Genomic DNA, 288,358 nt, shown 5'->3' on the forward strand with positions numbered 1-288,358 from the left:
CCCCCATTGGATGTATTGAGCAAATAACAGGTACCTGGCTAGATACCACAACATCGTATAGTAAAGTATCCCGTTTGATGTGTAAAGCTTACCCTTTCTGATCATGCGGTTGGAGGGAGATTTTATCTTTGTTTTTGTCATCGCAGAACTTTGTCTGCTTCACGCTGTGACCAGCGCGCAACAGCTGTACGGAGCTGGAGCCGCTCATTTGTTTACAGTCGGGAACAGCTGATCGGGCTGCAGCAGACAGGGACCATGGATCCTAATTTTGTTTGGACTATAAACATCTGAGTTGACTGTCCTGGTGAGGATGGAAAATGTCTCTCGAGAGTGTAGAGTAACGTGTGTCACAGAGACATGGCTGAAGGACAGTATGACCGACACATGCATCAGTGTTGACGGCTTTAAGGAAGAAGCAGAGAAGCACAGAGAAAACTGGGAAATAAAGAGTCTGTTGCCTCCGTATTTTCTATATGCCCAGAGAGTTCTCACAGGCCATATTGATCGCCGTCTATATTAATCCCTCTGCCTCCTCATTCCGCACATGTGACGTAATATACCTGATAGTAGCCAATCCTGACCCGACATCCTGACGCCCTCTTTATGATCTCAGGTGACTTTAATCACGCAACCCTCTCCAAGACCCTCCCCACCTTGAAACATGATGTGGATTGTCACACCAGTGGGGAGAGGACATTAGACCTGATGTTCTCAAATGTTACAGGTCTTGAAATCTTTGTGTAATTCAGTTGAACGCGAAAAATTTCCAAAAAGAATTGGAACCAAATCCAGTTCTATGGGTTTTTTTCATGCAGTAATTCAACATTATACCTTATTGTGGAGAAGTGACGTGAGACTGACACAACGACACTGTCAGTGGAAATCATAAATTCTAGTCTTAGACCGGAAAAGTCCTACAAAGACAAATAACTATCCTTACTATTTAATCTTTGGACTGTGGGAAGAAACCATAGTATCCATAGGAACCCCACACAAGCACATGGAGAACATCTAAACTCCACGGGGAAAGGGCACAGGTGGCATGTAGATTTGAACCGTCTAGCTTCTAGCTGGGGGGCAGCAGCAGGAAACACTCCACCTACATGTTTTCCTGTTCCTATTGTGCAAACATTTTTAAATACCAAATAGCAAAATGAGGTGGTATGTCACTGATTACTAATCTGAACTCAGCTGCAGCCATCAGTCCTCTCACCTTTAGGACATTTCCTGGTTTTGTGTTAAACACAGTACTGTGTTTGTTTTTGGTGTATGCGCACACAGAAATACTCAGCACAATATTTTGTGTATATACCAGAAATCCATGCATAGAATTTTTTATACGGTTGGATTAAAGACAGCACTCAAATTAGCTAATTTGCCTAAAATCTTTGCATTTTGGAAGTAACAAAAGTCACTGTGAAAGGCTGAAAAAAAACAAGCAAGTGTGCAACAAGCATGCCCATTCTGAATTTATTAAACTGCAAATATGCTGCACTACGGTGCTCTTTACTGTGTTACACAAACCACACACACACACAGACACTGCTTCACCATGACAGTTGCATTAGAATGAATGAGAATCTCTGAACCAATCACTTTATAGCTTTATGGATCATCTGTCAGACCAACCATTAGACTGCCAACTTCTTGACATTTACCAACAAATTCATATTTCTCACACACACCCACATGTGTATGCCTGCACGCGCGCACACATACAAGCCAACACAGAAAAAGATGCACACTCAGTCACCCTATCGGTCCTCACTGTGGTAGAAGTACACCCACAAACACCCACGCCGACACACACTGAACGCTTGTTGACATTTGCCAGCTCTACACATTTTTCTGCCAGGCATTTTCAAATGAAGGACATGAGATAGATCCCTGTGACTTAAGACAGATTGATCCGTTCCTGCCATAAAACTTGTTTCACAGCTCCGAAGATGTGCTTTTCTCCAGCGTGCACACGCTTGACACAGACAGATCCAATTCTAGCGTAAAATTTACTTCTCATCTCTTGTTAGCCTCTTCTCTGCTGTGTGTGTGTGTGTAAATTAGATTATGCGGGGTTGATATGGATGGAGGCTGAGCAGGGCCAAACCACTGAGAGTTAGTGTGAAAGATTAATAAGGCATCACGACTTAATTATGACACATCTTAAATTAGTCAGTGGAGAAAAGGGAAAAACTTTTAACTAAATGCCAAACCAAGAAATCAGAAGTTCAGCTGCTGTGAAACCACATGAAACCAGCTGGAAAATAAAAGTTTTACACAACAGCCACTTTAAACACTCAGGTCAGGAAATACTCTTTACACTAACAACATTTTTCTTTGACATATGAAGCAGGATCATAGGCTGGATGGGGGTGGCATGGCCAACCCACTGCCCCCCCCCCCCCCCCCCCCCCCAGAGAAGCTCCCCCCTTTAATAAATAAGATTCAGTTCATACAAACCTTACAGTCGTCTTCAATCAAGACATAAATGCAAATCCCAATGATTAAATAAATACATACATCATGACTAAAATAAATATACACCTTGGCTACCCACCAATTTCAACTAACTGAGGCGCCGGCTCAAAATAGAACTGCAATTCCAACCTCCAGCTGTAAGGGCAGTAATGTGGCGAAAGGCTTGCAGTCTGGCGAAATGTCAGGGGAAAGGAGCAAAGAGCATAAATCTTAATGATTTTGTGGATGTTTTTGCCAAAAGATATAGTAACAGGCGAACTAAGCTGTTCTAAAAAGAACATTGTTCGTTTAGAATTTAAGAATGTTTTTGAATTCATTTATTATGAAAGAATTGGACTTTTTGAAAACAAATGTTTTGAAAAAATTGTTATTGTTATTTAATTTTTATTAATGGATTATTAATTCATGTTTTTCTTTTCAATTTATTTAATAAATGTGTTGGATGCATATTGTCTTTTTAATGAAAGAGTCAAGGGGCATGCAACACACAGCCATGGGCTGAACTAGGAAGACCGATTTAGTGTGACACCCTATCTATTTATGTATCTATCTACCAACCGGGCACCATCAAGGGGCCGAAGAGGTCAGGAGTTAATGCTAAGATTTCTTGTTTAAAAGTGCTCAGTTAAAGACACAAAATTACCATAAAGAAACACACAACCACAAAGATGCAAAATGGCCGATAAAAATTGCTAAAACATGACCTAAAATAGTCCCAAAAAATGATCAAAAACAGACACAAAACATCTAAAAATGGACACAAAATGATCAAAAATATACAGGTATAACAAAAACACACAGATAATAATGAACACACAAAATAACAAAAATGATCTAAAAAACTAATAATTTAATAAGAATAATTCTGCAAACTGACAACCAAAAGAAGAAAAAAATAGTGGGGCCTTATTTCCTTATGATCCATCCTGGTTTCAGGCCCATCTCAACATGAATTCAATTCATTTTTATATTTACACCCTTGCACTGTGGCAATATTATGGTAATTGAGCTCTGGTGTATCCTCCTAAGAGTGTTCACCTGGAGTGTTTACCTGTGCTTAATTGGGTTGCTTGTTATTGCACACAGCTGGTCTCAGCAAAAACTGAGCCATGAGTTGAGGAAACTGTCCATAGACCTGCATGATAAGTGTAACTGAATAATGGGAGATGAACGGACATGATCACAGAGGTAATCAAGAATCCAGTTATGGTTTTTATGTTAATGTGGAAAGCTTAAAAAAGTGACATCTAGAACTATTAGTCCACCATTGCACCAATCTAGGTTTTACCAAAGAGCCAAAAGAAGTAGCTTTAAGTAAAAGGTAGCCTGCTGGAACTTTGCTAAAAGGTGCTTGAATGACTCTCAGGCCATGGGAAGCAAGATCCACTGGTCTGATGACACGGAAATAGAACTATTTGTTCCAAATTCCCAAAAGCACTTGAAAAGTTTTTTCAGTATTTTCTATATGTTCCTCATCCAAAAGGGTTTCACCTTCTTCCCCACACTGCTAAACTATAAATGTAAAGCAAAAGAACAAGTAAAGCCCCTTATACCCACGGAAGAAAACTATCTCAACCTTTTCAGACTCGTCAGGGCACTTCCTAAGTCCTCTGGTGTCTATGGTAACAGAGGTGAGGTCAGCAGAGGTTGGGACCAATGGGTGCCGGGGACCAAGAGGACGAGAGGTCATGTGTGAAAGTGTCCACACAGACGAACAGACAGAGACAAACCAAACGCACATTCAGAATAATGAGTATTGGGTATTAATAGAGTTGTATGGACCATGCAGGTTTAAGCTAATGAGACTCACGGGTTATCAGAGATTCACAGTAAAATGACACTTTCTGTGCTATGTCTAAAGTTGAAAGCAATGTGGTACATGAAAATAGAATCTGCAGAACCACATCTGCTAGACAGATGTTTCTCACACCTCTTCTTTTCCTTTCGTCTGTTCGCTTTCAGGTGTCGCCACAGCGAATCATGTGCCTCCATCTAACCCTGTCCTATGCGTCCTCTTCTCTCACACCAACTAACTTCATGTCCTCTCTCACTACATCCATAAATCTCCTCTTTGGTCTTCCTCTAGACCTCCTGCCTGGCAGCTCCAACCTCAGCATCCTTCTACCGATATATTCAGTCTCTCCTCTGAACATGTCCAAACCACCTCAGTCTTTCCTCTCTGACTTTATCTCCAAAACATCTAACATGAGCTGTCCCTCTGATGTCCTCATTCCTGATCCTGTCCGTCTTCGTCACTATGCCCTTCCTGACACAACCCTATGCATTTATCCAGACTTGGGACTGGAAGAAGACGACACTGGGTTGTGGCCCCTTGCGGTTGCATTAGATGCTTCTCAAACCTATTCTGGTTAATTACAATGTTTTTGTTTCATCACTCACCAAACTGAGACAATGTCTGATTTAGTGGATTTTCTCACATCAACTTGAACTGCATTTAATTTACATGATTTCCATCTCGCTAAATGAAATGTTCTCTCTATTTGGTACTATAATATTGCTATGTTTTGGCTCTAGGAATGGCAAAGCTGTTCCACCATTTTAGTCCAGGTTAAAAATGCCTTGACTGGTGTTTGGCTGCCATAACATTTGTCAAAAGTGAAACTTGTGAAGTTTATCTTTAGATGATGAATTCCAAAGATGTTGGTGATTTAATTCAAGCACAACCTGTTTATGATGAAACACCAGCAAAACTATTAATATGACTATATTACTATTACCATAACTATTATTATAACTAAACATTTTACAGGTTTGAAATGCAAATTGTTTGTTGGACATAACTGCTTTGAGCCTTTAATCTGAGAAAGTTAATTGCTAAGATTTGGACGCATGGCAATGCTGCCTAAAGAAAGACATGATTTATGTAGAGTATCATTGCACCCTCTCAACATCCCTTTGTTACACACCAGTCGGCATCTAAATCTAAAACCACTGGTCCATAACCTACATCATCTGTTCATGGTTGTTGTTTCAAGGTAACATAAAATGTTGCTTGTTTTAAAATGTTCACACTGTCAAAGCATGTAGGTCCACATATCTACAACAAGTGGACCCACACTCTCTGAAGTCACTCTCTCTCACACACACACACACACACACACACACACACACACCTACTGTACAAGGTTGCTGTAAAGTCACATCAGCATGCAGGGACATTGTGCACGTGTGTTGCCTGTAAAACACTTTGGGACATGTTCTGTGATCCATGACAGAGTGAAGAGCTGAAGACAAATAGAGTTTGTGTGTTGCATGCGTATGTGTGTCACATGGGGAAATCCAGCCACATACACGTTTGTGATTGATGCCGTTTGACTGCAAATTAAATGTGATGTGGTCAAAATGTTTAACTATATGCAGGTACTGGCTCCGTTTGATTTACTGATCTCAGAAATAAAGGCACAACTCATGGTCAAAGTGAGACACATATGCCACATCTGGGTTTGAAAAGTTAGAATAATTTTGAAACCATATTTTTATTTTAAAGAATTTTACAAATAACTACTTGCAATGTTAAACCCATGGCTCTGTTGGTCTAACAGCCCACAGCTTTACCCTTATGTTTTACTGCTCGCATCCAGTGTATAACCTAAAAGACAAGTCAAAGTAAAACTTTGATGATGCTCATTAGACCATAACTATTTAGGGACTGTCTTTTGCACTGGGTCCTGGTGTCCTTTTCTATTTCTCTCTGGCTGCTGGCTTGTTTCTGGTTGATGATTTTAAGTGCCTTCCTCGTTGACATTGTTGCCACTTTTGGTTTGGGGTTTAATGGTGACAGTTGTTGTCTGCCTGTCTTTGCTAATCTCTTGACTGGGGTCTGTACTGAACTGTACTGTACTGTTCTGAAGGCCAAGGTCATTCCACGCCAGAATCCAAGCCAAGCATACAATGTGTGTCTTGCTGTCTGCACTACAAATGCAGCATAATAGGGATAAAACAGAGCTATAGCGTGCTGTAAGGTAATATTACATAAAAATAATAATACAATTGTGCTCTCAATGTTCTGAGCTGTTTATGAAATCTTGAAAAGCGTATTAAGTAAACTTTGTGCTACAACTCAAGACAGGGATATCAGAATTTGCCATGTCCATCCATCCATCCATTACCTAGCTGCTTATCCTGTTAAAGGGTCTTGGGCAAGCTACACTCTGAACATGTCTGTAGTGCATCTCAAGGTGACACAGAGAGAAACAAGCATTCACATCTAAATTTAGAGTGTCTAATTAACCTAACCTGCATGTTTTTGGATCGGGAAAGGAAATCGGAGTGCCTGGGTGAAATCCAGCAGTGCAGGGGGAGAATGTGCAACAAACTCCAAAGAAACAAACAACAAAGAAAGGCCCCCCAACAGCTGGCCAATGTTAAACCACTGACCACTTCATCAATGTGCTGCCCACAATTTGTGTGAACTTTAAATATACTACACATTGAAAATATAGCTCCATAACACAATTAATTGGAGTATTATTGGAATCTAAAGGCTCAGTGACACAAACAACCAAACACAGCAGTGCTTTCTTGGTTTAGAGCCAGTTATTGTTAAGCATCAAGGGGAATATATTAGTGCTTTCAAAAAAAAAAAATCAGTTTCCAATCATCATAATTATAACTGGGGTGTCAATGCTATTTTCAAAGCACAACGGATATTGATGTGTTAAATTCATCTTAATCAGGGTCTAGCTTCAGTACATACTGTGATCATGCCAAATGTCACTTTCCCAACGATAATAACCGCTGATTTTTTTACATTTGAAACATTATCATGTTGGCTGTTAATTAAAGGTTTGGCACAGCTCCAGGGTTACAAACCACAGGGGCAAGAGCAACTCAATCAACACACAAAAAAAAGACAAATAACATGGGCAGTGTGGAGCCTATTCTGTTTGTTCAACCAAATCTTTTTTTGTTATGGCTCAGTAGTGAACGTTGAGGTGCTACTCTTGATATTGGTGGCTGTGTGAGTGTGTGTGTTTTTGTCAACAAGGGGAATAAAAAAAGAATTTAGCAGACCCCTGGAGCAGCTGTTGCCCCTTGTAATCCCAAATCCCAATGAGTCTCTTCCAACATGCACACATACAAGCACAGATTTGTTCTGATTGCACAAACAGATGATGTAGTACCTTTCTTCTTCACCAACCTCCACTTTGATCTTTTTGTGTTTTCAATTGTGTGCAAAGAGACGCACGTGCATTTTACAACTAGACGTGCACAGATTATCATCGGGCTTAATGCAACCCCACAGATACCCAGAATCAAAAGGTTCCATTTACCAAAGGAGAAACATGTAAAAATCCTCAGATTATTAGGGTCAGTGTCTAGAAGCAGATTCTGAAGTTCAGAGGATCATGTATGTGTGCATGTGTTGAGGGATCTTGGTCATCATTTAGTGTTGAAATTAGGGCTATAAGACCTCCAGAAGGCGTTGAGTAAAAATTCAAACCCACATCTGCTCTCAACTCTAATCAGACCCACACTCACCTCCATTTCAGCTCATTAGAAATCCTCAGGGGACAGCACTAAAATACACAAATTCTCAAAGACCTCAGCCATCTCTGCACTACCTTTAACATGTCCACCAGATGTCTTTTTCTACGGTACAACTTTTTTCATCTTCTTATCCTTCATCTCACCCCTCACTCCTCTTTAACCCTAGAGTTTCAGCCTCACCTCATGTCAGATTTGTTCTCCCTCTCTAGTTGTCTCCCTAGGGGGGGCAGACAGACAGATGCGCAGCCTTGTCCTCCGCATGCACACACACACACACGCACACAAAAACACATTTCTGACCTCATTTCTACAAGGAGGTCAGTGAAAACACAACAGCTGTACAGTACAAACGGATACAGAAAGAGGGAAATATCCCCCATATCCCCCATCACACCTACAGCCGTGGGGTTCTTCAGATCTCTCTATATAGAGAATATTTTACAGATATTGAATTTTTTATCTAAAGCTTCTAAAATGAAAAGACTTATTTTACCAAGCTGTTTCCCATATTTGGTACGAGTAAAGGTAAATGGACAATAAGCCACCAAAGGAATGACCTCGCATAATGAAGCTAAAATTATTTTCCTTATATAATAATTCTTATACTTTACAGAAAGGAAAAGCTTCATCTGCTGTATAATGTGCATGGTCCAAAAAGCTGAATATTTCAAATATACCGTTTATATAAAATTTAATCAATATGAGAAACATGCACCGACATGCGTACAGACATCAAATATACACTCACTGGCCACTTTATTAGGTACACTTGTTCAGCCTAATGCAATCCAACACTGCAGCATTGCCATGAATTCTACTTTTACAATGTTCTTTTTTTGGTTGGCCCATACATTTGAACCATCTCTTAATATAATGCACTCCAGTACAACGCCACCACTCATTATGACCTCAATACTGAACAGAGAGTAGAATTATTACTTTTCTGACCGTTTCAACTTAAAACCGGGAAATTATAACATTGTAGAATTCATGGCAGGGCTGCTCTATTTGACTGCATTAGATTATACAAGTGTACCATATAAAGCGGCCAATGAGTTTGTATATAAGCAACTGAATGCTTGCATTTAGAACTGCTATAAAAAATGTTTTTGCTTATTTGGTCAAAGTAGATTTTCATTCAACAGCTGCACATAAAATAAAAATAAATTTAAAAAAAGAACGTTTTTGCAAGAATTTAACATGCCATCACTAGTACAAAATAGCCTGAAAATCTTTGCCGATGTGGGCTGATACGTATGGAAACAAAATGCAAACTAATTTTTTTTACGGCTCTAAACATGTAGGAGATATTTTTTAGTACACTTTGGGATCACAATCGTTGCTTTTAACTAATTTTACATTTTGCTTTGGTTTCATGATAACCAAGTAACATGCTTTAGTAATTTTTCATCTAAGGCATCTGCCAAACTGAGACCAGTGCAGGTGTTGGTGTGGTGTGAATGTGAGGGGAAAAAAATAAATAAGACAAGGAGAAGGTGTGTTAAGTGCGCCAAGAGCCAGGGGCAGGAATTATATCCTCATTAGGAACTGGCACAACCACCACTCTCTCCCTGCATTAGGGTGTATGTGTCAAACACGGCATGGTATAAATGCAACTACACAGCAGCATCCTGGCTCATGTTTGAAAATTACAGACCCTGGCCAAAGGGTTTTTCCCTGCATATTTACATCTTGGGCAGCCAAACAAGTGTAAGGAATATGTTTCCTATTGATGAAACAGACAACAGATGCACTGTTAGAATAAAAGTGGTGAGAGAATTACGTTTAATACAAAATGAGCTGTTGGTAAAATAAAGCAGCACCAAGCATGCACTTTACCCTATAGTGTGAAATAGGATTAAATATTTCATCCAATCTTCTGTTGAGAAAGCAAATAACTTACTTCCTAAAATGACAAACCAATGACTTCTGTTCTTATTTATAATGGCTGAGACACATACAGTATGTCGTACGCAGTATAACAAAATCACCTTTACAAAGATGCTAAGCCTCAGTTTGCTGCAGGAAAAAAACAACACCAAAACTCAATAAAATGCACATTTATACATTCCAATAAATAATTTAGCCATTAGTGAAATAGCCAATCTGATTGTTGCTAATGAAATAATGACTCTTGACAGTTTATTGCAAAGGCCCAAAAACATCAAAATAATAATAATAAAAAAAAACAAAAAAAAAAAAAACGATTCCCAAAAAGTTAACAGTTGATAAAAGATAAAAGCACATTTTTCATTTTCTCTGACCCCTTACACACAAACACAAACTGATGAACAAATGTATTGTTTAATGTGGTGTACAGCTTACCAGACTGAGAAAAAAAAAGAAAAAAAGGGGGGGACCATCACTAGTTCACTGGCCAACTGTCTACAAAAATCACAGGGCACTGATTCAATGACAATCTAATAAAACGACCAAGTGATTATCACCAATCACATTGCACAAATTGACATTCCTGATCATTTCACTAAGTGACAGCCATTTACAGTTAATCTAAAAATACAAATTCTCATAAATGTCCTCAGTTGTTGGCTTTTCATCTACAGCTCTTCTGTATGCTGCAATTGTTGCACACAAACTTTGTACAAGTGGGATTCGGATGCTCTGTAGCAACTAAATTCAGCAGGGTAGAGTTAATATTTAGCTGTGTCAAGCTGTGACACATTTATATCTGATGAGGAGGAAGTGATAGGAGGAGGATGCTGCGACTCCAGTAAAGTTGTGAAAACAGATGCTGCAGTATGGCAACATGCTAGTAGAAGCTGATAAATATTTGAGAATATAAGTTGACACACAAAGCATGCGTGGTTTTTGGAGGAAGCCCTGTGTTCTGAGTACCTTAGATAGAAACAGCTTGTATTATTAATAATCACTTTTTAGGTTATGAATCTCTGTGATTACACTTGGTCCAATGATAACCTGTGGATCACTAATAACAAAATCAAAACAAAATGTTCTATCTTCATGATAAAATAAAAAGCACTTAAATACTTTGAAGCTGCAGCTGTAAAGTCATTTTTGAGCTGTAAAAGTTCAAACAAATATGATGCTAAAGATGAACTGAGTACTTATGCTGTAGCTCTGTTGATGGCTGCTCAGGGTGGATGTTGGCGCAATCCTGCTAAATATTTAAAGTATGAAAAAGTACTGGTTTCTTCCCTATATTTATTCAGCAATGGTGGGCCACAACAGCAAGAGAACTGCTACAAATAAATAAATAAATAAATAACAAACTTATTTTAAAAAAAAAAAAAAAAAAGGATTTCAATACCGGCTGCAAAACTCATCTGCAAAAGCCCCACTGGCATTGAGTGCTGCATGCTTACTGTGGGTAATTTTGGAGCAGCAACAGCTTGTTTTTGGTGTCAAGCTCTACTGTAAATGCAGCTTGCTGACACCTGGAGTAAAGCAATTAATACAAGGCTCTCAGGCAAATTCTCTCCCTCTTCTTCTGCCGCTCTCCTTCTTGCTCATAACTACAAGCTTTCAGCAGAAAACACTGCTCTTTAATAATTTGTGTTCATGTGTCATCGTGATGGCTACGGGCACTTTTGGCTCTTATATATGGCTGCTTATCCAACAGGCACAGTAAAACACTTTCAAGAGAGAAGCACCGAAACAAGCGTGACAGTCTAAAAGCCAAGTTATCAGCAAAATAATCAGCCAGCAGGAAACACGCAGACATGTACAACAGTATAGCAATGGTAACATTTAGGCAACAGCCTAAAGGACCGAGATGAGTTAGTGTCTTACATGCATAGGCAGATTATAAGATGACAGACCCCTGCGCACAGACACATACCCCTACTCCTTAAAATAGAAAAGGAACACTGCTAAACTTGAAGATCGTTGTTGTCTTTGCAGTCATTTTCTGCATCTTTGTGTCTCTGTGGTCAAGTCAACTATAATTTCTATGGACAAATTACATAAACCACCGATTTACACGAGGGGGCTCAAATTCCTGCAGTATAGCACCCTGCCCCATAAAACCCTTATGCAGTACACAATTTGTAGTCATTTGAGATATTTTATATATATATATATATATATATATATATATATATATATATATATATATATATATATATATATATATATATATATATATATATATATATATATATATTTTTTTTTTTTTTTTTTTGGTCCTTTCGGCTTATCCCGTGAGTTCAGGGTCGCCACAGTAGATCATTGTCAGCATGTTGACTAGGCACAGTTTTTACGCCGGATGCCCTTCCTGACGCAACCCTCCCCAATTTCTTGGACCGGCACTGTAAAGCTGGGGATGGGAATGGGCTGTTGGGGGTTCAGTGTCTTGCCCAGAGACACTTCGACATATAGCTTGGATCAAACCACTGACCCTGTGGTCCGTGGACAACTGCCTTACCAACTGCGCTACAGCCGCCCTATTTGTAGTCATTTTGATTTACTTTGCAAAAAGGAAAAAAAAAAAAAATATATATATATTACCTTATTTACTAAATCAGAGCCCAGAAGACTCATTCAGTAAACCATCCATGCTGTAGCATACACACTAAGAAACATATACCCTACGCACTAACACACATGCACTCATGTCCTCAGGCTGACTAGTGGTTTACATACAGTGCTCATTGTGGTTCAGTAGCAACAACCTGTGTGGCACTTAGATAAGACCCCTCCTGATTTCTCCACCATCTCATTAGCAGGAGAGGCAAACTTCAAGTCTTCTGCTTCTGTTTTGTTGATATGTTTTTTTATATACCGTTTATCCATCATAGAGGCAAGTGTGTTTCTGGTGTCACAGTGGGTCCTTGTACGTGTCAGGTCTAAATGCCCACCACCATCTCAAAACAATTGTAGTAACAACTCAGGTCCCCACTCCATGGCCGTCTGAGCCACAGCGAACACAGCTGCACCGAGCGTGGCAGACAGCCCCCACACTGCCATCTTCACTATCCTGTTTCCCTTCCCCCACAGCTGGCTTCTTTCCCGGGGCAAAGCTGCTTCCAGGCCTGAGTGTCGAGAGGCTACGAGCAGAACACAGAGAGAAGGGGTCAGACTGCTAGGAACAAAGGGCATGGAGGGTTGCCAAACATTAAAAATGTTGAAATCTCCACGAAAGGACGCTCAAGTCGCATTTTCTTTGTGGGGTAGAGACTATAAGAAAGGGTTACAAATTGTCAAATCTCTAGAAGTAGAGACTAGGAAAAATGACTAACGCTGCATCATGGTCATTGCTCAATAAAAGGTGGTATTTTCAAATGAGTCACGAACAGGGACATCACAGTGAACTAACACACCTTGAAGAACTACTGTGGGTAGAGTAAAAATCCCATAGACACAATATTATGAACTCATGATCGAACAGTCTCTTTATGAATACACAAAACATATGCATGCACCACTTTGTGTCCAATCTGATCATTCATCAACATATCTGAACAACTTATAGACAATTTCAATACTGCACAGCAGAAGACATTCCCACTAACAAGAAAAAGCAGTTTAAAGTCCTAAATGAAGGTGAACTTTTGTTTGTTTATTTATTTATTTATTTTAGGTAAGATTGTTTTGTCAAACTCATTACAATAATACTATGCATTACATGCTTACTGTACATTGAATATTTGTAAAAAATAAATAACATAACTAGTCAACCTATATTTATTGCACATCTATAGCAGTTTGTCAGGCTGATTTACTAATTTATTGTTTGCCACACTGAAATGAAGAGGTGCAATAGATTGTCCCCCTCTCTTCTTGTTACTTACTTCATTTTGGATGCAGCAAATTTAATTTTGATGAAACTACAGGGAATGATGTATCAATTTTAATATAAACACTGTTTGGCCTGAAGGGAACGTTACTACATATTTTCGATTGCCTGTACATCACAGGCAATCTCTCAGGTGCCAATGATCAGATTTTCACAAAACTTACGGGAGCAATGTATTACTTTGTTCTGTTCTGACATATTTAAATTTGCACTTCAGTCGTCTAATGGGGGTGCGACAACATTTGTTAACTTGTTATTGATTGGCCCAAAGGTGAGCAGTATTTGTGGGGGTACACATGGCCTTGTTCTAGAGATTTGTGTTCACATGTATAGCCCAAAAATGTGCAAAACTGCAGATCCAAAAGTACTTTGACTGAATAGAAATGTTCGTTCTTACACTCTTAGTCAATATTAGATTTGTGTCTCAAACAATAATTCAAATTTTGTTCACCCATCTGAGTGTCTTCATGTGTGCAGTCTTTCTGCAGAGTCAATAATAAGATTACAGTTACTATATTTACCGTGTCTGGAGGTGGTGGAGCCCTCGGCCTTGAGCCGCTGGAGAACAGAGTCTGGCCTCTGATGGAGGGTGGAGAGCTGAAAAGCCTGAAAGGTACTGATGGACAGACTAGAGAAAGAAAACAAAGGAAAAATTGATGAAAAACATCTATCGGTGATGGAAAATAGAGTCAAGTCTGAGGTGAAGAATGAACAACTGGAATGAGGTGTAGAGATGGATGGATAAAAGGAAGTATTGAGACAGGTGAGGCAGAGAGTGAGAGACAATCTGAGAGAACTTACTCAGTGGCCCCTGTGTACAGGAAGCTATGCATTATAAGAATCACAATTAGTGTTTGAGTATGAGTCAGTCAAGGCCTCGTATCAATGAAGTCACCTCCTGGCCTGAACAATGAGCAATTAGCCAAACTGAAGGACACTGACAGGGAGAAAAGTGATAAACTCTGCGTACATAGTCTAATGTTTCATCCTAAGTGATTTGAAAAAAAAAATGGAATAAATGGTTTCTCACACGCACAAGCTCACGCTAAATGGCCTGTGTGCCACTAAATCTCAATAGCATCCTCTCTTGGTTTCTGAGGGCATTACATCACAAATGAACACAAAGTGAAAGCCTAAACCTTACTGACCAATATAAATTCGTCACCTAGCAGACTAATAGTTAAAGAATACAGTTGTAGATGCCCCCCTAGAGGCATAGCATTTGCTTAAGAAAGCAAATAATCAAAAATGCAACGTTATTGAAAGTGCGTCTTTGGCACTAATTTTATACATTTATTGGGTAGTTTACCGATTTAGGATGGGTATAAAATTCACCTCATTCAGCTAATTTGTATTCATGCTCTACAATAAAACTGAAATCAAATAATGTATTTTTTTGTCCTTTCGGCTTATCCTGCAAGTTCAGGGTCACCACAGCAGATCTTTTGTCCATGTTGATTTGGCAGTTTTTAAGCCGGATGTCCTTCCTGAAGCAACCCTCCCCAATTTCTACCGGGCTTGGGACCGGCACTGCGCGGCTGAGGATGGGTGTGGGCTGTTGGGGGTTCAGTGTCTTGCCCAGGGGTACTTGGAAATGTGGTCGGGTACAGCGGTCTGTGAACCTGTGACCCCATGGTCGGTAGCTGGCCACTCTACCAACTGAGCCACTGCCGCCCCAAATCAAATAATTTATCTAACCTTATTAATTATATGAATTTTTAGGCCTAGAGTCATAGCATGGCATCCAGTGAGCACCACTCTTTGGTCTGTTTACTCAGTAGTATTACCATTATTATTAACAATTGTCAATTCAACTGTTGCACCCTCACCTCCTGTGAGATTGTAGAGCTGCTCGCTTGGCCAGTAAGGATGGAGGGTACTGATCGAACAGTTCTTGGGATTGGCTGATCAGAAGTTCGTATGGGAGGTCCTGTGGGATGCGGGAGAGGAGGTGGTGGACCATAGCCATATCACACTCTGTCTGCTTCACCTCTTTCGTTCTGTGCAAGACGATCTGAGGAACAAAAGCTGGGTTAAAACTTTTAACTCTAATGTAGTTCAGTCTGGTAAAATATGGGTTTGATTCTACAGGTTTCAGCTCTGCTTGTATGGCAGAATAAGTGCTTAGAAGTGAAACAGGGACATGAAGAGTTAATGCCCCATGCTGAGAGCTGCACCGAGCCTTGGAGAAAACTTGAACTACATTTCGCTTTGTTGTTATACACACACTTCAAACAGAGCTCTCCATCAACCCAGCCCTGCACACAAACACACACGTGCACACACTCTTAATCATCCACTACTGCAAACAGGCACAATTGGACACGCTAGTAAACATGGACAAAGTCTTTCAGTTAACAAGGCTTCTTCTTGTCACACAAACACCAAACGAGAAGTACGCATGTACAAAAACACTGCAAATCATTTCCACAAACACACTCATAGATGTTCCAGAAGAAAACGTTTGTGCCAAGTATTAAGTGTGAACACAACCACTATAGTAAAATGATGAAAATGCTTTTTATTCATGATCTGTGTGTCACTCTCTTTCCTTCTCAGACATTTATTAACACTCCTCATTCTGGTTCCTGATACTGTCCTCATCCTTTTCCTTCTTACATTTAGTATCTCTCTCCATCCCCCAACCTCTGTATCCCTCTTTCCCTCTCATCTGTTCATCAGGAGGTATCTAATTAACTAGTCCAGTGACTTCACAGTGCCCTGTCTCACTGTGTATGTTAGTGGGGCAGCAAGTATTCATCTGTGAGCAGCCTGGATTACTGAGGAAAAAAGGACAAAAATAAATATTTATGCACGCTCATTTCCTGTTGGCTTCTCACCGTAGCAGCGAGGTAGATGGGCATCAGCGGATGTGAGGCCAGGAAAAAGTCATACAGTCTGAGGGTGTATTTGAAATCTGACAGGACATGGCCATACCAGGTGATAAGCCAAGACAATGCAAAGATGGTTCCCACTTCGGCTCTAAAATAGAAAAACAAAGAAATAGAAAAGATAAACATGAACAGAAACTATAATACACAGACCTTTTTTTAAATCTTCAGTTTAATAAAAAAAAAAAAAAGTTTCTTTTAAAGCACTCAACCTTTTTGTTGTTTCTTGTTCTAAAACATTGGCTTGTTTTTTTCTTTTATGTCTTATTAGGACTGAAAACCAAAAGACTAATAATAATTTTTGACATTTTAACTAGGAAGGGGGTCATTGAAAGAACGGGAGAAGAGAACTTTCACAACAACCACAGACAATGTTTTAACAAAGACGGGGATAACAAGGTCTTTCCAATTTCACACATAAGTCACAAATTGACCCTCAGCCATCTCCATCCCTTTATATGATGGGGTCAAAAGCATGAAAAATGCTAGTAGGTAGACATTTAAGACAGTATCTCAACTTAAATTCAAACAGAGGTGAACATGAGCTGACATATCAGCTCAAATTCAATCCCAAAATGTTTCCTGTCCCCTTTAGTAGACTGGCTGAAAGGATGCCTTCACTGATATTGAACTCTCTTCTTTTGGTTCTAGTTTGACTACTACATGTACAGAAATCCCAATAAATTTCCTTTTGACTTCCCTATGTCTACTCTACTAGTTCAAATTATGTTGTTATCTTGTTGCTCACAATATGGAGGCTGTAATCATGGGCAACCTGCTTTTCCAGAGCTCCCCTAGATGACATCGTCTGAACCTCTAATGATGGAAAACTACTCCGGGGGATGTCATCTGGGTTTTTGTTTTTTTTTGTTTTTTTTAATATAATCTAGAATTGGAGAAATATTTTAATATAGAAGAGTCAATGGGAAGTTTAAAAGCATTAATGTACTGTATATTTAAACACTAAACTAAAGTCATAGAAAGCAAGTTGAAAATTGGGGATGTTGCCCTTTAATTAAATCGTCACCATCAAACATTGGGGCTGCATGACTTTTTATAACAATACATATCACATCATTACGAATTTTAAATGTTTCAATCTTGGCTGAATGCAGTTTCCTTATCTTTGTTTAGAGCTCTCCTCTCAGTCTCCCTTGATATTGATATGTGGCAACATAAATAGGTAGTTATTTTGAGTCTCAGGAAAATTGGAGACTGAGACACTGATAAACATTGGGGAAGAACATTCAGAGAGCTAGGAGGAAAAAGATCTGACAAGCAAAAGATGTCTTTGACCATGATGGACAGGGGGAGAGGCAAAGAGATAGGGCAAAAGGTGAGGAGGATGTGTGATGTGAGGAATGGAGAGATAAAATGAAGTGAAAAAGAGAGAAAACAAAGGACAAGGATAAAGGAGAGAGAATAAAACAAGCAGCGATAAGAAGAACGCTAAGAGGAAGAGGAAGTGCCCACTAAAAACAGCACCTTAAACTCTGAAGTGAGGTTTTGTTTATCCTGACGTTTTTCTGCAAGTACAATGTCTTGTTTTTCTGCTTTTTGTGTTTCTGTGAGCTTGTGTGTCAATGATTAGATAGCAAATATGGAAATTGCCAGCACAGCACCAATTATAAACAGGCAACAAGACAGCAAAGGTACTGTAGGTACACGCATAGTAATATCTCCACACACATACAGTATTAAAATACCTTAGAGGAAAATTGATTGGCTTGCAAATACTCCAATCTCTAATCCTCACTACACACACCAGCATTTAGGATAGTAACTAGTAGTATTTTAAATGCTTTTTTGCTTTTCTTTAAGCAAACTGCAAATTATTAATTTTTCATACAGGATTTTTTTTGGGGGGGTGATTTCACTATAAGTCATCACAAATAAAATGTAAATGTGTTGGGACTTAAAAGGCCTTTCCAACAAATGTTTGACTATCTGTCAATAAAACCACCCATGAGACCAGTTCTAATGAAATTTCAATTGTTCTAATTCTACCACAACACACTGAGCACTTTGTCTTGTAAAGGCAAACTTCACCAACTTCAAATCACTTGGAGGAACCTTCGGTTCAGATTATGTCATCTCGTCGCTCACCCTATGGAGGTTGTGATCGTGGTCAACCTGCTTTTCCTGGGCTCCCTAAGATATTATCAGAACACCTAATGATGTAAAACTTCCTCAGGTGATGTCATCTGGAGGTATTTTTCAGCCAGAAGAAGAGACATATTTTAAAATAAGGAAGTCAGAGAGAAGTTTAAAAGCATTATTGTATATTTAGACTAAAGCCATGGGGGGCAAGTTGAAAATTGGTGAAGTTGACCTTTAACAGGGGAAAAGCAACACTCTTGTGCTCCCTAGCGGATAATATTAAAATTACATTGCCTTTATTTGTCAGTAAGTGACTCACAATTTGGAAGTGTCTTTCCTGAACAACAACAAAAGTTGTGTTGCTAATAGAATCCATCAGTAACAGCAACAACACATTTTACCTGATCATAAAGTCATGTAGTTCTCCATCAACTTGTTCCAATATAGGCATCAGATAGTTTAAAATGTGTTTGGTGCTGTCCATGGTAGGATCCATGAAATCCCTACACACAAAGAACAGAGAGAAGTTACTTAAATATTACTGCTTAATACACAGAAATGTAAAGAAGTGAAAATGTACAGTAAATACTAATCAGTGGAATTAATCAGTAATTATTTAAAATACACAACCTGAGGTGATAATTGGACAATGTGTCCAGCATGGCGATTGTCATCCGCTCGCCAACTACTAGCAGCAGGGTGACGGCCACATCATGGTAGCCCTGGTAGTAGTGGAGTTGAGGGTTCCGTTTCATAATCTCCAGTATGATGTCAATCAGCTGCTCCTGTAGCACTGCTCTCTCTGTGGCTGGCATACCTGAGGGGAAGGATCACAACATTCAATCACATAGAGTTGTGTTAAACACAGAGAGCAGCAGGCTTTCTTAAAAGGCCAGATAACCAAAGTGTCCCGGGTTTGAATCTGGACCTTGCTTCATGTCATATCTCATTTTTCTCCTGCCTGCTTTGAACTGGTACTTATTTAATAAAAAAGGCAAGAAACTGCCAAAAATATGTGTAAGTACAATGAGAGATAATAAAAACTGGATTAAAATTCCTTGTTTGTGCAAAGATACTTTGTCATAATAACCCAGCAAAAACATAAACATCTGTAAAATGACTGTGCTTATCATTAAGGTGAACAGGTTTCTAACCTGGTATACTAGTGGTTCTACACTGTGGATTTGTAGGGTAAAAGGATTAACATGTGAGCCAAACATAACATGTGCATATAAGCTACACTTCCAGGAAGTACAACCTGATTAGAGGTACGTAAATGTTGCAAAAGCTCCATTTTCAAAACAACTTGCAATTGTCATTGTGGCGCTTTTAACAACAGAAAAGAGCATTTTAGTATTTAAAATGATTTTTAAATAAATAAATAACAAATCTAATGTTGTGAGTACATATCTCCCTCATACTTTTTCACTTTGTTCCTTTACTTTACAAGTGTTCTTTCTAACTGGCCGGAAAGTGTAAAAAGCAAACACAGAATTATCCAGAACTAAACTGATATCCTCTCCATTAGATAAGAAGCACAGTGCATATTAAATGTTAAGCCTCTCCAGATATCTGCATGTTTCTGTAAGTGCAATAGTATTGTTAGAAAAATGGCACCAGGGCTATGCTGCTGTCGTCAGAGATAGCACACACTCATATGGACACAAACAGACCTTTAGGGAACCGCTTCATGGATCTTCTGACATCCAGAACTACCTGGTTATAATCTTTATGGTTCTCCCTTACATCTTGACCTACAAATTAGGAAATGTTATTATAAGTGCTTAGAATCAGTCGTATCACTAATATATGGTATTCGTCAATCAATCACTGACCAGGTTTATGTGGTAGATCATACACATTGATGTTCAGTAGTTTGGGCCAGACTTTCCTTCTCAGTTCATCAGTGAGCAGACCCCCCTTACTGGCTGCTGCTCTCCTCAAGGTCTCAATGTCCACTGGATCGCTGTACAGTAAAAGGTCAGAATTGGAAATGGTTCAGTATAATGCACTACTGTAAAGTCTGTCACTATTCTCATTCCTGTCATTCAAATTATTTAAAATCTTTTAGATCGAAATTCACTTACGCATTTGGTAACTAACACAACACCAACACTAACCTGACACTCTGGCCTCTATCCTGCATGGGTTCAGCCCAATGTGTCCACCATCAAAGCTGAGTGGACGAACATTACTGTTCTTTTGTTTGTGTGAAAACTGTCTCGGCATTGTGCGAATACATAACTCGAGTTTAAGTCTGCATGAGCTGGAACATTTCCAGCAATAATGGCCAAAAAAAAAATAATATATTTTATCAATAGGGGGGCTGTTAAGGATAAGGACAATAAATTACTGGTAAAATTACAAGCAGTGGCTTCTGTTCACTGTGAAGGTTTTTAATTTCTACAGTATACAGTAATCCCTAATTTTCAAGCCTCCAGTCTAACTACTTCAGTCTTGATGGCAATTCTGAGGCTCCCATTACCAGTAAAGTAGCTCAATTGTGCATAACTAGTAGCTTTAAATGCAAATAAAATCAGCTTTAACTGTAACTAAAAATGTAATTCTAACCTGATCAAAGCCTGATGGATCACAGCCAACTTCTGTTTCCTCCCACAGTCTGGTACTGTAAAAGAGAGAGATGAGGAGTGGAGAAGAATAAAATAGGTAATAAAAAAGGTTAAAAGGGGGGGTAGAGAGAAAGAAATATTTAAGAAGACATGCGAGCAGACAGAGCCACAAGAGACATGAGAGACAGAGAAAATTAGAGGCTGGATCAAATAAACTTAACAGAGATATTAAAAACTAAGACTGCAACTAAGATCAATATCACATTCAAATGATTTGTAGATAGGTTTAACAAAAGTCTGTCGGCCTTTTGCCTGAAATTCCTGAACTGTCCGAGCTGACAGACAGGCTGCCACGCCGGCACTACTGATAGAAAGAAAAAAAAAAGAAAAAACTTCCCTGCTTTGAAACCGGCTAAACAAAAACACGACGATTAGACGCTGGCCGTGATCAGTGGCTGAGGCTCTCACAGCTTAGAACAACAGACCGCATGAAGTTCACCAACGCTTTGCCACATAGGCTGCTCAAGTTTCTGTCTGTGCCTACAGTAGGTTGAGAAAAGTAACGTAGAACGTATAGACCAGTTTTGCCGAAAGAGGTGCTTCTATGCGAGTAGTCTGCATTTATTTGCAACGCTTGCGTCCGTTTAACGTTATTATTAGCTAAGAGTAGCTGTTAACCCAGCTAATTGTGACTGACCTCTTGTGACAGATCCATTCCCATTCACCGCAACTGCTCCGTGCGGTTTCTTCCTCTTGAGCCTTTTCATGCCGTTTAAAACCCGACCACTGAAAATCTGAGTTTTTGTTGTGCCATTCGCAAGTAAACTAACCAAAAGTGTGTCTCAAGACAGAATTTGAAACCATTAATAGCGTATATTACGCACAACTGAAGCTTTTGTCTCTATGTTCGTCTCAACCAACAGCTGTTTCTGGAGAGGCAACCTACACTGACTTCATCCGGCTGTATTGTAATTGGTCAGAGGTGACACGTGTTCCAAGGCAGGAAGACGATTCGTTATGGGAACGCACGAGGATCTGAGTTGACTAGTTTTGTGGCGAAAGTTTGTCTGATAGTCTGACGATGCTTGTTTTATTTAATGTTAAACGCGTTTTAGTCTAATAAAATGTGGTTAATGTTCAGACAAGCCAGACTATGTATCGTACGTTAGTTCTGGTCAGTTTATATGTCTATGGACTATATTTTCACACTTGGTGTTAAAGATACATGTAAAATTACATGAAAATAGCATGGAGAATCACAAAATTCAGGAAAGAGACATGTTAGACACACGTTAGTCCTACACATGGGGGGAAGCAAAACCATACAGAGTCGTCAGAACAGATCATTTGTCCACATGGTGATTTGACACAGTTTTTAATAGTTTTCATGGCAGGATAGATTTGAACTTTTAAAAATAAGATTTACTCACATTGATCTTAAATAATGGTGAGTTCTGTACTGTGTAGATGTGAAATATTAAATGTGTATAAATATATCCATCTATCTGGTGTAGGGGGAAACCATGCTCTGAGTGTCACTAATTAGAAGCTGAAGATTGATTTGATGCACATTGGGTACAGTCCATTGGGGGCTTGCAGAAGAAAACAAAAACCGTCCTGCCCTGAGATTTGCCACAGCAAGTGAATGCTTGCTTGAAAAGCCACTGACCATATTAAAAACGTCACTAAGTCTATTCAGACATATTTAAAACATTTAGTTGTATGATTTTTTTTTTGTATTTATTGTTGTGCTGTTTAAATTTGCATTTATGTAACACTGTGTGCTCCTCTCCAGGGCCTGCAGATAGAAATAAGCTATTAGCTGCAATGCATCGCTTTTCATTGCATAAGATTAATGCTTTTGTACATGATTCTTGATGGTGTTGATGACAATGCTGCTGATGATGATTAGTAATCTTATAACTTAAGTTATTTATAATTAAAGTATAATTCGCATTCCATGCCTGGGGTTTTTCTGCATCTCAGAGCAGATACGATTATTTACCAATAGTTGCTGAAGGTGCAATCCTTGTCTTCCAATCTATTGCAAAGATTTCCAACTAAGCGTGGTTTACACTCATTCAATTAAGGAGATTATAAAGAAACACAGTATTTAGGTTTAACTTGTTTTGGAACAGCGAATCCGGAAATTAGCCCTCTGCTTGATAGGGGGATGTCAGCTGAACACACAAATCTGGCAACCCCACTGACAACTGCACCTTGAGTAGTGGCGATGAACTGAAACGCCTTCTACATTACTGACGCGACCGGGGATAAGTTAGTACGCCTCTGTTGCCCTGTATAGTTTTGTCTTGTCGTCAAGCTTGGGAGGCGAGCAGAAAGTGTTCGGTCACAGCCGTTTGGCCAGCAATGACAGGCAGGTAAAAACTGCAAAACTGAAGCCGCTGAAATGAGCGACAGAGCCGAGATGAAAGGGCCCAATGCCCGTCGGAGGATGGCGAACATCAACGGCGGTGGAGCGAAGCAAGCCAACGGGAGCAAATGGAGCGATGCTGGGGAAAAACCTCCACATTATCCTGGCAAAGTCAAGGCCGAAGACGGGGTGCACAATCGTGCGAGTAAGAACGGGAAGGGTGACAGAGGGATGCCTGTGCAGCAGCAGCAGCTCACAAACGGTTCGAGGAAACACAAGAGTGTAGCGGACGATATCAACGAGAAACTCAGGTAAACGTCGGCGACCGCAGGGAGGCTGAAGTTCACAGGCTAAACCATCCGAAACGATTTACACTTGCCAAATCAGAGTAGTGGTATTTGACATGTGTTCAGTTGTGTTCTGGGTGTTTTTGCAAATAGATGAAAGGTTTCAAAAATCAGAAATGTTTCACAAATCTGACATTCCCCCCCCCCCCTTTTTTTTTTTAATTCTAGACCCCGTATGAAGGGATGTAGATTTATTTTTTTATTTTTTTGGGGGGGGGGGGAGGGGGGGGGTATGTTTTATTAGAAGATAAGAGTACTGTAATTTGTAGTATTCTTGGTAATTGAGGCCCCTGAACTAACTGGTATAGTGGCTTTTGATCTAGACCTGGTCTCATGGTTGGGCCTACCAGGTGGTTATTGCGGTCAACTTGCTGGATTACTTTCAGAAAACTAAACCTTTGTAGAATATAATTATGTCTTAAAGTGGTGTCAGCATTTTGTCTGACCAGTGTGACATGTTTTCCTCTGACATGTCAAACAAAGCTTTTTACTGCTGGGCAATCCAATGCAATGCTAAAGTCATTAGAATGCCCTGTATATTTTTTATATACAAAGGAGTAGGATATAATGGATCACCCTCTTTTAACACTCAACTGGCTCCTCTGTGAAAGTGTGAGGCATGGCTGAATGTTTCTACAAAGGAATCAGTCCCACAAAATAGGTAATAAGTTAAGTGGGTAGATAACAGACATTATGAACCCTGAACATAACCATTTTTATGGTAACACACCCACTTTTCCAGCCACGTCTTCACTTTAAAGAATGCATTTCGAGCTTCTGCTGTCCAGAGCCTGGCTGGGGTTCCCCTCGTAATTTGTAAAAACTCACAACTCAAAGACTCTGCAACTTGGAATTACCATTTCCCAAGCTGAAATAAAGTGGTTACATTAGTGGAGCCATGCCAGCTAGGTGTGAGTGTAGTGTCACGTATCTGTATTAACAGCAACAGTGAAACAAGGCGGGCGTGTGATTTTGCAATACTACGAATACTGCAATGAACAATGGGTCTCAATTACACTTTCACAACATTTTCCTCTCATTGCATGGTTCAGTTGCTGGAATTATGAGTATAGTACGTGATGTGATTCATTTGTTTAAAAATTATTAAAAAATAATGTCTGTCCCAACTTGGGTTTTTTTTTTTTATAGATACTATTCTATCACATTATGAAATACAGGTAAATTAATGGTTATGAACCATGAGTTAGTGTTTTACAGTAGTATGAATGTGCTTGTGTTTAGTGTCGTCAGCACAATCGCTTCAAATGTACTGTACAGTACATGTTCAACTAGACTGGGAAGCTCTAGATTTTCAAAAGTTCCCATGTTTTGCTGTACACATTCGTTTGTGTGCTGCTCATAGTTGACTCACCATGAGTTATGAACTCTGCGCAAGTCTTGAGTCATGCAGTCTCCATAAAACCTTAATGGTTTCTTAACAGAGATTTCAGTGGGGGCCAGGAAGTGTTTTCTCAGTGACTCAGTCTGTTTAGCATTAGGCAAAATGCAAAAGAAGTTCATCAAAATTCATCAATAAAATTGTGGCCATTGTGTGTTCTTGTAGCTGTCATGTCCTCCAGGAGTCCCTCTTGAGTTCGGCCAGTGGCTACAGCAACTACAGAGGAATCCTCAACTGGTGTGTTGTCATGCTGGTAAGTAAAATTATGTCTGCACGTGGTTTTAAAAATTGACCGCACTGTGATTTCCAAAATTGTATGTGACATGGCAAAATATTATTCTCTTAACATTAGATTGCTTGAGGCAGAAATTGGTTATATTTTTGATTAAAAACATATCAGAAACACAAATATTTAATCTTTTCTTTAAACTCCTCAAGTCCAGCCTGTGGTGATTACATTTGACACATACTGTATATAATTCCACACTGTCAGATTGAACATGTGACTCTTTGTTAGTTGCATCTCTAGGCAAACACAGATACAATGCTAACAAAGTTTCAGCCCACCAGTTTACAGTCCACACCCTCCTGGGGCTTAGAGTTTGACCTCTCACAGTGACTTTTTGTGGCATGTACTGTAAGACTTGTTGTGTCTCTCTGTTGTCTCTCTGATAAGTTGCTTTTATAGGTTATCTTTACTCACACTAGCAAATTAACTACATACTGTTTTCTTTTAAAGTAAGTAATCAGCTGCTTTTGCTTTGGCCCAGTTTGTCCTGTCCGGTAATTATTTGTACCATTTTTAGATTGTTTAATCTCTGAGTTTGCTTTAAAAGTTGAACTTTGGCTGTCGTCAGAAGTGGACTTCTTGTCAGCTGTAGTTTTGTTGAGGCAGCTGTTACAGCTGTTATTTAAACCTAGAAATGACAGCGATCATAAGCCATAAAGGTAGAAAAGCTAACGTAAAGCACCTGCCTAAGCATACAAATGACCCGTATTAGGTTGTTGTATTGCATATTAAACCTTAGACCAAAAGACAATTCTTCTTGTAGGGATTAAATTAATGTCTCCTGTCAACCTAACCACAAACCAACATAAAATACTAACGAGAATGTCGTGAAGTTTGAAAATATTAGATGATGTGACATCTTGGCTGTATGCTGAACCTTAATAACCTGTGTACAGCCTCTGTTGAAGTTACTGATCCAATGTGTCTCAGTTAACGCTCCTTGGGCTCAGGTCACAAGGCCTTTCTTACTCTTTATGGAGGAATTTAAGTGTCTGTTGTCTGCAGTACCTTTTTTAAAATCTAAGCACTGATCTTATTTTGATGCATGGAGGACACTGTCCTTTTAGCTATAATCCTAATCAAATTAAAATGGAGCAACACTATAAATAAAGTACTATTCATGTGTGCAATTTTTTTCTGCATAGTTTGTGTGCATGCACATATATACTTTATCCAAGCTTTGCATAGCATATGTTGACCAACATGTATTTGCCGAGTTGCATAAGCACAAGTTATTTGCAGCCATTTTCCAGTATATGACTGTTAATTTCAATGTTCTCTCTACGTGTGTGTTTTCCAAATCCAGCTATATGCTGTGTTTGTGTGGCAGGATTAATCCCATCTTTAAAAGTTTATATTGCTGTGACAACCTTGTCTTTCATTTTGTGGTCTCCAGGCAGAGCTGACAGTGCTCAGTAAAGACTATTTTTAAGAAGCCGTTGGGATTAGGCTTCTGTATAAGAGTGTGAAGTGGAACCACTGAGCCTCGAGTGTGTATCTGTTGGTCTGTGTGTACTTTTTGAAATGTACTTGTGTAATTTGTCCTCAAAAACCAGGACCAGCTAAGTTCCTAAAATGCCATCTTAATGAATACATTTTTTTAAAGAAATGAGATATGTTAGTTTACCCTCATCTCTTCACTGTGTCTTTTATTGAAGCCTGATGTTAACAGATATGTTTAACCATGATGCACAACCTTAGTGTACAAAATAAGATAAATAATAGAAATTCCCGCTTAGAAAGCATTAAATTGATACAGTAAGCTTTCTTTTATATTCTTGTTGTTACTTAAATTGACATTGTACGTAACTCCAAAGAAATCGCTACCCAGTTCACTATAGATCCTTAGCTTTGTGCAGGTTGTTTTCTAAATCTGCATATTTTAAATGTCTCACTGACAAAGCAATAATTGAGCACAACTATATGTGCTGATATAACATTTGTGCTAGTAAACCAACAAAAATATTTGTGCTTCAAAGTACATTACACTATTTATCCTGTTGAATAAGCCGAGATGATAGAAAGATGCAGACGTTGAAGATTTTGATGCTTCAGCTGCTTCATATCATCATTACCGCTGATGTGCAGCCAAACCTGTGACAAGCTTAAATGACCACAGGCTGGCAAGCAAAACTACACACTGCCAGCTGCAAAAGTTTAATCTGATTTTAAATTGTTTCAGAGCATAAAACCAAGCTGCTAAAATAGAGGGAATCCATTTGGATGACTGGTAGGTGAGGTTAATGTGGCAGGTGCATGTTGTTCACCTGGCTGTTAGCTGCATTGTTTGCTGTGTGTTCAAGGAAAAACTTTTAGCAGAGGGCATGAGGCAAAGCAAAAATCATTTGATCTTGAACTAGTTGGCAGTAGTTCTGTCAGGCCAAGCATGTGTGCGCGTTTCACCATCCTAATGTTCAGTAACTGCTTCTATTTTTAAACATGCTGGTCAAATGTAATGTCCACAACATAAGCAACAAAATACAGCTTTAGATAAGTTTATTACCACAACTTGATTTATACTAAAACCAGACTATTTCATTAGCGAAAGGAGTTTTGTCTTTAATTACCTAGGAAATGATTAATTAATTGGACTGGGCATAGCTCAGAGCATAAATATGTTTGGTTAAGGGAGCAAAATCCAAAAGAAACCTAGCAGTCTTATTTCAAAATGATTGCCAAAATGTAGACTTAAAGATTGTAGAAATTCTGATTCTTATTTAAATTGTACACCCATCTTCCCCTAACAATTTGGTATCTCTGTACGTGTTAAGTGTATATAAATGGTGGTTCTGAGTTTTATCAATATAATGGATATGAGTGGCTGTATGTCTGATAAATAATTGCATAGAAGCCTTTTAGTTGAATTCAAGTAGGAATTTGTCTATAACCAAGCTAAAAGTATTTAGTTTAAAGACCACCTGCCGAAATACATTTGTTCAAGAAACTGAATTCCTAAAAAATTCTCACATCATTGCTCTGTATCTAACTTTGAACACTGACCTTTTTTGACTGAGCATTAGAGAAAAGACCCCTTTGCACAGTTCAAGTGTTGCAAAATAAGATTTTGCAATGTTCTATACAAATCTATGTGAAGGCCACTGTCTCAGTTATTGTGTGATGCATGCTGAAGGTCACTGAGGCAAAGTTTAGCTGTTTAAACGTTTGGACAAAAGACAAAGGCTGGATTAAAACCACATTGCTGCCGAGTCTTGGTAGCCCAGCAGGCTGAGGTGTAATGTGCCACACAATCACTACAACGTGACCTTATCAAGTGTCATACCCTCACTGTTCTTGTTATCTTAATGGTCTTTCTGACTCAAACTGAACGTCTGCCATAAAAACAGTCTGAAACATCTATACCATAAACATGCAGTGCCTCTGCACTCTACATCTCTGTGTGGAGGGGGTGTTTAGTGTTATCTCAAAAGTTCAAATAACTGATGACTACAATAAAGCTGGACTATTAAAATAATAAACTCAGCTAACTAAACTCAGGTGTGACAGTAAGCAACCTATGATGGCTTTGTTGGCTTTATATATTTTATATATTTTCTATCGCATGTGTATCCTTCTCTCAGTAAAGAACAGCATAAGAACAGCTTATGCAGAGCCTGTGTCATTTATGGCCACTAATCTTGCTTTTTTTAATCTGTGTTTTTGTTTTTGTTTTTGAATAATTATTAACTAAACATGTACAAACATAAATCTGCAGATGAATTATGAGCAGAGCACTGAGCAAAGGACATGATAAGCCAGATTTATAGCTAAGCAGCATCCTTTAAACTAACGCATTTTAAATACTCCTCCACTGTGTGCTTTTCTGCTCTCAGATGCTGAGTAATGCTCGCCTCTTCTTGGAAAACATTATAAAGTGAGTATGCATATACATGCAAACATGCATTTATATGATTTTTGTACACAAACTGTTATAAATGCTGTTACAACTCCTTATCTTATCCTCACCACAGCTCCTTCTTTCTACAGGGCAAATTACATTAACGCTCATAAATATTACATAACTTTTATTTGCATTTATGAGAAACAGACAAAAACACAACGGGTAAACACAATGGGTACAAAAGACAGAAATAAACCACTTAAAGTACTACAGATGTTTTTAGATCTCAAACATGTTATATGCAGAGACTTTGCCAGTAATTAATTTTTAGCCTCACACTTCAGTGGAAACCACCCATGTTGTATACTGCATCTCTCCTCTAGATATGGCATCCTGGTAGACCCTATCCAAGTCGTATCTCTCTTCCTAAAGGACCCCTATAGCTGGCCAGCAGCCTGCCTTATTATTGGTATGTAGCCTTTATTTTACCTTCCTGGTGACATCTAAATGGGTGGCAAGAATTGTAGTATTTAATAAAAATGCTTCGCAGCGTCCCCGTTTCTCAAATGGCCGATCCTATGACCCGTGATATATATTAAATGAGCCACATTCCTAAAGATGGCCCCTTGAAGCATAGTTACTGGCAGTCGTCAAGTAGAATAATCTGGTGCAGCCCTTATTAATTTCTTTTGCTTTTCTTTTTATCCAAACAACGTTGAGTCCTGACATTGTCTGCTTGCCAGCTGGCTTTAGGAAAAAAGGTGAATGAGTGTAGTTTCCCCAGCAGGGATATATGCAATCCAAATAAGACAAAGTGAATGTGATTCAGACAAAGTACTGGATTTTATAGTACTTAAAAGCCAAACTGTATTAACAATGAGTTTCTGTGTTAGACAGATTTAAACAGAGGAATAAATTACTGTTACATTACTGTGATCACATAAACAGCATGTAGTGTTGCTGTATCTAAATGAATCTCTGTCTCTTTTGTTTTTTTAGTGTCTAATGTGTTAATCTTAGCAGCTCTGTACATCGAGAGACGCCTGGCTGTGGTGAGTCCTCACAATGATTTAAATAACTATGGAAAACACATTGTCTTCTACATCCTGTGACCCAAATTTGTTCCACAGACTTTTTTTTTTTTTTTTTTTTTACTTCATCTCTATTTTATATTTTGAAAATGTCCTTTGCTAATAAATTACTGAATGATTTGACATCAATAATATTTCAATCTTTTCTTTAAATGCCACATATTTGACGTTGCTGTCCCATGTTTGAATAAGGATTTTGTCAGAAATCTTTCTCCACTGTAAGGAGCATGCTTATCATGCAGGATCAAGGATGTTTGCTTGAAAAAGGTGCATGACACCACCTAGAGTCTACACCGCAAATTCAGCATTACAGCACCTCCTCTCTTTTCCTGCTCTTAGTCTTTCAAAAAGTCCTGCCGCACATGTCGTCTAATGGTGTTTCTCTGATAAATATACCTATAAAAATAACCTATAATGAGATATAAACGATAAAACGTTTTACAGTGACAAAACTTTCTTTTACTTTTTTCTCCAACTTTTATAGGGTACCATTTCTGAAATAACAGGACTGATTCTTCACATTTTTAACCTAACATCCATGTTGGTCTTTCCTGCAGCCGTAGTACTTACTTCAACCTCCATGACCCCAGGTACATATACATTTTACCGTATATTTAACATGTAAGACATTGCAAAAAATTTGTGTATATTTTAAAACGTACACAAAAATGTTTCTATTTTTCGTCATTGACAAGATGGCTAAAACTATTAAGCTGGTACAGTATTTTACTGTACTTTTAATAAATACACAACCCAAACCTGTCGTGTGTCTGTGTGTGTCTGTGTGTGTCTCAGTGGGTGGTGTGCTCTCCTTAGGTGTCTACACAGTGTTGTTTTTGAAACTGTACTCCTACCAAGATACCAACAGGTGGTGTAGAGAAATCAGACAAGCTAAAGCCAGAAGACTGACACGATCGTACTCGTGTAAGTGTATTCATTACATGTACTCGCATAGACAAAACTGTGATGAATGAATTCACACACAAACGTTTTGGCACACATAAAGGTGAAACAAATATCAGTACCACAGTGAAAGTAACGCATAGGGAAGGAATTTTTTTGTTTGTTTTTTTTTGTTTTGTTTTATTTATTTTTTTCCTTTCGGCTTATCCCGTGAGTTGAGGGTCGCCACAGCGGATCATTGTCCACATGTTGATTTGGCACAGTTTTTACGCCGGATGCACTTCCTGATGCAACCTTCCCCAATTTCTACCGGGCTTGGACCGGCACTGCACAGCTGGGGAGGGGAATGGGCTGTTAGGGGTTCAGTGTTTTGCCCAGAGACACTTCGACATATAGCCAGGGCCGGGGATTGAATCACTGACCCTGTGGTCCGTGGACAACTGCCTTTACCAACCGAGCGACAGCCGCCCCCAGAAACGATGCTAAAGTAAATTTACAAATACACTGAATGTAACTTGTATATGCTGCTGCTACCCTCTAGTGGTGTCATTTTAAAGTGAGGCATGGAAGTAGTGCATTTAACATCTGTATAACTCTGTGGTTCTGACCTTTTTAAAAACTGACATTTCAACACAATGTGATGACTTTCCATTACCAAACTACAGACTAGGATGAGGAGAAAACAGGCTGAATAATATTTGAAATTGAATTGTGTATGTGTGTGTTGCCAGGTCCGTCGGTGGCACAGTCAAATGGTTCAGCAGTTCATATGAATGTCTCGTACCCAGGCAACCTCACATACAGAGGTAACCATAGCTCCAGGATTTGTTTTTCAATTCATAAGCAAGTTAAACATACAGTGCCACTAAAGTGCCAAAAAATTTGTCTATAATAGTGATACATTATTATTACATTAATATGTAATGGTATAATAAAGTTTAATATACTCTCCATATGTAGTAGTTTGCACTGTATGCGTTGTTTGGTTTGTGTTGACTTGGAGTATCTATTTTTCTCTTTAGACATGTACTATTTTGTCTTTGTCCCAACTCTCTGCTACCAACTCAACTTCCCACGGTCACCTCGGATACGTAAAAGGTTTTTGATGAGAAGACTTTTTGAAATGGTGAGAAGGAAGACAAATATATATTGTATAGACACCTACTGATGTTATGTCAAGTCAGTCTATTTATACATTTAAAACACCTGTTTTGGACCAATGTGCACCACATGAGATTGTTTAGTTTACCTGACATTTTGTACCTTTTTGTTTTTCTTGCAGCTTTTTCTCATGCAGCTGTTAGTTGGATTAATACAACAGGTATGCAGATCATTGACAGACACCTCAGAACATGGGTGGGCATTTCTGGTCCATTGCCCTGCCTGTTCAGTCAGTCAGAAGACAGAAGGTACCATTTCTTGATTTAGATGTAGATACGTTGTCTTATCCTACTCCAGCCCCTTCAAAGATGGTGTCCTCCAGATTCTGATTGACTGAACACCTCTGACCTATGTAAGGAGCAGGGGGTAGGGCAGGGTCATTTGGAAGATGGGCAGGGGTCTTAATGACAGGAATTGGCCACCTCTGCTTTACACACACACACACACACACACACACACACACACACACACACACACACACACACACACACACACACACACACACACACACACACACACACACACACAGCAATGCAAATAAATTGTCTTATTTTGTCTTTCAGTGGATGGTTCCCACTATACAGAACTCAATGAAGCCATTTCAGGTAGGTTCCTGCATATACACTACAAGTACTACCACATTTACTTTATATTTATTCAAACACTATATACAGTAAATTAATATGAATGGATCTTAGCAGAACAAGATGCATGTGTCGACAAACTCTATTTTCTGTTGTCTTTGGGATACTAATAACATCTCTCTGTATCCCTGTCTCTGTTTCTCACAGGAAATGGACTTTTCTAGGATGGTTGAGCGTCTGCTGAAACTAGCTGTGAGTATTATTCCAGAGCTACATGGTCTGCACAACAATTACCTCTCATAGCCTTATAACAAGAAACAAACTTTAAAAGTGAAAAAGAAACGTATCTCTATATCTCATATCCAATCCAATGTTTATCTGCTGTTTAAGTTTCTGCCATGGGGTTTGTATTAGGGTGAGAAGCCATAATGAAATCTTTCCAGCCCAGTCACTATTCCAACTTCTCCCTCGTTACTCTCCTCATCTCCCAGGTTCCCAACCACCTCATATGGTTAATCTTCTTCTATTGGTTTTTCCACTCATGTATGAACTTTCTGGCAGAGCTGATGCAGTTTGGAGACAGAGAGTTCTACAGGGACTGGTGGTGAGTGCATAGATGGACACAAAGACACATTTAAAACACACACTCACTCGAGAAAGTGAGGGCATTTAGTATGCAGGGTAATTGGTAGATTTGGGGAGACTGCTGCATTGCAGATTGAACGCAACAATGCAAAGTCACATTTTCAGTTGTGATCCTCTTAATTTTAATGTTTGCACTTTGATGTTTCCAAACACTAGTCATTTAGAACATAGAATGATCTTTCCATATTTTCGTATGTGTTCATTTCAGGAACTCTGAGTCCATCACCTATTTCTGGGCTAACTGGAATATTCCAGTACACAAATGGTGCCTGAGGTGAGCATCAAATCATTTTTTTTTTTTTTCTTTTACTCATACAAGTCATTTGGGGATATTTTAAGATGTAGTGAAGAGACACAAAGTGTGTTTATGCTGGTGCTTAAATTTGTGTTATAGACACTTTTATAGGCCAATGCTCAGTAAAGGATTCAGCAAGTTTCTGGGTCAGTCTGCTGTCTTCATGGTGTCTGCCTTCTTCCATGAGGTAAACCAGCAGTCATGAAACATTACTGTCTAATTAATAACATATTTAATGTATTTTAATATCAATAAAAGTGAAATGATTGCATCAGAGAAAAACAGTATCTTCCTTTACATGCATAAGTTGTAATACTGTATAATTTAAAGTGTTTGATTTATCTTTTTTGCAGTACCTGGTGAGCATTCCTCTTAAGATGTTTCGACTGTGGGCCTTTATGGGAATGATGTTTCAGGTGAGTCACAGTAAACTGACACCTTTACATAAACTTGTAGACAAACATATGTTGACTTCTGAATTTTAATCTCTGCAGGTTCCTCTGGCTTGGTTTGTGGGACGCTACCTAACTGGAAATTATGGCAATGCTGCTGTGTGGATGTCACTCATCATTGGCCAGCCTGTTGCTGTCTTGATGTATGTCCATGACTACTACATTATTCATCATGTCACCACCACATAGTACTGGATAGATGCACATGTCAACCTACACATGACAAGTTTGCATGATCAGCCAATGAGTGAAAAAGTTAAGGTAACAATGGAAAGCTAGTAACAAGCTTTCAATAAAGCACTGGAAAGTTATCTTGGTTTGGTTTTGGGGTTTTTTCAGTAGACCACAGGCGCTAGAAAATTATTCTGACATGAGAAGGGCTTCTGAAATACCTTTTTGTATTGAGAAATCATCTTGATCTACCATCACCACCAGCCCTTATTGGATGGAAACGAAAACAAGTGCTTTATTTCAAAATGCTGAAAGACAGTTTAGCAAAACCAAAGCAAATGGTTGGTTTTCCAGAGTTACTTAGAATGGTGGTTGATGATCTATTACTTCATACAGAGGTTAGGTGCCGTAAATAAAACTGACCTGCTTAAGCTTTAACAGTCTTTACTACATTGAAAACATTTAATTGCATTCAAAAGTAGAACCACAGCTTGCGCCCAAGTCCTCCTCAAGTTTTGGAAAATGCACACAAGTATCTGTGCAACAAATGTGGACAGGTTAACAGGCTCCAGCCTTCAGAGAGCTAATATGAAAATGTTGTTTGTATATTATTGGCTGGGATGTCCCTCTTGTTTTCAAAGGCAAGAAAGACATTTTGGAGCCAATTCTTTTCAACAAGCTAAGACTTAAAGATTTTGTAGCCAAATTTGTCCACAATGACAGTTTTTACATGTATTGTCTGTGTATATCCTGTGTCCTGTAGAAAGGGGAGAGGGATGGTTTTTGTTACTGTACTGGTAGCTCTCCACCATCATCAGTTAATGCAACACATCTATTGTCTGCCTTGGCTTTTTTTTTTTTTTTTTTTTTTAGGGGGAGGGGTTTCCTTTTTTGTTCAGAGGGACTTATGTTTATTTTATACATTGTATAATTTTAATGTTGAGATATATATTATGCCAACTTGAAATTATTAAGTGTATTTTGCGTTAAATCGATAATTTAATGTCATTTGATTTACCGATCTAAAACAATGAATGTATTTTGCACTTTAAAGATCTGCACAATGTTGGCTAAAGCAATAGATTTCTGTATGAATGAATTGTTTGATTTGTATCACTTGTGTAAGGAAAATAATTTGTTGGAATAATTTGTATGTTCTCCCATTTGCTTGTTGACATTTTTGTTGTGTATGATGGCCTCAGTTTCATTTTGTGGAAAAGAGCTGCAGTGGTGGCCTTTTCACACCAGATGATTTTCAGTATTTAGATCAGTTTTCTAACACTGTTGCCAATATACTGATACTCAAGTTATTATCGTTTGTCTTGTTTTCAAACTTTTACCCATATTTTGTCTATATTGATCAAATTTCAGGGAAAACACACATCTCATACCTTGCAGTGGAACTACTGCTGCAAAAATACACTTACCCTCAAAATATAAAACAATTTATACACGCTTTATTTTTTGTGTGTGCAGTTAAAAAGCTAAACTCAAAGCTTGAACTAAATTCTATATCAGTGCACAATTGGCAGCTTCAGTATCTTTGACTGACATAATTTTCATAAATGTAAAGTGTACGTACTGTGCTTTTTTTAAACTAAATTTGCAAATTCATTGCAAAGTCTGGGAAGCTTCATCACAACATGCACGATTTACTGCATTCCTGTTGGCCGACTTGAAAGACAAAAACACTAAACAGTAAAAATGCAGCTTAATATTATGAAAATGTTGCATCGTATTTTACTTTCCTGAAGCCCAGCACTTCCTGTGACTATTACTTACTGCACTAATTCAGAATCTGCTTCTAACATGCTGATTTAAGTTGAGTTTTGGTGATTTTTAACATGCAACCTATAGTAAAATGAGAAATTCAAAGTGTCAAAGCACACACAGCTTGTTTTGGGAATACAAGAACATTTCTCTATATGTGGTGTTTGACAAAGATTGTTGATACTGTATAAATCCACTTTGGGTCTATTTGTTTATTTTTTTATATAAACTGTAGCACTGTCTCCAAACTCCTAAGTTACAGTGACTGTTTGTTTTTTGTTTGTTTATTTACAGGTATCAGCACATTTAAGATGGCAGCTGTAGAATCTGTGATATTAATGTGGAAAGCTGCAATAACAGATTGCTCCATAAAACAACTTTATTGTGGAGGAAGCAACACAACACTTAGTTCCAAAATCATATTTTTACAGTCTCTTAAAGATCTTCATGCCTACATACAAAAACTCCTTCAGCTAAACTCTTCTTTCATCAGGTCCCAGGCAACAGTATAAAGTGAGCTCTATTGCTGCAAGAACCAAAGAAACCAAAATGTCAGACAATCTTAAACCTGCAAAACTCTTGCAAAATAGCTGTATTTCTTGTAGAGTGTGACCAAGTTTCGTGTGTGTCTCACCTTGCCCTTCTGGTTTTGGACAGGCAGGTAGAGTTTAAACTCTGCTGGGAGCTCGTCTTCAGAGTACAGTCTGTCTGAGAAATACACCCTCCTTATACGACAGTTAGCATGGATCTGTAAAGAAAGCCTAAAGTGAGCATAAACCCCTGAGAAGAAGAGGACAGTGAAGCATCTGAATTTGGAAGCTGCCTCTTAGACTCTCATTTATGTGCAAACCTGACTTTTAGACTTGTTTATGTACTAACCTGCACACGCAGCGTCTCAATGTAATTCGTTCCATAGGCCCTCCTGGTGAAGTCTGACAAGTTGAACTGAATCTGGTTCCAACCATCATCAAGCCTCATTGGCATGGTGCATATGAATGGCTTCACTCGCGTCGTGCTCTGGTAGTTACTTGCCCGAAACCGCCGCCTAACATTTTTATCATCCAACACCTGAAAGTCAAAGAGGGAAGTAGTTTTTGGTTTATTATACACATAAATAAAATTTCACAAGCCATTTCAAAAACATTAGGAGTGCCTTCCTCACCTGGACTTCAAAGGTGAAATACTTCTTGAGGTTCTTAATGATCATCACCAGAAAAGGAAGCTTGATTCCCAGTGTCTTTTTGGGGTCAGCAGGACATGTTATATATGTGGTGCTAAACGGGTAAAGAGGAAATAAGCACATTGAGTTAACGTATATTAAAGATGATAATACAAAAAGCTTGGATGAGTAACCACATAATAATCACCTGACGTTTGTTCCTTCAACCTCCAACACCAATGAATGTATGTCGTTGTCTGTGATTCTCTTGATGTGACCGTTCCTTACCTGTGAAAACATAATTGTTTAAATATACAAAATATTAGGTTACAGAAATTAACATGTTATTTAGCATTTTATTTTAACAGGAGAGGATTGATCCCATTCGTCAAAATGGCAGATGCGTTAAACATCGCAGGTAGCCGCACTTGATACAACATTAGTCAGCTGTGTAAACCAAATTACAACAGAGATTATTGTTTTAATGCAATAAAATTTTACGCTCAAGACAACCAGTTAGCTTTAGCACAACTATCCAAGGACACAAGGTTAGTTCCATAGCATTTATCCAGAACGGCTGCTTACCTTTTTCTCCCATATCTGAAGAGGTTTGCTGCCAATGCTGTATAAAATGGACAAAAATCCGCTTTGAAATGTGTTTTTAAACATCATAAAAATGTTCTTCTATGTTTAACCCACTGCTGTTTTGCACACGTGTGAGTTTAAACTGTTACTAACAAGCTTTACGTTTGTTTACAGATTTTTGTTTACGTTCCCAACGCTACCGCTTCCGCGGCGTTCCGTGGTGTATCATTTACACTGTTCCGCTACCGGAAATTTAAAGAGTTCCACATCAGAACTTACAAATCGATTTTTTGAATCTGTTAAATATATCTGGCGTTAATACCGAACACGCAACTCCTAGAGACTTGTACAAAAGAAAGGGAACGGCGGTCACTTCTTCATTATTTTGGTGTTGCTTGGGAACGGAATCGCTTGGACTTGTTCATACCGGCTGTTAAATGTTGACGTATCTCGTTTGCCGTGACAACGGAAAGTTGGACAAAAATAGCAGTTCATTTAAAATTGAGTTTATTAATTAAAAACTTAATATTATATAGTGTAAATAGTCAAAGAACTCTTATTGATATCATAATTTTGAACGACAATGTTTTCTTTAAAAAAAACTATGCTCACTCTGATTTTCACCCTAATCTGGTGTCAAATAATCGGGATGATTTGAGGTTAGTCAAACAGACCAAGCAATATAACCAAAGGCACATTTAGAAGAGCATGTGGACATATTTTATACCCCGAGTAAGATCGTTAGACACAACCTAATTCTCCAGATAAGTGTAACTATGAAACATTTTCAAATAAATAGGCCTATTTGCTTTTATGGAATAGAAACTACAAAAACTACACAGCATAAATTAGTATAAGTTGCTTCTGCTCAAAATTAATAACTCTGTGAACACATCCCTGCTTGTAGTAAGTAATGGTAATGCAGGGCCAACAGCATGAAATAGAAAGCTGCAGATAAGCAAGAAAGGTACCATTATTATATTTTAGTCATTAGAAAACTCCTCCACTCCCACCGAGAATATTTTCTAATTAATTTTGTAGGCAGTGCATTTCATGTAGTAAGTTGACTTCAAATGTAAAATGGTTGGAGTGCCATTTCCCAAATGTAATAATAATAGCAACTGTCTAGAAATAGATTTCCCCCCAACACAGCCATATTTCTGCTCTCTTTTAGCCACTTAATCCCACAAAGTTGTCCATCCTTCCTCTCTGTCTGTCAGCACTTTAAATAAGCCAGGCTGATGGAAACCTGGTTTCAAAATATTTGAACAAGCTGAGAAACACTTGATCAAATGTTAGCACTTACAATGTACAATGACATCACTAACAGCACAATATAAATCAAAAGTTTCCTCTTTGTTTCTCAAGAAATGACGCTGAGCTAATGTGGGCTTGCTTCTTGCCAAATAGTATACAGTCAAGTAATAGGTTTGCATCTCCTTATGCTGAAATGGAAAAATGAAATAAAACCTACATAATATTTTCAAAATATATTCAATATGTAAAATCAACTGTCCAATCTCTACTATATAAAACACTTTGTATTTGTAAATGGGTAGATTTACAGTGGCGGTCTCAAGCAGTTTGATGATTTCAGCAGTTTTCAGTAGATCACAAAGGTAAATTTGTAAACCTTCATAAACCTGGAGAGGGATATAAAGACTAGAAATAGTAGTACAAAATGTGAAGACATAATCCATAAATAGTAGAAACATGGACATATTAAGTATTTTCCAAGAAGTGGAAGACTGAAAGAGGTGTAAGGAAACTTCCTCGAGAGCTATGAATCATTAGTTGGATAAATGAGTTTAGAAACAAGGTTATGTGGTCTGATGAGACCGAAGGTTATTATTTAGTCACGATACACACAGATATGTGTGGCAAGAAAATAACAAGAACACTATTCCCACAGTCACACAGTGATGGAGGCTTGCTGATACTTAGGGTGTTTATGTCAGCATTAGGCACTGTAGCTCTGCATAAGAAGAAGAATGAGTGCAGTCTAATATCTGAAGACTATCTGAAGCAAAACCTCCTCCTACCATAAGTCAAAAAAGCTAAAAATGAGGCAGTGGATACTTCAGCAAGACAAAGCACAAAGCAAAGTCAATTCAGAAATTATTTATAAAGTAAAAGGGGAGTGTTTTACCATAAGATGAGTGTTTACATAATCATGAGGATAAATTGAAGAAGGCTTTACATGGCAGACAACCAAACAATCTGGTAGACTTGGACCAATTATGCCATAAAGAATGGACTGAAATGACACACGAAAGGAAACAAATGCTGCTCCAAGAGTAGCCAGAGAGGGTGGAGGAAGGTGTAAAGGAAAAGGCAGGGAAAAAAATGTATTAGAGAATGTTTCAGTAAAGGGGGGATGCAAACTTTTGCAGCCATATAATTACTATAGTCTTCTTCACTCTCTCACCATTTGTGGTAATTCTGATGATGAAAGAACATTTTTACCAGCTAGGTTGATGAAAAAAATTCTTTGTTCCACTCCTTTTTTGCCATTTCAAAGTAAGGGGGTGCAAAGTTTGGCACTCAACTGTTTCTGTATTAAATTAATGTAAAATGTGTGCCTTTATTTTTCTATCTCATTTTCCATATGTGCTTTTTGCTCTCTCTCAATTCCTAGAACTGTGTGTACGTGTGTTTCTGATGGTCACAGGCTGACAGCTTAGTAGAAATGTGTACAGAAATAGTTTATGATTATTTGTCTGTTTCTCACCATTATACCCCCCCCCCCCCCCCCCCCTCACTAATTGAATCAAGTATTTACCCTAACGACAAACAGAGGTGGAAAAAAATTTTTCCCTCAAACTCTTCTAGTTTTGGACCACCCCAGAGACAGCTTTAAATAAACTTTACTGAAAGCCCACTTGAGTGAAATTGTCTATCCCGGCCTCTTTTCAGTGTTTCTGTGGGGGAACATCCGCAAACTCTTAACTTTTTCACATTGTTCCCTGTGAATTCCTGTCTTTTGTGCACTTGTGTGATTTTTTTTAGATCCTTGTATCCCTTATCTTAATGTCTATTCAAATGTTTCAGACTTTTGTCTTTGACTGGCTGTTAGTATTTTGATACTAAGGAGCCTTTTAGACTCAACATTCCCATGCTCCATCATTGCCGGTTTGATTGCCATTGCATTCTGTTCTGTGTTTTTTGTACATCGACCCTTTCTTCATTTCCAAATGGCTATTTCAAACAATCAAAGAGAGACTAAGAGGGGGGAGTGTGATGAGGAGGAGATTCAGCTGTAGAAATCTTCTTTCTGCTGGAGGAATGATCCCACTCAGAGAGCTTTGCATCTCATCTCTCTACTAATTATTTTCTGTCTCCGGCACAAAAAAGAGAAGAAGAAGACTCAAATCAGCTGTGTAACTTTAATGTAAGGAGCTCAAACATACATTAACTCTGCGTGGATCTATTGTGCGAGGATTCCACTCCTTTACTCTGCCAACCTGGTAAGTTTCTGAATCAGTTATCAAGCTGAGCTCACCCTTACTGAGCTTTTTCTGTTGTGGCGACTAGATGCTTAGTCCCTAAGCATCATTATGTGATAACAGAATGTCTTATTTATTTATCATTACAGAAAGGGAACTTCGTTAGTCTTTCAGATCGTATTGGGGTCTACATTTTATCACCAATTATTTATTCTTAATTATTTTGGGACATGCAAATGTTGCACATCAGACATCAGTGTACAGATATTTAAACCCAGGCCCTCAGCCATGTTTTATTCAACTGTCTGTGTGATGATAAAGAGTGGAAAGACCTTCCTCACCAGGTCGTGTTAAGAGATGAGGGCCCATCCGTCTCTGGCATTTATAAAGAAGGAGGACGTTTTTTGCAAAAAAACAGTGAAGCTGTCAAATTCTACTTTTAAAAACTAGATCCTAGCCTGGTTTTCACAAGAACCAACATACTAGACTTCAGACTGGTGTCTAGCACAGAGAATTTCCATTTGTTTCTTTCAAATATTTGTGTTTAAACTATTTTGATTTATTTCTTTAGCATCAATAGTAAAGTGGCAGCTCCTGAGGTTGCACGTCAACAGGTCCCTCTCCATGAGAACTGTCAAACTCCTTCTGCTTATTTAAACAATGTGAGCAGTAAAACTTAGGGGGGAAACTAGTATGTATGTCTCATCTGGAGTAGCAGTGTTCTCCCAACTACTGTATTTGGCCACTGTATTTTTAAAGCTACGTGATGAAATATGCTAAAACATTGCAACACAGCTCACATTCTCCAGAGCTATTTAAACATACTGATCTAACTAGCTTGTATAGCTGTACTCCTCTGAAAACCTTGTAATTGTACAGTGTCTGCATGTTGAGTATCTTTAAGTGCCCCCTTTAAACAGGATGTGTTAAATTTATGGGACTCCTTTAAGACAAACGCATATTTCACATTAACACGTGTCAGCGGTGCGGTACGTAGCTGCACACACTGACATGTTTCATATTAATACTGTATGCTGTGTTTAAAGTAAAACACAAGGTCATGTACTTGACTTTGTTGAAAATGTCACATCCTTTTAGAGAGAGCATGAAGATGGATTCAGTCAGCTCTACAGCACGAGTGGACGTTGTTTATAAAATGAGGATTTTTAAAGTCTCTCTCTGGATTAACTTCTGGAGATGTTGACCACTTCTCATCCCTATGGGTCATTACTCTTTAAGTTTTTGTGTGCGTGTGTCTGCTCACTAAGCTTTCAGAATTTAGTTATTCTAAGGAAATTACTTGAAATTACTTTAAATTTGAGCTGTTTATGTTTATTTACAATTCTTCTTTTTTTTTTTCCAAGGTAAAGTCTCCAACAAACATTTTTTTGGTGCACAGCTGAAGCCTGAATATTGTGGAATTCATCAGCAAAAATGGTTCACAGTTATCAGCACCCAGTTACAGAGAATTCCTATGGAAGTTCAGTATTCATGTAAATTATTGTTCAATCTATCATTGGAATCCACAGTCTGTATCAGGCCATGTCATTATAAACCTGCTGGGCCTGCATTCTTTAACTCTAACATACAAAACCTTTAAACTGTAATATACCAACGGCTTTTATTTCCCACCCTCATCCAAACAAACCTCTCATTATATCTACATCTGCTTATGCCAAGCCTGGCAGTTTCATCCAAATGCCACAGCCCACTCAGTAGTCCAGCCATTGTCTCGATTCATCCAACTAGTCAGTGGGGCTAGCAACAGTTTACCACAAATAAAAAAATGTAATGCTTGTTTTCTCTTCTGTCTTTATGATTTGCCTTCTACCATTGCACAGAACCCAGCCTACTATTCATTCATCCTTTACAACCAATGGAGAGTCTGTCTACCAACCTCAGCTCCACAGCGGAGCCCATCCTCACTCCAGATCCCACTCAGCGGTGGTGTGCACCATACCTAGCCCACCTGGATGTGCAGCTGTACCAAGACTTCTATGCCGTGTGGGTCTCTCTAATGGTAAGGTGGAATAAGAATGTTAGCCATTGCATTCATTTAAGTAAGCTTTAAAAACTGTTACTGTGGCTCTTTTAAATGATGCACTTTACTCTTGCACAGGATTATGGAGTGTATCTGCCAATTCACAAGCTACATAAGGCAAAATGGACACATACAAGAAATTTGTTAGATTCCATAGGGGAATATTTTTCAGTATAATTGTTTAAAGTTCTTTGAGCCAGGACACAGAAAATGTGTTTGGTAAATGACCTAAACTCTCCTGCTCTTGTGAGGAAAGGAACCTTGTACAACTCACCTGCTTGTGCACTGCTGTTAAACCAAAGTGACTAACATGCCTTTCCCCCCTGCTTGCAGGTGTGTAACTGTCTGATGCTGGTGGTTGGTGTAGTCCTCAACAGTCTGGCTCTCTACGTCTTCTGCGGGGCCTCCACTCACTCCTCGGCCTCTGTAGTTTACACCATAAACCTGGCTGTAGCTGACCTGCTGGTGGCGCTGTCGCTGTCTGCTCGCATCGCCCTGTACCACAGCGGAGGGAGCTGCGTGGCCTGCTCCTACGTTCACAACTTCAGCTACTTTGTCAACATGTACTGTAGTATTCTGTTTCTGACCAGGTGCGTGGGTCGACCCATCATTCCCCATTTGCAATATAATAAATGAACATTATGTGTATATGCAGTTTCCCCCCCTTTTTTTCCTCTCAGTATCTGTATAGATCGCTACCTCGCTGTCGTCCACATGTCCAGTACTCTCCATCGATGCAGGACCACTGGAGCAGCCAGGTGTGTCAGTGCCACAGTGTGGTTCATTGCAGTTGTGGTTACCTACTCTTTCCAGGTGAACATATATGTACGCAAGCACGTCACTTTATTTCAAATGTGAGATTTTTTTTTTCTCCCTACTGGCAACATTTTTCATCAATGAAGAGAAACTTTAGTAGCTGCATCATATTAAAGGATTTAATCCTAGTGTGTGGTCCAGATCTCATCCCACCAGAATCTGCCTCAGTCTACTGGACCTAGAGGAGCAGGTTTGAGCTAGAGGGTTGATCAACTTGCCATGTCACAAACAGGAGAATGTGGTTCTGAGGAAAATATCTTTATACCATAAAGTACAAGGTTTTATTGTACAGGCTACAGGCTCTAGGTTCCAATCAAAAAAGAAAACCAAACCTCAAAAGATCTGAGACCGTTACCAACCAACACTTGACTAAACATCTCTAAAATAAGACAAATATCACAAGAACAAGCTGGTATGATAGGAAACCACTCATCTCTCCCTTACCCTGCTCCTCTCGTCTTCTTTTCAGACCACAGCATTGGAGTTCAGCTCCCCCTGTGTCCTCCTCCCTGCGTTCTTCTACCTCACTATCCTGGAGTTCCTCCTCCCTCTTCTCGTTGTGGTGGGTTTCACCCTCCGTGTCGCCTGTTTTCTCTCCTCCGGCCCTGGACTGATGCCTCAACAGAGCAGGGCAAGGAGGGCTCGTGCCATCAGACTGCTGGCCACTGTCTTGGTGGTCTTTACTGTTTGCTTCACACCTTTTCACATCCGCCAGGTGCTGGTTTACTTCCAGCTCAAAGTCGGAGGGGAGGGCCTCGGTCGAGAGTCATGGCACGTGCTGGCCTATCACGTCACCGTGACCCTGAGCAGCCTCAACAGCTGTTTGGATCCAGTTGTTTACTGCTTTGTGACGGACAGCTTCAAGAGAATGTGGAGGACGAGACACAGGGCAGGGAAGGGAGAGGCTGGACACACGAATGAGGAAGAAGGCGAGAGGAATTCAGGGAATAAATGCTCAGGTACAGCGCTGGCGATAGCTCACCGGGTGGCCACACTCACCCTCACCAGCACAAATGCAAGCAACATGGACCAGTTGGCTTAAATGGATGACCCCACTCCCCCTTACCACTTGTGAATGGAACAGTCCAGACTTACAAAGAGTGATGAAAAAACTAACACAGCAAAAGATTCAGAAGCTGGAAAAAACTGAAATTAAAATTGTACAAATTTCCTTTCAAGAAGTTCAAACCAAACACTTAGAACCAAGATGACGTCATGCATGTGTCCATCCGTCCTCATCCCTTCATTGCCTTGTTTGGCTGTGGTCCTGAAGCCTATGAGAACAAATAGTGAACCACTATATATATATATTTTTGTTTGTTTGTTTGTTTGTTTTGTTTTTTGATCAAACATTATTATTATTCTATATAAGTTGTGTACTATCTGTGTTTCCATTCCTCTCACCATATTTGACCTGGACAATAGAGCAACAGTGTAGTGCTGTGTAGGTTAACAATACAAACCATTAAAATGCAGAATGACAGAAAGAAAGCGTTAGAGATCAACCAAGTGGAACAAAGTCTTATGTCAACTTACTAGATAGGCCAGATGCAAAACTCTCTTCAGATGTCTAAACACCTGGACCAGTCTTTTAACTACACAGCACAGCTCTCTTTAATGTCTTTGTTTAATATTTTACTAGTGTCTGAATGTAGCACTGTCTATCAGCTCTGGACAGTAAAACTGCAGCAGTAAAACACGGACTTTAAAGGAAATATTAAAAACAAATAAAAACATTTCTATCTATCCACCTGTCTATAAACTTATAATAGAAGTTTCTGCAACTGCTGTATTACTGCTTATATTTTTAGGATCCAAGCCTGTAAAAAAATAATCTAATCTACTGTACTGAGAAAGCTTGGTTTGCTCCACCAGAGGACAGTGTCTTACCACTTTGTATCATACCTATGTACTGTACAATTATTTACAATGAGCTGCAGCAGTACAATTACTGTAGATCAGTAAATTGCTTAGACACATAATGAAAACATGAACCTGTATAATCTCCCTATGTGATGATGTAAACGAGAAAATAAACCATTCAGAGTCTGGGAACTGAATACTGCAATGTGCTACTGCACATATTCCACAATGACGCTGGACAATCTTTTTTTTTAAAAAAAGTTGTCTTTTGATAATAGGCACATTTCTTTTATACTTAAAGAAAGTATGGAAAATTACAAAACACAGTATTACTATATGTTTTTATGGGTTTTTTAGGGTGATAAACTACACAATTGTTTCTGCAAAAATAAGACAGAATATACAGCATATATAATCGTTTTCTACTCCAAACAATTATTATTAATTAATATGAAATAATTTCCTCACAAAATAACACACCAAGTACTGTAAACAAAATCAAAACGTAGTAAATCTTTTAGAAAGGGCTCACTGTGAATATGTTTTTTTAAAATTATAAATTAGTAAAGAGATATTCAGGTTCAATAAGTTTTAGTGTAAAGTCACTGATATCAGGGATGTGATTCATTAAACTGTTGTATTTCCATTTAATCTCTCCAGTAAAGCAAAAGGTCTTTATAGTTCATGTTATGTTCTGGGCTTGGCAGTTTATACCACACACACACACACACACACACACACACACACACACACACACACCAGCAGGACCTGCTGACACCAGTCTGGGTTAGAAACACACCCGCAAGTTTCAGGTTCCTTCTCCAGTTTCTCTGTATGGAAAGAGAGAAGAGCTGTAACCCTGTGTATGCAAGAAAGAAATTTGAGTCTGCAGGAACAAAGCTTTCTGATCTTCCTCTCTTTTCTACATGGGACCACACAGAATCATGGGAAACCAGTCCGTCACTTTGAAGAAGCTGAGTTAGGATGTTTTTTGCAGAAAAAAAGAAGTCCTGAAACTGCAGACCAGCATGTTACTTCACCATTGGTCACAAGGATGATATGTTTCTCTTTAGAAAGGAATTTTAAAGTTCATAACAAACATAAGCTTAACCTCATAAGTGCTGGAAGTTCACAGCAAGCTGTTGGTTATGTGTTTTCTGACTACACGTTTATGTGACCAACGCCAGTTAATAATCATAAAATCAATAGGAAATATTAATTAAAAATAAATATTTTTTTGTCCTGGAATTATAAAAAAAATAAATAAAATAAAATCACACGACTCATAATTTCAATATTTTATTACCATACCTTTCAGATCTATCAGTTTCCAAAGTAACATATGTCATTATCTGAATTTTTAAAAAAAAGCATCAATATGAATAAACATTGATTTGTAAAGTATTATTATTATGAAAGTATTATTTTGTGGTTAGTCTTCAAACCAATTAAAACATTTTTTCCTGGATATAAATGATTATTTAGAGCATTTTAAAGAAGTCTAGAAGGACTATATAATGTCATTGTAAATTATGTGAAGTTTGTGAGCACGATTTAAGTTTTCTGTACCCTAACCGAATTTGAGCTGGTTCCTTTTTCTTTTTCAATATTTTCTCTGACATTGTGACCTTTGATTAACACTGTTAAATAATGAAAGGAGGCGTTGTTGGTTTACGTCTGAATTGATTTTAAAGGTGCGTTCCATACAGTGTTCTTCCAGAGTCCTACATATGAAGGCTCAAGCATATTTACAGAACATAGAGATATATAGATATATACACAGTCTTTATATAGAAAACAAAACTACTAATAAAAATAATCATCTTTTTTTATAGCAGCAAAAAAGAGAAGAAAGTAAATATGTATATTTACATCATTTTCAAAAACAAGGCATAATATATATATAGTACACTGCGCATACTTGCTTTCCCATTCTTTAATTATTCTTGATTTAATCTCTGTAAAGATTAAAGTATATAGGCATTTCTCTCCTTCGTCCTTAACACAGTTTACTAGAGGCAGAGCCACACACATGCGCACACATCCCCGAGTTTGGCCTAGTTGGACAAACTGCACAGGCCTCACTGACAGCTGCTGAAGGGTAAAAACAGCCTCACCACATTCATACAATCATCAGGATGGTGGAGCCAACATGGCTGCCACTGAAGACCTGCAAAGACCAAACTGTTGTGTGTGACTCTGCCTAAAACGCAAAAGAACCGGTACACCAAAAAACAAAAAATAAGAGACATTTTCTACTTGTGTTGCACCAGAACAGAGACTCATAAATAACCTCTGGTATTGCAGCCATCGATTCCAGAGTTAAGTGTAAACCTGGTGATTGCAAGGAACAAAGAGCAACAATACAAACACTGAGATGACATTTGTAACACACTCTTGCCTTTTGCTTTCATGTGAGCAGCTGTGATACGACTACTCACACACATATACACACATACACACACACGCTCACAGTCCAGTCTGTCACTTAATCTCCAGTAACAGAAAATAGAATAGCTTTAATTTACTCTTTTGGAAACTAAGTGAAATGGGGTCTTTATAGACAAGAAAGTTCAAAAAATAAATACAGTTGTTTTTTCTTTGCAACACAATTCTGTTTTTTGTCTTTTTATGTTTTTAACTTATGTGCAAGTTCTGTGCAATGTCAGACCTTCCCTGGCTTCTCCAACATCATAACAAACTTGATTTCAGCTGAAACATTCATTGACTTTTTTCTTAAATCACAAGATGGAGTCAAAAGAAGAAAAAAAAACAACTCAATCTCCCAGCAGGCTGAGCGAGCTGCTGTGCTGTCTGAACATTCAGTTTACAGTAAAAAGGCCTGGAACATTAACAACAAAAGAAAAACCTCCAAAATCAAAAGAATTTCCACTGCATTGGAACTGAAACACACAAGTTGCACTTCAAGTATTTACGGCTTGGAGTTTCTTGCCTATGCTTTTAAGAAGGAGTGTAAATGTAAAAAGTAACACTTGATAAGAGTGTACTGACCCAGACAGTGCACAGTGCTGCAGCTTAGAGTAACTTTTTTTTTAAACAAATGTAACTTCAAAACAGAAAGACACAAACATCCAGCCATGCATTAGACAACACATCTAACCTATTAGGACAATAAAGAAAAGAGCTTTTGTGATTTGTACAGAGTCATACTTTGGTGTTCCACACATGCATATTGCTGTTGTTGCATGCAAAGCTCCCAAACCCAAAGTTTGTATTTTAACCTTCTGCGCATCTTTAAACTAAAGTTATGGGTCCTTTTTAATCCAAAACATTGTATTGCCCTAATGGTTACAGAACTACTTTTCTTTTGCCATCACCCTGTCCCTGCATTTATGGCCCCAGCACTATAGCCAGGGCGGATCGATACCCAGGGAATAATAATAATAATAATAATAATAATAATAATAATAATAATATTTTCTTAGCTCTGGGTCTGACTTAATGTACCTCAAATTATGAGAGGACTTAGTTAAAACAGGGTTAAACCCTGCAACACCCATGAATTCTCTTCTAAAACCAAACTATTTTAAATTCGGTTTCTGCACTAAATGCTTTATTATGCACTCAAACCAAATGTCTTTCCATTAGCAGATGAACCCACTGCAATTTACATATCGATTCCTTTCAATTTGGAAATTTTAGCTGAAAGGAAAACAAATCCACACATTTTCCACCCCGAAAGGTAAAAAAAAAAACACCTAGAACAAACAACCCTGCTCTGCCTGCACAAACCCCAAAGGCTTTTTCCCCCCCAACTGATTACCAGAGGCTGGTATTGCAACAAAATTTCAGATTTATTAGAAAACAAACAAAACAATAGACTCTTTCATTATTACTTTCTAACTTCAAGTTCTTGTTTTTTCAGCTAAGGAACACTTCAGATTATTAAACCTCATCAGTCTACACGCAATATCAATAAGTAATATTTATGAATAACTTTTATACAACTTGCATGTTTGCCCCCAGTGTTTAGTCAAATATATCTGTGTTGAGCCTTATCATTGTCTACAAATGTTAACAGAGTTGATGTAACAGTAAATGCAGCAGCTTTACCTCCTCATCTACTGCTACTTGCCCTGATAAAACAGCAGATGCATCCATTTTGCAAATGCCATTTTACTTTTGAAACTTTAATTTTGCTGATTTTCTGCAAGGCAAAGTCAGATTTTACCATAAAGTGAGGTTGACACTTTCAAAACCATTTCTTCACCAAATTAAAATATGTGTTTGTCGATTTTGAACAAATCCAGGTCAGGATTCTATTCAGCATTTCTAAATTTGTGGCAAATCTTGCTTAAGGTCAACATTTAAAGCAAGTCTTCATCTTTTGGGGAAATATGCTTGTTTTCTTGACTAGAGTTAGATGAGAGAAGATTGACATTACTTTTGCCTGTGTAATAAATATGTCAGTAATAAATAGGCTGGCTGGCCTTGTGTAGCACAATAAAGTTAGAAAAATGTGCCTACCAGCACTTCTAATTTAGAACCTTTAAAGGTCACAAATTAACATCACGGTTATTGGTTATATGGTGAGAAATAAGATACTGGAAGGGGGATTTTATTGCTTTTGTACAGAGCCAGGCTAATAGTTTCCTCTGTTACCAGTCTTTACCAATGCTAAGCTAACTGTCTTTTTGCAGGACTTTCATATTAAGCACACAGGCACAAGAGTAATCCTTTCATTTAACTCTCCACAATGTGAATGAGTATTTTCCCCAAAATTACTTCTGAATATATTATTTTTAACATTACTATTATTATATAAATTAAACATTTCCAAAATCCTTCTTTTATGCTGCTCCTCATCAGTCTCTGCTCTTCTTTAAGTTAATCCATTGCAACACACACATAAGTAATTAGCATCTGAAATACTCTTCTCTGCTTCTTTCTACTGATCATATTTGCTCCATTGAGGTGGCACGTACATGCCTATAACAGGATCATGGTCTAACAACAATCCTGAACACTACAGCGATTCATTTAGTCTCTCTTTAATTACAAACATTAAGACCTTTCAAAATACCCAGGATCCACTGTAATGTTCCAGGTTCTGTTCGTTACTGGCCCAGTTACTAAATCCACCTCGAGTGTCATGAAGCTCCACCCTAGAAGCCTCAAAGACATTTTCCAACTCTAACTCTATAACGGTTTGTTTTTAACAATGGCTCAGCTAAGAGCATTTAAAAAATAAACATGTTCTTCTACCATGCAGCATGAAGGTTAGTCTGATTGTTTAAAAGAAAAATTCATAATGATTCAAAATCTTGAACAATGTTTGCGAGTGTAATGCCCTGTATAATGCAAGTAAAAAAAAATAAAAGAAAAAAATAAATCTTTCTTGGAATTTTACTCAAACATTTGTATTGTTAAATAAACAAGCAACTTCATACTCATACTCTACACTCTAGAGCACAGCCTCTTAAGTGAAAGCTAAATGAAAAATTTTAACCATGTGAAAGAAGGAACACTCGCAATTAACTTAACGGTTTACAATCAACAATTTCCTGCAGGAACCAGGTTTCATTTTAGAAATGCAATTTCCAAGAGTCTTAAAGCTACTGTCGCAGAGTGATCTAAAAGTCCCACGGAGCCCACTGTGTTGTCGGGTTTGTTTTGGTGAAAACTGTGCCTCCACTGGAGACGCCAAGTCAGCAGGCTTATACACGCACTCATCGATCAGCATCTAAATTAATTCTGCAGTGAGGAAGAACAACGGTTTTCTTAAGAATTGCAGCTTTAAGGACTAATGTTCATGAACAAAGGTAATTTTTATGTGTTAATTCGATTTAGATGGAGGTGTGTGTGTGTGTTTGTGTGTGTGCGCGTGCGTGTGTGTCCCCTGAAGTTTCCTGTACAGGCAGCTGCTCAGTAGCAGCTCCTACAGGCCCTGAGAGACGTAGACAACCTCTCCTTAAAAACAATGTCCTGTGAATGACTACTTCTGGACAACCCTGACAGATCAGCCAAATGTCTGTGACGGCAAATGGAATTTAAGTAAGGGCTGAAATCATCATTGGGACCAGAATGCTTTCTGTAGTTGGTCTGGTGTGACACTGGTCCCACGTCCGATTGGGTTGTTTTCTGCAGCAAATCAAGATGGACCAAATCAAAAAAAGCCAGTCAAGGTTTTAGGACACAGAGAGAGTCCACTACCTGCTCTCTTCTAATTGTCCATAAACTTCAGCATCATGTGGATGGTGGCACATTTTTTAAAACAGCGTTGATAAACAGTGAATTTAAGAGAGATTACAGTAACTGTTGACCCTGACCATCCAATCACAGAGCAGACTCATTCTCCATGTGACAGGAAGTGGTGGTGGTGGTGGAAGTGGTGGTGGTGGTTGTGGCCTTGCCCTCTTTGTTGAGTTTCAGGAAGCTGGGTTTATCTATTACCACAGTAACAGCCACTTCAGTGCTGATGGGATTTTCCAAAATCGTCAAGGCCTGTTTCTCCGAAGCTTTGGCTGACTCCCCCTCACTGTAAATAAGAATTAAAATCATACATGTTAAGGCTGCATTTGTGGCTCGAATGAAGTTCAACAGGCTGATTCCCAAGAGCAGACAGCAGTTCAATTAGATAAACAGAAACACTAAAAACAGTGGCAGATGTGGTTACCTTTGGACAGAGCCGGTCTTGCTTTGTCCCCTTGTTTCCTGTCTTTATTCTAAGCTAAACTAACCAGCTGCTGTCTGCAGCCTCACATTTGGTGTGAAGGTAAAGTAGTATCTTTTCATACACTGTGACTCTCAACAATAATGCAAATGACTAAGGTGGTTTTCTCACCTGTTGTTTGGAGCTGGATAAATGACCAGGAAGCAGGCGGTGAAGAATCCAAGGAGGGAGCCCCCAGAGGCCACCATGGGAATGACTCGCACAGTGCCAACAGCTTTCACCACTGACCCCAAGGCCAAGGCTACCAAGATTTGACTGATGTACACCTGCAATATTTATTAAGTATATATTGAAACAATTCCTCAGTTCAGTGTGGCATTTACAGTATATTGGGCAGAATTCAATTTTTAAGTATCATAAATAAGTGTAAACACCCACTTGACAGGATAAAATAGCACAGTCAATGCCAAACCCTCTTCGGGAGTTTCCAGGACTGTGCTGGATGTACTGCAGGGGGCAAGGGACATTAAAGTCATTCACCTTTTCTGTTTTCAAAGAGTTTATAAAGCTACATGATCAAAAAATGCTGTGAATTTACAAGATGGCGCAACAACTGTGACTAAATCTGAAGTTTTTGTTTTTAACATTTTAAACATTCACAAAAAGACAAACCAGCAAGACACAAGAAGAAAGAAAAGTTATGGATTATTACTGCAAATTTTTACCTCTTTCATTTCGTGATACTGTCCTAGCAGAGCATAAGGACAGTAGGAGATACTCATGGAGATGATGCCCATAGTGCTGATCATCACCATGGCAACATACACATTAGGAAACATTGCCATGACAGCGGTTCCTATGGAGAAGAAAAATTACACAGCTGCCTGGTAAATGTTCAAATTAAATGTGTGTACTAATAATTCTGTACTGTAGTTCATACCTATGGCAAATCCAAGGGTCCCCAAGATGTAGATGACTCTAATGCTCAGGTCAAAGTTGTCAAGGTACTTCTGAAGAAGAGCTAAACAAAAATAAAAAACAAATAAATCAAATTAACTGATTGTTTAGTCCACAGTTTAATGTCATCCATCCAAAAGTACAGTTAACAGCATGTAAACATCCATAGAGCTTTTTTCATTGTGCAAAATGTCAATAGGATGTGTGAAATGCTTGAGTGTTGTTACCAGAGCAAGTAGCAGCAGTCATAGCATATATACCCAGTCCCCAACATCCCATCTGAACCCCTTTGTGATAGTTGTACAGTGAAGTAGTGTTCGCAGGGGACTAAGAGAGAAAAAACAAACACACACATTTTCTGACTGAGCTGTGGGGTAGCCAAACATTTTTTGAGGTTCAACTGTGAAAACACACGGCTTACAGATGTGGATTTTTTGAAGCAGACAAACAAATTGAGAAAAAGGATTAAAAGAAAAACAAAAACAAATTACACTCCAGACGTTACCTTCAATGTTACATGGCAATGTAAAATATATCATGACATGACCTCTCATAATTTAGTTACATTTATGATGGCAATCTTTCCAAATTATAAATATTTCATCCCTTCTGTCCTGATTTGGTCATATTAGTACTAGCAGGCCGTTGTGGCAATGCAGAAAAAAATACTCAAAGTAATGCTTTGTTTGTGAGCGTGTACTGCTGCTGGTGCTCGTACAGTAGGATCTCCTTGGTAGATGACTTGTCCCATAAAGTCAGTGAAGAAGACGGCTTCAGCGATGATGGAGAACCAGGTGAGGAGGTGACAGGCGCACAGCCGCAAAAGCTCCGGAGGCATTTTTAGCATAGAGAGCCACAGCAGACGCACAGTGGTTTCAACCTAAGGACAGGATGAGATAAGAATTAAACACCAGAAACACATGCTTATCATGGCTTGAATCCCTAGTACATCAATCTATTAATTTCTCCACCAACTACTTACCTCGCCTTCTTCGCTTTCTGTGTCTCCACTGGAAGAGTTTGTGTTCCCGCTGCGGTGCCTGTTTCTCTGTTTGTTCCTCCTTCTGTGTCTGGCCTCCACCACGTACAGGTCGTTCATGCTGCGAGATGGCTTGATGAGAAAAGCGGCGTTGGCCCGGCGGTAGCGATAACGGTGGCTCCCCACTCGGCCATAGTAAGAGAAAGTGCAGGATGGCTGGCGGTAAAAGGTGTGACGGTGACGTGACTGCCGCATTGGGGCTCCAGTGCTGGCAGCTGCAATAAGAAACAGACCAGTGTGTTGATTTATCTTCATTTTAACTGGTTCAAAAAAAATAAGTGGTACCATTTTATAAATATTTAATACTTTGTAATTATTTTATTAATTTAGAGTATCATATTTAAAGCAAACCTTTGACCATTCCAGCACGATGAGCCTGTCCTTTAGAGCTTAATTTGTCAGTGCTATTTCTATCAGCATTAGTTATGCCAGCTAACAGCCGCCCGTTTAGTGTGCGTTGCTCATTGAGCTGGTTGTTCAGCAGCGCCTCCTGTCCATCATCATTTTCCATTTCTTGCAAGAAAGCAGAGAGGCGGGAAATTCTGGCGGTGGGACCATGTGTTTGGTGGCTGTTGTTTTGGGGGCGGAGCAGGTCCTGACTTCCTGTGCTGCTGCTACGTCTGATGTTTGCGAGCCGCGTAGGAGCAGCACTGTGATTGGGGTGGAAGGAGGAAGTGTTAGGAGGGGAGCCATGACATGGTGAGAGGCGGTCAGCGAAGATGGATGGCTCTATGTGCCACAGGAACATCGCATCGTGGTCCAGGTGGTCAAGGGTTGCATCTGCCATGGCGAGAACGCTGTCACTTTTACCTAAAGTCACACAAGACAAGGGGGGATCAGTTTATGTTTGAGGACCTCAGAGAACATTATAAAAAAAAAATGTAAAACAAAAATGATTTGAACTTACTTCTCACAAGTTCCACCTCTAGGAAGTCCATATCTCCATGCTCTGACTGGTTATCTTCATAGGGGTCATAGAGGTCATAGCTGTCCATCGTTTCATTCTCCCCAATCATCTCCAGCTTGGGGGCGAGAAGTCCAGCCCTGCCATTGGCAGATGGTTGAGGGTTGGTGGGATCAGGACTCTCCTGCTAAAGGAAAACATTTTTTTCTGATATATTGAAAACCAAGATCTTTTTTTTTTTATTAAACTGATTTACAGCACACACTGTACCTGGTCCAGTCTGTCATGGTGGGGCGAGTACTGCTGCTCCTCGATGCTGAAGAGGTGTAACACCACAGAGAAAGAGAAGAGAACTGCAGCAAAGAAGAACAGGATCTGCTCCCGAGACTTGAAGATACTGCTCAGGAAGGTGTGCGTCCATTCTAAACCTCCAAGAGCGTAGCCAATTGCACCACCAAGACCTGAAATCATCAACACAGCAACAAGTGATTAGACTAGACAAGAAGATGAAAAGCAGAAAGGCATTCAATCTCTTTTTCTTAGTGTGTGTTTGTTTTAGCCATCCAGTTCAGCAAATTCCCTTTTTATTAAATTCTGGGTCATACATTAACCATACCTGCTGAGGCAGCGTGGATGTTAAGCGCCATGTCTTGTTCCTCTGCATCAGCCACATCTAGCAGGTAGGCTCTGATTGGTCCCTCTGTGGCATCCGCACAAAAGTCCAACACCACTACTCCCAGCACAGTAAGAACAATTCCTATTGGCTGTCTCCCCTGCTCATCACCTAGTGACAGACCTGACAGGGAGATACATGGACACGTGTGACAGTTGGTATTAAACAGAAATGTAAAATTAGAACAGTGGAACTGGGTAACAGTCCCCACGTGCCTACAGTGAAACCAATGATGTTTAAGAACCAAACGAGCCGCTGCGTTGGATGGGCGTTTGTTACGGTCACTAAACACGAGTTGTTACAAAGGGAAATTGATCAGGTGAGAGTTCACAAGCAGAGATGGTCTTCATTACCAACACACTTTACATTAGCTACTTCAGCCAAGCTGCACCACCAGGAAAATCTGAGAGCATCAAGCGAATAATATGGAAAAAAAAAAAAGAAACTCTTCACAATTCCATATTTATTATTTCTCATACACACATCTGCCGTACTGCTAATGATCAGTGAGTTAGAACAGCCGGAAAACAGAAATGGGTCATTGCACATATCATGCATGATGTGTGTGACGCCAGTCTCTTAGAGATCAATTTTGTGTGTACATGAATGGGTACGTGTGTGTGCACCCGAGCGAAAGATATCACACGCAGTATGACGCAGCATGACTTTACAAACTGAAATCCATTAACGTCGGGGAAACAAAACATTCATAGAAGGAACAGCAAAGTGTGTATTTCTGTGTGTGCGTATGTGCGGGACAATGGAGCCACGTTACTCACTAGCAGACAGGAAGTGAATTGGGATTGGTGGATAGGGGGAAGCAAACAGGAAGCATTTCCTTGTGAACTGCCTGCTTCTGTGTTCCCATGTCAACACACACACACACACACACACACACACACACACACACACAATACAGGTTGCTACATGTCACCCTGTGTTGTTCACAGTAATTCATAAATGTACACACAACCATGGAAAAGTACTCTTTCCTTTATTCTCTTAATTCTGTCAGATACAAGTGACTGTTTTCCCATGTCAACCCTGCTGGCAAGGTGCTCTCACACTCTCACACACACTGACCTTCAGCAACCTGACTGCCAACCTTTCTGCTGAAGAATGGAGGCAGAAGGCATAGGAGTGAACTGAGTCTGCTGACAGAAAACAGTTCACACAGTGCTTGTTCTTTTTATTTATGACCCACAATTCAGTTCTCTTTGTTCTTTTTTAAAACATTTAAAAAGTCCAAACCACTAATGTTGTACTGTACGTTTGTCACCCATTGGGTGCATATTTAAACTTGGAGACTTTACACTACGAATACGGTTAGCAGCAATAAGCATTTCAATACTATACTACTATAATAACACATAAAAAATTTTAAGATGAAAAACTTGTGTTAAATGAAATATCAATATAGTTATAAATGAAATATAAGCACCATTTTACTGAAATGTAGGTGCTAACAGGCAGCAGTGCATTGACCTAGAAATCAACTAATTATACCAGCAGTGGTTATTCCTTCCAGTCTGCTATTTAAAAGGCATCTCATTATCAGGCAACCACCACAAATAATTAAAGGTGCTTTCTCAGCTACTGATGTATAATGCATTTATCCAATTCACACCATGTGGGCTCATTATTAATCAATTAATAATGTGACCTCTACTAAGGTGATAGCAATTGCATTGAAATGCCCTAACAGACCAAACAGACCCCAGGTTGAAAGTGGTTTGGCAGATTAGATATTGTCAGCATTAAATCAGATTCATAAATGGTCCCAATCGTACAGAGCAAGGCTAAGAAGAAGACTGATGAACTTTAAAGATTTTCACCTTCTGTCGCACTTTGACTGGTTCAGTGTTCTCTCATTGTTTATGGCTCACAGTCTATTGTCTCAGCATTGTGTTACACAAACAGTTTGTGTGCACAGGGAGACTGATGACATAAAGTGGAGTCTATAAACATCTGTTTGTCGCCATTTGTAAATCCAACTAACCGAGTGATATTCCAAACTTTCCAAGCCAGTCGTGTTTATGTGTGTGTGCCCATGTTCACATGTGCAGTGACAACATACTGTAGGGTTAATCAGACTGCTGCTGCACTCATACAGATAGTCTACAGATCAATATCTGTGTTGCATGATTGGCAGTAGTTCAATTAGTTCGACTGGATTGAATGAATATGACCTTTTTAATGACATCTCAGTGATGTAACAAGTTAAAGGTTGGAACAAAGGTTAACAACAGTTTATGTACAAGGTCACAACTCTCAGCATGCGAAGTGTTTGGCCATGATGCTTCAGTGATTCAGTGATGCTTCAAGAAGGAAAGTAACGGTGCCCACACTGTTGTTAGTTTGGGCTTTATTTCCCACACTTACTCTCTGGTGGTTTAGATAACAAGCTTTTGCAGATGGCACTGAGTAAACTCGTTTTTAACAAACATCTAGCTTTAAGGTGCAGATTCCCGACTTTCACACAAATGTTTTACTGCTTCTATTGGCAAAAAAGCCATTTTCTGTGAAAGTCAAGTAGGAATGTCAAGCATTTGCTTGAAAGTGAGGATTTGCTGCTTGTTTTCAACCGTAAATGATCAAATATGTTTTGGTTTTGGACTGTTAGTCAAAAATAAAGTTAGTCTCCAAGTTATAATGGGTGTTTATACTCTAGTTTATCAAATGTAGCAAACAGTAAAAATCTTAATGTGAGGTTTTACTGCTTTTTATGATCTTACACTGTAGTAAATTGAATATTTTGGGCTTTTGGGCTGCTCGTAAAGTACAGTTGGTAGAGTTGGGACAGAACACGTGTTCTAAAGTATCAATAATGGGCAGTTTTCTTTTATACAGTAACGATTGGTTAAAAAATAAAACCGAATATTATGGCTGTAAGTAATGGTTAACTGCGAAAAAGTCAGTAAGTATTCATGTTCATGCAAGACCTGCAATTTCAATATTTAATAATGCTCTAAAACTATCTACATGTAAACCCCCCAAAAGGTAAATGTAACAATATACAACAATAGTAGTATTGTTCCTAACCAATGATGCAGTATTTACCCTGCAGCATTTTATAATAGAACAAATTGTTGTTATACACTATGTTCTCTCTGCTCTGACAACAATAACTGGATGAAAAATACCTGATGATTATTGAGACTACATGAAACTGTAAGGGAATATGTTGCACACGTAATATTAAGCTGGGTAAGCTTCACGTTGTTTGATGATAATTTCCTACAGACATATTTAATAATTAATGTGTCATTGTGTCCAGAGCGATGCAGACATTGGTATTAATTTACATGCAGAAGAATCATCTAAAACTGCTAAACAAAAAAGGGAAAAGCCTCCTTCCTATGTTTGGCCATATATACGTGATTTGTAAAAAGATATCAAAGTTCAAAATGAAATATTATGAAATAAGAATGGGTTTTTAATACTCACCTATGAGCGATCCATTCAGAAAAAGAGCCACTCCAAGCAGGGTTCCTATACATAGAGCCAGGATGAACGGCCTCCTTCTGCCCCATCGCAGTGTGCAGCGGTCGCTGGCTGAGCCGATCAGAGGAGTGAACATAAGGCCAAGAACTGGGCTGAGGAACCATGTCAGACTGTAGTACTGCTCTGGAAGACCTGAAGAAACCCAGACAGAGGCATAGATCTGATTTCCATACAGTACACAGACACAGCTAGAGTGAGACTTCACTCTTCAACCTAAAGAATTTGGGGGATTTTCACCCACATTGAAAAATCAACAAACATTTGAGATTCAAACATTATGTTTTTTGGTCATCCACCAGGGGGTGCAAGTAACATCCTAATTAGAGGAGAAATTCCTACGGTAAAGTTTAAAGATTTTCAGTTGGGCTGAGCCTTTAGGAAAAACTAAGGGTATTTACCTTCCCTGTAGTTGTTTTAGTGAGAGTGATGGTGTTGAAACTACCAAAAAAAATAAACAAATAAATCTAATTCTTTATTGGGAGTTTATTATCACCTTGAGGAAAGTCATATTGAGCTCACAGTTAGGGCATCAGACCATTTATTTCCAGACATATGTAGCAACATCCTTACATTTATTATTATATTAGAGTGTATCAGAATATTCCATGTTCAACGCTGAATCCCAAAACCAGAAGCCTGCACATGCCAGGACATACATGCTCTGTTTACAGCAAATTTTACTATAATCATATTTAAGGTAACAATATTCTGCTGTGACTATATTATTTAATACATATTTCATACAGCATTTAAGTGTATTGCTACATGCTACCAGTGTTGCTACAGTCACAGGTCAAGTGTGCAGACACAAACAGGCTGTGGCTTGCATTGCCACCTCACTTGAACTGTGGCTGTTTTCAACACCTACTGTTAAAACCTGCACAAAGGCGAGATGAGAGGAAGCCAGGGCAACAGCACGCGACAGGTGGATCTACCTCAGGTTTATTGAACGTTTGTGTTAGCACTAACTCTGGATTATCACACTCAGGACTGCGACAACATCATCTCCTATGTGCTGTTTAATACAGAGAAGACGAGCAGGAGAGTTTTTAAGTAACAGATGCATCAGACACAGCACAGACACTGTTTTATCTTCCAGGAATGTGGTGATTATGACCATGTAAATCAATTAAATAAATGTCTTTATGTTGCTTCTTTTGAAAAAATTTCTGTTATTTCTGAAAAGGGATCTTGGCAGAGACTTATTAAAACTTCAGTTTAAAAATTGAACTTGAAATAATACAGTGTATGAGTGTAGATGAGTGTATTATCTTTTTATATCAAATCTTTGTTGAATTTTACTTGTTCCTGAGCCCTTGTTTAATTACGCTGTGCCTGAACTTTCCATCAGTGGGAACCAGGTGAAGATTACAAACACAAACACAAACACACAGGATGACAGGGTCTCAAATAAGAATGTGTCAATGGAAATAGACTTCCACAGGATGCAACCTATCGATGGAAACACACACTGTAGTTGCTGTCAGCACTTTTGCATAATAATCAAACCCATCTCCCACACACCTCATTATTAATAAAACCAGAGATTAATGAGCTCCTCATGACAACTGCTCTCAGAGCAAGAGACACACCATCTGATCACAGTCCCTCATAAACAGAGCAGTTGAGTAAAAGGTGAATCGAACCATCTTTATCAAAGCCATGAGTCAAAGATACAACACAAATCTTCTTACTTAAACAACGAATTGTTTGTCTTTTCTTCGCTTGTGCAAGCGCTGTAAGTTTGCTTTACCTGAAGACAGTTTTCACTGATTTAGCACTTCTTTCCCAAAGGCATGTGGGGAAAAAAAAATAAAAAATTGGCATGTTCTAAAGAGTGTTAATGTATTGACGTTTGGCAATATTGTCCAGACCAAGATCAGATATGGATTGTAGGAAGGCCTATTGTCTTGGCCATTGCACATTATACACAATAAAAAAAATCTATTATTTGTTACTCACAACAGTCTAATGTCACAGTGTGTTAATACAATAAATCAGCACATAATGAAATCAGTAACTCAGTCATCACACACCCATATTATGAATGACAATGCCAGACTACACCCTCAGACACAGACTTGGACACAGAGCCATGACTTCACTGAGCTGCAGACAGAGAAAAGAGGAGGTTGTGACTCCTGCGGAGGCAGACAGTTCTACAGTTTAAGTTTCAGTTTAAGTGAAGTCAGCTGAACTGAAAGTAATTAAATCAGAACTCTATCATTGTCTCGCTGTCAAACTGTTAATGCAGCTCAATCAAAATACACTAAATGGCATTTGGCTGCCACAGTGTCCTTTTTTTGTGCAGAGACAGGAAGAGAGACAGACACTAAAAATATCTACTCTGTCCTATTCTTAAAAATTTGTCTGCTTCCAGTCTGAATGAATGCCAGGCTATTTTGGCTCAAATAATTATGAAATGCTCTGCCAAAAGTTTGGGAAATGCACTTTGAAACTTTATGCTTCGAGCTAAATGTTTATCTAAAAGTCTAGTTGGAAACCAAAGGGTGGCCGCATCCCACAAATTAGTTTCTGAAATTGACAATTTGACATGCAGGTATGTTTAGATAGTGTATGTTGAGGTGCAAGTGTCCATAAAGCACATTTCACATCGTGCCACAGTCAAAACAACCCTTATTGTTCAGGAACTGCACATTTACACATTAAAAAGTGCAGTTTGGAGTTTGATTTAAAAAAAAATATAACTATGATGTTTTAACAAACTACAGAAGAGGATTAAGATATGCCATTGATAACTCGATGCTTAGTGAACAATAGAGACAGAGGGACAGACGAGGCTAAATTGAGAACATTAGGCTCCTCCAAATGCATTTTCATATTACTGAAGAAGACCTCTTTAATGAGACAAACATCACTAATGGGGTGCCATTATATTCAATCATCAAGAGCTAATTTAAAATGTCTCCACCTCTAGTACAGACACTTTAACAGGCCTTTATCAGTGCAGTTAATGTGCACAGCCTGAGGTATGTCCTGTGTATCTGAAGTGTGTCTATCTGTGTACTTTACCTGCTGACTGAGACGGCACATCAACAGCATGGGAGACAATAACGTCAATTGGTCTGCAATTCAAGAAAGATCTTGCATCACTCAGCTGCTATCATGTGAAAACCTCCCTGGTGCAATCATGGTAATTCTCATGTTTCACTCCAGATGTCGAATCACATGTCTTTGGGGGTGGGGGTGGGGGAGTTATTGTCCAGTCTATAGATCTCTCACAGTGAACAACATGATTTACAGTCATCACCATTCAAAAGTGCCAGCTAACAACATCTTAAGTCATAATTCAAATCAAGTATTTTTACCTATGTATTAACTGACTATTGATGGACAGTTCAGGGAGAACTCACACGGTATTATTTCAAAACTATTTCAGCCATAATATATTGCTATCTGCCAGGACTACAGGGTCATGCCATGTACTTACAACGGAACATAGTTTTCATCTTTTTTATTTTCATTCATTAGTCAACAGTAGAAAGACACAAGAAACATTCTTGTTTTTAGGTACATAGGGAACTGTCATACCTTTTCAGTGATCAACATTTGTGTAATCTTTACCATGTTTTTGTCAGCACAATAAACCACATGTGCTTTCTGGGACAAGCTTAAAGCTCCCAGTCATATCATCACATGACCAGCATCCCTCAAACTCCAGCACCCACAAACAGGTTTGGTATAGTCACAGCCTTGTGACATGAAAACTCGTTCGGTGCTCTGACCACTGCATACATTAGGAAAAAATGCTAAATCATTAAATAAATAATGACAGTGTTTAGAATAAAAGTTGCTGTATTGTATTATATGCATCAATCAAGAGGAAGATGTGCTCTAGCCTAGACAATATGTGACTTTGTTCTGGTCACTTCATTTCTCATTTAGGTCACTTCATTTCTGAGCCGGCAGAAATGTATCTCCAGATTTCTCCATCGTCACCAGGTATATCCCATTTTCTTGATGTCTCCCTGGAGACTTATCAGATACACCACAGTGAATAGAAAGCCCACAATCAGTGATATTTGAAGTCATGCCAAACTCCATGCCTCTAAATTGAGCTGGGACTGAGTGGCACTGCTGAATCACACAGGAGTGTAACATTAACTTTACAGCCTCTTAAAACTTCCCAGGCCATGTTCCTGTTGCCCTGTACAACTGTTGACCTCTGTGTTTTTCATGAAGGGGCCATAAACCGGGCTTGACCACTGTCGTCTTTGTGACCCGATCTTGGGAACTCTGTCATAGCAGACACTCCATCACCTTCGCTTCCTGGCTCCTAATATGACTGTGTCATTCACACATGTCTTCCTGTTTTGGGGTTTGTTCAGACTAAGGAAAGCTTTTGTTTCTCTCCATTTGTTTCACATTTATTTTTTCTCCAACCCTTTCAGTCTCTCTCTCTTTCTCCGTCTCTCTCTCACACAGACACACACCTACAGTATGTACAACATGCATTTGTATCCAGGAAAAACAAGATACAAGTAGACAGAGAACACATACAAATACAAAATCCACCAACACAAACACAGTGGCACAGTCATAAAGTGGGAGACAAAGTGGCAGATAGGAATCAGTCTGTCTGTAGGTTTGTCAACATCAAAACAGGAAAACACTCTCTTGTAAATAGTCCCCGCCACCACACACACACACACACACACACCCACCCACACAAATGATACAGAAAAACACCTAGTAAATAAATAGGTCTCTGTTCCCACACATACACACCCAAAGCCATACAGACTCACCTACCAAAAAAAAAAACAAAAAAACAAAAAACAATTCCACAATATTCCACAGCTCCTTTTTCCCACACACTCCTTGTACTGTATGTGCAAACACACACATTCACAGTGAACAATGCTGAGAGAATTGAGACGCAGGAAGTATTTTGGAAAGAGAGAAAAATAAATGAGTGTAGAATGAGACAGGGAGAGACATGAGGTGTGAGAAAGGATTAAGATCAAAGGAAATTCAAAAAGAGAGGACACACTGTGAAAGAGTGAGAGATGGAGGAGGACAGAGGCTGAAAGCCGGAAGGATGGAGATACCAACAGAGTCGCTTGATCGTGGGAAAGAAAAATGTACAATCTGCACCATCATCAAAGCACACATTTTTACTATGCACTCCCCCCCACACACACACAACTCCATTTTTTGTGTGTGACTGCTAGAGTACCAGCTACCCATATACCAAACTCCAGCGTAGACTTTGTGTTTCTCCATGTTGTCCCTGCTTTCAGAAATGCACCAGGAGTAAAACGCTGCTTTAGCTCCAATTGTTTTCTAACCATTAAATCTTAGATTAGACACACTGTACCTCATTTGAACTTGGGGGAAAGTCTTACACAAATATACCAGCAAGGCTATTGTGTTTCTAAAACACTTCAATAAGTGAAAGTGATTCCATGTAGCATTACATGATCCTGATTTTGATGTTGAAGCCAATAGTAAAGGAGCTTCTTAGCCAAAGTCCAACATTACTTTACCCTTCTCTACTGCGTCTGCCTGCAGACTTTAATTCCACTTCAACAAATGACGCTTCTGTTTTGTTTTTCAAAGAGATATTTGCAATTGCTGCATATGAATACTGAGCTCTCATCTTTGCTGCAAATTCTTACAACAGTCCTCTTCTTGTTTCCACAAAACTTGAACAAGGATTACTCTATTTCTGTGTTTTGGCACTTGTATGTTTTGTTTTGAAAAAGCTCCCCGCAGCTACAGTACAGGAAGTTTGGAAGACACTTTTAAAAAGTTGTAGGAAAAGCCTTCTGCATCCCACTGTTGTGTAAAGGATATGGTCGTTCAAATCCCATAAACTACAGACACTGAACTTGGAAAAACACATGGTTGCAGTGCCACTCTAGAAAACACTGTAAACATTAACCGCAATTTCAATGGTAGAACAAGTTTATGTAAAAGTACTGCACACTGCTGGATAACATTTACATATTTGACAGTTGTCTCTTGTCAGTGTAAGGTCTATAATTAAGTGTTAAACCACTTTAAACGTAAATGAGTTCCGCTGCACACTAAGTTTGCAAAGGATTATGACATAAGAGACAAAAAACAAACAAACAAACAAACAAACAAACAAACAGACAAAATAAAACATGGCTCTCAGTCTTTGATGCATATTGTTTTTATTAAAGTCTGGAGGCTTTAAAGACAAATGGCTTATCCATGTTTCTCACTGTCAATCTCACAAAAAGACAAAAACTAACAATAACTGATCTGACCAATGTGTGTGCGTGTGTGTGTATGTGTGCGCACAAGTCTGATAAATTATTCCCCTGTAAAAGAGCTTCATTGTTGTCCATTTTCAGGTGTTTCTGCAACATTCACAGCGTTTTCAAGTCTGACTTATAGGAACAGTTGGGTGCTGTAACCAATCCACCTGGTAATACTGGCTTTTCCTCCAAAGGATGCTTCCTCTTTAAGTGATAAGGGACAAAATCCACAATCTTCCTTATCCGCAAAAGTGTCATAAAATTTATCTGAAGTGAATAAAAGCCTTTAACCTTCAAAAAGGAATAACACTGCATGGTTACCTTATAAAGTTGCAGCATTTTTGGTACAAATGTACTGAATGAAGTAATGAAAACACTAAGTAAAACCTGTTTTCAGTCACACCTACTGCGAACATTTACTTGAATGAGTCACACCATCAGAGTGGGTCACATGTTTATGACTTTCAAGAAAAAGCACTTAATTTTCACTTTTTAACCTTTTCAAAAACGACAGAATGTGGAATTATTCGATCATAGAAAGTAGTTCCTATGAACCAATTTTTGAGTAACATTTTCTAAAGACCACATTGCCAAATGTTCTTATTTAATAAAACTACTTGTTTTTAGTCATTTGAGCTGCCATCCCTTCAATGTGGAGACACCCTTATAGATTTTATCCAAAAAACTATCTTGATTTTAAGTTATTTTAATTACACAGTGGGTACACATTCTTCTATAAAAGCTGTATACTATCACAAATCATCTTTTTTCTAATCGCTCGCCCCATCTCTGAATATGCCCCCATTCATGACCACAGTGTTTTTTTTCTATGTGTCCTCACATCTCCCTCAATCCCTCTATCTTCTCCTTTTCTTCTCAAAGGAGCAACACTTCTATAAACCCCAAGCTAAAAATTAAACAATCAGACTTTTTCCTGAAAAACCAACAAACATATCATTTGTCCTCTTTTTTTTCTATTGCTCCCATTCCCACTCTCCCATAAGCACAAAACAATCCTTTCATATCCTGCTGCTGGCGTGAGAAATCTACAAGAAAAATGACAAGAGTGCCTGAAAAGAGCAAGAGAAATGGTGTGAAAGCGAGAGCAAGGCAGAGGTCATGAAGGGAGAAAGTGGCCAGGAAGGAAAAAGGGTGAGAGCAATAGAATGAGAGAGAGGGAGAGAGTATGAGGAAATGAAAGGAGGAAGCAGGTGTTTTTGAATAAACAAAACGTGATCTGAGTCAGGTGTATTATTCAGAGGGGAAGAAAGGAAAGAAAAGTTTGTGACAGATGGTTGTTGGGAGCAGATTTTAAATAATAACAGTATTTTATTATTGATAAGCATCTGGCTTCGGGTTTTATGCCAACACTGCAGAGGCTTTTGGGGGGGGAGAGCATTCCAACAAAAACACACACAGAGCCATGTCTGTCTCAGAAAAGCTGCTTTTCTTTAGGTTACTGAGCATTTTTCTGCTATTCTCTCCCTATACAAACGACTGCCCCTCAAGCGACTTGACTGTCAAGCTCCTAAAGTTTGCAGACGACACAACTGTTATCGGCTTCATCCGAGATGAGGATGAGACTGCAAAGCAATGCGAGGTTGACCAGATGGTGCTGTGGTGCAGTCAAAACGACCTGGAATTGAACACGCTCAAGACTGTAGAGATGAGACACCTCTTTCCCTCATTATATCCTCCAGGCCTGTGTCAACTGTGAAATGCTTTAAATTTTGGGGGTCCACTATTTCACTTGGCTTGAGGTGGGAGATCAACATCTACTATGCTCAGAAAGACTCAGCACTGGATGCATTTCCTATGACAGCTGAGGAAGTTTGACCTGCCACAAGAGCTGCTTATCCAGTTCTACGTTGCTGTCTACATTGAGTCTGTGCTTTGCTTCTCCATCACAGTTTGCTTTGGCGCAGTCACCAAACAGGACAAGAACAGCCTGTAGCTGAAAGCAAGAACTGCAGTAAGAAACATTGGTGCTCCCCTGCCCACTCTTCAGGACTTGTACACATTGAGAGCCAGGAAACGGGCCATCACAGTCATTAGCAGCTGACCTCATACTTACTGATACATTGCTGCTACCCTTGCTACTGTATACACTGGACACACTTAACCACTACATGCCCACACACACACGTAGACCAGTAATTGTGTTAGAACAGCCAAACACACTGCTCCTGGACCTGCCTTCTTTAGGCTATTCTAATGTTGTCCGTAGTTTCCTTCCCTTGTATGTTATTTGTCATTTTCATGTTGTCTGTATTTTTACTCTTGGACATGTCCTTGAGAGCATACCCAACCATTAAAACCATTATCACATTATAATCATTTCTCTGCCTTTTCAGTGAGCTTTTAACCAGAAAGCAGCACATTGTAAATTATACTGTAGCTCCAAAGAAATAAGCAACTGAGTATAACACAGCTGGAAGATTTCATGCAAACATTTGTTTCTACATATGCTGTACATCTCTAATAAAGAGTAACAACATTATTTTTCATTATAAACAGAGTGAAGAAAACAACGATTGCTTAGCCCAACTTCTCAAATATGATGAAAATATGCTGTTGTTGTTAAATTGAATTATCATCCCCTCCAATAATTCCTGCATTTATTCAGCATTTATTCACTTTATAGTTAAAAAAGTAGCCACAAAAAATCTGTTATCAATTTGCACATTTATTTCTTAATATATTTAGATTTTTTAAAAACCTTTATTAAAACAATAAAACATTAGTTTGTGAAGAGCACAATCATTTTATAGGTAATGTAAATGTCAAACTAACAGCTTTCTAACAAATACAGAACATGCTGCAGATATTTGTGAAACCTGGTGACTCAAACGCTGCTGAAATCACAGCAAATAATAATAAAGATGAATTAAAACATGAATTTAAAAAAGTGAGAAGGACAGAGACAGAAAAAGAAAAGGGCAGAAGAGAAAAGAATGAGTCATAGCGCTTCCCAGCAGCCAGAGATGACAAGAACATCAATCACACAACAAGCATACAAACTGTCTCCAGTACCCAGGCACAAGTGAATCAGCAATCAAGCAAATGCAGACCGAAGGTGCACATGCAGCACAGCCAAGGTCATTATTAAAGTGCCTGTTTGAGACAAATCCTGAGTGATGTGTGGTGACTGTGTAGCACAGCTGACAATAAGAAACTGTGTAGTTAAGTGCAGAAAAAAAACAATTGTAATAAAACTGGAAAACTGTACACCGAATGAGAATTTCAATATGTACTTTGAAATTGAACCTGATCACAACACACACACACACACACACAATCCTATTAATACTGAATGGAAACTGGTTTTAAAGTCATCCAATCAGCTCATATGATATTGTGTAACGTGTGTGCGTTTGTACAAAAAATGAAAAATGCTAACCATCATCACAGTATAAGAGTGGCATTAAAGTTGCATGAAGATGGAATTTGCACGTATGCACAGACACACACAAACACACGCATTTAGTCAACAGAGTTATGTAACACCACTGCAGTAAAGCTGCTACCTCCTACCGTGAGAGTGATACTGAGGAAGAGCGTTACAGAAGCAAGTCTGGCAAAGGTTATTTAAATATACTGTTTTTTGCTTCTACCATCAGCCATTAACATTAATATGAGACCATATGTGACTGACAACAGGGAAGCAGCTCTGCTAATCTGATCGACTCGCCACACACACACGAAATACAATCACTGACAGGCCGTTTCTTTACTAAAGAAGTGATCAATAAAGCTAATCAGCAGGGATCAGTCAGTATTATTATGTAAGCACAAGTACAGTAAACACCTATTTCTGATCTGTTGTCCTGGACAATGGTCACTTCCTTTAGCATTTTACCTCAAGTTGTACTGTTGACAGAATATGCCAGCATCCTGTAAATACATTTCGACTTAAATGACCTCCACCTTAATCATTTTAGCTGGATATGAGACCAATCAGTTTTTGATCCTACCATTTAATGTAAACAAACATCAACAGGAGAGAGCGCAGATGCTTTTCCACACCTCTGTCAAAAAATGTGCAAACACATACACATACGCGCACACGCACAAACTAACCCTGAGCCAGACCAATAATGGCTCGCTGCTATTAGACCTTTGTGTGTGTGTGTGTGTGTGTGTGTGTGTGTGTGTGTGTGTGTGTGTGTGTGTGTGTGTGTGTGTGTGTGTGTGCTAGGTTTTATAGATTTTCTGGTCACTTTGACTGACAGAATTTTGCCGCAGTCCAAATAAGTCTGTATTTTATGTCAAAACCTAATATATAGATATCAAGGTGACAAGAAAGTCATGTTGGTGGTTGTGAGTTATTATTACTCATTGTATTTTTATCCTGTTTAACTGCAACAAAATAAACATTGTAAAACCATTTAGTACTCATTGCCCTTGTTTGAAGAGTTTGCTTCCATCATCACCTCAGAGCTCTGGTGGTAGTTTGTTTTTGATGACTTCACCTATACACACACACAGTTCTGCATTCCTAACATCTTCCACTAATACGACACGCATTCCTAACATTACGCCTGTTGCATGGAAAAACATGTGCACACACATTAAGGGACATAATATGGCTTTGTGTTAAGGACTAAAGTGTCTGCTGACTCTGCATTTACATAACACAAACACACATGAATGCTACCTCTGCCACAGTTTTGATTATAGAAGAACCCTCTTTATTACCCCCTTATAAGTCAAAAACGATATTTTGTGAACTACTGCCATTAATCATCACAAACTTGTGCTGGCATTTGACTTTGTTTTTCACTGCATTAGTATTAGATCCAGAGACCACCCTGCAAAACTGGTTATGTTAGCAAAAATCCCCTCTCTGAAACCCTTTATAGTGATTTTGTGAGTATATGGTGATAAAGTTACTGCAGCGATTATATAAAGCACTATTAATAGGAAGGCTTTAAATAACTGTAGGCTGAATAGACTGGGGGCGGGGGGTTGTCCCTCAGGGGAGATTGGCAGAAGTGTGAAAACGTAGGACAGAACGACAGGAGACTGGGGTTATGAGGTCTTCCAGACTATCAAGAATAAATCCAGAGGCTCCTACGTTGTCTCCACACAGAGAATTTTCTCTGTCCAATGTATAGTATATTTGTCCCCTGATAATCTTTTTTTATTTAACCTGACTCAGTCATACGGTTATTTTAAAGCACATTCTATCCATTTATTCACCTAATCTGTCCTCCAACTACCCATGAGTGACTGGGTCAGATTATGGTGATTAGTCACCATGTGGCATTGAGCCAGTCATTTATATAACCCTGTATTACACTGTCTGCAAGGTCATCTGCTAGATTAGACCAACTAACGTGATGGGATCACTGAATGGATTAGGTTACCTGGGATGCTAGTATAAAGAATGCAAGATCAGGCTGATATACCGCATGTAATTAGCATGGGATGCTTTATTTTGTCACACAATATATTTAAACATGAAGCTAAAAATGTGCATTTGGTATGAAAATTGTATGATCCTAAAGAAATCATCCTAAAAATGGTTCCACTTCCTCCACATGTAAACAACTCTGTCATATTTAACAAATGAAAAACTGCAGTTAAAGTTTTCTTGTTCTACAGAGCTTGCGGATGCTTATGTATGCGCATGGCAAGAATTGCATTTACTTTATTTATTAGTAATGAGGACATTCTTCTTTTGAAAATTGTAGCCTGCATGTTGCATATCTGGTTAAGTGGGCCAAAGGTTTGCTACACAGACATACAGTGCATCCAGGAAGTATTCACAACTTGTTTTTTTACATTTTGTTATGTTACAGCCTTATTCCAAAATTATTTTCTTCAAAATTCTACAAACGACACCTCATAATGACAACGTGAAAGAAGTGAAATCTTTAAAAATGTATTTAAAAAAATTAAGTAAATAAATTAAAAAAAATCCCCTGTACATTATATTCACAGCCTTTACTTAATACTTTGGTAAAGCAGAGTTGGCACCGATTACAGCCTCAAGTCTTATGGCTAGAAAGACACATAACAGGCCCTCTTGTTGACTTCAACAGAAACATTGTTCATCTCTCAGTTTTGCTGTATATTAACGGAGTATGGTAAATCCAAAAGCTGTGGCCTTTAGTAAAGGGAATCAAATGAAATAAAGGTCAAGACACCAATACAGTGAGCTGAGGCTTTCACAAAACCTGAATGAACAGAGGGACATTTCCTGTTGAATTGTTGTAATCACCTTTAAGACAACGAGGCATCCAAAGGAGGATAACAAAGTTACAGAGTCACCCAGCCCAGAGCAGGTCAGGGTAGAACACGTTGGAGGCATAGCTCTGCTGTACACAAACACAGCAAATAAACGGATTAAGAATTAAGATTAATTATGAAAAAGCCCCTTGGGGTCACCGTCAGACTCTGCTGTTCCTGCTGTTAGCCAACCAGACTAATGTGGCCCGAGGTGACAAAGTAACCAGGAAATATCTGGACTTTCTCTCACAGATTGAAATGAATGCAGGCAAACTTTTGCGAAACAAATTATACAAGTTTCACCAAATTCTTTGACTGCACTCCTAATGTGACCTCATATGCAGAAAAATCTCCATCTTACCAAGTAATTACTGAGCCCTCAGATTCTTCAAAAGAATGAAAGAAACTGCCAGTGTTGCAAAACCACATTTATAATGCAAATCAACTTGTTCCAAATGATTGTAGGAAATTGTGTCAACATCTTAGAGAGAACACAAAGCAGTCTGCAGCTACACAGCCCCATAGTCAGCAAATAAAATACGCTGTGTGCAGAGGGTGTAGAAGTACACAAACTCATAACCCAAGTAAAAGGTGCAAGTATGGGCATTAAAAGGTACAGAGCAGATTATTTTTACTCTACGTAAAGTATAAAACTAAAATAATGTATTTTAAAGAACGCTAATTATGGTATTTATGCAATAATTAATACAGAATTAGCATAAATTATGTATTGGCAAAGGTTAAGCTGTTTTTAACCAGTTTTTGTGCTGACAGCTGGTCACTTCAGGTGGTATTAATGTTGTGGCTGCTCAGTGTACTGTTTGCAACAAAATTAATTCCTCTCAAAAACAAATTTGAATATCTCAGAACACTGAAATTAATTGAAAAGATGATTTTTGCAGAGTCATTAAAACATTAAATAGATTTAATTTAACGTTTCAGTGGTAACCTGCTCTGACTGTTTACCTTCACATCACTCATTACCTCCCAGCCCTAATTTCTGCATAAGTAAATGTACTTGTGTTAATTCATCTGATTCTGCAGTACTACCTGGTGTCTGCAGTCATTTCACTCCCATACAGAGACTCCCTGTCAGATAGAATCCCTAATCTGAGACTTCCAAATGTTCCCTTTATTTCTGGAGTTTATCCCACTGCTCCTGCTCTTCACATGGAACTGTTAAAACTGAAGTGGTCAGTTCAGAAGGTTTTGTTGCCAGGACTTACGTCTTCTGATTTACCTTCAGAGAGTGTCATGATGCTTTAACAGCTTTTCTCTGTGTCACTTTGAGCTCAGTTCTGAGAAAGCTTGTTATGTAATGTAACACTGTCTGAACCAAAAAGAACATGTTGCCTGCTCTTATCACCTCCTCTATTCCTCCTTGTTCCCCTTCTCCTTTTAAAGGCTTCCTTTTTTCCTTTTGCCCTCCATTTACTCAATTTTTCTCTCCATTATCTCCCCTAATTCCTTTGACTCAATGTCTCTCTCACTCTTATCTCACTGATGGCTGCATAAAGTCATTAGGTGATGCTTTTACTCGGGGCAGTAAATGTAGAAAACAGGGAGGATAAATCACAGCCACTGCTCAGTAAAATCTACACAAAGTGCACTTGAGTTGCCTGTGTGGCAACAGCCGTAAACTGCCCCGAGCATTTTCTTATTATAATTGAATAGTTCCTGCATGAAAACACCATTTTCTGCCCAAACTATATGAGAACTGATTTTTTTGTTACATTAGATTCCAGCATTTTTCTTTTTTGTTTATTTTACTGGTTTAGAGTTGGGAGTTTGGTTAGAAAAAGGTGAAACTTAAATGCATTAATTTGTATTAGCACTGTTAGGATATGGTGTAGTAGGAAACCAAGATGCAGCACTCACTCAGGCACCTTAGAGGCTTTTGGTTGTTAGTTATTCAAAGAGCTTCCTGTTTAGTAATCTTTTAATGTCTGAATGTTGCATAAAATCATAATATTGTTGTCAAAGGCCAGAAGAAACCTTTCATCTTAAGCAGAGATCAGAGACAGACTTTAGCCTGTGGATCAAAAAATACAAATTATCCTGACTGTACCCATTTGCCTCTAGCTTTTATCCAAATTACACCTTAAAGAAGAAAAGATGAAGTTGCTTTGGGTTGTTCATAACCTGACACTTAAAGATGCAAGTCTGATCAATTGTTCCTTTGGGCAACATTATTAGAAAACCCAGTTATATCTATCTATAGAACCAGATGGAAAAAAAAAATTAATAAAAAAAAAAAAATCAATTATTTAAACACTAAGCATGCCTACAAGACATAAAGGCCTGGATGTCCTATTTTTTGTCCCATTTCTAAACTCAGACAAAACTGAAGTCATAGCATTTGGGCCTAAAATCTCAGAAATATGCTGTCCAACCATATCGTTACTCTCAATGCCATAACTGTGGCCTCCAGTACGACTGCAAGGAACCTTTTATTGTTGACCAGGATTTGTCTCTAGAACAGCCTTCTTCCACATACAGAACATTGCCAAATTGGCAATCTATATGAATAAAGTTAAATTGAATTGAATTACAAATATGAAACAACAAAATAAATATGAAACCGGTTACCTCAGTCGCGCCAGAGCAGACGCTGAATTTTCCTGCTTTTATGTTACGTCATTTGCATATGTTGTCTACATGCAGGGAATGACCTGCATATTGCTATTTACTATAGTATGTCCAGCTGCTGGAAATACCTGTTCTGCTGGGAATGATGTCCCTGGGGTGCACAAGCAAAGCTTTATCAGTCCAGAAATACATTCACTCCCAATGTTAAAATGCCCAGGGTTGTGTTTCTATAATGTAGGTAGCAAAAGCCCATTCCTTACACTTAATGGATGGAAATCATATGGAGATTTGATCTATTTCAAATCTTTGACGAAGACATTGTAGCCCCAATAAGGAATCGTAGGTAACACCTATTTAAAATGGTGATAGAATTTACATTTTGGTGATTCTGAAGTCTGGAACAAGGCTAAAAGTGGAACGGACAAAAACTCAAAAGTGTTTTCTTGCTTCTTTTTGCTACTAAGAAAAGACAAAATATCGGATGGTAAACTCTGACGTGAACTGTGTGACTGGCATGCCAACAACAGCAAACCCATAAAAAGGAACATATTTGGTCCATGTTGAAAAGGTAATTATAAACTGACTAAGTACATGTCTGTGCCTGTAGGGGGGAAGCCTGCATCCTCACATAAGTGACTGCTGCCAGGAGCTTGTTTGCAGAACTATGCATGCTCTGCACACAAGACCTTGTAAGGCAGAGGTTTCTTATACTTTCTCTGGGTTGTGTAAATATGGGCTCCTTGACCAAACGGTGCCTTCCCAACACACACAGATGCATATGCTTTGTCTTTCACTGACCCCAGTGTTGTAGGGTCACACACAAACACGTTTCACTCAGGGCGAACCAACCAGTCAGCTTACCAGCTCTCTAGCTAATTCCAGCAGCTACAGTCAATCACCAGCAGCGATGGAGCCTTAACCGCATAGAAGGGGGTTGATAATTGTTATTCCCAAAAGTTGGGCGAGAGAGAGAGAGAGAGACAGAGAGAGAGAGAGACAGAGAGACAGAGAGACAGAGAGAGACAGAGAGACAGAGACAGAGACACAGAGATAGAGACAGAGAGACAGAGACAGAGAGACAGAGACAGAGACAGAGAGACAGAGACAGAGACAGAGACAGAGACAGAGAGAGAGAGAGAGAGTGCACAAACCACCTTTTGTGTGATAGCTGACAGTGACTGGGGTGTGGGTGCAGCTCGGTGGGACTTGAAGATGTACATTTAAATTTAAGTCTGTTTTTTTTCCGTCAGTTAAAAAGGTCAAACTGAAAGGCAGCCAGTTAACCTGACACAAAAAGGACCATCTTTACTGGATTAACTCCTTATAAGTAATGAACCTCCGCTAGACACAAACATCACCTCTTGGTTTCCTTTAGTTGTATTTCAGCTGACTAATCTGTGGCAGCTGCACCTCCCTGCAGTTCCAAAATCTACTAAGAGGGGCTCAGACATATTGTGATCTAAAAAAAAAAAAAAAAAAAAAAAATAGGATTCAGAAAAACCAGGGCTATAATTAGAACCAAAAAAAAAGGCATGCATCAACTCCCTGTGGTTTGATACCACCACAGTAAGACTGTTTTAATATGGCTTTTATTTTATTTATGGCTGATCAAGGCCCCTGCTGCTACAACATATTATTAGATTACAGATTTAGACCGTGACACCGAATTAAGATGTAATGTTTTTAACTTTCCTGATGTGGCATTATCACTTTGAAACAACTGAAAGAAAGACTTTAAAGCCTGTTTCCATGTAGTGGTTCATCCTTGATGAGCAAGCCAGGAGTCACAATGGCCACAGAGGGACCTGCCGCCCATGTTGTCTACGTTATGTAAGCTTGGAGATCACACTACGTCACAGAGAGGGAAGGAGAGATTTAGAGAGAAAAAGAAGAAAGAAAGAGAGGGGTTGCATGGGAAGTGACTTTGAAATATAAATAGGGTTACAGCTGCTTCAGCTATTTTCCCTTCCTCTTTCTCCCTCTCACGTTTTTTCCCCTTCATCCAGTCGTTCTTTCAGTCCTAACACCATCTCTGTCTCCTCTGAGGGCTCCAGTGGAGTCCAGACAAAGTTGGATTAGCTGTTTTCTCCAAGTCTCTCAAAAAGAACACCGGGTACATCCACCGCAACTGGAGGCTGGTCTGAGAGTGAGTGTGTCCGTGTATGTGTTTGCATGTATGTGTGTGTGTGTGTGTGTGTGCGCGCGCGCGCGCGTGTGTGCGTGTGTGCTGCGAGTCAAAATAAGCGTCAGCTAAGCTTCTGGCAGATCCACTGAAAGTCCATTTGAACAAGGTGAATGGAAGGTGGACTACATGCATAAATATTTTAGCTGCCAAGGTGTCTTCTTAAATGCTAGAACAACATCAGGATAAACAACTAGACCTGCTCACCAACTACTCCTGCTTTTTCTTTGAATATTTGTTATTCTATTCAAAAAAGGAGGTAGTATTCTGATGCCAAATCAAAATCCTCATATTCTGGCTTATCATTTACATTTGCGCAGTCTTCATCAACGAGGTGCTTGCAGGTTTTTGACTGGAGGCTTTGCAGCATGTATGTTTTATTTTCTATTTTTTTCTGATGATTTCTTTCAACACTCAATATTAATGAAGTGTTTTTTTTTACCTTGCAGGCTGCACCAATTTAAAAAGAAAATCAGTGTGAAATGTAGCACTGAATAGATGCCGATTCCTTGTTTTACCAAAATCAAAATGTGCCGTGAGTTGCGAGTTCGTGGACCCTTCACTCACCTATCTGCAGCAGCACAGGCGTCACCAATGCTGTCTCCATGGCGTAGCAGAATTCTCGGCCAAACATCACGGCCCCGTGCATCACCCATCTCTTCACAGAAATGCCTTCTATCGACCCTACGCTTGCCGACTCCCCCCCTCCTGGACCGCCGCCTCCCAATCCATCCGCCTCTCCTCCTGCTGCTCCTTTGTCTTCGTCCAAGCCTGATGCCGTTGAGTTTTTAGCATTAACCCCACCCACCAGAGATCTGACCTGCATAGTGTCAGACTCTGTGTTCTGGGGAGGCATGGTGGAGGGCATGCAAGCAATGAGAAAACAAGTGCGTCTCTTTTAACACACCAATAAATCTGAGAACAATAACCTAAAACGGCAAAAGAGACTTGCACAAATTGCTCGTATCAATGTATTTGAACTTACTTTAAGAGTCTTAGTGTCTTCCTAGAAGCAACTTAATTATCATCAACAAGCTACAAATTTTGTAACTGGTTATATAGTAGTTACATGTATTAATGTTTTAAAGGAATAATCACCATTAAAAGGTGTTCAAGAAGTGATGGAGTGCTAATACACTAGAACAAAATCAATAAACAGATATTGTCCCAGTTTGCGAGGAAATAAAAAAAACTAATCTAACACTGGGTCCTGCTATTTGTAGATCTACTATAGATCTGAATTCTCAGACCAGGCAATGTGAAAAAACTAATCCAAGAAAGTCAGCACTCAGTCCTCATCTAAAAAAGTTGGCCTTCAAAAATCCTGCAGCTTCAAATTCAATACTTGGTAATCCTTTTCTCACCTCGTTTTCCCCTTCAGAGTGAAAAACCTAAACAAAATCTTTCCAAATGCTTATAAAAAAATCCCGAAAATAAAGGAAGCAACTGAATTTTCACAGGAAGAGTATGTTGTACATTCCAAGACTGAGTTTGTGCATTATGTGTTTGTCTGGTGTGTGAGATCCTGCAGAGAAAGCTCTCACCAACAGCTTTATTTGGTATGTTAGTGTTGTGTGTTTGTGCATGCTGTGTGTGGGAGTGTGTGTGAGTGAGTGTGAGTGAGTGTGTGTGTGAGTGTGTTTATGGCTTTTTTGTCATTGAGTTTCTCTTTTTTTTTTTCTTTTTTACTGTCTATTACAAGCAGAGAAAATCCATATAGAAGACCATTCAGTGAGTTCCAGAGTCATTTTGTATAGAAAAGGCTGGATGGAGGGTTGGATGATGGAGTGGGTGGGGGTGCAGTGGGAGGGGGGTGGAGGGCAGGCAGCGGCGGTGGGTGGAGCTCCTCTGAAAATCCCCATCGATTGGCTGATTAATCTGGAGGGAACCATGCAGGAGGTGAGGAGGCAAACACAGGCGTCCGATTGGTCAGGAGCAGAGATGATCATCGAGTTGGTTCGGAAGAGAGAGTTGGGGAGAAAAAAAAAAGAAAGAAGAAAACACAAGTGAGTCACTTGTCACAACTTTCAAACATGTCTTGTCCAGAGCCTTATGTGTCTATTGTTGCATAAACCCAAAAACAATGAAGTACTTTACTGTTATTCCAGTATCACAGGTCTATCTTATAGTACATCAGGTATGTTATTCTGAACATACTAAGATGAGCATCATCATTAAGGTAGACTAACTATAATTTGCAGATCCTGGGAGCATTACATTTTTCTGATGAGTTATTACACATAAATTTAAATGACAACTGGGCTTCTAATGAAAACAATAACTGTGTGCACATCGTAAGGCAGCTCAGTTTTTTTACCTTTAATTGCTTCATCAATGCTACTTGACGAACACACTACTTTGAACAGTTTGCTATCAAGTACGTACATGACAGGTAAAGAATTAAAAAAAAAATATATTCAGTGACATTTCTTTCCAGAAACAAAGACCTGGTTAACCTATGAGCAGTTTTCATAAAATTACTTTTTACCTGATAAAAGAGCTTCTTTGAAAACTGGTCAGTAAAATCTAGACACATCGAGTCATTGTTCTGGAAAGAGATGCTACATTTTGGAATTTATGGCTGTGAGCACTACAAAAAGTGCAGAAAGTCAACTTTTATTTTATTGCTGTAGTCAGAAATCTCAGACTAATAACTCAAAACCTGGACACAGACAGTAAAACCAAAACTATCTGCATGATGAGGGTAAGGGTGCGTTTGTGTAATTGGGAAAAACAAACCCACATCTGTTAAAATTTGTGAGTGCGAGTTGTTTCAGACTACAATTAGACACATATACGCACACACACATGTTTTTTCCTATGAAAAGAGTCCATTTTTAAACAGCGTTATTGGTTGAGCACATGATTCATCCTCTCAGACACTTGGACTGTCTTTGAAACTGGATGAGATGGATGAAAGAATGCAATGTGTTTCAGAGCTGAAATGTTCTCAAACTGAACTACTGTTTCAAACAGAGGGCTTATGTGTACGGTTAGAAGAAATGAGTTTTGTGGATTGAGAAAAAGAGGGGGGCAATGCCTTCAGTAAATAACAGGCCTCATACAGAGAGCGAGAGAGAAAAGCAGATTGCACTGATGTTCAATATTATTTTTTGTGTGCGTTTTGGGCCCATTTTGTCCTACCAAGTAATATATTGCCACGTGATGACAAACACACAAAAGACCCTCATCAAGCCTCTTATGGAGAGATTAAGGGGGAAAAAAAAAAGAGGGTGGAACAGAGGAGAGAAAATTTTTAAAAGGGAAGATGGAAGGAAGGATGAGCAGGTGGAAGGCGGGAGGAGTAAGCGATGTGGACAGACGAGAGCAGAGGACAAAATACTAATCTCTCACTTCACTCGATCTCAGTGCTGTCAGGACATTTTACATTTACGTCACATAATTGATTACATACCTTACTGCCTTAAGTTGTGGATACTGCTGGAAATTGAATTTTCCATTAGGATGAATAAAGTATATATCCATCTAACTGCTTTCACGTCTCTCCAATATTACTTATAATGCGCTTGCGATGGTCAAATACTAAACACCTGCATGTGGTCACATCATATTGAGTTAACCCAATCCTAAACAAAGTCTCGAGTCTAAATTTATTAGTGTCAATTGTGGGGACTTGTTTTATGTCCCCAAAGGGATTTTGAGTCCCTACGGTTTGACTGTGTAAACAGATTAGTTTCCCCAGAGCATCAGTGATACACCCCCACTCCCACACACACAAAAATCTGACCTTGGTTGTGGGACATAACAGTCATGCTCTTTACTATAACCTTAACAATCACAATGACATACCTAACCTCAACTACCACAATGCAGAATGTCCTCACAACTATGGCATTAGACTGAGATTTTTTACACACAACAATTAGCACACACACAAACACACACACACACACCTGACATTACCCACTGCAGCAAAATACATGACAGTCCTTCACATGCACACATATAAACATATGAAATACATGCTAATTATACTTTAAATCCTGTTAAATTTACTCAACCAGAGGAAAAAACACCACAGCCTCCGCTGTCAGGGAGAGAAGACAGTGTGCCAAATTGCCCAAAGCCTCTTGTCTACGGTGAGACATGCAACCACACGCTAACAACATACGACTAGAGCGATGTCCGAGGATTTGAGTTTGATGGGAACAAAAAGTTTAGGGAATGACAGGAAAACCCCAGGATGTTGTTGTTCCTTAAGATCACTGAACATCTGAAATATTACCTGACAGCTTAACAGCAGCATGATGATAAATTAAGCAATAAATCAAACCCAAACCACGATTTTCCCCTTGGAAATCAGTTAGCAGAGTAGCTACTCTTTATTATATTCTTTTGCCACTGATAATGAACACATTTTCCCAGTCTTATAACAGATCATTCTTTTTTTCCTGATTAATGCTTGAAATACAGATGAAGCCACCTGATACATGTAATGTTGTCGATGTAATTATTAGAAGATGATAAAAATGAGAGTCTAATTCATTAAAATGTGGCTTTTGATTCAGCACCACTGCTTATGTTCCCTAAGCCTCATATCATATAAAAGTCTTGTGACATCAGCAGAAGAACTCTTTGTTTGCAACATTAAAAAGCTGTGGGAAACCTTGCAGACAAATAATAATTAATGTGAAACTGGTTGTTTCTTTCCTTCAAAAGTTTGCTTTTCAAGCAGCTAATTTCTTAAGTTTCTCCAAAGACTTCTGCACACACTAAGTCCCAAGCAATGAGCAAAGCTCAAACACCTGATTCCACTAACCAAGCAAAGGCCAAGGGTCACATCTCGGGCTGAGTGTGCTCTATTAACAGTGGTCTCAGGCATCATACACCTCTCTGACGGTTGTACCTAGCTGTTCCTACTCCAGCTTCACCCATTCTTTTTCCTCCCTGGTTTTCTGGCTCTGATAGCTGCCAAGACATTGGTGAGTGGTGAGGCCAAAATGCATGCTTCAAAACATCTCTCAGGAAACATTTTGGTGAAAGCAGTGAACCTACGCCCATGTTGTGATACATTCTGTTCCCTCAACGGCAACCACGCAGTGACTAAATAAAAAGTACCAAATGTTAACCGATCTCAGGAAAGTTTCTCTGAAATCAGTTTTTTAACCTTCCAGCTGACGCTGTTGGAATTAATGGCCTGAAATATATAAATTCATTGGTACGGTCCATTAGCATATTTCACAACACAAAACAAAATAATATTAGCAACAGCAGGCATGTCTGTTGTGCTCTGAATGTGTATTTATGTGAAAACTAATTCACTTGCAAAAAACTGCAGAGAGGACACCTGTTATGCACATGAGCCAGAATAAACCAAAGAAATGCACATGCCGATAGGGTCCACACTGAGACGAAACAGGACCCAAATCCATTCAAATACTTATGCAAGCAAGAGAAGCAATTCATCAATCTGCACTGAAATGTTTAGTTTGAGGCTGTTTGCATAGTAAACAAAGTACTTAGGATGATATACAGGACACTAAATGTGAAATGTAATGTAAAAACGCAACCTCAAATGCATGTTTTCTCCAAAAACACTTTACTCTTAGCTTTCAGTGGTATCTGGTCTCCCTCTGTAACTCAGTCCTACAAAACATGAACAGACACACACACACACACAAAGCTGTGTATCTTATTAAAAGGTCAGCACACACACGTGTCCTATTGCTTCTGTGTGTCTGTGTTTGTGTGTAACATGAGCTTGGCCTATGTGGACACACAGCGACTGACCCCTTTAGCTTTCAATCAATCAATCTACACTCACTGTTTTAAATCACCTTCTGATTCAAAGATTATTCAGAACCCTAATTCATTAATTTGCTGAAGGTGCTTTTGCACCTATTAAAGCCTCACATCTTCTTGAGTATGTCTCTACCAGCTACAAGAAAGGTTTAAGCAGTTTATCCCATTCTTATTGACTTCCTGTATATCTTTCTGAGGACTGTCATCTTCAGGTCTCTTCCCAGATGTTCTATGTTTTCTTTGGGCCACTCAGACATTCAAAGACTCCCAGCCTCCCCCGTGTTGTTCTGGGTGTATGTTTTAGGTCACCGACATGCTGAAGGGTAAACTGTAAATGGTAAATAGTTGCTTATATAGCGCTTTTATCCAAAGCGCTTTACAATGTTGCTTCCCATTCACCCATTCACACACCGATGGCGGTGGCTGCAATGCAAGGTGCTCACCTGACCCACCGGGAGCAACTTGGGGTTCAGTGTCTTGCCCAATGACACTTTGACTTGTAGCCAGGAGCTGGGATGTCCATGGCCCAGGTCCATGGTCAATTGCCTTATCAACTGAGCTACAGCCGCCCCAAACTGTCACCACAGGTGCACGTTTTGCAGATTTTAAGGAACATTTTTGTATTTTGGTGCATTTATAATCCTTAAACTCCCACCAGTCTTCCCATCTGTCTTTGCAGGGGACTTCAAGAACTTTAGAGTTCTTGGTCACCTCCAAACGGACTCCAGTCAAGTTCTTGACACATATCAAGGAAACTTAAAGCAAACAGCACACACCAGACTGACAGTAAAATAATGGATGACTTATCAATTAAAAATTGAAATTACAATCAAGTTGACAAAAAGTGAAATGGTCTGAGGTGTGAGACATAATTGGGGAAAAAAATAAACATCAGGTTGAAGCAGAGAAAAAGAAGGAACACGTACATATAATAAGACGGGAAAGAGACATGTTGGAGTAAAAAAAAATTAAAAATTAAAAATACCTCAAGCATTTGCCAGAAAATAGTCAACACTGAAACAATGAAAAAAGAAACACACAGAAGACAAAGGAACAGGAGGGAGGCAAAGGCAATGCCTGATCAAGGTCAGGGACAAATTAAGAGTCATCTCCTGTGTCTCACAGATAAACACACACGCACAGGCTTTCTGAACCTGAAAACACACACTAATCACACGTAACACAGGTCTATTTTAGTGAGGGTTTATTCTTGTGCCACAGACTAGATTACCTACACCAGCATCTGCCTTCTCTACTCTACTGCTTAGCTAGTGCAGTGGAGTTTCTGCTTATTCAAACCCATCTAATCCCTCTTTGGGAGTAAGGGTGGAACTGGACAGGTACAAGTAAGCAGCAGGCACATTGGTTGAAACCACCCACTTCATTTCTCTCTCAATCACAGCAGGCAGGTTTTGAAACTGGTTTTTGATCCTATCACATCTGCAAACTCTCTGCTTCATCTGAATTAAAAGTTTGAAATTGAAATAGGAAATAAGAGATTGGCAAACGTATGCAGGTACCAACTTTTCAAATGAGTGGCTCTGCTTTTTTACTTCTCTCTTCTAATAGAATATCTTGGGGTACTGAACTCCATTTTTAATGTTTTTGTAACACTAACGCTCCTAAAATACCCCTCAGGTGCAGCACTATACAGTGTTTGTGTAGATCTACATCTACTGTAATATCGTTTGCTTCTTAAGATGTTGTCGCCTGACCAGTACAACTTGGCCCCATTCCATCACGTATCTGGATATGAACTAAATGTCATACACGAGTAAGGTGTGTGAACACATCAGACATGATGCACAATATAGCAGTGACCAACATAGAGTTGGATATATATATATATGACAAGGCTGAAGATTGTGTTACATCCAGAAAGGAGGTATGGATGTTTGTGTGCATCTGTATGTATGAAAAGAAAACAAAATAAATGAAAACACAGAAATATTTTGTTATTGTAAGAGAGACAATCAGGTAAAGACAATGACCTGACTTGAATGATGTCTATATTTTTGTTTTGTTTGTTTTCAAATTTTGGTTTTAGAACATTGTGTGCCTGGTCCTCACAAAGAGCAAGTTGAGGGTTAAGACTTGGTTTGGGGGTTAAAGAGCAAAGGGGCTGCGAGTTGCATTATGTCAATGAGTGTCCTCAAAACTATAGAGGGATGTGCATGTGTGTGTTTGCATGAGATTAAATTTATTCAGCCAAATGTCACTGACAGATGTTTAGTGTTCAGTTTCTTACTGAGACACTGTGGCTGGAGTACAAATAGTCCTCATTCACTCCATCTCTCTCATAACATGCGCACATGCACACACACAGGTTTCTTTGCAGGGCATGCAGACCACCGCTTCGACATGAAAACTAATCATACTGCCAGATTTGGGAAGCAGATTGAATGGTTAAGTACTAGCGGGAGTGAGGGAGGGAACCAGAGGTAAACAGATACACGATGTGTGCAGCGTGGTGCAGTGCTGCTGCAGTGCAGAGAGTGCAGTGGGGTAGGGACACATGTGTATCAACGTGCACTAGCATCAATGACAAATCTCTTGGTCATGTCATTAGGGTTATAATCATTGTAGCGCCTGGTATGAATGTAACATAATAGACCTTCTGCTCACATGCAGGCATGCATGCACACACACACACACACACACACACTTTAGAGGTTTATAATAATGGATCAATGATATGGTTTTTGCCCCTTACAGCTCTATCACAGCACCACCTGAGCCTCACAGCAGCCATAATTGAGGTTAAATGTGTGTCAACCCTGACCCAGCAATTACACCAATAACAACTGCGACATGGTGAATGGGGCTGATTGCTGCTGCAGTAGTCAGTGCTGCTGATTCTAGCAGGTATGTTACAGCATGTTTCAGAAGCATTCCTCTCAGCTCTGCACTGATAAACATACATAACTAGTCTATTGTTGATGGAAGCCACTTCTGAAAAAAGGTTAACCCACCAATCAGGTAGCGCTTTCCTCATTGTAGGAGAAAAGCTAGGATTATTGTCCTGTTAACAGACAGACAATACTCCAGATACAGACGGACTCCAGATTCAAAATAATTATGATCGTGAATTAATGAATTAAGAAGCCACAAGTCTTTAATCCATGTGGAATATGCTGCAGCCTTTTGAATTTAGGGGCGAGCCTAATACATCTACCAGTTACATATTTAGTCACATATCTCCTAAGTCTGTAGATGAATCCCCCCCCACGCCCCCCTGCCCCCCTGCCCCAAGTCAATAAACAAGCAGGAATGTTCATTCCAAATAAGTTAATGTTAAACTACCATCCTGTTCATATTGCTTAGGCTATAATTATAAATATTTAATTGGTGAAACACAGTCATGTCAACCTTCTGGTTTTAATTTGAATGTACTGATATTGATCGCACTTCAGAAATGTTTGCTTCTGATCAATCAGAGAAGGACAAAATAATTGTTCATTACTAGTAGGTTTTGAAGTATTCTGAAATGTTGTGATATAATACTAAACACCTGAATACTAGCTTGATTCCCAAACTACATATTGTACCTTTAAATGTTACGTTACACACAGATTCACTTCATAGCTACATTGCTTTAAAAATGTGAAAATAAACAGTTTGACAGTATATGGTGAAGCACGTTTCACAAACCTGATAACTGTTTTGTTGTAATGCACAAAGGTTTCCAGCTCACAATAATAACTAATATTACCAGTCTTCCACTGTGTGGATGTAACATTAAATCAGCAACAAGCACTAACTATGTAAATAGCAATGCTAATCGTATTAAAGATGTGCATGGGTCACATTTAAACTTGGCTAACCAAAGAAAGATTTAACTGCCTAATTAGTTCATCACATGCTGTAGTCAGAAAAATCAACCAGGATGGACATGTTTGATCAAAGAATAAAAAGGTAATTACTCATAGTACCTTAGTGTTGATTTGCAGTGACCCCAGTCATACCAGCAAAATACCCCTCGCAGCATAATAGTCACTGAATCCCCTTACTGCATTCCAGGCATCCTTAACCATATTCCTAAGAAGCAGGCGAGTGCATGTGTGGAGAAAACCAAGAGAATGGTACAAGCCTGAATACTTGACCCCTAATGTAAGTCTGTTTTGCTGTCGGGGGCTTTTCTTTGGCATAGTTTGGTCCACTTTTCCCTTTAGAGGAAAATGTCACTGCAAATAAACACAATGTTCTTCTGAAACATTTCTATCCAGACGGGAGTTGGCTCTACTAGGATGACATTACCACCATCCAAAGAGAACAATGGGTCACTGAATGGTGTCATGAGTATGAAAATAATCTCAGTCATGTGCTACACAGTATGGCCTTTGCAGCAATCAGATCTTAAACCAATTCTCAGACAGTGCTCTTCACCACCATCATCAAGGCACCAAATGAGGGAAGGTCTTTTGGAGGTATGGTCATCCAGCCTTCCAATAGAGTCCAGAGATTTGCTAAAGCAGTGCCATGGTGCACTGAAGCTGTTCCATCAGCACATGGCTGATCATGGCCAACACCTTACAAAACCCCTTCAGCAGTACAAATATATGAATAGCTATTATAAAAACAGTTTATTGTATTGCTGAGGTAATTTACCCCGTTTACCTACATAGCAGTGTATGCAACCTGTTCCACACATACTTGTTTACACACGTTTATGAGACCGTCCGACTTAGCTTTATGCCCCTTACATCCTGACAGCTCTAAATTGATCTGAGCCTCAAAGCCGCCTGCCTCAAAATTGAGGCTAAATGAGTGTCAACCCTCAGTCTAGTCAATCTACCTGTCACTCTACTGACAGTGGGATCAAGCTGAAAGAGTCAATTTGCTACAAAATGAGTTGGACTGACTCAAGATTACTGCCGAGGCTTTGGAGGTTAATGCATCCGAGTGTGGTGCGTTTGTAACATTTTAACCAGATGATTGTAGCAATGTTCAACCGGCAAAAAAAAACACGAACAGAAAAATTCTAATTAAATAAATAAATCTAAATTAAAGTAAAAACTCAAGCCAGGTCAATAAACCAGTTGGAGCATGTTTGTTTTAAATATGTTAAACTTGCATGAACTTTATATTGCTCAGACTATAATTATAAACAAAATGTTACAGCCATCTCAACCTGCTGGTTTTAATTTAATTTAATGGATGTTTCATCAGATGATTTGACCCACTTTAAACAAAAGTCTGCAGAAGGGTCAATAAAAGCTAATAAAAACTCTTTAAAAGCCACAGTATGAAACATTTTATAATATTTGCTGAGTAGATATATAGTCCAGAACTACTCATAACACAAAAAACATGTTCCGCACGTGGATTTGGCATGAGTTTTTATGGCAGATGCTCTTCCTGCCACAGCCTTGGGACCAGCACCAAGTTCGCCGTTGATGGCTGTGCGGGGGCACATCTGGTGGAGTGGGAGTCAATCCTGTGGCCTTCTGCATCCCAACTCGATGCTCTACAACCTGAGCCACCAGGCCCGCCTAGGATGTTCCTCACAATAACCCACTGAAACACCAGCTTACTAGTTGCTTCAAGTCAAAGTGTTGATTTCTAGTAAATGGACACAGTGATTGTAGTTATTTGAAATTCTCGATTCTGAGGGGCTCTTAAAATGCAGGTGTGTTAAAATATACAGCCAGTTTTAGCACAATATTATCAAAAGTTATTAATGTTGAAATAGAGAGGACTGTGTAATGTGCTAGCAAGCCTAGCACAATGGTTCTCAATCCTACTCCTGTTCCGCTTGTTTCCATCTAACCCTGCACAACCCAATGCTGCCTAACTGCAACAGGTGTATTCAGAGAACCACTGGTTTTGCAGTGAGTACCGGTCATGCTTGTGTTATTTATAGGCCAGCAGGCTAACGGGCTAGCTAGTTAGCATTCTGACTGCCCCAAATACACTGTGCAGGCAGTTCACACTACGAGAAGACAGCAAAACAGCCACCTGAATGTCAAAATGAAAAATCGTGAATGACTTACAGCTTTGTACGGATCGTTTCACTTCTCTGGTTCGTTGGCATTTTTTTTTGCTACATTATAATTCAACAAGCTACTGTTTTTCACGCCACGCTAAAAGAAAAATAAATAAAATGAAAAAGATTAAAAAGGCATTTCCGTGCTGAAGCGGTTTAAAGGCCCCGTCCAGAAAGGACAGTGAAGGTACGAAGAGCTTTTATAACCTTCACCCCAACATTAACAGTTAATAACAAATTATTATTAGTTTTGGGGGGACAGCAGCTGACCACACACACAAACCAACACAGACTATTTTTAATCCACTAGGCCTGCTGATCTGAGCCTGTCTAGACAGTTGATGTCAACGTTGTGTCTAATCTCATGAATTTTGTATGATTTTTATGTAATATCCTGACCCAGAAACTCTTGTTCCAAACGAGCAAGCTAGCAGATGATTATCAAGGACCCCACACGTAACGTGCTGGGTTAACTTGTCTACATGTTGGAAGCTGGACACTGAGGGTTTGATAAGGTGCTGACAGCAGCCTTGGCTCAGATTCGACACCAGAGTCACGCTGGTGGCTGTGTATTTGCATTGCCACAAAACCCTCCATCTCTCTCTCTCTCTCTCTCTCTCTCTCTCTCTCTCTCGCTCTCTCACACACACACAAAGTAATTTGCCACCTCAAACCCTCTCTGTGTACGGTACCCAACATCACATTACTGCACCCCCCACCTGTATCCTGGATTTCTAACCTCAGTGGACTTGCCCCCTTTTGGATGGACTGTGTCTGTCTGTGTGTGCTCATTTTTGCATGTCTGTGTCTCTGTGTGCATGCCCGTGTACGTGCATCTCCACCTTAGAGCCCTCTGAGGCCTTTACCCACAAAAAGACCTACAAGCAAAACAGTAATAAAAAAGCAAGGAGGTGAAATAGATTAACTTTACATGTCTCACCATTTGTGGGTGGGTTTTTTGTAAGAGGGACCCAATGCTATCACTTATGTTTTAATTAAAAGAAACATTTTACATTTAACTGCTACACGAAGAAACAGGTATATACTAAAGCACCCATAAAACATAATAATTAATAATATTTTGTCTTGTTTCTAAGATAATTATTTCACTACAGCTCATTTGACAATCAGCCAAAAACACTGCCTGCGCAGACATGTTCAGCATCACACAAGACCATAAGATGGTAAGTTTAACCCCACCCACATATCTAATGGAATATTCCACTGCAGAGCTGACACACACACACACACACACACACACACACACACACACTCCTCCTCCTCCTCCTCACGCATACACACATGCTTAATGCTGATAAAGGCCAACTGAGAACTGCAGCTCCAAACTGTGTGAACTGCATCGGTCTTTAATCCAGGTTTAGTTGCCAATGGTAAAGTCATCAAAATTATGCAAAACAAGCCTGGGCAAATATGTGTTAATTAGCCTGCAAACAAATTCAACCTGCAGCAGCAAAATAAGTCTTAACACTATTACTAAAGCACTTTGGTTAACCTTTGGTGCAGTGTTGCACTGGTTTAACCACATAGTTGCTCTTTAATTTAAAGTTACGTAGTTTTGTGAAATAAATCAATTACAATAGGACAAGATGAAATCGAGATTTCTTCCTCTCCTCAGAGCAGCACAGACGTTACGTCTAGCACATGAAACTAATTTTGTTTTGGTTGCATTCAGCCCAAACTGTGTCCAACAAGCTCGGCAAACCTGATAACACTGCACAAAAACACTCAACATACTAACTGTGACATATGGGCTGTGTCCCAAATTATTACAGGGACAATACAGGTTATAATACATTGTTTCTTTAGTGGAATACATGTTAGATACATTTTAGAGAATTTTAAAATATTTTCTCAAGTATTGAGTTTGTGTATTTCTTCCACCTCTACACACTGATATTTAAGTAAACGGAAAACAACATATAATACATGTACTGTTTGTACACTTTATTTTTAGGACCATGCTGAAAATAAACAAGGCACAAGGAGACTATCAAGTATTTATACACAATCATCATGAGTAACAAAAAAAAGGTTGTAAATGACATTGACATGTTTAACAGAAATGACAGGCTAAGTCTAACATCTGGTTTTACAACAAGTCAAAGTCACCAACAATGTTTTCATGCGTACCATCAACAACGCGGTATCATGATTATATCTGGCACCACCACAGGTTGTGGTGACTCATAATCCTGCCCGAATTTACCAAAAGCTTCACCAAAAGACTTGGAAAAATAATGTTCTCTTATGTTGTTCCCATAAATATCAAAAAATATGTGCTTAGAGATACAGCTTAGAAATCCAGTAATCCAAACATCAAATTAAAAATCAATAACTAGGCCAAAATGCACAGCTGATTAAATCAGCTGGTGGAGCATTAAATAGAAAATGCTTTAAAGTCACAGGAGAGAGATCATATCATGTTTAAAAGAAGAACAAATGTTTCAAAGTACCTGTTTGGATAATGACATGCCAACTACACTGTTGACGATACTGTATGATGCTAACCAAAACATTACAGATTGTCGACCCATTTCCTGTTTAAATGATATATTAAACTGAGTGTCACTTTGTGTAATAATTCAAGGTCTGGCTGCTTCTGTGATACCATTTATTTCTAATGAGGAGGGAAATTATGCCACGTTGAACCCCCTTTCTTCTCCTGATGCAGGCCTATCAGCCCAAAAGTGAACTTATGTGTGTGTCCATTACTTTGAGTGCAGTATTACTAACAGTACTGCTAATGACATCACTGGCAGACAGCCAGTTATCCTCTCTCGTTGTTCAACCCAGACACCCGACTACCCGTCTTCAGCTACTTTCAGACATGAACTCTAGAGAATGCCAGGAGGATCAGGTCCTGACGTTGTCAGGTAAACAACATCGGGAGACAGTCCGTGTGATATGCGTTCTCACTTGCGAGGAAATACTCCGTATAATTGGGCAAGAGGTGGTTGGACACTTCGAGCAGGGGGCGGGACATGACCCAAAAACAATGTGACAGTGAAAAAAGTGACAGTGTTTTGCTTTGTAATCTGGTCGTATACCACAGAAGTTTGTGCTGTTCCTTGTAATTGTTCGACCATTTCAAGGTCTGGCCTTATCCACAGAAGTGCACAAATTTCGTTGTCTTTCCAGTTTGACATTGTTGTGTTCGTATAAATGAATGAGTTCTTCACCTTTGGTTGTTTGTATTTGCCCGGTTTCGTGGCAGTTGCAAGAAATTTACAGACTGAATAGTTTTTAAACGCTAATTTTTCAAAACACTTGGATTACCAATGACAACAAGACATTTATGAAGCATTTTCTTATGCAGTTAAAAATGATTAAAAAAAATTATTAACTTAATAATTTCAAAAGTAAATCTTAATTATCAAAAACTATTAAGTCCAGGAAAGGAGGAGGAAAAAAAATGATAAAATAAAAATCTGAAAACCTTTAAAATATAACAAAGCATGCAAACCAGTAACATGAAACAAGGAAGCAGAGTTTTAACAGCAGTGCCTTGATATTAGTATTGGATAATTTGACAGCATAAACTGTGCACTCACTTCACAACAAAGACAAGGTGACTGCACAATTTAGTGGTATGTTGTGGACAACAATTGCCTTACACATCAACACAGTCAGTTAAAGGTCAGCTATAACTGACAAAGCAAATAGTCGAGAGAAGAGAGAAAGTGTGAGAAATGTGTGTGTGTTTGTGTGTGTGCCTAACACATAATGAATCTTATTCCTGGCATCCATTTAGCACTCTGGCAATTTAATTGAAAGCCATGCCCTGGCTTTCAGTTTGTGTTGCGATATTCTTTGCCCAGGATGAGTTAGAAAAGATGGAAACAGTGACAGGAGGAAACTGAAACAGAAGTTTCATGACTCGATTTGAAACGGACACATCTAGAAGCGGGATCACTAGACTCTGGAAACATCTTCGATGATGTTCTCCAGTTTATCTGCTCAAAGTCTGGCTCTGAGTGCAGGTGTTTCAGAGTACTGAAGGAGCATTAAAATTAATCACATGCAGCAGAGGCCAAACGGCTCAGGCGGGTGGTGAAGCCAGTACAAGCTGAGGGAAAATTCTGACCTTCGCCATGACTTTTGGTGCATTTTTGTAGCTTAAAATTGCAGTGGGAATGATTTATGGAGCTTTACAGCCACATCAGCATGATAAGTGCAATGAACTGAGGTTTTACCAATAATATAAATTAGTACCCAGACTGGTCCAAATCTTTAAATGTGGGAGTGGAAGTGCCTGCTTTTTGGTAGGTGTTTGCAATGTAATTTGAGAGTTGAGGATTGGGTTCATGCTGATGCCGGCTTTGCCAGTCTGGCTGCATTAATACTTTGTAAATCTCGTCATGAGAACATGTGAAGAATGCTATTGTCTTCCAATCAGGATTTCACACCTCCAAACCCTGCTCTAAACAATGGGCCATTTATCAGCTCACGGTTCTTGTCCGATAGCAGCTACAGGTACAAGAACGGGCTGAAGCCATAAAGTTTCTAGTTAAGAACTGACACTTAAAAATATATTTAAGGGTTAAACACTGGCAGATATAAGACATTCCAGTGAAACCAGGAAATGGGCTCTGGATTTTTTATTTGACAGTATTTTCCAAATGATTTCCCAGTTCCTTTGGGTGAAGTAAAAAACATGCTGTAAGTTTCTTCATCAAAACAAAATAAGCTTTTCTATCTCACATCACCTGATGATTTAGATGTTCTCATGTCAGCTTTGCAACCTTTTGACATAAGGGTTTTGTATTTTACAGCATTTTCCCAGTTGCTTTCAAACTGTAAATGTTCACATTTTGATTTTTCTAAGCACTTTAAGAGATTATAATATTGTTCTTAACTTTAAAAGAAGCTGAAAAAAAGCAACTGTACGTGCTGAAGAAGCATGGTATGCTTTTTTGGATTATTTATGTTGTTCAGCTGACCTTAAGTGAGTTTAAACCACCTAGAACAAAGCACATAAATAAAGAGGCTTCTGGTATATTGGCTGCAATATGGGAGCTCCAACTGTTTAAAAATGGAAACAAGAACGAGGAATAAGATCAAATAAAAAGCAGTAGAGAAGAAACAAGTGAGAAAGAAAGACATGGAGGAGGGGAACTGACAGGAGAGCAAGCAAATAGTGGAAAATCTCTTTTCTTAGAAGACATTTTGTATTATTGATGATGTGTGTGTGTGTCCTTGTCCTCTTGCTCAATGCCAGGGCTAAATACAGTACAGGCATGTGAAATTGACTTTGATAACAGTCCACCATGAGAATATAACCAGCCATGCATAACACACACACACACACACACACACACACACACACACACACACCTGGAGATTACTCCAAATTTAATATGTACTTTTCTTTTCCTACACATTAAGATCATGTACTCCTGCTCTTTCCTTTTCTAAGCAAAGGTTAAGAGAAGATAACTAAGAGCTCAATTAAAACTAAAAAGCAAACAAATAAAACTAAGAGCTCAATTTATGTAGTTTTTACCCACCTAGATACTACACACCCCAACAATCACAATTGGCCATGTTCTCCCCTTAGCAGCCGAATACCGCAAGTGCAGCTGGCACAACAGCAGTTATAGCTGCGTTAATATATAATATATATTATTATTATTATAACTGTGTGCGTGTATATGTGTGTGTGGGTTCTGTTGAAAATAAGATATTGATGGTACTGATGTAAGTGAGACACACACAGACAGACACACACACACAAATCAGAGGTGGGAAACACTCAGTTTTCCTTCCTCAGTACAGGGCAGGATCAGGATAGAAAAGACGAACTGTGGTTTAGAAAAGTGTGTATGGGCATGCCATTTATCATTATTTGGAAATAAGCTGATTTGCGTACCTGCATAAAGTTAAATGAGAACACCACCTCTGTGTGTTTGTCCACTGTCATGTCTGTACAATAAATATAACTATTTTGCTGGCTATAATCAGCCAGTTAGCTTAGTTAGCACAAAGACTAAACGGGTTACAGGCATATGGATTAATCAAACTAAACAATATAAAAGATGTTAAAGAGTTATTTGAATATAAGGTGGTAGGTGGATATACAGTAGTTCCCTCTGGCTTGCGGTTAGTCGTTTCCCATATGTTCCCAAATGCCAGTGCAGTGTTGTTTTAGTTAAATGCAAAGTTAAGTTCTAAAATTCTGTCCCGCATCTCTTCCAATTACATCAGTAGTATAGGGTTTAACATTCTACCACATTTACTTCATGTCCGTTTCGCCTTTGGTACTTTTCTCACATTAACAAAAAGAATTGAGAAAACCGATCATGGACTCAAAACTAGGCATTTCAAAGTTACTAATGATGCAGCAACAATGGGGGTACAATTCAACCCCACAAGTCTCCTTTTTAAGGGAGCATTGGCTACAAAAGTCTCAGCTTCACAAGTCTGTGAAAGTGGGATATGTGTAAAGTGCACCACAGTATGCACATTCTTGTGATCCTTAGACATTGTTTATGGAAATACAAACTAATTCAGTATGCAAAGTATCAAAGATTTGTATATGGCCAAATGATTAGAAATCTTGCTATAAAATGTCTGTATGAGGGTGTTTTTTTATGTTTTTATAGCATCTGTGTGAATGTACATTAATGTAGATGTGTGTGTTTATGTGACTGTCTGCGCGTGACCACTTGCTTGACTTTGAGTAGCTGTGCCATACGTAATAGTACTGACTCAGCACCAGATGATAGTCAGCAAACATTTCATCAAGAGGAAGTTGATTGCTTTCACTTCAGCTGAACCAGACCGTCTCCAGCGCATAATGTGAAACTATTCTTAGCGTCTCAAAACAAGAGCACAACACCAAAAGTCACAGATTTTTAAAGTAGACCCTGTGCTGATGTGTGCAGGTGTATCTAAACCAACATCACGGCCAGCTCACAGTGAAGCCACAAACTGCATCTATTCTGTATTGTGCTGTAGCGATGGTTTTCAGCAGAATAGAAACCCATTACACTTGAAAGACAATAGAGGGAGCACATCTGTTGGCTATTTACATCTCTTTGGGACTGTTATTCCATTTTTGTGCACATTTACAAGACCGAGGAGCAAAACAACACACAGAAGAAATACTTTAAAATGCAGACCTCCCAAGAGGCTTGTGTGTGGAATTTTTACTCACCAAAAGGCCGTGAAAGCTTCATAAATGTCGTTGAGACGTCGTCGTTTGGTCCAGGCTGTAATGTTAAGCCCTGCAGTCGTGCCTGAACACACACAAGAAAGCAAATCAGCACTTACCAGAATGGCACAGACACAAACCGTGTGTGTGCATCATACTGTAGATTCAGTCAATAGAGAACATGTGCTCTTATGTTCTCGTGCACACAAGCAGCAAATAAATCAGTAGCTGCCAGTAGACTAGAACACATGCAAACCAACAAAAACACAAGCTATCTGCTCTCTCATCTTGTCTCTCACGCCTCCTTGGTAGCAGTAATCGGACAGAGCTGCAGCAGCCATATATTTTGACATGTCTTTACTCAAATGAACCATGGGATCTATGTAATGAAGCTTCTAATTATCTAATATCAAATGTGGCCATTTAACATAAATAAAATACAAAAACAAGAAAAGATTTGCTGTTGCGACATTAATGGTTCATAATTTGTAAAAAATAATTGCTGACTAATTTCTTAACAATTAATCTACTAATCTCTACAGTAGTGTTTGTATTCAAGTGAAACTGCAGGTTGCTGGCAAACAACCACTTGTGAAAACGCGCCAGAAGCCACTGATAATGAAAACACAGATAATTAATTGATCAGACTCCAGGATATGTCTTTATTTTTGATTGGCATGCCCAGAATCCAAACAGGCCCCTTGTGTTTTGATGGGTTTTACAGAAACCTGTTCTTCCTGGTTAATTACAAAGATGCAGTGATGAAGGAAATGAAGCTCCTTCTGTCCTTGTCGTCCAAACTGCAGCCTCTTGTGTTTACAATCCTGCTTTGCCTGCTTTTCATTTTTATATTCAGGGCCCCTAATAATAGCCCACACTCTTTTAATTCGAGAAACCTAATTAAGCAGCCTGACCTGTTCCAGACTGCCTGAACCTCTTTTTGTTTTTGACACAGGCCTACAGAAACTACTGCCCAAGCCTCCCCCTCTTCCTCCTCCTCCTCCTCCTCTTCACTCTGCAGCAGCAACCTGAGATGCTGTGCGTTCCGCTTGCCGGAGCCGAATAACAACAGCTACAAAATGTCTAAAATCCGTCCCCTGTCGTCGCCGGTGCTCTGACCGGACACCGCGCTCACCTCTCCGGGTCGTGTCAGCCGCTGGCTCTGTGTTTTTTGTCCGCTGAGCGCTCGGACGGTTCTCTCGGCTCTGCAGCAGCCTCGTTGCCTAAGGTGTCCGTCGCTCCTGCAACTGAAGCTGGGGCTTTAAATGCGCCTTTAAAGGAATATCTGTCGGAAGAAGTGTCGTGCGACTTCCGCGACGTAACACTAATTTGCATAAAGAGGCGGGGCCATTGGAATACAGTTGTTAAAGGGCAATACCGTACATTAGACCAGTACACCTGTTCTCAACAATAAGTGGCCTGTGTGATTTCTTTTTTTTTAATGTTGATTGTGTTTTAGCTACCGTCTTTTATGTTATATTGCAGTTTAATGTATTAAATGACGCACAATATTCCCACAAGAGTTGTAAGATAACAAGTTAATAAAGTTTAAAATAAAGCAAAATAAAGTACAGCTGTGATGTCATTCCTTTAAGTATAGGCCTATGTCTATTTTAAGTGATTTTATACTTTTTAAGACTTATAATAGTCTGTAGATAATATAGGAAATAATTCATCTTTTCTCATCAAGATTTTAAAGTTTATGCACAAAATATGATCATACAGTGGTAGAAGTACTCAGAAGTACTACCGTATCATTTAAAGTTTTGTGGAAATTGTATCTTATTCCCTGTCTTCCAGCCTTATCACAACTTGAAAAACGAAAAAAAAAAAAGAAAGTATCTATGTTAAAATTCGTTATGTTATATGGAATATTCATGAACAACTATGTTTTTCTTTGCCAAAAGTCACAAAAATAAATGTCACATACTCTTTGGAGATGCCTGATAGACATCAAATGAACAGAAGATCAAATGAAGCTTTGATTATAGTTTGTAGTAAAAAACTACAGTAAACAACAATCATGCTTGCCATTCTTTGTAGTAGATTTCTGAAACGTCATATTGGTTTAAAGTCAGTAAAAACGCAATGTTAGATACATTTTCTGGGGTGATGAAGGTGGCCAAGAATCACCAGAACCCAAGCACAACATTTGGGTTTAATAGCAAACTGATATTAATGTGTATGTAGAATTTTCTGCACATTTTATCTGGAAATCAGTGAACCCAGTCATCACTCAATACCATTAAAAATAAAACATGACAGTATAATAAAGCTCTTTTTATTGGTTAGAAAGGAAGCTGCCCCAGTGTTACATTTTATTGCAGTTGTTACCTTCCATCACTGCAGCTTATATTATTCTTTGGAATAATACACAGTATTAGCAAACATAATTACTGCAGGTCACATTAGGGTCAGGGGTTTAAACTAAATAGTAAATATATGTCAAACAGAGATCACAAATGAAACCAGTCGTCGGTGATCAAGAAAGAATTTACACAACAAAAACAGCATATTACATTTTATATACACACACTGAGTCAGCAGTTGTGTTAGTAAGTTCATTGGGGCGCATTTTAATTTGTTATGTTCAGGAAATTTTTCAGGACGTTTTTAAGACAAACACAAAAATATAACACAATTGCAGTCAAAATGTGGACAAAAGCAAAACCTTTAATCTCACTGTGAAAGTTGCCAGTTATTTTCCTTAGTTTATCCAGAAACATGTTACATACTGACATTTCATCTTTCTCTAATAATACTCTGTGTGCAGTAAGGCTGCGATTCAGTGTTTAAATACTCCTGTACTGTCACACACACACACACACACACACACACACACACACACACACACACACACACACACTTTTTGTAGTCCATACCTTCTTTAGGTGTCATCTCGCACCTCCAAGGGCCAAAAAGACACCTTACCTGTTTTCCCTGAGTTTCCCTGTAGCCCAGGTCCTGAGAATAAAAGACAGCTATAGTCTGCTCATGCAATGCATACGACTTCAATTTATCTTGTTAGACAGGAACAAAGTCTACACGAATATGGCAAAAATGTTTTTAAATGCTTTAAATGTCATGTCTGTCAGTGGCTCTGGACATAAACACCCAACACTAATTACTAGGTTTGGCTTTTAAGACCTCGTTTGTGGAGGCACTGATACAAAACACAGAAAGGAATGTGAAAAGACAGAGTAAATGAGTGATGTAGGGAGCGACGGAGAGAGGACATGGACATTCAGTATCAGCCAGCTGGGCGCTGTGATGGCTACTACCTGAGGCATAGACTTCCTCATTACAACCTGGACACAGCAGATTTAAAACCTAATCATCATCATCTTATCTACAGACATGTTTGATGTCAAAACATTCTTATTAGTGCAACTCTAAAATATCACTGTCATCTTTTGTCTGAAACCAAAGTATGTTTTTATTGCCTGCATGGACACAAAACCATTAAAACACAATAAAATGTTATCTACAGTAGATCTATGTGCATTTGTCAAGAACCCTTCAGCAAGACAACCTGTGACTCCTCATGGCAACATGATTTACAGTGACAACTGGGAACTGGCAATTATCTCAGTTCTTAAATGTCTGAGAGCAGTCTGATGACAGATTATGGTGTTCTGATCAAAATCAGAATCATGAAAAAGAGTTAACAATTAACATAAGCATTATTGTAAATTTATGTCACCAGTTTACAACTCGGTTGTTTCTAGCAACCACAAAAAAAAAAAAATGAAATCTTTTTGTAGAGTTTTTCCAAGTCCGATTTAAAATTGTGGCACAAACAGCAATTGTGTGCTTTTTTTTTTTTTTTTTTTTTAAATCCAGCCCTCACCTCCTGTAAATTAAAGTTTGGATTAGAGGAAACTGATTAGAAGCAACTTATCTTCCACTGCTGTTGAGGCATAAGTGGACCTGTAGAGTAAGAGATTAGCAGCTGCTTATGGCTTTATGTAAAATAACAATGTACAGCACACCAACACATACAAACCTCCTACAACTACACAGTATTTTGAAACACTTGAAGGGTGTTTCAAAGGGGAGTTTATGTGAAAAAATCTTGACCGGCTCTACAGGGAGGTCAAAAGTCATAGAGAGAGCACAGCACCTGCAGTGACTCAGTCCAGTGTGGCAGGGTGGATCCAGTTTTGAGGTAAAGCGTTTGAACGCTTCTGTCTTTCCCATTGCTCTAAAAAGAATTTCATTTTGGTTGCACAAACCAAGAACTTGGGCTATTGACTTGGAGACAACAACATGGGCTATTAAGATATGTGATAGAAATGTTTCACTACATTGTAACATCTTATAAACCAAAAAAATTTGTTGGATTAGGCAGAAAAATAATAGGCAGAACAATAAAGTGTAGGGTAGAATTTGTTGCAGTCATTTTATATTGAATTGGTTGTGACTACTTGACAAATTAAACAGTGACCTCTACTGGTGATCTCAAAGAGGTGCGCATCACATTGCCATAATTTCTTAACAGGAGACAATTATTAAAAAATAAAAATGTACAAATAATCAAAAGAACATACCTTTAATATAGTGTTGAATAAATGATTTCCTGCTTTTATACAGTGTTAATTGTCTTCTCACTGGCATAGACTAGATTAACTTGTTAATAAAATACTTCAAACTTCCTTAAAAAAATAACATACTGACTTTATTTACTTTATTAAAATGTCTTAACAGTCTTTGAGATAATATACTGCAGTTTAATAAATATGTAATAACATTTGAGCATTAAGTGACAGTCTCCAAAATGTTTTGAAAGCATGAAAAGTATATATATCTGAAAAAAATAAATTTCTCTGCATGTGAAGAAGCAGTTTTACATTGTTCATATAAAACACACTATTAGAGTAATAACTAGTGTAGTTATAAAACGAAATTATGTCCCTTAACAGATTTTGTACGCAAGTGTGAGTTTTATGGCAGGTCTTTTACATTAAATACAGAAAATCTCTCTATAAATATTGAAATTTATAGAATGATTTTACAGTCATGGACTATTACGTGCTAGCACCTTTGCTTGGTTAAAAACATTTTGCCCCGATGCAATCTCTAAAACACACCTCTCTGCACATCAGACATCTGCACTGTGTCACGAGCTTGTGTCCAGGTCACATAATCATGTATCACCTTTCATCATATTTTCCTCACTGTCCACCTTGCACAGACCATTGAAGCATAACTTCCACTAAATCCAGTTTTAGGGGGCTTTCCCACAGCAAAAGGGAGTTTTGCTGTGGGAAAGCCCAGTCACGGGAGTTTTGTTTTCAGGGAAACTTGATTATTTTGAACTGAAGAGACTCACCTCAGAAACACAGTTGGAAGTGAGGCTCAGTCACAGGATGTTCCCACATTATACTAATAGAATTAAATGTAAAGTAAAATAGGGTACAGAATTAAATAAAATACTGTATCACTGTATCATAAATACTAAAATGTATAAACATTCAGTAAAGTGCAGCAGGACTTTACACACACTTTTCTTTTCAACACTTTATTTGTCCTTCATAGGCTTTCCCCTAAAAAAAGTGTTATATTGCAAATCACCACTTTATAACACGCAGGTCAAGCTGCTAAGTTGGTGACGCTTTTTGTAAACTTGTTACCGGACATGTGATTCCTTCATATCCCTGTGACTCAGGGGCAAATTGACGATACGATTACTATTCTCCCTTCATTTCTTCACTTTCAAAACACAGAGCTTTATTCCTTCTCCCACAGATTCTCAACCTGAGCTTCAGCAATAATCCCTGGGACATGTTGGTTTGAAAACAATCAATTTTAAGTCATTAAAACTTCTATTCCACCTTCCAGATGGCGATTTTTCCATCATGTTTGCCAGCTCCACTGAGGACGTATCGATCCTCAGCAGAGCAGAGTGCCTTCACCTTGTCATTGTGGCCATGCAGCTCCTTCAGGACCTGGTGGGTCTCTGTTTCCAGGATGTAAATCTTTCCTTTGTTTGAACTGCGGCCTACACCACCAACCCACACCTGTAGTATTTACAAAGAGATACACACTGTGGTTTGAATTCATGTCCCTGTCATAATAGATTTTAAAGGTTGTGTGTATGACTGCATCAGTGTCTTACAACGCTGTATATTGACCTGGTTTTTTACTTTAATGATGCAGTAACATCCAGAGCAATCCTGTAGAGTGATGCAGTGGAATGGCTTGGTCGGGTCCTTAATTTGCCAAACATACACTTCTCCTGAATCTAAGCACACAGTCCACAGCTCCTCCCTCTGACACACACACAAAGCAAAATAAAAGAAAAGGGATCACACACAAAAATAAACCTCATGTGGTCACAGGTTAAAGAAAAACTCCAGAAAACAGATAGAGAGGAAAACAGTCAACTACTAGTTGTACCTCAGGTAACAGCAGTATGGAGCTGAATCTATCTGTAGATTCTCTTTGTTGCTCTGGTAGTTTCAGACGGTGTTTCAATGAGCCGTTCCTCCACATTTCCATTATACTGTCTTTGGAACCTGCCGACAGAGATCATTTCATTTCTACTCTTATCTCTCAGTTTCCCAGTTTCATGTTGTTGTAAATGTGTGAAACCTACAGCACCACAGTGTTCCATTACAGCTGTGGACAGACTGCAGATGATCACAGGAGAGGCGAAAATGCTTCTTCACCTGGTGGTTCAAAACAGAACCAAGAAAAATACTCACACACAAAAATTTACAGTTAAAATATAAAACCAATAATAATTTAGTTTGTAAGTGTTGGTTTAAAGCGGACCTGCAGCGTCGAGACATCCCACGCCATCACATATCCATCCGTGCTGCAGGAATATGCCACCTTCTGGCTGAAGTACAAATTGAACTAGTCAGATTTTTTCATCTGAACAGTTGTTACTACAAAACCAAACACACACACACACACACACACACACACACCTGCTGCAAGGACTAAAGCGATTCTCCAGTTCAGTTAAATGCAATTTATCAGGATTGAAAGTACAGAGAGAATAATGCAAAAATGTTGATATACACGACATTTAAATTACACTAAATCATTTACATATTTATAGAAAAATATGAATTCTTAGCATATTTTTAAGTCTGTAACAATGCCCACTTACCAAAGAAAAAGTGAGACAGTGTGTACATCATCATCTACCTAAACAATGTTCATTGTACAGTGTGTTAGATAAAGCCATAGTTAGTTTAGTTTGAATAAATATTGTTTAATAGTCTTATCTTCTTCTGCATTCATTACACATCTGCCTGTGGTACGTTTTATACTGTATATGGTTAAAATTATAAAAAGTGGACATAGTAAAGTATTACATGTAAAGCTCAGGTCCACTTGTTGACAGAATGACAGATGTTTATAGCAGTCAAGAAACTGACTGTGTTTGTATTGTGTGTTACCTGTGTTTGTCTGTGTCTAGTGCCAGTCCGGTGACCTCCGCTCTGTGCTCAGTCAGCTGTCTGTTACAGACCATGGCCACCATGCTGATGATGTAGATAACTGAATCCTCAGAGCCCATCCAGACCTGGTCGTTATAAAGTCCCAGCATACAATTCTGAAAACAGAGGAACAGAAAGAGATGATCAGCAGGAATCATACAACAACTAACAGGCATGGACATACAGAACAATAGAGACAGCTCACATATGCATATTATACATTAGCGACACTAGTTTAAATATAGAATATCTTTTAATTAAATCTTAAATAAAGCTAAAGCGGTTGAAGACTGAGATAAAACTTATTTAAATCAATTTTAATTTGATGGCAGAAAATGACAAACAGTTGCTGGATCTAGCTTCTAAACTGTGAGGACTACTTTACTTTTTCAGTTTTTATGTATCCAACAAAAAACTAATTTATAGATGAATGTGTTAAGTGTTATGCAAAGAGATTTTCATCTTGGGTAAAACAGCGTTATGAGAGAAATTATGAGAGTTTGGTGCAGAAAGAAAGTTAATTGTGTAATATCTAAAGTATGCACTAGGTGGCAAAACTGTTTTAACAAACTGCATCTGATTTCAATAATGTTGCTCAGGCACAAGTTTACGACAATTTAACTTAAGTTAAAACAGAAATGACTGATTTACCTTTTTTTCCACTGTAATTTTCAGCTTATAAGCTGTTGTGCTACATGCAACAACTGTACAAGCAAAGAACCGTGCAGAAACATTCTGTTTCAGCTAAGAGACAACACACTCTCTCTCCCACACACAGATTTCACATAACTGTGATCTGCATGCTTGGAGTAAAGGTTCTTGAATAGCACAAGAGCTGCCTTAAAATTTTACACTTTTCCTTTAACTTATTTACCCAGGACATTGTCCAAGAAGTTAACACATGCCTCCCAGTGTCCATTTGTTTATATGTGGGGCACTGAAAATGATCCAAAACAACACTTATACTACCCAAATCATATCCTTAAATGTCTGAAGATAATACTGACACAATTTGAAAAGAAGTAACATTAATGGTTTTATCTGTATCTTATTTCAGTGGGGTGTTTGGGCTCTTTGGTAAGCACAAACACCCCAGGTGAGGTAAGCTTGCATAATGTCTCCTACAACATGAGTCACAACAGCTTGAACTAGTTTCAACTTTTCTAAGAGCTTGCTGGAGGGAATATTCTGTCAAATGCATTAGTGTTTAATATTGTCTTAAGTATGTGAAAATGTGGAAAAAGAAATCTGATATACCTGAAGATACCGTATGTGGCTACAAGTCTGAGAAACCTGGACATATTTTGGATCTGATTCTAATGTAAGTCCATTTATTCATAACTGATAACACTGATGAATGCTGGCTTTCAGTATGAGCATATAAAGGTTTCCATAAAACTAATACCTAGTTTTTGAAAATTCCTGTGGCTATAAGTAAATAAACTAATCTTTGCAAGGGTGAAAACAAAAAGTGAATGAAAGTGAATTATTGTTTGCAGCACTTTTGTTGTTGTTTTAAATTTCTCATTTGCAACATGACTGCAGCCAAAGCATTTAATATTGAATCACTCTATTGGATTTGTGCTCAAAATATTTTTAAATATATAGAAAGGTTTATGTCTGTGCTGTTAAAATTTTCTTACCAGTCTCGCATTTCCAACTTGACAAGTGTGCGTGAGGGACCAGCTAGAGGCATCGAATACCATCACCTTCCCCCCACCTACAGACACCCACAACTGACCTGAAACACACACACACACACACACACACACACACACACACACACACTATTTATCAGTTATTTCTCAATACCTTATCACAAACTTGTGACCTACAACCACCAGTGTTTACTATTTCATAAGGCAAAGAAGAAATGTGAATATCAGTAGTAAATACATGTACTGTAGAATTAAATCACTTTGTTTGCAGTTACCAAAATTTACAAAAATGACAGATGAGTGAATTAAGCATTTAATACAACTGTCATCACAGCTTTAATTCAGTGAATATATTGATAGAGTAAGAAAACAACATCAGTCATCACAAACTTATTAGGAGTGTTTTACCCAGAGTAATGTTTCTGCTGCCTGCCTCCGCCCAAGCTTCACCCTAACGGTCAGATTTCCTATAAAGTATTCAATTCTATTTAAAAGCATTGCTAGTGGAAATAGAAAGTAACATCCTGCATTTTTTGCTCAGAGTGAGGGACGTTGTGACGTGGAGGAAAGGAGGTAACTCAGTGGACGCTTGATGTAGAAAGTGAGAGAAGCTGACAGGGGAAAACGAGAGGGGGGGGAGAAAAGAAGGAGTGTGCTGGCCATGTGCCAGGAATGCAATTCAGTGGCCTATATTCAAACTGGAGTCAAAACGAGACTCAGAGGGGGCAGGCAGGGAGGATCTGAATAGAAAGATTTGTTCTTTTGCCTGACAGAAAGAGTGGATGAGCGTCTTAGTGTTGGAGGTCAGTTTGCTACCAGCTGTGGATCTAAGTGGCCCCAGATGGTTTATCCACTGAAGGCCATAGCTTTATAGTTCTTTATAAGCTGTTTCCTTTCAGTCTTCCTGCCACGTAATGCCCCAGTCTGTCTGCCTCACCCTCTCCCAACAAAATCAAAGCAATTTGTAAACAACTTTCATCTTTTTTTAAGATCAGATATAATGACTGGGATATCAAGGTGAGTAACAGATTAAAGTAAAAGCCACCATAAAGCCTCCTGAGCCACCACACGCTGCTAGAAGAGCCTCAGATATCCTTGATGCAGATAGTACGCATCTCTGTGATACCACTCAAGGGAAAGATGTTTTCTCATTTGTTGTAATAGTTGTGAGAGCCATCAATGGGCTGCCCCAAATCTACCATGTGTCCAATTGGACTGAGAACAACACTGACTGTTTTTACAAGCGATATTTACTCACTAAATTTTATCAGTGTTTTTTTTCGTAATAAAATGAACTTAGTGCTTGGTTCTGTTCATAACTTCAACATAGCACTGTGCAGTGTGTACAGCTCAATGTGTAACTCACTGACATTTTGATTGTCTTATATTAAATGGGACCTCGTTACTTAACCTGCGACAGCTCCCACTGGAGCAGTCATCTTCTAAAACTTCACTGTTTTTAAATTTTTTTTTAAAGGAAATTGGACGTGGAAGTGTTGTTTAGAAATATCATTGGCAGATTTACAACAGTGTCTTTGTGTTTGAGATAAACAGACTGAATGAGGGGTGATGACAAAGCAAAGGTCACCTGTGCCTGTATATCCTTTACTCAATCAGTCAGTGATTTGGTGTTGTGTCAGAGACGAACATTTACAGAGGGAGAGAGAGAGGAGAACCTACTACTTATCTTCACATTGATAATAAAGAAATATTGCTTGGTGGAAAGAAACTCTAATGAATTCTGTGTGTGTGTGTGTGTGTGTGTGTGTGTGTGTGTGTGTGTACCTGGTGTGTAAAGAAGTACATCGACAGCCTGAGGTGCTGCAAGTTCCAGAGAAGGGTTAATTTTGTGTTTCAGTGTCTCTGCTGTTGTCTTTGGAACCATCATTGGGACTTGAAACACAGAAAAGAGAAGTGACTAACATTCACCAGGTAGTGAGTTCACAAACACACAACTTACTCCAAAAGAGCAGTAAAACTCTTGTAATACCACCCTTTACAATGGTCAATACACAGTTAACATACATGACTAGCCCTGTATTACATCTCCTCATTATGTGCTCAGATTAAGCTACTGTAGGTGGTTCTCCTGCCTTAGTAGGCAAATGTTCAGTATAGCAGAGTAAACAGCACAATTAGGTAAAAGAAGAAAAACATCCATAATCATTAGCCTCATCCTCTACCTTCCATCTTGATTCGGTCAAAGTGAGCCAGCTTAGAAGCAGAGTAGATAGCCTTACTGCTCTGAAGGCTTCCCACTACTGCGTCCATTAACAAGGCATTAGTTAGGGCCTGCTGCATGTACTGGGGGTCCTAGGGAAAAAAAAACATTTAAAATTACAATACAATGACATGTAGCAACTCTTTTGATTATTTGAAATATAAATTAAACTACTAAATATTTTCTTAATTCATTCTAAATAAAAGGCCAGAATGTGAAAAATAATAATTATTGTGCTTTATTTGAACAACTGTAAAAATCCCAAATATTTTAATTTGGTGTCATAAATGACAAAGAAAAGTATTGATTTCGCACATTTGAGAAGCATTGTTTAGCTTTGTGCTTAAATAAATTACTCAAATAAACTGATCAAGCCATAAAATACAATGACAAGGGTTGACACTTTACCACAATACCTATTTAGCAGTGCATTTGAGAAGAATACTGGTACAGATTAATTCTTATGGTAATAGTGTACTATAATAATAGATGACTACACAGAGTACACAAGGGAATTGTAGCAAATGTAAATGAGATAAATGAGCAATGAGATAGAAATTGAGCTTAAGTGAGACAGAAACATCATCTGGTTTCACATAGGAAACGTTCTGTCGTTTCTCAAGTGTGAATTTATGGTAATGTCTGCCAAAAGAATTTAAAACCGCACCCACACCCACACAGGTCACGGGAGTACACAGACAAACACACAAAATGTAATAAATTACGTTATGGGAGAAGAAGAGTCACATTGATATAACTGTGTAAACAGACTTTAGTCCCCACACACAGAGTAACTGAAGCCATAATACATGCAGGGGATGACTAACCGAGACACAAATGCATTTATTTTCTTCACCCAATTTTATACTCTCGTAATTACATACACACAGTCTTAAATGGCAGCTTTACCTTGTGTTGATCTGCCATGCAGCGACCAGCCCACATCTCTTTGACCATCAGGTTCCAGAGCTCAGTTTCCGTTTTCAGATTAGCCTCGAATGCCTCCTTCCTTCCCCGAACACGTAACTTCAGACTGGGGATTCGCAGGAGCAGGAAAGGAGCTGAAGACACCTTAACCTCCTGATATCAGAGAACGTAAGAAAGGATCTGTATTACAGTGCATTCAGAAAGTTTTCAGGCACCCTACACTTTTTTCAGTTTTGTTATGTTGCAGGCTGATTTATCTCATTATTCTACACTCACTGCCGCGTAAAAACAAATTGAAAACAGAATTTTAGAAATGTCTGTAAATTTATTAAAAAGAAAAAAATGAAATATCACTGACTGAACAGTACTATTACAGGACCAAAATACTTGAGATTAAACCTCGTACACAGTTTTGATTAAAAAAAGAAGAAAACTCCCCAGCTGTATTTAGTTTCTTCTGCTTACTTTGTTTCTAAGAGAACGAGGACAATTAACTAATATAAAGGTCACCCTGCTGACCACTTTTACTTTTCTCTCACCTCTAATTCTCGGTACTGTGCCACCTCCACATAACCTGGTCGTCCATCAGTCAGCAGGAAGAGCCTTCGTTGAGTCATGGCAATCTTTCCTACACCACGGCTCGTCTTGACAGAGGAGGACAACTTGAAGACGCACTCTGTTGGTTCAATATGCTCCAAGACAGATGCAGGCAGACAGACCTAAAAAAAAAAAACAAAAAAATCACATAAAAGAATTTATTTACACAAGTACATCCTCTGCCACTGTGTAAAACCACATGCCATGTTGCGATGCTGGGTTTCCTTTCACCCAATCTCTTGAGAAGCTAATGTCACTGATCAGTGCAAAGTCAAGTGATCACTGTAGATTTTTATTTTTGATTGTTGTTCTTGATGTCAGAGAATTTAATTTCTTAAGGTCAGACTTGGAATACTGCTCTGAATCATTGCCCTAGCAGCCATTTTCCACTACAGTTAAAACAAGTCTCTCCAAACTCAGTGATTATAGTGTAGCTATGCAATAAATGACAAAGCTCTACATTACTAACATCATGTGCATACCGTTTTGCAAAACTGTATAGAAATATACATTAAGACCACATTTCCAAAGCAGAGAATGATGAAAGCTGCTATCACCCTAACCTGTCTGAGAGAACTTTTTATAAAAGGTCTAACACTAGAAGTAGAAATCAACATTGCAGATGTTTCCAGGACGAGGTATTCAGCTAACAACTGTTGTAATTATGTTCCCTTTTTTTTTTTTTTTCCCTTGTTAATATTTGTCAAAATAGTCACAAAATGCTAAAAATGCCCAGTGTAATCTGGCCAACCCCTGTGGAACGCTATTATTAATACGTGACTTGGAATTTAAATGACCAATTTTTTAATATATTCATATAATGTATCGTTTAAACAAAGCACATATACAAACCTCTTGTGCCTCAGCTTCCGTTTCCTTCCAGATGGTGTAAAATACTCTGAACAGGTCTGGACCAACTTGCTTCTGCTGACCTGCATTAAAAAAAAAAAAAAAAAAAAAAATAGACCTTCAAAATGAGGATAATTTATTTTATTTTTTTATTATTGTTGTTATTGTTATTATTTATTTGGACAATAATATTCAAGACTTTAATCGAATTTTCATTTATCCAGAAATTATTTACTAAGCAGAGATGTTTCTATCTCTTTTTCCATCCAAAAACACATTCATGCAAAACATCTGGCAGCTGATCTGGCTAACTATGTCTCATTCCAATCTTCCAGCATGCCTGCAGAGTGAGTAGTTGGGGGCTGACACCCTTGTATTACAACACTGACTATATACAGTCTGTGCACTTCCACACATCCAACCACCACAACATACACAGGCACAGGTTTCTTTTTGTGGATTTTGTTTAAAAAACATATTCTCACATTTTATTTTTAAAATTTTAGTTTTTATTTCATATTGTTGCAGGTGTACAGTTTCTATATCACATCTGGTTTCAAAAGACATGACCCAATGACAATATTTTCTGATACTGAGTTTTACATTAATACTATTTTTTAAGTGGAATTTCAGTCTCTATTTATTTCTCCAGTGCAGGTCAGAAGACACAGAAGAACTTGCTCACTCCTTCCCACAGGATGTTAAACTCTTTTTCCATAACATATTGTAAAGTTTAAAAAAACCTCTCAATCCTTCCTGCTTTCAAACTCACAAAACTCAGCTCCCACTGAAACCTAATTTACAGTGGTATTCATCACTTCTTGGACTGAGGACAATTTCTAAATTGGAACCCACCTAAGTGCCCATAAATGACCACTGAAGCCCTGGTTACATGTACAACACCAAACAGTCCCTACATAACAAACCCTCTTTCTTCAAGAAGCAGTGAGGTAATGATTAAACAGATGAGCAAGTGTTTGCCAGGAAAAAAAAGGAGGGGTATAGTTGAATGCATGTGTAGGAGTGTGTGTGGGTGTATACTAAGTCAGTGATAATACAACATTTGGAAAGCTCTGGAAAGTCTGTTTGATCAAAAAATAATAACCAGTGTGACCTGCTCTTTGAACTTTGTAAAGCGCTTTGAACTTTGTAGATTAACACTGGATAATGTATATTACTGTAAATCCCATAATATAATGGACAGTAGTTAAACCTGTGTATATGTGCACATGCAGTAAACTAAACTCACCAACAGTGAGCGCATCAAACAGTCTGTTTATGGTTCCTTGATCTTTTACAATGCCGGACTCCTGGACACATTTCACAAACTCCTCCAGCGGCATGTATTTTTTCGGCAGCTGGAAGTGCTTCACAGAACCTTCCTCATTGCTGTTGCTGTGATGCGCACGTTCCCTCTCCTGTTCCCTCTTGACCCGACTGATCAGCCGTTTGAGTTCTGGCCGTTTGTCTAACTGTGGACAGATTGACAGTTTTTTGCACATTGCTTATTACAATATTTATTACTGAATCGATTTGAATAGAATTCACTTCATTACACCCAGTTTCAGAATTCACGAGAAAATGTTTCTTCAGCTTCACATTCTGGTACGACTCACAGACTTATAATCAACTTAATGATATTTTAGATACACACAGTATCACTGATAAGAAGAGTTATTTGTAGTTTTCCCAAATGACATTAAATCTGCAATACACTCCAGAGGAATAAAGACACTCTTAGTTGCAATTATAAATTAGGAACAATGAACAATAGACAGTATATCTGTGGATCTGTAATTAACTACAGAGAAACCAGGGAAGAGCCATTACAAGTCCTTTATTCATAACAACCTGAGCTCACCTGTAACCGTGTGACTTCGGGCAGGGAGTCAACCAATGATTTAACCATTTGAGAGGGGAAGATTTCAGAGTCTGTCTTATAGAGACTCTGGAAGTCCTCCAATGCATCCAGATGCCTGTTTGACACAGTGTTTACCAAACCACGCAAGTAGTGGTACCTGCTCAAAAAGAGAGAGACTGATTAGGTTACACCAACAAGGTACAAGGTTTTGTTTATTATTTTATTATATAAATATATTTTTATATAATAAATATATATATGATATTTATTATATTATATTGCATCACCTGGCCAGAAGAGCAGATTCATCTGGTGGTGTAGCGCTAATAGTCTTCCCTAGTGAAGCCACCATGTCAGAATAATAATTCTGAACATAGTGATAGGCCAAAGGTGGGGGAAACTCCGGGAGACGGAAAACCTTCACTGCTTTCTGAGGATATTTTAGCCCTGTCAGGAGAAAACAGAAGCAACTTGTTAATTGACTTTTCATGGACTTTCTATCCAACCCCGTCCTTCCTTGGTACTAACCATTATCAGGAGTATTTTTTCTAAGAGAAGCAGGCCTTTTAAGGCTAATGGCAGGCATATTGTCATTGACAGGTTCCTCCAGGTTAGGCAAGCTGGATCCCAGCCTCTTACTCAGTCTGTCATCAGGGCTTGCGTAGCTGCGGTACCCAGTTCTGGACAAATCACAGATGGGAGGACGTCGAGGAGAGTCTGTCATTGCACGATTCCTGCAAACGAAGGAAAACAGATTTTGAGGTTCAGGATGATGCTACTGTATGTTAAATTATGGTTGAAATCAATATTTATATCAGGACATATAATTTTCATTTTCTGGGGGCAAGTGATGCAATATATGCAGATGACTATTTTTTTTATTGTATTTGCAAGTTTATATCTGGCTACATTGCCCACGCAAACAGATGAAAAGCTACCTTACTCAAGAGGTTAAGACAAGACATTCAATCCAGTAATTCACAACAAAAGTCTCATCGCCTGCAAGTTTCCTTCTTTTTGATATGTAAGGTACCTTAGAGTTTCCTTCTGTCTTCTAAACTTGTTATTTGTAACTCTCAATGTTTTGGGGAGTTTAAGGCTGCAACTAACAACAATTATTATTACAAACTATTGTCTCACATAATTAACTCTAAAGCCCTAAAATATTTAGTTTAGCATCATAGAAGAATGTTAAATAAAAAAGAAAAGAAAAGAAATATTTTTGAATTTTTTTATTAGAAAGTAAAATGGCTTAATGCTCTGGAATTAAGTGTGAGGAAACATTATTCTCATAACTCCTTTTAAAATTTATTTTAAAATATAGAATTCTTTAAACTCCGCACCAAACTGCTATTATTGTAGCTTATACCTCTATCTACTCAGTGTTACCTGGTTACCTCTCCCCCCAGTTATGACATCATACCTATGTGCTTTATTGCGTGTATTCTGCTCCATGCGGCTAAAGGTATCCCGTTTCCTGTTAAGCCTGTCTCGCAGGAATGAGTGGAAGATATGAGTTTCTAATACCTGGGGACATTGAGAACAAAGGAAAATGTGCAGCACAGGCAGTCAGAGCTTGTAAGGGCAATAGTGTACACAGTATGTTTGTATGTATAAATGTGAGTGTACCTTCTTGTAAAATGACTGGTCTGCTGGCTCCCTGGTCCTCAGAAACTCCTCACTGTTAAAAACTCGATGTTCATGGTTTAGAAAGTCCTGGACCCCTCTGACAGAGTGATATAAAAGGAAAGACAACTGAACATTAACACAGCCAAAAACATTATTATACAAAAACATGAAAGTTATTTTATTTTGACTCAGAAATTAGTGTAACACGTTTTAGTATCTTACAAACCCATTCATATATTATTCCCAGGTCCCTTGCAGAGCCTTACCTGAAGATGTTGACCACTAGCTCCAGGGCAATGTTTTGTATCTGTGAGTTCAGTCGTGTCTGCCAGTCTCTGCGTTGATATCGCAGGGCATTGGCATCAGTGCCCGTTCCAAGGTGACACAGCTCCAAGTCATAATGAAGCTGGAGACACTCTGCCCTGGACAGGCAACAAGTATGTAAGAATCCAATCATTTTCTTTTTTAATATTAATTTAGCAGGTATTTAGCGAGAACAACTTATTAGTTTGAATGCTCTCACAGTTTGGTTATAGATAAAGGGTCCATTGCAGGTTAAAATTATTCTAATAAATGTCCATTCTGCACTGTAAAGTTTATTTCACAAAACAATTCTTTATTTTAAATTATTAATTTTTTTTTACAATACAATTACAGGTCTACTCTAAACTTTGTCACACGTGCATGTTACCTTGATATAAAGCTCTCAGCTGCAGCTATAGGAATCGCTGGTAGGTCAACAGTTTCCGACCATGATGACTGAATGATGCCATCATCAATATTCACTAGGACTAGGTCTTCTGTTATCTACACACAAAGGGATTATTGTAGGTACAATGGACATAATTCATTATTACACACAGGTCTACAGACAGATACTATTAAATGTGTGAACTAAGTTAATGCAAGAGACTGAAAAAATGATATTGTTAAATACTGCTCAACCAAAACTGTTGGTAACAATTGGCCAATGTTACAGAGCAGAGTTAAACTAATATTTGTTTATCTATTAGCAAGCTCCTGATTCCTGCATTTGACAGCAAACACAGTAAGAATTAAGGTAAGCAGACTTGTTTACGTTGAAGCTTAAACTAGTGTGAGCTTGAGATAGCATATTGTAGCCTTAAATATTTTACTCACTCTCTTATGAATTTGATGTCAACTAAAGCCCAAATATTCAATTTTGCACCTGTCATCTTGGAAAGAAAGTTGAGATTAGCCAGATTTGGCATCCCAAGTTGAAATAAAGTAAGGAAGCCAAAAGCTTAACCCAAATTGATGATTAAAAGCAATATGCAGGAAGTTGCACAGAGAAAGTGATACCGGTGTACTTACTGCTGCAACCTCTTCAAAATTACTGATGTGACAGCCCATCAGGAAGGCAGTAGGAGCCATGAGGAAGTCCAACATTCCTCCAGCCAAGACAGGAACATAAGGTTGCTGCCAGGACAGTGGCTGAAAGAGAAGTCAGCACAAAAGTAGGCGGATAAAAATGTGGAGAAGAGAACCAGTTTTTCAAATAAATGATATAGTATTTGTTTTATTCAATATTAGAAAAAAAAAAAAAAACACTAACCTGCAGGTATAGCAGCAAACTCTCTGCTACCAGAGTAAGTCTGGCCCAGTCACATGAAAAGAAAACTATCCTCTGTTCTTGGAGGAGGCACGATAGCACCTGGAGATGGGAAAACCTCCGAAGGGAGGTTTTGTTTTAAATTATGAAAACATGTCTTTCAGCCTTTTATGATTTAATCTTGCTTCAATATGGATTTAATACCAGTTTCTGTGTTTTGCAGTACCTGGAGAAGAGTAGTGTGAGTGAAACACAGGAAAGGAAGATGCAGGTCAATGTCGATAACAGGGCTGTCCTGATCCTCCCTGGATGGAAGAACTACCTGAAGAGGACGAAGGCTGAAGGACTAAAACCCAGAAAAAGACACACACACGCAAAAATCTCTGTGAGTAGAATGAGGATCAGAGATAAAAAAAGCCATGCATAAAAGAGATATGAAGGAGAGAGGGGGGAAAAGAAAACAGTGTTTTCTGACCACATGAAGTTGTCCAGGAGGTGGTAAGGGCACCAACGACAACTTGGCTGAAAACTCTCTGATTGTCTCCTCAATGTCAGCTTGTCTTGCAGGCCGCAACTGCACGAGGAGACTAAGAGAGACAAAGTAAGAGATAAGCTGCAGAGAAGGTGTTCAATTTAGCTGTATTACACAATGTCAGGTTGTCAATCTGCTCTGTAAAGTCATAAAATAATTACCACGACAAACAGTCTCGCAGAGCATTGTAGTAAGGGAACTTGGAGATGACGCACACGGCAAAGGGTGTGAACAGACGGGACTTCGATGAATTCCGCCTATGGCCATTCTGCAGAACACCTTCCTGACAGGACAAACAGATCAGACAGTTAATTAGGGAGAACTTTCTGCATTCTGGAACCTTTCATTCGGTTTAAGTTGTTTGTACCTGAACCGCTCGGTAGTACTGCAGAACAACTCCATGGGTTCGGTTCCCAAAAAGATCGGTAAAAACCAAGAAGTGGTAAGTGTCTTCTTTCGGCTCACTGAATAACTGAAGACCACCTATGAAAATACAGAAGTCTGAAGATATACCACAGCACAGACCAGAGGTGTATAGCAAATTCATGTCATGTGCATTTTTTTTAAACTCTCACAAGACCTCTCTTTTTCCATTCTTGGGTTGTCCAATGATGAGAGTGCTTACAATTCATCTTGAAAGCAATATTACAGCCATTAACTGTCACTATTTCATATCAAATCAAATGCAGTGGAGCACAGAGTCAATACAAAACTGGGACAATACTAAGAAACCACTCTGTCACAAAGCATGAGATGGGTGGAGCTGACATGGCATCATATTAAGGGTATGACAATGCGGTTATGAAATATACAGTCCTAGAAATTGTGAAAAGGGCTGATCCAGGTCACCAGTGACAATGAGAGGTGTAGAAAATATATTGCTTCTGTGTTTCTTTTTTTTTTTTTTATGGAGCTAGACTGGCATTAATATAAAATAAATATGGTTACGGTTGAAAATCCCAGTTTGCTGTTTTGATGCATTAATGTGAATTATGGACTTAGCAAAGTTGTGATCCAGGATGGTCACTAGTATTGAGACAGTAGAACATTATAATTTAACCAAGACCTTAAGTTCAATTATTATTGTTCCAGCAGTGTTAAATGGAGATTCCTGCCTATGTAACCTAATCTAAATTGCAAGCAGCCAAAGCTTGTGCTTGTCTTGCCACATGCTGAAGAAGAGAGCCAACAGAATAAGCTGCCAGTCAAAACTAAAACTATTTTTTCATTATAACAGTCCAGTGTGTTCATGAAAAAAACACCTCAGCATTACAGCTGTGTAGCTTATTTTAATAACATGGAACTGTTACGTTTTGGGGTTTTTTTTGGAAAAGAAACTGTACCAGGAAAACAAAGCTGTGGCAAGGCAATTAGGTCCAGATCCTTTGGAACACTGATATCCTCTGTGGCTGAGGACACTTCAACATGACTGGCAGAATCTCCATTAGGTATTGTCTCTGTGGCATGATCTCGCCTCTTCTACGAAGAAATAAGAACAACAAATTCATTTGTAAAGCACACTGTAAACAGATGACCACTAAATGTAATGAAACCTGTGTTCACATGTAAGGTGATGGTGATTAATGCTCCAAATACTAGAACATAGTTAGAGAAAAAGTCCTAACTAAACCAAAAGCACTTATATTTTCTATAGTTTCAAACCTTCTTGATGAAGCTCCTCCTCCGTGGGACACGGCTGAAAGCTGGGCCAATGGCCTGGCTTGAGTTGCCCCCCTTGGAAACAAAGGGTGGGGCATGGACCTGCAGTACCTCAGCTTCTAGCAGTATTGGGTCATCTAATTTGCTCTGTTGATGACGCTGTGACACAGGGAGGATTTTTTTTATATTCATACTTTTTTAAAACATACTTTATAAATCCCCGATTTTTTTTCGAAAAGATGTTGCAAAACCAGGCATTTTAGGCTGCAACGGTTACAAAAAGCTCTGCAAAATCCTGGAGGGTCTGATAATTAAACCACAACTGTACATGAAGTACACTTTCCTTCCAGTGTGCCTTATTTCACAATTTAATCAAAAAATTTAAATTAAGATATGTTTTCTCCCTTTTTGCATATGAAAAAGGCAGAAATTAACAAAGATGGCTAACTAACCGGTTTCATTCGAACTATTTTTTATTTTTACTATTTTTTGACCAAATGGATATAGGCTGTGGAAAATACTGGTTGTATTCCCCTTTAATTTAAAGACCACACAGTATATTGTAATTAACTATACATTAATTCATCATATATTTATTATAAATCCTGAAGTTTTATTTATGTTATACCATTAGCTATTTCAACAAATGTGTGTTAAATAGCTTTCACATTGAGCATTAACACCTCTTGTTATGGAGATAAAACTACCTAGGTGATAAAGGCCTATTCAAAAGTAATCTGATAGCACTAGGCTCCACTCTACTGTGTAGACATGTTAACTCTCGTTATTGTGATTACAGAGCTGACTCACCAAATTGCAAAAATCATGTGCACTTCACAGATATTAGAATCCATAAGGTATTCCATGAGGAATCACTCAGTACTTCCAGTATTGCTCAAACAGTATAACTAGGAGTATGCAGTATGTTGACACTGAAAACTGTTGACACTGTTATTTTGCTGCTGTATGTGATTTGTAAACACTCTGACTGTGTGCATCATTTAGCTCCAGTCTCTGCGTGTGTTTATGTACTAAACCTGGAATAATTCTCGAAGCTTATCACTGGGTGCTCCAATCACTACGCATGCCTCCAGCAGTCCGGACGGGAGCTCTGCCATCACTCCAAAGCATGCACAAACACACTCCTAGAAACACAAATGCACACAGATCATTAGACATTTGAGCACAACAAACTACACTGTAAGATGACAAAAATGTGGTGTTTATACCTTTTCTTATACTTTGCTACTAGTCACTGGATGCAATGTTGAAAGTGGATGAGGGAAAGCTTCCAAAGCTTGCATGTTGATAATTCATCTATTTTATTTACTTGATTAGACAAAAAATCCATTACCATGTAGATATTTGACAGTATCTAGATTTCCCAGTTTCTCACCTGAGATTTAAATATACTGATTATGAAAACTTATTATAGTATAGAGAGCCATTGGTACATTTACATACACATGCATGATGAGAAGGGCAGAAGAGAAGACTGTGAAGTTTGAATATTTCACATTTTCACAATGACTCACACTCCACTAACCAAGCAGATGCAGATCTTACCAAAAGAGAGCTTGAGCAGCCTACTATGTAAAATATGGCAATGTCTAAATAAAAAGGGAAGATTTCTTGTGTCTTACTTACTGTAAAAGGAATTACACACAACACACATCGAACCACAGACAAATAACTTCTACCACAACTTCCTCCAGATGCACGATGATACACGTACACACCCAATTACATTCACGTGGGCACACTCTGAGTCACACATATCTTGCATTTACTGTATAAACATCCAAATCTTACAAAGCAGATGATTCTGTAAACCAGTGCTATCAATATCAAAACCAAAGATGGGGAACCGAATGACTGTAACTCAATATGAAGGTGTACATGCCACGGTGGCCTCTTCAAAAGAAAACTAAAGCAACACTTGGTGAGCCAGTCCTTGAGAAGACCACATTCTGCGGAAAACCAACAGATATTTAACCATCTTTACTAAAATGCCATTTAAGAGGATGTTTTTAAGTGGTTCCCCCGGAACTGCAAAACTATGCTCTGGGGTGCATTATACGCTCAGGTATCGTTAACACAGAGTCCTTGTCAAAAAGCCTACCTGTCTGTGTACCTGGGAAATCAAAGAAAAAACATCTGACTTGCATTATCTGGACTACAGGCTAAATTGCTTCTGTCTTTTCTCAACCTCTTTCTCTTTTCACACCCCCCCCTTTACTACCTCCTTTTCCATCTTGTATTTGTTCTCCCTTTTGTTCCCCGTTTTTCCTTCCCACCTTCGACACACTTGCTTGCTTTCTTTCTCTGTCTTCAGGGCATTCCAGCCTCTGACTAACAACCATACTGTGTCACGGAAACACACACATCATTTAAAACCCCTAATTTAGTAAACCCCTGTGTGCTAACGAACTCAAAAAAGTCTAACATAGCTGTTTTAGAACCGTGACATATCAACCATGAGAGAGAGAGATTGCCAACATATGTTGGCAGTCTCTCTCTCTCTCTCACACACACACACACACACACACTTACAAAAATACAGATGAGAGAACAGTTTTCAAGTTGTGCGCCTGTCTGAACAAAATCAGCAGTTCTTTTATAATAGTTTCGCGCAAAAACAACACTGAGTTTAATAACTCTATGCTAAGTGCTTGAGCACATTCAATTTGAAGTTAAAGAATGTACACATACATTAGGGTTCCAAATGTCAGCTTTAATTTAAGTGGGATAAATGTTATGACAAGTGCAATAGTGCTCTTTGTTATAAGCTGTTCACATTTTTCTTCCACACTTTCCTCTGTCCATCGTTTTGATAAAGGGCCAATGTTTTTTTTTTTTTTTTTTTTGTTCATTCTTCCTTAGAACAAACAATGCTCAGTATATTTTTCTCTGCAAACTGCACATTGGACTTTGAGCGTTACCAGATGGTTGTATTTTGTAAGGAATTCTCTAAGATTATGCTCATCAAGTCCCTGGATGATTGATAAGATAAGGTGTGTGTCTTTATTTTGGAGAAAATTCTTGACTTGTTGTGCAGTCAAAAAGTTTTTATTGTGTTTACATAATGTTAACTTGTTCACCACCTACTGAGTTGTGACTTCCAATCTTTCATATGAATGTGAATATTCCTTTTTGGCAAACAAATTACCTGTGATTGTCTCTAATAGATTACTGCCATTCCTGCCTCATTATTATTTGCTTTTCTTTGAAGTCGTCCTCCTGGACAGACTTTTTGTTTTTTTCTTATCCTGTGAGTTCAGGGTGGACACAGCAGATTGTTTTGACTGCATGTTGATTTGGCAAAGTTGTTTTTATGCCCGATGCCCTTCCTGACACAACCCTGCCCAATTTCTACTAAATTTAACTTCTCTCAATAAACCAATGCGTTCTTTTGTGCCCAATCCAACACCAAAACCACACTCAACTGTTTACTGCACACTGAGTAGCCAAGTGTCCAGGTGCTTTATGCTCAACACAATATTTTTCAATACTGATGCAATTTGTTCCACAGAGACAGTGTTGCCAGAGTCTGTAACTCTGCTCTGCAACACCTTTTTTCAAACTTATAAATCAGATGCAGTTAATTGTGTCTCGGGGCAAGACGCTGAACCCCCAACAGCCCTTTCCCATTCCCAGTCGGTCCCAGCACGGTAGAAATTGGGGAGGGTTGAGTCGGAGGGTGGCGTCAGGAAGTGCATCCGGCGTAAAAACAAAACCGTGTCAAATCACCAATCGGACAATGAATCTGCTGCGACCCTGAACTCACGGAATACGCCGAAAGGACAAAAAAACAAAACAAACAAAAAAACCATTTGCATAGTTTGATGCTACTGATTTACTTAGTCTCGCTGCAAATGGTGTTGTTCAAATAAGACTTACACATCTTAGAGGTCACCAGTTGGTAATGGTAGAATTAAGATTTCAATTTTTTCATGAGCCGTTAAAAAAAATAAATAAATAAAATAAATCAAAGCATCAAGGAAGGAGCAGTGTTCATGGAGCTGTGTAGCACACAAATAAGGACATCCTACATCCTTACAATGGGTGATATGTCTATTTAATATGTGCCAACATCAATGTTTTAATGAGAAAACTAGTAATTCGTGATCAGAACCTGCTAACAAGTTACAGTAAAAAAGAAAATGTAGTAGGACATTATTGCGGCTTCTTTTATCCAGACAATATATAAAATGCTGACTTTGTTCATACTTACTTAATTGAATTCTACTGTTTGTTGCATTAATTCTAACACCATTAGCACAGCGAACTTGTTTCGAGAGTTGGAAAGTGCTTGTTAAAAATATGTGACAGGCTAAATGTGGCGCAGCCTCTAGGTTACCTCACCTCCAGCAGTTACGCTAAATGCAGATGTAAACAGACTCCACTTAGAAACGTTGAAATCAAATCCATACTTCCCTTAAATTACTCGCTCATTTCCCGTGGCAGGTGGTGAAGCTAACGTTAGACTAACGAGAAGTTCTCCAACTCCAGCTCCAGCTCCAGATCGCTGTCACAAATCTGTTAACCGCTCCAAACAACACAGTAAACTCAGCTGTGATTCCGCGGTAACTAGCCGCCACAGGTTCCCCGTGGGTCTCCGTCACACCACGCTGTTCACGTTCAGTTGGACTTCCTGTGTTTCAAAGTAAAAGCATGTCTTCAACGCTTGAGGTAGCTGCAATAAAAGCCCCAATAGCGCCATCTGCTGTGCGTTGAGGGACATGCTGCGCGTAAATACAAAAATACACTGTATTTAATGTGATCTAATCGAATGGCTATAGCAATAAAAAAGGAATTCAACTCATACAACACGTTTTAAAAATATGTCAATAAATGTTTAAAATAAGACATAAACAAGGCATTCGGTGTATACACACACACACACACACACATAGAAAAACGCTGTCTGATAGGCTGCATAAATAGCTGTCGTTAAAAACTTTTGCGTCTAATTTTTGAATTTAATATACGCAGGACTTTGACTCAGTAATGTCAGTTATGTAAGTAACCTTCATTACAAACCTACAGCCAAATTAAATCAAGGTGGTATGTGAAATATTTGATATAACAATTAAGTATTTACTTTTCCATAAGTGTTTATGTAGGTTAATAAATGTAGGTTTTCAGGATTTTGCTCCTCGCAGAGACCTCGCAGAGAGATAAAAGACTTTCATTTCACTGTTTCATTTTAGAAGCAAATATACTGATCCAAAGCAGAGCAACGCATCAGCAACGCATCTGTTTGCGATCCAAACATATAAACACTCATATACTATATACACATTACTATCTCATGGGCTATAAGATCTTCATACACACACACATATATATATATGTATATGTGTGTGTATATATATATATATATATATATATATATATATATATATATATATATATATATATAGAGAGAGAGAGAGAGAGAGAGAGAGAGAGAGAGAGAGTAATACGCATAAATATTTGTTGTATTACTGCTAGGTAGCAAATTTGCAGAAAAACATTGTAGAAAATAATTGGCGCATTTTCAATTTTAGAATAGTTTATTCAAAACATCTTTGTGATCTCTATGATCTTACCATAACCTACTCTGGAGAAGATGTGACAACATTTTTGTTGCCAGCCTTTCGTCTCTACCCCAACAGCCAGCCGTGATCGTATAGTGGTTAGTACTCTGCGTTGTGGCCGCAGCAACCCCGGTTCGAATCCGGGTCACGGCAGGAACTTTTGGCCGTTTAGACAGATCAGCCCCATTGCTTTGTAATTAAGACTCACTACTGTACCTATAAGAATTTCCTTAAACTAAACATATTTTCCCCACGGTCAATTCAGTCCAGTATTGTACAAATATGAGGTACTTGAGCTGTTGATATGTACATTAGAAGTTTGAATGCAATAGTGTGTGTACATTGTACTGATGTAATTCCTTAAACTGTATGACTACTTACCTCCCGTTTGCAGGCAGCTGGAAGGTGGTTAAGTTGCTCAGCCGTATTCGTATAGTACCCTGCGTATAGTAGTATTCGTATAGTACCCTGCGCTCTGGCCGCAGTAACCCGGGTTCGAATCCGGGTCACGACACACCTCTCTGAAAAGGAACACCCATATAATTGTAGGCTTTATTAAAGTTAAATAACTTTTAATTCCCATTAGATAAGATACGTTTGTTTTTACCACGTTTGGCCCGATGGAATGATCTAGCTCACTAAAAATGATCAGAAGTTGTCCACTTGTTTCTAAAACCTCGACAATAATGAGCAAATGAAAAAACAAACTGTGCCCTCAGGCAACCCAAATATGCTGCACAGACAAGCATTGACCGCCAGGTATCGTCATTGAGACGGTGCACAGAGAGAAGAAAAACCCTGTCTGATGCGCAAAGTTAGAAAAACGCTGTCTGATGCACAAAGTTAGAAAAACGCTGTCTGATAGGCTGCACAAAGTAATAGCTGTCGTTAAAAACTTGTGCGTCTAATTTTTGAATTTATAATACACAGGACTTTTATATTGAATGGGGCATTTTTAAGCTGTCATGTTTTAGCAGATTGTGATACTTGTACCTGTGTAATCTTTTGTCTACATCCTTACACTTCTATTCTACTAAAGAGAACACTGCACTTTGTAGTCCAAAACATTCACATTCTAGCTTCACAATTCTATATTCTTTTATTCTACTACTACAGTATTGTATTTTTACCCAGGCTAAAGAAAGGATCAGAGTGGCGCTTACTTATATTTCATAAGTCATAATTTAATTGTTGAATTTATGTTATATTATTAATCTGAATCTGCAGGCACCGGCATGAGATAAATACGGTGAAGCAAAAAATAAAAAATTGCAGTTGGTTAAGAAGCTATTCACAACACTTTCCCTGTGGGGAAACAAAAATGTATATTAAAAAGTACAATGCCTGCATTCACAATATTGTTTAAATAAAAGAGCAAAATATTGCCAAACATGAAGGTACTTTTAATTAGAATACTTGCGTATAACCAGGTGGTTAGTGAATTCCATATCAGGGTTCAATAAAATCTTATAATTATACTGTATCTAGTACTTTTTATCCAATTCTAAAAAGTAATAAACTACTTTAGTTATCATAAAGATTGTGCGAGTAAAAGTACTGTATTTGAAGCAGAATATGGAATTACTCTAGGAAAGTAAAGTAAGAAAAAAAGTAGATGAAAGCTGTAGTTTTAAGAAAAATATTTGAGTAAATGTACTTCGTAACTAACTAACAGTAATAATGAATTGCATCCATTCATTCATGGCCTGCTGTTTGCTGGGCCTCAGGCAAGGCTCTCTCCTCACAGGGAGTAGTTGGATGCCCCCGCCCCCCCCGACCCCGCCCCCCCCGTCGCTCCCTGCAGCAGCCATATTGGAATGCTGGATGTGGAGAGGGGAAGTAGGAACAGAACAGACCCGAAGTGAGAGCAGGGGAGATAGACGGGAGGGAAAAAAAAATAAAAAAAATAGACTATCCACAACTACAACAAGGGTTCTTTACAGGCTGCTAACACCTTCTCACGTCCGGAAAGTCAACACGAAGCTCTCGGACGTCCGGCGGAACAAGTCAATGTGAGTGTTGGTGTGTTTTTTGGGGATTATTTCAAGTGTTGAAGAAATTACAGGATGCGGTTGCTTTAACGTTCGTCCCGGCTGCCCCGTTAGCTTTTCGCTTTCTTAAATATTGGAACTGACGTGTCGTTTTATTTTATTTTATTTTTTTAACTTCATAATAACTGGCAAATATGTGGAAAGTTAGCCTGACTGTACAGCACGGTAACCAGGACGCAGTTTCTTTCCTTTAGTAAGTTGGAGCAGTGGGAGAGTAGAGTGACCTGCCGCCACTCAGCTCGTCGCCACAGTCACATGTGGCGAACGTGGAGGAAGGTTTGTGCTAATCTACGCTAAATAAATGGACCGGATAAACCTACATTAAGCTCCAAAACCTCTAGGTCAATGTTTGCATTTCGCTGAATCACAAATGTGCTAACCTACCTTGACCTGGCTCCCGAACTCCTGCTTTCCGTTCCTGTGGAGCAGTTCTGTTTACTGGTTTTACTCCGTTTGGGTTGAAGACTGCATTAATACATGAGCGTGTTACCTGGGCAGGTATATTTGGATGTTTCATGCACCTGCCAACAGTTAAACCCTTGTTGCTGTTATTAGTTAACCGTGAGTTTTTGCTGCGTTACACAGTTTTATTTAATATTTAATTGAGTATGTTGAGGCTTTCTGCTGCTGTTTATACCAAACAAGTTACCAGAAGACACCGAAATGGGCTGTTCGAACTTTGTCTCTGATTAAACAGTTATTCACTAACTTAATCCATGGTACAGGTCGTTTACATTTCCTTGCCCGCTGGACAAAAACCTTTAAAGCCTGTCCAAGATTTGGTGTGGAAAACTGTTTTGCTTTAATCTTAAGTAGCCAAATCACACATGTGAAGTCACTCAAAGTTCAAAGTTGTTGTCAAATTTGAGTTAATCTTCACAGAAGTATGCTCTGTGTTCTGCATTTTACCACTTTGAAAGTGCTGAGGTGCTGCTGAGCTTTATTCGCCTCTACTTAATAGTCCAGATGCAAGAACATGCTGATGAGTTGAAGTATACTGGGGCCATTGAGGCTTCAGACCGTATAAGAAAAGGAATGGTGGTCTGCATGCTTATACATCAACTGATGGGATCAAGGACTGTGCAGAAATGCTTGTTTCTTAATGGTTTAATTTCTAGATGCACCTCCACAGTTTGGTTACTGTGTCATTTTACAGATTGACTGACTGATTATGTTAGTATAAAGACATATTGGCTCTTATTCAATGGGAAAAGCATTAGGTAGTTGTTTCAGTGTGCAAGCAAAATCTGGGAAATGCTTGTCACCTGAATCATAGCTGTTCTGGTGAGAAGGAAGTCTTTGGCAGGATGATGTCCTGTAGACACTACTTCCTATCCTGCAGCTAGCCAGAGTTTTAATGCTTTGTCCCACATGTTGATAGTGACTAAAGGCTTAGAAAGATGTTTCGCTTTAGTCAATTAGACAGACTCCATTGCATTGTTCTGGGAAATTCCTTTTATATAGATCATCTACTTTTTTTGTGTGCAATTCTGTTTGAGCATTATGTGTTGCATAATCCATATTGTTCATTTATTTTGACTTAGTGATATGTGTCAGTAAGATGTTACTAGAAAATTAGTAAACGTTTAGAGTGAATAGCTATACTTTTATGATTTGATTTGTGTGTGAGTGCGTGCCTGCGTGCGCACCCCCGCGTGTGTGTAAATTGCGAAGCAGTGCAGGAAGCCTGTATTTATAGAAACACTTGACTACACTCAGAGATCTTACAGGAGCAGTCCACTACTTTGCAGAGAGTGCTATGTATTATGTTTTTGTCTTTAATTTCCCCACAAGGTTGTACTGAGTTTTGCTAAATTTGTTATTTTCCTTTTCTATTCTGTGCAGTTATCTACTACAGATTCATACATTTTTAGTCAAATTTTTGCAAATACTGAGAAAAATGGTAGAGAAACATTTAGTGTCAGTAGATTTCAGTATGTGGTGTGACTCATAATGGCTCTAACTAGTGATGGCAATCAAGGGAGACACTTACTGTGTATGTGGAGGTATGTTGAGGCCCTGAATAAGAGTCTGTGTGTGTCATGAGGAATTCATGATACCAAATGAAGTAACTTGTGGGGTGGGAGCAACTCTATTGGTTTCTTTGCAGTTTCAGCATTTGCAGCAATTGCTGTTTTCCTACCAAACTCAGCGGCCGTGTTTTTTCCAGTGCCTACTGCCTAAATAAATGCAGGTGTGAGCAGGTATAAGCTGTTTTCTCATGTCCTCAACGGATGTATGAATGCAGTTTGCTAATTCACCTCAAGACAAAAAAAAAAAAAAAAAAAAAAAAAAAAAGCATGAATGAACAGTGGAACTCAGTAACTGGGATTCTTTGTTTTGGTAACTTATTTTGGATATATGAATGACATAGTGTGTGTAGGTGCAGTATGTGTGTGCATATGTCTGTGTTTGAGCAAGTGCTGACATGTGTATGTCCTCAATCTATAAATTAAACTTCTGTCTTCCGCTGAGCTTATTCCCCAGCATCCTCCTGCTTGTGGTTTCAGCTGCAAAGGAAACTCCGTATGTGTGTGTTTGAAGACGGGAGGCTAATGAAGGTCCGTACACTTTGATTCTGGGTTGGTTGCATTCAGGAAGCAACACACACACCAACACACATACTCTGTCTCTCTCATAGTGCAGTTACTGTACATCCTAAAACATTCTGCATCCCTCAGGAGCTGAAAGAAAAAACGCCTTCTTCCTCTCTGCAGCAGGAATTCTACTGAGACCTCTCTAAGTGTTTGTGTGTATATGTTTGTGAATAGGTGCACTTTGGTAATGGTGCTTTACCCAAGATAGCATAAATAAGCATCATCTTAGGCTTGTCAGCTAAAAGTTTCTTTGAACTATTAAGTTGGTAAGGCAATGTGTGTATGGGCTGGTATTTGTGTGTTTGCTAATTAAGGTGGAATTGTACAGTAAGACAGTGGACACCTGCCACTTGCAGTGTCTGCGTGCATTTGTTACCTTGGCATAGTATATGTGTGCTTATTATACCAAAAAATAAAATTCAATTGTATTGCTGACATGGTATCAACCTTTGATATTTAGATGATTGTGAGTTGAGTTTTCTTCTGGGGAAGAAACTGTTGCTTTGGTGAATCTCTGACTGGAATTTGTTTTAGTTTACGGACCACATAAAGCCTTATCCATTTCTTTCCTTTTATTTATTTTATTTTTAGATTTATCAGTGGTCTGTATTGTATAATTAACGCAGATACTATTAAATATCACTGACATAGGAGACGTGTCTAAAATGCCATATGTGTGATCTTCCAAGCATTTGCAATGGAATTCACCATACATACATACATACAAACATACATGGGCTAGCTACTTCGCCAAAGCCATTTCTGTAAAACATTATATAACCTGATATAAATTTTAAAAATATGTGTAGTTGGATTGGCAATTTGTATGCCAATTTATACAGACAGGCAGGTATTTTATTTACAGTTTTACATTTCTCATTTGTTCAAAGTTACAAAACATTTAAACAAGTTAAATAGAAGACAGCATTTTTAGTGGGTTTTCTTAGCTTTACTGTACAGTTTACAGTTGCTTTAGTGTGTGTGTGTGTGTGTGTGTGTGTGTGTGTGTTTGTGTAGATGGACTACTGTGCAGAATAGTTTGCCTACTGTGTGCGCTGAAATTTGCTACAATGACAGGAAATGACATCATAGTTAATGACTGTCCTCCTTTGGGGATACACACAGATGCCCGCACACACATACACGGGCACACAGACGATGAACATAACCCACAAACATCTGAAGTAAGGCGTCTTCCGTCATGCAGGTCACTGGTGCAGTACATCAGCTAGTGATTAATGGAAGTGGGACATAGTGAGACCCTCTGGTGTATATATGTACAGTATGTATAGGTAAACTCTGAGCAAACCCAGATGACTTGAAAAATGACTGTTCCCATTGGTTTACAGCAGCATATACTGTATAAAAGTTTTTCCTCTCGCTCTCTGTGTTGTGTTTGAGAGTACAGTAGGCCTGATGACATTGCAGTGAGTCAGAGTGGGTAAGAGAGAAAGAAGTAATTGTTGGGCTTTGTTATATAGACAGAAAAGGGGTGGGAGGAGAAAGCTGGGTAGAGGAAAAGTGAGCTAAACTGAAAGGGAGCGATGAGGCAATAAGATGAAGAGAAGACGAAAAGGCCCCAAGATTTATTATATCCATAGTTTGTAAACGCTTGGAAACATTATCTGTGTGTAGATATATTGTGTCACTACACATTGATCATGAACCAAACTATCTACTTTTGTCTTCATAGGCAGGATGTTTCATTTGTGAACAGAAAAAAAAAACATTGATGGTAGTTTTCCTTTACCCCTACTGTGCATTGTCTCTTTGTTCAGCTGTTGAGTTATGTCTCAGGACACATCTGAGACAATAAATGCACATTGTTTAAGCGGTAAAATACATGGGTCAGAGTATTGATTAAACCATAAAAACTCCAGAGCATAAATGATGCTGTTCAGGATGCTTATATTCCCTTTAACACCAAGTATTTTCTTCCTGGGGTGTTATATGCTGGACAAATTTCCCGATTGATGCAGTGACTTCCTGGAGTCGACTGGCAATCTGTCCTAGAAGAATTTCAGGCATGGTGGCAAAAGGCTCATAGAGGGTTTTCGTACATGTGCTAAAATATTAAGTTATTAATTATGTCACACAACACAGAACTTATGATTCACCTACGGCTTGAGTTTGACCCATACCCTGTATGCCTGGGTCACTGATGCTTATGCTAACACGTCTTCTACCTCTCTCCTCTCTTTCTCATCTTCACTTGTCTCTGGAGTTTTAGAGACAAGTTATTTTTAGCTGATTGTCCCCTGGCTTTCTTTTCTTAGGTGGTGCCATGCTCACAGTAGAATTAATAGCAGTCAAATAATTAGATTTTACTCATGTTAGTTGAATGTACTAAATCTTCACTACAACACAAAGAATGCTAAACTATTCTGACTCTAACTACATGGTAATATGTGAATTATTGAAATTGAAAAACACAAGAATACATACCATAAATGTATTTTAACCTGAAGAAGCCTGAATAAAAAATCAATGAAAATAACACCTTGTTTCTATCAACCTCTGGGTACAGATAATATCGATTAAAAGGGGTATTCTCAGGCCACTCTCATTAATCTTTTCACATATTACTGCGTTTGGTTGAAAAAAAAAAACAGAGTGAATTTATTCAGAAGTAAATTAAATTAAACCACGGAGGAGAGACAGAGAGAGATCTGACAGAGAATCCCATACTCAAATGATTAACTTCAAATTAGACTATATTGGATGGTATTAGATTTCCAAAACACCTTTCTGGCAGGAGGTCTCCTTAGCATGACAGCCTGCCAGGCCAGTGATAATATAGGGAAAACTAGTGTGTTTTTTGTACAGATTAAATAAATGAGACAAAACAGGTTAAATTGTGAGATTTAGAGCTGACAGATGGGTTTTATTACTTTAACAAAGTAGCTAAACAAAGCTCATTGGCTTAATCATTGCCAGAGAGGCACAGTGTTTTTTTTTTTTTTTTTTTTTTTTCTTTTGGTGTTTGTTTTGTCTCTAACATTGCAATTCAGTCATTGGGCCAAATACTCTACACACTGTTTAAAGACAATAAAGAATATCAAGCTGCTATATTGAGGGACTGGTTAAAACTAGAAACAGAAACAAGACATTACTTAGTCAGAGAGAGAGACAGTAAGAGATCATCAGTGTCTACTGGGCAAGTCCTATGACCTCATCTCTTTTGTAGATTCATGCCCAGCCACACACAGAGACACAGTTTAACAATGAAACACCTGGATACAAGCCATAGGTATGACATCACTGACTGGTGTGCCTCCATTAACTGGAACTGCTGAGTTCAGATATTGGTGTAATGCCACAGTGTGTGACGGCCTGTGTGATTAATCACCAACAGATACTCATGTATAAAAGGCAATTGAAGAACTGTCTGTCTTACTCTGTTTGTGTTTGTTTATAATCAGTAATGTTGGAATTACAAACGGAAATTTGATGCTTGAAAACAGCATTTGACTTTCTCTATGCTGAGAGGTTCTGGCAAAATGTTTGCTGACTTTGGAAAACTTAAAACTATGAGTAGATTATACAAAGTGCATTATGTGGATGGGTGTAGAGGTTTTGTTGTTTTTCATGATTTATAATTCGAATGTTTAAGCAGAATGGAGATCATAGAGAACCCTGTGGCCCGTGAACTAAAGGGAAAAGGGCCTTTTGGAGTTTTTTCCCTCAGCAGCATGTTTGTTCTTGACTATATGACATTTGAAATGTATTACCTCCAGAGGGCGATGTTAATACACCAGTTCATCCAGCAGGAACAAAAAGCGAGAGACAGAAGGACAGAGCTTAGATCTATCTTCTAAATGAGAGTCAGAGTATGGTGTGTATGTGTGAGTGTTAGTGTGTGTGTGTGACATCTTGGCCTACTAATCCAGTGGCTCATTAATCTGCTTTACTCCTGCAACTCTCATCTTGTATATCTCCCTGTATGTGTGTGTCTGTCTGCCTTTTAGAGTGAAAAAGGTCATGTGGATAGCTTCACTTGAACAATTCAATTTAAGCTTATTAACAAGTCTACTAAGCATCAGTGAGTTAACATAATAATATATTGTAATAATATTAATTTAGCACTAAGCACCACTGTACCTGATTACAGCCTAACGGAGCTGGTGAACCTCAGTCTTGTTGAAGCCTAAAATAACACATTCCTATAAATTATATATGTTTACCTGTGAGCATGTTTAAATTATATCCTATGTTATTGATTATTAAGTACTTGTCATGATTCAGGCCTAGATTGAAAGTAAACTCTCCAGAAATAAAAATAAAACTGCGCAAAATGGGTTGAGGTGGATTTACCCTCCTTTATGCCTCTTCATGTGGTTTGACTACAGTATAACTAGATTAAGAGTGCACACATACAATCAGTAAAACAATTCACTGCTTTTTCCCATGACCCCATTTCCTTTTGTTTTTATATTCGTTCTGAAGTTGAGGATCTCTGTACAATAGTGTTGAGTTGTGATCAGTGTGTCATGACTAACTTAGTAGCACCTCGGGGATGAATTTGTGTCGGAGAGGCAGATTAGCCAAAGGCAACACAGCTCACATACATATTGTTTAAATAATCCACACTCTTGGCCCTCTCTTGTTATGTCATTTTCAGCACCAACTTTGAACCTAAATTCTTTCCTTTTGTCTTTAAATGCTTTTTTCCATTTTGTTCAACTGCCTTTTTTTTGTTCCTCACTTCCTTTTTTGTAGTTGTCGCTTTTTTCTTTTTATATATCTTACTATGTATTTTCCTCCACACATGCTTTTCTGTGTCTCTTGTACATCTGGCTCTCTTTTCCTCTCCCCCTCTATCCTCCCTTGGGAGACAAAGACACCCTCCCCCTCCCACCCTCTCCCTCCTTACTCCTCTTTTTCTGTCTTCCACCTCCCTCCCCCTTTCGGACTCGTATACCCTACTGCTTCTCTCACTCTTGTTCTCTCTCTCTCTCCCCCCCCACTCTCCTTTCCCTCTTCTATGTACTTGCACTGCTCTGAATGTGTGTGACTGTGTATTAGTAGCAGTTGCCGTAGTAGAGGAAGCAGAGGGAGGAGGCTGGGTTCTAAGCTTAAGCTGACATTAGCCATCATTAGTGACTTAGCTGGCTAGCACATCAGAAAGACCACAGAAGCACAGGGTTTTGGCTTTTTCTAATTTAGTTATCTGTCAGGGGATTGCATTTTATTTCTCATCTCCTGTCTTTTCCTCTGGACTAAATGGAGGGACTGTATCATGGTAAGAGTGGATTTTTATCATTCTGTATTACGAGCAGCTGGATGCATGTTTGTGAAATAGTGTTATTATATGTGCACTTAAATGTATGAATGAAACCATTTTAACTTTTAGCTTTTTGCCATAAACAATATTTGTATTATTCACTGCCTTTAAACTTAAACAATTATGTGTGAACTGTCTTTATATGCAATACCAACATACTGTAGATATGTGTAGACATGTATTGGAAAGGCTTAGTTATAGTTGTACATTTTAGGTAAAATCACCTTCAAATACTGTTGCTGGAAAAAGTAGAGATGAAAAATGTTGATTACTGTAGTTGTAATGATGATGATTTTAATAAGAAAAAAATATATTTGTGATAAATAATACAAATTTGTAGTGATGATGATGAAGTAGTGGAGGAAGAGGGTTACAAAATAAGTTTCTGGCAACTGATCTTCTCTTCTATTTTGTTGACTTCTTTTGTCTTTGTGATGGAGGTGTGTGTTTTGACAAGTGAGTTGCATGTGTGTAGGAGGTTTCAACTTGAAGTGTGCAACGATGACAGGAGTTAGCACTGGCTGTGTGTTTAAAGCATCATATGTGAGGGAGAGAGATTTGTGTATTGAATTAGGTTGAGTTGTGTTCAAATGTTGCAATCTTATGCAGAACATGTGTTAATGTTAGTGTGTATTTGTATACAATGTGTGTAAATATAAGCTTGAAGTAACAATCCTGCAGAATTTTGATTTTACGTTATATAATTGGGCAGCATAGTGGGGGAGTGGTTAGCACAGCTGCGTAACAACTAGAAGGTCCCCGGTTCAAATCCCGGCCGGATGCAGCCTTTCTTTATGGAGTTTCTAGTTTCTTCCCGTGCTTGCATGGTCTCCTCCCTCAGTCCAAAGATTTGCATGTTAAGTTAATTGGTGAGTATATTGCCGTAGGTGCCATTGTGAGTGTAAATGGTTGTCTGTACGTGGTGGTTGTGATTGTCTGAGGTAAACTAGAAACCTGTCCAGGGTGTACTCCACTTATAAAAGCTGCAGTGGGCTCCAGCTCACTGCGATTTCAACTGTTTAGAGATAATGTATGAATGGATAATCTATATTTTACAGTTTTAATAAGACGATCTTGGTTCACAAATTCATGTAAATGTGATGAACTGAAAGCAAATGTACAACTTCCCTAGTTCATTCAAACAGGGCTCTGCACCTTTTATTTACCTTTCAAATAATTTATCCTTATCTGGTCAAACAAATGCAGCTTGTACAGTAGTTTGCTTTACTCACTTATTAGTATTGTGTAGTATTTTGATCTTTTAGGAAACCAACTATCATTTTAAACCCATTTTACAAACGGACTGTGTGGATGCGAATGATTTCTTCTCCACTTAGTCAGCTGCATGTTCCCATCTGTAGCCTTTTGTTACGCACATGTGCTGTTGGAGAAAGATGATTTTAAAAACCTGGTTAGGCCTATTCATGGCAAACAAATTGGTGTTCTCTGACAGAAACGTACTTGTGTAAACCCGGTTTCCTTAATCCCCTACCCTGATTTCAGAAACCAGCTTTCCGGTTTGCATGACACTTAAGAAATCCCCTTTCTCGAGAAAGCAGACTGTAAGCTGGATCACTTAAGGCAGAATGGCACTGTGGCCTGACAGCTAAAAGGTTGTGGGTTTGCGTCCCTAGCCGGCAGTGGGAGTTTGGAGTTTTGTGTGGAGTTTGCATGTTCTCCCTGTGCTTGCATTGTTTTTTTTTTTTCGGGTACTTCAGTTTCCTCTCAAAGTCCATGCATAATATGTAATTGGTGACTCTTAATTGCCAGTAGGTGTGAGTTTGAGCAGGAATATTTCCCACAGCAATATTGTGCCTCTTGTGTGTGCTGATCACGCACTAAAACTGAGCAGGTTTTTGCCAGTGAGGGCATTCTCACTTGGACAGTCTACAGCTGTGTGCTAGATGTACGAAACACTACTTCAGACAATTTCTCCTGCCATTTTCTGGAGTCCATATGTGGAACAAGTTTATGTTTGTGCTTTTTACACAGACTCTTGTTGAAATGTGACCATGTTTGAAATTTGTCTCTTAAATTTAAATCTTTCTGGAGACCAGACTAAGCAGTCTCTAAATTCAAGCTTAACTAAAAAATATGAAATTACCTCTATAGACAGTTTTTGGTTTGTCCTCCGGTAAATAATGGCGGCCTCCATAAGCAGCAGGACCCGCACCAATTTAGGTAGCATACTGCATAACAACTGTAGCTCAGTTGGTAAGGCAGTCATCCATACCACAGGGAAAATGGTTCAACTCCTGGTCCCGTGTGTGTGTGTGTGTGTGTGTGTGTGTGTGTGTGTGTGTGTGTGTGTGTGTGTGTGTGTGTGTGTGTGTGTGTGTGTGTGTGTGTGTGTGTGTGTGTGTGTGTGTGTGTGTGTGTGTGTGTGTGTGTGTGTGTGTGTGTGTGTGTGTGTGTGTGTGTGTGTGTGAACAATTCTTATTTCCAGGTCATTTTATTAATGTGCAAACATTTATAAATACTATTGTCTTTAATACTCAATTTTTGCTAATATATCTCTATAAATCTGACTGTATCTTTTAGCTATCTCACCAGTCCATTTGCCCTCAGTCTGTTGTGTTGAATTATACATGGTGTATCTGGTGTAAGTGTGGTACATTAAGATGATTATTATCACTGCACCTTAAATATACACACTTGAGTGAATGAGTGTGTCACAGAGTGTGCACTTGTGCACATAAATGTGTATGAGCAGTCATGCATTAGTGTGACCTTATTATGTTGCTTGCATGTAGGACTTATCTGGAGTATGCATCATCTGTTTGTGTGTGTTTGCTTGCCTGTATGCAATGCATTTTGTTGTCTTAGTGTCAGGTTTTGAAAACTTTGTCTGCGTTTTTCTGAATCTTAATAATTACAAGAAAACCCACTTGCTTTTTTCCGACTTGTCCCCCATCATATGCAATAATTTTTACTTGGGTCAAAATCAAAATGGTGCAAATACCTTATGCAGGTAGTGTGCCTCAAATGTTACGTAAAATATGTGTGAGATCCAGAGTCATATACAATGCAATTCTAACCAGAGGGTATCACAGATGTATACAGTTGAATCCAGATGTATACATACACTGTACAAAAAGACAGATGTTACTTTTTTATTTTTTAACTGCCTGACATTAAATCAACTAAACTTTTCCTGTTTTAGGTGAGGTAGGAATACCAAAATAAATTCTATTTGCTAAATGCCAGAGTAATGAGAGAAAGAATTTTGTTTATTACTTTTTTCAAAGCCAGAAGTTTACATACACAAAGATCACTACGCCTTTAAGCAATTTGGAAAAGTCCAGATGATGATGTCATGGCTTTGGAAGCTTCTTATAGATTAATAGACAACATTTGCGTTAATTGGAGGCACAACTGTATTTTAAGGCACATCTCAAACACACTGCTTCCTTTTGTGATATCAAAGGCATAGTGATCTTTGTGTATGTAAACTTCTGGCTATGAAAAAAGTAAAATAACAAAATTCTTTCTCTCATTACTCTGGCATTTAGCAAATAGAAATTATTTTGGTATTCCTACCTCACCTAAAACAGGAAAAGTTTATCATGGGAAAATCTAAATAAATCAGCCAAGACATCAGGAAGAGAATTGTGGACCAGTCTAGGTTCAACCTAGGGTAAAATTTTTAAATGCCTGAAGGTGCCATGTTTATCTGTTCAAACTATTATATGCAAGTATAAACACCATGGGAATGTCCAGCCATCATACTGCTGAGGAGGGAGACAGGTTCTGTGTCCCAAAGATGAACGTGCTTTGGTGTGAAATTTGCATATCAACCCCAGGAAAAAAGCAAAACAACTTGTGAAGAGGCTGGGTCAGGCTGGTGTACACTGGGACAAACACCTTAATTTTTGGAGACTGCTTTGTTCTGTGGTCTGATGAATGTAAAATTAACTGTCTGGCCGTAATAACTATCGTTACATTTGGAGGAAAAAGGGGGAAGCTTGAAAGCACGGTTGAACACCATTTTAACCGTGAAGTATGGGGGTTGCAGCATCATATTGCGTGGGTCTTTTGCTGCAGGAGGGACTGCTACACTTAAAATAGATGGCATCATGAGGAAAGAACATTATGTAGAAATATTGAAACAACATCTCAAAACATCAGCCAGGTTGTTAAGGCTTGTGTGGAATTAGATCTTCCAAATGGACAATGACCCTAAGCATACTGTGAAATTAGTTACAAAGTGGCTGAAGGACAAAGTCAATGTTTTGGAGTGGCCATCACAAAGCCCTGATCTTAATCCTTTAGAAAATTTGTGGGCAGAGCTGAAAAAGGTGTGTGGCAAGGCCGCCTACACACCTGACTCATTTACACCAGTTCTGTCAAGAGGAGTGGGCAAACATTTCAGCAAACTATTGTGAGAAGCTTGTGGGAGGATATCCAAAACATTTGACCCAAGTCATACAGTTCAATGGCAATGCTACCACATGCTAAGGAAGTGTATGCAAACGTCTGACTCTCATTATTCTGGCATTTAGCAAATATAATTAATTTTGCTAAGCCTAACTGACCTAAAACACAAAACGTTAAGTGTAATTTAATGTCAGACAGTGAGGGGGGGGGGGGGAAAGGTTAAGTGTCTTTTTATAGACTGTATGTAAACTTCTGGTTTAAACTGTACCCGCACACATGTACACCCACATGCGAGTGTGAGCCAGCTCAGCTTGAAGGCTTGCCATCAGCAGGGAGAAAGAACGGCTGTCTGCTCTCCTCAGGTTAATTCAGTTGATTCATATTGAAGAGGTGTTTTATCTGTTGTGGGAAAAGCACATCTGTCTCCATTTCTCTTCAGCCAGTTAAATGTGTCAGTGCTGCACTAAGCTGCACTGCTTTAACTGCTGTTTAGCCAATGTAACAGTTGCATCAGCCTTTTCATTTTACATATATTCATTTCACATACATATACAGTGCATGTTAATCCCAAACACCGAAGTCTGGTTCTGCCATCCTGTTCGGAAGGGTTACTAGACACAAAGATACGGATTAAATAGAAAACACCTGGGTGTAATGTTAAAACATGTTATTTAGCTCTGATAACTGTAATTTCATTTGATGAGCAGATGGGCTTCTTAACAGAGCACAAAAAAATGTTGCTTTTCAACCTCTCTGTTTGAGACTTTCTTGATTTTCCTTTGTAACTGTCTCCACCTTTAAGAGATCTCTCAATATATTATTTTCAGTAAGCTACTTATCTGAACCCAGTAGTTTTAACACCACTGCATAGCAGACACTTCATTGTTCTGTCTAATTACTGTCACCCCTAAACCTCAGGTTAGCAGTTATATGCAGCTTGAAGACATTCAGCCTGAGAACAATGTATATGTGTGTTGATATATATTTGTAAAAGTGCGCGCATTGGTAGGACCACCATGCAGCAGTCAGAACGTACTACCATCACAAATCTGAATCTGAAACATTCGGATTTATCCAAATTTGTTTACCGTATCTGTTATGCTTATTTCTTTGCTGAAAGCTGTAATTCTGAGGGAGATTTTGTTTATTAATAAGACTCAGTCTTTATGCCATCTGAGAGTAGGTTGTGTATGAACGCACAGTAAGAAAACAGTTGGTGTGACTGAAACAGCACAGTTCGTTTAAAATGTCTTCAGCACCAGTCATCTCTTATTATTTATTATTGTGAATTTAGTGATTAATATTAAGTAATAACTGCTAGACCGCACAATTTGTCTTTAACATTTTGCACCTATTGTCTTGTTTCTTGTTCTTGACATGCTATTGAAGAGCAGGTGTTTTGGGCCACCTGCCAGCCCACAAGAGTGAGTGAGTTTGTGTGTGACTCGGTGTGTGTGTGTGTAAGAGCCGTGGCCCCTTTGATATATGTGCAATGAAGGCTGTTAAACAGGCTGAAAGACTGATATGTAATTAGCACTGATGGCACAATGCATGGAAAAAAATGATTGGTTTTACAAACAATAAAAACAAAAAAGCAAAAATGCATGTTAACAAAATATTTCAATATAACGTGTTTTAAATAATAGAAAAAAAAGGTGCAATCTTTATACAACAGCTCGTCTGATATTGTTTCTCATAGATGAAAATGTCTGTCTTTAGTCTAGACTCCTGGGTATCAAATAACCTACACAGCACTCTAACAAGAGAGACAAGCAGTTAGAGGCTGCTTCCACGAGACAGATGGTGTTATCCATTTCAGATCACTGTGTGTTATTATATTTAAAGTCTGAATCTGCCATCATTTATGAATTTATTTTAGCCACTTTCTATAGTCAAGAAATGTAGTTACATTTGAAAATTATTGTGCCTCCAGATTTAGGAGAAATCATTACATATGAATAACTAAGGTCATCATAAACTTACAATATCTCTTTGGGCAGCAGAATGGTCATACTTAAATTTTGACTTCGCTGCAGACCAAGTAAAGACAAAATGAAAGTAGATTATACATGAAATTGTTCACACTTGCATTATCTTATTTTAAAATTATCTACATGGGCATATAATCCAAAATTTACTAAAAACCTCCTGGTTTTAGATTACAGTGGGTTTGTGTATAATAAACTCGCCACGAGTCATCTTCTTTGCAATTCTTTTCTTTGTGTGGATTTTCCACTACCATATTATCATATATGTTGACATTCCTGCCATCATTGTACAGTGTGTGTGCATATGCTTACCCAGTATTTATGTGTACATTAGGATGTCTATAGCACTCAAGCACTTATCCTCATCACTTCCTCTTACACCCAGCTCTCCCATTGCTCTAACTGGGTATCAAGTTCCCAGAAGGTTTTTCTGAGGCTTCCTGTGGGAATTTGGGATCTGTATAATGTAGCCTTTTAGTCTAGCCACTCACTTGCAAAAGAAATCAACATTTGCTTCTGTAAAGTATTGAAAATGTATAGTTAAATATTTTCACCTAAGAAGTGTTGTTTTGCATGCTTAAGCGTTGTCAGTTTGCAATGCATTTACTATTTCTACATTATAATGTAATTTGCCTGCATGCAAATGGAGAAGCGTGTGTCACCATGATACTGTTGATTTAAAGGTAAAACCTACATAACTAAAAACGCAAGGTGGGTCGACTCATAGCCCACTCAGTGTCATATACTTTTGTCACAACTTCTAACCATTGAACAGTAGTTCCGTTTCCCCATTTTTCAAAATTAGCTCTTTTAAATCGGGAAGCATATCTGGAGGGAGGAGTAAATTGTAGTACCAATGAACAGTTGATTCAACACCATAACAATCAATATTGTGTTGAAATGTTAACAGAATATTGATTTTTAAATCTATTTGATTGGATTGTTATTGTAGAGCAGCGATAGCATGTTCTCTGTGTACACCTGCTGTGGATCTTCATTTTAACTTCAATTATTATTCTATGCTGATGTAAAGAGTTCCTTTTTTCAGTCGCGCACAATTAAACAGACCATGTAACTTTGGTATTTGTCCATTTGTCTTCCAGATATTTCAAGGATTGGCTTCTACACAGGTAAGTAGTTGACCCTCAAAAATCTAATGATCTTTCCACTGCTTTATTTACTCATAAATTGTTTGTAGCTGCAAGTTATTGTGTGATTATGTGACCACCAGAGGTTCTCAAAAGGGACAAATATATTATGACTGTTAATGTGTAAAGCCCTCTTTCTTTGCTTTTAAGTTGATGATAGTTAAGGATGTTTTCAAAGGGCTAAGCAATAATTTTAGCAGTATTACTCTGACAAAGTATTGTAAGACTGCTCTATTGAAAAAATCTGAATCAAATGCACTTCTCAGTAAAAAGTTTCAATAATGCTAGGACGGTTTAAAGTCTTTTCAGTCTGTGACATGCTCTGGGCTATATGTGCAATCCAATCCAACTTTATTTATAACGCACCTTATTTTTCTTAACTATGGATATAAGACACAAAAACAAATATAAAAGAAACGGTAAAACACAGTAAACGCCAACTTCTCAGGAGAAGTAATGTGTTTTAGGGGAAGATTTAAGAACAGGAAGTGAGTTGGCCTGGGCAAGGGCAACTTGTTTCACAATTTTGGGGGAGCAACTGAAAATGCGTGGTCACCTCGAAGCTTCCTCTTCTTCTTAGGGACAACTAAAAGTGAGCGATCTTCTGACCTGAACAGTAATGTGCTCTTGTTTTTTTGTACCAGATGAAGCTAAACAGCCACGTTTTTAACTAGCTGTAGCCGAGCAAGTAACATCTGGCTAAGCCCAACACAAAGTGCGTTGCAGGAGCCTAAGTGAGTTGTGATAAATGTCTTCTTTAATCCACTTCATTGAAGTAAAATTGATTAAAAGACCAGTTAAAATAAGTCAAAACCATGTAAATTACATGTCTGTAATGAGTATAGGTGTTAAATTGGAGCTTAAGTTTCTGATACTTTTGTTATATGTTGATGCTAATGAGAACATATACAGCCCACACATATGTTTGAGTCATATTTGTGAATGCGTAAGACATTTAAGGCAAGCGACATTACACAAGGAGTGTGTGTAGCCATCGACGTACCCAGAGTGACAGTGTGTAACTACTTGTAATCTTCACACCATAGACACCACAAACATAATATGCATCTTGAAGACAGTAGAAAGAACAAATCTATCCCCCAACAACCCCAGGGTGTTTTTTTTTCCCTCTGAAATCTTAACAAAATAATTAAGAATAAGTAGTGGTGCATGTTGCTGTATCATGATATGAGGTATATGCCCTAAAAGCATAACTTGCTGGACCGTATCAGATGAATTAACTCGCCAGTTTTCTGCTTTTTGTAAATATCACAAACCATCTCTGTTGACCATTTGACCTAAGACTCAATACACAGTTTTTAACTTACACATGAATAACCCACATCTCGATGAGCTGACTTTAAAGCTTTTTGCTCTGTCCAACATTATGATCATTTAGACATTTCCACATTTCTCATTGTATTGTACCATTCACAGTACATGTTGTCACCTGTGAGGAAGCAAGACGATAACAATGGAATTGTCTTTACAGAGGCATAGGTGGACAGGATGTTCAAGGGTAATGCCAGTGTTTGTGAGCTTATTTAAAACACCAGTTTGTTTGTTTTTTATTTTGCTTGTAAAGGCCTTTTAGACTGGTTATTCATTATTAAAACTTTTGCAGGCATACATCAAAGTAGCTTTTAGGGTTTATACACATCTTTGCAGTTTTTAAATATATTTGCATTTAGTAGTTTTGTTTCTACTCCTGCTAAAATAATTGTCTTCATACACTGTACATGGTCTACAATGAGAGAGAGAGAGAGAGAGAGGGAGAGAGAGGGCTTTGGCTTTGTCCCAGAAGAGCTCTTCCCATTCATGACAACATCCGGCCCTCTGACAAAGGCTTTCAGTATGGCCCACACACTCCCAACCAAAACCCCCTACTCCCACCATATTTTCATAACAATGGTCAATGCCTGAGATGGAGCACAAATTATAGGACACACACACACACACACACACACACACACACACACACACACACACACACACACACACACGGTTTTCATGTGACTGTGACTTTTCTGTGTGAATGTTTTTGTTCTAGAAAAGATTAATGGCGACTAGCATCTGGTTAGCAGTAACACACAGCAATAGGTGCCAGTTGCTTGCAGTGTAAATTTACACTTCAGCTTGAAGATGAGCCCTCAAGGCATCACCTCAGCAACTCTGATACAAGAGAATTGTATGAGCCCCCAAAATCCAGGGTGAATGACTGACTAAATGTGCAATATGAAGCGTGATTGACTAATTAAGAGAGTTTAGACGTGGATTGATTGTTGCATAAACTTTAGGTGGTACGCCAAAGAGCAAAAAGATTTAATTTTTTTTTCTGTTCACTTTTTATTTATCTTGGCTCTTCGGTCCTCCACAGACCTACTGTATTCAAATAATGATATGCATATTTTGGTTATTTGCTTCTATCTGGCTTGGTTAGTGGCTATAACTATTGACTTTTATTGTAGTTTAATCCTCCAATAAATAGTTTGCTCTTTAAAATAAAAAACATCTGTTGTTTCCCATAACCTAAGGACATATATTGCTTGTTTTATTTGCTAATATTCAAAATCTTAAATAGGAGTAAGATTTTAGAAGATAGAAGCTGCAAACAGAAAATGTGTTTTTTTGTTTTTTATTTGTTTTGTTTGTTTGCTTTTTGGATTGATAAACAAGTTTTGGGTGTTGGGTCACCTTCTTTAAAGAAGAGAATATTTGTATCAGGGAGATATCCAGCTTTAAATGGCCTTTTTTGTAGTAATAGATAATGTGGGTAATGGACACTTTATTGTTCTAGCCAGTGATTGATGATAATGCTCCTGTTTTTACATGCTTTTATCTTAAGTAAATACATAAATATCATAAACTTATATCATAAACTTAGAATATGTGCTTTTAATAATTCCCATTCAAATAGTGTCCTTTTTCTTTTTGCTTCATTATTGTTAATGGTTGAAGATGAAGGCTTCACTGAAATCAGCGTCATATGCAGTGGGAGGGGTTTATAATGAATGGAAACGACCGGATTAGCATATTGAAAATTTGTAGCTCCTCCTGCTCTTCCACAGCCCTCTCTCCCTTGATCTCTCTTCATTCCCCACTCAACTTTCTTTCAGTTCTGTTGCTCTGTCCTCCTTTTCCTCTCATTCATCCTGAAACAATTGCTGCATTTCTCTGTCTCTCTGTGTCCCTGTGTGTCTGCTTCCTTTGTTTATCTGGCTCCCTCTTTTCGCTCGCTTTCGGCTTCCAAGAGAAGAAGATAACTTCTTCTGTTTAAGCATAGTAATTGTCTCTCCTTCTCTGTGACCACTTACTGACTGGATATGCATTTGGATCTGCACTGTACAAGTTGGATCTGGCTTTGAATTTTTGCTGGAGAAGCAGTTTTCTCACCATCGCAGAAACGCCACTGGATGAAAAAGACACAAATTCTCTCCTGATCGAAAGTCTCTCGACACTTCCACGGCAACTGTGTAACTATGGAGTTCAGGCATGGGGCAGAAATCTGGCAAAAAACAAACAGTGTTTTTTTGTCAGAGAGAGCCTGCTGAGGAGCAATTCAGAAGTGAAGAGGAAAGAAAGTAGAATGGTTGGTGGATGAAAGTAACTTTATATCTCGGGAGCTTTTTTGTCTCTGGATACGAGGAAAATGCTAAGAAGACAAAGATGGAATTATCAAAGATGGAATTGTCAAAGATGGAATTTTGTTGATGGATGGACGCTTTTTATGTATTCACAGTGGGAGTGGATTCTGTAGCATTTTCACACTCCATGCAGTCAAGACACTGGAAATCTGCCTGTATGAGGGTTTCAGCCTCTGAAAGTAACTGTTGGCTAACAAAGCTGTTGACAAAAGTTTAAGATTTCTACCTGTGGGTGTGCAGTATTTGGTTTATGGGAGAGTGTTTGTGCAGTTAGTGTTTATGTAACTTTTGTACACAAGAGGCCCACGTATTGTATGTGATGCGTGGTTGTGAAGCTGCAAGCTGTGTGTCTGTCCTCAGTGCAGACAGAAACAGGAAGGGACAGACATGTGTTTCCATGGCGACAAGTGGGTGTAGCCCCTTCCCCATGTGTTGGGACAGAGGTGCGAATAAAGTCTCCTTTACTCACACACACACACACACACACACACACACACACACACACACGCACACACACGCACACACACGTACACACACACACGTACATGACATATTAGTATGAAGCCCTTCCACCTCAACATGTGACTCCATGGGAACTGACTTTGGTGTGCAGCCAAAGCTACTGTTGCTATGAGAGAGAGAGACAGAGAGCGATAAAAGTGTGAAAAGTCTTTTCTTTGAATAATGTCTGTGTGTTCATCATCTCTCTTTTATTATGTCTTTTTCTCTCGCTTGCTCGCTCTCTGTCTCTCGCTCCCTCTCGAGCTCTGTTTCTGTCTGTCTCTTTCAGGTGTAATTACCTGCTAGGACATATCAATTTTCCTCTAATAGCCACATCAAGACAAGGAAGCAGAAAAGCGGAGAGTGAAAGACATCTTGGTCTCCACACATGTTGACAACAGCACACAAAATGCACACATGCCTTGCTCACTGATACACACACAGTATTTTTGTTGGGCATTCCCATCTACAGTTGCCATGAAATTCCAGGATGTGTCAGGACTTCTTAATCAGGAAAAACGTCATCCTGCGATCCATTGTCTTCTTTGTGTTATGGACACAAATGCTTGCATATAAACCTTGACTTTGATGCACCTTTCTTCTTTGTACTCGTTTTGGTATACTATTGTTCTATTCCATTTTGCTAAAGAAAAGCTGCGCAATGTTAATGTCAAGACGGACATAGCAAATTGTGGAAACAATGACTCAAACCAAAAGATCACAAGTATCTCAATGTGCAACTCACAGCAGAGATAAAAAGAAAGCATTCGTTTAAACCCACCAAAATAGGGGAGAGATTATTATTTGAATAATCCTTTCCTTTTCCAACTTCTTTCTCAGTTTGTCAACATCTTACTTCCTCTTTTCACCTCCCCAGAATATGACCGACACCTAGCAGCAGCAGTGTCAGCAGGGAAAACCATGGCAACGGCCTACCTGGACCCCAACCTTAACCATGCCCTACTGGGAGGCACTAAGTCCCCGCTGAATGCTGGGGGCCCGGACCGAACCATGGCTGGCTCTGTGGACAGGGTTCTTAAAGTCTTCCATTACTTTGAGAGCAACACTGAACACAGCTGCTGGTCATCCAATATCAGATATGGAGATGCAACTGATGTCAGGGTGAGGAAAGCTGTTTTTCCCCCTAAATATGTATGTGGTGTAACTTTGTTTAAATGTACAGCTCAATTTAGGCCCTCAAACATTAATTCCAGTCAGACGCAGGCTCAAAGAGAAGCCTGAAGTTCATCTATAGTTTTCTTATTATCAAAGAAATTCAAGAAAAAGCTCAAAACCTGCTATTCTTTAGACCTTCTCTTAATACTTTTGAGTTTCCTAACCTAGCTTAAACACTAATCCCCAAGTCTATGTATTCCTTCAAAAGAATTTTCAAAATGTTGTAGCCATATTCTTTGGAATGACCCACTGTGAGCAACTTTGGGTTTAGTGCCTTGCAAGAGGAGACTTTGGGATGTAGCCAGAAGGAACCGGGAGTCAAACCACTCACTCTGTGCTATGTGGACAAGTGCCCTACTAACTGAGCTATAGTTGCCCTGCTAAATGGACAATAGTCTGGTTTCTGGTTTTGCACTTTTTTCCTATATTAGAAAATTATATTAGAAAATAAATCTTACCATCATATTTCAGAGACACTAGCTAAAAATAAAACATGTCACCATGTAAGTCCTTTTGTAGCTTTACAGAATTTAAAGACATTTTAGTTTGTCAATTTTTCTCAAATACCAAATATGGCTCATTTATTCCACAGCTACTGAACTTATATGAATTTATATGGTTGTAATGTAATGTTTTGTACAGCGAGTTTGCACAGGATTTCACTGCCTTGTAGAGAGTTGATGTTTGCTGTTTTCCCTCAGCTCAAGGTCCTAGCTCTCTTCTCTGATAAAAGAAACTCAGCACAATGACAAAATTTGGCTTTCAAATGCATATAACCCTAGGGCAGCATCACTGTTGGTGCGTGTATGCCTGTGTATCAGTGAAGGATTACTCAGCAGTATGCTTTTAGATCCACTCCCATGACGCAGAAATGACTTAGTGGTGCTCAAACTTCTCTGGTCATACAGGATATGTAACTGCAAATACCCTTCTTCTTCCCTCCCCTCCTTCTATATGTAGGTCAGACCCCTGTAGCATTTTTCAGTACATGTCAACACAGACGGTTCTCTGAACGTTATCGTGCGTGATGTCTGTCAGCTTGTTTTTGTGGTGATGTCGTATTAAATTACTTGAAGTCACCTACACATGCACATGAGACTGATGCCCCTGTTGACCTGGTGCGAAATGCCAGACTTAAATATGAGCACAGTTGGCACACTGGGGTATGACAGACTGACTACTTCATAGAATTGCTAAATGTTTTTGTCCACTGGGCATCTCTCTGTTTTATTTAATAGTTACCATACTGCTATTCATGTTTTGGGTCACCACAACTAGGACATTACCACTGTTGGTAAAATGTTTAGAATTAAATCTGTTCTAAAATGACATTTTAATTGCATTTTGTATGTTTAAAATTTAAAATAGATGTTAATGTGCATGAAAAGTGATTGAAGATATATATCAATAATGCTAATTCTGCAGGGAATCATTCAGAAGATTCTGGACATCCACAAAGTGCGCTGGACGTCCTGTTTTGGCCTCCGTCTAAGCAACAGTCTGTCCCGAGACCAGGTACACTGGCTCCACCCCGATGTGGGCGTTTCCCACATTAGAGAGAAATACGAACAGGCACGGCCGAACGAGGATTGGAGGTAAGAGAATTGTTTGGGGGTTTTATAAATGTACACCCAATCGGCTGTCATCATGCAGCATTGTTACGTTGGAGATGTGTTTCCTGAAGTAAAAATGCTGCAGTTATAGAAATCAATCAAGTTGTAACTCAGATTGTGGGTATAGCTTGCAAGAACAGGCAAAGTTTCAACTATATCAACATTTTTTTTGTTTTTAAATTTTTTTTAAGTGGCTAGACAGGCTCCTGACCTATGGTAACCTTATTTTAGCTTGCTTGTCTTTAACAAGCATATTTGTGAGAAAAGCTGTGTTTACGCTTTCTGATCAGTTTTATTAAAGTTAGAAATTACTTCTGTTGAAGTCTGTTACTTAAAGAGCTACCCTCAGCAGTCATTTATTGCACATTGGATAATCTAAAACCATGAGACTCTGTTGTTTTCAAATGGAAGGTCTTTTGTGTGTGGTGTGGCTGGTTTAGCAGTTTGGATGTTAATGCACTGCTATATATTACCTTTACTGTGACATTCTTGATGCTAATGCTATTATGAGTTGGAGACCTTTTGGATTATTTACAAAAAGAGAGCGAGAGAAGCAGATGTCTGCTTTGTCTAACTCGGTCAACAACTCTGTCCCTATGCTACTGATGTTTTATTAATCCACTTCATTTATATTAGTGTATATTCCGTTTCCTTCTGTCTGTCCTTAATTGTCATATTTCTTCTCCACTACTCTGCTCTTCCTTTGTTTTTCTCCTGTCTAGGTATGAGTTAAGGATACGATATCTTCCAAAGGGTTTTTTGCAGCAATTTACAGAAGATAAACCCGCACTCAACTTCTTCTATCACCAGGTGCACACACACATACACACACACACACACACACACTCAGAAATGGCACCCAGGCACACAAACACATTTTTTTTTTCTGCCAGCAGCTACCACTGAAACATATGGCATTGCTAGACTGTGTGTGTTTGCTTTTTGGTAATCTAGGTCAGTTGGGCAATGTGTGTTTATGTGTGTGTTTTAGTAACTATATTTTGTGACATGTTTGTTCCTTCAGGTGAAGAATGACTACATGACCGAGATCGGAGATCAGGTAGAGCAAGATGTAGCTCTCAAACTCGGCTGTCTAGAAATTAGGTAAAAAAGTACTGACCATTAGGTCAAGTTTATTGCTTTTGCTTACAATGCATACAGTCCATTTTCTTTTTATATGAAAAGCTAAAAGGTTTGAACTCCAATAGATACTTAATGTGTCTCTCTGATTTCCTAAATAAGTTGGCAAATTTGAGCTCTTCTTGCCTTTGTAATGTACATTTGTGTTTTGTGCAAACACTGAATAAATTTGAAATGTAAATTATTTTAGTAGAGAAAACAAACCGTAAATGTTTATTTTATTGCATGTGTGCTTGTAGTGAGTAAAGCTGATTTTTTTCTTTCCCTTTATCTGTTTCCCACTGATTTTAATTCTAGGAGGTTCTTTAAAGAGATGAGAGGAAATGCCCTGGACAAGAAATCCAACTATGAACTACTAGAGTAAGTATTTTCATTTTGAATATAGTGCTGCAGCAGCAAACACTAGTGTGGCTTCTCAATTTTAATCCAGCTCACACATTTTCTGGCATGACAACCTGTCCTCTACATACCCTGTCTCCACCTAGGAACACGTTTCATAACCCAGCAGTAATGCCAGAAAATTAAATCGCTGAGATTGAAATATCTTTTTATTTGTTTGTTTGTTGTTTTTTTTTTTTATTTTGATTGTTACATTTAAAAATCTGAAATTTAAAAATGCTTGTTTACGAATGCATAAAACATATACAGTCTACAATTATAATTTTCAGCACTGCCTAAATCTTAATTTTCAGACACATGAACACTTCAGTTTACCTCTCATCAGTTTTTATTGATTTATATGAAATTGGCTCTTCTGCATGTGTCTGCTCGTTTGTTTGCTCCATGTGTTAAACATGAACCCTGCTTGATGGATGTCATTGAAGAGCAGGAATCAACTCTAGGCTTAATGAGGCTTGTCTCAATCATGGTCTGACTCTAATGAGCTGCCCTCTCACGCTGATGTCTTTTTGTTTTTCTGTCAGCCTCTCCAATTAATTGAGAAGCATGCCTGCTCTCCTTCCATGCATATCTCTTTGTCTGTTTTATATCTGTCTCTTAGTTCCTCTATTTAAGCCTCTTTCAGACATGCACTGGAATTCAGACATTTTCCAGAATTTCTCTGTGGTGGATGTATGTTTGAACGCAAACACCCAAATCTGTTGACCCTGACCTTACCCGGACCTTACCCAGCCAGCTCCCTAGTACAAAGTCCAGGTTATCTCCACCCGAGCTCATTTGTGAATAGAGGTACACAATAGAGGTAATACTCCGGAGGATTCACCATGAGTGAGTGGGCATGTTGATTGATGACGTCCAATCTTGCGACTGCTGCAAAACCAGGCAAATACAAACACCAACTCTTGCCCAATTACAGAGTATTTCTCGAAAACGCATCTCGCACAGACTGTCCCCCGGTGTTGGTTACATGTCTGAAAGGGAAACTCCAGACAATGTCAGGACCTGAACCTCCTGACATTCTCTAGACTTCATGTCTGAAAGTGGCTCTCTGTCTTCCCTGTGTACTCAACTTGTTTTTTCCTCTTTGTTTTCTCTCTAGAATTCCCTCGCTACCTTTCACTGTTAATTGGAAAAAGATGTTGTGTAATGCATATTTTAAGCCAATGGGAGAGTGGATAGGATTCATTGTTAGGGTTTTAGACACACCAGACTGAGAGCTGGCCATCAAGGGCTGTAGCTCAAAAAACCTTTTATGTACCTCTGCTTTAACCACTAATTTCAATAGCAAAAGAACACAAGCGAACACTTCCACTATTTTGACATTTCCTAAAAAAAAAACAACTTTTGTACACCCAAATTTTCTATTTGAACTTCATTGTTATTATTCATTGATCAATTAATTATTTTTGGAACTTAGTAATAGTAATAACCCTCTAATATGATGCTTGCTTTTGGTCAGATTTCCCCTTTTTTTTTTCATGTTCATTTTATAGGTTATGGCCACGGGTATCAGTGCCAGTGCATTTTATTTGTTTCCTCCCATTAAGGATCAGCTGGTTGGAGTTGGCAGTAGTGTTTGTGGTTTGTGAGCTATTGTCTATTGTTTAATCAGTGGGCCTTTGGCAGTGCTCTTTCTTTCAAGTCTGTGTCATGTATCATCTTTCAGAGTCTGTAATTTATCTGTTTGTGCTTCTGGTTCCTCATGCAGTGAAAAAGGATTTGATTTTTAAGAGAAAGAACTGTTCAAGGGATGACATCCGGTTTTATCTTATAAGGTTTTCCCAGACAGTATGATGGACCAGTGGCCATTGGTCACTAATTCTATTTATCATATAGGAATAAATTTTTTAATTCTCAAAGGTTATACATATATTATGTTATGTGTTTTGCATGTTTTCCGGGATTTACAACTTACCCAACACCACTGACCCACACATTTAACAAATTATAATAATTGTTTGTAATACTAATAACAATTTGACATATTATATCTGTATTTGAGAGACAAAGAATGGAAGGACGATGTAAACACTCAGCCTTTCCCTTACTGTCTTTTTATTCTTTTTCTCCTTCTCCCTTTGTTCTTTCCAGAAGAGTCATTAAGTCAAAGAGTTGTTAACAAGCTTCCAGTTGAAGCTCTAAACATTTTCTTTTGTCTCTGGTCTCCTCCTTGCCTCCCCCTATATATCTCTCTGCCGTTTCTGTTTTTCCTCAGGGCTGCTTAGGAAAAGATGAGTGGTGCTGTGATGTCACCACTTGGTTTTAGCTTTCTGTTTCTTTCTTTCTGATACTTGTCTTGAGTTGCCAAGTTGCCTGACTGTATCTACAATATCTGTAGCTGTTGTGTCTCAGTAAAGGAAGAAATAACTTGCTCACATCAAATTAGGACTGACATGCTTGTTTATTAAATATCTCTCTGTACAATTATGGGATTTAATATGCTTCTGTGTTTTATTTTGCAGAAAAGATGTTGGTTTGAGGTGTTTTTTCCCGAAGGACCTGTTGGATTCAGTCAAGGTAAGAATGATGAGTTTTAAACTTGTATGGAGATCAAAAGACAGGTGGAGTCCACACAACATAAAATGCCACTTTGCTGAAATAAACACAGCATTCACTTTCTACTCTTTTTCTCTGTTTGAAAAAAAATAAATAAATAGGTGAATAAGATCAAATGCTGTTTGGTGTTCTGGTGGGAGGAAGCTCTCTTCACAGTCAGCAGTTACTGTCCTGGTGCCACATCTGCTCCACTGGAGTTTGTTCTGTTGCCAAAAGAAACCAAAGTGTGGGCTTTTACGAGCAGCTCCCTAGAGTCTTTGTAGGCCCACAGGAGTCTACACTGACAAGTGTTTTGAATGTGTTAGTTGATGTGTTGTCAGACTTGGTCTGGTCTGACTGAATGCGCAGCAGGCCAAGACTCACTAAGGCTTAAATTAAATCTTGGCCAACAGTCTGATAAAATGTATCTGAATGGAGAAGCAAGAGAATAAATGGTAAAATTAAAAACTTTCATCAGAGAACATACTTGCATACTATGTATAGATTACACAAAATCCCTATTTGTTATATTTTATATGCGACAAGTTTTGAATTGTGCATGTTTGAATGTGTTAGTTGGTGGTTGTTGCATAATAAGTAGAGTCCCTGTCAGTGATAAATTTAAGGCACGTGTTTATCAGGAGGGTCTTGGTCCATGAATTTGCGCATGTATTATAGACACAGTGACCCGAAAAGGTCTTGATGTCAGCAGGCGGGGAGACAGATGCTCGGCAGAGTGAGCAAAACTGTGCATGTTTTGTGTGTGTGTGTGAGAGTGACCCCCAGGTCGTGTTTAAACCCACTTTCTCTTTACAACAATAAAGAGGGAGGGGGAGTCAACAATACTTGTCTCCCTTTGAGGTAACATGTCCACGCCTATGTCTGTCCCAGCTGACTCCCCTCTCATCAGCTGCTCACATTTTTCCTCTTCTCTCCTGTATTTTCTGCTTCTCTGGCAGATGTGACAACATACACTCCCGTGAGGTTTTATTTTTTTATTTTTTTTATTTAAGCCTTGAAGATTCACACAGTGGTAAACATGTGCAGTCAAACATCCCGCAAATTGACACAAATTACTTGTTGTAGAAGTCTAGACTGATTTTAATTTTAATGTGTATGGATAACTTTTTACTTTATATGTAATGCATGTCCAACACCAGTGAGTTCGGGTGCAACATATCCATATAAACAAATAGTTGTAGAAAGAAAAACATCGTTTGAGGAATTGAATACTTTGGGTTGTTTGTAGAAGATAAAATTACCTTTACACTGCTTTATGAGATCATGATGGGGATTTTTACGTTTTCTAACATCTTGTAGACAAAATAATCATTTAGTTAATCAAGTAAATAATCAAAGGATTAAATATTATTTTAAAAAGTAATCTACTTTGTTGGTTGTTGACAAATGTGATGCTTTTTGGGTCTCACATATTTATTAGTTTAAGAGAGAGTGAGAGCGCAGCTGTCATTTACATGTGGTGTTCACTGTGGTGAAAGAATGGTAGTCATTTAATGGGATTATTCCCCCTGAATGGACTCCACTTCCACACACACGCGCACACTCAGAAACTCCACAGCAGATGGCTGTGGTAGTAAACGGTGAATGATGTTAGATGTAATAAAGACCAGGGGCTTTTCATTCATATTGACATACTGGGCAGCAGGTTTTGCAAAACTGACCTTTAAGGCCTTTAGAGATCAAAGTTTGAACAATCAGCTTCATCTGATATTCTGTTCAACAGTGGTGATCCCACTTAAAAAATGTATTAAGCTTGAGTGAAACAAGACTTTTTAGTTATGTTGTCAGATTTTTGTCAAATTTAATTTAGTTATGTTGTCAGACTCTGCACAGAACTAGATTTCTCACAACATTAAATTGGTGAGAAAAAAATCAAGGTTGCCATTACTTCTGACCTGATCAAGATTTGTCAGCATTTTAAACAATATTCATGAAGAAATAAAATCTCTTCATATTAACCTATATTAATATTATTGTAAGTTAGTATTATTTAACATATTTTTTTTCTGTAACTTAAAGTAAATGTAAGAATTTAAAAAATATAGGACAAAAAGCACCTTACTAGTGGTACAAATGACTGTACAAGAAACCCAAACTATACACAGCCAAAATTTCTCTGCTCCAGAATGACTTGTGTATTTTATAAAAAATAGAATTAAAAATAACATAAGTGTTGTGAGCAGCAGAGTGACATAACTGTTCAACTCTTGGCGTATGATGATAAGCCGTTCGGTGGCCACTCGTTGTACTTCCTCTCAGGAAGGGTGGACACTTCACACTGACTGTGTGTGTGTGGGGTGGAATTCTAGGAATTAAAACAATGATCCTATCAAGAGTACAAAGTACACATTAGCACACGCATTAGCACTGTTGAATTGAGACACACACCTACACACATTTGTGTACACAGGGACTGTGTGTGTGTGTGTGTGTGAGAAGGTGCTCCTTTCAAAGGGCTGTTTGAGGGTTAAGATGTGGTTTTATTATTAAACATGTAAAGGCATAGGTTAGGGACTATGGGAAAACATTACATAAATGCATATTGGATGTACTTTCAAAATACAAAAGCATTTTGAGTTTCAGGCTTGGTTTCATGTTTGTTTTTACAAATAAATAATGGAAATATCCATTAAAAATTTGAATGATTCTTGATGGGTCTTTTTGGTGGTAGTATTAGTTGTTTAAGTGAACCATTTCTTATGTAAAGACTGACCTTCATATACTGGACTACTACTACATATCTGCATGTATTGAAGCCTGTTCAGTAATGTGCTAAATCTCCTCTAATCTTTATCTTAATCTGTACATGGAGAGCTATTTATAGCTTGGTATTGTCCATATGGGACATGCAATCTACTTTATATGCGTGTATATTTTCAATTTTATAATTCTGCATGATTACGAACATGATGTTCAATGTTGTTAGTGGTTATGCCCCACAGGTAGGATGTGAGTTAGAAGAGAAGGAGAAATTCTGGAGTAAGTTAGGTGAAGTGATGCAGAGCATCCCCATAGGTGAGAGAGTGGTGATTGGTGCAGATTTCAATGGAGATGTTGGTAAAGGGTACAGAGGTGATGAGAATATAATGGGCAGGTTTTGTTTTCAGGACATTAACACAGAAGGACAGATGGTGGTAGACTTTGCAAAGAGGATGGAAATGACTGTAGTGAACACTTTCTTCCAGAAGAGGCAGGAACATAGGTGACATAGAAGAGCGTAGGTAGAAGCACTTGGGTGGACTACATCTTGTGTTCTGTTTTCATCTGAAAGAGATTGGTGACTGTAAAGTATTGGTAGGGGAGAGTCCAACCAGACAACAACAGGATGGTGGTGAGTAAAATGAAGAGGATTATGGCAGAGCAGAGGACAAATTGGTGGAAGTTGAAAAAGGAAGAATGTTGTGTAGTTTTAAGGGAGGAGCAGAGACAGACTCTGGGTGGTCAGGAGGTGCCTCTATATGATTGGACCATTACAGCCAATGTGATCAGGGAGACAGGTAGGAGGGTACTCGAGGTGTCATCGGGATAAAAGGAAAGTGGGCAAGGAGTCTTGGTGGTGGAACGAGGAAGTTCAGGAGCGTATACAGAGAAGGAGGTTAGCTAAGAAGAAGTGGGACACTGAGAGGACTGAAGAGAGTAGACAGGAGTACAGGGAGATGCAGCGTTAGGTGAAGGTAGAGGTGGCAAAGGCCAAACAAAGAGCATATGAGGACTTGTATGCTAGGTTGGACACTAAAGAGGGAGAGGTGGATTTGTACAGGTTGGTGAGGCAGAGAGATAGAGATGGGAAGGATGTGCAGCAGGTTAAGGTAATCAAAGATAAGGATGGAAATGTATTGCCAGGAGTGTGATGAGAAGATGGAAGGAAAACTTTGAAGAGTTGATGAATGAGGAAAATGAAAGGGAACGAAGAGTAGAAAAGGTGACTGGTGTGGAGCAGGAAGTAGCAAAGATTAGTAAGAGTTAAGTGAGGAAGACGTTGAAGAGTATGAAGAGTGGAAAGGCAGTTGGTCATGATGACATACCTGTGGAAGTATGGAAGTGTCTAGGAGAGGTGGCAGTAAAGTTTGTGACTAGTTTGTTTAACAAGATCTTGAAGATTGAGAGGATTCCTGAGGACTGGAGGAGAAGTGTACTGGTGCCCATTTTTAAGAACAAGGGAGATGTGCAGAACTGTGGCAGCTACAGAGGAAGAAAGCTGATTAGCCAATCAGTGAAGTTGTGGGAAAGAGTAGTGGAAGCTAGGCTAAGGGCAGAGGGGAACATCTGTGAGCAGCAATATGGTTTCATGCCTAGAAAGAGAACAACAGATGCAGTATTTGCTCTGAGGATGCTGATGGAGAAGTACAGAGAAGGGTCATAGGGAGTTGCATTGTGTCTTTGTAGATTTAGAGAAAGCGTATGACAGGGTACCGTGAGAGGAGCTCTGGTATTGTATGAGGACGTCTGGAGTGGCAGAGAAGTATGTTAGAGTGGTGCAGGACATGTATGAGAGCTGTAAGACAGTGGTGAGGTGTGCTGTAGGTGTGACAGAGGAGTTCAAGGTGGAGGTGGGTCTGCATCAAGGATCAGCTCTGATCCCCTTCTTGTTTGCTCTGGTGATGGACAGGCTGACAGACTAGGTTAGACAGGAATCTTCATGGACTATCATGTTTGCAGACACATTGTGATGTGTAGTGAAAGCAGGGAGGAGGTGAAGGAAACTCTAGAGAGGTGGAGGTCTGCTCTAGAAAACAGAGGAATGAAGCTTAGCTACAGTAAGACAGAATACATGTGTGTGAATGAGAGGGACCCAGGTGGAACGGTGAGGGTACAGCGAGCAGAGGTGAAGAAGGTGGAGGACTTTAATCACTTAGGGTCAACGATTCAGAGCAATGGAGAGTGTGGAAAAGAGGTGAAGAGGCGAGTGAAGGCAGGTTGGAACAGGTGGAGAAAAGTGTCAGGTGTTGTGTGATAAGAGTATCAGCAAGAATGAAAGGAAAGTTTTTCAAGACGGTGGTGAGACCAGCAATGTTATTCGGCTGAGAGACAGTGGCACTGAAGTAAAGACAGGAGGCAGAGCTGGTAGCAGAGCTTAAGATGTTGAGGTTCTCTTTGGGAGTGACGAGGATGGACAGGATCAGGAATGAGGACATCAGAGGGACAGAGTCAGAGTCCAGATTGAGGTGGTTTGGACACGTTCAGAGGAGAGACTGTGAATATATCGCTAGAAGGATGCTGAGGTTGAAGCTGCCAGGCAGGAGGTCTAGAGGAAGACCAAAGAGGAGATTTATGGATGTAGTGAGAGAGAAGATGAAGTTAGTTGGTGTGAGAGAAGAGGATGTGGAGGACAGAGTTAGAAGGAGGCAGATGATTTGCCTTGGCGACTCCTGAAAGGGAACAGCCTAAAGGAAAAGATGTATATTGACTGAGGATTCTGCAGTATATGTTGCGCTTTTATGTGTCTGTCTTGTATTTTTACATCTAAAACGGTTTGCATTGAAAGAAATATTTTCGTTGATGGATTTACTTCTCATGTGTCTCCTCTGTGGTAAACCGAACTGATCTAAAAATAATCAGGTTATTTATTTTTTTAATCAGTGAGACCTGTGTTAATAAATAACAAGTTATTTATTATTTAATTTATTATTTAATTAATTATTATTCTGTTGTTTAATTGAAAGTAAATGAATATTTTAATAGAAGTCTGTTTTCATTTTAATTTCCTTTCCTTATCGTTTCTCTCCATTCTATCTGACCTGTTTCCAGGCAAAAACACTGCGTAAGTTGATTCAGCAGACATTCAAGCAGGTAGCCAATCTCAACGATGAGCAGTGCATTCTGAAGTTCTTGGAGATACTTGCACCAATCTACCGCTATGACAAGGAGTGCTTCAAATGTGCCCTCGGGGTACGTTTCTGTCAATCTTGGCTCTATTTTGCTGTGTCTTTGTGAAAGCTCTGTTAGTTGTGTTATGTTGACCCCTTTTGGTGGTATCAGGTTTTGCATGTATCCAGGATGTGATGCTGTACAACATTGTATTTTTATGAAGTGCTTTTTTGATTTTTATGTTTTTCTCTCCTACTTCTAAGTCAATTATTTAACATTTCTTGTATTTTTTTCTACTTTTTCCTCACCTCCTTTTTTTAAAATCTCCCTCTTCTACTCAATCTCTCTATCTCTCAACAGTCCAGCTGGGTGATCCAGGTGGAGTTGGCGATTGGGCCAGAGGAAGGGATCAGCTACCTCACTGACAAGGGATCCACAGTGAGTTTCTTTCAACCACACATTTTAGAACACTGCCAAATAACAAAATTTGCTGATAATGTTCTGCATCATAAAGTAATTTAAACCACGTTTTCTGGACATTCCATGTTTGACAAAAGGCAACATTACCTTTAAGCCAGGGCTCAAAATCAACACTGTATCCTTTGTCCTAGGATCTCAAATAATTGAGATCTGGGACAACTTTAGGAGAACTAGGAAAATTATTTTACAGCGATGAAGTAGAGCACTGAAATAGAAAGAATTTTTTGTGTCCTGAGCTCCAGTACTTCACGAGTGAGATTAGTAAATCTGAAAATAATTTAGTTTTGGAGCAGCCTCTTGTCCCTCTACGATTGGCCCTGGCTGCAGGCAGACAGGGCGCAGACAGCTCATGTAAAGAGAAACATGCTGGAGTGAATAATGTCAATGCTCATTTGGGTCTGTGTAAGAAAAACCCTCTGCAAGTTAACAAGCAGCAAGAGTAAATGATCGAAATAGTTAAGATTATAAGACCCTGTGGTGGACCATATGGTGACTTTGCTGCAGACCCACAACTCATTGGTTTATTAGGTTAAAAAACTAAGTCGGTCTGATCCAACAGTTCTCCTAAAGTGCCTACAATCTCTGTTTTTAGGTGAACCAGAGACTGTGCCATTTTATTTTTCATCTAATGCTGTCCTACCCCTTTACACACTTAATAACTTTACAAAGCATTAATAATGTTGAACAGTGCTACAAATAAAGCATTTACTCTGTTTTGCTTAATGCAACCTATTACTTTCACTTTGAGTGTTCAAGTGTCCTTTAACAACTTTTACAGACATAAGCTGCAGCTTGCCAGTTAAATTTAATCTGTTGAAATTCTTCAGACTTCACAATGATGTTGGCTATTTTACTAGGAATAACCATCCAACACGCAGGTGCTACCTGCAAGTCTCTCTGCACCAGTTGGTGCATCAAGTAAGGGATTATCTGCTGTTTATTAAAAAAATAAAATAAATCTGCAAATCAGTCAACAAATGTTCAAGTGAGATATGTTTTCTTTTCATGTTTAAAACTGTCCACTTTACAATTTTACAGTGTAACTTTCATTTAATTGAGATGTAATAAGAGGGTGGAACAACATTCCTGCCTCTAAGTAATACTTAAAAAGATACATAAAGGCCTGTTACTCTCACTGTCACTGTTTTAAACTGCAGAGAATAACTAGAAGAACAGGTGAGTTACTGAAACTAGATATTAGTCATTGTAATGTAAAATGTTAATTAAAAAAAAGTACTTAATGTGGGACTGGTTGTTGAGTCTCTGTTAAAGTTATTGAGTTACTGTAAAAGTAGGATTTAAGCTGACAATGGACATAAATTAAATTTTTTTGTTTCCTAATAAATGATTAACATTAGGATAGGCATTTTTAACATAATTTAATTTTATCCTGTCTGCATTTTTCTTTGTCCCCAGCCTACCCATCTAGCTAACTTTAACCAAGTTCAGTCCATCCAGTACTCGGTTATGGAAGAGAAGGACAGGAAAGGAATGCTACAGCTCAATGTAGCTGGAGCTGCTGAGGTACTGCCTGCCTGTCTGCCCAACTTTCTTACTATACATTAGATTTTTATTCACATTGAGCTACAAAGTTGCCATAATCATGTTTTTTGCTCTGTAATAACATGAGTCCTTTTTATGCAATGTACTATTCCAGCCCTTTTGTTGGCTTTGTTGAACTCTGAATATGAGGTGTGTGTGTGTATGTGTGTGCATGCAAGCAATAATATCAACCAAACTCTTGTCTTTAAACAATTAGCATAATAGACAAAAAGATGCAAGTTATACTAATGCGTTTGTGGTAGCATGTTTAGTTCCGGCTAGTTCATCTGTGGAGCCTGTAGACCAGCTGCTGCGGGGGAAAAAAATGACAGTATGTTAAAAGCTGTAGTTTAATGCCTGGTACAGAAAGGGACAACAGGGATCAGATAAAAAGACAGGAGGAGGAGAGGAAAACAAATGGCGGCTGACTTAATTGAGGCTGACTTATTAGTGAGCTGCAGAAGGCCACGTGTTCGAATGCCACCCCACCAGGTTGGGCCCGACCCAGATACCAAGGGCCACCTTGGTGCCGGTATAAAAAGGAGGGTTGCAGTAGGAATGGCATTGCCTTGAAACCTCATGCCAAATCAACGTACGGAACGTGTTCCACTGTGACCCCTGAAGGGACGAGCTAAAAGCCGTTGGTCTGTGCACTTTCAGGAGCATATGTATGAATGAGTGAAAAGTGAACAGAATAGTGTTTTCTGTTAAGTGAGAGGAAAAAAGGAGGTTACGATAAAAATATTGAAAATTAAAATTGAGTGTTTTACTATGAAGCACGTAGGACAATTTAGGAGTGTAGACCAATTATAGCATTCTGGACAAACATTTGTTGCTATTTATCACTTGGTTTGCTCTTCTAGAAAACCTGGACCCAGAATATGTTTGTTTTTTTTGTAAAGTTTGTGCTGTAAATTGTGTTTTTCTTTTAGTCTTAGTCTTTTTTAAATCTTTTATTTTTAAACAATCGGCAGCTGCTTCCAGTAAGAGGAATCCCTTCTGCCCCGCGCGAGGCATTTGGCATTTTAATAGTCATTTTCCATTCTGGCATCCAATGGACCAGTGAAAGAACTACTGTAAGCTATGCCCACCATGGCGCATAGCTTGCTTGCGTGTGTGTGTGTGTGTGTTTGTGAGAGGATCTACACAGAGATTAGCTAATGGCTTCCGTGTGTGTGTGTGTTTCTGTGTGTATAGCCTCTCACAGTTACAACAGCATCGCTGACCATGGCGGAGAACTTGGCTGACTTGATTGACGGTTACTGTCGGCTTGTCTCCATGGAAACTCACTCTTTCATCTTCAGAGGTCAGAAAGGTACGAAGCAATAGTTTCCAGTATTAAAGGCTCCGCATTCAATAGTGAGCTAATGTCACAGAGAAAAACATGAGCTCTCAATATTACGGTTGCATAAAGCTCTGTGTGTTGTGAATTGTATCAAAGGGCAATTTGATAACAAAAGCATCAGAATTTGTGTCTATGCCATTATCCACGGCCCAGGAAAGATATTTAAAAAATATTGCTGGACCTTAGAAAGAATCTATTCTATCTATCTATCTAAACTATTCTCATAGAGTAATTAAAGTGATATTGATTGGTGTGCTTAAAACATCTTTCATGCTGGCATAATAACAAAAGCTCTGTGTAATGTGGACATTAAAGCAGTCAATATCACATAGCTGTCCTGTCTTAATGCTCTTTGGTTGTATGTACTGTCTTTTAGACCTTGTCTTTCATCTATAAAGGGTCAAAGACTCACATGGACTCACTGAAAATCTTGTCCTGTTTATTTACTGTGCTTTATGATAATCGTTCTGATCTGATGTATGTTTTTCTCCTCTAGAGGGAGAGAGAGCGCTGCCTTCCATTCCTAAGTGAGTGTCTGTCTCATTCTTATTAACAATACAGCTCCAGTTATATTTATTCACTGTCTTATAAGAGCTCTGATTCACTAGATTTGAAATATATTTGTCTGTTCAGTATATAAGGATATGTGTCCTAACTGTTTGCTTACTTTTTCTGTCACACAATTCTGAAATTGTCATTGGAAATTAAATAAGCTATCCTCCCAGTGTCTGACCTGTCAACCTACAGGGCTGGCACATTTCCATTTATTTTTAATGCCAACATTGATAGTAAATTGCTGTTCTACTTATGAGCATGTGCTTTAGAGTCACAGTGCAGTTTTTTATTTTTGTTTTTTTTTTTAAACTGAAAGGGGTCGGGTTCCTTGTCATTGCATTACCTGAGAAATTCTTGATGTCAGAGTTTTGAGTAAAGGGCTTGAGTTGTTACCATGTTTAAGAAGTAAACAGTAAATCAGCTTGTTGTGTCAATTTTAACAGAACAGTCTCTAGAAAAGTCCCTTCTCAAAAGTTTTATTTGGTATTGAGTGCATCACCATCCCACGTATCATCAGTGTACATGATCCTGAATGTTAAGTTTTTTTCTCACTTTTAGGTATAATGAACATTGTTATATAGTACTTTTTATGGTGACTTTAAATATTTTGTCACAGGTTTTATGGAGAGTCCTTCGTTAGTTGTTAAGTGGGTAATCTGACAGCACTTTTAATAATTTTTAATTATTTGCTTGAGTCCTGACTTTATTCCTTGGATTTACTGTGTTTTGGAGATAAATAACCTTAATGCCCCACAAAGACCAAAACACAACTGTATGTAACTTAATACTTTCTGTTATAAGCTAGTCTGAATGTTTAATCAAAAATTCTAAACAGGGAAAACACAAAAATGTCAGTATTCTCTCCAAAAGGAGCCTTGCTTAAGCATTTTTAGATCTGAATCACCAGGTCTTTAAACACTGTGACTTCAGCGTACAGCTCATTTGTTTATCTGTGCTTCAGTTTGGATTCTTAAATTCAGACACTTTTTTTGCTTACTTTTGGTTGTTTCAACTAATATCTCTTTCCCCCCCATTTTTTTTTCTTCCTCTTTCTCTCTGCCTCTGGTCAAATAAGGAGATGCGTTTAGGAGCCAAATATTTTCCACTTAGGGTTTTTAAACACTGATAGTCTCCTCCTCTTTCTCTCGGCCTCTCAATTTGACTTTCTCTCTCTTTACTCTCTGCCTCTCCTTTTCCCTCTGCCTATTGTGGTCTGTGATGTAAAGACAGTAGTAGAGCTCCACTGACACAGACAGACAGGGAGAAATCACGGTAAAGGCAGCGACATTATTCAAACAGTACAGGTTGGTTTACAGTTAGTGTTATTAGTTTAAGCTTTATTGCACTTTAGAGAGCTGCATGTAAAGATCCGTTTCCAAAGATAATTTTCGTGACATCCTGTTTTAAAAAAACAATTGTAGGCTTTAATTTAGTTGGGTATGCTTGTGTCTTTGACTGTTGTGTAATTCTTGTCATTCTCATTTTCTTGTCTTATCTAGACTGTCTAATAATGAGAAAAAGTTAGAAGCAGTCAGGAGTGGAGTAAGAGCAATCTCTGTCTCAGGTAAGATAAAACAACATACATACACAAATCCATTGATTTAGTGGTGAAGTGAACAATCTGATACAGTAGCTTCCCTGGCGACAAGCACTGTCCTCCTTTTTGTCTTTCCATCTGCTTTTTTCCTTTTTTCCATCTCTGTTTTCTGCTCTGGTAGGACTGCCTTTCTCCTCTCGTTCTCTCTCATCCCATCATCTCTGTTTCTGCCTTCTTTTGTTTACTCCTATTTCTCCCCATTGGTCTTTTTCACATCTCTGTTTCCCCACTCACGATGTCCATTCACTCTGTTTTTTCTCTCTCACACTCTGGTCCTCTTTCCCCACCTCATTGGCTGAAGACCTAGTGACATCGACACCCCCTAAGCCAACCAAGGCACGACGTTTCCTCCTCCCCTTTGTCTTCTGTTCAGATTCGCCACCCAATGGTATCCTTGTCTCTCATTGGACAGTTAGTAGAGGAGCGTATCCACAAAATGTTGTTGCGGTGAAATAAAAAGCCTATTTGATGATAAGAATTCTTACTTTATAGACACAGATGTTGTCCAGAAAACCCTCAGAGGAAGCAGCATATTGAGGAAAATGTAAGAGCAGTCAAAAGTATGTTTTTCCTTCATTGGTTTATAGTGCAAATTTTTTCCAGAAAGTCTTAAAAATATTCCCATTAAAAATATTGGCACCATTTTGGCAATGTTTGGGATTTTGACACATTTTCATGGGAAATTAAGATGGTTTCATAACATCATAAGGATGCACTCTTCCTCTAAGCTGTCTTTGCGGTTAATGCCTGATTGCTTTGACTCATGCAGAGTTGCACAAACAATTCAACCACAATAACTGGTTGTGTTTTGCTGTATATGACCCAGCTAAGTTTCACTAAAAAAGATTCTGAGAGGTATTTTGTGCAAAACCAAGGCTTATGTGTGTTTCGGCGCACTAATAATAGTTTTCTTTCAATAGTATGCTGTTATGGTTTATCTCTGACATCATAGACCAAATATTTAGTTTTACCTGCTGGTAAATGCTACTAAAGTTTAACAGAATTATATGACTGGAAATTGCTATTATTAGCAAAGTAAATGGTCCTCTTTAAGTGTCAGTTCAGCAACAGCCTAGTTGTTGAGGTCAGTCAAGTTATTTATTTATTTATTTATTTATTTATTTATTTATTTTTTAATCGTTTAGTTTTTAATACTAATTAAATGGAGCAGAGCTTTATTCATGGCAGTGTGGCTGTTTGGTTAGCCATCCTTCTTTCATTAAAACATATCTGCCTGTTGAAGTGCCCTCAAGCAGCAGTTCATTACCAGCAAAAAATTCAGTTCATGACTGTGTAAACACATGAAAATTTAAAAAGTTATGTGGTGGTTTGTGGTTCTACCACAATTTCGAACATTGTCCAGCAATAAATGGTTCAGCACATGTCCTTTTGTCTTCATCTGTGGCTTTGGCAGCCTTTGTCAGTAGCAGGACAATTCAAAGAAAAGTTGTGGATCTGGACAGCAGCTGGTTTATTGTTCAAACTTTTAAACATAACACGCAGACACGGTCAAGATGCTACTTTTAAACTCTCAAGCTTTACTGTGAATTCATCTTCAGTTGTGCTAGCCATTAGCTTTTGATGTCTAGAGTTTTTGTGTTAAGTTTGTGTTTTTATTATCTTATGTTTGGGTTAACCATTATCACTCAGTTTACACAGAAGGGGCCCGGTAGCTCAACAGGTAAAGCATCAGGTTGGGATACAGAAGGCCGCAGGATCAAATCCCACCCCACTAGGTGTGGCACCATCCACCCATCAAGAGCTCCACTGTGAAGCCCCCTAAAGGGACAAGCCGAAAGCCCTTGATCTTTTTGGATTATCAATCATTTTACAGTATATCAGTGTCACTCAACAGACAATTAGACTATGTTGTTTTGTGGAAGACATTGACATAAAGGAGGGAACCTGTATTTCTGGGACTTCCTGGAGGTTCTGAAGCTTCTTAAATGATCTTTCATTAATCTACAATGTGGATTTGGATTTTAGCTTTCGGTTATATTGACAATTTGAGTTTCCTTAGAGGAAATTAGTGCTCTTCCTGGTTTGGGTTAAAACTTTTCAGACATTTACAGTAATCCGAACAAGTCAAAACTACTGTATAGTTGCATTATACATGAATCAAAAGTTAAAAGAAAGTATTTTGTAGATGTCCTTTGATCAGGTGTTACTGGTGGTGCTATTCTAACCTTGCTCGCTCTTAACATCACACTACTGGAACTCATCTGATTTTAGTTATTTACATCCTCTCTCTTCTAATGATACATTAATCCCCAAATATTTGTAGCTTGACACTCAAGGCATTTCATTATTGGTAATTTTGTTCAATCCCTGCCTTGCCTCTTGCTGTTGTTTTCTCACACCTTTTCATTTTACTGCCATGTACCTCAACATTAAGAGGAGCTGTTACTCTAGCTCAGCTTTTCACTTGATATATGTTGGATCTTAACTAACTGCTCGCTGAACATTTGGCTATGCAGATCCTCTAAAAACCTCCCATGTTGTTTCAAGGCTTTTCATGCTCTAACCTCTCTTCTTTTCTCTCTCACTCCTTCTCTGCTGTCCATTTCCTGCATGCTCTCCTGGACTCTGCAGAAGATCTTAGTGGGGATGGTAAAGTTACCATGTTGTTTATCAATCTCTATGTTGTTGTTCTTTCTTGTTTTCACTCCACCAATCCATTGCACCCTCCTGGGAAAGAGTAGTATGTGTGTAGTTGTGTGCATGTTGGTTGATGTTCATGCATGTCATCTTCCTTCTCAGACAATAGCTTAAAGTGTGTAATGGCACAGTGAAAGCACAGTGATGATTACAATGATTAATGAATGATGTTATCACACATGCTTCAGTGATTGAAAACATTATTAATTCACCACCAGATACAGTGAGCTTGATCTCTAAGTGCTTAGTGACTTTTTTGTATATTATTTTATGTTTATGCATTATTTAAAAGTTGTTTACCTCTAAATGTGAGATATGCTTTTAACCACACAAACCACAAAAAAAGCAGAATTTGTAAATTAAGTGACATTTTTCTTTAAGGGAATTTGTCCAAAGTCCTCTCTCTCTCTCTACACATAAGCACAACCAATGCACACACACAAAGCCACACACTGTGTGTGCATTTGTGTACTCACATATGCTCATGCACACACAGTAGGGAGAGGTTTGTTGAATTCAAGAGTGGGTGCATTCCTGGCTATAATGGGCTAACTAGATCTCACACAAACACACATTTTCTCTTCACTGAAACCAAATGGAAAAAGACCAGTCAAACACAGTTAAATGTGTCTTTAGAAGAAATCCTAAATTACATTAAACTGGATGTGAAGTGACAATGCGCTATAAACACACAAATCTGTTTTTATTATATGGAAGTAAAACCATATACGTAAGCTGCACAAAACGTCAACAAAAAAAATTGATGTCTAAAAATAGTTTGAATTCAGCTTGAAACATTTCGTCAGTGCACATATGGTAATAGTGATATCCTGGCCAGATTTGAAAAAACTTGAAAAGGAATCGATTTGTTGACAGTGTTTTTTAATAAATAAACTGACAATCCATTAATTCCTATGTTGTAAATACATTTTATTAGCAGCCCAAGCAACAGAGCTGCTGCTCTTGTTCCAGCTCATATCAGGATATTTTTAGAGATGCTTTAAAGACCTCCCTTCTTTCTCATGTGAAACATAAATCATGATCTGAATTGGACTACAGTAGTAATGTCACGCCTGTCGGATTTAAACTCTTCTTTTATGGGCTGGTGCACATATAAAGCATTTCTTACTCTGTTCACGTTTAGCTTTTCATGTATCTGTCTATAAAACTACAACCAGCAAACAGTTATATTAGCTTAGCATAAAGACTGGAAGTAGGGCTTCTATCTGGAAAAATAAACAAACTAGATAAAACAAGTGCAGCTTTAGAAGGAACCCGGTGGTACTAATAGGCAGAATTATTACTATTTTACACACAGTGGCAATAAAGGAAAAAAAAGAGGCAGAGCTTAAGATGTCGAGGTTCTTTTTGGGCGTGATGAGGATGGACAGGATCAGGAATGAGGACATCAGAGGGACAGGTCATGTGAGATGTTTTTGAGAGAGGCCCGATTAAGTTGGTTTGAACATGTTCAGAGGTAGAAGGATGCTGAGGTTGGAGCTGCCAGGCAGGAGGTCTAGAGGAAGACAAAAGAGGAGATTTATGGATGTAGTGAGAGAGGACATGAAGTTAGTTGGTTTGAGAGAAGAGGATGCAGAGGACAGGGTTAGATGGAGGCACATGATTTGCTGTGGGAACAGCCGAAAGGAAGAGAAGACCAAAGTAGGTGTTCCCCCTCTTTCCAAGAGGCATGCTAAGCTAAGGTAACTGCCTCCAATTTTATTATGTCTACAGTACAGATATAGTGCAATTAAACTTCTAATCTGACCCTCTGCAAGAAAAGTGAAAGAGAACATTTCCCAAAATGTCCCTTTCTTTATGCAACATGATATCAAAACAAATATCCAGTGTTTCTCAGCTTTACATTAACAACTAAACTTTCTTTAGCTTACTCTATATGTCAGGTTGTAGAGAAATTTCTGGGGAAAATCAGCAACAGGCCTAAGAAAAGGATTTGCAAATAGATTCAGGCACATGTTCCCACAGAGCTTGATAAATCCTAAGCAGAGCTGTAAGGGACAGCAGATGTTTGACTGTTGCTTCCAACAGCTGAGTCTGCACACTGATTTTATTTTAAACACCACCATCTGGTTAGGATAGGCTCTGGTCCATCTTCCCCTCTCTTCTTTTTTTCTTTTTGCGCTCTTCTCTCCCTTCTTTCTTTTTCTATCTGTCTGCTTCTGCACAAGGTTTGTCTTAAACACCAAAATCTGTCTGACAGCCATACTCTTCTTCTCCTGTGACTTTCTGTCCCTTTTTCTGTCTTTTGCACATATCCTGTTTTTTTCTTTCCTGTCCTATGTTTTGTTTTCCACTCTTTTAAATTCTCTTCTCTCTGTCCTTGTTTTCTCCACCGCCACAGCTACTCCATGCAACCCAGCTGCTCTTACACAGACAGATACACACAACACATGTTCAGCTGACACTCTCTGCCGTGTGTGTGTGTGTGTGTGTGTGTGTGTGAAAGAGAGAGAGAGACAGAGGAGCTACGTGGGTGTTGGATTGGGCAGGAGTCTTGAGTTAGTTGCTTTAGTTAAACATTTTTGTGCAGATTTGTTTTGTGCTGCACAAATGTTTGCGAATATATCGAGGATCTTTCCTACTCTAGTAGACAAATGGTAAATTGAGCAGCATCCACCATGGCTTTGCTTGTGTATTTGTATTATTTTAGAGGTATGTGCCTGTGTGTTTTATCTTGTTCTTATGTATGTATTTAATTTGTTTTAACACTGATGCTATGTGTAATGCTACAGAAACGGATGACTATGCTGAGATAGTTGATGAAGAGGACACATACACCATGCCATCCAGTAAGTAACTTATTCGCTCTTTTCAGCTTCACCTACTAACTATAATATTTGTACTATGAAATTAGCTTCTGTTACCCTGGCACAACTAAAAGCTACTGTTTCACTGTTATTATTCGGTCAAACGCTCACATTCTCAAGCAAACATTGATTTTGCTCTGCTGTCTGCTTAGCTGAGTGTAGTGTGAATCTTTTCCAAGAAACACACTCACACAAGCAACCAGAGAAGTTGCATTAAACTACTTCTGGCTCGGTAATTAAATTCAGCCCGGTTTCTTATATAAGCCATACAGTCACTGGCTGGAGGTCAGAGGCATTACAAGTCATACTTAAACATGTGGTTTATGGAGACACATTAAATCTGTCAAATTCATTCATATGTTAGTCACAGCCTTGAACGTGCTGGTAAGTTTGGCTATAGTCTGGTAAGTAATAATGGCTTTAGCTCTCTGTCCCAGTAGGGTTTAAGTGGATGTTTTGGCCTATACAGAGTCCCCATGTGTTCGATTGTGTGGCCAGCTTTGACAATTCACTGCGTTCTTGTTTCCTCCCACAGTCTTTTTCTATCTTTCACTGTCTTGCTTTATTTATGTGGTTTTATTTATTTTTTTTGTCTATTTCGCTTTGCTTTTTTGGTCTCCTGCTTTCTACGACTTTCTCTAAAAACACTTTCTTACTTTTTTGAAAGATTTGACTTCTCTCTGCCCAAGTTTGCATATGTGTTCATGTTATGCTGTCTGTTCTCTGTGCATAAAGAAGCTGTGAACAAAATATTGCCACTGAGACAACACATGTAATCATTCAGTGGCAGTTTTTCACTCATTAACATATTTATTAAATCAATAATAATTTGAGAGCGATGTGAAACAGTTGTGTTTTGTGTGTGTGTTTGTGTCTGTGTGCGCGCGCGTGTGTGCATGTTATATCTGAATTATTTTCAGTCTCAAAGCAGCTGTTGGGCTCTTGCTCTCTCTTCATCTCTTTCCTTCTTTTTCTCCCATCGCCAACACAGTGAGCTATGGAGTAGTTGAAGGTAAAGCTGGCTGCCTTTCTCCTTCTGACCACTCAGTTCTCTATATTTTTCTTAGCCAGGTATTTGCCTAAGCTTTAATAACAGATTTGCTTTTAGTGTTATGCCCCACTCTAACTTTAAAACTGCAAGTTATTTTGTTAATTTAATCCTATGCATTTACATTTATTCACGTCGGTAGCAGGGGTCATTGGGAACCAATAAATCATGGTCTCTTTCACCATTAAGACCTGGCAAAGAAAAAATACAAAGGCTGACGTCACTTTGAATTCAGGTTGTTGTTGACATGTAGTTGTTTGTGTTTTTGTAGACTGCAGATCATTCAGGTCTGGTGTTGGAAATGAAAGGGAGAGCCAATCCGTAAACAATGCAATTTGTCACTTCATTAATTTGGGAATGTGACAATTCTCTCCAGGCCTCAGGAATAAATAAAGTCAAAGTTATTTGCATTGTTTATTGTGTTGGTTCCCATTTCACCATCATGTCAGTTGGGACATTCGAATTCCATTATTTTGATTTATTATTTTCGTAATGTTTTGTGTGTTGCATTCTCTGTGGGTTCTTTTCAGTTGAAACACTTATTCATTTCTTGCAAGTGAATTTCATTATGGATTAATTGCAGTAAATCTCCTTATAATGGAATGTGTTTCGGTTTGCTCTTGGTACAGTATGTGTAAAAAGCAGGCCTTTGTTTAGCACATGAGATAAGTAAACCTTTGCAGGTTATAAGTCACTGTCATGCTTAAAACTGGAATCTGTTCTTCATCCATTTTTATTTACAACTGGTGCCAGCTGACATTACACCTCAGTAGAAATGTTCCATGAACTTTTCAATAAGGCAGAAGTATTGATAACACATAAAGTTAAAAAGTCAGAGCATGTGGATGTCAGTTGCAAAAGCAAACTTTGTTTAAATTCTTTTGGATAAAAAAAGCTTAGTCCTGATCACAGACTGAATTTCTATACACTTCAGAACCACAGAATCAAATTTTTTCAGAATCGTCATTTTTTTTTTTTTTTTTTTTTGTTTTCTCTTTTATAAAAATAACGTATTTCAGTATGCAGGAAGAAACATACATGATAATGGGACTCCAGTGTACATGTGAACTCTTCTTATGAACGTTACATTTGGTTTATTGTATGTTATTGTGTTTGCCATTGTGTGTTGCATTGTGCATGTGAAGTCAAGGTTTGTATAGTTAGAGGTGTAAGGAAGACCGTTTGCAGACTTTACCAACATGGGTCAAATGTGTTTGTGTACATAATTAATGGTTTTAATAAAAGCTTCTATCCATTTCTTTTTTATTGTAATTCTCTCTCAGCACGGGACTATGAGATCCAGAGGGACAGGATAGAGTTGGGTCGCTGCATAGGAGAGGGTCAGTTTGGAGATGTGCATCAGGGTGTCTACAACAGCCCGGTATGTAGAAATACACAGGCACAAAGTCATAATTTTATACAAAGAAATACACAAGAAATACAAAGGACGAATAAACGTTGCAAGTAAAGCGTGTTGTTTTAAACGTTTTCAGGTTTGTGTACAGGATGTTTGTAAGCCTTCAAGTCTTTCACTCTCTAGTGGTTCCTGTAATATCCAGAGCAAACCATCTGTAATTAAAATGAACCATATTATCTGTAACCTTATTAATTTGAAACACATTAACCTCTGCTTTGTATGATGATAAACATCTAACATTTATTCAAATATTTATGTGACACTTGCATTTGACTGCCCCATTGCTACTCTGTGTTGTGAATTTTTTATTGAAACGTAATTTTTTTTTGTTGTGCTAATTTCACCTCTGTATTATTTTATATAAAATCTGCAATCTGTTATGTTGCGACTTGTTTACTATGTGTTCTGCAGGACAAACCGCCTCTGGCTGTTGCCATTAAGACCTGTAAAAACTGTACATCAGACAGCGTCAGAGAAAAGTTTCTACAAGAAGCATGTAAGACAAGTGTCTGTGTGTGTCTGTGTGTGTGTCAGCTTGACCCATCAGCCATCTGACTCATTTCATCTTTAATGTGTTTATTTGGTTTCCATCCAGTGACAATGCGACAGTTTGACCACCCTCATATCGTTAAACTGATTGGAGTGATCACAGAGAACCCGGTGTGGATCATCATGGAGCTCTGTACTCTTGGAGAGGTACACTCGAAGATCTTTCTATTTTATTGCATTTCATTACTTGTTAATATACAAAGGATTTTGTTGATCTCGTAGTTGAAATGTCAGTCTCCTTGAAAACCTTTAAATTTAACTAAATGTCTTCGGAACTAAACCAAAAGAAATGATTTCATTATTTCAAATGTTTACATTAAATGGGAATATCATAAACACAAAAAGTGTTATACTGTGTGTGCACAATGTAATATGGAGTGTAATGTTCCATCCCTTTGTTTTTGTCTTTTCTTCTTCTGTCTATAGTTGCGTTCATTCCTGCAGGTGAGGAAGTACAGTCTGGACTTGGCCACTCTCATTCTGTTTGCCTACCAGCTCAGTACAGCACTGGCCTATCTGGAGAGTAAACGCTTTGTACACAGGTAAACATACACTCAGTATTATGCACAAATACTTCAGCCAAGATAATACAAACTACAGTGATTAATAAATAGCATTTTACAAATTTTTGTACTGTGATTATTAAGAAATTATCCTAATAAGCTTAAGTCCTACATGTTTTTTTATGCATTTAGGGTTTAATGTGCTTCTGAACATTGACTTGCTTGTTGTTTAAGATTAGACAAACTGGCTTAAGGAATGTGATAAGAAGGGTCCATGAAAGAAATGTATTTATTAAAACAAAACACGTTTTTGCGCGTGTAGATGTTATAAGGAAGAAAAGCAGCGGATTATATGATTGCACATACTGGGTTTACATTATTATCTTATTAGACAGTTTGCTAATGATTAGTGTTCCCACACCATGAGAGTTTACCCCTCACTAACAGATCCTTGTTTCTTTTTTTTTTTTTAAAGGTGCTGTTGAAAATAAATGTAATTATAAGGCACTCAATAGTTGGTATTGAGAAGTAAATTGATATTTCCAACCCATATCAATCAAAATCATTTTTCATGTGCAGTGTTAATACCTGTAATTTTCGCATCTATGCGAAGCAAAGCTTTTGTGCATTTGCGATTATTTTTATTTGTAATTTTGTTTTATTTATTTTTTTTTAGCAAAAATAATGTACATGGTATTAAGTAATGTAAATTTTTGTTCTTTTGTGTCAATGTTTGAAGGCAATACATTCTTAAATGCAGCATTTAGAATATAGACACTGAAATTAAGTTGCAGGCAAAGGCATAGGGCCTTGCGAAAGTATTCGGCCCCCTTGAACTTTGCGACCTTTTGCCACATTTCAGGCTTCAAACATAAAGATATAAAACTGTAATTTTTTGTGAAGAATCAACAACAAGTGGGACACAATCATGAAGTGGAACGACATTTATTGGATATTTCAAACTTTTTTAACAAATAAAATACAGAAAAATTGGGCGTGCAAAATTATTCAGCCCCTTTACTTTCAGTGCAGCAAACTCTCTCCAGAAGTTCAGTGAGGATCTCTGAATGATCCAATGTTGACTTAAATGACTAATGATGATAAATAGATTACACACAGGTGGATTCTATTTAAGTCTCTGTATAAATGCACCTGCACTGTGATAGTCTCAGAGGTCCGTTTAAAGCGCAGAGAGCATCATGAAGAGCAAGGAACACACCAGGCAGGTCCGAGATACTGTTGTGGAGAGGTTTAAAGCCGGATTTGGATACAAAAAGATTTCCCAAGCTTTAAACATCCAAGGGGCACTGTGCAAGCGATAATATTGAAATGGAAGGAGTATCAGACCGCTGCAAATCTACCAAAACCTGGCCGTCCCTCTAAACTTTCAGCTCATACAAGGAGAAGACTGATCAGAGATGCAGCCAAGAGGCCCATGATCACTCTGGATGAACTGCAGAGATCTACAGCTGTGGTGGGAGACTCTGTCCATAGGACAACAATCAGTCGTATACTTCACAAATCTGGCCTTTATGGAAGAGTGGCAAGAACAAAGCCCTTTCTTAAAGATATCCATAAAAAGTATTGTTTAAAGTTTGCCACAATCCACCTGGGAGACACACCAAACATGTGGAAGAAGGTGCTCTGGTCAGATGAAACCAAAATCGAACTTTTTGGCAACAATGCAAAACGTTATGTTTGGGGTAAAAGCAACACAGCTCATCAACCGGAACACACCATCCCCACTGTCAAACATGGTGGTGGCAGCGTCATGGTTTGGGCCTGCTTTTCTTCAGCAGGGACTGGGAAGATGCTTAAAATTGATGGGAAGGTGGATGGAGCCAAATACAGGACCACTCTGGAAGAAAACCTGATGGAGTCTGCAAAAGACCTGAGACTGGGATGGAGATTTGTCTTCCAACAAGACAATGATCCAAAACATAAAGCAAAATCTACAATGGAATGGTTTTCACAAATAAACCAGGTGTTAGAATGGCCAAGTCAAAGTCCAGACCTGAATCCAATCGAGAATCTGTGGAAAGAACTGAAAACTGCTGTTCACAAATGCTTTCCATCCAACCTCACTGAGCTCGAGCTGTTTTGCAAGGAGGAATGGGCAAAAATTTCAGTCTCTCGATGTGCAAAACTGATAGAGACATACCCCAAGCGACTTACAGCTGTAATCGCAGCGAAAGGTGGCGCTACAAAGTATTAACTTAAGGGGGCTGAATAATTTTGCACGCCCAAGTTTTCAGTTGTTTATTTGTTAAAAAAGTTTGAAATATCCAATAAATTTCGTTCCACTTCATGATTGTGTCCCACTTGTTGTTGATTCTTCACAAAATATTAGTTTCATATCTTTTTGTTTGAAGCCTGAAATGTGGCAAAAGGTCGCAAAGTTCAAGGGGTAGATTTCTTTTGCTCTTTGATGAATGTTTTAAAATGTAATTAAGACAGATAGGATTTATGATTAAGGCCTAACCACAGTGATTTGATTTTTTACTTATAGAGATATAGCAGCACGAAATGTGTTGGTGTCTTCAGTCGACTGTGTGATGCTTGGAGATTTTGGTCTGTCACGATACATGGAGGATAGCTCTTACTACAAAGGTAATGAGCCTCCACACACTAAAGCCCATACACACATACAAGACACGGCTGTGACTGTTGATCCATTTAAATTAATGTATGTTAATTATGTAACAGTTTTTATTGTCCTACTTTCACACCAATGGATGTTTGTTTGCCTCATGCTATTTGTTATATTTTCTACTTGCTTGTATGTTACAGCCACCTAGTGGTGACATAAGAATATTGCAATTTCTCATAAGTCATCTATTGAACATATTTGGCATTTCAATTAGACAGCTCCTTCAGCTCATCTCTGACCTGCTTACTTGTTGATGCGAAATAGACCAAACACCCAATTATATCAAAACTTTTTTCTTTTGTTTGTCCCAAAACACACTGTCATTCAGTTTTAATGTATCTGTTTTTGTCTCAGCTTCTAAAGGTAAACTTCCTATCAAATGGATGGCTCCTGAATCTATCAACTTCAGAAGATTCACCTCTGCCAGTGATGTCTGGATGTTTGGTGAGTTCTGATCAGTTGGGTGTGTTCAAGGTGATTTAAGAAATGATTTTTGCTACATAATTTTTTCAAAGTTTCACTCCATTTTGTTGGACTTTGCATTTTTTCATGTCACCAAGTATTATTAGACTTTGTGTTGTTTTTTTACTGATAGTCTGCCCTAAAGTGCCTGTCTGTTTCTGTTTTTTTCTGTAGGTGTGTGCATGTGGGAGATCTTGATGTATGGCATCAAACCCTTCCAAGGGGTGAAGAACAATGATGTGATTGGTAGGATAGAGAATGGGGAGCGACTGGCTATGCCTCCTCAGTGCCCACCCACCCTCTATAGTCTGATGACCAAATGTTGGTCGTACGACCCCAGCAAGAGGCCGCGATTCACCGAACTCAAAACGCAACTCAAGTAATAAAATGCTTTTGTTTGGTGTGTGTGTCCGTGTGAGAGAGAGTGAGTAAGACAGAGAACTTGCTTGTATTTATTACAATGTGTGCAGATATGATTAAACAAGTACTAGCGCTATGAGCTAAATGGCAATTACAATGATAGATCTTTATGTACAGTACTATTATTTGCTCGATTTGCATGTTGTGCATTACACTTGATTTTTCATATTCATACTTTGCACATGCTGCAGTTCTAGACGTAAATATTTTGTAGATAGATCAAATGTGCTCATGGCTGGGGAGAATACTGTACATGGTTATTAGTTGTAAACACAAGGAAATTGGTATTGGTAACTTATAATTTAGCACGATAAATTAGATAAACCTGTCTATATTGAGAGGGAGGGAGGGAGAGAGAGAACGCTAATATAAGATAAAACAAAGAGTTACATAGTTCACTAGTATGAATTCTGTCTTTTGACTGTCAATTAAACATATATATTAAATTCCTGATCTTGTAATTTTTGTAGCACCATCCTGGAGGAGGAAAAGCTTCAACAAGAGGAGAGACTTCGAATGGAGATGAGGAGACAAGTCACTGTTTCCTGGGACTCAGGAGGGTCTGATGAAGCACCGCCTAAAGTAAAACTCTTTCTCTCCTATTAATTTTTTTTTTATTTCAGGACATTGATGTGTTCGTAAACACAAAGCAAACCTCTCTTTCTGTAGCCCAGTCGACCAGGTTACCCCAGTCCCCGCTCCAGTGAAGGCTACTTCTCCAGCCCCCAACACAACCACTTTCCAGTAAGTTAAATACACAAAGACACAAGCAAACACACACCTCTAGCAGTAATAAATTCTCTCTTGGCCTATTTTGCCAAGAGATGAGGAATTCAGGACTCCACAGAGCGTCTATGAAACTTTTACACAGGGCTAACAAAAAAAAAAAAAAATTGTGCTCTGTTCGTAAAGAGAAGTGGTGTTAAGAATAAAATCCAAAATGTATTGCTTTATATGTTTTACAGAAGAATTACAGTGAGACAATTATTTACAAGTTATTTATTTTGTATTCAGCTCATATTACACGGAGTCATAGTGACAAACATGGGAGATGTTAGATATATTTCACACACGGGTAGTAGAATATAGAAAATGTGCAGTTACAACATGATTTAAATCTAAATATAGGCACTGTTGTTTTTTTTGTTTTTTAAGCTGCTATGTCCTTTCTTATTCATTTGATTCTAAGCAAAATGTATCCTAATAGAAGCTGGGCAGTGCCCTGGTTCCCTGTGTACTGTCAACTAAAGACATAAACATAAAATGAATTGCAGCCTAACCCTGACTAAGTTTCTTAAATCTAGTAAAGAAGATGAGGTCTGCAAAGAGTCCATGATAAGCTTTTGTCAAATCTTTGTACAATCTTCTATGTAAGACAACTGCAGTAAAAATAAATCTAACAAACAAGCCAATATATTTTCATCCTACATAAATGTTTGAGTTGATTGATAAATTCAGTAAAAGTAGTACTCATCTGATCAAAGTTAGAGGACAGACACTGTTGAAAGACAGTGAGTACTGTGACACAAACAAGAGTCAAAAAGAGAAAATGAGACAGACTTTCAGCACAGTTATTCATCTTCTCATAAACCAAGCAGACAGAAGGCATTTCCTGTAGTTTAAAAGACACGCACACATGCACAAATCAAAGCCACTCTACAGCTCTTAGGCTATTAAGCTGTTTCTCTCTCCCCATCCTTATAAGGAGTTTATAATTTTGTCTGCTATTTAAATCAGAGTAGATCACATCATAAGTTAAAATAATGACTATACATTTTGGCATCTTTTACACAAGGGACTGAGTGCAATGTGAGCACATACGGTTCTATGGGTGTGCTTCAAATCAAACCTTGTTATCAATGTTATCTTGGGTATAGTAGTATTATTATTGTTAGTCTTTCATTGTGTCCAGACTAGTGCTTTATAATCATATTTGACATATATATTTAATAATCGATAGCTTTTTGGACAATCATACCATTTTTGGAATACAAGTAGGACAACTGAGGGAATAGGGTTTATTCTTAGGATTATTCTTAGTAAATTAGTTCAGTATTTCAGCTCTTGTTTCAAAGTAAAATACGACATGAGCAAACCAAATAAATGTAAAAGCATATAAAGATAAATACAGTTCAATCATTTTTCATTAAATCTGTTTTGTGTACAGCAGATTGGTCTTGTGCTGTGTAGAAATGACAAGAAAAAAATATTGAAAATATTGTTATTGTTAATTTGTTTGCTAAATAATTAGTTTTACATTAATAATCATTTGTTTCTGTTCTCTCTCTTTGTCCACCTTCAGCCATCAGCTCATGGTGGTGTAGGAGGAGTAGGAGGGAGCTACCCTCCTGCTGATTCCTGGAATCAACACACTGCTCTGTGGAACCCCAACATGGAGGTACACAAATGTGCACACATAAAAACACACAGTATGTATATAGTACATATTCACACAGTTTAACACGAAAACCCCTCTGAAATTACCTGTTTCCATTTTATAGTTGTCCCATGATATGGGAGAGCAAACATCATTTTCTGTCCTATTCAGTCCCTCTGCATCATTGAACTACATGTGCCACAGTGTGTGTAGAAAATACACATTAATTAAGTTAAAAGAAAGTTGTTTTTTAGTACTTGCAAATAGAATAAAGAGGATTAAAATGAAGTGCTGGCACAACTGTATGATGACTTTTTTTCAGTGTTCAGCACAGAAAAGTTCAGTTTTGAATTGCAACTTCAACCTAGAAATCTTTTATTAATCCTTCTTTTTCAAGCTGAATGTCCAACATGGCACAGTTTAATCCATCATTTGTCAGCAATTAAAGATAAATGTGCTGAACGTATTTGTCCTCTTACTACTTTCTTCCCAAAAGTACAAATGCAAATTTTAGTAGGCATTCTTTCCACAGGACAGTGGATGTGTAGGCCAGGTTCTGATGGAGGAGAGGCTGATGATGCAGCAACAACAAATGGAGGATGACCAACGGTGGCTGGAGCAGGAGGAGAGCTTCATGGTATTTCGCATATATTCATACACAAGTAGTTCTTTTGGGTTTTGTCAGTTGACTGCTGCCATATTGAGAAAAGTCTCCAAAAATGGACACATATTCTCATAACTGTGGCCACTATGTATAGGTGTTTTCCTAACTTTGCTTTATCTTTGAAGCTACTTTTAAAACTGCATATTTCATCAGCACGTTTGTTTTTTTGTTTTTGTTTTGTTTTTTTAAACATGTGAGGCTGTGGGATGCTGTTGATTTTAGCTTATGTAGATGCCAGAGAAGTAGTGGCAAAAAAGGAGAAGATGTGCTAAGTGATTGTGTTTACATGGAAATGTAAGAAATCTGGAAGAAAATTGCTGTGGCTGATGGCGTGTGATCCAACTACAGTTTTCTATCAGAATGAGTAGGATGTTATTAACACAATCTGTGCTGAAATATTAAACCTAAGACACAAGGATTCTCAACATGCAAACCCTAAACCTTACATAAACAAAACAGTAAAACTCCTGTGATCATCAGAATCCTGGAAAGAAAATCACGTAAACTGAGAATCTAAACACTAGATGTTGTAAAAGTGTGATCAACTGTTGCTGCTATGTTTTGACAGTAAGGATCAACAGAAAAAAAACACATTATTACGTTGACAAAAAAAAGCTGCATTTAGTTTGCATTTCTGTGTCTTCTTAGTAAAGCCTCTCTGTTTGGTTCATTATAACCACATGAGCTGAAAACTATCAAGCTTTGAACTGGCTCAGCAGTGCTTGATATATCTCATCAGACAGAAAACTCCCCAAAAGGAGCCAAATCAAAACAAGTCTGTTTTTCTTATCTCTCGGGTCAGGTTGTTTTTACTCTTGCTTTGATAGATTGTTTTCATTTTTGAGTCAGAATAAAAGAGCTGAGGGGCTCAAGAGGAAAAAAAAACCCCAAGAAATTAGTTTAGGATCTGTCATCCTTTTTACATATCTGAGGACACATTTATTGTTTTACTGAACAGAAAATCTGTCAGCACGGAGCTGGGAGACTGGATTGCAGATGTCTTAGTTATTTGGAATTCCAGGGCATATTTTTTGTCCCGTGTGCTCCCTGGATGCACCAGTTCTTTTCTGCACCCACCAGTCATTTCCTCAGTTCATCCCCATCTGTTTTCAAGTGTTGGATGGACTCGGCGGAACAATGTGTTATCAACCCGACACTTGAGACATTATAGAAGAACTAATGTGAAACTACTGGTTGCAGATTTCTTTCCATTCCCCTCGAAGTCTGTTCATATAAATACTTAAGCCTGATGAATTCAAAGTTTTTGCTAATCTTTGGTCAGACCTTGTCGTCACAATTCTAGTAGCTGAAAATGAAGCCATACAGTGAAGTACGACAGAAAATTGGTTATAAAAGCCAGCTGGTTCAACTGTAAGGATTGTGAGTGGATTATGTCCTGTAAACACTGAGTGAACATCTGTGTAGCTGTAATTTTTATAGCCATCGTGTTGGCCATCTTGCATATATTTAACACAAAACAGTGTTCTGACAGTATTACAAAGTGTGAGGCCTTTTGTTCGAAAGACCTGTCTGTGATTGATTGCTCATAACAAAGATGTGATCAAATATGTGGATACTTGAGAGTTGTTCTTAAAGTTTACACCATCATTTCACTACAAGTGGTGAATACTGGGGCTTAGACATCAATCATAGTGATTACAATTACTTAGCAGTCACTTACAGTCACTTAGCAAATGTTTTTTTTTTTTCCCCCAGTATTACTTACAAGTACATAGCAGAAAGTAGAGACAGTTTTACGAGGTTCGGTTTCTTACACAGGGACACTTCGACTTGTAGCCAGGAGAACTGGGAGTCGAACCTCTCACCCCGTGGTTCACAGACAACTGCTCTACCAACCCTCCATTCATTAAAATGTTCGATGCGTTCAGGTCCGGGTCAAAGATGTCATTGAACCTTCCTTAAAGTAAATTTAGCAGGCAAATTCAAGTAAAGGCTTTTGGCTCATGTGATTCTCCCTGAAAATCTACTCTTGGGAAGCAAGGTGACAAGTAGGATTTTTAGCTTTGAGACAAATGTGGCTCGGGTTAAATAAAATGAAGTGTAACTAATACAGAATGTGTATTGGAATATTATACGGCCAAAGCAATAGAAGAGTGAATAATCCTGAAATACAGATGTGAAGCTTGTGACTAATAAAAGGGGGATCCAGCTGGAGAAGTAAAAGAAATGGGCAAATAAATAAAAAGAGGGATGGAAAGTAAGACCTGAAAAGAAGGAGATGGACGCTTGTATGGAGAAACAAGTGGAGGACAGGAGGAGGGAGAAAGGAAGTGGGATTGGCAGAAGCAATGGAGAGGGAGGAACGAGAAAGGACTCACTGATCACTGAGAGTGAAGGGGGAAAAAAAGGGAAACGGAGGGAGAAGCAGAGAGATGGAAATAGTGGGAGGGAGAAACAGAAGGGAGATCTTTTTTCTCGAGGATTTAGTCTCTGTGGCTCAGTGGAGCTTTTCCTCCTCTGGAAAAACTTTACCCCTGACTCAGTTTTTCTGTCTTTCTCTGTTCATTTGCTTCACTCTCTGCAGACAGTCGTCTCTTTTCTCTCTTTCGCCTTCTGAATTTTCTGTCTTTCTATGACTTACATTTTCCTTTGATCCCATCTCTGTCTTCTTCATACTTTCTGTCCCTATCTCTCCCTTTTTTCGATGGCCTCCACCCTCTGTGTTCCTCCTCCTGTCTTCCTAAGGCACTTGTCTCCCAGGATGCATCTCTTCAAGGCATGCTTCACCAAAACGGTACCGAAACAAAGACAAGGACAGCTGGGGAGAAGTAGCAGTCATGTTTTGTTCTTAGTGTTTTATAATATTCTCTGATTCAGGGGTTAATGGTGTGAACAGGCTGTAGTTGTGACTTTATCTCTGTGTGACCTTGGTTGTGTTTTTCTGTTCTCTTCATCCTTACTGATTTAATGATGATGATGAGGATGGTTTTGTGAACAACGCAGGTGGAAAATGAGAAGCTACTGCAGAGTGTAATAACTCGTAGAATTTAAAGTTTGTAAAATGTTGGCAGTTAAATTATGTATTTTATATTGAAATGCCTTTTTTGATTAGGAAAATAAATTATACAGGTATTTTAGCTGCTTAGATTTCTTGTCTTTAACCCGTGAGTAAAGTGTTCACTCATTTGTGTTTGCTTTACTATTTTTGTACAGTTGTAAAGGTCGCTGTTTTTTAGTCTTGTATAAAACATTAATGATGAAAACTACAAGTTTGATAAACATTTTTTTATTTTTTTATGCAAATTGATGTGAAACATAATTTTTTACAATTGAATTTTTTGTCTCTATCTCTTGTCTGCAGAAGACAGAGTCCAGAAACAGCAGAGGAAGTATTGACAGAGAGGATGGCTCACTACAAGCACCGGTAAGTCGCTATTTGTATGGATGAATTTTTAGTAGTTAAAAGAAAAGGAAAAAGAGGGATGAAGAGAGAAGCGTTCAGCACAACTGACAGAAGGAAGAAATTCAGAGGGGGAGAGAAAGCATTCCTGCCTGTGTGCCAAGAAGGGTACTGCCTACAGTCCAACCACATGACCACAGTGGGCTCCTGAGAACTTTAAACCCAGCAGCATTGCACTGTCTCATCTTACAGTAGATGGTGGTTCTAATATCGTAAAGCTAAAGTTAATTCTCAGGATTACAGAGATCATCTCCACACTGTATCAGCTGCAGATGGAGCTAAACAGTGACATAGCTGAGCCGACTTCTCAGTAGTAGCCATCCGATTGCTTAAAATCCGATTGAGTGGCTACATGAATCCTCTTACTTAAAACTCATGCCCGTTTTTTTTAAAATTATTTTATGATTGAAGGTTGATATAACAGTAAAAGCTTCCTAGAATGAACTTGCTGCCTGTTCTGTCTTTGCACAGGGTGGCAGCCATCATATCTACCAGCCTGTAGGAAAACCAGGTGAGAACTCAAATACTAACATTCTCCATACCAGCAATAATGGAACACAAACCTAAGTCATATACTTTATGTAAAAATAGAAATAATGCAACTGTGAATATAGTCTGTAATGAATAAGCCCCATTGTAGTTTCTAAAGTATATTACATAAATAATACTGATTCCATAGCTTATATATGCCATTTCCTCGTTATGGGAAAATGAGGAAGAATAAAAATACCTATTGATAAAAGGAACACGTTTTTTTTGCTTCAAATTGTAGGATGCAAATTAAAAGCAGCCTTGAAAGGATAAACTCAATATACAAGTACCTTTTAAAATTCATGCAAAGTGGTTAAATAAATTTCACTTAGTCACTGTATCCTAAAGAACCAGGATACTCATGTTTTCCAGAACATGTGGCCCCTCCTAAGAAGCCGCCTCGTCCTGGAGCTCCCAGTCACCTGGGCAACTTGGCCAGCCTTTGTCCTGTGGACAGCTACAACGAGGGGGTTAAGGTACATGTGCTGAAACTTAAGATCATTTATTGGGACCAAAATGCCTCTGCCACGCCCATTATTTAGCCTTTTTTGTGAAAGTTATACAGCTCTGTATTTTATCTTTATCATCCCGCACGCCTGGTTTGGACAGTTCACACTCCACCTTATAGCTTTTATTTGACATATAAACTGTTTGTTTGGTATAATGGTGATGGGCTGCATGCTGTATTATGTTATGTGTGCCTTTGACCTAATGCACTGTCCTTTTCTCTCTCCCTTTTTACTCATTTCCCCCCTGTGTGATTATAACATTCTGTCGTCTTATTCCATTTCCCGCTTTATGCCCTGTTACTCTGCATATATACATCCAACAATCCATATGTCAAACATGTCCCCCTCTTTTGCATACCAACCCCTGTCACCCACTTCCCTGTCAATAATCCATCTGGCCCCTGCCTCACCTCCTATCTTTCACCTCCCCATAGCCGTGGAGGGTAAGCTGATCTGTGTGTGTCTGTTGTCACTGTAGAGGTATTTAGCTCATAGTTTTTATCATTGTGAAGTAAGACATTAAGAAATTTTTCTGCATTTTGTAAAGTAGTTCACCAGAGATGAAAAATTATATTATTGACATGCCAAAATATATATAAAGATAAACAGAAGCAAAATATCACGTCCACAATTCCACTCTGTCCCATAAAACAAAATGGGTGCCGCTAACTAATGTGCTAATGATAGTGAATGAATGATTTATAATGATTATTAAAACTGCACAATATGTCTGGTGAGGAAAAAGACTGAAGTGTCAACATAAAGCATGTAAATCATAAATCTAAATCCTAAACACTGTAGCAAAAGTGTAAAAGACCAATCATTGAGTCTTTTTTTTTCCTGTCATTGACTAATTACAGGTCACTCAGCACTAACAACCCTAACACTCGTCTATCACTGTAGAATAGACAAGGTATTTAGTCAGTAGGTGGAAATGCATGTAGACCTGTGATATCTAGTGGTTACTTATGTGTGTGAGTGTGGGTGTGAAAATCTTCCCGTTGTCCATAGTTTTAATATAATCAGATACTGCCTCCTAGTGTTGTGCTTCTGTAACTAAAGACACCCGTGTTGTCCCTAGAAACAGTGTAGAAACATCCAATTTTAACACAGTATCTGAAAGAACACTTAAGCGCTATTTACAATTTTTACAAGTGAGTTACCAAAAAAAAAAACAATAAATTATCTATGTCTTTGGTTTATTCTCCTTTCGCTGTTCCAGCTGCAGCCTCAGGAGATCAGCCCACCTCCCACTGCCAACTTGGATCGTTCAAATGACAAAGTTTATGAGAATGTTACGGGGCTGGTTAAAGCTGTGATTGAGATGTCCAACAGGATTCAACCGGCAGCTCCAGAGGAGTATGTCCCAATGGTCAAGGTAGGATCCACATTAAAACTGAAACAAAAAGATGGGTCTGCTGCAGGTACATGCTGTCGATTTAAGTATTGAGATTTAGGTCAATCTTGCAACAAAACAGGTTTAAAGTTGGATGTTTGTTTGGTAGGAGGTGGGTCTGGCATTGAGGACTCTGCTAGCAACAGTGGATGAGACTATTCATATGCTGCCAGCAAGCACACACAGAGAGGTAAACTCATACAGTGAAGGTATTCCGGATATACTTATGTGCGTGTGATTTCTGTTTAATTTTTAATAAATTTGCAAATACAAACTTCTTTCACGTTGTCATCATGGGGCATTGTTTGTAGAATTTTGAGGAAAATAATGAATCTGGTCCATTTTGGAATAAGGTTGTTTCATGACAAAATGTGGTAAAAGTTGAGCCCTGACTTACTGAAGTGACATTTTGCATGGAAGTTGAAAATCTAAATTCATCCCATAAATATTGGGTCTAAATGTCAAACGACAAACTCACAACTGCCTAAATATGAATGGTTTGAGTCCAGGCTGGACTTTGTAACATCTCTCTCCCCACCATTCTTGATTTTACATGATTGTCAGTGACATAAGACATGATTGTCAGTGGGAAAATGTATTTTGGGCCTGTCTTTGTCATGCAATGAATGTTTATGATTTTTGTCACAGATCGAGATGGCCCAGAAACTGCTTAACTCAGATCTGGCAGAGTTAATAGCAAAGATGAAACTCGCCCAACAGTATGTCATGACAAGGTGGGCATGAATATGCTTTATAGCTATATACATTTTACTGGTTAATTTTGTTTTTTACAGATGGTCACATTTGAATTTTTTTTATCTCTTTTGGACAGTTTACAAAAGGACTATAAGAAACAGATGCTTATGGCAGCTCATGCCCTTGCAGTCGATGCCAAGAATTTGCTGGATGTCATTGACCAATCACGAATCAAGATGATCACCCAGCCCCACCCACATTAGCACAGGATCTAATCAAGCCCGAGGGTGTGTGGCCAAGAGTATTTGTTGCGATAGAGATGCTGTGGAATATCTATTTGCCAATCATGAAGAGAGGAGGACATCAAGCTGGAAATGGTGATTGGAAAATAAATGAACTGTCAGACAGCCAAGGTGACTGAAACTGAAACAATCAGCTCCATTTTCTTCTCCCTCAAACATTCAAGAGTTCTCTCTCTCGCTCTAAAAGCCGCCATGTTTTGGTCACTATCATGTTGTTTTGTACTTTGTTGCATTATCTGCTTTGGTATCCACACAAACCCTCTGTCCAATCACGTATCCTCAAAAATCATCAATTACTCCTTATGTTTTGAAGAAAGTGAATCAAAGGTTTCAGAGGCTCATTTTGGTGAATGGACACACTACAAATGTACATACAAGCATATAACTGACACACAATTCACATACGCAGGTTGTAACAACTGGAACTAATAAGCCAGGATGAGGAGGAAAATGAAGATGATTTCTTATTGTTGTTTAAATATGCTTTTATAAAATAATATTATTACTATTTTCATCCTTGTTTTTCAGCCTTCCTCTACAAATGATTCACAGTACAGCCGCTTATATAAGCTGATTTTTGAACAACAAAATAGTTTTTATGGAAAAACAAAAACTGACACAGGCCACTTTTAAGTTGACTACATGGTAAATATACAAAGAAGCTCTATTTTTAACACATTTTTGAGGCAAGAGGTGTTGGTGAGAGGGATGAACAGAGGAGAGTAAGCGAAAGGAGGGGGGTGGGAGGTCAAGTGCGGATATTTTTTGAATTACATTGAAGGTGCTTATTGTTTCTGTACAGTGCCTGGTGCCAAATAAACTGCAATTAACAAAAAGAAAAAAGAAACCTTTCACTTAATGCTCTGATATAGCCTAACTCGATAAACCCAGATCACGTTCAGCAACAGCCCAACTGTAAAACCATTGCTTTTTTTTGTATGTTTATTTTTGTTTTTGTTTTTTCATCAGTCATTTCGGTCTTCACACGACTCTTGAGTACAATATGCAGTGTAAACTATCAGTTATACCCTCATTGTCAAATTGCCTTTGGTTAAGTTGATAGAGGATTTTCAGGAACACAGATTTATTTCCGTTTTTATTTTTTATTTTTTTTTAAGAATGTATTGTTTACACACCTTCATTTGTATAGTTGTAACCTATCTCTGTTAAAACCCCATGACAGAAACACTAAACAGTGATTTATTAAACCAAGCATTGGGCACATGCCTTTTTATTGGGGTTTAGGGTTTAAAAGGTTTATTCCCGGTCGAACCTGCTCCTTATTTTTCCTCAATCATGTTTCCTTTTTTCTTACTCAAGATTTCGATTTTTTTCAACAAAGCTGTTTAATTCTTTACTCTTTCTCTGCGTCTGCAGTTACCCTTGCATTTTACAGTTTTTTTTCCTCTGTTCCCGATCCCTTCATCAGCTCCGTTTTTCTCTCCCTCCTCTCTCATTCTCTCTCCATTCCACTGTTCACTCTCCTCTCAGGTGAGTAGCATTCTCAGGAAGGAGTCACATGTACAGTTGCTAAACTAAGCAAATAAACACTGTTATCATTAAGACATTTTTTTTCTGTCATCTTTGTTAACATTTATTTTGTAGTATCTGCAAGCACGTCTACAAATAGAAGACCAATAGATTCATGGATATGTTAAGTTACTCATCAAGATCAAATATGTTCTGGCGTTCAAACTAAAATGTCAAAACGTCAAATCACTGTATTTGTAGTAATAACTTCAGCTGTGGACAAATGCGTCACAGATAGACAACTTCTCAAAACAATCAATTTTTTTTTAAATTAAACTTAATTAACTAAACTTAATTAATTAAACTGCATCTTTGTTACCCCAAAACATGGAGAATAGGAAAGCCATCGCCAAGGCAGCCTAAAAGTTTCACACGTTGAAAACCCTCATTTGTCTGGATTTGAATAGTCAGATCAGCTTATTCTATTTGATACTGTTAATAAATCAGACTCTAATCCCTATAGGCCTTTACAGTCAAGGCATAATGACAAAATTCTAAATTAATGTCTTGAGTAAATAAATGTAATAGATGGAGTTGTACTTAACAAATTAAAGTTACTTGAGTCATTGAGCACACACTGTACACATATACTCTGTCTTTTACTTAACAAAACATGAAAAAAAATAAAAAAGATGTTTCCGCCCGGTTTCGAACCGGGGACCTTTCGCGTGTGAGGCGAACGTGATAACCACTACACTACGGAAACCTGTGATTAATACAACACGTCGACTGAGTAATAAAAACTTCTAGAAACCACTACTACAAATTCTTTGAATTACTAGTTAATAATTCTTAATAAATTATGTTGACCGCTTCTCCAGCCACCAACTCTGTAGCATTTAAAAAGAAAACTCCTGCGTTTGCTCAGTAAAGCTAATGTTGGTAAAGACTCACTACAGCATCTGAAGAATCAGCAGGTGCACGTCTTTGTCTTAAAACAAATTCACATGGAACTTGGAACATTATTCTGCATTATAACTTTATATAAACTATAACCGTACATAAAGGAGTTGGAGAAGCTATCGCACTGTAAGAGGTGGGGTAGTACTTCCTAACAAGCCAGTGGCTCCTCCGCTTTTATTCTGGAGTACTAACACTTGAAAGGCTGCTTCCATTTTAAGTCCCCTGTCGTTAACTCCACTTAACATAGTATCTGAAGCTTGCACACACACACACACAAAATCTTTTGGGATCTGGTAAGAAAAGTTATCTTAAAATGACTTAAAAGTTAAACAGGTATACACCAGTTTAGTAATGATGTATAAGATTTTTTTTTAAAAATGCATGTTTTGCAAAACTAATATTTACCACCTCATGATCTATTAGCATAAACCTTGTACAATATGCTTGATATCCACTAAAATTCAGGGCTATGAAAGATGATCACCAACTCACATGTGCTCCAGGCTATAGTTTGTAGTATCAAATATAGGTGTTAAGACAAACAATCATTTTTATAGTAGTGTCTTGTAGATTATAGGCAATAACAGTAGAAGTCAGACAAAGTCATTTTTGTACGTTTATTCTTTTATAAAAACAGATGTTTTAATCAAAGAGACCAAAGCCCATGTCGTCGTCGGACTCCTCAGACTCTTCCTTCTTCTCCTCTTTCTTCTCCTCCTCCTTGGCTGCAGGCACAAACAAAATGGTTTATGGTTAACAAGATTAAACACAGATGCTAGCTTTTATGGATAAGTTGAACTACAGGAAACAAAATTAGCCACAATGGCTCTAAAATCTCTCTAAATACAGGAATTAGCTTCCTGGTAAAGGCTAAGGTTTGGACTTCAATCAGGGTATTTAACCACTACTTGTGTAACAGGGCCATAATATATCCCAAAGCATCATAGTGCCAGGACCTCAATCTTCCATGGTTTTGCATTAGTCATATTACCTGGTGCATCTCCAGCAGCTGCTGGAGCTCCAGCAGCTGGGACTCCAGCGGGAGCACCACCTCCAGCGCCAACGTTGCAGATCAGGCTGCCAATGTCAATGCTGGACAGAGCCTATAATACAGTAAACATTCACTGATCAGTGTCATGTACAAGTTCGTCTGTGATGCTAAAAGCTAACACTCCACTTACACTGACTGAGCTCTATGAACCTGTGCTGACAACTGAAATCATTAGGCAGACTAAGTAAAAACCTGCAGTACTAGTTTGAATGAACATGTACCATGTCAGAGGACCTCTTGCAGAAATATCTTACACACTACAGACACATTGCTGAAAATGTCCTTTCTTGTACTTGTGTGGGGCAAACAGCCCTGCTCAACAGCAGGTTCTAATATTTGACTCAGGCTGATATTGGAGAAATCCTACAAATGTGAGCCTTCTATATTCAGCAGCAGCTGAATATGAATGACTTGAACAACCTCTAGAGATAATCCTATTGCCAGGGTACTTGCACATACAACTGTGTGAGTGTTGGCATATGTATCCATCTGTTACCTTGGCAAACAGACTTGGCCAGAATGGCTCCACAGTGACTCCAGCAGCCTTGATCAGAGCAATCAGCTTGTCCTCCTGCAGACACAAAACAGTAATGTTGAAGAATCTTCACTCCATCCTCAAACGAGTTCCTGACTCACGGAAGGGCTTCATGCACATCATTAGACCACTACTGTATAATAACAGCATATTAGCTGGGTTTTTTTTGCCACTTATGATCTTACATCTACTTTTACTTTTCCAATTAATCTGCCAAGTTACACTTTTCTAGTTTAATGTTTATCAGAAAGTAAGTAAAGTCATTAAGGAAAACACTTCTAGCTCTACCTTATCCAGTGGAAGAAAGTACTACTTGTCCTTCTTAATATAAAAAAAAAAAAAAAACAACATTTAAAGAATGCCCTGGACCCTGTAGACATTTGTGCTGGACATTGTTTGCCATGCAAACAGATAAAGTTACTATACGATTTTAAAAGAAAACAATTCACAGATCGTTTAAAAATGAGAATCACTCGTTGCTCCCTAAAATGACACTTGCTGTGTCCTGCTCAGTAAGTTCGTGCAGCACCCACGTGTACTAAACATGTCAGGATGGTGTTAAGGCACTAAATGCAGCGTTGTGATCAGTAACATAACGTGATCATATCCTGTACTTATTTACCGTTATACCTTTATTCCTGGTCATAAATAGCAGCGTGCTCTTGTAGACTTGTATTAGCTAAGAATGAATATAACGTTAGCTAGCACCTGTCACTGACTAACACATTTACTGACTAACACATGTACAAGTGTTCAAAGGATTCAATTTTGGGGGGGGGGGGGGGGCAAAAATGAAAAGCCACTTTTCAGATGAAATTCCTGAATATAGCTGTAAAGAACTGAGATCTTCTAATATATAAACGTGGCCTAATGATAGCAACAAGCACGCCGCCATTTTGGCCGGTGGACGGGTTGTTTAGATCCCTCCACACTCAAAACTCTCAGAGACATTAATATTCTGGTTTAGACTTATCTCAGTTTTATTATTTAAAGCATTAACCACCAGCGTAGCAAGGTATTGCCGGTGTTCAAGTGAATGCCAATGGCTTAAGCTGTTGTGGGGGAAAAGCCGCGACACTTACGGTGACGGTGACCTCATCGTCATGGAGGATCAAAGCGGAGTAAATGCAGGCGAGCTCGGATACGGAGGCCATTGTAGATGTTAGATTTTATATTTGTAGCGTCGGATGCCTAAATTTGACAGTGCTAGTCGCCGGATTGTGGGCCTTAGCTTCGGATGAAGAACCAAGCACCTTAGGCACGTTAACTTCCTACAGCAGAAAAGGAAGACAGAGGGCGGGAGCTTAGCTAATATACCATGCGTAAAGATACGTGACCCTCGACGTCAGTGCGCACTTATAGTGACGAAAGACGCTCTTTTTATGTTTTGGGAATCGTTAAGGTGTGTTTTCTGGTAAATTGACCTCAAATGACTTAATTGTAAACTTGTAAAACGAATTTTAACTCTCAGCAAAAAGGACCTTACTAAGCATCACATCAGCGGCTGACTAAAGGTATTTCAATTTAAAATGCTTTGCAAGAGCTGGACCCAGTCAACTGGATGATAAAGATATTGTGTTTTATCTCAAGTCTTTAATCTGTAAAAGCATGAACATTGTTGTGTTTTAGCACCAGATACCGACCAAAATATCTGTGCATAACGAACATGAAATAATAAAATGTGAACAGATGGGTTTTAAGAATATTACTAGTTAGAAGTAATGTACCAAGAATTACATTGTTCCACTCTTCAATGTGTTCCTATTACTTAAAATTAATAACACCTAAATGGTGAAAAATATGTAGAGAAGCAAAATGTTCAGAGATTTCAAATTCACTCCAAAAAGCATAGTCAGTAAACTTTATTTCATCTCAATCAAAAACACAAACAAAAGTAACAATTTCAAAACAAATATCTCTGGGCTGCACTTACACAGGAAAAGAAAAAAACCTGTCTTTCTATTTAAAAAAAACAACAAAATCAAATTGGTCAAAAATCAAACAGTGACTGTAAATCCAGATGCAGTAATACTTTTCTCAAGTTTTACCATTTACTGTCTCCCCCACAATGTCAGTGACCAATTATGGTACAAAGTTCACAAACAGTTCAAAGAATCATTCTCACATTTTGGCACTAACATACTTTCTTGGCCATGGTATGTAAAAATACTCAATCAGGTAAAACAACAAAACTAGAATGATAAAAATGACGGTATGGCTTTCAGTGGTAGCCTCCTGTGTTGTACAGTGTAATTAAAGATATCATGCGTGGACAAAGCAGGAATCTTAAAGATTAGAATTCTGGAATGTTTATGTACATCCCCCATCTCCATGGGAACAAATCTGAATCTTTCTGCTTCTGATGCAGCTCAAGATTTTGGAACATTCAGATTATTCATTCCTATCACTATGGCAACAAATTACTATTGTCTACTGAGGTTTTACAGCAGTGATTTTAAGTGCATAGGAGCAAAGTATATTCCTTAAAATTCTTTTCATAATTAAAATGTATGACTGTTGTTTTTTAAGCATATCTATTCTCAGCTGGGCATTTGATTTTTCTGAGAGCTCTCATCATTTTGGCTCTTATGAAATAATGTTATCAAATTGCTTAAAAAAGCCAAACAGATATGGATGCCCTGCATTAGCAAAGGTCCATTGTTAAGATAATAAACCCACATTTCATGAGTATAATGCTATATTACACATTATTTTTAGACCTCTATATTCTACTGCACATATAGAGGTGACATGAATGACAAAAGATTTGATCAAAGGGAAAAGGTGAATTTCTACCATTGTCATCTTTGTACTTTTTGATATCAAAACTGAGCAGTGTCTGACTTGTCAGCCATTAACACCAAATCACAAACAAATTTTTCTTGGGTTGTTGAATCAGTTTAAAAAAAAAAAAACGGTTATAGCGGATCCACCTTTCCTGTAATGCACTAGAAAGGGCAAAACAAACTTTCCACACTGACAGTGGCAGATAAGCAGATGCTGACTTTGCAATAGGGTCAATAAAAAAAGTCAAAATCTGCAGATACCAGATCATGGAAGCAAATAGTGTGTCTATTCCTTATGAGGCTTCCCTTTTGGCGTTTCGTCATATGAAACTCCATATTCATTTACTCTTCTCTTGTCTACTGGGTAGAGCCTGGGGAGGGATACAGAAAGAGAGATTTAGTTAGGAATATTTTGGGGTATGCTTTACTGGTAATTTTTGTTAAATAGGCACGCCTGTGGTGTCTGTCCACATACCATCTCTGGTAGAGGTAAATGAGAAACACAACGTCATCTCTGAAACAGGCCAGTCTGTGAGACGTCGGCATGGTGATGATGAAGGCAAACACATCGTCGATGAAGGTATTGAATGCCTAGTGATGATCAATTAATATCAATTAATATTATCAAAAAAGATAAAGAACATAACTATTATGGATTTATCAATGACATGTACATTAGTTTATAAATATCACCCAAATGAATTCACATCTTTAAAAAGACATTACTGGTGAAAGGTGAAAGGTGAATATTGGCTTGCAATGTGTGTGTTCTCACCTTGTACATAAAAGCTTTCCAGGGCAGATGGGCCACAGATTTTAGCTGTTTAATAAAGAGTATAACAGAAAAGTTTAAGGCGATTGTTGGAAATGCAAAAATCAAATCTGATGCAGATATTTTGATATATCCCCCCAAAAATACAATATACAAACAATTGACTCTGTGTTTAACATATGTCTCTTTTAGCTTGTCAGTCCTTTTCGAAATAATTATAAACATAACACAATATCTGGAATACACAGACCTTGTAGTTGACAAACAGCTGAGGAAGCATGAAGAGGAAGCCAAATGCATATACACCTTTAAAGTTTAAAGAACATTTTGATTATAATCAAAACAAGGAGTAATGTAACAAGGAGTAATCATCAATACTTTTACTGTACTAAGAGACTACTTAATTAGGTACAAGGCGTTGGCTTACCATTTACTAAACTGTTGATCAGCCACGAGTACCAACTATTACAAAGAAACACAGACAAATAAGAGACAATGACGAAAACAAACTTGGCATTATAATCACGATTAATGATCCTGTTGTAAAACTGTTATGAACACACAGAGATGCCTACCTTTTATATCGTAGGAATATTAGAGCATAAACGGCTCCTCCAATACACAATGGGTAAAGGAGGTATGAAAGATATTTCATGGCCTATGCAGAAACACAGGATGAGCAATGATCAATTTTTGTGCATCTATTAAATTACATGAAGTCAATATAGAGAATATTGTGTGTGAGTGACTGTGTCTTACCAGAGTATCATACTCCTCCGTTCTTCTCTCTGATTCATCCAATTTTCCAAACTGTGCAGAAAAAAAGAAAACACTCTTAGGTTTTCAAATATTATTAAAGCTGTTAAAATGTGAGGTCAATAAATCAAAAAACAAACAAGCAAACTAAGCAAAAACACATCTTAACCTTTAAGCTTAACCCTTACGCTTAACCCTTACCCTAATCTTAACCTCATCCCACTTCTAACCTTAACCTTTAAATACACCCTAAAAATTATATAGACTGGCCTAAATGTTCAAATAGTAATGGCATTGATCTAAAACTTGTCCAGACCACACACAGTAAGACATGTACACATTCCCACACCTACCAGGAATGTTGGTTTGCCTCCTTTCCAGAAAACCTGAATCTTCAAGGCCTTCTTTACTTTCCATACCTGCAAAAAATAAAACATTAACAAACCCAAACTATCATGCCTTAACCAAAGAGTATTATATAGCCCAATCCATCCTTTTAAACTACACTTTAAAACATTAGCTCCAGTGAGTATTATATTTCTCATGTAACAATACACAATACTTGAGTCATGCAAAGCCCAAAACATTCTCAAAACAATGAAGTTGTTGAATTTGTTGTTATGTCAAATTAAATAATAGTGTGTCTGAATTAATGTTTATGCTTTGTTGTAGCTATGTTTGTATGCAATGTAGGTGTGTGTGTGTGTGTGTTCCTCCAGTGTACAGTATATGCTCTTACTTCAATGATGGAGCCGATTCCTGCAGGTATAAGGACAAGCAGACTGGTCTGCTCATCAAACAAATACAGGAAAATCACAATGGTGCTGAAACATCGCCACAGCACTTGAAGCAGAATAGAGAAAATGGTAATTACACACTGACAGTTACTTGCTGTATTGTACACACTCTACATACTACTGTACAATGTGCAGGTAAATCTCCAAACTTTCCAAACATCATTCGATATCCAATAGTGTTTGATGAGTTACCTACCTGCTTTGCTGGACATTCCCACCATACTTTTCTTCTGCTTCCAGAAGCTTATGTCATTTTTGAAGGCCAGGAAGTCAAAGAGGAGCTAAAAAACAGCAATAAAAATTTTTATTTACTCAAATTTGTAAAAATACAGTGCCTTGTTAATGCTCAGTAAATTGCATTTATCTTTATTTTCTTATTACTGGTAAAAGTAGTAATAAGAAAGTAGATTAAAACCAGACTTTCATATATAAATGTTGATACTCCACTACAGTAGATATGGATTTAGGTTTACTGCCTTTAGATCATTTTGGCCCAATATTAGCTCTTCTGAGTTAAAAAAAACAAACTTTATTGTCTTCTATTGTAATGTGGTGTTCAGCTCTGGAGTCAGACTCACATGGAAGGCAGCTACAAAGAAGGTCAGAGCCAGGAAGTACAGGTTGGTATCCACAAAGATCCCTTTAATTTCATCAGCATCTTTCTCTGTGAAACCTTTAACAAATACAGGAACACAGAGATAAATGCACATGGTATTTAGACAGAAACTGTTTATCTTTGTGTGTGTGGGGGCATAGAGTGAGCAACAAACCAAATTGCTGCAGAGAGTAAACAGCATCTTGCATGTGGATCCAGAATCGCAGTCTCCCAAGAGAGATGGAATCATAGGAGATGGTCAGGGGGAGCTCCATGGAGGTACTATTGATCTCCTACACATTCCAACACAAACACACACATGAAAAACAAAATAAAAACTCGTCAAGGTTTCAGTTCTTCGGGGGCAGGATACAATTCATGACTGTAGCGCCTGACAGTCGGAACAAATAATAGAAAAAACAAACGGAATTTACATGCAAACATACCGTGGGTGACTTGCCAAATATCAGCTGCAATGTATTATGTAACATTTATTTAAAAACAAAAACTTGCCACCAGGTCCTTGACTCGGTTGCTAAGCTCATCAACAAACAGCAGAGGTAGATACACCATCTTCTTACCATTTTGGAATCTGAAACAGCAACAGATAACACATCCTCTGATACAACTTGTGGACCGTATAATGCATTGTAACATAACCAAAACCCCACTACAACCACTTTACAAATACCGACTGAGAAACCTGTGTTCTTCTGCATCTGATTTTGTCACAAATTAATAGACCATACCAGGACACATTGTATTTAAATCTACCAGTTCTGAAATAATTCCAAGAACAATGGTTTTCAATTTTGCTTATTTGTTCTTCTTACACTCTGAGGTATCTGTGGACGTCACTTGGCAGGTATTCTCTGTCAAACACAAAGTGGTCACTGACAATGTTAAGTGTCAGGCGTGAACGCCAGTGGGAGACTGGGCGATCTGATGTGGAAGTGGCTCCACTTCCAGTTGCGCCACCTGCAGGGTTACTGTCCCATGGTTTCTTCTGCTGGGCTTCTTCTTTCTGGCCCTGTGTGATCATGTACATATGTTCAGACACCAGAGAGAGAAAGTTCTGAACAAATGATGATTAAATCCGGATCAATCGATATATAATTAGTGTAAGACCTAATTAGTGTAAGAAGTATTTAATAATTTATAACTATATTTATCTTTATTTTGTCACAGACGCCTCACAAAAAAATGTGATCATCCTTTATTTTCAAACACTATACCTGGGTTTGATCCTTGCCGGATATTAAAGAGATTTCAGGTGGTTTAGGGATCATGTACGTGGTGAGCTGAGCAACCAAGTGGACCTGTCGTGGATCCTGGATTGGAGTGACACCAGCTTGATGGACAAATATTAGTGCATACAAAGTTCCATTGTTACGGGTCTTCTTAGGAAGAGAGACATTTACCATCCTGGACATAAAGAGAAAGAGGGAACAGGGTTAACAGAAGAAAGGTATTTTGGTTTATGGATGCAATCAAACAGCCTTTCTTAGAATTTTGTTTAAATGTATTAAAAAATTTAACTATTAAGTTATAAAGTGCTTGAAACCATAGTTGTTAAAATAAATGTAAAAAACACAAATGTACATTACGACTTCATATCATTTAGTTACGACTGAACGGAAGCACATTCAACATTGTTTAGTGACTAGCAATATTAATATCCATTCATCTGAATAATTCATTAATGCATTGAGTTTCATTAAGTTTCTGCTATTTTATAGCTTTGAATCTGACTATTCAGAGCTAAGCACAGAGACAATTCATTTTTAGGGCTAATAATAGCAATTTCTGTGCAAACTCCAAGAAGCAACTAAAAGGTACTTCTCACTTACTTCTCAAACTTGCTGTTGATGTCAAAGTTTTCCTCTTTGTGAATCAGGGTATGCCCCCCATCTGCATTGGGCCGCGGCGCAGTGTAGATACTCAACTGGATCCACAGAAAAAGAGAGATTATGGGTATTATCACAATTTTCTAGTATACTCTAGCCTCGTTCTTGTGCTGTTGACTAAAGCAAAACAGCCACACAGAAAGACGAACAGAAAGAATACTGTACTGTAACATTACTGACCTGTAGTTTTGGTTTCCCTGCCAGAAAGGGTGTGATACAGTTGTCACCTTTGGGGTTGTCGCAGGGTTTGGTGTACACTATACCATACATCACCCAGCAGGTGTGGAGCACATACACCACAAACACCCCCACGATCAGGGTGGTGAACGATGTTTTCAGAAACATGATGCTTGCTTTGCGTCAGTGTCTCCCTCGCCTAGCCGAGGAGCAAGGCCATATGTCTGCAAGTGAAGAGTCGCAGATGGAGGAGAAATATGTATGTGTTACTACAGTATTTGGAATTTGAAAGATTATATTATTTTTCAGGCAGGGAGGGGCTAACAAAATGGTTCCATTGTGGAAATGTATGACACTGTGCTTTTGGTATAAATGTGTTCATTTTATAGCTTTAGTAATATAAATAATAAATTACTGACATTTCGCTTTAAGCTGAAGAAATAATGAGGGTCAAAACCCATACTGAAATATGAGATTCTGAAATGGATTTCCAAAAACAGATTGTCAATTAGTTTTACTTTAGTAATATTTTTAGTCAGTCTTCAAGCAAATATTCCAAACATTAACTTGTTTCAGTTTCACAAATGTGACAGTTTTCTGATTTTGTTTGCAAGGTTTTATACCAAACTCAATATCTATGGGTTCTAGACTGTTATTCAGCAAGCCCCAATTGATGATCCTGTCATCTAAAATTTTCACCACTGCCTGACTCTGTATTGAAAAAATGTTTAAAGGAAAGTAATTGTCAACTGCACCTATATAATGGAAAGTGTTTTACATATCACCCTAGTCTTTTTTTTCTCTTTTCTGTGTCAAAGAAATTATTTGTCAGGCCTTTCAGTTAGTATATAACGCATGATTCCCACTAGTTAAGATCATTTACCACAACTTCTGGTTCTGTCTTTGTTTAAAAAAAAAAACACCAAACAAAGGACTAACAGCAGCAGGGCCTGTCCAGGCCTGATAGAAAATGTAACACAAAGACAAATGTTTTTGAGGGTTTTCTAACTAATTTCAAATGACCCCCTTGGTGTAAAAACTTTGGCTAATTATTAGTAGATTACATCTAAATTAATCTACCACAGCTTTACTTATTGGCCCAAGGTTGCAGTTATTAACTTTTGGGAGCAATTCGTCACCCTCTGGCTGATTGTGTAAGAAGGCTAGAGGCAGAGTAACGTTAAAGCCCTTTATCTTACCTAAACTCTGAGCTGTCAAGTTGACCACACGGTTGCTTTACTGTGGTTTGCCTCGTAATAATTAAAGGATTTGTTTTCTCTTTTGAAGCCTGCTGTCTTCAGCTCAGCTTTCATACTGTTGTTGTGGCCACATTTTGCAGGTTTTACGCCGAATTATTAGGTTATATGCTGCGGCATAAAATACATCCAATTCAGTCGTTAACGTTAAACCTACCGGTGTTTACAGGCAGTCAGTGACAGGACACAGCTGGATCACTGGCTGGCTACTCGTCCATTCATGACATCGTCTTGTCAGAAACGTCCACCGTTTTTAGCCGAAGACATCTGCTGGCTACTCGGCTGTCCTCTCCATGCAGGAAAGTACTGGTCTATGCAAAAACTGTGGTCTGAAACAGATCTGCAAGCGTGAGGTGGATCTATATTTCCGCACCGCCATTCACTTCCTGGTTGGACTCTTGGACGGGATTTGGGGGAGTACTAACGCGAGACCTCAACTTAGTGAAACGTCACTCTTTAGACCATGTACATTCTTTTGGTACATGATCTAAGTTAACTTTTTCCCAAAGTACAAGTACTACAAGAAAACAATGTATTTTAATATTTAATCCTCGATTTGTGTGAGAAAGTTTAAATAAAAAAGTTCATAAACAATAAGGACACAATATATGTGTTATCTACTATAGAGAGCTGGTGTGTTACAAAAGCGTTGGTAAAGGTGAAGCTGATTTGTACTTACCCTGCATTTATTACAGCTGGTTAACAAAGCATGAGCATTTTTATTAGGAATAAAAACGAAAGGTAACTTTTGAATGGAGCTATGGAAATGTATATGTAAAATGAAGATACACCACTAAAATGTAGTAATTTGTACTTACTGTAAGTACATGCACTTATTACCACCTCTGGTTTACAATTAATTGCTTTCAGTACCAACATTGAATTTGGTTACCGTTTAAAGATGTTGCACAGCAGTGGGAAATATTTATTTCGAATACATTCACTTTCTATTACGCCTATGACATGACTGCACATTGTTTCACTGAAACTAAAACACGTCACGCATCGATACGCACAGATGGAGAGTGAACAACAGTCTGTGAATGAAACGGGAGTTTAACCTAGGATCGATGTGTATGTACCTCCCTAATAAAACGGTCTGCCGTGACCCGGATTCGAACCGGGGTTGCTGCGGCCACAACGCAGAGTACTAACCACTATACGATCACGGCTGAGCCACTGAATCAGACGCACGCTGAGTGTGTCCTTTTAGGTCCACTTATTTTTACTTTAAGCATTTGTAATTTGTTCTCTAGTTTGTTATTGACTCTATTCAATGAAGTTCAAATTTTGGCACATCCATTGTTCACATTAACATCATTAACTTTTTGTATTTCCATATGTTTTAAGGTTTATGTCGATATTTGTGTATTTAAATTATGCAGTTTGCACCCGTCAAAACTTATATCTTCCAAGGTTTTTGATCTTGTTTATTTTTTGTTCTTTATTGGAATAGAGAATAGAGAACTAGATAATAGAGAATAGAGAATTTCACGGGACCTGGAATCCTGGCGGTGCTCAATCAGCAATGTGACAGCTGGTCACGTGTGAACCAAAGTAGTTGTGCATGCGAAGTAAGAAGATTCTTATTTATTTGTACACACTGTCATATGTGAAAAAGTCTGCCTGCCGTGACCCGGATTCGAACCGGGGTTGCTGCGGCCACAACGCAGAGTACTAACCACTATACGATCACGGCTCGCCACACAGATTGATACCGTACTTGATAAAACATGCTCTATTTCTCATTGCATAAAATTTGCATATAATCATGTCAGAATTTTTGTTATTGACATGGTTATACAGATAACAAGTGAACTTTATGTTGCTTTATTCAAATTCTTTGCTCCAGTCATGTATCCTGTGTCCGGCTTATCCAGCAGACATTACTGATTTCTGTCATACAAATGTTCAGAACCATATCCTGAATTTACATTCAATTAAAATCAGTTATAAAAGATAAAATACAAATCTTTTTAAAGGCAAATTGTGAGAGTTTTATACTGGTTGTGTGTCAAACAGAGAGAGTGAGAATGATTATCTTGTCAACCCACCCTCATGGAGGGTTGCCTGGGGCTAAAATGATTTTACAGCTAAAACCAATTTCTCTCACACCACCTCAGGGCAGGAATAATATAAGAAATGTAAAGCACATAAGTGATTTTTATGCTTTTGCTCTGCCTGTGACATATTCGTAGTGCTATGAAAAAGCCATTATTTGTCAAAATCTACAAGTCACAGTGACACATCCTAACCTACTGGATTTCACTCATGAATCATTCCCATTCTGAAGAAGGTCATGGTCCCCAGCCCTGACCTTAGTCTAAAGTCTTTGCAGCCCTCTGTAATACTCCGTGTCTTTTCGTACATGGATCACAGCCTCACTCCTTGACCCCCTGAATTTAGCCTACAGGGTAAAGTGTCCGTTGTGTCAACACGGGCCTATAATTTGTCTAGGGACTCCTCACTGTAACCTCAATGACTCTGCCATGGAGATATTGTATGTGGAATATACAGTGGCTGTGAATTGAGCAGCATCATCCTGGAAGTGCTCCATGGGCAAATTTCCCAGCTGAACATCCTTTTATAAATCTGCTGGTGGATATTATTAGATTGTCTATATCAGTTGTGACCCTACATGTCTTTTTGGAGACAGATGGATGCTTGCTCCCCTATTCATACACCTGAGTCTCCTGTAGCTGGTCATGACACGAACCGTCTTGACTTCAACAACCGTAACATAACAGCTGAACATAATATTACAGCTAAATGTGGCATTATGTGGCATGTATCTGGATGTTTTTGCCATTTTTCATGCTTTGAACCAATGGTAGAAAAAAAGCCCCAATAATTAATTTATCAAAGGTCATTATGTCAACATAAGATCAACAATAAATCAAAGTAACTTCGAATACTGAACAATGCAACAGTTTTATAATAATATCAGTCATTGTTTTTACACTGATTCTTAATTTACACTTTTGTACATATCTGTACTTTTACTTCAGTAGGATTTTGAATGAAGGACTCAACTGTAATGAAATGTTTTGAATTAATTGTAATGGTACATTTATGTAAGTAAAGCATCTGGGTACTTCTTCCACTGCCCCTTCATCCGTGTTAATGTCAGTGTTAATTGTAGAATTTAATATTTGCCAGGTTTTGTTTTCAGTCAAACTTAATCCATTATTGTAACGATACACGAAAGAAAGGAGAGTCTGTGATTTAATCAAGCTATAAACTACTCATTGTGTATTTCTGAGCCTCTGGGCAGACCAGTATGTCAAGAACAGCGCAGCAGACAGAACTCTAAAGTAAAACTTGACCAAGAGAAGGGCAGAACTTTCCCCTGATGCATCCCACTCCCATTTGCTTGTCAGAAGTGATTAACAGCATTCAGCCTATCCCGTACGGGTAATGTACTTGTTCCCCTCTGTCAGGAAACCTGATCCACATACATTACCTAAATTGAAGGATTTCTGGCCCCCTGTGAGCAGGCGGAGAGCATCGGGCAAATTCTTCTAATGGTTCCTCAATCCCAGTTTGAGACTGAAGATGAATGGACATTTGCTGTCAGGGCGACCCTCTTCTAAACCTCTAAATCTAGGACTTTTTTTGCCTGCAGGTTCTTTTAAATCACTTCTCTTCTTACATTTTATCCTAAAAAGTTAATATTTAAGGTCAGTTTGTGCTTTACTCCCTTTGTTTAATCTCTTTAATACAGTGGTGGAATTAAAGCTCTAGTACATCTACACATACTGTTGCCTCAGTGCTTTTTCTGCATCTTTATGCTTCTCTATATTTCATTTTAATGCACTACATTGGTTTGAAAGCTGTAATTACTTACATATTAAATGAGTGAAGATATAGATGAGTTTACAACCTAGAATTTTTTTTATTTAGTTCCAACTGGCTCAATCAGCTGCAACATTACAATGTGCCTTACACATTTAGGCATTATTATTAATTTCCAATAATATAATATAACTTTGCAGTAGCCATTCTGCTACAGTATATGTGATTCCTATATGAATATGAAGTACTTTTTGCACCTTACATCCTTTACTTATTTCAAAAGTGTTGATTTTATTCATCAAATCTTGGTGGCAGTAGTTAAACATCTCACCACTCAGTGGCGCAACAGTGCCACGCAGAGCAAAACAGGATTCAGTTATGTCATTAACCATTCACAGTCTACAATTGTCTCTCTCTTCCTCGGTTTCCTTCTGTCTGTCTCTGTCCTTCTCATCCATAATCACCACTCTGTGGGTCTCCATCAACATCCATCACTCTTTATGGAGTTTCACAGTCAGGGGCACAGAACAGAAAGAGAGAGCGAGAGAGAGAGAGAGAGAGAGAGAGAGAGAGAGAGAAAGGGGGGGGGGATACAGCCTTCCAGTCAGGGGCAGAGAGAAGGTTCACTCAGCACTCTATTTCCAAATGACCTCCCAGATAGAAAGAATGTGTCCCTTTCCACACATTTTCAATTGCCGGTCTCGGGGTATTAACCAGACACCTTTAGATCCTCAGTTGGGAGAGCCCTGCTGATCTGTTCACTTAATTTGAATAAATTGCATTTTCCCAGATACAGTGTGTAGGAGAAATGTATCACCTATCTTTCTGTACAAAATCTTTATGATCACATACAAATAATATCAGTTATTTCAGCTGGATAATGGGGCTTAATAATGTCCAAAAACACAGTGAAGGCATATATATCCTATGGAAAAAAAGGACCCTTTTACAATGTTAGACTTGAACCTGCATTTTGGAACGTTTAAAAGGAACTACAGAGGTCTTAAAAATGCATCTGGAGTAATTAAAATACCCTGTCTCCGTCCAGCATGTCAACAGCAGGAACAGCAACAGTTAATGTTGCTACACACTTAAAAGCTCCGGTCAGCATATCTGAGTCTTTAAATTGGTATATGGTGTGTGAGGTACTTGACTACAAAGGCTCTGCACGTGATTTCTGCAGAACCCTGATTAAAGTTTAGGTGTTAGGGCACAGGTTAGTCACAGCAGCAGGGGAGAACTAACCCTGTGGGATGGAGGAGTTTCAAAAACAGTGAGGCTCTTATTGCTTTTTGAGCTAAAGAAACATTTATGAGCAATGTACCTTCAGTAACTGTCACATTACGTGACAAATGTGACATTTATTTGATAGAAGCATGGAAAACTTATGATAATGCAGAACAAAATCGTAAACTCTTTTTGTTGCATTTCGCTTTATTCAGACAGGACTGAGACACGAAGAGATTAAAAATGCATTTTGACATGAGCGATGCTCACCCACATCTGTCAGCGTGAATCATCTCGATGAAATCCGGGCACTGTTTTGATTGTTTTTAAATATGGGCTGAATCTTTAGTAGTTCCTAGGGTCTCTGCATTAATACAAGTTAATCTTTGAGGAAAATTACGTTTTAATGATGTACTTTATCACATATCATTAGTCTGCAGGTTTTGGAGAGGTGAACCGAGCCTTCCTACAAAATACAGAAAGCCATGCCAAGTGAACAGGCACATTAAAGAATCTCTCTGTACACTGTAGAGATAAGGCTGAAAATTATTGGAGGGGTTCTTCAGGCAAGACAGCCTGTATCAGTCAAGCTGTATAGTGCTAAACATTAGAGCTTGTGGTTGTAGGCCACTGAGAAGCAGCTCTCAGCTATGACTGAGTGTAACTTTGTGAGTTTAATGCAGGGATGTTGCTGAAAAAGAGCAAGCGTGTTCACTCAACCTTTTCTGGGTCAATAACACTAAAAAAGCCACCGGTCTCCCTCCTCTCATCTCAATCAAAGCTATTGCATTAGTAATTTAGAGCGGGTGTAAAAAGAAAATAACTTGCCTCATTTAAATGCTAATTTGTCTTCAGCTGAAGATTCAGTGCAATGGCAACAGGTTGGCAGAATATGGAATATATTGTGTGAGAGCTTGTAGATCAGACACAAAGAGAGTTTTCCCACCACGTTGCCTCATAAAAATCTTTTATTTCCTCGTGCATCTTTTGTGGCCCAGCAGTGCTGCATAAATACACAGGAACCAGTGGTCTGCGCTACCACCATGACTGAAAATCATTACTGATGCTTCTTTTTTCACATCACACCTTCTCTGTTGGTGGTGATGGTTTTCTTGTTATAGAGAACCCACTGCATCTAAGGCTGGTTCCAGCACAAGTTTTGTTTTTTTTTTAAAATTAAGTTATAGAGGTAGATTTTCTTGTAATTATAATCAAGTTTGCTGTAATTCAGTTGGCACATCAGTTATTAACAAATCAGAGCGTCAGTGGTTCAGCAGGTCATAGACCTGTCCAGGGTGTACCCCACCTCATGCCCTGTGATAGCTGGGATAGGCTCTACCCACCCGCCCCCAATTGGAACTGTGCCAATTGAGCCTACATTTTTGGAAATTAGATCTTCTTCATGTCAAAATGTTGATTTATTTAGTTATATAATATATTTGAGTATTTCTTTCAATGTGGTTTGTTTCAATTATACATTTCATATAGATTATAAGTGCAGTTTTTGGAAATCATATGTACTTTATCTTCCAAAGAATTAATCATGCCAAATAGACTCATTTCTTCTTGGTTAGAAACGTTTCCGTACTCATCCAAGCAGCTTCTATATACTTTATTGTTTCTACTTTGGGTCATTGTCTTTTTGATTAAAATTTTAATGTCCTCCCTTTCTTCCACCCCTATGAACTGCCTTCTTCGCTACATACCTCCTCGGTTTTTCCATTCTCTCTTTTATTCCTATATTGTTTTCCCACACATACACACATGATTTTTCTAACACTGCCACTCTTCCAGTCTCCCACGCGCTTCCTTTCTTTTTATTTTCTTCTATCTCTCCTTCCTTGCACCACTCTCTTTCAGCATCTACCTGAATCTTTAACCTCTTTCAATCTGTCTCTCTGTGTCATCCTCTGTCACTATTTCCCTCTCTCTGTCACTCACCGTCTGTCTCGCTCTATTTTTTCATTCTCTCTCTGTCTGTCTGCAGCCCCCCTCGCTCTGTCTCTGTGTGACTGAGGAGCGAAGAAGTTAGTTGAGTGCCCTTCTGCTGTTCTTCAAGGTTAACTACACACACACGCACACACACTCACACACACACTGACCTCTTGGTGAACATCATTTAATTTGCTCTTATGCAAGCATTTGACATGCCTGGCTTCATGAGTGTGAAGCATCTATTTTCACATAATTGCCTTTTGTGTGAGGATCTGCACGTGTGTTTCCATGTTTGCATATATCTGTGTGTGTGTGTGTGAAGGTATGTGCGGCTTACTCATTTAAACTGAACTGGATAAATTTCCATTACGCAGGGTTGACAAGGCAATGGCCCAATATTTAATTGGTGGGGACGGCCTGTGACACAAGGTCATTGGCTGATAATATGTCAATTATCTGTCACACAGCGGAGCTACAAAGAGAGAAAGTAGAGGAGAGAAACGCAGAGGATGGACATAACCTCGTTTGACTTGTCAGCTATCCATTCCAGCAGTTATCCCAGAGAAGAAACACACACACACAAACACACACCCACACAAGCAAAGTTACCTCGAGGTACAACAAGAATTCTTCAAAGCACCAGTAAACTCTCTTTCTTAAGCTCGCCTCCCTCTGTGTTTTCCACATGCACTCAGGTTCAGAAGGTTGTTTAATATGCTGGGGTGATGCACTATGATGTGAGTTTTAATTTCATGGCTACCTTTTAACTTAGCTTCAATTAATATGAACCAAAATCATTTAATCATTTTCATACAAAACCCTTATACAGTTTTTTTCTCCTACTGTGTCTTATCAACTCTTTTTGTTTAACATTTCTTTATATAAAAAAATAAATAAAAAATTAAAATACAATTTGAAACCAAGACCTCAATCTTGACTATTAACTCTTATTTGGTTTTGTTCCCTAGAGCTAGATCTAGAGGGACAATTCTGTCCAGAAGAATCTCCATATCTATTGGGTGTGAGGATAGTTTAACACCTTGACAAGAGCCTTAATCATAGACTCTCAACCTCAAGGTTGATGTCTGCAGGGACAGCATAGCTGTCAAGCCATCTTCATCGTTTTGATAATGACAGCTTTGCTTGCAGCGCAGAATTCAACTAGGCCTTTTCCACCTTCCCAAGCATCAAGAAGTGACATATTTCAAACAAATCCATTGACTTTAAATAACAGTAAACCACACAGTCTAGATCCAAGAGAGGCAATAGGAAATATATAAGAAACTATAAAGGAAACTTAAACTGCTATTTTAATTTTTTTTACAACACTAAGATGAAAGAGCAAATGCTAATTTCTTTTTTCCCAATGAAATAGAGCATAGAATGCTCTTTAACTGCTCATATACCATATAACTTTCATTCTCTCATCGGTCCATGTAACATTTTTCTACTTTTCTTTTATAATATGCAGAGAAAATATTTTACAAATGGGGCACACTATACATGCAATATACAAGTTGGCAGGGTGGAATAAACAAAGCGGAATAAACAAAGCTAATTCCGAGATTCCAAAACCAAGCGTTGATCCAGTTAATTTTACAGTCGTTTAAAATTGATTAGAATGTTTCATTATCAGATAGATTGATGAAATGTAACAGGTGGCAAAACATCAGTTCAGCACCTGTCAAAACCAAAAGAAAAAACGGATTCTACTAAAAAATTGCTTTCCTTCACATTTGTGCACATCTGATATGTGTTAGCTTGAATGTTCTCTAATACCAACTGTATAAGATACAGTATATGTGCTAATTAAACTGCACACTAAAATACAAAATTTCTCTTTCTCTGCCTTTGTTTGATGATGCTTCTGCTCTGTCACTCCATGATGCCACCAGTCAGATGTGACTTCAACACTTTCACAGGCCGCTAGCCTCCACACTGTGTCTATGTGTGCTTGAGTAAAGCTTTGATGATTTATGCATTTTTCTGTCCTCCTGTTCTCCCCTTTACCTCCTTCCCCATCTCCTCACCTGTCTCATTCGCAGCCTGTCTCCTCTCACTCTTTTACTCATCACCTTGTTTCTCCACATCTCACCCTACATTTTGTCCTTCCTCTTGTTGTCTCTCTCGCTCTCCCAATCTGTTCATCTCCAAATGTTTGTCAATTTGGATGCAGTGCCTCTCGTCGCTGTGGCAATGCCGAGATGGGTGGATCATGGAGGGAAGGTGCGCTGGAGGGCCGAAGGGACAGATGCATTGAGCGAAAGATAGCGGAAGAGAGATGGAGAGACATCTGATGTTCTCTTGCTGGGGCAGCCATGAGTGTAGTTACAATCTGTAAACACACACACAACAACACACATATACACATGCACAGTTGGGAAATGAACACAGGGGAAATCTGTACCCTCTCAAACAGAGAAAATTAACACAACAGGAAATTGGTTTCTGCTTTCTGTGCAAATGTGACAGTATATCCCTCGATAAATGATATAAAAATGATATTTGTAAGTTGTTTAGCTACAAAGAAGAATGGGTGGATGGTCAGACTTTAGGAGGCAAGGCAGCCTCCATTTAAATACATCAATCGACCTGTAGATATGGACATCAATTAATTCCTGATTCTGAACACTTCTCCAGATGGTTTTTCAGCTAGACAAAGAACGATCTTTTAATATGGAGGCACAGAAGGAAGTTTTAAAGCATAAATATACATGCACTGTACACTCCCCACAGTTCAACCATAGAAAGCATATTAAAAATCTGCAAAGTTGACCTTTAAGGCTTTGTGAGTAAGTCAATACTTGGGTAGGTTCTTGACCAGGTCATGAAAAGGATGAGCAATGTCTAATCTCACTTGATATTGGACCAAATCTTGTAGTAGTTATGCTTTAGAAACTAATATGTAATCTAATATGTAATACACACTTAACTATCCCAACACTGGTGGTATTAGTGAGCTGTGGAGATAAATCTACCTTTGAACAGACCCCGGGTGGCTCTTTCCCCTTCTTTCTTGTCTTTGCTAACTGTATTTAGCATGCAGACATGTAAAACTATTCCTTTAATGTCCTTTAAACTCTAACAACTAAATGACACTGCACACACATGTTCACCTTAAAAAGAAAATCTTTTCCCACTCTTGTGTGACTCTGACAGACTCTTCAGGCAACCGTGCCGACCAAAAGATCAAACGCCATGGCAACCCGGGGCTTCTGTGATCATCGTGGATACGTTGAGACAGCTGACCACTTTGTAGTGTCTGCAAAAGCAGTGTGCACACCGATCTGCCAAAACATTAATACCACCTGCTGTATGTGTGTGTGTAAGTGGTGCCTTGAGCATGTACTGTACCATGTACCATTGTAACTGTACAGGAATCTCAGGAAAAGTGTGTTTGTGTGTGTGTGTGTGTGTGTGTGTGTTAGTTATTGTCTGTCCACATGTGAATGTCTAAGGCTGAGTGTCTCCCCAGGCCCTTTTCTGATAGACCGCTACTGGGTGTTGTGGAGATGAAAGGGATGCTGGGAACTCATCTCATGCTATGAATCCTGGGTAAGTAGCGTGTGATGTGAGCACATCCTCATCACTCGGAGAAAGAAGGCTTTCATCCCTTATCCGCTCGCCCTATCAGTATTCCTTCTTTCTGTCTCCTCTTCTTGTCCTCGCCCATATTAGCTTCTTCTGATTTTTGTTCTTACTCTTCTCATTTCATACATATTTACTTCTCACTTTCCTTTCTTATTTCCATTCATTTCCAGTCTACTTCCTCGTTATTATCTTTTAATTTTTTTCATTTGTTTTCTCTTCTTCAGCTCAAACTTCACCTTCCACCCCCTCTTTTCATCTTAATTTCTTTCTTTTTATTTCTTATTTTGCCACCTCCTTCCTATCCCCATGTCAATTTCCTCTCATCTCCTCTCTTTTTTTCTAAACCAGTTTCTTTCATTTTTTAAATTTTTCTAAGCTTGTTCCTTTTTTGCCCTACCCTTTGCTTTTCTCTCCTTTGCTCCCTCCAGCTCTTTCTTACACTGTCTTTCATTTCCTCAACATTTTTCTCTGTTCTCCTTTGCTCTGCTTTTCTTTATCTCGTGTCCTCTCCTTTTAGTTTTACTCAACTCCTTCACATTCTTCTCCTGTCTTCTTCTGTGAACATAAAATGATCAAAGTGCCCATTCTGGCCATGACAGTTCAATTTTAGCAGGGCACAAACATGTCTGCACACACATACATTTTTTAGAGGGTTTAGAAGCCGGTGAGCCTATATACAGTAAATGTACGACTTTATTGTGTGCTTCTGCTAAAACAAACTGGATCATATTTCAAATCTTCCAGATCTTCGTCTTATAAACGTTCATTTGACTTTAACCTTCTGAACCTCAAACTTTAAGAATTTACAGACAAAAGCTAGAAGAAAACGTACCTCCTAAATTAGCTCCCGTGTTACTTCTTTAATTCCCTTCTCAGTCCCTGCTGCTGGTTAGACAGACCATTATGCAGTAAAAGAAACGTGCTTATGGATTAAACATAATATATGGAAAAGTTTTAAAGTTTAAAGGTTTTCTTCCATTTGTGCTTATAAGTTTTCTAGGCCTAAGATTGCAATAATTCATGTAATCGATCGCTGATACAGTCACAATTTTAAACAACAGGCAACTTATTCTATATCCTAGGGACTCGCAGGATCAGATTGAATAATGGCTGCCTGCAACTAACAACTATGTGGATTATTATGCCAATTATTCTCAATTGCCTGATTAAACATTATGGCTATAAAATACCCATAATGTGCAAAATTCCCATCACAATTTTAATAGATTACAAAGTGACTGCCTGCTTCTCTTGCCAGCAGTTTAAAATCCAAAATCCCTTTTCATATATTAATTTTGTAATCATTTTGTTCCTCAATTTTCACGTTTCTTCAAACTAGTGAAAGTCTTAACTCAGTCAAAGTTTTAAAGCTTTAACGTGACTGGATAGACTGGGCTACATCTTTTTAATCAAATATGTCACGTCAATCCAGGTAATGTTAGTTTCCCTTGATCAGCAAGTGGTTCGTATTAATCCAACTACATCATTAAGAGTCGTGGAAAACAAAAAAGTGAAAAATAGCTAATGAAACCAAATGACATTTCCAGTCTGTTAAAAATAACTTTGAATAATAACTAGTAAGCAGGTATGAAAGTGGATTTCTTCGCTTTCAGGAGCTACTGTTTGGAGACGTAATGTTACAGCTAAACTGGACATATAAGCCCAAGAAGAAATAGAGGGCAGATAGACATAAATGAGAGAGCTGAAGGGAGGAATACTGGGGGCAAAATGGCCAAATGAACTTAATTTTTTTTTTAATTAACTTTCTGTGCAAGGGATGGATATAGAATTATGGCTTGCAATAGATAAAATATAATACATGTGTTTCTGTTCATCATCAGGACATGCTCTCCCACCTGTAACATGGACAGGGCTAGTTGCACAGTCCGGGCGGATCAGAGGAGAGAGTAACGCGGAAAGAGGAAAGGAGGTGGCTTGGTCATGGACATCAACCTCCTACCTGTGTACAAGCCCCTGGTTCAAAGGCAGCCCCCCACCACCAAAACAGTGAAAAGATGGCCTGAGGGGGCTACAAAAGCCCTGCAGTGATGTTTTGAGGCCATGGATTGGAAGAAACTACACACGGTGATGACATTAATGGACTGACAGGCTGCACCATAGATTGCATCATCTTCTGTGTTAACACAATGTGAGCACAATCATCTCCAGCTCAACATCAGTATAGCAAAGGAACTAGTGGTGGACTTCAGGAAGTCCAGGACTCCTGTCAACCCAGGGTGTCCTGGCTGGAAGTAGTTTTAGTGTACAAATACCTCAGTGTCCAACTGGACAATAAACTGCACTGGTCAGTTAATGCAGCATCAACATTCAGGAAAACAAAGAGCAGGCTGTATTTTCTAAGGAGACTAAGGTCCTTCAACATCTGCAGCACCATGCTACAGATGTTTTATGAGTCCTTGGTAGCCAGCTCCATCTTGTATGCTGTGCTTTGCTGGTGCAGCAATATGAAGGTGGCAGACTGTAACAGACTGGACAAACTAATAAGGAGGGATGGTTCTGTTCTGGGGGAGAAGCTGGACCCTCTGCATGTTGTGGCTCAGAGGAGAATGTTGTCCAAACTCCTCTCAATCCTGGACAATCCCTCTCAACCACTCCACTGTGTGCTGGCTGCACAGAGGAGCACTTTCAGCCAGAGACTGATCACAGTCAAGTGCTCCACAGAACAACACAGGAGATCATTTCTCCCAGTGGCCATTAAACTCATCCCCCTTCTGTAAAAAGGAGGGCGACTAAATGGTCAAAATGGACAAATCGTCTTGTTTTTATTTAATTTATTATTTTTATTTAATTTATGTTTACTAATCTAGCTGGGTTTTTTCTTACTTATTGATCAGTAGTTTGTCATTGTTTTTTCACTTGAAGTTTTTTCCTTTCTTTTCTACTTTTCATGTGGAGAGCAGCTGTAACACGGCAACACAATTTCCCTTGGGATCAATAAAGTTGTTTGAATCTTGAATCTTGAATCTATTGGGAAATGTAATCTCTTGAGTGATGTGTGGCTACAATCCACCATCGTACTACAGACTAGAAGCTTTTAATGTAACAAGGTAGATCCTTTGATGGTTTATGTGCTATTTCATTTTGATTTTATGTATGTATTACCCTGCAGCTGCAAGTATAGGCTGATTCCAGTATTATAAAACTCTCTATATACATTATAAACCTCGCTTATGCCTATGAGTAATTAAGTAGATAAATAAAGAGCTGATTCAGGGGTTTTCCCCCATAATTTGACCCATGGCAATGTGGAGACGGCTTTAATACAGCATTTAGGCTGGTCCTTTTATGTTGGGGGATTAAAATTTACAGCCAGTATAATTGTACAGCTACAGTCAATAAAATATTAAAATTAAAAATTAACAAAAACCTTGACTTTGTTTTTAGTGTTCAGTGTTTCTGTAATCAACATATTTCGGGGTAAAGGAGGAGTTGGTTAGAAACTGTGGGTGGACCTGTGTATGTGAAGGCAACAGCTCTAAGATAAATGAACTTCTCTATCTCTCTTTTAATGCATGTCACTCATGGATACATACAGTATGTGAATTGGAGACTTGGCCTACAAGTACCATTTTTTTGGCTTCTCACATCTTCCCCAGCAATCTGAAAAAACTGCTTGTTATTAATTCCAGACATTGCCTGAGTTTCAAAGTTATTTTCTGTCCTCAGCATGACCAAAGCTAAATAATAATCTAACACAATGATTCCTAATCCTGGTTTCTGAGGACCTGTGCTCTGCTTGTTTTCCAACTAGCCCTGCACTACCCAGTCAATCATAACCTAGAAAATACCAATTCACCTTGTCTTCCCCCACTTCACCCTCATCTCAGATGGTACCTTTCAGCTTCCAATTGACTGAACACACCTTATCCAGGCAATCAGCAGTTGTTAGTTGGAAAACAAGCAGAACAGGGGTCGTTTCGGACCAGTATTAGGAGCCACGGTTCTACATAATAACGTAATTTTATTTGAAAGTGTATGTTCACCCCCTGGAAAGTTTCCACCTTGATGGAATTTGCCTTTTTTCAACCTAAATTTACTAAAAAGAATCTTCAACATCAAATTGAAGACAGATCTCTACAAAACAATTTAAAGTACAAAACAGAAAAAGGCTTTAAGCCATTTTGTGAAAAGGTTATGGAAAATGCATAGCGTACTGTATGTGCTATCGTTACCCCCCAGACATGAAGACGTGTTTGTGTGCTGGTGCTGTTGGCTACTTTTATGGCCCTGAGAGCTCTAATGTTTGCAACGAGAAAAGACGAAGCAAGTAAAAATAAACACTTCCTCATGTCTTCTCTGGGGATGAAAATTCATAGGAGTTTTTTTGATAACAATATAGATATTATTTATCTGGTTATTTATCTGCTCCCTTATTTCGACGCCTAAACTATTTTCTGTCTGGAAAAAAGTTTGACTAATTTAGCTGTTTTATTATCTTGGAGCCTGAGCACTGATCCCCTCTGCCATGACAGCTCATTGTTGAAAGCTTCCGCCAACATAGACACAGATTTTGAGCTTACGACACTATCAGAAAAACATGCCAGCATCAATAAAAGGAACTGATAACCCTACCATTCTGTTTAATTTCAAATTAAAGTTACATTTAAAAATTCAGAACTGGTTGAAAACCAGTTCTCAATTCCCATCCTTCAGTCTTCTAAAGGTTGTTTTCCCTTCTGTGTCATATAGGCTCTGTAGACTTATGCACTGTCCTTCCAGTAGAGATATAATACATTTATTCTGTAATATCAGCAGCACTTTAGAGTCAGCACTCACGCATGCTTTCTTAAGAAAACGGGGCTTGTCCAGATTGTGTTTTTCTTTCCTCATCTGTCTACTCCTCCTATATGTCGGCACTCACTTGTCTCTCTCTCCATCTTTCTCTCAGCCTGCCATCCTCATCTTCTTCCTCTGCTCCTCTGAGCCACTCTCTCAATGCTGATACATGATGCAATAAAACCAAATGTGGCAGTCAACTTTTTCCTCTTACTCTATTCCCCTCAGACCTGTCTCTCCTCTCCCTTTTCTTCTCTCTTCTGCATATTCTTTCATTACTCATTACTCCTTTTTTCCTCCTCTTGTTCTTTTTCTCTTCTCTTTCTTCCTTGTCTTATTTTTCCCCTCATCTCTCTTCCTCTTGCTGCCTCTCTTCTTGCTCCCACCTTCCCTCTCCAGAGTCCTCTTCCTTCCGTCGGTTTCATTAACAAGATTTATCTTCTCTAGTAATTACAGTACACACACACACACACACACAGACACACACACACACACACACACACACACACTCATATTTTATGGAAACTTACCCTAACTTTAATGACAACCTCTACTTGTCTGACCCCATTCAACTTGAACCTCACCTAACCCTAAAATTATTTTTAAATTCAACAATTTTGTGGTTGGGCGCAGCATTTAGTCCTAAGAGGAACTGGATGTGTAAACAGGTCTTTATACCCACAATATGAGTAATACATGGTACACACATACCTACACTATTACACACAGTTACACTTGACGACACTGCAGTACTGCTTCTCCACCAGGCAGGGTCACTGTGGCACTGTGACAGAGCTATTGAGGAGAGGAGGAAAAATATGAGTGAGACAACTTAAGAGGACGTTTGTGTCTGTCTGCATGTGTGTATGCGTGTGTGTGTGTGTGTGTGTGTGTGTTTCTGATAACGGTGAAGGATGGTGTTTACATATGTACATGAATGTACATGTGTACATGAATGTATATGTGTATTTCTGTACATGTGTATAAGGGTGTGTTTCTATGACTGCAAACTGACATTGAGATGGCACCTTGATGCGATCACTGATAATATTTGAGAAATACTCCATCAACACTGACTAATTGGCGTTTCACTGGTAACGCTCTTCCTTTATTTGTCAATTCATTTATGTTTGAATTTGTAATGAACAGTCATGCTGTTGTGTGTGTGTGTGTGTTTTGTATTTGTTTGTAGGTGAAAACCATCCCTGGTTTTCTTGTTGGGTGCATGACTTTATATTCAGAAACAACTGGCTTTATGACTACAAATATTTACACAGTTAGATGAGCTGGATGAGGCGTTAACGGAGGCACTTTTCAGAAGTTCAACATTTTTTTGTCTCCTGGGCTGTTAGCACACAGACCTACGATCTCCAGTATTAAAAAAGTAATGGGCCCAGCTGCTGACAGACCCTGACTGATGATGGTTTTTCCTCCATGCGGAGCCAGCTACCTGACATTGACAGAGTGACTGATAGAGTGGTTGACACAGTGACAATGGCAGAGTAACTGGCGTTCATCATCACAACGTTTCTGACACAAAGAGTTGGTAAGACTCAGTAGATGTTGTCATGCTTTTGTTTTATGTTACCCCCTCGAAAAAGAAACACATATTTTAATAGGGAACCAAATTGTGAGCAGTTTTCGCAGTCAGTAATTGGCCAATAACATTTGTGTCTATATTCTTTAAAATTGTGGAACTTCCACTGTCCTTGGTTGCTGTTTGAACAGTTGGCCAGATACAATCAAGTGGTGCACAATGCTGTACAACTTCAAGGTTTCATATTAAACTAGATGTGCGGGACAACACAGATCAACCACAACCATAATACCACCAAAATTCTGTGGCTTAGCACTTTTGTGTTTATTATGTTCAGTCTGGGCACTGGAACTGCAGTGGGGGTTTCTGTAGTTTGACACTTTTAGTCAGACTTTTAGCAGACTTTGATTTTAAAAGGAGGAGGCATTGCTCAGAGGCGGTTATTTCTTCTTCACCCAGAACTGCTGCTGCTGTCTGCAGCCCTTTGTGCTTTTGTGAAAAGCCAACTGGTTTCTTAATAGCTGATCTAACACCAAATCTACACAGAGTAGCCCAAATGACATGAGACATACATAGTTGGATTGCTATAATATTAAATAGATTGAATACTATGATAATAATCAGGCAATTGGCAGTAGTGGTGATATTTGTATTTAAGCTCATTGCATGTTCAGGCCAGACGTACACTTCAGGAAGAGAGAAGGAGACTTTCTTAAGCAATGGCTTTCCAAATATTAGTCCATAAAGAAAACAGTAACTCCTTTGATTTATAAATACATTTGTCAGTGCATAAAAAACTCATTGTGGTAGGTATCGAGAGAGGCTAGAGAGGAGCACTTCAGCTGATCTGACAAAAAAATTGATGCACAGTTAATTACATGGGTACACAAAACATGAGAGCAGCCCTTAATTCATACATTCTCAATCAGCAAATGCAAGGAATTAACATAACATTTAACAGTGCAATAGTTACACACAATCACACAAAACCAGTCTTGGGGATGGGAGCGCAGCGCTCTGCAAGTCGCCAGCCTCGGATCACAACATCCTCATATCTACGTATGAACTGTAATTCCATCAAAACAAATTTGCAGTTTAGTTGCTTAGAAACAATGAGTATGAAAAAAGTATTGTCATCTCATCACAGCCCACAAACTTAGAGAGACCGAGACACAATCTATAAGAAATCTTATGTACACATTATCACATCATCTGACCAGGTCAATATACAACAGATGTTATGTTATGACAGCAACTGTTTGATATGTCAGATTTAAAACTAGTGTTCATCAAGCAACTGTTTATACATCCACAGACAGGAAGATCCAATACTGTGCACTGAAGACGAGAAGGCGACTTTGTGACACCTGGAGGCTGAAAGGAAAACTGCAGGTTGGCTTTTATGGACCTGATTCAGGGTTAAAACACATTGCATTCTCGATACAGTGCCACCGCTAGGGTACAGCAAACCTACTGGCAGCTTCCTGACAACTATTTTGTGCTGCACTGCCACTTATGTCTCCATGTTGCCTTGTTTACTGTTAACCTACAAAAAGCCTTTGATCAATGAAAACTTCTTTATGTCCTTTTAGCTTATTCTGTGGGTTGAGGGTCACCACACACGATCATTAGTCCACATGTTGATTTGGCACAGTTTTTACGCCAGATGCTCTCTCTGACGCAACCCTCCACAATTTCTGCACTTACGTGGCTGCGGATGGGGATGGTCGGTTGGGGGTTTGGTGTCTTGCCCAGGTGCGCTTCGCCATTTGGTCATGGCGACCCTGAGGTTAGGGGGCGGCCACTCTACCAACAGAGCCACTGCCGCCCCAATTAGAAGACCTGAATCTCAATTAAAAAGATAAATTAAAACAAACAAAAAAAGGGTATTTATTTGAGATTATTTGAAATATTTGCCTTAATGGGTGATGTGTAGATCCGCTTGAGAGCAATATGAAAAATTTAAGATGGGATTTCACAAAGTACAGTCATTTTTAATTATCGTATTCAGAATGAGTTCGGTCAGTCTTACATTTTGAAAAACATTTTATCCTATGCTTTTCTTGTCCCTTTCTTAGTACTACAACGGTAGCAGAATGTCTCATTCCTAAATGAATACATACTTTAGCTAAAAAGGAAAAAAGAAAACTGAGCTATTTTCAAACCACCATGTGCACACTTCCTACTGCATGCATCATGCAGACAGATGGATCCTGTGAAATCGCAGCAGAGTTTGGTGCCTGTGGATCATGGACATGCGGACAGCATGTTGTACATGAATAATATGTTGCATTTCTCTGTGCCGTTATGCTTTACAGCATAACAGCATGTGTCAGTGAGTTATTCTGTTTGTTTTCTGATGTGAAAAAGACACATTGGTAGCTAGTTAGTCAATTTACATCATTAAAATATTTTTGTTATGTTTTGGCAAGCTGGAGGTTTATTATACCACAGTAAGAGAGGTATATGAGTTTAAATTAGGTAATGCCTGAACAAAGACGAAGTAAATATGCTTAAAATCTGCTAGCATTTAAAAAAACTTTTTTTTGAAGTTCGATACATGAATTGTGACCAGCAGGACACAAATGCATGGACACACACACAAACACACACAAACAAACACAAGCACACACATAGTCTGAATAGGCAGCGCGTGAGACACACACATGAACAGATACAGAGCGAGACGGTCACACACATTTATATTTGCACAGTGGAATAAGCAGCGAGAATGACAAGCTCTAAAGAGGCGTGTAAATGTTATTCCAGTTTGCTCTGTGTGTCTTCTTGTTGTCTGCTTGTGTGTGTGTGTGTGTGCAGGTCCATGGTTTTGTGTGTGTCTTAAGTGTTTGTGAGTGTGCAATGATGTGTGGCGTGTACTCAAGCCAGGAGTGTATTGTTGTCACCTCAGGCCCCCTAACATCATTTATGTGGTTTCCACACTAACACACACACATGCACGCACACAGTTGTAGCAGGTTTCTGCCTTGTGGTTTTGTGTGCACGTGTGTGACTGGTGTGTTTGAGGTCGCACACACACACAGGTGTGTTGGTTGATAAAGTTTATCAGCTCAGGGCACGTTGCTGTCGGCAACCAGTGTTGTGAAGGAAAAAGGCCATGCAGACAAAGTGAGGTTGTGTGTGTGTGTGTGTGCGTGTGCGTGCATGTGTGTTTGTGTGTGTCTTCAGGGAGGAGGTTGGCAAACAGAACCACTGCTGATGACCCTCTCCTCATCTCGGAAAGATGCACACACATCACACAGCAGAAGATTTAAATCCATTTTAAAGACGAAAAGCTATCAGCATATTTATAAGTTGATTTTTCAAAAATACCAATGACTGCAGCATCTGAAACATTACTTTTTTGTTAGTGAAGGCACTGAAATAATCTCCATGAAGAGGCTGAGCAATCTACACAAACAACAACAGAATACACACTTAGATACAGTACACACTGCTGCGAGATTCCTGTCTCAGCCATATTCTCAAACCGAATCTTGCTGATATTAAATGATCTGCTCGATGACAAAGCTTGTCATTCTCTATTCAGACAGTTCACTGTTAATACACAACTGATAGTCAGGTGACAAAAAGCAGGTGTCACTTGAGTGTGTGCTTACTTGTAAACCTATCTCTACCCTAACTAATCCTAATCTCATGGCTACAATTATCCCCACATACTCAAAACAAACCAACTGTTTTATTAATTAAGTACAAACTCAGTAAAAACAAGTAAATGTCACAACCCAAATTGCGCGACTCCAACATTTTACTTGTCAGGCTTCAACAGCCTGATGAGCAGTGCAGTCCACAGTGTCTAAATCCTTTGGACTTGGTTGTAAAAATGTGTGAAATGAGAAACACTCTTTGCCCTCCAACTGCTACTGAAGTGCCTCTGGGCCAAGCACTTGACCTTCAAATGCGGAAGTTGCTGAGCAGCTAAAGGAGCATGACTAGACTGGGCAGCTGAGTGTCATAATAAACCAAAGAAATGGCTCAATCACAGAGAAGAATACTTTGGTCAAGTAACTTAGCTCGTGCACTGCTTGTTTTAACAAGCCTAGTTAAAAATGTAGACCATTTAATCTGCACAGTCAAACCCAAACTATCACCAAGTAGTGCTGGAACAAGAATAAACTCTTTGAGGAGCAGCCTCAGTCAGTATGTGACACCCAGGGTTTAACCTTCTCTGATTGGTTAGAAAGTTGAGTTTTGCTCAGAAAACTTTAGAAGGGAATATGTCCACACTTCTGCCATGTTGTTTTGTGAGTCTGTGTTATGGGAGACATCAACTTGCACCTCTCCACAGTCAAGTAAAATTATGGAGCAAAGTTTTGTTAAACAGAAATTTGCATCTTTACCTATTCGTATCTTTTGAACTTTTACACTGGATAAAGACTGTAGTTTGCAGCCATGCTCCTCTAATGTACAAAACTCAGATGGGGGCCCATTGTAGACCATTATGCCAGCAGTGGAAGCATACAGTAGTTTATTTGGTGCCATTGTAAAATAAAAGAGATGGCCCGTGGGACTACATATAAAACCATCTAGTAGTGAAATGTTTAGCCAATTAAAATAAATGTTTTTATTTTTAAGCAAAATGCTATTTGTTCTCAAACTTGCAGTGTTTTTCTTCGGTTTCAATTCAGTTAAATAGAAAATTCACACCAGTATCACTGCAAAATTCAATGAAATTACCCAGTTGCAGTGAGTTTTTAGTGCCACAGCCCACTGTGGCCTCATTTCACCTTACAGAAAAATTATCTCCATTCAGTCATGTTTACAGATTTGAAATTTAGGAGAAAGACAACACTGGTATCAGATCAGCAGTACCCTTGGTTGATGTATCAGAATTGAGCTCAGGAGAGAAAAACTTGGTTTGGAACATCCCTTATAGCAAACTGAATAGATAATAAATGTGTTTTGGACTGTTGGCCAGACAGCTATTGCATCAACTTTTGGCCTGTCATGGACATTGTGATGGGTATTTCACTATTGTGCTCAAGCTTCATAAAGCGACCCATCAGTTGAGTAACTGAGAAAATAATTGGTAAACGAATCTAGAATGAAAGGTGCAGCCCTACTTTATTTGTCTCATCATTGCTCTTCTTTACTTCATCTCGCCTCCCTTATTCAAGTAACATCTGGAGCTTGGTTAATACAATGCCTTGGATCCCTTGAGCCTTTTGCTGAGAAAGAATACACAGGAACCTCATTAGGTTTGACATAGAAAAACAACATTTACATTAATTTTCAAAATCCCACGTATATTACAAAATCCTATTAGAGAATATGAATATCCAAGAGAGACAAAATTCACCACTTTATTGCTGTGCTTTGAAAATCACAAAGAATTGTGTATTTTCCAGCACGACAAGCAAAGCTGTTAGGCAGCCAACTGTGAAGTGACACATGTCTGAACATCCAGCGTACAGCTGCAATACCATTCAACGGTAATGTAAGCTTGATTAAAAAAAATAAGGCTGAATAAATGTCGTGATGGATTACCCATCTTAGGCAAGTTTCAAGAGTCTGCAGATTCATCTGCATAGCGCTCTAAAATGAACTTTTTTTTCTTTTAGTAAATCAGAGACACAAAATCAAAATTTAGCAGGAAACACTGTCTTCATAACGCTGAGGATTTGAATGTGACTCATGATGTTTATCACATGTGATCCAGTTTCCACGCAATGGAGAAAACTTAGAATTATCCCACAAATTACGCCCTGCGCTAGATGGCAGTGTTGTCATACCTCACTACACACAGACACACACACACACACACAGACACAAATGAGCAGAGAGTGGCAAACACAGCGCTACCTAAGGCTCAAGAGATGAAGAGGCTCTATCTGTCTGTCTCTCGTTCTTTCTGTCTCTGTCTCTGACACATATACATAAGTTCTCTCTCTGTCTACTGTGTCTGTCTCTCTTTCATACACACACACATTAGCTCTGTCTATTCGTCCACTGTACTGTATAATTATTACACAAAAATTTAATTTCAAACGCTGACATTGAAACCTATTGTTACAGCGGCCAGGCAATGGCTAATTGATTTACAGTAGCTATGTAGAGAATTGTGTGCTTCATGAAATTATGGAATGGTAAAGCATGTAATCATAAGCTGTTGCAGTGCATTCAGACAACCTGAAAACCCTGCTTCACAGTCACACTCTTGCATCAGTTACATTCACACCTAGAAGCTGCATCTAACTGCTGTCGTCCACACTCCACTCGATTTTTTTTTTTTGTTTTTTGCTTTTGTGAAGTGCTTTGCTGAAGAGCACTTCAGGACTTTAGGAGAGTGGATTACCTCTCAGTCACTACTCATACATTTTACTCTGCCTGTGGGAATTTAAAGTGTTGTCTACCTGGTCACCAAATCACTTCTCTCTTTTGACAAGGATGCTGCCTGAAAGAGGCCAAAATAAAAAAAAATGAACAGTTTGTGTGAATTTGTAGTCGTTGTCACTGTGTCACTGAGTGCACTCCACCCAATCTCAGTGAAGTGTGAGTGTGTGTGTGTGTGTGCGTGACTCTATGGCCATGTTTGTGAAACCTAATTTGAGTTTTACACCTTGGGAGTTGTTGGGGTTAGCATTTAGTTGGTTGATGTTATTGTAAGAGGTGGTACACACAAATGGGACTGTCCTCAAAGACAAATGACAACATTGGCCTAGCATTCACTTAAAGTATCAGTTGTGGTTGTACCACTAATGAGCGTCCCCTCGCAGAAGTGTGATACAGAGCCTCAGAAACCAATGAAAGTTAGCTGGGAGAAAGTACAAAGCAATGAACAATGGTTTACATCCCCTTTTCCTTCAAACCATCAGTGTGTGGTGTCAGACTGCAAAATAACTATGTGAGCATTTTAGGAAGTGACAACTGACCAAATTGTGATTTAGGTTTGAGGTATATGTTGCACAGAGTGAGACCCAATAGGACGAGTACCTCCTCCACATAATACACATTGATTATAAAATGTATTTTCTTCAGTTTTAATGTATTCATTGTTTGAGCCACTTTTTCATTTTACCCTTTAGAATATATATTGTATGTTCCAGCTACCTCACATAAATCACCCAGTTGCCTGTTTATTAGGTTCATCTACCTGTAGCTAAAACTAATGCCCCCATTTATATCAATGCCAGTTACTGAAAAGACCTCTCTGTTTAATGCAGTAAAATTCAACAGCAATATAGGTACAGCCTCTAAAATGACCATAAAGTTGAATCATCACTTTCCCAAATAGTTTCACCAGAAATTGAACATCATGAATGTAGCTTTTAGTGCATGACTACAGCATTAATTTCAGGTACAGTAGGTGTATCTAATAAACTGGCTGCTGGGTATATACCTTCAGAGGACATCCCAATGACAGCCAATCGGAAGTTAATTAGACATTTAATGAAGATTTGCAGACAGGCCACTATTCACTATCAAAATTTCAAGGTTGACCTCTGTTGATCATAACTGAGTCTGTAATAAGTGCCAGGCACGCATTACTGAAACTCAAAGGCAAAACAGATTTGCTCTTTTGTGGAGCTGACAGTTAAAACACTAAGATGCTTGCCAAGAAACGTAATATCTCACCGGGTCAATAAAAGCAAATGAGTAAATCACAAACTTATGAGCCCACTCATCCAAACTTTCCAAACTGACCAGAAAGCAGTTAGCTCTGCATGAGGAGTTAAGGACAGTCTGACTGCTTAAGCATGGGACAAACCCAGATGAAACATTAAAAAGACTAGACAGGTCGCACAGAAAGATTGTTTCCACCAACTTGCACAGATCTGTAGTCCTTGAAAGTAGGCAAGAAGCTCAGGAATGAAAAAACTCTGCAGACAGCACAGTAAAATCGTGCCTATTACTGAGATGCACAGTAGGGTTTACTGTAGGAAATACCATTTATTATCCTGCGTAAAAACGTACAATATACCAGCTACTCAACTCAACTCAAGCTCATTACTTATTACTTTACTTATCACTCCCTGTCAAAAGTAGCATTACTTTTTATATACTTTTCCGAAGGGTTAGAGTGTGAAAGACAAAGAGTCAATAGTTGAAATAGGCAACATTTTGTCAATCAAATATGGAGCCAGAAGCTTCACTAGGTCTTTATTGCTTGTTATAGCTGTTGACAATTAAACTCCAGTTTTAGTTGTTTAGACACTGAAGGGTTACAGCCATTCTCTGTGCCTGCAGAGGCCTCATATTTGTTAATGTCTATAACTTCTGCTTCACCTAGGTTTAAATTTTAATTACTGCTTATACAGCCACACATCTGTAATAATCCAGTTACTCAGTAACACTATAATTACACAGTAATTAGAAAAAGAAGGCCTTTGGGCTGACCAAAAATGCATTTATGTTGGGCACCTAATGGTAGTAATGTTGCACTTGTCCTATCTTTACTTGAGAATGTCAAAAATCTCTCAAACTGCAGAAAAACTTTCTTCCTCAGTTTTCAATATGTCAACAATAACAGAGAACCTGCTGTTTGGCCATCTGCAATACTGCAAGTCAGGGGTTCTCTAGCTCTTCAAGCTGAGATCCAAATCAGTAGTTTCTCCTCCCCCCCCCCCCCCCCCCCCCCCCCTTCTTCGGGAGCCACGCTACAGTCTTCCCAACGTCTTGTACTGCAGCCCAGTACCAGATACTTAGTTTCTATGTAACCAAGGCCTCAAAACAGGCCATTTATCATGCTGTCTGTACCAAGTGTTTCAATGCCACCCCCTGCATAGACATCAAACAGTTAAATAACCTTCAGTTCTAACAGAAAAGTATCAAATAAGGTGCGTTACTGGCCTAAGAGATTTTAGATGAGTGAACCTAGGCTGTTTGCCAGTGCTTAACATTTATTAACGTTGAGTAATCCTGTGTACGGAGAGCCCAGCTTAATTTTACTAACTCAATATCAGCTGCTGAATTTCAGGTGATTCCAAACTTAATTTAGTCTATGAATGCCAAGATGTCTGGGTGTCCAAATACTGAAGTACTCCTGAAGAAAGGCATTTAAGATGTGGCATGCTCTGTTTACATAATGTGAAATGCTATGGAATTCCTGTGGGATTTAGGTTACCTCCCTCAGGGAGAAGTGTAGCATGAAGATGGGGTGTGGATAGCCGGGAGAACAGGAGCCCAGTGTCAAAATGTTGATGTTTCCACAGCAGCACACTGTCTCTCTTTATATCTCACAAAAGTGTCAGTGGAGTGAGCAGCAGGTCATGTCTGTGGAGACCTATGGAGACATGTTTAGCCCTTTGAAGACTAGCCTTACTGGTTAGTAGTGTAAAACAAACAGGTAAGTAACACATGGAGCAATTGGATTTCCACATTTTGTAATGTTACAGTCTTATTCCAAAATGGATTAAACTCATTATTTTCCTCAGAGAAATCCGGCCTGTATAGCAGAGTGACCAGAAACCCCTCCTCAGGAAAAGACACATGACAGCCAGCCTGAAGGACTCTCAGACCATGAGAAACAAACTTCTCTGGTCTGATGAAACAAAGATTGAACTCTTTGGCCTGAATGCCAGGTGTCATGTCTGGAGGAAACCAGGCACCACTCACCACCTGGTCAATACCCTCCTGCAGTAAAGCTTGGTGTTGGCAGCATCATGTTGTGGGGATGTTTTTCAGCAGCAGGGACTGGGAGACTAGTCAGGATCGAGGGAAAAATGAAAAAGTAATGTACAGAGAAATCCTCGACGAAAACCTGTTCCAGAGCACTCTGGACCTCAGACTGGGGCGACGGTTCAGATAACAAAGGAGTGGCTACAGGACAACTCTGTGAATGTCCTTAAGTGGCCCAACCAGAGCCCAGACTTGATGCCGATTGAACATCTGTGGAGAGATCTGAAAACGGCTGCTCCCCATCCAACCTGATGGACCTTGACTGGTACTGCAAAGAAGAATTGGCCAAACTGCCCAAAAATAGCTGTGCCAAACTTATAGCATCATACTCGAAAGGACTTGAGGCTCTAATTGGTGCTAAAGTTGCTTCAGCAAAGTATTAAGCAAAGGCTGTGAATACATATGTACATGTGATTGTTTTCATTTTTTAATTGTTAATAAATTTGCAAAGATTTTAAACAAACTTCTTTCACGTTGTCATTATGGGGTATCGTTTGTAGAATTTTGAGGAAAATAATGAATCTAATAAATTTTGGAATAAGGCTGTAGAATAACAAAATGTGGAAAAAGGTAAGTTCTCTGTATACTTTCTGGATGTACTGTATATACTGTATAACCTTAACAGGGATAGTAAACTTTCTAGTTAAGTCACACAGTCACACACAGTGTTGGATAGTTCCTCGGTAACACACAGATGAGAGGCTGTGATGAGTAAATGCTTTTTAGTGATGCCAGCAGCCTGGCTGGTGATGGTTGGTGCGAGTCCTCTCAGTCTGTCAGTTCATCACTTTGGTGCAGATTGAAATGTCTCAGTAATGTCTCAGCAGCCCTGTTTCCCAGAAATTACCCTCATATACATGTATCACAGTTCACATGTTTTTCAATGTTAATGCATTTTTGCGTTATCTTTTTATTCTTCTATCATCTAAGTCCACAGGTTTCTGACCATTGCATATTGTCACTACAGAGTCGATATCTCTTCTCACTCCTATATCTCCTATTACAAAATTAAATACTTTGGTAGCAAACAAATAACTTGTCAGTGTATGCATTACTGATGTTTTTTTTTAGTTTGAATCAGTATAAACATATTTGCAACCACTTTATGTTGAAAAAAAATGTAACATGTTCATTATTATGTGTGCTTGCTTGCTTTAATTTTACAAATTAGTTGCACAAATGCTCCATATTTATAAGTTCCATAATTGTATTATGTTTCCCAGACAGCAAACCATACAGAATCTGGTCGCTAAATTTTGTTTCATCTTGAAGTTGACATTAACAATTTTTTTATGATGTCTTCAAAGCAGCTGGATGGAACTTTGATACGAACATTTCTGTTCCCCTTAACAGGTGAATTACAATATCTTTGGTGAGCTTTGCACGTCTAGCGATGAAAATGTGCTGCTAAATGTCTACAAAACCAACATCATCTGTCTCAAAATACACTTACAGATGTCCCAGGGCTTTAAACATTTAGTCTTGCGTAAATAAATGTAGAATCAGTGTCAATAGGGTGAAATTGCATTTAATAAAAAAAGAAAGAAAAAGAAAACATGGAGAAAGCAATTAAAACAAAAACAACATTTCTGAGCAAGAAATGTTTAAATGTTTTAATTAAAGAGGCTAAAAGGATGTTAACTTTAGATTGAGTGCACAGAACTGAATGCAAATTGATGGTGAAACCCACAAGTTTCTTTCATTTGTAATTTGATTTGGACTTTCTGATAACTCCCAAATGGAATGAGTTATGGAGTCAGTTACATCTCTACACATTTGCACAGCACAGTCCTGTCCTCCAGAGAAGCAGCCCTATTTGTCATGGCTTGGATATACTGCCATTGTAGCAAGATGTGTATTTATCATTCAGACCGTGAAAACAGAATACATGTGTGTGAATGAGAGGTGAAATGGTGAGGTTACAGGGAGCAGAGGTGAAGAAGGTGCAGGACTTTAAGTAATTAGGGTCAACGGTTCAGAGCAACGGAGAGTGTGGAAAAGAGGTGAAGAGGCGAGTGCAAGCAGGTTGGAACAGGTGGAGAAAAGTGTCAGGTGGGTTGTGTGATAAAAGAGTATCGGCCAGAATGAAAGGAAAGGTGTTCAAGACGGTGGTGAGACCAGCGATGTTGTTCGGCTCAGAGACAGTGGCACTGAAGAAAAGATAGGAGGCAGAGCTGGAGGTAGCAGAGCTTAAGATGTTGAGGTTCTCTTTGGGAGTGATGAGGATGGACAGGATCAGGAACGAGTACATCAGACGGACAGCTCATGTTAGATGTTTCAGAGCTGAAGTCAGAGAGGCCAGATTGAGGTGGTTTGGACATGTTCAGAGGATAGATGGTGAATATATGGGTAGAAGGATGCTGAGGTTGGAGCTGCCAGGCAGGAGGTCCAGAGGAAGACCAAGGGTGACTTACTGATTGCACTACAATTATAAATATAAAGCAAATTTTATTTACAAAGCAATAGGCACACAAATGCACTGCAAAACCCATTAATTCCTCAAGTTTCTCCAAAATATTAAATTATATCATGGCATTGCTTAGCTTTTAATTTCGTTTATAAACATGCATGAAATTATCAGCCTTATTATGATGATACTTTCCAAAAACAGTAACTTTACTTTTACAAAATAAGATCCTCGGTACTTAATAATTTATTGTTACGTTTTGAACAGAGTCATTCACAGGAATAATTTCTGTGAATGACTGAAAGGCTTTACTGAAATTCTTTCAATGCTTTGACGTTGCCTCAGTGGGTTTTAGAAAAAAGATGATGATGATGATGATTACTCTGTTCTGTTGCCGATGGTTTATTGGTGTTAATTGTGACAATGGATTCAGGTGACAGGCATAATTTGAAGGAAATAAACAAGGGAAATAAACCTGGTTAGTCATGAGAGCTGCACTAAATACAGGGGGAAAATACAGGTGTTTATGTGGACCATAATTGAGTATTTGATGAGACAAAGGAGGCTTTCATTCTTCAAATACCCCACTGTATATCACCTACAATGAAATGAAAACAAATTGGGCTGAAGAGGAAAAGCACTGGAGACTGAAGGCCACACAGCAGCCGCAACATACAAGCTCTGTAGGATGCACAAGTTTTAAAATACAGCTCTCTCACAAAATAATCAAGCTATAATATTTACATCCTGACAGCCTCATTGTTAAGTGTTTTAAATAAATTATGTGTAGTCAGCCCGTGTGAATCATGAACATAGTTTTCTGAGGAAACAAAAAATGAAAACTATCCTGAAAAATGTTACACCTGGCAGGTACCAGATAAAGGTTATCACCCAAGTAAGAACAAACACACTTATGATAGTTTCATGCTTCTAAGGAATTTCAGTGGCATTAAATGTAAGACTTGTAGGAAAAATATGAAACACTGAATAGAACCGAATCCAGAAACATTTCAGCAGAATATACCTAAGCTTGCCAGACATCTTGGATTGGAGTGATGTACTGTACTTTCCAAAATGACATTTATCCCAAACATGAAAACAATACAAAAAATGGCATCAGTACAAAATAAAGAACGTTCTTGAGTGGCCCAAAGTAGAATGATATGAAACTGAATCAAATTATGTGGAATGAGTTGGAGATAACTGTAGGTTCTTCCCATTTAGTTTCAAGACACAGAAGCAAATCTGCACAGAGAAAATGGGAAAATGGGTCCAATCCAGATGTGCCAAGCTGATATAGACTTGTATAAAGAGGCACTTGTATAAAGATTTAAAGGACATATCCCGATATTTCCAACTATATTTATCCTCTGAAGACATGGCAAACAAGTCCACTGCGAAGGTGGCCTGCAAAGCCTGTTTGTTTAACACTTAATCCAGTAGCTGGCTCAGACAGTGACAACTAACAAGTTTAATTTTCAAATCTAAGTTGTTTTATTCAGGACATGTCTGAGAGCTTACTCACAATAAGCAATCTGTAATGTGCCAGAACTATGCAAGAGCTCTTCTCAACACAAAGTCATATTTAGCGCTTTGAGTGCCCATAGGTAGAAAAGCGCTATACAAGTGCAGACCATTACCATTTACCATATTGTGTGGATGTAAGTGTGCTCGGGCACAGTGCAATGTGAGGGCAGAGCAGTGAGGGAGTGGGAAAGTTGTGCTTGGGCATGTTAAAGGCATAGAAACAAAGTCACATTGGCTGCTTGATCGTTTATTAAATGATTTCAACTCTCAAATACTGATTTCATTAATAGCCCCAAGAGTTACGAATGCCTACAGTGAGGCTGATATTAAATAGCAGGTTTGCATGTTTGCTACTTAAACACACGAAAGTGTCAAGGTCAACGGTTTTCGACTTGTCCCTTAAGGGGTCGCCAAAGCGTAACGGGATTCAAACCCGCAGCCTCCTAAACACACAAAACTGTATTGACTCTTAACAAAATACTAAGTTGTGATTAAATCTTAAAATTTGCAAAAGGAAAGAAACTTTGCTCGTGGAACGTATGGCAACAACTTCCATATGTGGAGGCTTCAAGGGTGAGATACAATAAGTTACCAAACATACTGTAATGCATCAAAGTTACCAAACAGAAGTCAGAGAGGAGGAGAGCAGCCTGGTTGATGCGAACCAAACACTTTGAACAAACTGCTTTCATCCTGTAGAGCTGGGCTGGCGAGGGGAGTCTCCAGCCATGTCTTAATAGATTGTCTGGTGTCATGTAGTGACATTTGAATGGATTTCCATAAACCTAACACATCAAAATAAGAGAGATGCTTCATTTATCAATAGGCTATCCATCTGCAGCAGCTTGTCCCTGTAGACGCAGTCAGACCAAGCTGCTGTGGGCGATGAATAACCAGTGTGTGTCAGTCATTCGGGAACAACACTCAGAGAGGCAAAGTGTGCATCACACGCGACTCACATCTTTCACAGTTGAACTATGTTGAATGATGGTTTAATTACCGATGCTCAAAGTACCACTGATTTCTTCTGTGATGTTAGACTATCTAACATTAGTCGCACAATTTCTTATTCCTTTCTACCTGTTATGCAGCAGGAAAGCTATAGTTCCCTTATGTGATTAATGAAACATTATGTGTATTGATTAGATTAATAGCTGGTTGTTTAATCCCAGTAATAAATCTCCTTAAAGCATTAAAAAAGTGCGCAGTTAATGTTAATGTGCTCACTTTCAAAATATAAAACATCGGGCCAAACAAAGTTACTTGAATTATAAGTTGAACAAAACAAAATAAATACTTGTGTTGCTGTTAAATGTTCAGCCAGACATGATCCGGAGTCTTAAAAATAGTGAACAATGCTCCACAATTTGCAGGATTTAAAATCAGATTCTGTCATGTAACTTAACATTTGCAATCTAATGTCAATATTTACAGTGCCATAATATAACGATTACTGGAAAATCACTTGAGAAATAGTAAATGGGAAAAAGCAAATAAAATGCCTGACACAATACTTCATCACATTGATGCAAAAGTCAAATAAAAATCTAATATTGTCATGAATCAGTGCTGCTTATTGATTTGCAGCATTTCCCACACTGATCTAATACATCCAGAGATATTAAATGGAAATCTAAGAGGCTATGAATGTTATGAAAAATAGATGGGACATAAGCAAATTTATATTGCCTTGTGTACATACGGTCAAATTGCCCACCACCAGTGTACACAAAACCCTGTAGAGGGCAAAAGCTTGTAAGAAGGAAAACAAACACTGCTTCACTTTTGACAAAATAAAAAACATTTTCTAATACAACGTATGTGACAACACAACAATTGTGTACAATTTAGAACCTTCACAGTTAGACAGGAGGCTGGTTGGGAAACCACATGAGACCAGGATTCAAACCCAGTGCAACACAATGTTTAGTGTTTTTGTTTTGCAGTTATGCAAAAATTAAAAGCTGTTTTACTAACCCTAACATCTTTATTGAACGCCTAAGCCTAACCAAACCACCATTTTGTCAAAAGGGGTACAATTTCAACAACTGATCCGTATAAGACGTCTTTGGGCGTTAAGTTGGAGGACAGTGAGTTGTGCTAAGGACGAGATCATTCACTCCACCTGTCGTAAAGTAACAAAGGGGATCATATCATCTTATGAGACAGTGGATTATCCTGGCAGTGTAGAATATCTTTGTAGCACCAATTACATGTTTTTAGACAACTTTTATTATTTGTACCTCAGAAAAAACACAAGAGGTTCAGACCTTGGGGCTCTCCATGGTGCGTACAGCTATAGGACTGTGAATGAGAACATATTATAAACACGTTCCCAGCCACATCTCAGAAAGCGGCAAAGCTAAAGACGAGCACCAGGGAGAAGGAGGTAAAAAAAATGCAGCTCCAAGGACACTGATCAGTGAAGCCTGAGGTGTCACAGGAAGTCTATTTTCCACTCCAGGTACTGTAGCTGATTGGACTTTGGAGTTACCTGTGACCAATTACCAATCAGTGCACAGTCTGTTTGACCTGCCACTCTCCTGGAGACCTCTGAGGAAGAAGGCCTAGCCGCTACTTACATACAGTATCTCTGCGCTGTAATGTTAGTTTATTGGTCACTGACTTTTTAACAGCAGTAACCGTGCAGCCTTGTACTGTCTCACCTCTTGAGAACGAGCAGTCTCACTTTCTCCCCTTTGCTCCAGTTGATGGGACTGGAGACCACCCTTCTCTTCGCTGTTTCTATATTTTCTAATGTTTGTTGAGCCTTCAGTTGACTGAGGAATATCCCGGAGAAATATATTTTCTGTTATAGTTTGTCACACTGCCGTGGAGTCTTATCAGTAAAGCCTAGTTTTTGCTCAAATGTCAAACTACTTGTCTTATCGTCTTATTACATGGTGACAATAGCCTCGCTCACCCTTGGGTTGCTGTATTTGTGGGGAATGTCAGCAGAGGCAGTTAGCAGTGGAGGCGGACATGACACAACTAGTTGAGATTCATACTCAAGCTCAGTGTCTCATCAATTTACTGCAAGCTATTAAGCATTTATATGGTCTTTAGCATATACATATTAAAACAGTTGGTTAAAATGTCCCAGAACTTAATGACAGATAAATATGTCCAACACCGCATTGAAAAATGAACTGTTTGCTAATGAGTACGTGCACAGTAATTAACTGTAAAAGTCTTTTTAAATTCACAAGTTAATATTGCTGATAAACTTGAGTGTTTACTAATGACTTTCAGAAGCAGCAGGTTAACAAGAAACAACAAATATAGCACACAGTTTGTGTGTCTCGGCTTCAAATAACAATAATATAACCAATGCTATTTGACAAATGGAAATTAAAACACGTATTAAGGTGAATGCTTGACTTTCAAATGCCATAACAATTAGCAGAAGACATAGTTTTTAACCCTAAAGTGGCAGATTCACTACAGTATGTGGCATCAAGTAACACAGTCCTGCACTGCACACACACTCAGCTCTTGCTGCCTCCTTTATTGTTTATCTGCCCACAGTACTTTTCCATATCATCAGCAACCTGCAGAAACGTAGATTTTCCATAAAGAAAACTTTACAAAACTGGTACTTCATTGACACTGACACCCTCTGTCCGTTTCTCCCACCTCTCCCTCTGTCTCTTACTGGCCTCTTTTTTCCCTTCTATCTTAGTTCCTCCCCCCCCCCCCCCCCCCCCACCAAGTTCTTGGCAGTGCTTGGCAGTCGCCCACCTTGTCTAACTAGCAGGTTGATGTGTGTCTGTGAATGCGTGTAGTTTCTGTCTCTGTTCAGTGTGTGTTTGTGTGTGTGTGAGTGTGTTTGTGTGTGCAGTGGTCTAGACGTGGTTTCCTCTCCTGTATTTGTCTTTCTCCTCAGGCCAGCTGATCTGTTCAGCCAGGAATGTTACTGCTACTGCTGCCACACTGTTAACACATAGTCTCTGTTTCTGTGCAGCTCCCCCCCTCCCTTTATCTCTCCACACAATTTATTTCTCTTTTTCTTTATCTACACATATATGCGATTAATCTGGGTCTTTCCCCTTATTCTCAGTCTGCCTCATTTTTCCGTTTCTGTCTTTGATCTCTGAAGCACAAAGATTCATAATTTATTTTGTCTGTCTCTCTAAATGGTAATTATGCCTATCCTTGCCCACCCTCACTACTTTTACTCCCCCCCTATTGTCTTGTCTAGCTCCTTTCTCATTCTTTCTCTCCTTCTTCTCCTTTTCCCATCTTTCCTTTTCTTGCTGCAGAAAAAGTTGTCTTTCACCTCATGTATGGTGGCAAAAGACCAACACACCTACAGTAAGCATGTGTCTAGTTTTAGTCAGAAATACTAACATTTTTCTAATGTATGTAGCCTGTGTGTGTGTTTACGGAATTTAAGAACAGCTTTAAAAGCCTTTACGGTTATATTAATTGTCTGTGTGTATGTTTGTGTTAATGGCACTGCCAGCCAGGAATCAGGGTGGCACACCTCAAAGACTGGAGACAGGCAGAATTAGAAACACACACACACACACACACACACACACACACACACACACACACACACACACACACCGGATAAACTGCAGTGACCTGTTTTTCTATTTATTCTATTTATTTATTCATCTTTAAAAATTCATAATACATATTCATTCTGCCCAACCACATTTGGGGAAAGTATGACTGTTTATGTCTGTGTGCGTCACATGTATGTAATGAAATGCATGAAACATATATACATGGGGCTTTAAACACATTTAACATAATCCTGATTTACATTTGGTAAATAATGATTTGGTTTCACCCATTTGCACAGGTAGTAACTCAAACAAGAACAGAGAAGCAAAAAAGGTTAAAATTAATTGTTCTATGACATTAAATCATAAGGAGATGATAAAACAGGGATTACAGCACCAATTTAGGAGTTTAACCTCTTATTTTTAACCTCCCTTTTTGTGCACAAGGCCAAAAAATGCACTTCCAAAATAAAATGGTTGTAAAACAAATAATCAAAAAAGGTAAGAAACAGCAAAATGCAAGTTATTAACTCTTGTTACATTTTGAGAAACTGTTGCTCTTATGGTTCTTCAATCTTACATTGGTTTGTATCATTGGAATTGTAAAGTTTTCTACTTTTTAATAAGGTATAGTTGTTTTATTGAGTTGTGGTTTGGGATACACTCGTGCAATTGTGAAATTGTGATTATAAATAACGGCTGTTAAATGAAGCATCTGGAGATTGTTCATTAAAATTGAGGGTTACATTGTTGATAAATGTTATAGACCAATGCCTGTTTGATTCATGTGCCCTGGAGCCAGGAATAGGTTAGGTTATCTCAGCTTAGCATAAAGACAGGAAACGCGGTTATATCCTGATTAATTAGGATGTGCAAAAATCATAAAATTTCACAATAGGTTATGACAGACATGAGAGAGCTATGAATCCTCTTGTCCAACTTTAACTAGTGGCCACTAAATCACCGTACTTGGAAAAAATCTTTTTTCTGTATTTTAGTGACAATGTTTTGTTAAACAGCACCTGATTCTTCTAAATACTTCCTTCTCTTATTCCGTTCTTTCTTTTCTTCACTTTTTCGTTTCGTGCATCCTTGCTCCTTATTTTTCTTATCCTTTTTTCTTCACCCTGACTCCCTCTGTTCTTTAATTTTCCCACAGCTTTAAGGCCTCCAGGTTGTAAAATGAATCTTCATAAAAAAGGGAAAAAAGGTTTTTCTTTCATCTCTCCTGGTCTCACTTCAGAGATACACACCTGTGCATACTTTTTTTCACTTTTAAATTAAACTGATAATATTCTCCTTCTAGTTGGCCTTCACTATGACCTGCACTCTCCAAAGTGTGAACATACATTAAAACACATCCACACCCAGTCACTGGACTTGCATCTCACATAAATAGTCAATGTGGAAGCTGAAAAAAAATAAATAAATTGGTTGTTGAAGACGAACTGAGGAAAGAATTTAAATTGCTAAAAAGAAGTTTTGGTGTCCCAGTGTTTCTCACCTCTTGTCTGGCCTTGTAGGAGCCACACAAAGAAATAAAAGCACTAATAAGTTCTGCAACACCTGTCAGCCACTATCACCAGAAAGTCAAAGAGCTCTGCATGGACACATGTAGAAACACACACACACACACACACACACACACATACACGCACACACTCTACCTCTGCTTCTTCACTCAGTCTCCAACCATCTGGTTAACTTATCAGCCCTCTTTTTTGCCGTTGCTGTGGCAACCAAAGCAAACAGTGACTGGGGGCTGCCACACAGTACAATGCCTCTCTGTCTTTCCGTCCTTCTTCCTTCACTCTCTTTATACTCCCTTAACCGCTAAATCCCTTCATCTCTTGCTCCCTCAGCATGTCACTCCTTCTCTGCATCATTTCTTCTCTCTCTCTTTTGCTCCTTTCCCTCATCCCTCTATCTCTCATCTCTCTTCCTGTTTTATCTGCTTTCCTCTCTCATCTTTTAGTCTCTCTCCCTTGCTTTGCTAAATTTATTGTCTCTCTCCCATCTCTGAGCTCTTTTTCTTCCCTTGTCTCCCTGTTGTGCCTTCTCCTTTTCCTTTCCTCTCTCTCTCTCTTTCTCCCAAAGGCAGGTCAGCCAATCATGTTACTAAATTGAATTTCTCTTTCTGCTGTCTGCATGAAATGTAGAAAGAGTTATGGTTTGGAATGTGCAGTATCTGTGTGTCTATATCAGGGTTTAGGTGAAAATCGACAAAAGGAGATGGAAAGTGTGGGTGTGTACACGTGGACAACATTAGCATTGATCCATACTGTACCTATGTTTCTCTATGTCACTTCTTGTAAACAGCAGACAAGTGAGCATGTGTGTATTTGCTTGGCATTTTAAATTGCATTTTAAAGTGTGGTATCTGTAATACATGTTTTAATTTCATCTGAAAGTGTTTCAGTGTGACTTGGATTTTAGAAAGAAAATGTTCTGAGCTGTCACCAGTTGTCACCAACAACACAAAAAAACATATTTTTTTCTAAGTGATTACAGTTTTCTTTATATTTTGTTGATTACAATCCTTTGAAGTAATAAGCTTTACTGTTTTATAAGCATGATATGCTCATTCCTGGGCATCTAAATTTACATATTTCAAACTCCACCAACATAATTGTGGCGTAGTGTAACCGTGTCTACGCATATCCAATACTATTTTCTCGCCTTTTACAATGTGGTCTTATAATTCTCATTTACTGGACTGTAAAAGCTGGATTCTGAATTTTAAAAGTATTTACCATCTGACTCAATTTCAGTTCAACACAATGTTGTGAAGACATTTTGGCCAGGCATAAAGCGGAGATAACATTGCTAGGATAAGCTCAGCCTTCCCAAAATAATCAAGGAAATATTCTCCTAAATGTATTTGTTCATTTGGGTTTGCTGATTGTTGCCAGACAGCCGTGCGATTATGGGTGACCAAACACATTGTTTACCTTTATTAAATCATGTAAATAACAAAGCAATGCTAAAAGATAATCACACACATCCCTACACTGAACTCATCAGTTTGAACTCAGTTTTCTGCTAAAAAGGAGAATTTCTGTGGCTCATTAATCCTGTGTCCTGATTTTATTTCCAGCTTTTTCTTTTGTTTCATCAGTTGTTCTTTTTTCTTCTGCAGTTATTTAAAAAAAATAAAAATAAAATAAAACAGCCTTCACAAATTGTTGAGGCTTTGGGGCTAGATTACAATTAGGAGTCAATGGTAATGATCAAAATAAGGGTGGGGGCTTAGGAATTTATGCTAATGAGAGTCCTCACAACAATACAAATGTGTGTGTTTGTGCTCAACAATTTTTTTCATTCTGTACTGTAGTTCATTGAAAAATAATTTGGGCACAGTATACTAAAGATGCAGGCTTTATAAAGAAAAAAATAAATGAGGATGTAACGGGTCACTGATTGTTTGCTTTGTGAAAAACTAAAGAAAGTGTTTTCAAAGTCTTTTACACTTAAACACTTAAACTTAGTCTTAGATAACTAGATTGGTATCAGTGTGGTGACATTAAAGGTATAATTGATACAAATTTGTGCAAAAGATTGCATCACCCTCAATAAATAAATTAATTAAAAATGAGTGGATGCAATCTTTTGCACCCATCAGACTGGCCTTGACGATACGCATGCTGTGTTCTCTTCTGAGGATTAACATTGTAACTGAATATGATCCCATATTTGAAGACTTGCTGGTGGGTTTCCATGGTTATATACATTTCTGAAACAATAATAACAAAGAAGTCTTCTGATGTCACATATGTGCGTCCATTGACAACAAGGCTGATGTGATGAAGCGATGTGTCACATTTTGTACTGTGAATAATTAGTGGAATGTGTTTATTTATACAGTATATTTTCTGAAGGTTTTTTTCTACCTTCGAGATTGTTGATTGTAGCTGCACTGCGCCACTGTGTTTTGCATATTTGCATGCAAACTTAGGTGTGTTTTTCCACTGCCCTTGCCCAAGGCAGTGTATATGCATGTGTGTGTGTGCGTGTGAGAGTGATGGATGTGTTAGGTGAGCAGGTTAATCTCTTGCTAATGTAGATGAATTGTCCACAGCCCATGTTACATAAAAAGTGTAAATGTGCCCCCCACTCCCTAAACACACACACACGCACACACACAGATGAATTATCCCAGGGACAGAAATCTTTAGACACACACCCACACACATTAACTGTGGATAAATTGTCACTGTACCACACAAAGAACACGGAGCAGAGCAAGGTGAAAGATGCTGGACAGCCAGTGAGGCAACATGTGTGCGTTTGAGTGTCTTTGTGTGAAAAAAAGAATCAGAAGATTTGTGCTGCAAAGGAATTGACTTTTATTTTTTACATTTGTACCCATCTGTTTCCTTTTGTGCATCTAGCTGTCATTCTTTCTTTGTATTTCTTTGGGATATAGAAATACCTGAGTGCACACATGCAGTGACTCATTGCCACTGCTCTCGTCTGTCAAAGTGCACCCAATGTGGGGTCTGGAGACTGTCATTGGTGTGTGGGCGTGTGTGTCACTGTGTCACGGGGCACAGAAGGAGGACTTAATTTGGACGCAGAGCTCAGACTTTCTGCTCCTCTGGCTTTGACAGACAGACACAGAGAACAGTAGGACTTTGAAGTCGCTCTGCTCAGCTGAACAGAGCTGCTACCAAATGGGCGTCTTGCCACCTGTTGATGCTCCCACAGAAAACCTCATCAAGACTCCTGCGAGTTGTGTTATTGATGCGAGGAGCTGCTTTCTTTGAGCCAATCACTGTGGGCGAACCCACGACCTTCATATTGCTCAACTCCTCTGTTTGCTGAGCAAAGATTAGTCTTTACAGTGTGACAAAATTCAGCTAATACAAAATAAATGGAAAAAGTTTCTTTTAAAAGGAACAATGTTTGTATTTATGTCCCTTTTCCTATAGAAGTATATAGTTTTAGTTAACAAGCAACCATCAACACTTAATTCTTAGTGATTTTCTGCCATCTGTCTTTAGTTCCTGCTTGTTTTAGATGAAGTGAAGTGTTCAGATGGATTTAGGTCAGGTAATTGACTTGGCCTTTGCAGAAAATCCCACTTCCTTTAAAAGTCTTTGAATGCCGCGGGTCATTGTCCATCTGCATGGAGAAGCACCGTCCAATGAGCTTTGAAGCATTTGGCTGAATCTGAGCAGTTTGCTCTATTTGCCAACAGTCACATCATCGATAAATGTGAGTGTGTTTGTGTTTGGCAGCCACACATCCCAAAGTCACAACACTGCTTCACAGATGGGGTGGAATGTTTTAGATCAGAAGCCGTTTTTTCTCTTGTGTATGCTCCTCCCTTACCACCAGTTTTGTGTTGTGTGGTGATGTTCCATCTTATTTACTGTGCAAACTGCGCTTGAATGTGTGATGATTTGTATTTATTATACTACCTCAGCACTTTTGCTCATTAATGATCCCACAAATTTGTTCCAGCTTTTGATGGTGTTCTCTAATTTTCCTCTGATTTGGCAGTATTTCTGTCAAAAACTCTGACAAGCAAAATAAATCTGTTTCCAAAGAACATTGCAGCACATAAAAATGCAACAGGTAAAGTGATTGTGTTTTTTTTTTAACTAATGTAAATGAGCTTCTGAAATTTTGAAGGCAAAATTTGAAATTCACAGCAACCTGGAAAGTTTCAAGAATTTGGCTGACGAATACAAGACGACTATATGCGCTTTACCTCACACACAAAGCTTTGCATACATTTACATTTACATTTAGTCATTTAGCAGACGCTTTTACCCAAAGCTACTTACAAGTGAGGTACAAGGCAAGCAAACGTTGTTGAACCTATTGGAAAAATATACAAAATACTAGAGAGGAACTACATTTGTGCATACAAAGGAGAAAATAACAATATCAAGACTTTTGCTGGTCTTTCTTTTTAGTCCTCCCTGTTTTAATTTAGGGATTTTTGCTACTTGTTCTGCTTTCTCCAGTTTTACTGAGTTTGTGCGTCCATAATAAGAGTAACACAAATGATTCAATGAAATTTAAAAAATTGACAAGAAGTAGTAATGTTATGTCATTATTTACAAAACAACTTGCCAGAAATTAAGCAATTGTCCGCAGTAATTTTTACACCTCCTTCAGCTCCTCAAGGCTTGAATCTCAGCACAGTCCTCTCAGTTCTTAGACATGCATGCCAGGAGTCTGTAGAAGCTCCAATAAATTTTGAGTGCTGCATCACTATGAATGACTAGTGCTGATTCAGGTGACCGCCTGCCGCCTACCGGGGATGCAGAGCATGACTCAAACAAAGGTTTAAGTAATAAAGTTTAAGTTTAAGTAATAAAGTATCTATCTATCTATCTATCTATCTATCTATCTATCTATCTATCTATCTATCTATCTATCTATCTATCTATCTATCTATCTATCTATCTATCTATCTATCTATCTATCTATCTATCTATCTATCTATCTATCTATCTATCTATCTATCTATCTAACTATTTTAGTCCCATCCTGCACCGTTTAACTTAATAGTTTAAAATTCAGAAAGTTTAAAAAGAGTCAGATTTTCTATAGAAATGCACAAGCTTCCTGAAAGAACCGCTCACCTCCAAACTAAACTCCATAACCTCAAATTCGATAACTTTTTGACCTTTTGCACTTCCAGCCCATTAATCTGATAAAGCTACTACAGCACATAGTGCCCACTGCTTCACACTTTTTTTGTCCAAATTTCTTTTTTTTATGAACGTGTATTTTTCTTGTAGTCTACTTTTACACCTGGCACCTGGCTAACAAATACTCAGCAAACAGTGATTCGAAGGCAAACCCACATCATCAGATTAATATTCACTGTAATCTCTTTATGTAATTTTTTATGTAGTTATGGAAACTTAGTCTGAGAGCAAATATATATGGATCTACTGTATCCATTCCAACGTGCTTTCTTTTATTTTAGTCTCTCCTTTAGCTTGCTTCCTCTGTCTCATGCCCTCCTCTCCTGTATCTCCCTGTCTGCAAATAATTTATGAAAAAAGTCTTACAGTTGGATATTATCTGGTTCAAGATTTTCAGCAACTTCTTTCCTCTTCTCTCTCACAAATTCTTCTTCATATACTGTCTCTTATTCCAAAGATCCTTTTAACACGGCCATTAATTCCTAATCCTTTAACATTAACCATAGTCATGCCTTATGTTTTATGAAATGTCATTGTAACTCTGTTCCCTAATGCTAACAGACTTTCAGTGTTGTAACTTTAACACATCACTATTCTAAAGTAGCTAAAATTGGCATACACACACTAACACACACATACAATATGCAGCGCCTATATTTACCCCCTGCTTTTTTGTTGTATGTATTATGTAAGATCTGTTTTCACTCTAACGTGGCTTTTATTGTAAACTGTAATAGTAAAAATTTTAATGGTTAAAAAGCCAAATTACATCAACCATTTTTTCAATGTTGTAAAAAAATGAAAGGGTTAAAACTTCCAAAGGGGTGAACAGTTCTTTTAAAAACTTAATGTGATCCTTCTATAGTTATGACGACACTCGTTGACATACTGCAGTCTTTTATCCATTACCCTAAACTTAACAATCACGAAAATCCAAGACAATTCATATTATCCTGTGGTTTGTACAAATTCTGGCTCAAGGCAGGAAGTTAAATAGCATTACATACATTCAACAGTAGTCTGTACTACGCAGACCTATACTGTCACACGCACACACATACACACACACCCTAATGATACATATATGCAGTCACATTGTAGTAGTACACACATACAGAAAAGGAAAGAAGACAGTTAATACACTAGAATGATACCGTGGAGAAGATGCATCAGCAAAATGCCAGAGCTTGTAACACATTTTTGTCTTAAACTACAAGCCTCTTTTTGGGTGCCATGCTGTATCTTACCCCCCCGACGTACTGATTGTTAGACCAAGGTGGGTACTTTACATTAAGAGTGAACTGACGTCAGATCACCACTTTAGCTTATTGTTTCTGTGTTTTTGAATTTAGTGCTTGTGCCATATTTCTGCTGCTCAGCTCCAGCAGATTCATTCCACAATCTCTCTTTGATGTGTGGAGGAAAGCAACACATGGTTATCTCCATAGAACAGGCTTTTCACTCCAAGAGACAGAAACTTGAGAATCAAAGGGGTTTGAGATTGGTTCAGCACTGCTTGCTCATTTATATAAACACTGGGCATCACTGGAGACAATGATGGACACTTTGTTTTGAGGAAACACTGCACAAAGAATTGTGATTGCTCTTACTGTATTCCATGCCAAAATCATTCAAATGTCACACAAAATGAAAAACTAAATACAGAAATCTGCACAATACATAGCTTTAGTATAGATGTGGTCAACAGTGCAACAGTTTGTACAAGAGTTTCTTTGACTTTTACGCAAGATGTGCTCATTAGGGTTGTTGATGAGTGCTTTATATTGCTGTTTAATAATGTCCCCAGATTGCTGCTTGCACATCTACCTCCGTGATTACTCAGGTTCAATTGTCTCAGCTCTTAGAAAATATGGATATAAACCCTTGATGCCAGATGTTGAGGAAAAAATGATAGGTTGAATAACGTGAGTGTGGCAGCATGCATATCCATTTAGCTGTTCGTGAGCATCTCATTAAAACTATCACAACCTCTTGCTCACTCTGCTCCCAGCACATCGATTATCATGCTACACATATTAGAACCTCAAGTAGGTTATGATTATTTTTTTTAAATAATCATAAGTGTGTTTAATTGAAATGGATGCAATGGAGGAATTTAAAATTCACTATAATGGCATACAGAGGTGAAAGTGCTCTGTTCTTTCTGAAATAAAATTTAGGCAGTTTTAATGCAGACCTGCACACCTTTGGTACGCCATAGAATAAAACTAATCAGCTGTGAAAAGAGCTCAAATGCTCTGCTTGCTTATCTACAAAAATGTTCTCACATCGCTTGAACAAAATAATTGGTTGGTTTATTATGCTGTTTGGTGTCATTGTGATGGACAAGAGAAGCAAGAGTGTTGTCTGATGAAATGAGTAATACAGTGCATTTCAAAGTGTGGTCAAGGCTGATGAGACGTATTACCATGTTCTTTCATATCAGTCACATCAGCTCTATATTCACAGAAGAAAAAGAAAAAGAAAACACCAGCATTCCTTTCATTAAACATCAGTTATATTGTGCTTTAGCTTTGCTGCATTTGAAAACTAAAGATGTTTGCTCATGAAGAGTGGGCCAAACTCACTTTCAGATAAACTTCTCATTAGGAGCCACAGGACATTTTTGACGGTAGTGAATGCTTCAGAAGGGTCTTAACATACAGCAGAGTATTCGATTAATGGTACAGTTATTTTCCCCACATGCCGTTTGCATTTGTTCTAAACAATGCATCAAAAACTAAATACCCGCATTTTGAAAAGTCTTTCTGCGATTGTTGTGGCCTAAAATGACTCATTTTGCAGCGGTTTTCTACAAAAAACATTATGATGCAGGTCACAATATTTTTAGAATACTGTGGGCAAAAAAAAGTTGTAATGATTGTTATATGTCATTAACAGTGAAAGGCAACCTGTTCCAGCGGGAACAAACCTCACTGTTCTCACTGTTCTCATTGACACACTAATGCAGTAATGTGTGTATTCACACAAAGACACACAGAGACACGCACACACACGAAGACACACACACACACACACACACACAGCTTGTCATGCAAATAGCCTAGCATACTTCTATCGTTACCACTAACTATAATCTCACCTCAATTATTTATGATATTGATGTAACTACCTCTCTTTGCCTTGTCTGTTATCACGTTTCAGCCATTCTCTGGGTGTTTTGTGGTAGAAAACTGAATCTGGTTGCAGACCTATCCTGGAGGTTCTGACAGCCTCCTGCATATTAATAGTGGCTCCCTGACACCCACAAATTGAATACAATATCCTGGAAGTCAAATATTTTTCTAGGTTCTTGCCATAAGTAGTCCTATCATTTCCCTTTGTGTACAGGTTTTACTCTAAGAAAGCCGCAACACAAAACTCTGAGCAGCTGCTCTGGCTTGATGTGTTCAGGGACAGTACAGAGTGTAGGTCCAATTTGCAGAATAGGTGAAGTGATTGAACAAAATTGCAAGATCACAAAAATCCTCTGGGATAAGTTGAATTTGTGTAAACTGTTGCAATCACAACATCATAAAATCATGGAGGGTATTTATAAATGATTAATAAAGAGCCATAATACTATCTCTTAAATTATAGTTTTTATTATAAGAAAAGGCCACTTTATTCTTAATAAAATTATGATTCTTAATTATTTTAAATACAAAAGCTTTTCATTCCATTCATGTGATCTTTAATTGAGCAGGGAATTATCTAATTCATATAATTTCTGTCAACCTCCATCTGGGGTGAATAGCCACTTCAACATAAGAACATAAGAACCTCCAGGTTGAAAATCAGCGCTCTGAAACCAAATGGTTATGATTCTGCTGCTGGCAGTCAAATCATTGTCTAAAGCAGCGGGAGCCGTGTTACAGGTGCAGATAATTGGGTTAATAAAGAGCATGCTGATTCATGATTGGCTCTAGTTTGCAAGAGGAAAATGAGAGTTTCTGGCATATTGAGGTGAAAAAACAAGTCTCTCTTCTAAAAAATATAGTTACACTAAATGCAACTAGTTTACAGTCTACAGTTATGCTAAATGCTACTAGTAACACATTTTGAAGGAAGCATAAATTATTGCAGTGTTTCTAGTTTACGCAGTCCAAAGTTCCCGCGGTGCCCAGAAGTTGTAGGCATGAGACCAGGTGGACTGCAGCACTCTGATACCAAAAACAACTCCGGACTCCCATTTTTCCCACATGTTGGTAAAGCAGAAGACTACAGTAAGATTTGAGAGCGACTGGATAAATCTTAGTCAAAGTCAGCTCATATTCCCAGTTGTGATAAAAAGCTTTGACTTTGACTAAATATAAAGTAACAACTCCACAGATTAAATGGGAAAATATATTGTTCACCTATGGCCTTTAGTAGTGTTTACTGGTCCCTGTTACCATGACAGAATCATTGGTCTGTGTCTCCTAAACCTATTACAAATTGTTCAGAAATAAAGCCATTTACTGTATTGTCACAATGAATTTGAACATGATTATGTTTAGAGGAATGATCATGTTTATGCTTCAGAAGGCCATGTCCATTTTGGGTTTATATTTTTTATTCTGTTCCTCTACTTGCATTGTGTTGGATGATTTACACTTCCAACACTTCCTAAGCCCTGTTGTATGTGAACCTGTTAATTTTAGCTCTTTTCTCCAGAGAAAGTTTCTGTGAGCTGCAGGAAAGTCTAAGGAACCTCTTGTGACAGATTCAACAGAGCAGACAGAGACAGAAGATTTTGTTTTTGTGTGGTTTCTCCTACGTATCTCCAGCTCACATGTTTTTACATTGGCAATGTTTTATTAACCCCCATCATTGCAACTTTAGCCCAAAATGAGCACTGACTATCAAATAAGGTATACCATGGTAAAATCTAATGTTTTTTTACCTTTCCATCGTCCCTGGTGTCGTCCCGACTTTGTATCACCTGTATTCTACCTTTGCTTTCGTCATTACTGCTGCAGCCTCTCTAAGCTATTTTTAATACTTAAACTTAAAATGTTCTGCTTGAGTAGATGCTGATCTACCAGCAACTGCCAGTGTCAAACATAAGGCTTCAGTTTCCAGCAGTGAATATTGTGGGGAAGGAAACATTAAACATGACCTGATCCATTTAATATAATTGACTCAGGAATGTAAGAACATGGCCTGGAGTAATAAAGTAATCTTCCTCATTAAACTCTTTAAAGCATCTACTGAATTATTATCTTTGCAATTCTGTCTACATTCCTCCGGTTTCTTTCTTTCGCTTTTCATTTAGCTATGATGCAAAGTATCATCCTAATTTATAATTTCTCTTTGAATGCAATACAAAGAAAGACTGCATATAGAATTAATAGTGAATACTTATGAAGCATATGGGAGAGGGGAAACCGAGCGATTGTGAAAAGTAAACTGAGAGAGAAATGTAATTGTATGTGTACAGTGGTAATAGGACTGAGCAGCATTTGACTTTGACTCTTCCAAAGACTTTGGCTGTTTTTCATCATAAGCCACCTGCAGCTGGGAGCTTGCTTCTGAGAGAACAAATTAATTTAGTTTATTTATCTGTGCAGCTGACTCAGTAGTGAGGGACATATTGTCCTACACAAAACCAGAAAAACATGATACAATTTGTCTAGTTAACCTTTCCATCCCCTCCTTTTTTTCTCTTTAGTAAAACCATAAATATCAAGCTAAAGGTGAGATGAAACACCTGTTACAGTGGGAGAGTGAGCTGTAAAGAGCCAGAGGATGAGTACAGGAGTACAGAGGAAGAGGTAACTATTGAGAAATACACAAAAATGGATTCGCAGAGACGAGAGGAAAGAGATGGAAATGTATAAAAAAATTAACTCAACAGTGGTTATTGAACTTCTGAGTCATTAAAACTGAAAATATAATTAGCACAACTTCTTTACATTATTTTTTATAGATTTGTAAATACTGAGCTTCAGTAGAATTACAGTGGGGTTATGAGAGTGAAAGTGAGACACTGAGGGTGAAACAAACTGTAAAAACCCTTTAGCAAACTGAGAAAAGTCAGGTTTCATATCTTCAGAGCAAAACCACATTGTCTCTTTAAAAGCCACTTGACTTGACTTGTCATTAATGTTCTGAATAATTGAAGGCAGTAAAAAAAATTTCATCAATTACGGGCAATTACCTTTAGTTACCTCAACTACGCTGTCTATTGTTCTTGTATTGTTCCTTTTCATTTTTCTCTTTTTTTGTCTTTCCCCTCATTCTTTCTCTTTTTAATGTTTCATCTTGATTCACTTTAACTTAACGGAATTCAGCAAGTTTTCAAACATGTTTTCTTGACCTGACTGTCATAACAAGACTAATATGGATATGGATTAACAGAGTAACAGACTATAAATAAAAAAATAAATCAATACAAAATCAGGAGCATTGGTTTATATTATTATAACTATTAGTTAATAGGGAGTTTAGGCAGCAGAATGTGTACTGTATGCAGGGAAAGTTTCCTACACTTTCTAGAGAGATTTACTGATTTCTTCCTTTTTTTACCAGTGTCAAAAACGATCTTTGCATGAGCCGATCGCACTTCAGCAGGCATGATTTCTGCTATGTAACAATCCATTTCTGCAAATGCTTTAGTGTTATTATGTCATTTTTGGGCCATTTATTCAGATGCACAATAATAGTATACTTTTGGTTTCACTCCAGTAGCAATTAGATTTTTTGTGTTTGAACACCACCAAAGATCTGCTCCTGTTAGTTTGTGTTGCTTGTTTTTCATCCATCTCAACCCTCACGTGTTACAGCACTGTATGATGCTGCACCAGTAAAGTGTCACATACACATTTACTTTTGAATGTTTTCTTTAAAAGCATAAACTTCAGCAAAACATTGTTATGTTATTTTCAGCTGCTCTGGAGCCATCTGCTGATAATGAAATCAAGATGAAGTGACGGAAGGTGTGGCTGCTTTTAAGTGGCACCACTGGAGTGTGAACTGTTTGCTGAAGGTTTTGATCTCATAACAAGTGTTTGTTGCCTGTTCCAGCAAGAACTGTAAAAGGGACGAGACCACAATTTCTCTTGTAAGGTTTTTTTGTAGTTTCATGTCATTGTTAGTTTTCCTCAAAATATACTTTTCCAGTGGTAATAAAAACCCATCTCATATTTTGATTAGGACAAAGCTCATGACGATAATTTCATAAGGGCTTCACACTAAAATGTCAGTCCATTATTGCCAGTTATGAAATGTGACCACACATCGTTTGGCCTTTTCACTGTGACCACAGTGCCACCTATTTTCTAAAATTGTTGGGGACAAAAATAATTTTTAGGAAGAAGTACATTCTTACTAAAACACAAAATGAAACAAAACAAACAAAAAAATATACACAATCATCAAAATGGATGTACAACATCCCAAAATAGAAAACAAATGACTAAAAAAAGAAGAGGACGGGGGGTCTTTCCTCTATCTGTGCGCAGGGGCCCATTTTCTAATATTCTGTGAATGGCACAGATATAAATAATAAAAAAAATGATGGCTGTGTGTTACTAACCTGGACAGCAATGTTTTTAGTAACACGTGTGGTTTTCCCACTATGACAACACGTCAGCTCCCTGCTGAAATGGGAACATATATAAAAGAACGTTCTGACGTTTTGAAACAGTAAAAGTTCAATTTCCTTTTCTTTTTCCTTTTACAATACATGATGTATTCTCTTTGTTCCATCTGACTTTGATTTAGTGAACACACCGAACACATTCTTTCTCCTGCTGTCCATCAATGAATGTAGATCTAAAATTCTTTCCTGCATTGGCAGGTACAGTATGATATACGAATAAAAGTAGCGCTGCATCTCAGCTTGTTTTCTATGGCTACGGTGATTGTAATGCTCCTCTGGGTGACGTCATCCGGAGGTGTTTTTCACCTAGAAGTACAGTAATATTTTTATATTGGGGAAGGTAGAGGGAAGTTTTATGGCCTTCCTTTACATGTACTACTCAAACTAGACCCAAAAGAAGCCAGCTCAATAAGAGTAAAGGCTTCCTTTAACATGAACGTGACTAACAAACAAACTATTCAGAGACATTCTGAGAAAGAAGTATGAATAGCCCAGTGTCTTATTCCTACAAGTTATGCACCTGTCTGACATCATCGTAAACCCTAAAAATGTCTCCATTAAATTGTTATTTGTCCCTTGTATTTTCTGTGCTATGAAGTGTTCATGTCCTAATGCTATCACCCACAGTTACTTTGTTATTTGAGCTTAATGTTATTGTTGAGCCAACAGAGAAATGTGCCTGTATCCCTGGAAAATCTCACTCACAAATTCAGCCTTCTTTTCAGCACCACCAAAGCAGCTTAAGGATTTGTCTTGCAGCTTGAGGATTTATGACCTGATGGCATAATAAAATAAAGATAGCCTTGTTCTGCTGTTTCCAAGCTTCGAGAGAGTCTGGCTTATGTTCACTCTCATGAGCTAAGATCATTGGAAAGTGAATGACTCGGTGTGATACTGCAGTTATCCTTTCAGTCATTTTCACCATGTCTGTCATCTCCCTGGACAGGTGTCAAAGGTCAGAGAAGTTCAGCTGCAGCTGTAAAGCAAACTTTCCCATGCAGACAGGTGTTGACATATCAGGAAGTTGGATCATATTGGAGTTCTGTTCTTGTTTCCCCCTGCTACATTCTCCAAAACGCACCTACACCTCCAGGACACACTGAACCAGCACCTCAGGGAGTCTTCTTGGCCTGGGGCGTCTTCCCCAAACCTCAGAAAAAAAGGAAAACAAATCACAGGACAGTTGTAACCTTTGGCTGACTTGTATTTTTACCTACAGATCATAGATTTGATTCATTTAAGCAGCTCATTCTCATCTATTTACAAGTCTTTAAAATGATTTTTATCCTGTAAAAAAGAAAACACAGAACCCTAAAGCCCTCTATAACTAAGCATGGCTTTCACTATTTTTTCATTTTTATTACTTTTGGTTTAAATGGGGAACTTTACAGCATGTTTACATAAAGCTTATATGATCCAAACAACCACAGGTGTTTTTATTTATTCTGATTATACAGTTGCAAGAAAAAGTAATGGCACTGTTTGCAATTTCCTGGTTTTCTGAAGTAATGTGATCTGATCTTCATCAAAGTCACAAAAAACACAATATTTCTAAGCTGATAAAACACAAGCAGTTATGATCTTGCATGTTTTTCTTGAACATACCCATTAAACGTACAATGTAATGGTAAAAAAAGTAATGGCAACAGTGTTTCAACAACTGGCTGACAGCAAAGGCCTAAAAAAACACACTTTGCTGTCAATTAGACCTGCACAACATTCAGGAGGAATTTTGGATCCGTGTTACAGAGCTGCCATTGTCCTGTGGCTCAGCCACAGGACGTCTGGTGTGAACTGTTCTCTAGGTTTGTTCTACATCACCTATAATGGGTTGGAAGAAGTCATACTTCTAACTCTAAAGTACTTGAGTCTGTGCACTACTACCACCTCTGGTTGTATTCACTTGCCTTGGTAAATTGATCTGGCATTGACAAAAAAGTAATGTTGAACAGTTTATTATAAGAGCAACTGAGGTTAATGACAAAGTATTGGATGAGAAGCTGTACATTTCTAACCTGGATCTCTATTGTTATCCTGCTAACTCCCACATGCTGTTCTTACAATGCTATCCACACAATGACCTTGTTCCACTTGCTTTTTGCCTCTGTGTGTGTGTGTAATTTTGGTCAGGCTGTAGTGGCTCGAATTCGGCAGAACATGATGAGGAAACTGAAAAAAGGGAAGTACTTGTAAGTAGGAACACAAGAGCTAAACTCACTAGGGGACAAAGATTTCTCTGTATTCTCAAGCACACACAGGAGTTCAGACACTCAGGAGGTAGGAGGAGACCATTAGGGTTTGGGTTTGTTTTGTCTGGTTGTTTTACTGCTTGTGACGTTTGCCCTATTAGGATTAACACATCGAGATCTCAACAAACTCATTAGTGCTTCAAATCAGAACATGAATTGTATGAGACATTATTGGTTGTTTCAAAATATTAGAAAGTTGCACATAATCAGATTAATCAGGAAGGTGCAGCTGGATCAAAACAGCCATGTGCTAATGATACGGACAGGACACACAGAGGAAATGTTTTTCAGCTGTTGATTGTAGCCATTTTTCTCTGTTCTTTTTTTTTTTTTTTTATACTGTTGCATTTTGAATAGACAACACACAAAACCTTTGAAGCCTTCTGGGCCTTGATCAGTATTTTGCTGGTTCAGAAGTTGCATTGACTTTCCTCATTTTGACACATGCATAAACATTAGGCTGGTGCTCTGATCTAGTCAGCTATAACAAGCCACAAACCATCAATGTTCACCAACAAGGTGGATATAACTAACAAGTCAGTGAATTGGAAAGTCTGCTCTAATGCATCCTTTGGGCTTGAATTGTTTCAAGGTTTGACAAGGAGGATGTCTCAAATTAGGAAAATAAAATGCAACTCTCCATGCTATAAAAAGAAGAAACAGGATTTTGACTGGGGCATATTGTTGTTGTCAAGTGTTGTCTCTGGTGGCCGCTGTTCACAGTAACTGACAAAAATGATGAACACCGATGAGGCTAATTGATACCAAAAGCTTCCCTGTAGAGAAATGACTAGGAGCAGCATCACTCATCTGCACCCTCTGAACTACCTGTATCTATACAGCCCAGGAAGATGTACTTCTGTGCTCTGCTTGAATTTTGTATCAGGAAGGACTTTTTCTTCGGTGTCCCCATATATGCTGTATATGGCTCTGGGTGTTGTACCGGTGCCTCCATGACAACATTTGACAAAAACTCAGCAACAGACCTGTGACCAGTAACAACCTGTATTGTGCACCGTCGCAGTCATCACACACCAAGGCGCACAAGCACATTTATTCTTTCTATTACAGCTGACTGTGTTTGTGTGTGTGTGTGTGTGTGTCTGAGTGTGAGTCAAGAAAAACACTGTTGTGTTTGTGTAACAGTTAATTTGGCATGTTTGGAAAATGTGTGTATAAATATCTTGGTACCTTGGACAGGCTGCTGTAGTTAGACACAAATTATAGTTACAGCTGTGACTGTGTGTGTGTGTGTGTGTGTGTGTGTGTTACAGACTGTATTTATAGTTATAGGACAAGGTGAACAGAGCACACCAATGCACAAACACACAAACACGAAGATAACTATACATTAAACGATTTTCTCTCAAACACATACTCTCCTACACACACAGACACACACACACACACACATAGACACACACATACAATATTTTACAGGTGACAGTAAGTTAGCTATCTATCATTGCCATGTAGTGCTAGTCAATACTTGTCGGTATTGGACACATACATCATTGGCAATGAGCTGCAGTGTCTGTGTGAGTGTGTGACTGTGTGTGCGTTGTGTCATTGTAATGGGGACACAGATCACTGACAGCAGGTCGTGTATATCTGTGTATTTGAGAGAACTTGTGAATGTTTTGTTCGTTTCTCTTTGCGTGATATACTGACTGCTGACTACTACTGACTAATAACTAGTTTTATTATCTGTTGAACTGCTGATGGTTATTTTTATTACCTGTCTTGTCAATCAAATGTCAAACAGTTCAACATCAAGGTATTTTTTGACTAAAATATTACTTACAGTAAATGATTAATTCATTGCTGCCCTTCAGGCTGCATTATTAATCGACTAATAATTTTCAACTTCTTCATATTTAAAATTGAGAAAAAAAATCTACTTTTTGTTGAAATATTTAATAAAAGCAAATGGGAGAAGTGGAGCTTTGTTTGGAGAAACTAATAACATATTTTTGATTTGAAAATTAGGGTTCAGCTTAGTCACGCCGATACATTTCTGTTCGGGTGTATCGCCTCTTCACTGCTCTTAGTTGTTACTATGCAGAAGGAGAAGAGAATCAAAACACTTCCCTCTGCATCCGTATCAGCAGAAGTGACAGGTGAAACGTGCCTGTACATGCAGTATGTTTGAGCCTGTTACACAGATTGAGACATTTATGTAGCTGATATGGGTTTGCATATACAGGTTCTGTATGTGCAGCAGGTTAATAAGCTTCAGTTCCTAAATCATTGTTAGCACCAATCAGAAGGCCACGGCTCAGTGCCCTGAAAATCCTCTTCTGACCCTCAAATGGTCCGCTGAGAAATGAGCTAGGAATAACAAAAGCCGAATAAGCAGAGAGATGGAGGGTACTTTCACCAGGGGGAGAGTTATTTGTCTCAGAAACAACAGGCCTATTCATTCTCTTTACCATTTGCCGAACCATTTCACCATGCAATAGGAATAACAACAATGAATAGTGCAGTTCTTCACAGATGCAAAAGCAGATAAATAAAATATACGGCGATGCAATACCTAACAAGACGCTCCACCCGGAAAGTGGGCTGGCAGCCAGGCCGTTTCCGCTCCTGGACTGGTGGAGTGGAGGGAATGAGAAATGCTCCAGTGTCTCCCAATGGTTATAGTCAAAGCTTCCCATCCAGTGTGGCACAGCCGTGGAGCAGTATTTACAGTACTTTTTCTTTGTAATTACACAAGGCCATTCAGGCGAGTGAAGTCCCTTGCTGTCCCATCATGCTCCACGTTTGACTTTGAAAACCCTTTTCACTGCCTTTTTATGACATTTTCTGCAGCAACAAAGCTGACAGAACAGAGCAACAAAGCGCTTCTAAGAGTAAACACGGGGGCACAATATCTGCAGACTTTTACAAAGATACAAAAGACTTGACCGTCCCTCAAAACTGGCTCTGCAATTATACACGTGTACCAATAGATGTCTATCTTAGTAGTTTTCTGCGTTGTTTGCGGTGCCATCCTGCAATAATTAAGAAGTATCACAAGAGAGGGAGTGTTGCTGTCCTGAATGTCAACATGGTCTACTGTCATAGATATTACATTCATGCTGATAATTAGTAGAACAGCAGAACCTCCAGAACCAAGTATGATGTTGCTTTTTTTATTGTGCAACCAGAGAAAAACATGTCTGTTGAAAGTTGCTTTGGTGGTATTTGTGAATCTGTTGAGGTAAAAGCTTGATCCGACAATACACTGCTCCCTCTTTTCCTGCTGTCAGTGGAATGCCTCCATTGACAAACTTTCAGACACCGTCAGTGTCAGTGACTGTCTAACACGTGGCCTTGGTGATTCAGCTGACTTTGGCACTGAGGAAAAGCCTTCATGCCACGTCCTGCAATAAGAAAAGACGTGTGTTGGGAACTGTTCGCTTTTTAATACAACTCTTGCTTGAAAAAAAGATGCTTTGGCCTGCATGTGGTAAACGGTGACAAGCTGTAAAATGAAAAAAATAGCAGAGGTGGAGTCAGGTTTTCTACTGGGATGTGGATTACATGAGTAATATTTCCAAATCTGTCTCGCCATAACAGCCTTACATGTATCCGGTTTGCTCGCCTCTACAACAGGAATAATAAATTCAATATTCCAGCCTGACACACAAACCTGCTAATATTCGCATATACCTGTGTGTTTGTGTGTGTGTGTGTGTGTGGGTGTGTGTGTTTGGTGCTCAACCACTGCTGTTTCTGATTGTGTTACACGAGGGCCCTCACTGTATTTGAACCACATGTGTTACATGCCTGCTGTTATAGTTTTACATTAGTAAAATGTGTGTCTGTGTGCGAGCGCGCGGTCGAGACGTGTTACACTAATAAAATCATCACACAGCCTCATTGTTTAAGGCTTTCAACCACAAACTTTGGCAGAGGAGGAAAGAAGGGGATGGGATGGAGAGGAGATTCTGAAGTAAAAATAATGTCCCTGTGGTTAAATGGAGCAAGTTTATCCTGTGTGATGGCAGGTTTATTTTCACCCTTATGAAGCAGACAGCTTTGTCTACTGGCAACTTGCCTCCAGCAAGGACGGGAGGTTGGAAATTGGGGTGGTATTTTCTTGTTTGTGATGAGTTTTTTTTGTAGTAGGACAACAAAAGCCAGCATTGTCATATGTTCTTACAGTGTATAGATGAGAGAAAAAAAAATCACTTTTTAAATAGTATATACAGTACATGTGGCCCCTTTTCTTGTTGTGTAATGTGTTTGTGGATGAAAAACATTCTATCCTGCTTTTGTATGAGTTTAAATTAAAAACATAGCACGTACCACTATATAAACATTTGAATTCTATGACTATGTACATAATCACATTGTTTTCAAAGCTGATTCTGAAACTATGTAAATTAAGAAATACACTGATAAAAAAAAAAATCTCCTCCACAGTTGCATATTATAGATATTTAGATCTTTTAAGAACATGATAAAACATGTAAATAAAACAGTCTTTGGTCTTGTGAGATTTTTTTTTTAAATACAAAATCCTATTTTGCGGCCTGTCAATTATTTAAGATGGGTGGATTTGTATTGCTTTTGAAATCCTTTTTAAATCTTCTAATAAGACTTTTGGGAAGATAATTATTAGAGAACTGGTTAACCATAAGACAATCTGCAATTTAGTTTGACAGGTTCAAAAAGATTTGCCTCCCTGAGCAGTATCTTGGAAATCAAAGTAAAAATTTGGAAAGTGTCTGAACATTTTACCTTTTGTCAGGGCAAGAACTCCTTTCAGACTTCAGTCAACAATTATAAATGGTGAAATCTGTGGAAGAACAGGAATAGAGCGTGAATTTCTCCACCCACGGTTGCCTGGATAGTCCATAATTCAGGGCAGCTTCAAGACACGTTGCATTTTGAGTAAAGAGCGTGACTCACTTTTTCTTGATAGGAATTAATTGCACTTTCACTCCCGCTCTTTCCACCTACACACAAGAAGCTGAAAGCAACAAGTTCATTTGTGATCTGTGGGGATTTGGTAAGGTCATTCTGGGAAATGCAGGGAAGCATTAACAAGAGTAGAAGACAGGGCGAGAGGGAGTGGGTACAGCAAACTAGTAAACTGCAACACTTAATCACAAAGTAACAGCTGGAATGGACTGAGTATCGCAGATTGATGCGAAGGAAAGAGCACCTGAGGGTGGAATTTTCCTTCAGTCATGTGGTTGACATCCACTGAGTCACAGCTCTGACACAAAGACAGTGGGGTACAAGGGGACTGCTGTCCAGCTGTGATCGCTCTGTATCTGTGTGTGGGAGGGCAATGGTGGCGGTGGCAGCACAGACTGAAAACAAACTGTACCTCTGAAAAAAATCAACAAGCTGTGACCAAATTGCTGCAGCAGTGTTGGCAAAATTAATGATGCTGGTGCAGGAAACAGACAGTACTGAAATGAATTATTTCCAATTTCACTTTTTCATGTGAACCAGCAGAAAAGTTTGGAAAGTTATTCCAAATGTGTAATCCATTACAGATTAGTGTCACAGAATCCAGAGAAGAAACTATGAATTTACTTTCCATTACACACATTTGTGCGATGCCACCAGTGTCATTGGAGGAATGACTCTTGTTTCAGTTAAATGAATATCAAGGCATATAATTATCTCTGTGCTGACAGGCTTTTGGGTAACTGTTTGGAACAGGTATAAACACATTAGACATAGTTGGATGACACTTTGTACCAACTCAAAGGGTACATTAGCCTTTAGTGTATGGAAGTCCCCAAATCACCATTGCAGTGTAATAGAATTATGACACAGACTCTTTACTCTTGTCCCCTCAACACTCTTATCTTTTTACTTTGGTTCAGTCATCAGATCCTTTGCCGGCTTTGCTGGCAGTGTAAAACAAACAGTGATTGCCATCAGATCATGAGCAGCCAAATTGGCACCTTTGTTTTATTTTATTTGGTGTCAGATTGATACAGTCTGTAAATGTATTTGTATTTGTTTCCAACATACAGTACTTATCTTATTGTTGACATCCTTCAGGATATTAGATAGTATATTTCTTTCCTGTTTCAATTAATCCAGTTTATCCAAAATTACCAAAGCATTGCTCCTGATACCTGTACCTGCTGGGCTCCACAGATTAATGTATTCTCATTAAGATAGCACTCAATGTTCAAGTTTTTTTTCAGTCTTGTGATGAGAGCAGGAATATAATACAGGGTAGTTTCTGAAAATTCATTTATCGGGCTTTTATTAAATACCTGATAGGGGCTGCTGAATAAGTAGCCCTATTTTCTGCTCTGTTTGTGTGTTTTATAACTTTAAAAGCTTCTGTCAAACATGTTAATACATTTCATTACTATGAACCTTTTATTATCCTCAACAAAAGCAGCTATTATTACTACAAAGCTTTGAGTGTCTGCAACTTAGAGCGGCTAATGGCTCTGCCGTGTGTATGTGTGTGCATGTGTGTGTGTGTGTGTTCTACATGAGTAAAATTGTAAAATATTGGCACCCATCCATGGCCATACACGGCTGTTACATACTGTGTGTGTGTTTGTGTGTTTGAAAGCTCATGGCTTTTATATAGGCTACTGGCAGGTGGACAAAAACAACAACCCCGAAGGTAAAGAAGACAAATCTAATCACATAACACAGAGGGAAACCAATCGCACACACAGTCAGAATACACAGGCTCTCTTTCTTTTTCTTTGCATACTCACAAACCTGGATATATGACAACTGTGGAAAGTCTGGGAACTGGCCGGTGTTTTAAGAAAACGTCAGTTCAGTGCACCGTTACCATAGTTCAGTAGGGTTTGGCCACAGCTCCTGTCCCTTTCCTTTGCAAATGCACCAAGATAAATAAATATGCCTGTATATTTCAGTCGTGTATTCAACTGTATTTATAGTTCAGTCCAACATTTCTTGGTTAAACCTAATAGAAAGCAACATGTTTATAATACGCCCTGGTTTTGGTCCATGCATTTAATTCTGCACAGGAAAAAAACATTTTAAGATTGTTTGAAAGAATTTAGTTGGATTTGTGGGGAGAGACATGAAACAAACTGAATCAAACAAATACTTAACAAATAAAAATAAAATTGCCACAACTGAATAAGAATAAGAAAGATCTGTTTAGGGCAGCAACAACAGATGTTAAACTACATGTAAGAGAGTGGGCTGATATACAATTGGAAAAGGGGGAATTGCTTCATAATAGCGATAGAGTTCCAATAGAGATGGAATTTGAAAAGTAAGTTTAGTAAGCATGTTCAAAAAGACCAGCCGCACGATTAAAGCATAAAACTGTTTTTCTTTGCGTCTTTCTCCATTTTTCTTTCTTTCTGATCAGAGGTTTTTTTGATCATTACAAGCCACTTATGAGACCAGCTCACACAAATATGATAAGCCCAACATGACATCCTGCACATTTTCCCATGCAAAATGGCACAAAGAAACACTCAACTGTTAGGGCATCAGAAAGGAATCTGTGGCAAGAAACCACAATTTAGGTTAACAGAGGCCAGAGAGAAATATAAAAGGAGAGGGAAAATAAAGTAGAATAAATATAAGACATCATGCAAAGTGATAATAATGTAGAAACAAAAAAGAGAAAAGTGTGAGTGGGCTAAAGAGAGATGACACTGAAACAATAAGAACAATTTGATGATTGGACAAAAAGATAACAGACAAGGTGACAGTGGAGATGAGAAGCACAGCCATCGAGAGAAACGTAGAGAACGCTGAGGGAGAGAGAGAAAGAAAGAATTATAGTTTCCATTTTCCCGTGCGTCACATAAAAAGTCTGTTCAGTAGAGCATCAGAAGTAACACGCAATGTTGCGACCACTTCAAAGAGTGGGATGAATATAAACAGAAATATACAGAGAGGGCGGGAGAAATGACAAAGATGGTCTCTGTGTCTCTGAGGCCAGCTCTTAGCAGTATGTGTATATGAGTGTGAGCGTGTGGATATTTGTATACGTAGAGTATGAACATTGGCGAGGACATTCATGGTTGAAGAGGCCGATGCATAATTATAAAACAACACAGTCACTGTAATGTAATAGAGAATGGTGTCTGTTTGACAATCTTAAGAGGATGGGATCTACTCTCCAGTGTGATCCATAAATGTAAATGAATGTCTGTTTTTTCTAGTGAATTTCGGGGTAACTAAACTGAGGGTGAAAGAGCAGAGAAGCAGCACAGTTTTGTCTCCTCAGCTGGGGAAGAGCAGGAACCTTTTCCTCTGGGATCTCTCTGGTTGACAAACTATGCAACAGAGCTGCTGTTTCGAAAACACCTCAAACGTATCTTTGGCAGAGACTGTCCTCCTGCAAAATATGAATAGATCGGTCGTTTGTTCAAGGAGGCAAAAACAACCATCATAACGCATAGCAGCTGTAGTGAACATAATACAGTGACCAAGTATTTAGACACGGGGGACTCTGCCAGGGGAAGGTCTGGTTGGTGTGGATGGATGGATCACCAAAGACCAGGAGTTTGAGTCCAGTCTGAAAAGGTTATTTGTTGTTTGGTTTTAACAAGTCATGTCGTGATGCACTGAAGTGAAGCAAAAACCACACCATTTAACACCACCAACAGCTGCCATTTTGGCACCAGTCTAAAAGACAGTGTCCTCCACATTGGAGCCTGGACCCCCTGCTTACCTGTGCAGGAGCGCTATTTCAACAAATGGATCTGTTGGTGGTATGAGATGGTAGGAACAGACTTTCTTTGTTGCTTTGTATGCTGTTACTGCTCTGAGTGACCTGGACATTTCAGCTGTACACACTATATGTATGATTCCTTTAAATGATGAAAAATGGAACTGTGACCCTGAAGCACAGCATTCTGCCATGATGTGAACGAGGTGTTTGTTTAAATATAATATGATGTTTTTCCTTCACGGATTGTTTGATTTTTAAGGACTTTTAAGAGCCTGACATTGAAAAAAATAAAAGCTAAATAATGTTGTGTGATAAAAATGCTTTTTTTCCCCCCTATCCTTTCGGCAAAAACTCACCTCCTCCGTTGTTAGCGATCCACAGCTCTAGGCATCATCAAACATTTGCTAGTTATTTTACACGATTCTATTAGTTATTCACTTGGGTTAAAAGTTAAACACACACATGCACACACACAGACACACGCACACACACACACACACACACCTACACACATATTAGTCACAAACATAGTCTTGTGTAGTGTTCAACCAGGACCAGGAGCCACTTACTGCCATGGGTCTTGCCTGTAGTCGTTCACAGCCTGAGACCCTGCAGTGATTTCTGCATTGATCTGATCTCTAATACTTGCTTCTTGCTGAACATCAGAATCTAATGCATGTTTGTGCTGGTTCAGTGGTATTTACAATTGTCCTTAAAAATGCTAAGTTGCCTTCTGTTTTCACATCAGCCCTATGTTTTTTCTACATCTTGTTATATGTTTCTCTCCTTCCTCTTTTGGCGGAATTTCACCTCACCATCATGTGATTAATCCAAAGAAATGGAAAGCTGCCCCGGTTCACTTTTTGTAAAATTACATTGCCTTTGGATATTTTGAAGTGCAGATTGTCTAAACAGACTTGTCAGTGTAAATGAGGATTTATGAAAGGTGGTCAGAGGAACAGGCTGCGTTTATCAGTTTTGAAACCAAGACCTGGCAGCTATGTAGTAATTAAACAGTTGTTATAAAAACACACTGATGTGATTTCAGGAGATTGTCTCATCAGTGAACTTCCCTGGTGGAGGATGAGAATGGGAAAAAAAAACATCAATATACAGTAGTTTATGCACTTTCTAATGTTATATCAGGTGCTTTGGCAAAAACACAAAAGAAACATCAAGTCAGCATTTGGACATAAACATTTGACCATTTTAAATCATCATCAAATTTTATCCAATGAGCTAATTGCTCTTTTTTTATTATTTATGCTCATAACTGTGAATTTGTGGGTCGTAAAAACCAAAGTAATTAGCCGAAGCATGCAAAGATCTAAAAAGAGAGAGAAACTGTGGATTTGTCACTTACACCTCATCATCATCGGGTCTGTTATTAAAATAAAGATATCAGTAAGTGGAACTTAAAGTCAGGAGCGCACTGTGAACAGTTAGGCTGTGGTGCAGCTGTGCCCTCGGGGGGCCTGGTTATACCAAACAGAACTCTTACTGATATCTACAAAGTTTCCCTCCTGCGCCTTTTCAACTATAAATCTCCATTTAATTACAAAACAGCTGCTTATTTTTACAGTATTTAGCTTGAAGTGCTTGTGGCAAATTCATTTGAATGTTCCCCCACGTGGTGCTTGAAGCATGGAGACATAACGACTGGTAAAAATAGATCTGATCACTTGCTCCATTGTGGACTCTCCAGCTCTTTAAATGGCCAAGTCAGGGCAGCGTTTTCATTTGATCAACATTGCAAATTTGAGTTTCAGCTTTAACTAAACACGAACCTCTTGTAAAAGAGCCACATGAATTTACTCCATAAGCAAATTCACTAATAGAAATGCAGATTAGCACATTATGATCCTAAAAACTGCAATGCTAAACGCTTTACCATCATATAAAGCACTGTAAACAACAGTGAATACTATAGTAAATGTCAAGATGTGCTGTCTTCACTTTGCCCAGAGGTCAGGGTCGGCGACAGTCACTGTAAATAGCAGTGAAACTACACAAACATACTTGCTGACAATATCTCTTTATTCTATTAACTCTCACTTTCTTTCTTAGACACACATGGACACACACACACACACACACACACGTGTTCGCAAACCACACACAGACAGGATGACATAGCCCAACACACACGTGCAGATGCCCACTGTGACCAGAAAAGAGCCCAGTCTAACAAACAAAAGGAACAAACGCAAATCCATTTAAACCAAAATTAAACACTTTATCATGCTTTAAGCACATTTCACTCCAGCAATCACATAAACACATAAATAAATTCTGAAATATTTTCCCTCTGCGAAACATTGCAACCATTATTGGATTATCGTTTCATCTTTTGTTTTGGTGGATCTGGACTGCCGATTTGAAATTCTAAACAGATCGGATAAAAGGATGCTTTGAAGTCTGATGACTGTTTCACTTCGGTTCTCCTCTTCTTCCCCTTTTTGTTTTCGGCTAGTTTCTGTCTCTCTTCTGTCTTTGTACCTTTTAATCTCTCTATATGGTCTGTGTTTGAGTTGAGGTAGGTTTGGACTTGGGCCAGACATCTCCCCAACCAGCTACTTACTGTATGCTTCTGGCATCAAGAAAAGTGTTGTTTTCTTCAGTATTGATCTCTTAAAGGATTCTCCCATCAGTTTTCTGTTGAGAGGTCAAGCTGGACACTTCAGCAGGGAGATCTCTCTCTCTCTCTCTCTCTCTCTCTCTCTATCTCGCTCTTTCTTCATAAACATTTATGTCTTTTTCTTTTCCTTCTTGCGTTTGCATCTCATCTTTTACTTCTGCATGCCTCTGTGCCTTTCTTGTTTTTCTCTCACATGTGCTGCGGACGTAGCACTAATTGACCATTCCCAAACATGCCATAACCTAATCCTGGTTTCTATGGTGACATAATTCAGTTCCATAGTTAGATTACTGAACAAACTAAGAATGAGGTGTGTGTGTATATATATATATATATATATATATATATATATATATATATATATATATATATATATACCCACACATAAACACCAAGATGCACACACAGAAATGTGCACTTAGTCACTTTTCCAGTTGGCATCTTTCTCCAATTGAAGTAAATAAGGAACACCAACGCAGAATCACTGTGCGTATGCACTTGTGTGTGCAGAACACCAGCGTTGATGGTTGATAGAGAAATGATGGAACTATTAAATTCATTAAAAGACAGATTCGGCAGTCATGCTTTACTGAGATACTGGTACAAACACACAACAAATACATACGTGCGCACATTCACAGACACGACACACTAAGACAAATAATCTACTTGTTTTGTCAGGAATTCCAGGCACAGAATGATTGGTTTGTATTTTTGTCCATATTTAAATACTTTGGAAAACCTCCCGTCTGTTAGAGGGACTCGTCACTCTTCACTTTTATGTGTGACTAGTGATGTACAGTGAGGTGAAGGGAAAAGTGTGACACTGATTTAATCCTGACTACTCTTGTTAATGTGTTGAAGATGACGAATATACTGTTGCTCTGTCATGGCAGCAAAAGGCAGCAGTGAGCAGGGCTCATTCAAACTAACAGCCACATAAATGCATGATTTTTACTATACTATACTTCTGAGGCAATTATTGTATATTTTATTCAACTACATTCAAACATGTAAGTTACTAGTTGCTTTTTGGAATCATTTTAATAATACAAAATACATTATATTCATAAGGCTTCATTGTTCATTAGTGTCAGAAGCCACCCTGTAATTAGTACAGTAATTCAAGTAACAATTATCAGAATTAGCAAACTGTATTATCGTCAGAACAGGAAGTTCAAACAAGCTTTATCTTCAGCTGCAACATTAAAGGGATGAACAAATGAATTTATCAATAATTTGAATCACTGATGTGAAATCAACCATTTTATATACTTGTGTTTTTCCAAAGTGGTATTTTACTTCTTCTTTATAAGTTAATGACATGAGTACTTTTATCAAGTACCAGACAAATCTGCTGATGAAGATCTTGTGATGTCAAATCAAATCAAGTTTGGTTTTTTTACTAGTAAAAAAAAAATTAAATCACAAATTTGCCTCAATTGTTTGTGGACTGACGTTTTCAGAGGTTTACTAAGGTAAGATGGACTTCAGCATTAGCCTAACCGATGATGTTAATAGAGGATTTTGCAGTATGTTTACTGCGATTTATTTTTCTCAATCTGTAATTTAATCTGAATTCAGTTACTTTTAGTTGCTATGTTTAATGAGTTTGGAACCATAGATTTATTTCCGTATTATTCTGTCCTTCTTTTTTTCTGTCTTACTCTTTAAAAATTTTTAATTTCACTTGGGTTTTAGGTCATCGACAGCTGTGTTTTTCACGGGTGGAGAAAAAAACAGATCTTCTGTGGTCAACACCGCTGTTGAAAAGTAAAGATTGAATATGGCCATTGAAAACACTGAGCAAATGAGGAAATGGGAGCAGCCATACAATGCATTGTTGCTGATATGTTACTCTCCAGATTAGTAGTAACAAAATACGTCCTCCCAAAATTAACTAACATCATTGATTTCAGATGCAGGCGCAGGGCGGGGTGGCTTTTCTTGCGTGTTTTACTTCCTCCTTTGTCAACCTGTGCTTCCTGTCTGCATCGCTGTAATTTACTGTTAACAAAAGCAACAATTCCAAAAATTAGATAAAGAATTAAACAGCAGTCTGGTTAATTGTGCTTAATATGTTTGCCTTTCAGCATTCACTTTTTTCTCCATGAGCATAACAGGCCCACATCAATGACAGCACACAAAGCATGGCGGTAACATACTGAGCTAAGAGGATTAACCGTGCAGTCAAACTAGGGCCTTCACTGTTTTCAAGTGCAATCAAAGCTTCTAATCCTGCAAACAACTCTTTTTTATTACATCTCTTCCATTCAGCTCATTATAACAGCTCTGTCCAAAGTGTACGACACGACGTCCTGTGTTTATTTAACTCACTGAAAATGCCCATTTAAATGAACCACAGAGAAAAAAGAAGCTCAAAGATTATCCCCCTGAAGAGAGGCATGAATCCATTTTCTCTAATTCAGCTTTAAAAGTTCAGGCCCTGAAGTAGCAGCAATGGCAGACTTTAGCAATGATTCATGTTGTCGTAATGATGCATTTTATCCTCCCCAACACAAGCACTATGTTGATAAACCCCCAGTACACACACACACACACACACACACACACACACACACACACACACACACACACACACACACACACAAAGGAGTTTATTCACACTAGAAACAGATTACAGAACAGCATAATTAATAGGGCTCTTTGCCGCACCTTAAACACACACACACGTAAACACACAGATCTTAGCGCATGCTGTTTGCTCTCTCTATGCGCACAGAGCCTGTTGCGGGTTATCATTCATGTCTACATTTCCTCTCTGTAATTTGAATGAGGACGTAAAGCTGAAAGCCTGCTTGGAGCCCACTGACCTGAAACTTGCTAAATGACAGACAGAGAGTGGAGCTGGTGAACATAATGACACAGAGACGTGAGATAAACCAAGCTTGTTAAGAAGAATATCTCAATGCTAATCAGCATCAGTGATTCCCTTATTTACCAGGGCCTGTTTACCGAGGGTCCAGCCTCTTCGTAAACGGTGCTTAGCTTCACATTCACACAGTTCAGTGATTTCTGCTCTGTAGAAACACATTACCCAGCTGCTCCACCAGAGGAGCTGTGGGTTCATCAAAGTGCTTCAGCACTATTTAATGGTGGGGTCTTCAACTTAAACCTGCTGTATATTGTATATTTTGATAGTATGACAATGGGATCATGTGTCGCTTAAGTCCTAAACTCACCCAAATGAAGCTCTACAGGTATTTTTTTAAGTTTCTTGGTGGTTGTGCTCCTGTGGCACATGCTATTACTGTTACTATTACTGTCGTTGCTTTGCAACTGGTGGACCTGCTGAAAATTCAGTTCAAGTCTAATACTCACATTCCTTTCACTAAAAATGTGGCCGGCTACTGCAAACAGTGAGAGTTAACTAAAACTGGAAAACAATGTGCTAAAAGATGCTAAAATGGACATTAGATTTGATGATAATTCACTGTAAGCAACACTACACTTTCATTTGATTCATCAAAAACGTGCAGCTTTCACTTTTTCTGCTCTTATCCCAAAAAGCTTTTTACCACTGTCGAATGCAGACAGATCTTCTTGTTACCATAGTATTACAGCTATTAATACAAAATATTGTAAAGCTCAGTTGGATGACATTTTGTCGTGCAACACTTTTCTTAAGCATAAAATACTCAGTCATGCATCCTCCTGCTCACACGTTCACAGACACAGTGGGGTTTTGACTTGTTGACCTTTCACATCCCTCATTAAGTTAACAAGTAAACACCAGTTTCTACACTCTAATATGACCAAGAGGCTTGCCAGTGTCTCTTAATAGGACTGATATGCAAATGTTCTCATAATCACTCCCCACTCAGCCTGATAGCTGGTAGGTTTTGTAGAATCTCTGTAGAATGATGGAGGTCTGATTAATTTTGTACTCAAACCTCGTTACCATATTTTTGGAACAAAAATTATTTGCATATTTTCCAGGCACCTAGCCCGAGTCCTGATGATCAAGGTTATGTGGAAGATGCAGGTTTGCACATTTGTTTACAATCATAGCTCACAAACAAACACAAATGCACACACATCCATGCATTGACACACACACACACACGCAAAGATGACTGTCAAAACTGACTATACTTTATGCAAGCACACAGATAGTATCTCTGTACTTACCTGTATGTATTAGTGATTTTCTGATCAAATGTTGCCTCGATTCATGTATATTCATGATCAATCCAAACTGAGTGCATTTAAGCATAGCCTATCAGATTCTGCCCCGACACTCCTGGATTTGCATATTTTAATTGCTGCTGCTATGAGTGTATTACTCACGCATCACCTGTCTTTTGCAGACACACACTCACACACATATAGCTTGTATGACAGAGAAGAGATTCTCAGTTAAATTTAGATGTTTAAGATGTATGTCTTTAGTCTCTAATCCCTTTTCTCTCTCCCCCTCACTGTCTCTTTATTTAACTTTAGCTAGTAAAATCAGCAATTATTCTGGCTACTTCCCAAATGTCTGCCTGGAATTGAATTTTGCTATCTGTGTGTGTGTGTGTGTGTGTGTGTGTGTGTGTGTGTGTGTGTGTGTGTGTGTGTGTGTGTGTGTGTTTGTGTGTGTGTGTGTGTGTGTGTGTGTGTCTGTGTTTGTGTGTGTGCAACGCCAATGCAAATGCTTTTTGAGCTGTTTCAAAAGCAGGTGCACTTCATCTGAATGACTTCTCTGTTGTCTAAGTAGTTAAATGCCTTAACCTGCCAACATAGCCAACAACTTTGTGTGTGTGTGTGTGGTTTTTTTCTGTGTGTGTATAATGAGGATGAGGTCAGTCATCATGTCTGACACCTCGCTTCCTGAAAACGCACCTAAGAAAACACACGCTGACATGCACATATGTGCCGGCACACACAGTCTCTCACAAACGCACGTATAAATTTAAACACATGCATGTGTACATTAAAACACTCCACCAAACGCTCTTTTGAAAACACAACACACACCTCATATTGCTGACAGATGAAAACCTGGCATCTCCAGAAAGTCAACATTTTGCTTGCTGACCTTTTCTGATTGATAGCCCAGTAGTTTGAAACTACTGTTTAGAGAGTTTAGTTTCTAAAAGGGGGCATGCATCCACAGCTTGGAGCACACATAAAACAAACCTATAAAAGCTGGTTTTTATAACACACAGCTACAGATTTAATTTTGAATCTCGTATTGATTTGCATTTTGGCTGTTTTTAGTTTGCTTAATGAACCTATTTACTAGGACACCAAAAACCATTGTTGTGTGGAACATTTTTGTTTTAATTTAGACAGTTTACAGAGCACTAAATCAATTTTGAACCCACTTTTTGAGCAATGTTACTGTAAGTGTGATTGTGACATTCCTCACCCACAGCTTTTATTCTCACTTCACTTTCTTTAAGTGCCAGATTTATTTTTCCCCAGTGGCATGTGTGTCTGTAGTGTAAAATTTATGTCATACCCATGATGCATTTAATTTGTAAAAGTCTTACATATACTGGTTCTTCTTCAGAAAGAAGGAAAGTATTAAATGACGAACTTTCTATTCATCAAAACCCACTGGATGATATTTAAACCTTGGACACCTACTGTATGAGTCAAGAGGGCTATATCCAAGACTAGGTTTCTTAGTTTTTAGAAACAGGAAATAGGAAAAATAGGAAAATGTGGTTTCAATTTAGAAAATAATTACAGTACTAATGGCATCAATAGAGACAACTAGTTATCTTAACCAGAAAATTGTCCCATCTTGTGAATAATAAGATTTTCAGTAGTGAAATAATTAGTGGTTAATTTGTATTAACACCAGAACACTTCTATTATCACCCCACTTAATGGCCCTCATTTGTTTGTCACTGTGAGCACATGGGTCAGTAGGCCCCTACCCTACCTCTTAGTTAGTTCAGTATGCTGTCATCATCAGGCCTGTGGAGTGAACCAGGCACAAAAACTACCTGATTAAATCTAGATTGGGATCAAACGAACGTCTTCCTAAAGTCACAACTCTGACACTCTGTGTTGGGATTGTCGGAACAAACACACTTCTATCTCCTATTTAAAAGTCCTCTGTTTTGTTGCTCTTTCCATTCCTAAGGCAAAGTTGTGGGTGTGAGAACAACTGATAACGGCCATTGTAGTTGATTCTCCCAGTTTCTACAGTAGTTGTTAAACTATGCTACTAAAACCACAGAAGCATGTAGCTCCATGCAGCTAAAGGTTTACATTGCTCTCTTCTCATTGCTTCGTTTTGGCATGAATGTGTATGTGCATGTTTCCTACAATGTTGGACTATTTAACTTTAAACAGTAAGTACTTAGTTTTGACAAAGATGTGCTTTTAAAAAGCAGAACTAACTACAAAAGCATAAAATATATGAAAGAAAAACTATACTACGCAGTGAAATATAATAGCTACAAGAGCCGAGGAAAGTCAAAGAGAAAAAACTTGCAGGGGTTCCCTACATTCCAGCCTGTCTCATTGTGAATTCCCTCATTTAAAAAATGGTGAAATTCATTTCTCACACAGATGGGAACAGGCAAGGCTGATTTCATTAAAATACCCCATCTGTTGCAGGGAGAGAGGGAGAGAGAGAGAGAGTGAGGGGAGGAAGGGGGGGAGAAAAAACAAACAAGAGTGAACCAAACAAAACAGTTCTCCTGTCCTGGAATAATTTGTTTCCCCTCCAATGATGTGTGTGTGTGTGTGTGTGTGTGTGTGTGTGTGTGTGTGTGTGTGTGTGTGTGTGTGTGTGTGTGTGTGTGTGTGTGTGTGTGCATTGATGTGTACTGAACAGACTGGTTTCCATTTCTAGAGGAGCGAGCAGGAGAGGGAAAGTGTAGGATATGAGAAAGGGATGATGCTACAGTGGAAAGGTGAAATACGCCCCCGGATTGGTGGAAGTCAGTGGAAGAGCAGGATGAGAAAAATGTCATGCCTAAAAAAATGACAGTAAGAGGAGAAGAAAAACAGAGTAATCATCAGTAAGACTGCTTCCCTTGAGAACTTGTTTCCCTCTGTTTTGCCCTCCACCCCATGCCTACTGTCGTACAACAACACTGGTGGTAGAAAATTCAGAGAAACGGAATCATGTTGACCGGGATACCAACATTTTCAAAAGTCTTGCTTTCTGCAGTATTGTAGTTATAGCAACTAAGCAGTCAAGGCATGGTCAGAAAACGAGTGTAAATTGCAGCTATGTGACAGGAAACAAACCTGGTATCTTGCATTAAAGTTTGATGACGTACATGCTCATTCACCACCTCAACCCACACGCCCTCTCTTTCCATCTTGCTACATAAAGGGCACACTGCCTTCTGCATTGGCATCGGACATGGGCAATGGACGTAAATGGTGTGGCATTTTCCAATATGGATGGAATTGCTTATGACACTATGCTGTCCTCCTACAGTAAGTCAACGTTTTTTCCTCAGACTGTCACCATAAGACATCGAGCAGTGACTCCAAAAAGTCACTGCACCCAGCCAAGAATTAGCCCCACACACGTAACACCAGAGCTTGATTTGATGCCTCAATTTTTGGTAGAGATAATGTAAGCCACAGTATCTATGTAACATCATATACATTCATTAGTGAGCTGTAATCCAACTGGGTCTTTTAAAAATACTTTTCTCAAGGTTAGACATGTTCTTGTTGAATTGTGTAAAACAAACTCATGTGCAGATTAGACCAACTAAAAGTAGAAGTTTTAGTAAAACTGCGTAGCTGATCAGTGATGGTAGATGTGGATGGAGAAAGAGCAGAACTGTTTAACCAGATGTGACTCAGCAGAACAGCTGCTCTTTACATCCCACTCACACCGGATACTGGCTGCAAAGCACAATTCTGTTACTGGCTGATCCAAATAAGGGAAACATAACAGATCTATGTGAAAGTGACCCTAAAACAAATAGCCTTTTCAAAATTAGCTAGCTTGGTGTGGACAAAGTCACAGACAGAATGAGAGGAGACATAAAATTGAATCATTCAGAGATGGATGAGAGGAAGATGAGAAGGAATGAGAAATGAGGCGAGTGAGGAACAGGCTCCGTATTTTACATTTGTTTTCAGATGCTCTGAGTTTTATTGAAGCCTAAGCTCTCTCTCTGTGTGTGTGTGTGTGTGTGGATGGGTGAGCAGGAGACTGATGTTTGAGTGGGAGTGAAGGGTGAGTTCAGATTGCTGTATAATTCATTGTGTATCTTTTTTATTGCATTTGACCAACACAATTTCCCTACAGAGGTAATAAAGTTTATCCTCTGAAAAGGCATAAACTGACAGAGGGGGCTAATGAGGGGAGGAAGATGAAGAGATGCAGACAGAGCAGCATTCTTAACAGCTTCTGTTCCTGAACCTCTGACCTGGACCAGGCAGCCGCGCTGCACCTCAGAACAGGGAGAATCTGGTCTCGCACACTGTAGGAGTGTCAAAGTTGAACAAAAAAACCTGCAAGTTACATCTCTCCCAGAGCTGCAGGGTGAAGCTGCATGACCTCATTTGTTCTTTCTTCTGTTTGTTTGGTTTTTTTTTTTCTTATTTTTTTTTTCAGGCCAAGAGGAAAAGAGCTGCCAGCCTGCTTAATGCTTGTTTTTTACTGACTGCAGTTCTGTTAAGGAGAATGATATACTGTATCTGCCACAAAACAACTAAAGAGGAATGTGCCTTTTTGTAATTAAGGAAAATATACAGCATGATGATCCTTCCTCCTGGGGACACTAAAATACTTCAGAAACAAAATCACGTATCAGAAGAAGTTAAATGACCACATCTTAGAGTGGTGGGCACACTGATTTACTGTATGGGAGGAATACCAACTGTATATTACAAGCATGGGAAATGGGACATCAAATCTCAGTATGTGTCACTGTGTGTCAACATGTACTGTATTGCTTGTTTTCTTACAGATTATAAAACATAGGTGATTATTATTTTTGGGTGAACTTCGCATGTGAAATATGTTTGATACTTTCAGTTATCAAATTAAATGTGCCAAACATTGAATGAGTTTTTCCGGGAGAAGTCAGTGTTTATTACAGATGATGTTTTAACGTGTTAAAAAAGCTTCATAGTACATTTTAAGCCAGTCCCAGCCTGAGTCTCCAGTCCTCCCTCTCCCTGCTCTGATACAGCCTTGCTTTCCTTCTTACACTCTACCACAGTCTGGTAATCAGGGCTGTGAAAATCACAATAAGCAAGAATTCTATAAAATTGATTGGTTAGAAGATCCTCACTCAAAAGCATTTAGAAGAAAATATCCGTAGATGTGCCGCTGTACAGTTCAGTCAGTCTGTGTAATGGGAGATGTCAGTCATACCCCAACCTTAAGCTAAGATATGGAGCATATTTCTATTAAAAAACAATTTGTTGCAAACTGTGTCTTTAGTTTCTTTCTACCAGCAGCTCGGCAAAGAGTAATTAATAACATTAATCTATTAATCTACATTGTATCTGGTCACCTCAGTTGTCCAATCATCACTGCACCACTAACCTCACCAACAGTCACTGCAACACCTCTGAATAAAATAATTGTCTTACCAATGACACATGGCACCCAAATAGATGATATACATGTACAGTACAATGGCTCTTCCTAAGAAAAATACTCATTAGTGATCTGATCATAATGCAAGACCAACTTTAACTTATATCTCACTACACTTGAAGTGAAAACTAGTCTTGCCATGGCCCTGACTGCCAAAATTAATTATTTGGACGACAGATCATTGCAAATGTATGAGGCATTTACAGTGCATTTCCCAAATACCTCACAAACATCTCAAAAGGAAAAAGATGAAACCGAAGTTGCCTCTGTATTAATCTCCACTACTTGCCCACACTTAGTGCACTTTTAAGGGAGCATTTTTCCCTCAAGCCTTCATTAAAAGCTATTTATTTGCTGTTTTGGATGTTTAGAATTGACATGTCTGACTGTGAGATAACCCATGCACTTCACTGGCAAAGAGTAAGATTTTTGCTGCCTGCAGGATGCGGTTTACATGCTTCAAAGACTGATTAAAAACACTGAATGTAAAAATATTCTTTATAAAATATAATACAGCTACGTTTTCATGGGCACACGTAGGCAGTATACTGGTTTAAATGTTAGTACTGTACTCTCTCTCTCTCTATTTCTCTTTGTGAGTGCATGTGTGTGTGTGCATGTGTATGTGTGTGTGTTTGTGTGTGTTCAAGTTTATGCTGATTTGCTGACGTCACCCCATTAAGGAGCTTCAGCAATAATGCCAACACAAAAAACATACTTTCACTCAGTTGAAGTCAATGAGATAGCCCAATGCCATAATTCAGTTCCACACATACACACACACACACACACATACACACACACACACACACACACACACACAAACACACACACACACACACACACAAACACACACACAGACTCAGTGATAATGCATACTGGGCATTTATCTTTACAGTGAATTATGGTACACTGTGGTCTCATTGACTCTGTGCGCAAATGTCTGAGTGTGTGTCTCTAAATGTGTTGAATTATGGCCCCACACTTGTGGTGTGTGTGTCTGTGTGCATAAGTGTGTGTTGAATTGAATTATGGTATTGTGCTATCTCATTGACTTCAGCTGAGTCCCATTCATCACAACTTAACCATGGAAATAGACTTTATGGACAAAATGCTGTTTTAGCAGTGTGTGTGTCAGCTTGTGTGCATATGCAAGTCTTTGTGTGTTTGCCCATGGATATACTGCTAATGAGCTTTACAGCATGGATGTGTGTCAGAGAAAGAAGGGATCACTATGTGCAGTTAATGTATGTCTCTCACTGCACTTTTGATTTATTTCTTGTTCATTCTACCTGCATCAAGTAGCAAATTTGTCCAAAATGGGAACACACATACATGCACACGAGAATACAAAAAAGTTCACACCAGACAACACACCAAAGGATTTATGAGGTTGTTTGCAGTAAATATAAAGTGTGTGCATTTTGCATGTGCACACACAGATGTGTTTCACATAGACACAGATGTACAATTCATTCACACTGACCTTATACTATAATAGCATAGTTGCTATTTCTGTATATATACATGTGGAAAGGTCAATACAATGCAAAGGTGTGTGTGTGTGTGTGAAGCTTCAGAACAGGGAGTGGGATTGATGTTCCCTGTTACAGCCTTACAATTTTTATACTTTTCTAGGTCAGAGCGGAAAGTTTAGTGTCCAACAAAGGCTTTAACAGCAGCAATAATTTCTGTGCCTTCTAAAGCCTTCCGTCCTCTAGGGGTGTGTATATGACAGGGGCGTAGCACGGGGAGTGAAAACGAGACACACTTGAGAAACCAGCATTCAAACGTCTTTTTCATTTGTGGTTTCCATCGACAATTCAGCTGATGTTTACCTCAGTTGCCTTCTTCTTTTTAGTGGTGTTGGAACCCTGCACTACACTACGGGTGTTAACAAATACAGATTTGTATTTGTTGCAAATCTGTATTTGGAACACACACAAACAGACCACACCCCCGCCCCACACACACACACCTACATTACAGTTTACCTTCACAGTGGCAGCTCAATAACAGCAGTTATGTCCTAGGTTTATGGTTGACAGTATAACCTCACCTGCATTCTTTGGATGCCTCCGCGTTGCTACTACGGCCTTTAAAACACTGGGCCATCTCTCTCATAGTATCATCAAGCAGCTGCCCAGCTGCATGATTGCCACTGAGTAGGTTTTATGTGTCCTGTTGAAGCTTAAGTGTTGGTCGATGCCGCTACACCTCCATCCAATCTCTCTTTGCCAGTGTTTATCTTGGCTGTTAAGACTTTTCATCCTCTTTTTCAATCCTTGAATCGTTCCCCTGCAGGTCTCTGGATTACTTTTGGATGTAACAGTAGTTTATCACCACACACAGAGTGTGACGGGGTAAAGTTTAAAATGATGTAATGTTGAAAGTTTACACTCCTCATCCAACCCATAGAAATATAAATCAGTAGTGAATTGAAGCGTCTATTAATTGTGTTTTTAGAGCTGTTGCTAATAATTATTGCAACATTAACTTCTACATAAATGGACCGAAAATGCTAACTGTGTGTTTAAAGAAAATCCAAACAGTCATTTGTAGGGAAGAGAGAAAGATAAGTAGCATTAAGTAAATGGCAGCAATAGAGATACGATGATCTAAAAGTGCTCAAATTCTTAGTTCGACATGAAGTGTTGTTGTGATGTGCTATATCCAATCTAAGCTAATTCTGCAGAGACAGAAAGCAGGACATCACCGTGTGAAATACACTTATTAGACAGGTTAATGTGTCATAACAAATTACATAGGGTTTGGAGTATTGTTGGCATACTTATGTGCGTGCACTGTCAAACCCTCTTTAAATCTGAAACAGTGCCTTCATGCGGCACCTGATCCAGGTATTTAACTCGGTTTCAAAGACTAAAAGAATGAGGAAGCAAACAGTGATAAAACAAAAAAACACATATTGTTGTACAATAGTGACATGTAGAACAAGGTTTTTACACAGAGATATGATAGATATCACCTTTCTTGCTTTTGTCTTCAGTAATGGCTTCATAATTTTGTCCACACAAGCCAGTACTAGGTTTAAAAAGCCTTAGCCGCTCCTGCATGAATGAAGCTGCTATTACTGTACTGTAAAAATATGATACGGGGATGATGGCGTGCGATTTGGACTGTGTTCTCACCTCAAAGACACCTCAAAGGCAATGATCGCAGTGGCCGTGCTTGATAGAACGAGTTCTTTAAATTTAATGCGGTTACAAAAAGTAGGAATTAATCATTAATCATTAGGAAATCATAGTTCCAGTGACACCCAGTTTGTCGACTAAAGAACACTGGCTTGCATTTATATCTCATTAATTATCATGGCAAGTGGATGAGTTTGCCATGTGATCAATTCTTAAACGCCCACTGTTCCAAGATCACAGTACAAGCTCTATAAAAAATTTTCTCTGCCAGAATGTTATCAATAAATGTCAGAGAAGTGCACCTCACTACAACAGTATACAGTAAATTAATATGGAAATAGTTTCATGATAATTTTTTCACTTTTAAAAACCCATAACTTAAATATTCCCATTTGAATAATGAATGTGGTTCGAAAGGTGACATTTGTTGCCCTCAAGGTGCTGTTTGAGCACATTATACATGTGTTTGGTTCAAAACAGCATGTGACACCTGGCACCGTCACAAGCTGAACACACACGCATACACAGAATAGAGTAGCGCACACACAGACCTTCTCTGACAAATATTGTAGAAATGCTCTCCTGACCATGTCCTCCCAAATATGCTGAGCCAATGAACTAAGCCAAGCACAGTGTATAATTATAGATTTACTGGTGTGTGGATGTGTGTGTGTGTGTGTTGGGAGTCTGACTTTTGTCTGGCTTTTTCTTTTGACTTCACCTGACCTCAATTTACCTGCCGCTTGCCTCTAAATGCAGTTCCACCTTACACGCACTCACACACACATTCAGAGATCCATTCACTCACTGAAACACATTTTATTCTCTTGCTTTTGCCACTGTCTGCTTACACACCCACACACACACACACACACACACACACACACACTCACACACACATACAATTCTTCATATGAATAATACATTACTACATGACTTGCCCCAAAGTCTTGAGAGAAGCAGCACCAGAGTGAAAGAACTGTGTGTGAAAAACTTTGTCTGTGTGTTGTTAGAGTTTCTTAGTTTAATAGATGACTGACTCTGACTTTCTGCACAAAGTTACACATACTGTACAGTGCTGCATTTATCTCAGACTATCTCTCTCCATGTGTCTGTCTCTGAAGGCTGTCAGGTCGCATATTCCAACTGATGACACCTGGTGATTTGTTGGTGTGTGGTTTGTCCGTGTGTTTGTGGGTGTGCAAGCGCCATAACCTCTACACCATCTTATAGTGTGTCCTCCGTTTAGGGTGGTGATGGCCAAGTTTGTCTTCTGCTTGTCAACTTCAGCATCCCTAGAGACAGACAGAGACAGCGGGGGAGAGACTGACAGAGAATATTAGTACAAATATTTGTGGATGTGTTCATAAAGGTGCAAAAGAAAGACTATTCGCAGTACAGATGCCCCCCTGTATTTTTCCTTGAGTTGTCAGCATGTTATACAGTCTGGTTTGTAAACATCAGTGAGAGGGAACATTATATATTGTAATATCAAAAAATCAAAGGGAAACTTCTTTGGTTGCAAAATATAGAGGACATTTGCACTCCTCAGCATTAAGTGGAACATAACAGGGAGCTACTTGACAGTTGAGAAGGTGGTGAAGGTGTAAGGGTGTTTTTAACAAAGACGAAGCTTTGTATGAACATTGACATTAGAGAAAATAGACAGTGTAAGACAGACACAGTGTTTGTGACCCAATGCATCATGTCTTTATACAAATGGACACATTCAAAAGTGCTGCATTCTAAAGAAATGAAAAACAAACCAAGCTATTTCTTTTTCTTTACGGCGCCAGTTTCACCTAACAATTTGTGCATAGTGGAACATTTTCCATTTTACAACATTTCTTTTTTTACCACTCTGTTAGCCTGCTTCTGTTCGTTTCCACAGGGATCCAGTAAAAATCAAATAGTGGACTTCTGAAACTCTGGAATACGCATATTCATAATCAAATATTAAAAACACTATAGCTACACTGCAAAACAGTCTGGACTTATTTAAAAGTATTAATGACTTGTAAGGGCCTTTCAAAGAAGCTCAGGCATAAAAAAGCCAGAACATGCCGACAGAAAAAGTGGAAGCAAGTAGGTCAACTATTACTCAAAGTGTAATGGTTCAAACTGTCGAGGATAAAGTAATAGAAGGGACTGTCCATATATCACTCTGGTACCAAACTGCTTCTGCTGCCAAGTTCTGTCACCATCTGCTTCTCGTACCAAACACCAGGGGAATTCAATCTTTGTCTCACTTCTACCCAGTCTTTGAAGCCTGCTGTTGTTTAGTGTGTGTGTGTGTGTGTGTGTGTGTGTGTGTGTGTGTGTGTGTGTACTTGATACAGTGGCGAAAGCAATTGTTTTTACATTGTTTATGTGTCAACAACTCATGGTGAGGTACTTGTTTGCATATTGTTAATTTCCCCCTCTCACTGTGCCCGGCTGTGCACCTCTGCATGTTTTCTGCATGATTTGTGTCTATGCCCGTCTGTGGGTGTGTGCTTGTGTGCATGTGTGTGTCCTGCCAAGTCGAGAGGTCCCAGCACACTGACTTGATTTGACAGGCTTGCTGAAACTCTAGCATTTAGCCATACTTGTGCATGAGTGTGTGTGTGTGTGTGTGGGGGGGGGGGGGGGGGGGGGTGTGAGTGACAAGGTGTGACACACTAGCATTTGTCTCGTAAATGCCAGAACAGAGAACTGACGCAAAAGGGCACAGAGACAGTGAGAGGAAGGTAGGAACAGAGAGGAACAAATGTAGGGAAAGGGGGGGTGGAGGAAAAATGGTTTGCCATGTTCTCATATTTAGTTTATACTCTGTGTTTGAAATTCTTAAAACGCAGACAAACCTGCACACTGCTAATCTGCCTTCCAAATGCGACAGCCTCACACCTGCCAAGGTGTATGTCGGCTATAGCGCCTTTCATTTTGGATATCATTTCACATTGCAGACACACGGAAACAAAGCTCCATCTTAACGGGTCTGTAATTCAGTAGAAATCTTGCAGGTTCTGCCAGTGAGAGGCCTGTGGTGTGGCATCATATCAGCATATTTACCATTTAAATATGTGTATGCTTTCTTGACACGAGTGCTGGTGCTCACGAGGCCCTGATGTCTCCACAGAAAAGGAGCTGTCCGAGGTACTCACCTGCACCTGCTCTCCCGAGTCACAAGTAATATTTGAATTCCCCTTGTTACTGAATCTTGACCGTCGTACATTTGCTCATGGTGAGATGTATTCAATGTAGTATTCTACAACAAAAGGCAACTAGTATATGAAGAATGTGAAAATCATTTTTCCTTGTTATGTGTTGCTGGCTCGACGTGATCATCAGTGCACAGATGTAGACATGGCATCACCTTCAAGCCAGAAGCATTTTACCAGTGAGATTAAGAGCACAAACCTTCATGTGTGGTTCCAGGTACAATTTGTAAATGTGTAATTGTCAATGACAAGAAAAAATATGGTTTTGGCAAACTGAAAAACTTCTATCCCAAATCTTTTCCCAGCTTGGTGTTGGGATTTACAGTACAGTGACTGTATTTTTCCTGCCCCAACCTGAGCCGCAATTACAAATGAGGGACGTGTCAATCACACACAGTCTTTTTATACTTACTCAGCCTCAATCATGTCTGCTCAGTCAAAATAAATGACATTTGTGTGGTGTTACACTGTAACTGCTGTTAATATTTAATGACCCGTAGCTTCTGCACTCACTCAGTGATCTGAGTTGCTAAATTTTTCACATTCAAACTTGTACCGCACAGCGCAAGAAAGGTCACGGCCAAATGTGAGCACTAATTTGACAGCTGTCAACACAAATGGTCTAAAACTTTGTAAATGTTGCAGCTTGGCAGCAGCCCGGCTCCTGTGTCTTTGATAGCCAGTTTTTAATGGGGTTAAATACACCAAATCCCATAATATATAATGATCAGTGCTGGCCGACAGTAACGGTGCTGAGTTTCAATGTCATGTCCCACAACAACTTTCAGTTACCTGCGAATGTTCACAGACAAGGTACACTACTTTGTGTCTTTGATTTAGTGACCAGGAAAGCTGTAACTATTAATGTATTAATACTGCTATGAACATTTATATAAACCTGTGGTCAAGCGCTGGGTTGTTTGTGGTTACTTTACTGCAGGCTTTCATTGGTTTATTTTCACTGAAATGCAGCAGTATCAGGATCTAAAACATGGAGGATACCCAAAACATGTTGGTTTAGAACTGAAACAGTACATCGCAGTGTAGTTTGTGAAAAGAAAAAAAAAATCACTAAACATAAAGTTTGGGAATCGACGAGTCTCTCCAAACTTTGGCTCCCTCTTTGAAATATAAACAACTTTAACGTCTTTTTGAACCTTTCTGTTAACCCTCTGTCAATAATGCCTATTTGTGTTGAACTGGCTCGGCCAGTGCAGAAGTCATTTAAGGAAGAGTCTCTCAGATCTCGGTGCCTTGGAGCCATGATGAATAAATGCAGTCACTCTGCCAGGCCCCGACTCATTAAAACATATTAATTCTCCTGTCGTGTGGGGATCCAAACTGAGTAAATGCAGCCTCTCACCCTGGCACCCAGTCTCATTAAAATATAATAGCACCAGTGTCATGTAGGGACTCAGCAGATGCATCCTGTGACCCATGTGGAACTCTGAATTATATAAAGAAATAATGTTTCTATCTGGGATGGAAATGTGAAGTAAATCTGATTGAGTTTGTACTAATGGAACATATTGAATGGTCTATCTTCTTATTATCTGCTTAACTGATTTGTGATGAACAAGTTCTAATTAAACTTAGCTAATTAAGCTGCAATTTCATGTTACGTTTGTGATGAGCGATACACACTCTACCATCTAAATGCTAAAATTTAAATGTGAAACATATGTGGACGCATGGGTTTATCACTTTGAGATTCTTGAGAAATGAGAAAGCCTTCTCATTGTCAGTCTGCTGGACAGTTAAAGATCATATAATAATGCACCTCGTTGTTCTTTTTTCCCCCTGCTTTTCACTTTTGACCTCATCCTCTTCCTTTTCCTCTTCATCTCTCCTTCAGGTTTTATAGCAAATGGTGTTTCAAACCAGGCTTTACAAACTTCAGCAGTTTGCTTTGTATGGCTGTGTGACCACGTACGCACACACTCATACCGACAGCTTCTTTTTTTAATCTTTGGGTTTTCTTTTCTGGTGTACTACATGGATCATTTTAATGAACTGAATTCATTCAGTAGGACTGAAAGCACCATGAAGAAAGCCAAGCTTCCTCATCTGTGGGTGCATACTGTGTTTTTAAGTCATTGTTAAGACAAAAACCTGTGTGTCTGTGTATAAATGTATGTTATTGTTTCAGGGAATCATGGGACAAAAATGACAAATGGTTTTTCAAACCAGTTCTGACACACAATAGAAACACACACTTTTTATGTGTCTAGAGAGCAAAACTGAGCCGGAGCACGAATATGCTCTGCTTGTCCTATGCAGAACGTCATTTTCTCGAGGGGTCAAGCTCAGTCCCCGCAGCCTGTTTTGGATGTGTCTTGAGCTACTGTAACCCCAGGAAGTACGATGTACCAACAAGCAATTTGCCCAATTTTGGAAAGGGAACATTTTCCTCCCTTGATCTGAAATGTCAAGTATGCACAAAGCGCTGGTGTTGTAATCATTCTACCTCCAAGAAGTGTTTAAAAATGACCACAACATTTACTCAATATCACTTAACTGTGAAAGGAGCATTTGTATGTTGTTCCTTGTTTCTTTCATCGTGATGTATTATTTCACTAGTTTTCTAAATTTACAGCATCCAAACAAAACTGTTAAAATGATTGTCCCTCCATTTCTCCATTTGTCAATGTTCAGTGCTCATTAAAGCTTTTACCCATTTTTTTCCATTAGAATATTCACATTTTCAAAGGTAAAAGTGATTTTGCTTTTGCTATTTTGTCTGCACAAATTCAAAAGCTGCATTTACTTCTCCAAATTACAATAAACAAGCTCCTGTTGTGATCAGGAATGTTCCGATTTTGTTTCCAGGATTGGAAAATAAAGAGAGACTGCAAGAATTTCTGCACACAGGGTTCCTCCAAATATCTATTAAAAAACAAAAACAATAAAACGTTGCGGATAGCTTATGAAAATACAACTTCCAAACAAAAAGTTGCATGAGTGGTTGAGCCCTGTTGAGTCCAACTAGTAAAATTCCTTTTTTCATTGTGACAAACATTGTGTCCTAGTATCTCCAAATTATTGTTATTGTGTGTTTATAAATATTCTGACATTTTCTAACTTATTTCTAACTTAAATCTCTTAATTGAATCATGATTGTTGTCAATGTGAAAAACAGTCTAACTAAACAGATGGTAAAGATTTGTCATTTTCCTACGTTCCCATGTTATGTTTTAATGATCTACAGTGTATATATGAGTTTTTGTGAGTTCATTGACAAATATGCTTCATAAAGTTGAATCCTTCAAATATAATTTGTCATCACAAACACACACACACAAAGACAAGAGGAAGTAGAAGAAAAATCCTTATCTTCAAACATTGTGGCTTTTACCCCTTGGAGATTCATGTGGCGCCTGTATGTGTGTGTGTCAGTGCATGATCAGTTGTGTATAATTTCCACGTTATACAATGAAGTCTTTTTGTATATGTGCCTTCTTTAGTGTGTCTGTGTTTGTGTGTGTGTGCTTTCTGATGTGGTTTTGTTCAACAGAAAAACAAGCCTTCAAGTTTTACAGAGAAAATCCTCAAATCCCCAAATGGATTGATAATTACAAGCAGGATAAGACTGTGTGTGTCATGGAGCTGTAGCCCAACATGTTTTATGAGTTTCGAAGGAAAAATAATTAGAAATTCCTGCCTCAACTCAAAGAGAGAGAGAAGTTATAGAGAGAGTTATACAGATATTCTGAGACTGAAACAACCAGAGAGCAAACACAGCTAGATCGAAGATACAGTCTTATCTTTTTTTTAAATTTTTTTTTTAGTGTTTAAATTCCAAACTCTGCATGCTTCCATTTAGCAAGAGCCAACATTAACCTATAGCTCTGCTTTGGCAATTAAAAAAATCCTTAAGTGGGTTTCATTGTGAATATGGGACAAAAAGTGATAATTGCCATTGTAAAGAACCTTTTCTTTCTAGAGCAGGACATAATCTGTTTTCTTACTGTTGAGGTTCAATTGTGCTAAACTGCACTGCATCCAAACGGCTTAGGAAACATTGTTGATTTTTGACGGTCATGCCAAGAAAGCATCTTTGATGTGAAAATTAAGACACCTTCTTAAGAGAGGGAGAGAGAGAAGAGGACATGGAGGGGGGCAGGAACAAGAGGAGGAGAGGACAACAGAAAGAGAGACAGAGAGAGAGAGAGGAAGACAGAGAGAATTGTTTAAAAGAGACATTTTGATGAATGAGCACAGTTTTGGGCCAGTGGCAGTACAACTAAGCCAGAAAATTATAGACTTCTAAACAACTTCACACAAACGCAGAGACCTTGAATTCAGCAGAACAGAAAAGGACAAAACGGAAAAGAAAAAACTCAGAGCAGAAAAGGGATATGATTACATATACGAAAAAAAACAACAACAAAATATATACTGATCGGACACAAGAAAAGATTAATGTTCAACGAACAATGGTCAGGATGGCATTAACATTAACCATAGGTAGGTTACCAGTCGCATATGGTCAGCATATATTATATCCCAATAATATTTTCTCAAAATTGATCCATGTCCACCACATAATAGCATTAGGCACAAAGCACAGCGGTGGTTAATTAAAATATGACTAGTTTTTCCTTGATTTAATCAGAACACAAATCTGTACCAAATTTCACGACATTCCAGTAGTTGTGGGCGCTGCCCGTCCCTGGTGCCTGCAGTAGAAGGAATATGATAAGGTGAAGGCACTTATGTGCAAATCTGTGGGGATGCTGAATCAATCAGTCAGTAATCTAAGTTTGCTGGGGAGAAGACAAACAACCTTCTGTGGATCGTTACCTAGTAACATTGAGACCACACCTACGCCCTTCATCATTTTATCATACTTCACAGTTTGCAAACACGCTGGGCTACAAATGTTTTTCTCCATACTAGTCAGTTCTGCAATGTATAATGGTAAAAAAAAGAAATGTTCTTCTATAGTGCAACAGTAATATTAACAGGAAAGAAAAACTGCTGAAAACAAATGTTAAAAAGATAAAATAGTGTTTAAATAATGAGACCACACTAATAGACACGTGTGTATGTCAGGATTTGTTACAGTATGTCTGCTTTTGTCTTAATTAGACATCTGTGTGTAGGGATTTGCAGTGCAGGACACAGTCATCACTTTCATCATGTTCTGCCACTGGAGGCAGTAATGGCACACACACTGACACTCCTCCTCCTCCTCCTCCTCCCTTTCTCTGTCTCTCTCTCTGTCTCTCTCTAACCATTGATCAAGTGTGTGAAAGATCCTTAAGGCCCGAACATTACTCTTGTTTGGTGTGATAAAGTGCTGGACAAGTCTGTCTCTTTCTCTATTTCATTCTCTCGTTCTCTCTGTCTTTCTCTCTTTCATTCTCTCGGTTGCCGCCCCTCTGTCTCTTAATCTTGCTTCCTCACGTACTCTTACCCTAAATCTCTGAGGTCCTTCTCTCTTACTCACACCATAGCTCTCCATCAGTCGGTCTCTCACGCTGCCTCGCCCAGTCTCTCCTCTTCTTCTGTTAATGTTTAAGGCGCACATTGACCTCATAGGGTGTTATCAATCATGGTGATTATGATCTGTATGTTTGCAGTAACATCAAAGGGGGTTTTGGGAAATGATGGCGTCATTCATCCATATATCGCTGCTAATATTCATTTGGTTTTCTTGAAGTGGGGAGTGAGGGAGACAGAGACAGAAAGCGAGGGACAAAAGCCGTATTTGGATGGGATTAGGTTCCTGAACCACGTCTGAGATACAATTACTAACAAAAGTGATGGTGCTTTCATGTGCCCATTCAAATCTGATTAGAGTCGCTGCAGCTTCCAACCAATTTTAACAGAAAACTTGTTAAAATTGAGTTTTTGACATGAAATTGAGGCCAAGAATCTATATGAAGCAACTTGTGGGGACAGGCACCGTTCATTATTTTTTATCTATTGAAACCCTATATTTTGCTCCCAGTGGGCATTTCATTGATAAAAGCTTGTTGTATAACACCCAACAGACTGTGATTGCAGTTTTGGTAACTGATTTCTGGGAAAACTTAAACTAGAGCTGAATTAGTCAATTAAAAGTATCATCAGAGAAATTTCAATTACAACTATTTTGATAATTCAGTACCTGTTGATTATTTTTTTACATACAGAAGCATGAAAATCTTCAGTTTGTCTAATTTTACTTTATTTTAGTTCAGCATTTTAGGTTGCTGAATTCAAATGAATTAAAAAAAATCACTGGGATTTTAAAAATTGTGGTGAGTTTTGTTGACAATTTTCTGACTTTTAAGAGGCAAAACAATAAGAACCACCTATTGTTGCTGCCTTTAAAAAAACATGAAGAATTAAAGTTTGGGTATTTTGGGTCAACATGTTTTTTTTTACAAATGGAAATTCTAGTTAAAATGTGGTTATATTTTATGTTATATTACAGGACTTTCAATCCTGATGCCATGAAGTACTTTGTGGCCCTGATTGCAACAGTAGGTAGTAATAATAGGTTTTTACCATGAAAACCACAGACCTAGTAAGTTACACTAATATTATTCGATCCATGTGTGATTAATAAACCTACCGAATAGGCTCTGAACAAAATGCATGTTTTCTCGGAATAGAACAGACAAGTTACAAAACAAGTGATGAAGACCTTAAAGGAAAAAAAGAGAATCTAGGACAGAATCATGGCAATACTTTGTTTATTGGCTTTTCTAAATTCAGATTTGATGCTACATTATGTTTATGTTTGGATCACTGAGTAACACTGGTGCAAGTTAAGGTAATGATTTAAAGGTAAAAGAGACAAAACAGACTGTGAGACAATGAGACAAACTCAAACAAAAGTTGAAAACGGCAATAAGAGAGAAACAGACGGAGAAGGAGTGGGGAGATGGGAGGGGGCAAGAAAAATGGAGTTCATTGTTAGGTTGTGATGGATGCTTCAGCAGTGGAACCCAGGATTGATTGGGGATGGATGTCCCCACGTCAACAAACCAACTAGGGGAGTGAAAGATTGATTGCCATGGTAACGACAAGAAGTAACAGGTAGCAGCCCCGCTCTCGCCTGGCGTCAGGAATATAGTGTTATTTGCCTAAGCCCACTGTTTGTATCATCTTTCATGTTTCCTCTGTGATTAGAGCAGTCATTAAAAAACAATTGAGGGAGAAATAAAATATGATGATTTTAAATGTTAGGATTTAATAGGGTTGAATGACAGGGTCATTATTTTGACATGCTGCTTCTGTTCCTAAATGTAAAATGGAGAAATCATAAAGTGTAGTTACTTTCCAGCTTGCACGTATTTTTTAAGATGCTTCTCACTGGACACCGACCTTGAATTAGTTCGCAGCTTTTTGATCGTGTTGCTCATAACTCAGGCCCCTGCTGGTTTTCATTAGAACCAATGATTGTAGAAATGAGTCACATGTGAGACACCAGGTGAATGCAGTAAACCGGGTGGTTTGATAGACATCCAACAGTGATCTGGACCTGGACGACTACTGCTAATGAATTAATTCATAGAGTCTGTGTTCAGTTACTTTGATCTGTTTGCCCTATGACAGCAGCTGTAGGGACTAAAACCTGTAAGAAAGTGCATCAGTCTTCTAGTTTGGCACTTTTTTCGTATTAAACACTTAGAAAAAAAGTATTACCAGTGAAAGAAGCAAAAATCAGACACGGAAAGCAAGACATGCATTCATAGCTGTGTTTGTTTAATGTTTTTATTTAAATTCTTTTGAACTCTTTTTTCAAATACTCTGCTTTTGAGTGTGTGTGATCAATTTTGAAAATACTGTGCAAATATTAATGTGCGTCCTCATATTTTTTTAAACTCATTAAGTAGAAGTGAGTAGCGTTTGTCTCCACTGTGTGTCCATTTGTATGTCTGTATTTAGCTGGAAGTGTGCTGCGCCACTGAGTTACCTCTTGTGTAGTGAAAGAGAATTGAAACCATTTAAACTGGAGACAGAATATTGACAATATGTAAACCGCACAGAGGAAAACATCTTTTTACGGGAAAGGAGAGTCAAAATGGATCGACCACACTAAGTCGTCTGTTCTTTTTTTCCTTCTTTGCGTTCTGTAAATCTGCTTCTTCTTGCATTGCTTCTTGCCCTTAAATCTCTGTGTTTGTATCTTTGTCTTTTTCTCAGGTGCTCCTCTAAATTGTATTCTCTTTTATATGTTATCTGAACCTACATCAGGCTTTCCTCTCTTTATTTATAGCATTTATGTTAATGAATATAGATCTCCTGCTAGCGATGAGATTTCTCTACTAACTTTTCTGGCTGTTTCAGCAAAAAAAAAAAAATCCTTTGGGTTTGGAGTGACATTCTCGATGACAGTGAGTTGTATACGGGGGTTGCATTACAAAACTGACAGTCATGGATGTGCAAGTATGAATAGGCATACATTATTATAAGTTCTTGTTGCTATAATTGACATTTAAGCCATCTATAATGTGAGTTTACAGTTTTTACTCAAAGTTAAAACTAATAAGAAGACAAATATATGATCATAGGGAGATAAATTAATTAAAGAGATACTAAATTAGAGCCAGTAAGAAAGACTTAAAGAAATAGATATAATTTCATGTATACAGTAGGTAAAATGGAATATGAATGCGTACAGTAAGAAAGATTTATTTAAATGAGGGAAGGAGGTCAAAGGTCATCAACACAACAGCAACAGACACTTGATGCGAAACAGAAAAACACATGATGGTGACACAGGGAGGAGAAATGTTCCCTGTATGTAACTCAAAGTGAAGGGAATCACATGTCCAGAAATAAAAATGTGTATTTCTGTGTGTGTGTGTGTGTGTGTGTGTGTGTGTGTGTGTGTCTGTACAACAGAGTGAGCTGGCATGCTACCCTGTCTACTGCACGACCCGCCCATTGAGGGGTGCACTGTGGAAAATCCATCTGGATCATTCTCACACCTAATGACATCACACACACACACACACACACACACACACACAAACACACACACAAACACAGTGTGCAGAACAGTTTTATTTTTGTGTTTAAATTAGACCAGTTACATAGACTAAACTCACTGAACCAAGAAAGAGGGAGCAAAGGAGAAAAAAACGAAGATGAGAAAAATGACAGTGAGACAAAGATAAGAGGGAAGACAGAAGAGAAACACACACACACACACACACACACACACACATCTAATCAGTCTATATACAACCACCCCGATCCCTTTTCCCCTCATACATAAATATCAAACTATGTTAGACAGGTACAACTAATCCCCTGTGTGAATATGAGTGTGTGTGTGTGTGTGTGTGTGTGTGTGTGTGTGTGTGTGTGTGTGTGTGTGTGTGTGTGTGTGTGTGTGTGTAAGAGAGAGAGAGAGCAAGACTGGGGTGTATGGGGTGTGTGTGTGGTGGTGGTGGTGTGGGTTTCTGGCACAGCATGGTAGTCATTTCCCCTCTAGACTCAACATCATACACACACACACACACACACTTACACACGGCAAGCGTTGGAATATCATTACGGTAAGAGCTGCAGTGAGGAGGCCCCTGACACAAGCGGCCCTTTGTTTGAATGTAGACACACACACACACACACACGCACACACACTCAGCAGACCCAGACTCAGGCCTTCCATATCGCCAATATAATTACAGCTATTACATCTAAGTCAAATATAACTTTACATCTCACTCTCTCTCTCTGTGCCTGCGTCTTACTCGATCTGCACTCTTTTCCCTCTGTCCTCCTGCCTGTTGAGTGCCCACGGTGGAGCCATGTATAACCATTTGTGTGGCTCTGTGTATGTGGTGGCATTTTGCTATATAAACATTACCTCAACTAACGAGCGGTAACTGGTCTGGCCCAAACTTTAACTTAATGACCTGTAGACTTTTTTTTTCTCAGAGGTTTTACACTGGTGGGACAGATGGAAGTGGGAAAGATGGATAAACAGTGACTTTTCCACTCTCCAAAAAAAAACTTCTTGGATATTTGTTCTATTATTTGTTATTCTATTCCTCATCTTTGTCTTTCTCTGGATGTAAGCTTTTTAAATTTGCACTCATTGGTCAAAGGGCAGAAAATGGGAACCATCAGGGTTCATCAGGAACCAATTTGCATTTGCTGCTTTTCTTTGTTTTGCGGCGTTTCATGAAGATTTTAACACTTTAACAGTGGGTCTGGTGCTTTAGGTGGAGACAAAACCAATTTGAGAAGTTCACATTTGTCATCATAATTTTATAATAATTAGAAAAAAAAAATGTATGGACTTGAAATCATTGATAGAGCAATTTGTGCAGTTTTAAACTGTGGATTGTGTTTCTGTTTCTCTATATAAATACATCTTAATGTCTGGGACTAGGTAAAATTCCTCTTTCTTTTAGTTCTATGCAATTGTTATGCATCACAAAGGCGCTCAGGCTGATATGAGGACACAGAAAATCGCTCGTTGAGTTGTAAATTAGAAGGGAATAGCCTACTACTATTAAAACTATTGTTCCATTTTTCAAACATCTTGGGGACTTGGTGAATGCCCTTTAGAGCATTGAACTCTAAATGGAGAGTTGTTTCTTTCTTTCTTATTCATTTTTTGTGTCTAACACAGAAAAAGACAAAGTGCAGTTTTATTTAATCAGGTACTCCCACTGAGTGCAAATTCTTTATTCTCACGAGAGGCCCACAAGGAACAGTGCAGTCAGACACACAAGAAATAACAAAAACCAAGTCAGACGACAGCAACGAATAGTCATTAAAAGCAATTACAAGAGTCATGAAACCATCATGTAATTAAGTTTTAAAATTTCCAAACGGAATGAAAGAATCTAGATTTAGTTTCCATTTTAAAAAGGTCTGTCTCAGTGCCTGCTTTAAAACAAGCATGACACCATTAACCACCATTAGTCAGCAGCACAAACACCGCATCTGGATGAGTCAACTGACCAGCTGAGACTTTTCATCTACACCTTACAGAAGGCTGTTTGTATCGGCTCGGGGTGATGCGGGCGACAAAGAGCAGTAGCTGTAGCTCTGTAGGTCAAGCGTGGCGCCAACAGGTTCAGAGTTCAGTCCACACTGTCGCAGGGACAAGTTAACGCAGCTTTAAAGGGAGTTGTGTCAAAAAAATAGCACATGGCACACAGAGCGAACCGAGACTAACGGCGGCTTCAGCAGCAGCTGCAGCCATGTGTCCCCACCTCCCCGCTTGTTAAAAAGAAACGTATGTCCTGGCTGCACCCCCTCACACACTTTTTAAATCCTTGCTATTCAAACATCTCCCAGGCCTTTCCAAAAGCCATTTAAGCATCAAAAGAAAGGGAAGGGATTAAAGTGCAGCGGGGTAACAAGCCCAAAGACGAGACTTCACTCATTTTCATTCTTCTGAGACAGTTTGCCAACTAGTAGCCATGACATCTGATGGTTTCTACCAGACCACCACATATGTATG

The 288,358-nt window shown here is 38.6% G+C and overlaps 9 protein-coding genes and 4 non-coding genes across 45 annotated transcripts; 4 read left to right on the forward strand and 9 right to left on the reverse strand.

The window, feature by feature from the left end:
- Window positions 1-12,128: 12,128 nt before the first annotated feature.
- Window positions 12,129-22,271, reverse strand: zgc:63863 (uncharacterized protein LOC393372 homolog). 2 transcript variants are annotated; one of them, XM_067499289.1, is made up of 10 exons: window positions 22,021-22,271; window positions 21,325-21,379; window positions 20,589-20,719; window positions 20,427-20,507; window positions 19,384-19,570; window positions 19,155-19,256; window positions 16,603-16,744; window positions 15,592-15,776; window positions 14,284-14,390; window positions 12,129-13,013 (listed from the first exon to the last, which is right to left on the reverse strand). In XM_067499289.1, exons 1-10 carry the CDS (start codon window positions 22,088-22,090, stop codon window positions 12,832-12,834), a joined length of 1,242 nt encoding a protein of 413 aa, XP_067355390.1. In that variant the 5' UTR covers window positions 22,091-22,271; the 3' UTR covers window positions 12,129-12,831. The 2 variants fall into 2 exon arrangements, with proteins under 2 accessions (XP_067355390.1, XP_067355398.1); XM_067499297.1 differs by lacking the exon at window positions 20,427-20,507.
- Window positions 22,272-23,537: 1,266 nt separating this feature from the next.
- On the forward strand, window positions 23,538-36,182 carry dgat1a (diacylglycerol O-acyltransferase 1a). The gene is made up of 17 exons (XM_067499309.1): window positions 23,538-24,008; window positions 25,609-25,696; window positions 29,563-29,603; window positions 29,954-30,039; window positions 30,570-30,622; window positions 31,146-31,251; window positions 31,457-31,585; window positions 32,296-32,370; window positions 32,587-32,690; window positions 32,847-32,885; window positions 33,289-33,330; window positions 33,517-33,561; window positions 33,801-33,913; window positions 34,163-34,228; window positions 34,349-34,436; window positions 34,603-34,665; window positions 34,744-36,182. The coding sequence occupies exons 1-17, from the start codon at window positions 23,734-23,736 to the stop codon at window positions 34,888-34,890; spliced, it is 1,560 nt and encodes a 519-aa protein (XP_067355410.1). The 5' UTR covers window positions 23,538-23,733; the 3' UTR covers window positions 34,891-36,182.
- Window positions 36,183-37,001: 819 nt separating this feature from the next.
- cfap20 (cilia and flagella associated protein 20) lies at window positions 37,002-38,631 on the reverse strand. The gene is made up of 6 exons (XM_067499321.1): window positions 38,387-38,631; window positions 38,010-38,089; window positions 37,805-37,916; window positions 37,522-37,710; window positions 37,277-37,390; window positions 37,002-37,168 (listed from the first exon to the last, which is right to left on the reverse strand). Exons 1-6 carry the CDS (start codon window positions 38,471-38,473, stop codon window positions 37,163-37,165), a joined length of 588 nt encoding a protein of 195 aa, XP_067355422.1. The 5' UTR covers window positions 38,474-38,631; the 3' UTR covers window positions 37,002-37,162.
- Window positions 38,632-41,320: 2,689 nt separating this feature from the next.
- Window positions 41,321-46,827, forward strand: LOC137124420 (G-protein coupled receptor 20). The gene is made up of 5 exons (XM_067499334.1): window positions 41,321-41,853; window positions 43,674-43,852; window positions 44,207-44,463; window positions 44,554-44,686; window positions 45,159-46,827. Exons 2-5 carry the CDS (start codon window positions 43,709-43,711, stop codon window positions 45,729-45,731), a joined length of 1,107 nt encoding a protein of 368 aa, XP_067355435.1. The 5' UTR covers window positions 41,321-41,853; window positions 43,674-43,708; the 3' UTR covers window positions 45,732-46,827.
- Window positions 46,828-47,838: 1,011 nt separating this feature from the next.
- On the reverse strand, window positions 47,839-97,736 carry LOC137124426 (solute carrier family 45 member 4). Of its 2 annotated transcripts, none has more exons than XM_067499359.1 (16): window positions 97,578-97,736; window positions 96,446-96,527; window positions 78,087-79,397; window positions 60,207-60,395; window positions 56,703-56,882; window positions 56,357-56,547; window positions 56,090-56,270; window positions 55,534-55,992; window positions 55,126-55,397; window positions 54,862-55,023; window positions 54,371-54,470; window positions 54,127-54,207; window positions 53,912-54,042; window positions 53,625-53,693; window positions 53,358-53,512; window positions 47,839-53,051 (listed from the first exon to the last, which is right to left on the reverse strand). In XM_067499359.1, exons 3-16 carry the CDS (start codon window positions 78,385-78,387, stop codon window positions 52,850-52,852), a joined length of 2,673 nt encoding a protein of 890 aa, XP_067355460.1. In that variant the 5' UTR covers window positions 78,388-79,397; window positions 96,446-96,527; window positions 97,578-97,736; the 3' UTR covers window positions 47,839-52,849. The 2 variants fall into 2 exon arrangements, with proteins under 2 accessions (XP_067355460.1, XP_067355449.1); XM_067499348.1 differs by having other exon boundaries at window positions 56,090-56,273.
- A 1,181-nt stretch (window positions 97,737-98,917) lies between these two features.
- On the reverse strand, window positions 98,918-123,380 carry dennd3a (DENN/MADD domain containing 3a). Of its 6 annotated transcripts, none has more exons than XM_067499406.1 (30): window positions 123,363-123,380; window positions 118,437-118,544; window positions 117,403-117,558; window positions 117,084-117,219; window positions 116,108-116,223; window positions 115,902-116,023; window positions 115,684-115,795; window positions 115,435-115,554; window positions 115,212-115,310; window positions 114,971-115,090; window positions 114,327-114,442; window positions 113,902-114,057; window positions 113,636-113,732; window positions 113,430-113,533; window positions 112,535-112,740; window positions 112,294-112,453; window positions 112,007-112,163; window positions 111,395-111,617; window positions 110,149-110,228; window positions 109,239-109,418; window positions 108,682-108,852; window positions 107,735-107,864; window positions 107,337-107,444; window positions 105,537-105,634; window positions 103,855-104,009; window positions 103,220-103,286; window positions 103,041-103,113; window positions 102,842-102,960; window positions 102,577-102,714; window positions 98,918-102,462 (listed from the first exon to the last, which is right to left on the reverse strand). In XM_067499406.1, exons 2-30 carry the CDS (start codon window positions 118,515-118,517, stop codon window positions 102,268-102,270), a joined length of 3,795 nt encoding a protein of 1,264 aa, XP_067355507.1. In that variant the 5' UTR covers window positions 118,518-118,544; window positions 123,363-123,380; the 3' UTR covers window positions 98,918-102,267. The 6 variants fall into 6 exon arrangements, with proteins under 6 accessions (XP_067355507.1, XP_067355485.1, XP_067355496.1 ...); XM_067499384.1 differs by lacking the exon at window positions 123,363-123,380 and adding an exon at window positions 121,836-122,027 and having other exon boundaries at window positions 118,437-118,543; XM_067499395.1 differs by lacking the exon at window positions 123,363-123,380 and adding an exon at window positions 121,765-122,027.
- On the forward strand, window positions 123,063-123,134 carry trnah-gug (transfer RNA histidin (anticodon GUG)). Its single transcript has one exon. It is a non-coding gene; the product is annotated as a tRNA-His (tRNA).
- Window positions 123,381-124,797: 1,417 nt separating the features above from the next.
- Window positions 124,798-186,776, forward strand: ptk2aa (protein tyrosine kinase 2aa). 26 transcript variants are annotated; one of them, XM_067499568.1, is made up of 36 exons: window positions 124,798-124,993; window positions 140,382-140,408; window positions 145,449-145,693; window positions 147,173-147,342; window positions 148,083-148,170; window positions 148,385-148,464; window positions 148,798-148,860; window positions 151,362-151,416; window positions 157,204-157,344; window positions 157,624-157,701; window positions 159,160-159,267; window positions 160,483-160,600; window positions 161,127-161,157; window positions 162,685-162,749; window positions 163,084-163,170; window positions 165,375-165,392; window positions 168,194-168,250; window positions 169,260-169,280; window positions 170,600-170,697; window positions 171,145-171,229; window positions 171,329-171,429; window positions 171,709-171,824; window positions 174,295-174,395; window positions 174,790-174,879; window positions 175,072-175,276; window positions 175,788-175,899; window positions 175,987-176,061; window positions 177,620-177,715; window positions 178,212-178,331; window positions 181,681-181,743; window positions 182,251-182,290; window positions 182,683-182,786; window positions 184,042-184,197; window positions 184,325-184,405; window positions 184,864-184,949; window positions 185,048-186,776. In XM_067499568.1, exons 3-36 carry the CDS (start codon window positions 145,493-145,495, stop codon window positions 185,172-185,174), a joined length of 3,237 nt encoding a protein of 1,078 aa, XP_067355669.1. In that variant the 5' UTR covers window positions 124,798-124,993; window positions 140,382-140,408; window positions 145,449-145,492; the 3' UTR covers window positions 185,175-186,776. The 26 variants fall into 26 exon arrangements, with proteins under 26 accessions (XP_067355669.1, XP_067355677.1, XP_067355592.1 ...); XM_067499491.1 differs by lacking the exon at window positions 124,798-124,993 and adding an exon at window positions 132,685-132,871; XM_067499505.1 differs by lacking the exon at window positions 124,798-124,993 and adding an exon at window positions 132,686-132,871 and having other exon boundaries at window positions 178,227-178,331.
- A 600-nt stretch (window positions 186,777-187,376) lies between these two features.
- On the reverse strand, window positions 187,377-187,449 carry trnav-cac (transfer RNA valine (anticodon CAC)). Its single transcript has one exon. It is a non-coding gene; the product is annotated as a tRNA-Val (tRNA).
- Window positions 187,450-188,249: 800 nt separating this feature from the next.
- Window positions 188,250-190,536, reverse strand: rplp1 (ribosomal protein lateral stalk subunit P1). Its single transcript, XM_067499649.1, has 4 exons — window positions 190,315-190,536; window positions 189,194-189,268; window positions 188,638-188,749; window positions 188,250-188,371 (listed from the first exon to the last, which is right to left on the reverse strand). Exons 1-4 carry the CDS (start codon window positions 190,384-190,386, stop codon window positions 188,289-188,291), a joined length of 342 nt encoding a protein of 113 aa, XP_067355750.1. The 5' UTR covers window positions 190,387-190,536; the 3' UTR covers window positions 188,250-188,288.
- Window positions 190,537-191,079: 543 nt separating this feature from the next.
- On the reverse strand, window positions 191,080-198,690 carry clptm1l (CLPTM1 like). Its single transcript, XM_067499661.1, has 18 exons — window positions 198,436-198,690; window positions 197,026-197,246; window positions 196,789-196,883; window positions 196,174-196,363; window positions 195,772-195,968; window positions 195,452-195,530; window positions 195,114-195,231; window positions 194,922-195,016; window positions 194,540-194,624; window positions 194,286-194,389; window positions 193,900-193,965; window positions 193,550-193,600; window positions 193,366-193,448; window positions 193,218-193,252; window positions 193,041-193,096; window positions 192,794-192,838; window positions 192,494-192,609; window positions 191,080-192,389 (listed from the first exon to the last, which is right to left on the reverse strand). Exons 2-18 carry the CDS (start codon window positions 197,188-197,190, stop codon window positions 192,305-192,307), a joined length of 1,665 nt encoding a protein of 554 aa, XP_067355762.1. The 5' UTR covers window positions 197,191-197,246; window positions 198,436-198,690; the 3' UTR covers window positions 191,080-192,304.
- Window positions 198,691-199,378: 688 nt separating this feature from the next.
- On the reverse strand, window positions 199,379-199,450 carry trnah-gug (transfer RNA histidin (anticodon GUG)). The gene has a single exon. It is a non-coding gene; the product is annotated as a tRNA-His (tRNA).
- A 455-nt stretch (window positions 199,451-199,905) lies between these two features.
- On the reverse strand, window positions 199,906-199,977 carry trnah-gug (transfer RNA histidin (anticodon GUG)). Its single transcript has one exon. It is a non-coding gene; the product is annotated as a tRNA-His (tRNA).
- Between the last annotated feature and the right edge of the window lie 88,381 nt (window positions 199,978-288,358).

Source organism: Channa argus, chromosome 1 (assembly GCF_033026475.1).
Source record: "Channa argus isolate prfri chromosome 1, Channa argus male v1.0, whole genome shotgun sequence".
Taxonomy (NCBI): domain Eukaryota; kingdom Metazoa; phylum Chordata; class Actinopteri; order Anabantiformes; family Channidae; genus Channa; species Channa argus.

What these genes read in the sequence shown, in the direction of transcription:
- dennd3a (XM_067499406.1), bottom strand. Translation starts at nt 118,517, where the DNA reads ATGGCAGAGCTCCCGTCCGGACTGCTGGAGGCATGCGTAGTGATTGGA. An exon ending in ACCAGTCATTTTACAAGAAG is followed by an intron (nt 113,534 to 113,635) that starts GTACACTCACAT and finishes CAATGTCCCCAG; the next exon opens with GTATTAGAAACTCATATCTT. An exon ending in TGTACTTCTTTACACACCAG is followed by an intron (nt 105,635 to 107,336) that starts GTACACACACAC and finishes TGTGTGTTTCAG; the next exon opens with GTCAGTTGTGGGTGTCTGTA.
- dgat1a (XM_067499309.1), top strand. Translation starts at nt 23,734, where the DNA reads ATGAGCGACAGAGCCGAGATGAAAGGGCCCAATGCCCGTCGGAGGATG. An exon ending in ACTGGTGTGTTGTCATGCTG is followed by an intron (nt 25,697 to 29,562) that starts GTAAGTAAAATT and finishes TTCTGCTCTCAG; the next exon opens with ATGCTGAGTAATGCTCGCCT. An exon ending in TGAGAAGACTTTTTGAAATG is followed by an intron (nt 32,691 to 32,846) that starts GTGAGAAGGAAG and finishes TTTTTCTTGCAG; the next exon opens with CTTTTTCTCATGCAGCTGTT.
- LOC137124420 (XM_067499334.1), top strand. Translation starts at nt 43,709, where the DNA reads ATGGAGAGTCTGTCTACCAACCTCAGCTCCACAGCGGAGCCCATCCTC. An exon ending in CCGTGTGGGTCTCTCTAATG is followed by an intron (nt 43,853 to 44,206) that starts GTAAGGTGGAAT and finishes CCCTGCTTGCAG; the next exon opens with GTGTGTAACTGTCTGATGCT. An exon ending in AGTATTCTGTTTCTGACCAG is followed by an intron (nt 44,464 to 44,553) that starts GTGCGTGGGTCG and finishes TTTTCCTCTCAG; the next exon opens with TATCTGTATAGATCGCTACC.
- clptm1l (XM_067499661.1), bottom strand. Translation starts at nt 197,190, where the DNA reads ATGTTTCTGAAAACATCGTTCACCACCCTGATCGTGGGGGTGTTTGTG. An exon ending in GGGAATGTCCAGCAAAGCAG is followed by an intron (nt 194,390 to 194,539) that starts GTAGGTAACTCA and finishes TTCTGCTTCAAG; the next exon opens with TGCTGTGGCGATGTTTCAGC. An exon ending in GATCAACAGTTTAGTAAATG is followed by an intron (nt 193,097 to 193,217) that starts GTAAGCCAACGC and finishes TAAACTTTAAAG; the next exon opens with GTGTATATGCATTTGGCTTC.
- ptk2aa (XM_067499442.1), top strand. Translation starts at nt 144,390, where the DNA reads ATGCGTGGTTGTGAAGCTGCAAGCTGTGTGTCTGTCCTCAGTGCAGAC. An exon ending in CTCGGCTGTCTAGAAATTAG is followed by an intron (nt 148,465 to 148,797) that starts GTAAAAAAGTAC and finishes TTTTAATTCTAG; the next exon opens with GAGGTTCTTTAAAGAGATGA. An exon ending in GCGCTGCCTTCCATTCCTAA is followed by an intron (nt 161,158 to 162,684) that starts GTGAGTGTCTGT and finishes TGTCTTATCTAG; the next exon opens with ACTGTCTAATAATGAGAAAA.
- rplp1 (XM_067499649.1), bottom strand. Translation starts at nt 190,386, where the DNA reads ATGGCCTCCGTATCCGAGCTCGCCTGCATTTACTCCGCTTTGATCCTC. An exon ending in ACGATGAGGTCACCGTCACC is followed by an intron (nt 189,269 to 190,314) that starts GTAAGTGTCGCG and finishes TTGTGTCTGCAG; the next exon opens with GAGGACAAGCTGATTGCTCT. An exon ending in GGCCAAGTCTGTTTGCCAAG is followed by an intron (nt 188,750 to 189,193) that starts GTAACAGATGGA and finishes ACTGTATTATAG; the next exon opens with GCTCTGTCCAGCATTGACAT.
- cfap20 (XM_067499321.1), bottom strand. Translation starts at nt 38,473, where the DNA reads ATGATGTTTAAAAACACATTTCAAAGCGGATTTTTGTCCATTTTATAC. An exon ending in TTCAGATATGGGAGAAAAAG is followed by an intron (nt 38,090 to 38,386) that starts GTAAGCAGCCGT and finishes ATGTTTTCACAG; the next exon opens with GTAAGGAACGGTCACATCAA. An exon ending in ATTTCACCTTTGAAGTCCAG is followed by an intron (nt 37,711 to 37,804) that starts GTGAGGAAGGCA and finishes TTTGACTTTCAG; the next exon opens with GTGTTGGATGATAAAAATGT.
- LOC137124426 (XM_067499348.1), bottom strand. Translation starts at nt 78,387, where the DNA reads ATGCCCTCCACCATGCCTCCCCAGAACACAGAGTCTGACACTATGCAG. An exon ending in GCCTGTGCTGCTGCAGATAG is followed by an intron (nt 60,396 to 78,086) that starts GTGAGTGAAGGG and finishes GGGTTTCTTCAG; the next exon opens with GTCTTCCAGAGCAGTACTAC. An exon ending in TATCCAGCTCCAAACAACAG is followed by an intron (nt 53,052 to 53,357) that starts GTGAGAAAACCA and finishes TCTTATTTACAG; the next exon opens with TGAGGGGGAGTCAGCCAAAG.
- zgc:63863 (XM_067499289.1), bottom strand. Translation starts at nt 22,090, where the DNA reads ATGAAAAGGCTCAAGAGGAAGAAACCGCACGGAGCAGTTGCGGTGAAT. An exon ending in ATCCATCAGGCTTTGATCAG is followed by an intron (nt 20,720 to 21,324) that starts GTTAGAATTACA and finishes TTTACTGTACAG; the next exon opens with CGATCCAGTGGACATTGAGA. An exon ending in CATGAAGCGGTTCCCTAAAG is followed by an intron (nt 19,571 to 20,426) that starts GTCTGTTTGTGT and finishes CCTTCCCCTCAG; the next exon opens with GTATGCCAGCCACAGAGAGA.